This window comes from Corapipo altera, unplaced genomic scaffold (assembly GCF_003945725.1).
Source record: "Corapipo altera isolate COAL_440 unplaced genomic scaffold, ASM394572v1 48b, whole genome shotgun sequence".
Classification (NCBI taxonomy): Eukaryota; Metazoa; Chordata; class Aves; order Passeriformes; family Pipridae; genus Corapipo; species Corapipo altera.
Window position 1 is genome coordinate 3,677,901 of NW_020884884.1, and position 226,938 is coordinate 3,904,838.

General features: G+C 38.1%; 2 protein-coding genes and 1 long non-coding RNA gene across 10 annotated transcripts in view; 1 reads left to right on the forward strand and 2 right to left on the reverse strand.

The window, feature by feature from the left end:
• KCTD3 (potassium channel tetramerization domain containing 3) overlaps positions 1-12,603 on the reverse strand; it is a 25,935-nt gene extending 13,332 nt beyond the window's left edge. The window contains exons 1-9 of one of the 3 annotated variants that reach the window (XM_027641258.1): positions 12,461-12,603; positions 7,326-7,379; positions 5,842-5,887; positions 4,902-4,975; positions 4,382-4,440; positions 4,115-4,195; positions 3,331-3,465; positions 2,017-2,107; positions 1,564-1,754 (exon numbers count right to left, since the gene is read on the reverse strand). In XM_027641258.1, the coding sequence (XP_027497059.1) occupies positions 1,564-1,754; positions 2,017-2,107; positions 3,331-3,465; positions 4,115-4,195; positions 4,382-4,440; positions 4,902-4,975; positions 5,842-5,887; positions 7,326-7,379; positions 12,461-12,588 (859 nt within the window). In that variant the 5' untranslated portion in view covers positions 12,589-12,603. Of the gene's footprint in view, positions 1-1,563; positions 1,755-2,016; positions 2,108-3,330; positions 3,466-4,114; positions 4,196-4,381; positions 4,441-4,901; positions 4,976-5,841; positions 5,888-7,325; positions 7,380-11,579; positions 11,747-12,279; positions 12,299-12,460 lie in introns of those variants that run through there. The other 2 variants (XM_027641260.1, XM_027641259.1) reach the window with 2 other exon arrangements.
• Positions 12,604-90,035: 77,432 nt separating this feature from the next.
• Positions 90,036-114,063, forward strand: LOC113946442. The gene is made up of 4 exons (XR_003527432.1): positions 90,036-90,048; positions 102,064-102,069; positions 102,688-102,695; positions 113,928-114,063. It is a non-coding gene; the product is annotated as an uncharacterized LOC113946442 (long non-coding RNA).
• KCNK2 (potassium two pore domain channel subfamily K member 2) lies at positions 100,153-209,581 on the reverse strand. 6 transcript variants are annotated; one of them, XM_027641672.1, is made up of 9 exons: positions 209,488-209,581; positions 207,311-207,385; positions 206,430-206,622; positions 176,198-176,508; positions 162,742-162,859; positions 130,057-130,217; positions 126,767-126,953; positions 118,457-118,596; positions 100,153-102,338 (listed from the first exon to the last, which is right to left on the reverse strand). In XM_027641672.1, the coding sequence occupies exons 3-9, from the start codon at positions 206,461-206,463 to the stop codon at positions 102,021-102,023; spliced, it is 1,269 nt and encodes a 422-aa protein (XP_027497473.1). In that variant the 5' UTR covers positions 206,464-206,622; positions 207,311-207,385; positions 209,488-209,581; the 3' UTR covers positions 100,153-102,020. The 6 variants fall into 6 exon arrangements, with proteins under 6 accessions (XP_027497473.1, XP_027497477.1, XP_027497476.1 ...); XM_027641676.1 differs by lacking the exons at positions 206,430-206,622; positions 207,311-207,385; positions 209,488-209,581 and adding exons at positions 186,719-186,813; positions 187,236-187,279; XM_027641675.1 differs by lacking the exons at positions 206,430-206,622; positions 207,311-207,385; positions 209,488-209,581 and adding exons at positions 186,719-186,813; positions 187,166-187,279.
• Positions 209,582-226,938: the final 17,357 nt, after the last annotated feature.

Genomic DNA, 226,938 nt, shown 5'->3' on the forward strand with positions numbered 1-226,938 from the left:
ACACAAGCATATTTTAGGTTTTTTAAATCAATCAGCATGACCTATTGTCCAAAAGAAGAACAATACATTTTGGTCAGTGTTAGTCTGACAGAAGATTCCATCCTGTAGGCACTTTCTCTCTGCTTCCCTCCTCTTCCTGCCCCAAGTGGCAATTCCTTTGTTTCACAGTTGTCACTTCAATGCAGTACAGCCTGTTTAGCTAAAGTGCTTCCTTCAGTTTTGTTGCCATGTTCAATCACAGTCTGAGCTATCAGAACCTTATGATACTGGCATATTTTAGAGTTTTTATTTGAAATAAAAGTCCACTTATGGGTTTTGTGCTCCTTTGCACTTGATTTCCAAAAATCCAAGGAGGTGCTTCCCATATCTTATTGCAAATCTCAAGGTAACGCAAGCCGCTAACTGAAATCAGAAAGTGCAGGAGAAATGCAATAGCACAGTGATAAAGAAATGCCTATTAGAGGAGTACAGCTGTCATGCCAGTTCTTCCCTGCCTTTAAGATTTGGTCAAGGGGAATATATGAGAAGGCTTCTCAAGTACAATAATTACTCCCTGTGTTTAATTAAAATATTTCATATTCAACTGTTAGACACATCTTTTATATATTTTTTAAATACAATGGAACCTCCTTTTCCATTTTGCTGACCATGATTATATAGAAGACCTCTAAGAGTCACAAGCAAAAGAGCAGTACACAGCTGAATTATCTCATGCCAGACCTTTACGTTTCCCCATCTTCAAATCTACTTAGTGTTTCCACTCATTCAAGCATGAAAAAAAGAAAAAAGCAACAGCCATCAACATAGCTAGAAATTGCTTGAGAAACTTTCAAGTAAGCTCTTCCCTTAAAGGCACACGGATCAAAACCGTTGCCTTCACTGCCTCCCAAATTTGCCCTGTATTTGAACAAGTGACTCAGACAAGCTATTAGATCAGTAGCAAGGAGTATTTACTTCTGAAAACATCTTGTTGCTGTTTCTACAGCCTCCCAAATGGTGTGTGCTGTGCCAAAGCGTACAAGCAGTAATTCCTGTATGCTTATCAAAACTGTGCTTTTTTCCTGCCCAGACACCTGAGTTTTAAAACCAAGAAATTTTCATCTTCCAAACTCCACTTATGAAAGACATTTGACAGTGAACCAAAATCTTTTTATGTAAAAATATTGCTTTAATAACAAAAAGGAAAGAAGAGAGCAGAATCTCTTTGTATCTGTAGTTTTCCAACTCAGAAACTTAGTTCCTTTATCCTATGTTCTAGATTCAAATGCAAGTCCAGGGAAAAGTTTAACTCTTAATTTGAATCTTGACATATAATCCTCAAACTGAACAGTAAGTATTAGTATCTGCTAGTAAACAGACTGTTCTTTTATTCTCTCTCCTTTTTATTTTGAGAAAGTATTGCTGGTGCAGAACAGAAGGTTAATACATTCTAACAGGTTCCTATACTATAGCTTGTTTTGTCAATTTGTGAAAGTGAACACTGAACACCACAGATCAAAATAGGGTCTCCTCTCTGGTTAAACATGCACACGTAAGAAAAAAAATTCAGGTAATGATAGTTACCAATTTCACTCCCACTTCCACCATCTTGAATGCTCCACAAGATTATGCTACTCTCCGAGGCAACTGCAACCATCTTGTCCTTGTCTCCATGAGGTCCTCCAACCACCTTCGCATTGAGAGCCACTCGCTCAATTGTCCAGTCCAGATAAGGACTCGTGAACACCTGCTGCCACCCAGATGACTCTTTGATTCTGGAAGGGGCAAAGAAGAGAACAGGGAGCAGATGTCAGAGATCCAGGAAAACCCAGTCTTCAGAGATCGAGAAACAGACAACCCAATCTAACCCTGAACCAGTGTGCACAAAAAAAGAGCAGCAACTCATATATTTATAGGATCAGACTGAATCCATTTATCTACTGCCATTTCAGAGTAATGCAAACTTTTTGCTTTGCTCATAGCAAATGATCATATTTTTTTAGATTCCTGTAACCTGACAAGCAACTCTATTCATACCTGTAGCAAACAGCAAAATGGGCATAGGCAGCTACTATCCAATTGTGATGGCCAGCTACTATTAGGACCTTCCGTGGGTCCACAGGAAATCCTAAAAACAATAAAGCTGCAGTTAGGCAAGTGATGAATATTAGACGAGCAGAGACATCTATAATAGTATAGAACTCGCTGCTATGAGAACAAAAACTATGATAGTTAAGTTTCTCAAGAAACATTTTCAGCTAGATTCTAGTTACCAGTATTACTCCTCACAATCCTTACAGCTATTACAGTTCTTACATAGAAGGAAGACATTTCATCATCACTACAAGGCAAAGTGTCACGGTAAAATGTTCATAAAGAGAAAGAGGGTAGTATATGCCTCAGTTTTAAAGCCTGTCTAATTGGTAAAAAAATGAGGAATTTAATCAATTAAGAAACAATGCTTTCTCTTTTGTCAAAGTTCTTTCCAAACAGTTAGTGCAAACCTGTTTTATTGTTCCAGACTGCTAAACTGAAATTTCCCGTATCTGAGAACACCTACAGCTCCTCCATTTATTGTCTAGTGGGAACATGCTTGTTTCTGATCTAGAACTAAATTAGGTTTGGTAGAAGTGTTGGATGGCACTGGAAATTAGTGGTGATTGTACTTCCCCAAGTTAGCTCTCAGCCTTGATATGCTAAAGAACTAATGCCCAAAGACTGCATCTTCTGTTTCATTTTCCCCAAGACTGCCTTCTTCCAAAATTGCAGCAGGTTTGAGAAGAATCAGCAATTCATAACCTTATTTTTATATTACCTGGAAATAGATTCACCTATTACATACTCTAGATTTTCCTAACACTGCTACAATTTACAGGATTATAGCAGAAATATGATACTTCTAATGGCATAATTTTGCTTGCAAAGTCAAAAGCTGGAAAACGACAAGTCTCACAATTTTTTTTGTGAAGACTACATTTCCTCTAAAAACTTGACTCTTGCACAGCAAGAGAGGCACCAAGAGCAAGCAAGAAAGAGGTGGAAGAGCAGGAAGCAGGCCCTGAACAAAGACCAAAGAGACAGCGGTCTCTCTATTTTTTATCATGGTTTTAGTACAGTGTGAGGCATTTGTCTAAGAGGCCATGCTAAGACTGCATGAAGAACTTTGATTTGCCTTTCCTTCAAGCCTCACATCTTAATTGTGCAGCAGTGAGCCTTAAAAGCTGTACAGGGAGTAGTGTTTAACTAAGTATTCAGCAATTTTAATCAGGCAAACATAGAAGAACAGATTTAAACCAGATACAGTCACTATGTTTTTTGCAATTTGTTTTGGTTTTAAAACACATTCCTCACCTAGCCTTACTGTACCTTCCCCAGTACCAGCAAGTGTAGGTTGGACACCACCTCCAAGCATCTCACTCTCATTCTGACCAGTTCTAACATCAGCCGGTGGCCCAGCAGTATTATTTATTTTACGGCTGGGAATGCCTATAAAAGAAAAGAAAAGAGATGTTTTGTCCCACTCCTTAAGCTTTATAACAGAAAGAACAGTTCACTTTCAAAATACAGGATTGATACTTGTGCATTTTGATGTAAAGTTTAATTCATTTGCTATAAGAAAATCAGGCAATATTGTAACACTGAAATAGAAAATGTTGACATTCACAATTTAGGGAATTACCTTCAGAAAACTTGTCAATAATTGGCTAGATACCCCTTAGACTTCAGGTTAACACTGAGTTGTATTCATCTCTACAGAGAAGTAAAAAAGTCTAACAGCTACTCTTATTAGTAAGGAAAGCTCATTTATGGTGATTTTTCACCTAGACATAGGATACCCAAGGTAACTGCACCTTCAGAAAGAAGAAAGAACCACATGCTCCTAACATTATAATGAAATGCACTTGAAGAACTTCTGCTTTAGTCTACTACCAAACACAGCCTGCTTAGTACTACATGACATTTCATACAGATGAAAGCTTGGGTTTTAATGTTTGGTTCAACCATTCATCTTTAGCTTTCCATAGGAAGGCCTTCTCTGAACAGCTTGTCACGCAGAGTCACTACCTGAACCAATCACCCCTAAAAACTAAAGGAATAAGTGACTGCAAACATCAGACAATGAATACAAAAATACCTGGAGGAGGTAGGTAGCCATGAAAAAGGACACTGCCACAAGATGAGCGTTCCAGTTCTTCACATAGTAGCAATCTTCTCACTAAGAAGCAAAACCAAATATGACCACAGCTTTTGCTTCCTTGGAAACATTACATTATCTCAAATATCCTTGTTTTTGATAAACTTTACTTTGAAAATATTCAGTGTCACAACTGCCCAGATTTGTCAGTGGGCCATTATTACAGTAATAAATATGACCTCACATTAAGATAAAAAAACCAGTTACCTAAAGGAGTGATTCCATAGAATTCAGCTTCGTGCCTGAGAACATTAATACTCACTCCTCTAGAGAAATAAATAAAACCCAAAACAAAAAACGTCAAGAACAAAGTAAGTCAAGACCTTGAACATAAATACTTGCATATAACTGGACATTACACAATATAAATATCAAGCTACCTAACAGTTTACAGAATTACCACAAAATGCATTCAACATGTTGACGTTTGAGATTTCAGAGTGATTAATTTTACTTGGCTTTCATTAAAACAAAGATACAGAAACAAAGAAATACACTGCAAGAAGTGGTTTAAATTAAAAGAATCTACTAAAAAAATGGAATGCCACCATTTCTGCCTCCACCATGCCATACATATACGCTAGACCTGGCCCCACAGTTACCAGGGAGCTGAGTCATGTACCAGGTACCCAGCCAGATGACTAAAACTTAACAATCCTCATCTGAAAAGGTTTTCTAATGCTTTTGATTGAAATAATTTTCACTTGAAACAATTAAAACTTCTTACCGTAAGTCTAACTCCTTTGTGCGAAGAAAATTTAAAATAGGTGCAAATGCTGCTGGATCTCGATCAATAAATATCTGCAAAGAAAAATTTCTGTACTTGAGCCCTATTATGGAGCAACCATCAACTAAAATGCCTTTTTATGCTGAGTGTGAGAAAGAGGAGCTGAAGATGAGGCACTCAGCAGACAAACAAAACCCACAGTTTTTGGGCCTCTTCTTTGTTCTCGTTTTTCTTCTGCTATCCACTAATTCAACATTCCTAAAGGACATATATACAAACACTGCTGCAAATAGATGGCACTTAATAGAAGTGTTCTTGAGGTTCTAGAGTCTCCACAAAAGCCAGTGGATACTCTCACTTTCTATCCTGTGTTCAGAATGAAGTAAATGTAATAAGATCTTAAGATAAGTTTAGACTTTTTTAAATTGAGTCAATTACCATTAAAACTACCTCCGCATTTTTAGCAAATTACTTCTGTTTCTTACTATCACTCAGCAACATTACTGTAACTATAGTTTCCTATTTAAGAGTATCACATACACGGACTGAAATGGCCATTTTGCTACATGTATTTGCCAAAAACCCAACATTTCCATGTTGGATTACTCAACTACATGTGCAATGCCTATCTAGTGAAAATTACACCTCCTTGCAATACAGCAATTAGCAGTTTTTCTGTGTAAGGAAAGTACAGTTGCTGATTCTGCATTACCTGTACAACACAGAATGAGCATAGAAATGTGCACATTGTTCCAGTTTCATTTACCTTGAAACAAATTTGAGAACCAAGAAAGCCAGAGATGTCACTAATTGTCATGAAAGTTTAGCCTGACTCAAGCAGTGTAACTCCCATTAGCACCCGCGGTGAATACGCTTTAGGAAAGAACCTAACCAAAAGCATAACATTAAATTAATGGGTTACAGTAGGTTTATTACTCACAGCACCAGTTTCATCCTTTAGTGTTGAAATTCTTCCACTCAGCAAACTGAAACAGAGGAAATCTTCATTAGATGTCCCTCAGAAATGTACTAACACAAACACAGGATAACAACATTCTCAGTCAGTTTGGTCTCTTTGTGTACTTTTGGTTACATTTTGATGAAACAGTGTAGCTGAGCAAAGAAAACTGCCTGGGTGAGGCAGAAAGCCGGAGGGGGTGAAATATTGTTGCTGAATAAAGGAGCAGTGCATGCACACCTAAGGAAAGGTTGAGAGTTGCATCTTAAGGACCTTCATATTCCCAAAGAAAACAGACATGAAGCCTAGTCTGGAAAGGATGGGAAAGTTTTCCCAAGCATTCAGAGGGCTACATAGTTGGTTAAAAATCTAGTTAAATTGGTAAAAGCTGCTGAAGCAAAAAGGAAAAGTAAACAACCCAACCCAAAAGGACTTACTGGACAAGAATGGGATGGATTATTTTTAACACAATTTTACTTCAAAGCTTTTTTCTATCAGATCAAAGTATTTCTGCTCTAGACTCATATAAAACACAGTGCCAAAATCTCGTCTTAGATAAGATGGAAACTAACTAACATCAATAGCTTTATTTCAAGATTTCACCTGAGTCTGGATGACAATTATCTCTAAGATTTTCCAGTGTTGCATGACTTTTAGGACAAGATCCTTAGATAGCATATTTAGTGTTGAGAGATGGAGAATAGCATGAGACTCCCTCCTTGTGTGCCTCAAAGAAGGCATTTCATTTATCTGAACATTTCAGTAAAATAGGACCAGGTAATGCTGCCTACGTCAGCTGCCAGACTTTTATTAGAAAAGAAGTCTAGAGTACAAAAATTAAATGTAAGGAAGCAAAATTGCTAGCATTTATGTTTTCCTTTACGTGTTTAGGATTATTTGGGGTGATAGAGGTACAGCAACTACAGCACAAAATGCAAACAATAAGCAGCACAACTTGTAGAAGTACTAATGGCAGTGATACAAAAGGAGGATGTTCAATAATTCAACAGCTCCTGTATCACAAGTAAGAGCCCCCAAAACTTGGAGTTAACTCAGACTACAGCAACAACTAAAAAAAAAACCCCAAAACCCAAACAATCCAAACACTCCCACACATCAAAGGCAGTGCTACTGCATATGGCCAGTAAGATCACAAGTGTATATAGTAAGAATCAGTGGTATCTTCCTTTCCTGCAGATTTGGAGTGTTATTTCCACAACATTCCATCTAAAAAGTGACAACTCTTCAGCACATATAAGCTGCCACAGCTACATTCAAGAAAGAAGATGACTTTTAGATAACAGCCTATTTCAAATGAATCTGTCTCATTTCTTGACATAGTGTCCTTAATGCTTTTTCCCCCAATAAAGACTATTTACAACATAAATTAAGAACTGAGAACATTAATAATTTCTTTAATGATTGTTAATTTGTCTTTGTTCAAGGTGATAATATATCACAAATACCTGGAAAAAAAAGAGTCTGGAATCCACATCAGTGTTTGTCTTGAAGTGCTGAACCTAGGAAAACAAAGTTACGAGCTCAAAATCAGCTGTAAAATTGGAAGTAAGTCTGCTTTATCTAAAATTCCTTCATTTGTCCTAAAGAGCTAATATCAGACAGGTTTGGGAAGTCCAAGATCATTTAAATGTCTGCACAAACTCAAAGAGGTTGCAGATTCTTTGCACAGACTTAAGCATTAAGCAGGACTGTCTGGAGACTCCAAAAGTGTCATGCTTTATATGTTTCTAACACATTGTCCCAAACATCCTGTATTTTCATACTTTGTCAACATTAACACTTAAAAAAAAAGACCCACAGAAAACAAACGCTCCTCCACACACAGGAAACCCAAACAGTTAAATATTTATCAGCAGTGTGCTATATTTGTCATTAACTGCATGATACTCTTACTTAGGACTCTAAGCATGCTACATTGTGCACTGCAAAAGACTACAATAAGCTTCAAGTTAATATTTCACAGTAACTTTAATTATTTGCCATTTTGCTATTTAGGTCCCTTTTGGGGCAGGGAGGCAATAAAAATAACAGTTAAAAGAAAAAAAGGTGTTTCATGTTATAAGATAATACAAATTATAATATTATTTATGATGCCAGACAGTAATTTACATAATAAATAACTATGGATTATTTTCTACTTCTTCTGGGTTTGATTTAACAGGAAGGAAGACAACTGGAGTGGCAGCTTGGACAACAAGCTCAAGCTCTGCATCAGCCCTCTGGCTGTACATACCCTCTTACTAGTGCCATGACTAAGAAACCTTTGGTGACCTCTTCATTAATTAAAAAAAAAAAAAAAAGGATATGCAAAATAAAATTCCATTACAACTTTCCATGTAGCACAGGACTACAAAATACTTCTGGAATAAAAGCACTTAATCATAATTTATCTAGTTTTCACTGCTAGTATTTTCCAGTTTTAGAGAAAAAAAAAGGTCAACAGAAAGCATTACTTTATACCCCCTTTATATTCCCTAAGAGGCAGAAACACAAAGACTGTATGGAACTACCACCCTGCATAAAACATGTATTGTGTATCTGCTCACTGCAAATATAACAATGGCAAATCTGTTCTTAACAAGAAAACCTGCAGTATCAGCGTTCTAAGCACAAACATGCACAAAGTCCTTTCTTAAAAAAAAAAAAGGGCGCTTCTAAAGTACTTCTAAGTACATCTGCAGTTTTGCACAGCAATACAGGTCACTACCCTTCTTTGCTTTAAGAGTAAGGGATGATTCATCTAACTATATTACAGCATGTGTATAAGAAAAAATAATTAATTACATGAATTTTATCCAAAAATTAATCCAGACACTGCTCATAACTCGGGGGAAAGATGCAGCATCACCAGTCAGCCCTTTTAAAAGTCTCCATAATATAAAGGCTTTTATTGCCTAATAGTTTAAACACTTTACAACTTTCATTTATTTTGAGGTTTTAGAAAAAAAAAAAAAAAAAAAGGAAAATGAGAAAACCAGAGGACTTATGGTCCCAGAAAGGCATATGTAGGCAGAAAGATATCAGAGAACTACTAGAATCAGAACTAACTGGCATTTTCTACAACACTGAATGATAAATGCTAAATTAATTCTGAAACAACAGTCTGATGAGACCGTGAAGACATTCAGGATCATTGAAAAGATGTTTGAGTACTTGGCAGTACGATCTTCTCAACACACTACAGCACAATTTCTGGTCTGGATACATGTCTCCATATAAGCACGAGTGACAGTCAGTTCTTCAGAGTGCCACCACTGAAGTTTTGCCGTTTTGAAGTTTTGACCAGCTGGGTTCCACTCTAGCACTTTGTAAGTCAGATAAAGAGCCTGGTAGCAAAATTTGAGACAGACATTCCAGAAGAACAAGTCACACAACAAGGAGGACAGGAAAAAGAGCCATCAACCAACTCCACATTTGTCTTCTTTCAACTTTAGCAGTGGATTTAGACAGCACAAGGATTTTCTGTCTGTAATTTAGCACTATGGTACCAGCTTAGTAAGCAATACCTCATACTAACACATACTTTAGAACTTTTAATACATATACATTAATCTACATAAACAACAAGACAGAGTGCTCCTTTCCAGGATGCCTAAAGAAGTTTAGCTAGCAACATTTATAAGTGTATCTGCAGCTCCATGCAGCAGTCAGACAGACATTGTATTAGGAAAGTTAGTCAAACCCAGTGCAATATCCTCAAATACTCTTAAGCAAGTGGCAGCCTACAGTTATTTTAAAGAAAATATATGCATCTGGAAACAGACATGCTAAGTGACAGCTTTAAACCATAGTCTCTTCTGCTTGTAGAGTTATTTCATAACCAGAGGGAGATACATAGTCGAGAGAATTCTCCTGATTTGTTACAGTAATTTCTGTGAATTTTAATTTGCAAGTGGCTTGTGCTCGCAGTAAAGGATTTCACAAAAGCTGAGACCAGGAACTGTTGGAGCAACTGCACGCAACAGAGAAGCCCTGACAGTCCTAGGGAGCAGCAGGAACCTTGTTTCTGAACATGGAAAGCTAGGGTCTCTGTAGTAGATGCTCCACAGAATAACTGGTGTCAGAGACAGAAGACAGTGCTAATTTCCTCTTCTCATAAAACTCTACAAACAAAACTAAGAGTTTCAGGTTTCTAGTAAGAGTAATAGAAACTAATGAAGAGGAACCGTGTATAGTACTCCACGCTTGCCCATTTGCTGTCCAGTTCATTCACTCCATTTGCCAGCTTTGAGTCACCCGCATTTGCAAGCTGAAAAACATTTTCAAATGTATCTGAGGGAAGCTGACCTTGCAAAAGACCAAAACTTCTTACACAGAGGCACACTGTCTCTCTACTGAAAGGGAAATATCCACGCACACATTTCCTACTCCTTACATCCGAATGATATCCATTGACTAGAATCTAGATCTTTAGCTAGAAATTAAATGCACACAATTGTTAGTTTGCCTTATTCTTCATACTTCTCTGTGTAGGTAAACCCGCTGAGATTATCTATTTCTTCCCTGATTCATCCTCTATACCTAATTCTCTGTTCTCTACAGAGGCATTTAATAAGGAAGATCTATTTAAAATTACAAAATTGAAGCATCTTTGCGATTCCATATGTAATAAAAACCTAAAAGACAAACTGGCCTATAATTTCAGAGACAGAGTTCATTGAAGAACCTTTTTCAGCATAACATGAAATCTGGTCCAAGGCAACAACAAAGTTATCCTGAAAGCATCATTACAGGTGAGTTTTGCCTATGCAAATTACAAGCAGTTTCACTGTGATGAACCAGGTTCCTAACGTCTTATCATAACAAGGGAATTCTGCATCGATTTCTATTCCACTATACTTTGAGAAAGGCTGCAACACCCAATTTAATTATCAGACCAAGTTCATATTCAGGGTAATGGAAGAAAAATCTTAAAATAGTAGTAGTAGTTCCTACTACTCATAGCTGGCTTCATGTCATGCGCAGACTCAGGAAGGCACATTATTTCAGTTTCCACCAGCTACGATAATACAAATGATTTCATGCCTGAGCACTTTGACAAGAATATCTGCACTATTTATCACACATTCTGACCACAGCTGTCCCACAATTCCGTGCCTCAGCCTGCCAAAATGTCTACATTTGCCAGCTTCCACGCTAGATTCGAAAACAATGCAGTTCTTTATTCTGGTTGACACCAGCAGTATCGTTTCAACCTTTTTAACACCTTAGTCTCTGAGGCTGCCAGGCCGACTGTTCACCAGGAGCCTGTGGATGTGATGGCAAAGCAAAGCTCTCTATCCTCCATCCCTGAAGAAGCAGCATTCCCAGAGATGTATGCAGAGCGTACGCATCTAGACAGCCCGGGCACAGCGGGCAGACACCACGCGGAGCTGCCAACACTTCCCATGTCCACCTCCAGGTACCCCTGGTCGGCTCCCCCGCACTGTGCTGGGGGAAGGCTCATCGAGGCCCTCCCAGCGGCAGCACCAGAGACCAGGGAGCCTCGGCGGGCAGTCCCAGGCGAGTCGGCACCGCCGCCCTCCCAGGACGGGATGGGTGCCGGCCCCGCCTGAACCCCGCCATGGCCGGGGGCGCGTCCCTCCCGGCGGGCCCCCGGCAGGACCCCCGCGGCGCTGCCCCTCGCCCCGATGCCGCTGGAACGCGCCGGACACCGCCCGGGGGCAGCGCGGGGGGCCCGGCCCGCTCCGCCCGCTCACCTGGTGCCGCCCACGTTGAGCTGGATGATCTCCCCGCTCCCAGCGCCGGCGAAGCCGCCGCCGTTCCCCGCCATCTTCCCCGCCGCCTGCTCCGGCCGGCGCCCGCCGCCGCCTCCCGCCGGAACCTCGCGGTCGAGGGCAGCAGCGGCGGAGCCAGGCGAAGGCGGCGGGGAAGGAGGCGGCGGGGGATCGGCCAGCGGCGGCCGGGGCACGGTCAGCGCCCGGCCGGGCTGCGGCCCCGCGGACTCCCCGGCGCTCAGGCCCGGCCGGGGCCGGAACACGCCATGGCAACGCGGCAGCACCGAGAGCGGCAGCTGGGCCGGCGCGGCCCAAAACGCCTCGGAGAGCGGGCGGAGCGGAGCCGAGCGGGGGAGGCGGGGACGCCCCGACGGGGCGGGGGGAACAGGGAACGCCCCGCGGGGGCAGCGACGCGCCCGGAAGGGGCTGGCGGAGCCCGCCCGCCCCGGGAGGAGGGGAGTCACAACACCGGAATTCTGGTTTTGGGTGGTCTCTAAGGAAGGGGGAACAGCCTGTACCGCTGTCAGGCGCCAGCGACCCTCGCCTAAAATAAAGAGAAAAGGACAACGAAGGTGGTGAAGAGTCTGGAGCACAGCACTCCTATGGGGAATGGCTGAAGGAGCTGGGGTTGTTCAGCCTGGAGAAAAGTAATCTCAGGGGTGATCTCGCTCTCTACAACTACCTAAAGAGGAGCCAGTAGCCTGGTGGGAGTCAGTCTCCCAGGTAACCAGCGACAGGACGAGAGGACCTAGCCTTAAGCTGCACCGGGGGAGGTTTGGGTTGGACGTTAGGATCAATTTCATCACAGACAGGGTGATAGACATTGGAATGGACTGCCCAGGGAGGTGGTGGAGTCACCGTACCTGGAGGTGTTAAGGAAAGTCTGGATGTGGCACTTAGTGCCATGGTCTAACTGACGTGGTATTTGGTCATAGGTTGGACTTGATGATCCTTGAGATATTTTCCAGCCTAACTGATCTGTGAAAGCCATGGCTAATGAAGATCCCCTGGGCCTTGCATCTCCCACTACCCGCAGGGATCCCAGGCTGGGGAGTTCAGGCCCCCAGTAAATGCCAGTTCCATGTGAGAGAGCATAGAAACAGAGAATTCCTTGAAAACTCAATTAGAAGGCAGTGACGGCACAGTGAAATTTAAAGCCTGAGTTGCAGCCCACAGTAATCAATCAAATTCCACACCAGTTAAAGGACAAAAATACTAGACATGACAAATCTGAGCCCACAATGCAGTTTGAGGGGAAAAAAGCTATCACAGCATGTGAAGAAAAACTGAGGTGGAAATAAATGACAGTGTGGTTAGCAAAGGAATTCATAAAATCATGGTTTATACTTGTGAGGGTAGGCTTTATGATCGTTTCCTACACTCAAACAAGGAGAAGAATAAGCAAATATGAGCCTGATATTTTAACTTAAATTTTAAGTGAAATTTATCTAGAGATATAAAACCCACTGGGAGGTTCCACACCCTATTTAAACCTAATGTTTTTTTGCAAGAACACATGGATAAAAGTTAAAACATGCTCAAAAATTATATTTTGAAAACACAGTCAGTTAAGGGACTAGCCTAGGAATAAACTGCTTGAAGTTACATGACCACTTCTTCACTTGCATGCCTTGAAAATTAAACCTTTATTCCTCTAGCCATATCCTAGAGCTGAATTGAACAAAGCTATGAAGATGCCTTGGCCAGACAATGAAGTGTTTTGGAGGAATGACTTCTCTATCACAAGGCCCTATTGCTTTCACAGAGAAACTCAGCTGTGCTAGGCTTCTGGGGCTAAGTGGCTAACCAGCACGGCATGTTAAATTTGGGTGGGGAATTACAAATACTTCTTTAATGTATTCTGAATATCTTAGTACAGACGCTTCTACGGTGTGTTTTACCCTACAGCCAAAGGGAAAGGGAAGATTAAAAAGCAGCTGAATGTCACCAAACCCTAGACCCTCATTCTTTCTTTATGCTTTGTAATCTGGCTGTAGTTCAGGTTTCTTCTTGGGCTCAAGAAGAGATACACTTTCGAATTTCTGCTGAGTTGTCTTCTCCTTTCATGGAGTATATAACAGGAAATAAAAAATGTTCGGGTGTGCTGTCAGGCAGAGAAGGGAATTGAACTACTTCTCTATGTGGAGAAGTAGTGGACTAAACTCTGGTGGAGTCCTCTTGCTATTAAAATATTGGATAAGAGAGAGGGACAGGATATTTCTTTTCTTATATTTGAAAGGAATACTGACACTCCCTACTTAACCCCTCAGCTTTTGAAATAAAAAATTAAGTCAGAGAGGGTTTGAGGCTGTGGATTCCACTTAGAAACCATACCCTTCAACCTACCCCTGTGGAAAGACAGTGTACAAGTCTCCGCCTGTCTTCAGTGTTTCCTACAGGCCATATTGAGTTGCTGCTCGTTCAGACAGCTGACTGAAAGATCACTGTTCTGTATGCCTGATGCAATCACATTTTATAAAGAATCTAACTGCTTAGGTAGTCAAGGACTATAAACTGCACAGCAACGGGCCGCGTGTCTTAAAGAAATGGCACTGTAAGCATTGTGCATATAAATGCAAGTTGTGGCCCAACTTGGTTAGATCACTTTTGAAAAACACCTCTGAGGCTCAAAATCACGTTTGCCTCTCAGTGTCTAAACACCACTAAATTTAAGTTTTTCCTCTTCTTAAATAAAATATAACCATCATTGGCATTTGTCGTTCAATTAATGAAATTCCATCCAGGAAGAAGTAATGCAAGAAATTCAGCTGTGCATTGATGCATTCTCTGACAGCTGCAATTCTCAAACACTTCCACTAGATGCCTCTATTGTTTTTAAGGTAAACATCCAAAATGTAATTCCTGTTTAGCCTAACCATTTAAGGCATATTGAGACCTTTTCTCTTGATGTTGCAACTGAATTACACGATTTTCAGTCACTCAAAAAAAATCCCAAGCTCATTTCAAAGGACACATCACATCAGCTTTATACAATATGAATGTACAAAGCAACTTCATGTTGCTAGTTTCTATGATCTTTTTATTAATTCATAAAAAACCCCAACAACCTCTCAAAAGAGGGTCACACATGGCACTGTGCAAAAAGTAGACATCAGAATTAAATATACATCCTTCCAAGTGATGATTGTACAGTTTAGGAAATAAGGAGGCCTGTGCAGTGGGTTATTGGCTATCTGGTGGTGCACATTGTAATTCAATCTCTTTAATTGCAACAATTCAAGCTAAGAGTACAAGGAAGGGTTTCTTACCCACTTTTTTCCACTTGAATATTAGTATAGTTTTCTTATGGAACATCCTGTTTTCTGGCTAGGCAGCTAATTACTCCAGGCAAAAGAAGGCAAATTCTGCTATGTAAATTGTATTCAGAGTCACCTCCCAATGTTACATTTACCCTTAAGCTACTTAAAATACAAGTCTAGGGAGGAATTGCTACCCTTTAGCACGTTTGCCAGGTACCTGTTTTCCTAAGTTATTAACTGAGAAGGGATTTGGCTCCCCAAGAAGCCAAAGAAAGTTCAGTAATAAATTCCTTCTCTGCTTCCTCAGTAGATCCACAGAGTGGGATATTTTGTACCAGCCTGGACAGGCTCCTTTCCGATTACTTACACCAACACTAAATGCAGCACAGCTGTCTGTGCAACAGCACAAAATGGCTGGACACCCATTCCTGAGATATATATTTAGCTTTTTATATGAAGTCTAAGTTAGAATTTTTTCTTCCTTTTTTCTTTTTTTCATAGGATCTGATTTGGAACACCAATTAAATGTTCTGGAGTTGAATAAGCATTTAACTTTGATGATGATACAATATGACACATTATTATTGTCTAGTACTCTATTTTGAAATAAAAGTCATTTTGTGTATTTGAGGGGAGAGAAAGCCCCTCAGTGATTTGAAGTCCCTATTATTTTTTTAAACTATTTTCTGACAAAACATGAGAACTTTGTGACAGGGATCTTGTCACTACATCTTCCTGTAAACTGCCAGCCTTGACTGCGGGTGTTACACAATAATAATTGCAAATAAAAAATTGTCTACCATCTAGCATAGAGGGAGGAGCCTTGGAACCTCACCAATATAGTCACTCTGGGAAATGATGCTGTGAGTCACTAGAAACAATGGTTTGTGAATGCTCAGTTTTTCCTCAGCTTTACTTACAATTACTTTGCTTGAAGGGCCTGAAGTTTTAAGGTAATTCATGTAGTAGCTGGAGTCCAATAAAGAGTGCAAGAATAACTTTAAATAGGCCACAGGGAGAGAGGAAGCTCTTGGGATTAGGTGGAGTATGCTTTTTTTCATTCCTGGTTGTTGCTTGCAAATTAGGAAACAACCTTTATTTTCAGCAGATGCAGTGCTGCACAGTGGGTGGCTACCAAGGATGTCCCCTTTGCCCAGGGCAGCTCGACCTCACAGCTGACTAAAAGGAATGTTAGCAGAAATGTCTATAAAGGCCTCTTTTTTCCGTCTTAAAATAGAATGAAAGGAAGGAGGTGATAGGTACAGAATCAGGTCAGAAGAAGTTTCCTAGAAGGGGAAGAAATATTAAGCAATGTCCTGTAAAGAACTGTATACCCAAGTCTGCTGAATCCCTGGAAAATTAGTAAAACCTACATTTTTAGACATTAGGACTTAAAATATTTGTGTTCAACAAGTCTGGGAGAGATGACAATTATGGTCCAGGATAATAACATCTCAAGTGTGGGAAGTCCACTAATCCTGCTACAAAGCACTGCTGAGTTCTTTTCCCCGAATGACTACCAGGAGCTCATGCCACTCAACAGCTTTTCTCTCAGAATTTCTGCAGTTGATTTTTTTCCTGCTTAAAAAAAAAATAAAAAAATCTACCATCTTGTGAAAAGTTCCTCATCTTTCCAGTAGTCTAGACAACTTTAATATGAAAATAAGTGTTAAATTAATCACAACCTAATAATTTGCAGTATATCCTGGTGGAGCTGGGTGAGAGGAGACAGCTCAAGTACAGTAAATTTGCAAGTGATTTTGCTAGTACATGTGGTGTCCACAGCGTGGGGCTGTTTGCTAGTACATGTCTGTTTTGAAGGCCCAGGATTTTTTGCATTTAGAGCAGTAAAAGAATGCCACTGCTGCAGTCTCCAGTTTGTTTTGAAAATCCCTGGATATTGTGTGCTATGCATTTGTGTTCATCACTTAAGACATTAATATAAAGTTGTCTACATTTCCATATTGAGTCAGATTCTGTTTACGAACTGGATGTAGCTAGTAACCAAATATCTTCCCTAAAACTGCAATCCTACATAAACAGGGTTAAGTAGTAGTACGTTAGCACAGCTTCATTTATGTTGGACTGCTCTCTAAGCAAGCATACCTGTTCTTCAGTCTGTGCTTTTAAGAGTCATAGAGAGGATTAAAGAACATGTGCATGCTCTTAAGAGCAAAACACAAATTTTGAGTATAATCTGTGAGAAAATTTTATATACTTAGTTATGTTGTTCTCTTCATGGTCTTTCTGCCATTTTTGAGCCCCTCAATGTTGATTATGCTCAAGTATTTTAACACTTGTTTTGTGGTTCCTTGTTTCAATTGCAACAATTGAAGATTTAGAGATAGAAACTTTATATTCTGTATATGGAGTTGATACTGGGACACCAAAAAAGCTTTTTGACTTCTGTGAGCTGAAAGAACAACTGTTATTTGGCCTGACCTCCCGTATAATACCAAGGAAATAGCCCTACATAACACCTTCTCCCCCCGTTTGACTCTTACCCTATGTTTGGAATACCAGATCTGGATGTCTTTCTGAAAGGCTGACAGACAGCATAAGCTGGTGACCTGGCTAGCATTTAGTTACCTATTCATGCATAAAAATTTGTACCATCTCTGCCATACATTCTTGTCTACATTCATTTTACAGCCATCGGTTTGCCTTCTAATGAAGAATGTTGACATGCCTTCTTTAGATAGGAATTTGTGGACTGATCTACTCAACTGCTCTTTAAAAACTTAAGTCTCATACTGCACAACAGCACAAGGTGGCATGATTTTTCAAAATATATTCTTATTGATTGGTTTTCATTGCTGGCTTTGGCTGCAGGAAGAAATACCTGCTAATCCACATAACCATATGACTCCAAGATACATTTCTCAAATGAGCCCTCAAAAACATAATAAGGGTGAAAGAGCTCAAAGCTCCTTTCAGCTAATTTGTTAAGTAAATGTTCTTTATATACACATAAAATGGTAGTTGTGTAAACTGGACAGTTAGTTAAACTGTGGCAATGAGAGGAAACACAACAAAGATGTCATCTTTGAGATTACTTTTTGATGTTACTTTTATCTCAAGAGAACATGGAGTACTTGTCTGTATGATAGGAGCAACCCACATTCCTAGGAGTCCTTCCAGCTTTATCCACTGGATACTCATCAAGTTGATGAGTGCTTAAACCCAGATATGTGGAACATTCAACTGTGAGCAAGGTGCTGTGAACTTACCTTGTTTCATTTGATGCAAAGAGTTCAAAACTATACTGTATCCATTTTTTATTCACTGATTGAAATTACACATATCTATGTGAACACCTTGATGAAGCTTTTGGATATTCAAAATATGCATGTAAACACCAATACCAACCTATTCTTCTTCACTGTTAATTATTTTGAACAGTAACACCTATTACATCAGCTCCTTACCCGAGTGACTGACTGTCAACCAACACTTAGCAAAACATATGCATGTGTATGTATATATACTTATTGCTTAGTTCTAAATGTGTAGGGAAAGGTCATTTTAGCAAACGTTGTGTTTAAAATACTTTGTAATAACTAAGTTCCTGAAATTTTTGTCACTGGAGTGGAAGACTACTCTGGTCTGTTGTGTCCAAAAGTTGTTGGAGGAGGATCATTTGTACTCCCTGTACACTGTTTCATGAGAGCTTTTGAATTATATTGGCTGCCACCTGCATATTCTGCTTTTCCTTGAGTGAGTGAACATATTTAACTGCATTTTATTTTTTGAAGGCATGTCGAAGTGCTGAGCTCTTTGATTTACATTGCTCTGATAGAATAAACCTCTTCAAAAAGGCAAATTAAACCACATTTACAGCTGTTTTACTATAAACAGCTGGAGTAGTTACTCGAGCAGTACCATGCAGTGCATACTAGCGAGCTCACACACCACTACCACTCCAGCTGTTGATGTATGGGCCACATGAGCAGACAGTGAGGTGGCTTGACAAGTGGCTGAACAGCCAAGCACAGAGGGTGGTGATCAGTAGCATGAAGTCTAACTGGAAACCACTAAATTCAAAAGACATCTGGACATGGCCCTGGGCAACCAGTAACGGGTCACTCTGCTAGAACAGGAGGGCTGGACCAGATGACCTCCAGAGGTCCCTTCTCACCTCAGCCACTCTGTGATTCTGTGAACATGGCTGGTATTTTAAGAATGGCTTTTCCTTTTCAAACCACATAGAAACAGCTTCCTTTGGTGGCTGGTGCATTTCCTTATCATTCTCTGCAACAAAGCATCTTCCTAACCCACATTTTAGAATCTTTGATCTTCAGTAGTGAAGTTGTGGTCATGTTGAAACTAACAAAATCTTCCATACAACTAACTAGGCAATTTGGCTTTTTCTGTAGCAGCCAGTGCAAGTACAGTATCTGTAGTCTTACGTTACCAGATTCTGTTCCTTGCAGGATGGTGTTCTCCAGTTTCTTATCGTAATACCAGTCTTCAGGCATTTAGGCTGAAATTTCCCAGGTTGTGTTTCTTCCATGGGCTCTGTTTGAAAACTGAAAATACTAAAAACTGTTCTGGATATCTAAAATAGAAAAGCAAGATTCCATTTTAGAGAGGTTAACAATTTTTGAGTTTACTTAAAATGTTTAAGCATGACTTCAAATTTGGAAAAATCATCTCCTTTTAATGTGGGGGAATATGGGTTTGGCCAGCAATCCAATGAATAGTCACTGAAATTTGACCAAGATGTTAGCATCTGAAAACCTCAATCCCAGCTACTCAAAAGCAATCTAAACTTTTAAAGCATAATCTGGGAAAAATGACTTGGAAAGATTTTCAAATTTATAAATCCTTAGCATGCTATCATTGGACCAATAGATATTTCATTGTATTTTAAATAAGCAGCTATCCCTTTCTTCCTCCTGAAATATAGTATAATTAAGAGTCTTCCAGGGAGGCAACTGGGAAGCAATGATTAGGCCAGTACATACAGGGAGAGAGAGCCCTAATCCCCAGCTGTTGTACAACACAGCTGCTTCTTCTAAACTGGCCTAGGTGGTCCATAAGAAGCAGAAAGACCCAGAATCAAAGAAGGGGAAAACCAGACTTTTGCAGGTCACCCAGAAGGCCCTTGACAATTTTACCTTTCCCTTATTTGTTCTCTCTATTCTCATCTTCAATGAGGATTTCAGGTAGTGGGGGGTTGTTTGTTGAATGATATGATTTTCTTTGCTCTCATATCTCTGAGTTGCATATCAGAAACCTCTGTTTATAATAACCTCTGTTATTTTGGCATATTTCACTAGCAGTATGTCAACAACAAGAACATTTTAAAATGCTAGATCCAGTTCTAACAGTACATAAAGAAAAAAGGCAAAACTGCATTATTTTCACACTTTGTCAGAACCATTTCTTCTTACCACAGAAGCAATTAATGTTACATCATCTTTCTTTTCATATTACAGTCACAGTGCTTGACTCAGGAAAGGAAAGGTAATTTTCAGTTTTCTGTGTTACCATTACATAGACACATGAAATCTTATTAATGAAAAAAATATTCTAATTCTGAATAAAACTGAAGTCTCTTGAGAGGCTAAAAATGAATAATAATGAAACCATTTATCACTTATTGAAATGGACTAATTACAATGGCGATTGCCAATATGTTTTTCCTTTCATATTTCTGGAAGAAAGAAATTGGTAGAAATGTTGCAAAGATGAAAAAAAAAATCTTCCACATTTTGCTGTGTTTCAACTTTGCACAGCAGAACTAAGACTTCTGTTCAAAAATCTATTAAAACATTGTCTTAGCTAATATTACTAGAGGGACAAAAAATATTAACTGTGGAAGATTTTTCATTACACGGAAGTCTCCAGACATGGCCCAGACAGAGACCATTAATGTCATTAATGCCATTAATGTCACGTTTATATCAATTAGTGTTCTATCCTTACCTTGCATACTGCTTTTCATCTTGTCATCAGATATTGAAATAGAAATGTGAAAGATTTCCTTGGGGGTATGGTTTAGGGAGGGACAGGAAGGAATTTAGAGAAAATGTTTGAGGGAATGAAATGTAAGAGAAGAGTGGAAGCAACAGCTTGGAGAAAGTAACACTTAATATTGAAAGGTCCTTGGTTTAAGTCAGCATTTAAAAAATTGAGTGAGAGGATCTTTCAAACTTTGGTAATAGTAATAAGAATACAAAACCATAAACTAGCAAATAGAAGAAAAGATAAGTGTTCTCATTTGCAGTCTGTGAACTAACTAAACAGAAGAAAATGCATCTGAAATATAATGATTAAAGACATAAAAAAGAATTTTAATTTTTTACTTAATATGTCATGCTTTTAAACAGGATTAGCCATGCATGTGCATAATGAAAATACCCATAGTTACACTATATGTTTACTGCAAGCAAAATGTCACCTCATAGCTCTAAGAAACACATAATGTTGTTGTTCAAAAAGTTTCTGCTACAGGATTTTTGAATTTATCTATGATAGTTTTACTTTTGGACGTTGGACAAGGAAGTCATTGAACTGGCTTAAAACTGACTTTCAACACGTAGGAACCTCGCTGTTTCTGAAGTTTTCTTCAAAATATATCCATGTGAAAATCCAAATATTAAGACATGCAAATTAAGAAGTAATTTTAAAAAATCAAGACTGAAAAGTCCAATAACCTTTAGCAGTCCCTTGAGTCAGAGTTAATAAAATCCTAGCTATGGATTTTTTGCACCCATGTTGGCAGAGAAATGCTGTATAATTACAGTATACAAGCTAGTTGATGGTGACTTCATGAGTACCACAAAAGGGTAATGAGCCATTTCTTTAATAAAATGTATTTAATGAGTGATGTTTCTACTTATTCCTTTCTCATTTTAAATGGATAGTTTAGCTCTGATTTTCTACATTTCCAGAAAAATGCTTCACATAGTAGACCATACATACCAGTTTATGAATCATTGACTGTCCTCATTTTCATTGAATTTTCAGTTTAATAACACAAGATGTGAAAAGACAGCCAACAACATGTCAGATAAAATGCCAGTAGCATCTTACTGGGAGTGAAATAGCAGCAGTGTGGTTTCGCTCCAGGCTTCCTCCTAGAACTGTGTTACTTAATGCAATTCAGTAGCCTATTCCCATTTAAATGAAATTTCCACCTGACATAGAAAAGACTTAATTTTAAAATGCTGTAATGTAAGAATATATAAATAAATAATATATAAACTATAGCTTTGTCTACTATTATCTGCATTTGTGTTTCTTTACTACTTTCATTCATAATTCATAGAATTATCAGATAGACTTGTATTTTCAAACAACTGGGGATGACGTTGCTGGTCTGTAAATCTTCAAATTGATTAATAAAGCATTTAATATATTACCATATTTCTAATCTCAGAAACATTATACTTAAAACAACAACAACAAAAAAGTTTGTTACATTTCTCTAGACTGACACCTCTGTGTTTCTCCATTTACCCTTTTATACCCTATTCATCAGACCACCTATTTTTCTCCACCTTCTACCCAATCAATACTGGTCCCCTTTTCAGAAGGGCATCAGCAACTACCTCCAAACTATTTATTTGCATATGCCACATAAAAACATTCAAGTTAATGTTTTCTGTGGCCACCAAGTTGTGTTCCAGAGAAAGAATCCGGTTTCCAACTAATGAAATAAAACTTTCTTTTGTATTCAGAATCACAAAGTTGACTTGAGAACCTAAAATGGAGTAAAGAGATACTGTTTAATCTTATCTGGACTTAATACCGTGTTTATACTAGGTTTATGTACAGCACAACACTGATGCTTTAGTAATTTTCAGACCTTCTTAAAGATCACAATATCTCCTAGTAGTACCTCCTGCTGATGGCAATGCTCATTGTCAGGGGCTTCTTTATATCCAGGCTGTAGTGACCATGATTATACAACTAAAAAGTGTCTTCCTAAACCTTGTCACTGAATGGATGTCTTAAGTCTGGAAGCACAACTATACTTTATCCTATCTAAAGTAAATGTGCCTGATTTTCTTTCTTCATGTCCAATTCCTGTGGATCTTCCTTTTCTTTGATTTGCATAACTTAGTGGCTTCAGAAGATTTTTTTTCCCTTTTTCAGTCAAGCCCAAGGAAATGCATACCAATGAGGTTACAGTTATTATTAAGAAAAGACATAAAATTCTTCATCCTCTATGTTGCAAGAGCATGAAGATTATCACTAATGCATTCAGGAAAATGGCTTCATGACAGAAGCAATTTGAAGTCTAAGGTATCTTTTGTTTCATAGTAAAAATCTGAACTTGATGCCCACTTAAAATACATTGTTTTAATTTTATCAACCACGTTTTGTGATGATGTATCAACTTACAGAAAACTCACAGCTATTTCTTATTATGCTCAAGTCTCCTAGGATTCTTAGAGTTGGGAATTGTTTAAACTCCAGTAGATCATAGAATCATAGAATCAACCGGGTTGGAAAAGACCTCTGAGATCATCAAATCCAACCCTTGACCCAACACTGCCGTGGTTACCGGACCATGGCATTAAGTGCCACATCCAGTCTCATCTTAAAAACCTCCAGGGATGTTGAATGCACCACCTCCCTGGACAGCCCACTGCAACATCTGATTACTCTCTATGTAAAAATTTTTTTCCTAATGTTCAACCTAAACCTCCCCTGGCACAGCTTAAGACTATGCCCTCTTGTCCTACTGCTGGTTGCCTGGAAGAAGAGACCGAGGCTACAACCTCCTTTCAGGGAGTTGAAGAGAGTGATTTGTTCTCCCCTGAGCCTCCTCTTTCCCAGGCTGAACAACTCCAGCTCCCTCAGCCTCTCCTCATAGGACTTGTGTTCGAGTCCCTTCACCAGCCTTGTTGCTCTTCTCTGGACCTGCTCCAGGACCTCAATATCCTTCCTGAACTGAGGGGCCCAGAACCGGACACAGTACTCAAGGTGTGGCCTCACCAGTGCTGAGAACAGGGGAAGAATCACTTCCCTGGTCCTGCTGACCTTTAAAGAATTAGTAATGTAAGAAAAAAAAGAAATACTAATATTTTTCCTTATTGAATATTCTGCTAAAAGATGTCCAGCAATACTGAAATGCTGAGTTACCTGCACCAAATCTTGTGAATTTATAGCTGTAGTTTTTTATGCCATGACCAAAATACTTGCTGTTTAAGAGCATGCTCTGTTTGAAATAAAGAGGATATATACATAAAAGCAAAAATGATGATCAAATTATGCCAGTCAAAAGATAAACCCATTTTAATGGACTGGCTGTAACATGAAAGTAGGCAGCATTTTTGATCCATATAAATGGATATGGGGAGAGTCATTCAGTATTCAGCTGTATCCCACTGAGATGGGGTGGTGGGTTTTTAAGTCTCTAGAAAAAAAATCTAATCTAATGGAAAGGAAAAGATCTACAAACTTTGAATGCACTTTTTGGAAGTCTGGAAAATGAAAGTTTTTAAGTCAAGAAGATGATAAAAGAGGATATGGGGAGTTGAGTGCACTTTTCTTTAATCTCATTAGTTATATTGAGAATAGCCAAAGGCTGAATGACAGCTTTACTTAAATTCTGTGATTTTCATGGGCTTTGGGTATTTGGTTATAGCATTAACTGCATCAGTTTTAATGTACTTCACTCTAAATAATAAATTATTAATACTAATTTTTCCTTCTTTTACAAAGGAGATAATGTCCTCATTAAGGCATTGTATAAGGCTGTAAACAAAATTATTGCCTATTGTGTTTCCAAAAGAACTGCATACATTCTAGCTAAATTGGGTTTTAAATCTACTTTTCAGGCATTTATCTTGTTTATTATTGTCTTATAAAATAAACCTAACAAATCATAAAGCTATTTTCAAAGTTTAAAAAGGGCTATTTTGCTATTTTTCTTATTTGGCCTGTCATATCACTTTTTCTTAAAAAATTAATTAAAACTGCTTGAGAATTGGTACTTTCGTATCCTGAGAAGATGGAAATGCATTCTCTATAGTGGTATCTGAAGAAAAAGATAGTTTCTCTTTCTTTCCAGTGTATGTATAGATGAATATTCCCAAATTTCTAACATTGCTCCTTATCTAAGTATTCATCAGATGCCTGTAGTGATTTACAGAGTCACAGAGTATTCTGTAGAATGGATCCACAAGGATCATCAAGTCCAGCTCTTAAGTTCATGGCCTGTACAGGGATCATAACTTGCGACATGACCTTGGTGTTATTAGCACCCTGCTCTAACCAACCTATTACAGATAGCAAGTGATGTTGTGGAGTTATGTATGAAAATAGGAAAAAAAAAAAACCACAACTAAACTCCAAACACTGACAAAAATACAGTAAGCGTAAAATTCAAGGAATTTCCTTGTTGTTATGTAAAACTTGGCACATAATTCAATTGTTTCCTTGAAGTATGTATAATCCTAAATAGACAATCATCCTTGCTTCTCCCTTTGATGCCCTTCAAATGCAAATCCACGGAGATACCAATTTGTAGCTAACCAAAAGTACCTTTGATTTACAAACATTTCTTCAAAGTCCAACAGAAAGTGAGATCCTTTCCTGATCATAATCTATAGTAAATGAAAAAGCGTTTTAAAATAAATGATACTGAACTGTGCTTGTTATGGAGATTAAGGCAAACCCTAAAACCAGATAACTCTAAGTCACTCAGTTTATAATTCCCCTCCTCTTCCTTTTTATGGTGAAAATTAGCTGTGGTTCTGTATAAAATATTAGCAAAATCTCAAAGAAGCCTCCCTTTTGTAGTTCTTCTGGCAACAAACATGGAGTGAAATTCTTCTCCCTGAGGAGGTGTAGAGACACAAGTCTCTTATTTCTGTTTCTTTAACCACTGAAGAAAAATTATTTACTTTGGCTTCAAAATACTGACAAAGATTATATTCTTGTATTAGCAGCAATCAGCATTTTGGGCCATCCGTGTCAAATTGAAGGAGGAGTAAGCATTTTTAGCTATTACCCCCCAAAAAACAGGAAAGGAACTCTGCATTCTGTTCTACTAAGTGTCTTAGAATATCAGTAAATTTGGAATATTCAAAGATATGTTTCCCCAGAAAGTGTTCTTTAAAACAGAAGTATAAAACCTGACATTTCTTTTAAAAAAATAATTTAAAAAGTTAACTTGTAGGATTGTGCTCTCCAGGACCTGATTAAGCTATGTATTCACAGGGAAAGTTTTCCTTGGTATGATCTGTCCAGTATGGACTATAGTTTACCTATCAAAGGTCCAGAGAACACCACTATAAACCAGACAAGGGGTTGGTCACAGTATTTGATTTCTGATTGCTAGAACAGCTCTGCAAACTCCATGCAAATAGAAAGCACAAAAATGTATTAGTATTTCAACATAGAATCATAGATAATCATATTTAAAGTATTTTATAAATATAACCTCTTCTTTTAGAAGTGTTGGTCCCCATCTCCTACATTTGCTTCAAGTAAACTCAAACTTTAAACTTTGAATTTCGTGCAACTTAAGATAAAATATCTGGATCATTTACCTCTGAGTCACTTGAATATTACCATTATTGAACATGATGTTGAACACATACTCCCGAGAGAGCCCTGCTGGGTTTTAAAATATTGGAGTAACAGACTCTTTTACTTGTCGAACAATTGATTTAGTTTTCAGATATCTTCTGATGTTTTTAAGTGATTTAAAAACAAGGCTCTTTCCTTCTGTTCTTTGGTTTAAAAGTATTACTCTGTGCTCCATAATGTTGATCCTAAGCAGGATGAAGAACAATAAGACAGAAAACATTAGTAAAACCATAATCAAGCTTTATGACAACATATATTTAACAATGGGGTAACCTCAAGAGAAAGACGGAGACACATTCTAAAACACTGTTAAGGAAATTGTATCCTATAATGATTTTACATATTAAAGTCCTATTTGAATTAATAAACAAACATCTAGAGGCAAAATTTCCTTCATTCTGGATGGTCATAACTCCATCAGCATTTATATCTAAAGCCTCAAAAAATGCATTGAAACAAAAGTATTTTTGAGTAAGACTGACTCTGTAGGGAAGCACAATTATTTTTGATCCTCCACATAGACACCTACTCTGAGTTCTTATGAACAAAATGATCAGTTTAAAACCTCTTTTATGTAACAGAAAATTCAATAGAAAACTTCTACTAAATTTTAGGGGGCTTCATGAAAATCTACCTGAAAAAAAATCCTTTTTTTTTTTTTGGAAATAGAGGAAAAAAAAGTTGCTAATTTTAAACACAGTAATAGTTTGGGGGTTTTATTCTTTTCAGAGAAGTACCCAAACTATTTTATGCAGAAATAAATTCTTTTAAGTCATATCCACTGGCTGTGGGCATTATAAAAGATACTAAGAAATATAAATTACACATATACCTCGTGAAACAAAATGGTCTACAATATGTGTGCCACAACGCTCCATCAGGAGATTTAACTGGCACGGAAGGGAGGGGTACCAGCTACTAAAACCACTTCTGTAATGTTGTGTGTTTCTTGGCAGCAGTTTCTTCTAGCCTCATGATGAAGTTTAATATTGCTTAGTTTATAAAAACGGATTTGATTGTAGACTAGCAAAAGTAGAGTCCCTGCTGGAGCACACCTTGCTTTTAATTCTGGACTGTCAAAACCAGGCTATATGCATAAAGGGTAAACATCAGGAGCAAACCTGTGTAGGAAAAGAGGGCGTTAGAGAACAGAATTGCTGTAGAAAGTGGAAGTGTTGTACAAGATCTTTTTGCCTATAAGAAGCTGGAGCATGCACAGAGAAGGGCAACAAAGCTGGTGAGGGTCTTGAGTACAGGTCTTCTGAGGAGCAGGTGAGGGAGCTGGGTTGTTTAGCCTGGAGAAAAGGAGACTAAGGGGAGACCTTATTGGTCTCTACAACTACCTGAAAGGAGATTGTGGCCACGTGGGGGTTGGTCTCTTCTTCAAAGTAACAACATTTAGGATAAGGAGAAATGGCCTCCAATTGCACCAAGGGAGGTTTGGGTTGGATAAAGGGTGGTCAGGCATTGGAACAGGCTGCCCAGTGAAGAGGTGGAGTCACATCCTTGGAGGTATTTAAAAGGTGTGTAGATGTGGCACTTAGGCACACGGTTTAGTGGTAGACTTGATAGTGTTAGATTAACAGTTGGACTTGATGATCTTAAATGTCTTTTCCAACCTAAATTATTGTATGAAAAATCTACCAGGATTTTTGCCTGTTCCTGGAGTTTGACAAGTTCTGTTCTACAGTTTTCCCTGTACCTAATCACTGTTCCCTTGTTTGTTAGGGTGAGGTGCTGCTAAAAAACCAAAATAAATTTAGCTTCTGTGCTATTCTCAACTTAACATTATGCAGGTATTTGTACCAAGTTAGGTGATTATGATTTAGCTGCAGAAACTTGCAACTTGTAGAAACTCAGATTGTCTGTTCACCTCTACAGTATTTTAATAAAATTTGCCTATGGCAAAGAAATAAATCAGGGTAATGATACCTCATAATTCACTCCAAGTACTGTGACAGTTATATACTGGCTTTGGGTGAATAACTTCAAAAGTGATCTTGTGGTCCCAGACAACCGGAGCCTAAGGTCTCTTAAACATTTGTATCCTTGGCTAATGGAAATAAGTGCAGCAAACTGTTGCTTACTATTCTCCTTGGAAATAAGGAATAGGAAACACCAAGTGTTTTAATCAAATACAGGTGATTCATATACTAACTTCCCACGTTTTAATAACTCTTTAAATAAAACACAGCTCTTTTGAGAGCATTAATCACACATCTACGTACATGTAACTACAGTGTACATAATTTACAACAAACTAGAAAATGCAGAATCAAATGTCATATCCACCATAGCTGAAATTAGTGATACATCTGTTAAGACAAATCCTGTTACTGCAGAGCTACCTGTACTCAAAGTGTTCTAAGTGAATCCTGATATCTAAAAATGCAAAGAGTCAAGTAAGACCAGAAGAAAAAAACCATGCACCATGAAGCTTAATTTTTTGGGCTTTTTGGTCAAAAAATATATTTATTTCTAATGTAGACTTAGAATATTTTCTTCACTTTTGAATATCCCTTACTTTCCTAAGGACTTTAGTGTAGTATTATAATATACTCATATTCTAAATTAAAATAGGAGAACAAAACAGCCCACACAGAGCAACCCCCAAAATATAATACAGCTTCCTAGCTCTTGGTGTTGAAACAGTACAGAACTACAGTAATCAAGATGATACTTGTCAGTCCTGCAGCTTGAACTAAGCTGAAAGTTAAGGACAAAATATTAACAGAAAGAATAAAGTACCCCAGCATGGTATAGAAGATGATTAGAAAATAATCATTCTCTTACCACAAGGGATTAATGACTTTGATGATTACAATATTGATATTTTATCAATTTTTCATAGTTATAAAATTTCTGAGTCATGGTATATGTTTAAGAGTATTTAAAAGAAAAATCTGTGAGATTATTTTATGAGCAAGCAGTATGGTTTCCTCAATCTCTTTTACAACTCAGGCTTGAAAGCAGTAAGATGACAGTGACATTTGCACTGTAAATTGTGTTTTACTGAGTTGGATTTATTAAAATGTGGAGTATGTAAAAGACTGGAAAACCCCAATAATTAATAGAAAGACCGATTCCTATGAGAAGAGTCCTTTGTGATCTACATCAATCTACATCCATTCTGACTTCAGAACTGTTGTGAGAAAAGAACTGAATGGAAATTCTGCAATGCAGCATGACATTGGTATCTATAAATCCACGCCGCAGGGTATCAGATCAATTTTTTCTCAATTGGCAAAGATCCTTCACCAGAAATGCCAACTGCCCATATCCCAGTTCAGAATATTCTAAGAAATATCCACAATCTAAGGAAGCCTTGTGTTAAACACTGATCAACCAGAATTTGTATTGGTTTCGGTTTCTAAGTTTGAAATGAAAATTGAGGTAGAATTCTCTGTAATAAAACACATTGATCACCAAGACAAACACAATAAGAAAAAGGAAAGTGTCTTTTTTAAATTTTTATTAAACTATGAAAACATACTTCCATCCACTGTAGCTTTGTCTAAAGCTCAGACTTTTTCCATATGTAATGCAGTTCTCCCTCATACTTAACGTTCACTATTAATGGTGTCTGTCACATAAAACATTAGTTTTATAGATCAGAATAAATAGATATTAATGATTCATCTGTTGAAAAAGCAAGAGTGTAACAGAGTGGTTTTATTGAGTGCATCATACTGTATCACAAATCATAAGACTAAAATACATTTCAAGGGTGTCATCCAGGCTAGACCCTGTTCCTAGGCAGGATCAGTATCGTTGTTAGTACAGATACCACCCTGCCGGCATACTTTGTGTTGAAAGATTGCTTTGATGTAAATATATTGTTTTCAATAGTTGATATATCAATAGCTAGAAAACATGCCATGACAAGTGTGATGGAAACTGTGAGGCAAACAGTGGTGAGTGCAGGGGGACATCTAATGCCATGAGCTACCCACGATGCCTTTTGATGACAAACAGTTGTCTCTTCAATGCAAAAAGGTGTAATTTCCCTACAGCCATGTTGTTCAGCAGGTCAGGTGTATCTGCTTTCACATTCAACCTTGTCTAGACATTCTGGATGCTTTAATCGGTGGTGGAAGTTTGTGAAAAATATTTTTATATGTGTATAAATAGGGAAGGTCTTGAAAATCCTTACTGGAGTGAATAGCTCTTATTTACAGGGGAGACCACTGAAATTCATTCCTCTGTTAATTGTGTAGATTGAGTTAGTATGTGGCATATAGAGAAGCCAGTTCCTAGTTTTACAATCCCGGCACAGAACTGCGAAATCAGAAAACAATGAAAAAACCTACCATTTGTAAAGTCCTGACTATAGCTCCTGGAGAAAGTCAAGGAACATTGTGACAAAACACAAAACTTAACCGAGGAAAATAAAGCAAAACAGTGAAGCACAAAAGGGTATTAAGACTAAATTAATATAAATACCTCACCCAGAGGTCTTATTTTGTCAGCAAACTATGGATCACATTAGTGTGCACTAAAACATGCCAGCTATGTTTTATTATTTTGTTTTCCATCCCTCCATGTTATTTAAAAGATGTATCATGATGGCATTCTAATGCAGCCATATATCATAGGAATAGCTCTTTAAAACAGTCTAGCTTCTACCGTGTCTTTCTGAAGAAAGAGAAAAGAAATTTATAAGTAGAAAGATTGAAATATATTTCTTCTTCCAAGGAGCAACAGAAGCAGGGCTTAAATGGAGGTCCTGGAGCCATGGGCAGAGCGTGTGAATACAGAGTCCCTACTGGTTAATGCCCTCATACATCAGAATGAGCATCAACCAAGGAGGCAATCATGAATGGCACGGTGGAAAGGGCCTGCAGCTTTTGCCCCTTGCTGAGCAAAATGGCTTTTATTAAAATATTGCTCTGGATTAAATGTGTCTCTGTTCCCAACTCTGTGGCAAATTCATGTGGGAGATCCTAGGCTGACCAACCTGTTGTGTGTAGCAGGAGGGGTTTCTGAAAAGAACCTCTGTGCTGAACAGCAGAAGTGAGAGTACCAGTCCTGTGGTGAAGGTCTTGGAGATGACTTGTTCTAGGAATGGAAAGAGCCTGAGTCCAAGTACTGGAGAAGAAAGTACAACAACAATATTGCTTGAAAAGCAGTTGTAGAGAAGCCTGATGCCTCTTTTGTTCAAAATCTGTACCTTCAGTGACATGGATTATGTAGCACAGACATTTGCCCAGTGTAAAATCAACTTTCAGTTAGCTCTTGTGCAGGCATCTTAAAGGTACATTCTTTCCTTGGTTATATTGACTTTGAAGGTATTAATCTCAATTTACATGAATATAAAGACAGATAAGACTTGAGTTCTTAAATTTAATTTTCAGCTGTCCTGAGATTACTTATAATGAATTCCTGTTGCAACCTAAGTAAGCCCAATATTGTACAAACACATGTAATTAAATATGCAGAGGACACTGAAAGCTTCTTTGGCATTGTAATAACTAATGCAGAGCAGCATTTAAGCTCTTTATCAGATCCAGTGACAGTCCAGCTCTCATTAATATGGTGATCAGAAAATTAACAGAGAACCAATCACTAATGCTTATGTTCTGTTCTGCAAAGCTGACAAATAGAACAAATTTACCTTTTTCCAAATGCTGTCATTTTGCTACTAAACCTGATTACAAAAGAAATTTCTCATGAACATGAAGCTGTTTTGGATTTGCCCACTACTTATCTGTGGGCAAATGCCATGGTTATTTGACTAACCCATATATGTGTGTGACAGTCTAAATGCATACTTTCTGCATTATAAAAGCACAGAGATGCTGTTTTTCTTACAGAAAGATTTCTGGCTTGTTTATGACCTGGAAATGCCTTGGCCTTATCCTTTTTATAAGGTGAAGTATAAATTGTACCTCTTGTGCTGTCATTTCACTTCTCAGGCTTTTCCCTTCCATTATCACTTTTGTTGCAGCTCTTCACCTGCATTTTTTGAAGGTATTATGAGCAGTACAGTGGGAGGAATGTTATATAAATGATTCAGGTGACACTTTGTGCTAACTAGATGTCACGTTTTTTCGAAGTTATCTTTTGGGTAGAAGATTCTCAGAGAAATGCTGATCCGTTAAACTATTGGGTTTATCCTACTGTGAAAAAGAAGAGAAGTTTTCACAAATTAAGAAAAGCTTCAGCTTTACCCTGAAAGATGTATCAGTCTTGATGACTGGTGCATAGGATTTAATGAATCTGGTTGCATCTGATTTCTAATGAATGGTCTTCTGACTCATCAAAGACATCTTGGTTCTTACTTGTGGCATCAATGCAAAATAATAATTAAAAGCCAAATAGAGAATTAGCATTTAGCTGAAACTACCTTTTTTTTTAAGACATGGTCTATTCAAAACAGACTTCCTGCCACAGCACAGCTATGACAAGAAGTTGTGAATTTCTCTTGTCAATGCTTTTCTGAGTCTTCTGTAAACATGTAAAGGACTTCAGGCCAAATCCTCCAACGTTCCTGCCTACTTTACTCCTTTCAAATCAATGAGCATGAGGTGCTTAAATACCTTTTATTTAAAGTACTATCTTTTGGAAAAAGATTGTGAAAGCAATTAAAAATTAAAGCAAATTACAGCAAAAGAGAATGACATTTGAAATAAGAATATTTAAATAAAAGTCTAGGTACTACCTAGATACAACATCATATATAGCTAAATATATTTTTAAACACTAATGTCAGTGAATTCTGGTAGGAAATAATGTGATTACAAAATTAAGCAATAATACTACAATAATAAACATCTTACCCTTGTTATTGAATACCAAGCCAAGACTTGATTATACAACACAGATTGTTGGGATGCTCTGTGGTTCATTCTGGCTTGAATTTATGGGCAAGATTTTGGCCATCCAATTTGCTGAGACCTGTGGGTACCTTTTGGTCATTGAATCACGTGTTGCGGTCTGCTGTAGCTTTGTGATTACAATGTAAATGAGTTATTTGTGGATGATCAGCTCCTTCCTTTTTGATGGTAATGAAGAAACACCTATCAATTCAAACATAAACAGGAAATTAAGAGCTAAAGTAATGACTCTTTTACTAGCAAACATTTTTCTTTCCAATTACACAGGTAAATGAAGGATTACCTCTTAAAGGGATACTCATAGCATAAAAACATAAGCAATATTTCCATAAAAATATATAAATAAAAGCTCTAATACAAAATAATAGATACAGTTTAAAACACCAGTGATTTTATTTTTACATTCAAAAAAACTAACACCTAAATAAGTTTACTGGTTCAAGTCTCCTTAGCAAATATGCATGTATTCACTCATATTTTGGAGTCAAATTCTGCAACAAGGTACATTATAAAAACTTTAATTCAAAAAGGACTGCAGAGTAAAGCTCAAATATTTGTTCACTCTGAGCAAAGTAAGAAGAACCCTATAAATATAATGAAGAGAATACATTAATATTTGATCTAACTTTAGATACATTTAGTAATTAGTTTCCAGCAAGATGAAGCCAACTGTTGCAATAAGGCAACTGCAGAATGCAAAAGGAGGAGAAAGAACCAGCAGAAATGTCTGTTTGCAGTAGAAGAATGAAATTCTGTGTCTGCTCTGACGAAGTGCCTCAACCATGGGCTGCTTCAGCAGATGCTGAAGGCATGGGACTGCTTTTGGTGACTTTAGCACATTCAGAAAGAGTTCTTATTTTCATGTATTCCTCTGTCCACCCAACAAGGCAGTATTTTTACAAGAAGATATTCAGAAACATCTGCTTGACCCTACGGGACTAGCAATGGTTGTCAATTATTCACTGTTTCTGACAATTTCCCTCCCATTTCTGGCTCCTGAATTTCTATCTCAGCTTTTTACTTTTGAAGTAGCCATCCCACCAAAAGATCTCAAGGTATGTAGTGTAAATGATGAATTCATAGCCCAAAACATGAGATCATTCTCTCCAAAAATCACAATTAATAAAATGAAAGTAACATGTTAATTTTTTTATTGTGCCTCTCATTATATTTATATGTAACTAAATTCAGACTTTACCGAAATAGGAAAGAGAAACAGTTCTTTCTGAATTTACCAGGAGTTTTTCAGTGTAAGTGAAGACTCATAACAAAGAACAGCATTATGCGAGATATTTGGGAGATCTGAAGGGAGTTTTTCATTATATATGAGGTGTTTTTCAGTATCAAAACAAATATGCACCACAGACTCTTGAAATGAAATGACCTGAGCTCCAGCAGAATAAATAAAACTTGTTTAGAAAAAAATGTGGAACCAAATAGCAGAAATTTCTCCTTCCTTGACACCTTTCCCCATTTTAGCACTCCAGTCTAGAATATCATTTTTAGAGGCAATGAAATTAAACTTGACAGAAGTTTAGATTGGGAAATGTTATAAATAATTTGAACCAAGCTAGGAGCTTGCATGCTCATAATTTTTATCACACTTTCATCCTCAAAAATAACATTAGACTAGCTGCTCTGTATTAAAGCAGTTCATCAGTCGAGGAAGTTGCTTTTAAGTAATATGGATGATATTCATGAGAAGCCATCTGGCTTCTGTATCATCCAGGCAGGGTGCCTTTTTGCTGCCTGGTCTTCTAAGTGACAGCCCACATCCTTCTTGCTTCTCAGAATATCTGCTTGATGGTATTTTAGACCCTGATTGTTCCATCCTCCCTTTCTCAGCTCCAAGTGATTCTTGGGGCTCTTGAGTACAGTGACACAGAAATTATCTTTCAAAGGTGTCTATTTCCTTCTTCTCTGCCACAGCTCTAGTGAAGGTACTACAGACATTTCTTCCACTGCCACTTTGTAATGAGAAAGTCTGAGGAGGGGAAACCCCAAAACTGGCACCACGGCAAGGGCTTACATCCAGCCAGGTAAGAAATTGCCATAGGCAGCACACCTAAGAGCCACCATGCACACAAAACCAGCATCTGTTCTGTCCAGTGAGGAACAGGGATCAGTGCGCAGCTGTACACCTCTTCCCCAGCACTCATCCTGCCCCAGGGAGATGTGCTAGATTGAGAGGATGGAAGAAGGCAGGAAGGATTAGATTTCTTATGTGGCTTTGGCATCCTCTACTTACCAAAGATGATCTCAACGCTTCATGTATTTGTCCTCTTAACACCTCACTGTAGCAAGTAGAAAAATCTACACTTCTGATTCAAAGCTCACGTTACTCTCTAGGCTGCTAATCACTGCACACATGACCAAGGGCCAGACATCATGTAACAAGACTTTATGCCTGGGTAGATGGATGCTAACATTGCTTTTGGGATAGCAAGAAAGAGCATACCTACTCACTGGGAAGGTTAGTAACTCTTGCTTTCAGCCTGCTACCTTATTGTAGCTGATTCCACCAGATAGCAGTACAAGCCTGGCAATCCCCTGATCTTTGCTTTAACCTATATTCCTTTTAAACCCACCTACTATGTCAAGCATGCCTTTTAATAATTGAAGACAAAGTCGACTTGGGAATAAAGCAATTCAAATCTGCATCCAAGCATTACAGCTGATCACTGTTAAACTGCCCAAATGTCAGCTTATAGCATACACTGTCAGTTTGCAAAAAGTGCTCCCACTTTTCTCTCTACAGTGTGTGCTATCTCTTCAGCTGGCCTGTAAAAATGATAGAGTTTAAGCATATACCACCTGTTTTGATAAGATGCATCCTTAGAAAAGAGCGAAGGATTGCTGATATTACTGCAGAGGATGGATTCACCATGTGTGGATTTGTTATTTACATGTATTTTTTTACTTATACTTGCTTCAGGGCTCCAGGAAGGAGTTAGAAGTGGAACTGAGAGGGAATGTAGCCAAGAGGACATGCTGTTTCCAAGCCTTTATTGTCTCTAAAAAATGGATTAAATACTTTGCTAAGTTTTCCCAAGCAACAAATTAGGACAAATGAAAAATGTAATTAATCCTGCCTGTGCCTCCTTTTTCTTGCATCTTCTTTTCTGGACACTCAGAAAAGGCATGTGAACTGCAGCTAATTTCAGTCCTCAGATCCGGCCCAGTAGTTTCAGAATGTTAAAGCAAGATTTTATGTTTGGACAAAATTTGTAAGCATATCAGAGACTTTTGTGTGAGAACGGAGGTTAAGGACTTGTCCCTGAGCTGTTCACTGAGGGTAGACTGAAATACTTGTCTATTTATCTTGTTGGGTGCGGGTTATACTAGGGAAATTATATAGACTCCTAAAATTACTTCTCTGGCCATGCTGTCTCTTGTCCCATGGATCAAAATGGCTGTGCCAGCTGCTTCCCACCCTTTTCGTGCCTCTGTTGGCCAAGCTCATACTCTGTATATGGTAAAGCAGAAGATCTGAAGATTTCAACAGCAGAACTTGCCCACTCACTCTGTGTCTCCAGTGGAGAAGGGAGATAAATGGTTTCAGCTAGCACTTGTGTTGTAGTGCCTGCTACACTACTGCTGCCTCTGTAAGGGGAAGAGAAGAATAGTTGAGAGCTAAACTCTTATTTTTTGTGTTAGACATCATGCCACAAGAAAAGCAGACAGGTGAACTGATGGTTGTGATCATCTTACAGGAAAGAAATCCACTTTCAGACCTACAAAATGTGTCATCAAAGGTTCTTTTCTACAGTTTTCAGCGATTGACTTGGCTTTAGACAGGATGGAAAAGGATGGCATTAAGGAATGTTACTGCGGCGTGTGTTTCTCCATGCACCAGTTTATACAAATTGAGAAGTGACAGGACCTTCAATAACTTTTTCAGTTTTTATTTACCATCACTTTTCTTGTCCCTGGCCCTCAGATAGAAATAGATTGGTGCTACTTAAGACTTTCTATTTTATTGAAAATATTTTTTAGAAGTTCTTAAAAGATTTAGATGCTGAATACCATGGAATATTGTGCACCTAAGTAATGAAAATCAAAGGGCCTTTGGTAATATTTTACTATGTTTCATTATTTAATATTCCATTTCCAGAAAGAAAGATACTGTTTTGCAATATTCATCAATTTTTTTCCTCCTCTAGAGTCCTCTACCTCAATAGAAACAAGAATTGTAAAAGGTTTTCAATTTTTAGAGTATTTCTTATGTCATTAAAAAAAACAAACCAACAAAAAAAAAAAACCGAAAAACCAAACCAACCTAACAAAAAAATCCCACACAACAAAAAATCTCCAACCCTAAGAAATCAAACCTAATCAAACCCAAACCAAAACAAAAAGTGCCAAACAAAATGCCAACGAACCCTAAGTAATACCAAATTTGTACACTTCCCCTCTAATTTAAATAATTAGTATTTTAAAAACTCTACTGATAGGAATATAATACAAATATAGCTATACTGTAGCCCAGCAATGGTGCATAGGAACAAGGTTTATGGGGAGAACTTTTGCAGCCAATACCACCTTTAGGCAGCCCCATATTACCTGAAACTCTCAGCTTTGTCCTTGTTTTAACTCTGAACCCTAACAAACCCCCTTGGCCTTGGCTAAACCTTGTCTCAAAACACCCAGCCATGAACAGCTCTTGGGAGAGAAATCCTGTCACCTAAACATCCTTTGGCAGCCCCTTTGCAGCCTAGCTCCAACAACAGGTCTAGGCTGTTCCTCCATCCGAGCCACAACACTAATCCAAGCTCTAGGGTGTGTTAGAGGCTTATGCTAAGTCCATAGTTAGGGTACAAAGTCCTCAGTGAAGAAATCTTGCAGCTTTCTCTCTCTTTTAGTAGCCCCTGGCAACCGTGTGCCACCTGGAGGCTTAGGCTTAGTCTGTCTCCCAGATAACCTTATCCCAGGACCCATAGCAGTGACAAACATGAACAAGTCTCAGAGGAAACTTGTCACAACAGCCTGTTCTCTCCTTCAACAACCTCCTTGCAGTTCTACACCACCTGAAGCTCTTGACTTTGTAGCTATCCAGTCATTTACTCAAAAACAAACTCTAGGCTTTGACCAAGCCTTAGCCAAAGACCAGATCATGGTCTACCTCAACAAGCTCTCTGAGTGCTGTTTTTGCAGTCTAAGCCACCCTTTGGCACTCCTTTGTATTCCAGCACCACTTGGAGCTGTACGCTTGCTCTCTCTCCCAGCCTTAATCCTGACCTTGGACTTTCATCTTGGGCCTGAGGCACTCATCCATGGACCACAGGAACAAGCTCTAACAGGAGAAGAAGTGGTGTTTGTAGAAGAAACAGTGTTTGCTTCCATGAACAATATATTTAATTTAATGTTACAGTGCATAGATAAGTTATAACTGTATCTTTTTAATCTAGAAAATTACCATGGAAGACTATTTTAGAAGGGGTTTTTTTGGAGTGACTTAAATTACAGGAGCTGCTTTGCCTTGGGGATGCTAATATTTCATACTCATATTAAAATATGGATAAGGTGAAATAGTATTTCATTGTTAAAACTGTATTTAATTTAGATTAAATTTCATACTTGGTGGAAAATGTTAATTATTCTCTTTTTATGTGCTGTTACTTTACAGCATATTAATATACCAGAAGTACATCCCAAGCCTCCTACTGAAATTGAAATTTGTACAAATACAGAACAACATTAAAGAATTCACACCATAAAATAGATATGGAAAGGAATCCATGCTATCCTTATTTTACTGATGTGGAAAGTAAGCAAAAATATTAAAATGAGAGATTTAAAAAAAAAAACCTGAAGCAGAATTTAGATAAAGTTGCAGTTGCTGCCCTGCAGTCCCCACTCCACCTGGATATCTAACCCACAAGCATTCTGATTCTGTTCTTGAAGATACATGGCCTTAAAATATCCTTAACACCTATAAATTCTACTTTCAGACACACAAAGAAAAGTAATACTTTTAAGAGTCCTATGGTACTGGGTGATCACTGCATGTCTAAATCAAGGCACAAAAAGTAGAAACCCCTCTTGAAGAAAACAACCTTCAAGCTCTCATCAGTTTATTCATGAGACACTACTCAAAGGACTGTTTATTTACTTTATCCGATGGATAATAGTACAGAAATGAATTGTTGGCATCTTCCACACATTGCAGTGCTATTCTTTTTTCAAATCTGTTCAAAGGGTTAATGTTAGTAATGAAATTACTCTTTCAAAGCTGATTTAAACACACAAATCTGAGGCTGAGAAATAAAGGGTCTTCTGCAGAGGCTCTTGCGTGTTTCCTTGTAAATACTGTCAGCAGAAAACGCCAGAGATGTCTCAGTGTTATAAGTTTGAAAATGTACTGTTGAAGAAGGAAAGTTAGAGACTTGAGACTATAAAAATATATTCTTGAGAAGGGTTCCTTCTTTCCAAATATGTGTAGGAGACAGTAGGCAAGTTCTTTGTAGCAGGGATCACGGAAAACAAGGAGATGACAGTCTTCTACTGTTCTCTTTCCCACCACAAGGATACCTTTGCTAAAGAAAGAATTACTCCCTCGGTTCTGATTCTTCTTTCTTCTTTTTTTAAGGCAAAGACTGACATGTCTAATACAAAGGATATATTTCTCCAGATTAAATTATCAGTGCTTTGCCACTATCCTCTTCTTTGCTGATGCTTCTTTTGATGCCCTTGTGCTCAGGGTCAGAGCCATCTGGACACTCCAGCTCTCTGCTCAGATCTCAGTTCTGCTTGTGAGTTCTTCACAAGGCTTGGTTGTTCTTTCATGAAGTAGAAGAAATGCAGGACAGGGCCTGAGAGTTCTAGATGTTTGGGTTTTTAAATGATACCTGTAGCTTGAAAAAAGTATTTGCTTGTTTGAAAGAAAAATTTTGTTACAGAAATTGCTAAAATGCATATTTCTGAATAAAACTAGACTCTCACCATTGTGAGTTGTTTAGTTACAATCAAAATTTTCCCATTAAGTGGGGAACATGTTTCACTTAACAGCTGTAAAATTTCCTGAAACCATGGTCCTCACAAAGTGTGTGTTCCATTTGCCGACATCAGGGAACTGTCTTTAGGACTAAAACATTCCTGCTGATGAGCACATATGCAGCCTTTTCAGTCAGGGAGAAAACCAACAGTTACTCAACTTTGTAAGGATCACTACACTTAGCCATGTCACTGATAAAATATCAAACCATGACACAGGTCACACCTGTAATTGGGTGTTCTGCCTTAATTTTATATTTTTCTACAGGAGGGAGGTTGTGGTGACAAAATGAGCGAATGGGGTAGAGGAGTCAATAATGTATCTGCATATATGAAAGGGAAGGGGAGGCAGTGTTAGGAAAAGAAATTGGGATGAAGAGGGACTGGTCATTTCCCAATAGACGTGGTATTGTAAGTGATGGAAGATATACTTTGCTCAAGTGATTTCTTTTGGTTAGTTGTGGTTGCTGAACATACTGACTGTTTAAAAATAGCATATTTTTTTGCTATTTTTTATAATGTACCATGCTCACTACTCAAATACTGAGTTCAAAGATGCTGGTTCAGTCTGAGGGTGATGGAGTCACATGTTGAAATTTAAAGTATTACAATTCCCCCAACATTTTCATAGGTTTAGTTCATAGCTTTGGTCAAGGGCATGTTCAAAGCCTCGGGGGGGGTTGGCAATGGAGGCCAGGTGATGGTGAGCTGCTGCTCCACACAAAACTCTAGCAGAAGGCATCCATTATCGCTACAGTTTCCAACAGCATGCTTGCCTAATACTCCTTTCCAGGTTTCAAAGTTCTTTCCTACTCTGGCATTGAAATCACCAAGAATTATGATCCTATCATCTGCAGGAACCTTTTGGGTAAGGCAGCGCAAGTTGGTGTAGAATTTATCTTTTTTGGCAGGGTCAGCTTGGAGAGTTGGGGCATATATACTAAAGAGGACAACATGTTGCTGGTTGTGTAGTGGAAGGCGTAAGGAGATAATACGATCGGAATGACCTGTCAGTAAATTTTCAAGTTTAGAGACGGCAGAGTTTTTAATCATGAAGCCAGCTCCTGAAAGATGACTTTCAGTTCTGGGTTTACCTGACCAATAGCGTGTATAACTGGCATCGTGTTCTCTAAGGCTGCCTTCCTCATGGAGGCGAACTTCACTGACAGCAGCAATGTCGATGTTAAGTCATGACAGTTCGTGGGCAATTAGAGCAGAACAATGCTCAGGACGTCCGCTATCCGCAGTATCAAGCATGTTCCAGCATGTGAGAGTCAATTTCAACACATCTTTAAAGGCAGGGGTATACCTTTGTCTCTTTATCTTTATTTGACCTCATCAGAAGATGCCTGTTGGCTGCGGTTAACCAACCGGGTGAAAGGGGAGATGAGCTTTGGTTAGGCCGCCTTTTCTAGGCCCCTCTCTGTGTGGAGCAAGCAGTGCTTTCCTTGAAAAAGGCTGCTTGGTCATCCAGGATGTTGCCGAACAAGGCTGTCATCTCTAGGGTCAGTCTTAAGCGACCAATGTCCTGAACCACCTGCATGGAGGTTGAGTCTGCGGCTTCCAGTGCACCTTTCACCTGCTGTTTTGTCCCTCGTCTGTCGCTACAGGGCTTTACAAATGTGGATATATCCTTCAAGCCCGCCCAGTGGATTTTTTAGGTGAGGCACAGTATGCGCAGAACTGGTCCCACCCTTTACTCGTAAGGTTCATCTGCCAGGGCCTAGCGAGCTTGGACGGTGACAGCAAAGTCCTCAGGACATAGGTTTAATTAGAGTCTCCTTCTCTTGGGTGGATGGCCTTACAGGGCTAAGCGAGCTCCATCTGTCTGGGTTTGAAATTAGAGTTGTTCTTTTCCTAAGGATGACTGCTGACAGGCTAGTGAGCCCGTCCTGCCCATGGACACATTTTATCTGACCCTTCAGTTTTGACCTGTCTGGCATGGGAGACCCTACCGGAGGCATAGACCACTGCCAGCACACCTCATAAGGGCACACAAGCTACTCCCCCACTAAAATGATTTGGACGAGCCTTTCTCTCCCTGCTTTTAACCCCCAGCCTCCTACACTCAAACCCAAGGACATTCCCTTGTCCTAAACACCCTTCCAAGAAGCTATAATTCCAAAACGAACCATACCTGGGCAGAAGCCACAAGCAAGCTAAGCCCAGCACAACTCACCCTCACTGCAACAATGCTGGAATAGGGAGCGATCTCAACACACACCCAGGCAGGACGGGCACACAGATAAGGGGTCTCCACACCACCAGGGCTCGGGTACCTCCCACAGCTCCAGCCCAGCCTAAACCCCTCAACCCCAGAAAAACTCACTACCCACCCTAACCCCCCCTCCCCCCACCCCCCCTGTGTCACTACAGGCCCCCCCTCACACTGCACACCCACAGCCTTCCAAACGCGACTTCCCCGCCCACCCTCCCACTGGTCTGGGGATCCCTCATGCCCACCGGGCCCCCTCTCGGTCCCCACCCAGCCCAGCCCCGTGACCTGGTAAACGTCCTCTACGGCAGGTGGCCATTTCCCCACCACCACCAAATCACCCACCAGAACAATTCTATTGAAAATTGTCAACAACAAATTATTTGTTCAACAACAGTTTTTATCAGAAAATGTAGGCTCTATGAAATAGTTTTTTCTTCCTTGCTTCAATAGATTCTCAAAGAAAATGTTGAATGCCTACTTTTTTATTAGACAAAAAGTGTCAATTTCCATTTGGACAATTTTCTCATGCAAATTAAAATGATAGAGGAGAAAGGAAACTGTCTTGTATGTGGATGACAAAGGAGAAGAGAGAACAAGTATAGACGGAAAAATTTACAGTCATGTAAATCATCAGGAATTTGGATTCTTATATAAACTGTTAATATATGCTTTCTCTTGGCGTAGATAATCATTAATTGTTATTATTCATGCAAGCTGAAAAGTCTGCAGTAGAGTTGGTATACAATGCCAGCTGTGGGGTTTTTTTCCACACTTGTCTCTGTTAGATAATACATCACAGCTGTTAAGCCAATGTTGATCAAGTTATTATCAAAAATATATGAAAATGCTTTGAAATATATTAGTTTAGAACTAAAATGGCACAGGAAATTGAAGGTTGCTTATGTGAAACAAGCAAATTGCATCAGGGCTTCTTCAAAAAATATATATTTAAGACATTATTCATAGCTTCTGAGAAAGAAGATTGAGCAAGCCAGGCAAGCTATTTGGCCTCTGATACAATTGGATATACCATATATTTCAGACAGAGATAATAACTCTGATATGCTAATACTGATAAAACCAATTTCTATTACCATTTTCTCCACCACCACTCAAAAAAACCCAAAAACCATCTGAGCTGTTATCTGCCTGTTTATCCTCGCTGCCCAGACTCCAGTAATGAAACTAACCCTCATGTCAGCATCGGGGCGAGGATTTTACGTCAACAGTTCTTATTCCATCTCTTCAAATCAATTTAATGTTGATTTCCTGTTATTCTATATATTATCTAAGAGATATATAATGATACAACTGTTATTTTTCTGACTTCCTTCATTGTACTGGTGCTATGGTATCTGCGTTTTTGCCCAAACATCATGAAAAATCAGGAATAAATTGCATATTACCAAAGAAGAAAATTGTAAATAAACTTTAAAGCATGCAGAAAAATGATACTGCTTAATATCATCCATGAGAAGACCAGTTTCTCTGACAGAAAGGATACCTAATTGTCAACCCATTCTCAGAACTTATATTTACCTAAAGGGCTGCTATCACACCCTTGTATAGTAAACACAACATTCCTATGAGATTGAAAAGCATGATATTGATTCCTATAAACATAAACAGGCAATTTACAAAAATATTAATTTAAGATTTGCAAAATTTCCAGATCGGAAGAGTTTTAGAGTTTCTGGATAAGCCTCAGAAACACACGTTTGTGTTTCTACATTGTTACACTTCTTTATTCAGTATTCTTTATTTAGCTGAGCCATTTGTGAAGCAATAGCCTGCTTTACAGCAAGCTGGTCCAGAGAATGGTGCCACCTTGCATCTAAATCCCCTAGATCACAGTCTCACTCTAAAGGACAATCCTACACCCATCCTACAGGGTCGAATTCATATTTATAGATAAGTAACAAGACATTTAGAGCATCTGGATACAGTGAACAGGACTTAATCAATTACAATTTAAATCTAAGCAGTTATGCAGTTACTGAGACTCTAAAACTGACAAACATTTACAAATTAGTTTTTTCAAATAAACTTAAAAAAATCAATCATCATGTAGTGGACCTGACAGAAGCTATTTATGTTAGCTTTTTTCTGCTTTGCAACAGATGTATAAACCATTCTGTTCATTACAAAGAAGTTCATTACAAAGAAGTGTTAAGTGGCTTGTTAAAATTTATGTCAAAATATGCAATACTGTTCTATCTTTGAAACACTAGCCAAATTTACTCTGATTTAAGCTAATGCACATGCCTGAAAATCCATTGACTGCAAATAAGTGTAGATCTTGGTTTAGCACGTTCCCTCAGCATTGATTACAGTTTTCATTGGCTTATTTTTTTCCATTTATTTTAATTGTTAGTATTTGTTTATTATTGCTGCAGATGTTGACTTCACAGTCCTAGAAAGTAAAATTATTAGTTTACTACAGACTTCCTTCGGCCTATTATCCTAACAACGTCTGTTAACTTCTACTGATTAGTGAGGCACTAATAACCTGGCCTGCTAAAATAGCACAGGGAGCTTGGATTCTCCTATTCTCGTTTCTGAAGTGTTGTGGACCTCCTGTCATTTTTACTCATCTTGTGATCTATCATTAAATCTTACCAGGGGGTCATGTATCACCCCCACTCATATTAGTAACCTACCAACAATTAGAAAAACCACTCATTAAAAAAAACAACAACAAAAAACAAACACACAAACAAACAAAAAACCAAAACACAAACCCCACAAACCTCATAGAACACCAAGGACTAAATCTGCAATGAAACCTAGCCCACCAGTTGATCTTGATTATTATGACCACCCTCACCTTGATCTTCCTCCCACTCAAATTCTCATGGCTTATTGAAGCTCAGGTCCCTGAACTATGTTGTAAGTGCACCTACAGCAGGCCTTGTCCTGTGCTGTCCTGACTTGCTGACTGGTTTTCCTGGATGAGCCTCAAACCTTATGTTGTGTCTCCAGCTCCATCTCCTATTGCTCCTAACTGGCACCCCTAGTTGGACACTGGATTTATTTATTTGCCTCACCATGTCTGGTACTGTAAATAGACTCAATGAGTAACCCAGCTGTGTCCTCTGATATTTTGGGACTGCCCCTACCTGTGTCACACTTGGCTCCCAGCTCATCCTCTTTCTCAGAGCAACCCTCTGATATTGGGTATCTTTCAACCTAGCAAAACCTTGAGCTTCAATCTAGAAACTGAACACTGAAGGAGAGCATTTACAGAAGACAGCATGCTCAGTTAGAACCTATCTCATGCAGACCACAGGGAATCATTAGGAAAAGAGATACATAAACCAGGTAGGTCTTCCTGTAGTTCAGGATTAGCTCACTTAGAGCTTATGCCATAAGAGGCATACTGGAACAGATCCAAACCTATTATTTAATCTCTTTCAATGTCAAATAATAGATGTTCAGAAAAGCGTACAAAAAACCAGCATATATCAAAAGTTTATTACTTGCATACACTTCTGGACATATATAGATATAGGAACATCTGAGACAAGGTGCCATCAAATTTCTGCTTTTAATAGCCCCAAGTGGACATACCCTCTGTGACCTTTTGAATCCATTTAGATGTTAGACCTCTACAATACCCCACAGTAATAAGTGCCACTATAAAACTGTTCATTGTGTGGAAAAATGCATCCTTTAACCACGAGCCTGCTGCACAGATGCTTTGTGCTTCTCACACTAACAGATCAGAAACCAAATCTCAAGTGAAACCAAAAGAAAACTGAAGACAAAGCAAATCAAGAGGAAAAAGATGGAACAAGAACAGGTGACCATTCCCAGGCTGTAAAGTATTACATGTGTCCTCCTGCACTTTTTAGGATTGAGATAACCAGGCTATGTGTTCCAGAAAACACACTGCATGCAGCTCCAGAGCCTAAATAAGCCAAAGTTCTGAGGAAGAACAGGCCAAAGTGATTTGTTTTTTTCTTTTCAGCAGGATCCAAGTGACAGAGTTCAAATCTGGATGTGCTTTATTTGGGCGCGAGGTAAACACTCGGGCCAGTGAGGGTTCCTGGGTGAAGTCAGCATAAATGCAAGGCATGCCTTCCCACGGAGCAGGCTTTTTTGTCAGAGCAGTAAAACAACAAACAGAACCACAAGAAATAACAAGAAATAAAATACTTGGTGTTCTAATCTATCGCAAATGTTTGTCTAGTAAATACATAGTTCAAGTGCCTGAACTATCCAGATTGATTTAATTTTTAAAAAAATCTTGTGCGCAGACCATGTTCCAGGGGGAGCAGGTCTTATTATAATACATGGCACGTTGCTTCCCTGGCTGCACAGCAGAGCTTTAAAGACCTTGTTTTACTGGGAGGAACAGCCCACTTGCATTGCCCGAGCAGCAGAGCTCTCATCACAGAACAAACAGGAGCTCCTGTCCTGCATGCAGGGCTTTAGTATTTATTTTTTTAGATGTCTAATCACTAAGGTTACTGGAAAATGTTCACCCTGATGAAAAAATTTTCCCTGTTCAGCCATTTTCACTTCAGTTCACAGCCAAGATGTGACAGGCTTGGATAGCTTTAAACAGTAGCAGGTGGCATTTCAGCAATTGCTGGCTGTCAGTCTATGCTCACCTATTGACACTTCCTTGCAATTTTACTTTGAAGTGAGATAGACAGGTTAAAATGACTATCAAACAGAAATCAAACATTCTGCACTATTCTAATAATCAGGTTGTTCAGTGAAGTCCTCCCAAGGGCAAAAACAATATTCTTTTTTTCATCTAAAACATACAATTTCCTCCTCTAATCTGAAGAACAGTCTCTCCAATACCAAATGTCATTTGGCACATGAGTAATGGGTGTTACTAGTACATATCCCAGGTTTAACTATTTTCCTTTTAATCTGACAGTGTACCTTTAAGTATTACCTAGTTAACCAGAAGACTTGAAAAGAACAGATTGTCATCAAGAAATGCTTTACTAAAATCAATTTAGTATAAATGATTATACAATAATTTGAAGATATACCTCTTCCCACTCACACTAAAATATTTTAGTTAGATATTTAAATCAAAAATACATTTACCTCTATTTTCAGTAGTCTTAAAAATTTAGCTATTTTTCCTTGCAAAAGGGAAAATACAACCTTCATAATAACCCTGTAAAGTGCTTACTTAGAATGCTGATGTTTTGTATGTTCTACATTTTTATAGGTCAGATTCCTGCTTTAGTTCTGTGTTACAGTGGTGTTCAGTACAGTCAGATCTGACATGGATCTGTTAAATTATTTCAAGTCTGCAAGGAATAATGTCTTAGATTAGTGTTCAGCTGATATTTAACCTTAAAGGCTATGTTTATCAGACAACACTGGTATCATCCCCTCCAATATATGCTGCTGCTTTTAACAGAATAACAAAGCAATAGAAGATAAAACAACAGAAAAAATCTGCAGTTTTTAAATCTGACTTCTCTTCCTCAGCTCTGATTTCACCCATCAGCACTATTTTGTCCTTTAATAAGGCCAAACGGTACTCAATTTTTTCCTACTGACTTGCAAAAAACTCCCCAACATATTGTTAATATACTGGATATTATTACTTAACTGTTTGTGTCACTAAAAAAAAAATCCATAAACAATTGTGGCTTCTGGTTATACCAGTTTTCAAAAGTTCTACTTTTCATTTTCTTCAGAAGCCAGCAACATTTTCTGATAAGAAAAGTAAAACATCTTAATGTATTTTATCACTGTAATCTCCAGGTCAAAAGATAGGTCAGACTGATTTTATTTATTATTCTATTAGATTCAAAGACAACATGTTGCCTTGAAATGCTAAAAGTTATGCAACAAATCAAAGACCAAAATCATAATAATCATAACTCAGATCACCTGAAGATGAGAGTCATGAGCCATCTGAACTTCCTGACTAAAACTATGGGATTCTTCCATAACCTTGTGTCATGGTTTAAGCACAGGTGTCAACTAAGAACCACGTAGCTGCTTGTTCACTTTCTCCATCCCCAGGTAGGATGTGGAGGAGAATTGGGAAAAAAAAGATAAAACTTCTGGGTTGAGATAAGAACAACCTAATAATTAAAATAAAGTAAAATATACTACTCATAATAATGATAATAATGACAACAGTAAAAATAATTGCAATGGGAAGGCAACAGAGAGAGAGAGAGAGAGAGAGGATTAAAGCCCAAGAGAAACAATTGATGCAAAACACGGTTGCTCATTGCCTGCTGGCAGATTCCTGAGCACCAGCAGCCACCCTCCAGCCAACTCCCCCAGTTTAGATACTGGATATGATGTTCTGTTGTATGGAATATCCCTTTGGATAGTTCAAATCAGCTGTCCTGTCTGTGCTCCCTCCTGGCTTCTTGGACACCTGCTTGCATGCAGAGCATGGAAACCTGAAAAGTCCTTGACTTAGAGCAAGCACTACTTAGCCACAACCAAAACAATGGTGTTTTACCAACATTATTCTCATACTAAATCCAAAACACAGCTCTGTACCAGCTACTAAGAAGAAAATTATCCCAACTGAAGTCAGGACACCTAGTTCAGTGCAATCCTAAATCTAGCCTTTCTCTGGTTCTCTCCTACCTTAATGCTTTTATTTGTGTTGAGAATCCACTTACATGCAAAATTAAGCAACCCTCTTACAAATAATTCTTCATTTAGCTTTATAATCCTTCTGAATACAGGTTTTCAATTTCAGCAGCCTCTGGAAAACACAATTCTATATTATAGCCATAACCCTGGTATGTCTGCAGTGCCACCAGGAAATATTCATCTGCATTCAGTTCAGGCACATACCTCCATGCAGGCCTTTACTTGCAGCCCTGTAGACCCCCATGCTAATTCATTCTTGATCATTCCTAAAACATTTCCCAGAAGGTCTGAGATATCAGAGGAACTTGCTAACCCTGGCAGAAGTCTGCACGCAGAGAGCACTACAGAGTCCTGAATTTTAGTGCTGATGTCTAACTGCAGTACCAGCAGGCACTCCAGAAAGCCTATGGAAGATACAGGCTACTGATTTCTTTGGCCAACTCTGTCAGATTTACATATTAATGTAGTAATTAGTGAGACAAAATGTTTACACATGCCACTCACCTGGTAGCAATAGAGCTGCAGGGGCTATTTGCTACAGGCCCTGGCTAGATTTCTACATGCAGGACTAGCACTCTGACCTGGAGCATTTTTCTAGTACTCACAAATGACCTAACTGGATTCACACTTCAAGAGAACAAAGGATTTTTTTCATGTTACCATATGAAAATTTGAGGAACTTTCTAGAGTTGAAGAGCAGGTAGAGCTGCCATGGAGATACAGGCTTAGTCTCACTCAAGACAAGCACAGAAGCAACACTATTAATTCCTTATGTTTAGTCATTATTTAGGCAAGTTGATGAATGTTAACTGTAAGCAGGTGCTGTAAAATCTACAAATCCGTCTAGGATGGAAATTATGGACAAATGTTCCATAGCTGTATAGCACTGCATTTACTACAGCCACACTAGATAATGTGGTTATACCTTCATTTCTATTCCAAGTTCGGAAATCTGTGACTGATTTCCAAAGGAAGCCAGTCTTGTTTTATGACAAAGGAAAGATTATGGTCACTGTGCAAGTCTTAACTACTACGGATACTAAAAACAACCAGAGAAGGTAACATTCTACTTAGACAATGGCTGTGCAGACTAAAATCACAGAGAGAGAAGAACTTCAGTGGAAACCTAGTGAGGGTCCCTTTTTATCATTTAAATAATCCACAGAACAGTGCTGATCAGAGAGGAGGTATACAGCTTTCATATGTGGTTTGCCAATTTTGTTTCTATATTAGTTCATTATACTATTTTGAAGCCTGAGAATACAGTTTCACAAATGACAAAGTCAAAGAGTAGATATTTTCAAGAATAATCTACGTTTAACAAATTATTTTCAGTGATGGTCATATCTTCATATTTCATCAGTTGAGATCAACTAAGATAGGCAAAGTAATACAGTCTCTGTTTCTATTATCCTGAGAGTATCAATAATGTTTAAACTGCAGCCGCTTAAATGATAGAATCATAGAATGGTTTGGGTTAGAAGGGACCTTAGAGGTCATCTAGTTCCAACTTCACTGCCCTGGGAAGGGACACCCTTCACTAGACCAGGTTGCTCAAAGCCCCATCCAACCCAGCCTTGAACACTTGCAGGGACAGAACACCCACCACTTCACTGGGCAACCCATTCCAGTGACTCACTACGTTCACAGTAAAAAAATCTCTTCTTAATGTCTAATCTAAACCTACTCTCTTTCACTGTAAAACCATTCTCCCTTGTCCTGTCACTACACGCCCTTGTAAAAAGTCCCCCTCCAGCTTCTGTAGCCCCCTTTAGGTACTGGAAGGTGCTGTAAGGTCTCCCTAGAGCCTTCTCTTCTGCAGCCTGAACAACCCCAACTCTCTCAGACTGTCTTCAGAAGAGAGGTGCTCCATTCCTCCGATCATCAGGATCAGGTAATTTTGCAGAGATATTTCTCTGAAACTAGAAGTATCAAGCCCTTTATTTCTACAAGGGCTTGTAGAATTAAAGAGAAGTGTTGAATTTCGACAGACTTCAGTAAGCACTTCAGAAGCAGAGCCTCCCCAGAAGCACAGCTGCTCTCCAGCCCTATAGGCTGAGCTACCCAGCTTTGGGGAGCCCCAGGCTCACAGTGTTGACTGCCATGTCAATCTCCCATTGCTGATTTGTTTTTTTAATCCATCAGCCCAACCAAACATCACTAAAATCAGATCTCAGAAACTAACTGGAGTTCCACTAATTCTTCCTTTTCATATTTGTACTTTTTCCATAAGAACATATGGAAAGTAACATTAAAAGTCTGGAGCTTTTCTTTTATATTTTAGAAGAGATCAGAGTCCATCAAAAAAGAAGTACATTTCCTCATGCTTTATTATACTACTCTAAGAGACAACCAATAAATTTTAATTAGTTCAATATCACTTTGCAAGTATCTCTGAATTGCCAAAAAAAATAAGATATTTGCAAAGTGTCTGAATAATGGAAGCTATTATTAAAGACTATGGGGCTTTGATGTAAATGCTCTTTTATCACCTCAAAAAGATGACATACATGTCTTCTGAATCTCCTAAATTTATAAAATAAGGTGATTAGAGCTGCTTGGATTCCAGATATAGGGAAAGGCTGGAAACTGAAACACAGAGAAATAACCCACATTTTGCACTGACAGCTATTCATGATTATTGTTATTTTCAGCTGGCAATAACTCTTGAAGAGTCAGTGAATGTTTCCCTTACAGGAATTGTTTTTGTTCAAATCATATGTCATCACACAGGCCAAAGAAGAATAGATTTTCATGTCTTTTCTCAGGCATTGAACCCAAATAAGGGTTGACAAATAGTTTTGCTTGTGTTGTTAATAAATCCATAATTGTGAGAGAAAAAAAATACTCGAAACCTCACTATAAGGACACAGGTGAAATAGAAATGCAGAAGGAAAATAGAAATAAATTCAGTGCTGAAAGAATTTAAATATTCATTGGAAAGAGAAAGTAAGAGATTTACTCTTGAGTGCTTGTCTAGCTCTGTGTTCCCCAGCTCTGTGTTCCTGCTCCAGGAAAGGCTGCAGGTACCAGGCTTTATTTATAAAAAATGGAGTAGCTCCAACAAGAAGAGAGACAGTGTATGTTTGGACTGGCAAGTTTTCTTGGGGCTGAGGTTCATGCTGTGCCACAGCTTCTGCTTAAACTCCTGTTTCTGTCCACTAGAACCACCTGCGCTTTTTCCAACCAGGTCCAGGTCTCTAAGGCAGCTACCTGGTTCCAGATAGGAAAATCCGGGCGTAAACCTCTGTTGCACTTTCACCTGAAAATAATTAAAAACTCAAGGGTATTTTAATAAGAATGTGCATTTTTTAGGTCCTCAGAGACAACCTTAATTAGTCTGATCTTTTGCAGGCACTTAGTTAAAGCAAATTGAGCAGTAGCATCATCTTAGCTTGCAATTCAGACTAAGATTTTTCTATAGTTTCAGCAGATACAAAACTCAGCCCACAAACTTATCCTCACAGTCAGCACAATCTGTTTCCAAGAGTCTGGGTTTGCTAAACTCTTTCCACTTCAGTTAAAAAAGAAATCAATTAAAATAAAAGACAACAAACAAAAAAACCCCAACTAAAACAGTGCTAAACTTTGGGTCCGTTCACAGAATGGAACAAAATGCTGTTTTTAAATATACTGAATCTAGCTCTTAACAATCTTATACATTTATACATATGCCCACACTATTGCAGGGAGCTGTTAGGAATCACCTCACAAGTAATAGAGCTGAAAGTAGCACAGTTTGTGCCTTGGAGCATTTCACCATACGTAGCACCTTCCCAGCATGTTGTACCAGATGTTTTAACTACAGCAAGTCATCATATGCTACAACCATAGCACGCCATGAAGTGTCAAGGGTATTGCCGTATTTCAAACTCACTCAGACTTCCTTAGTACAACTCCCAGAGGGCCTTGGAAGTGGGTGGCACCATGTCATCCAAAGAAGTGTTAAAAGCAAACAAAAACCTTTTCACAGTCTTTAATCAGCTGTTTGGGGTGTCTGGGGAGCAAATTTGATCTTGGCCCTAAATCAGTTTAACCATGAACATATAAGAAATATCTAATATGTGGTGCCACAAGAGTGTGAGAACACCTTTTCTTGTTTATCCGTGGTAAGTCTGCAGTAGTTCACAAAAAATGACCTGAATACTGGATCAAGTGGAGAATGTTCTTCATGCTCAACCATTCTCACCTTAACTCCAAACAGGACCAGCTCTAAACAGAGGATTAGTACAATAAAAATACAGTGAAAACAAAGTAATCTAGTGTCCTTCCAATGAGGAAAGCCAATTCTTTGGGACACTGTACTACACGGGCACTGTTATGTTGTTGCTACTTCTAAAAAAAATTCAGCCAACCCCAGCTTTGGGATTATCTGTAAGTAACCCACAAAGCAGGTGTTAGCATGAACTTTTTAAACCCTCTTAAGTCTTCTACATGATAAATGCTCATGCAGGAAGTAGTATTAGGGTGATTCACATGTGAAAAACCTTTCCAGGTCAAATATGAGATAAAAGAGCTCACCTTTTTTTTTAATATAGTTACTGCATTAACAAGTATCCAGGGACTTATTTCTTGCCTGATACAAGATATATTTTGCATGCTGCAGAATTTAGCACACGTTAAACTGTAAATTCTCATTTCTAAAGAAATAGCAACAATGAAAAGCAGTGCTTAACTCCCAGAACCACTGGGGAGCTTTTGTGGTTTTGCAAGCTAATGTCTTTCTGCATCCAGACTTGTGTGTGTGTGTATACAGCTCCCAAGATATAATTTGTTTCATGAAGAAAAAAAAAATAAGAAAAAACCCCAAACTTTCTGCTTTCTGCTGTCTTTATTAGCCTTATTTTGCACCTGTGCATTGTAAAAGCCACAGCACGGATCAGCGCCACCCTGTACTGAGCACTGCACAAATGGAATGAAAAATATCACCTCCAGCTTAAACAATTTATAATTCAAGCCCATAGGGCAAATTATAGTGAATGCTAAAGTATCTTGCTAGCCAAAACCATAAACAACTGCAAATGCATTCAGTTCTGAATCTTCTTAAGTTTTCAGTCATTTCTCATTTGAGGAGAAAAACACTCCTGTTGTCATCACTAAGAACCCTTAACTAAATGAAGAGAGAGTTAATTTACCTTCCCTCAGATTCCACACAGCTTGTGAACAAAATTGGGGCCATTTGTCTTTCTTGTCTCTGATGTCTGCCTGCTTTTCAAGGCTCTTTGTCTACTTTCCTCAGCATGTCTGAAGGAACTTTTCTTTAAGTACTAGAAAATGGTTTAACTAATTCACACAGAAAATAAGTCGTTCATGTGCACCAAATTGTAATCAGAATTGGTTATATAATGAAGAGGAATTTAGAAAACACTCCAATAGACTAGAAATAACTTGGAGTTGGAGCAAATGATGGAGGAGGAAAGATCTTTTATGGAATATATAAAAAAAAGGGAGACAAAATGTAGTTAACAAAAAGTCAAGACTTGCTAGAAAACAGTGGTGTAAATATACCTATGTGCAACATGTGAAAAAGAAGCAAAGAGCTGTAGAGCAAGGATGCTAATGAAGACAGGTTTCCTATTGATTTCTGTCTGCTTGCTGTGTTAGGTACAAGTTCTGACTGAAGCTTTTGCTGCTGGGTGGGGATTTTGTGAGGTCGCTCCTGTCTGGACTCCCTAATGAAGCATGAGCTCCAACTGCCTAGGCAGTAAGAGAATCACAGTTGTTCTGCACCTTTATCTACCTAACTGTTTTCATGGACCTTAAAGAAACTTCATTATTAAATTGTATTGAAAGTAACTAATGGATACAAAAAGCATTTAGGAAAGGAATGAATGCACAGACAAATGTATCAGTCCTGCACAGCATGGTTAAGCTATGGATAAGCCTTCTATCTCTTCAGAGGGGGCAAGATGGAAAAAAAAAAAAAAAAGAAGAAAGAAAAAAGAAAAAACCATGAACGGTAGAATAAAAATAACATAACATCAAATGAATTAGGTCATGCACATCACACCAAGCAAAAAGCAATCCAGCAATTTTTAAAATACACAGATGTCCTCTGCTGTCCTATGTCCCGTCTTCACACTCATTTGCCTCTGCTCCTGGTTACACCAGGGTGGACTTCAATGCATGATTCCCATAGACCATACGACAATTTGCATTTGGTGGTAATATGGGCTATCAAGCAAAAGCATTCGCTATGTAGATTATTTGAACTAAGCATTTTAACACAGGTAAGAATTTTGTCTTCTTTAAAAGATGGCATAGTAAATCAGTAAGTGCAAAATTACATTAAAACTGCAGAAGATATATTTAGAGCACTGGCTGGTCTCTGTTAGAAAGTTTAAATTGTCGTATATCATACATTATTAAAAGGATGTATGTGCAAAGAAGGGTCCTGCTGCTAATATGCTGAATTAAACAGCTTTATGAACTGGTATTAGTCCTGTAGCACCATCCAGCACTGTTTCACAAGCAGAAGTCACCCCTCAGTCCCGTTTTGCTGTCTCTGCCTACTGCCACGCTGCTTGCTCCAGCCATGGTAGAAATCACAGTGACAAGAAACCTCCACACACCCCTATGTTTTATTTTAAAGGTACTGCTTTCTTTGTAATTTCTCCTTTGCAATCATATAAATCTTACTCCTTGCACTGCTACTAATATCTGCTTCTGCTTAGCCTGGGAAAGACATTCTGGATTTCCTGGGCTCCAAGGGAAGGCAGGAGTAAGTCAGCTGCCAAACTCCTGCAGGGTTAGAAATGTTTATTTCAATATCATGCTGGTGCTGCAGATACTGGGATGAACTAACTTGTACTTTTTCTGTCCTGTCCCGCCTAAAATAACAAAGGACAGGCAACAGCTGAGAGCTGCCCTGATAAGGCTGCAAGCACTGCAATGCAAGGTGGGTGAGCAGCAGCTCACCCAGCATTGGAGAGATGGGCACAGATGCTACCAGCATGCAGGAATCCACCACCTCTTCAGATATTAACTGAAATCAGAAACATCCACACACAGAAAATCCTGAGTCAAGACAATGGAGTTCAAATAACTCAACAGGTTTGTTTTGGTTTGGGGTTTATTTTGGGGTTTTTGTTTCTTTTTTTTTCCTTTTCTTTTTTAAAGGACTTTGATCTTAACACTTCAACTTCTTTCTACTCTGTACCACCTTGAAGTGCCATCATCTCCTCTTTCCAAAATGACATCTGAACAGATGCACAGAAGGAACTATCTTCTGATGAACCAGTTTCTTCTCTGGTTGTTTGCAGATTGTTATTGAGACTTTCTCAAATACATGTAACCAGCAGAACATGTAGGCAGGCATTCTAGAAACACATCTGATGCATTTGAAGCACAAAAAGAATTATGCAGAAAATGTAAAATCATCCTTACGAGCAGGTCCACACATACAGAAGATTGGTTTTTTTCAAATTAAATTAATTGTACAGTAATACTGTAATATAAATATCTGAAACATAGTGCCTTACAACTCCATATTTTGTAGCAAATTATCTGTCTGTTGCACTTGGGTTTAAGGATAAGGATTTAGATAATTCGTTGCTGGGACAGGAGGACTAGCTTTGAACTGATTCCCAGCACTAAGCAACAGCACTGTGTCTGCTTGCAGGGTTCTGGGTCTCTCCTCTGGCACAGACTTAAAAGCATTTTCAAGAAGATATTCCAGCTTCAAACTTTGTAAACTCATTCCTGTGAAGAGCTGCCTTGTCACCTCATTTACTCTCAGCTGTAAGCATTTGGCAGCATAAAGCACATAGATGATTTTGAGCAATTATGTTCTCTGATCTCTGGCTCCTTTCCCAAGTCATGCATCAGTCACAATATTGTATATAGGCTTACACTGATTTTTTTTTTCAAAATCTGTTCAATTCAGTCTATACAAGATCAAAATCAGGAGAAGGAAGACATCTAGCTTTTTTTGTTTTCAATTTAAGAAAGTGCTACCTGACAGACAGCTCATTTACACTGCTGCCCATTGGCAAATTGTTATTACACTATTTAGAATAAACTGGTTTTTTGGCAGCTGTTCATTAGTGGTAACTGCATTACAAATATAATAATATGGTTTAGAACTCATTTTATTTTTGTAGGAATTAAGGAACAGAATAGGTTCAAAATTAATCAGAGTATGGATACCCAATTAGCAGTAATTATCCAGTACTTCCAGTACAACCAGTACGTGTCAGATAAGCTACGGTAACCAACAGTGTGGGCCCTCCTGGTAGCATACATCCTCACAGCTCACATCTACCGAGATGCCATGCAAGGAAGCTTCATCATCTGTCTTCTTTAAGGTCCTTTTCTCATCCCTGCACCCAGAAAGCAGGACCTAACAGGGCCACAGAGCTACCAGCTGTCTGGATTGAGGAGAAAAGAAGGGGGTGAGAGCCCTCTGACTCTCCCCTCTGCTCTGTCAGCCACGGATCATCAGTGGAAACTGCCTTCCGCAGACTGGGGCTGCTGTGCCACTGGCGGATTCAGGAGCAGGTCCCACCTCCTGCCCTTACCTTCTTCTACCTCTGGCTGTGCCATTCCCAGCCCCTCAGGAGGTCCTGGTCTACAGCTGTGGTCACTAAAAGGTGCTGCCAGGCATTAAACATGCTCTAATTGCTGTTCTTCCACCCTTCTTCTCAAATATAAAATAGGATGGATTAATTCAGCTTTTACCTTTGAGAAATGGAAATGTAGCAACCAAAGAAGACCTCACCTTACCCAAAAGAGTGGCCAGCGAAACAAAACCTTACTTCTCCATTTACATAGAGGCCTCATGTTACTGTCATTGTTTCAGGAACTTACAGTACTAAGGGCTTGATTTTGTCCTGGTCATTTCCCATATGTCTCTTGGGACCTCTTTTTGCCACACTTTTCATCAGCAATTCTCAGTAATCAGTTGAGAGAAACTTCTTTGGTGGGTTTCTTATCAAATTATTTTTTCTTGTATTTTTATTTCTTTGGAGTTGCTCACCTTGGTGACTAAGTGCTAGTTTTGGTTACACCTCATCTAAATCTCCACCAGCTTCTTTGGCACTAGTTTGAAGAAACGAAAATGTACTCACTAGCATTTTCAGTTTTCTAGATTAGCACAAGCTGTATCTAACCACTTTGAACTTCTGCCTACTAACTCCAGGGCTCAAATTGGTGTTAAATAAGAGTAAATTTTAGCATGGAGAAGGTAGAAGCTGACAGAGGTGGTACCTTTATGTTAGACTTTATGTTAGACGGAGTTGCAGATCCAAAAGGGACTATTTGTAAAAGTATAAATTCTTGTTTAGAGGATGATTGATAGCTAAAAATATTGTTTTATCATACAGTTTCTAAATCTAAGACATCTCAAAGGGGGAATTATTAATTACATCTTTTGTTGTTCATTATTTCTGTGAGGAACAAAATTACTTTGTAATTTAAACATGAGAAATTTAAACATTCTGCACATATAGGCAATAGAGTAAGCATGTTTAAAATTATAAGTCTTACACACCTCCTTGCATAGGGGCACAGTTTCAGTGGATAAAGGGCCTTCTCAGCTCTGTCCCTATCATGAGGTTGGACATTACTTAACAAAAAAACCCCAGTATATCGTGTATATATAACATATGCTTCTTGCATAGATGCTGTATATAGAAATATGGGATAATATAGGGGCCTCTGTAAATTATGTGGTCTAATCCCTGCTCACCAGGGCTAAACTCAGGGTTTGATTAGGTTGCTTAGATCCTTGACCAGTCATGTTTTAAACATCTCCAGATTCTGAGAGTCTCCCTGCCCTGCTCCCCAGCGTGGTGTCATTGGTGAGCTAATAAAAGCCTCTGTCTCATCATCCAGAAAAAAAGACAATAGACAATACACATTACTGCCACCTCTGTTGAACCTAAAAAGTGTTGCTAGTATCCAGGCAACAGCTGCCTTTTAACTTTTGAAGGCCATTACTTTTGAAGCCCAGTAGTCCTGACAGTTTTAAAATCACCTTGTAGTTCACCCATCTACTCTGCATGTCTCCAATCTAACTACACAGTACTATGGGAGACCATGTTAAAGGGAAAGTATGTCCACTGCTCCCCCTCATCCACTGAAACAGAAACTTCATCCTAGAAGACAATGAGGTTTTACAAGCAACATTTGTTCTTAGCAAATCCACACAGGCTGTTCCCAGTCTCTTTCCCTTCAAAGAAATAATTTCTGGGAGATTTGCTCTGTGATCTTCCCGGTGACCGACCAGCTGGTAGTTCCCTTGCTTCTCCTTCTTCCTCTTTTCTGATTGTGGTTGTCTTTTTTCAGTGGTGGGGAAATTTCCCTGACTGCTACAACCTTTCGAGGCTAATGGTAGTGGCCTCACAATGACATTGGCCATTTCTCATGGCACTCCACTTATGCATCCTGTCTGGCCCCATGGCACTGAGCATGGCCTCTGCCTCAGCGCTCCCTGACTGCCCTTCCCCTCCTACATTACTCACCCAACACTGCTCCTGGGCAAAGGAACCAGAAAGGAGAGGGTAAAGATAAAAGCAGGGGAGGCAGCCTTTTTGTCACCAGGGCTCCCATGTAATTCAGCAGCAGGGCTGCCCACTCAGAGCAGTTGCGTATGCACAAAATGACCTCACATATAAGCTCAATATAACCGCATATTCTTGTGGTGTTGGGCATCCTCCAGCTGACTTCTGCCAACTGGCTGTAGCAGACTACTCACTAAATCACAGGACCCCATAAAACACAGGTAACACAAACCCTCTGACTCTGTTTTCCAGTGCTGCCCAAGAAGCCCAAACAACTATAATGAAATATGGGCTTGAACAGTAGTTTTACATAATACTTGCAGTGGAAGGAAAGAAGAGCTTTTTTCATTTTAATGTAATTTCTTCATAATTTGGGACTCATATTTTTAATGGAAGTCTTAAGGTCTATGGGACTAAAGAAAACTGAAATTGCAGATTACATAGAGGTCATAATCTATCCAAATTTGAAGTCACAGAGCATGGAGAGATTGTTTTGCTTATTTTTATTACTTATTTTTATTACTTATTCATGCCTATTCCAGACTTTCATCTCAATGGAGTACAAACACGACATTTTCAAAAGATATTAGTACTTTGTACGTTAAAATATCTTTTTCTTGGAGACATTTATGAATTTAAACTCCAAAGATGAAAATTATAAAAATCACTCTGAACAGCTAATCTGACACAGAACTGTACTCCTTTATACCTAGTTTATACTAGCATGCTTAATAATATGCACAAATTATGCATAACTATTTTATAAGGTCATTAAAAAATAAATAGATAAAATAAGTATATAACTAAAAATTTAAATAATTTGCCTTAGAGAGATCTAGAGAGGTTTAGGAGCAGTCTGCTGCTAAACAGGGCCTATCAAGAAGACAGGACTCCTCTTGGTGGCACAAAGAGAAAGAATAAGAGGCAATTTTTGAACACTGCAGCAAGGGAAATTCCAGATGGACATAAGAAAAAAGTTTTGGTTAAGCCCAGAAACAAGATGCCCATAGAGGTGAGTATGCCCATCCCTGCAGATATTCAAAACTCAGCTGGACAAAGTATGTATACATATATAGTACATTAACTATGAGTTTAAAATTTATTGTAGATTTTTGAGGAGCATTTTATGGACACTATTGTTGGCTGTTTTATCTTGCTCTTAGCTCTGAGGCACTGCATTTCTTGAACCTGGACTTGCATAAGCCTTCAAGGGATACCATGAGTGATTGTGTGCATCATTACATACAGGCAGAATTTCACTCTGAATTATCCTCTGCTACTAGAGGAGAGAGAAGCATCCATTTGGAAACCAAAAAATAAAATGCTGGGATTTTCGAGGAAATTGTTTATAACAAGAAAGACTCAGGAAGAACCTGTATTTCTGACTCCCTTTCAGGGTGGCATTATCTTTCTGCTCTGATGGAAAACATTCTTCTTAGTATCTCAACAGTCCACAAGAATGAGAGAGAATGAACACATTTAAATCACTGTTATGCTTAGAAGTCTGAATTGTAAACTTTGACAGGATTGATCCTCATTTACACTTGAATCCCATTTTTACTACACTTACAATGGAAAGACAATCAAGCATTAGGAGTTGGAATTGATACATTTTTAATACACATTGGCACAGAAGGCCAGAAAAGGCCAACTCAGGTGTTGAGAACATCCCTTCCCCCTGATATAAATCACAGTACCTCTGCCAGGATTAATCAGGCTTTGGCTCTCTAAACATGAAGTAGCAGGTAGCTTAAGGCTCAGAAAAGGGACTAATTCTTCCTTTTATTGAGATTGCTGCTTGATTGGTAGTTGGAATTGTATTGCTCTTCTTTTGTTTTCAATTTGGAATAGCTAAACTGAAGAGACACCACTCATTCATACTCTGCACTTGAAGGTTCTCCCAGCAATCAGGAGGATTGAAATGTGAAAGCAGCACGTTTAAGGATACAGTAAAGGTCCTGGATTTATCGCATTAGAACTCTTGCATACTACATGTCCTGCTACCTCTTGTGCTGTTATTACCGCTATTTTCAGGTTGTAAAGGGGGGTTTTGCTGTATTTTAATTATGGTTATTCTCCTTCCTTCAAATAAATTATCATTATGCCTCAAAGTTCCTTCTAGCACTTGGTCAGCTTCTCATGTACCATTTTCTGTGTTATACATCAACAATGCAAATTGCTGCTGACAACTTATGGACACACTTGCCTCTAAAGATTTTACTCCTTTTTGTTTTAAGCCCATGAGAAAGAGGTCTAATTAATCACTCTAGATAGAGAAGTCCTTTTCTTTCCCAGGAAAGAATTAAAGAGCAAGTGAAATACACTTTTCACCTTGTGCCTCAGCCATGTCTAGTACAGACTTCTCTGAGTTGAATTTCATTCAGCCTCCCTGATAAGAGAACTGTTAAAACATTTAATTTATTTGTGATAGGTACATTCACTCACTAAAAACTGATGTACATGTAGTAGGGAGTCCCAAAACTAATCTCAATTACATGTCTGTAAATACAGAGCAAATGTTTAAATAGATAAGAATACTTCCTGCATATCATCTGTAACAAAGCTGATATTGGATACACTGATTTTAATCAACATATGTAATTTAAGAGCAATAATCTACAAATTCCACAAAATATCAAAGTGGTAAATCCTACTTCTGGTGAAGGTGAACTCCAATTCAGAAATACTATGTTATTAGTAGTAACATCATATTTTTTCCCACATTGCTTCTGCTCTGATCTTTTTCCTTAGTTTTGTCTCAGAGTGCTTTAGATTTTATTTTAAGGATCACAAAAATAACATCATTTTGTTTTCATCTCATCCAAATTTCAAAAATTTTGCTATGATGACGTTTTCATTTTCCCACATTTTTAATGGAAGAGGATTTTTGCCAAAGACAGACATTTTAATCTGCCCACATTTGCCACCAGATTCACCAGGGTTCCTCTCTGGTGGACATGTAAATACAGAACTGGTTTAAAATCACACTCCAGATACAACCTCTGCTTTGTATTTACTTTGCCTTGAACTGTTTGCAATGCTGAATTGCTTAATGTGCTGGAGAAGAGCAGGAGGGAGCCTTTTACCTATAGCCAGTGAACTGAGCTTCTTACTCTTTTGTCTGCTGGAGGTCTCTTTCTAGTTCTCAACAGACATTTACTCACACAACAGCATCACTAAGTTTACATTCTTTGCACTCTTTTTCCAAGCAGGCCTTTGTCCTGAATTCATCAGGTGTTACTGAGAGCTGTAATGATGCCCTGAAGCTAGATAATATTTGTTAGATTTTTGGTACCAACTTCAATGTCTGAATACTGATGTGTTTTCTGAGTTGAACTCCCCAGCTTTCTCAACACAGATTGTGTGTAGCTGAGATGAAGGTAGAGCAACACATCTCGCCACACAGGGCAGCAGAATAGAGCTGTGTCCTTCCATGAGACCCTGAAGGCTGACATCAAGGCACAGAAATATCCTTGAAAAACCATATGATGAATCAAAAGATGAACATTTGCCACAAAAATACAGAGGAAGATGGTGAGAGATATTTGTAATATTACAGCCTTAACTTCATGCCCTAATGTTTAGTTTTAAGCCATTCACACCAAAATGTGAGCAATACAAAACCTTACTTCCAAGATATGGAGGTTTACTGCCTCCTACTACTGTCTGAGTAATCAGCTTTTCTCTTGCATAATACTGGGAACACTAGTATTTCACCCGGGTTTTCAGTTTCCGTTACAAAAACTGCAAATGAACTCAGCTGCAGTGCCTACCCCACGAGCCCCCTTTTATTTTCGCCATACAATACCTGGGAATATACACAAATGCAGTCCTGCTGCCAGGAACCTTCTTTTACTTAAGAAAAAGGCATATTCTACATTTTCCTGAAACAAGCATCCTCTGTGAATTTTGTCTACAGATTATTGATCCTCCAGATATCCTTCACGGGCTCCAAATTTTCCAGCTTTAAAGCTCTAGGGAAGTAAGCCAGATGAGATCTTCAGACTACCTTGCAATACCATTTTAAAATAACTTAATGGTTTCTAAATTATGATTCGAAAGTCAGGCTGTTTTCTGCAAATTAGCACAAGGTTTTGACTCATAAAATGCATATAAAATGCAAAGAAGCCACTTTGATATCTGTAGGGAGAGATGCAATTGTGCAAGAATTTGTAATGAAAAGCTAGAACTTGTTTCACTTAGAAAACTGCAAAACACCTTTTCAAACAAGTTAGATTTTTTTTTTCCCTCCTTCTGCATTTCAGAGAAAGTTACAGGAAGAAGTTATGAGCGGATATCTCTCTCTGTGATATGCAGAAAGATAACCTTTTTGCAGATATGTACAAGGCCTTTTTGGGCCAGAGAGAGTTGGGGAGGAGAGAGAGAAGATACAAGAAACCTTGGAGAAGGTGGGGCACTACCTTTTGCCCCTGAAAGGTCTGATATGCTGCATCATAAAAAGCTGTCCTTGGATCTGAAATAAACCTTTTTTTAAATCCTTCCACTGCCTTGGCATTCTTGAGAAGAATACCTGAGTATGTTTACCTTAAAATATCCTTCCAACAGAAATACATTTGTTCCTGTTGTTGAGTAACTTGATTTTGAAAACTACAGGGTATAGGATTTTAATAGAGTTCTCTATCCAGAAGTTATTAATGAAACATACTTCATTATAGGGGTTCATGCAATCTGGTGGATTATTCACTGTGATTGACTGCAGAAACTGTAATAGAGCTTCACAAAGATGAGGATTTTGCTTGATATCCTGTAGATGAATGGAATATTTTTGATTATACTGTGGTACACTTAGGAACTCTTTTATGGCCTGTCTACCACTTCTAGTTACCACTAGGAAATACTGATTTCTGTTCTAGTAATTCCTTCCTTAAACTCAGAGAAACTGGTCCAAAACATTAGTTGGGGGGGGTAAGAATTCATATATATATTTAAACTCCACGTGATTTCACTGTTTTAATGCCTGTGAAAATAGAAATTCTGTTGCCAACATAGAGAAAAGAGTTCTTAATTTCAAATATCTCTATGGAAAAGGTCTCATATGGAGATGGAGCCCTTATCTGTGTTGACAGCCTCCTTTACATATGAAGTTTAGCACCTATTCTGTTCTTGGGAGACCCTTAACACAATATTCTAAATATGAAAACACTTAACAGTTAAACAGCTAAACTCAAGTAGTTCTCAGGATTTTCTAAAGCAGAAAGTAGAATTGTGATGTTATTCATGATAACAATACATACTTGGTATCTCTAGAACACATGGGATTGCAAGGTGTCATCTAGGGACACTGTTCTTATTCTGGGACATTTATTGGAAAAGTTACAAATGGCCACCTTGTCTCAGAAGGATAGATGCTATTAATCTATCAGTGGATGATAAAGATGCATGAGCATAGGTCATATTTTTTGTTATTTAATAAGTGTATTGCATGCTAACCTGGGCCACAGGACTCATCCAACAATTGTTATGATTTACATTTCATGAATTGTGAATAATTAACAACACGATTGTGGCCAAGAATTAAGTGATGTATATTTTGGTGCAATGAGAGTACTTAAGAAGATGAGAATTGTGCTAGAACCAACATGAAAAATTAGAGGTTGAAAAGTAATTGAGGTTACTATTTTAGCACTGATATACTTATACCATAATTTTTATCAGCTGAAATGCTGTCAGCTGGGTACTCCTAGAGAGGTATTGAACAGCCTTTAATTATAAGATTCAATATTTATTTCCACAAAGACTAAATAAAACATGTTTTATCATAGTTGTGTTTGCTATATCTTAACAGAGTTAAACCCAAGGTTTCTTAAGTGTTTTGAAAAGGTGTCTGCAACATCATGACTACAAAGAACTGTGATCATACAAATATAAAAACACAGTAATTCCAAAAAAAGAATACCCAGGGAATGGGTGGATTTTGACTCCAGCAAAACTTGAGTAAGTTCTCTCTCATAAGAACTGATGAGATCGAGTTAGAAAAAAGGTGACAAAAAGGTTCTGAACTCCTATGAATATACTTTCACTGCTCTTATATCCTGTGAGAGTTTAATTCTGCTCTGTAGATGTCCAATTATGCTAATATTGGGTGTACTGCTTTTCCAGAAATGCAAAATTACTTGAACACCTATGAGTTTTTCTCACTGCTTTTTAAAGAAAGTAGTGAGACATTAATAAACACCGGATAGTCAAAACCAAAAAGACCGATTTGCCAACTGGGAATGTAATTGTCCTGATGTTTCTAAGTCAAACCCACCTGGCACTTCTGCTGTTTCCATACCAGGTGTTCCGGATGTCTAAGCTGGATTCATAAGGACTGCCAGTTACAAAATGGGAAAAAACCCATCTGTTTATGAGCTCTCAATGTCCAGGTGCAAGGCTTAAAGTGAAATACTCCCACATTCTTCTGCTTTGACACTGAGGAGGTTGATTATGGTCGACAGGTCCCTTCCTGTTTGGAAAATTTCTGATAAAGCATTCATATCCTGGACCCGTCAAGCTAAAGACCAGAATGTCACAGATTGAATTTCCTCCTAGTAGAGTAAGTGTTGATAAAACACTTTTCCCACTGAGTACTCTCACAAGCAGTAATAGTGCGTTTAGACCATGAAGGTATTGAGGCAAGCAGGCAGTTCAATGAACCTGATGGGGTGCAGTAAAAAAGTCTCCCTGGAGTCTTCTTGGAGATTTTCACATGCAGACGTGGAAGACTGAGCCCTACGGGCTTTCACAGCCTGTACATCTACACTGATACATCTACATTTTGAACCTGTAATATGTTGTCATAATCCAGCATACTTGAGGAAAATAACCAAAGAAATAGCTAGTCAATAGCTCTCAAAAAATAGTGCGTAGGGAAAGTATTTCAAAGAAGCAGGATCTCACAAGGACAGGCTACATCAGGAGATTACAAAATCAGTATTTCCGTAATCAGACTTTCCCTATATTCTAAATTTTAGAATTTTAAAAATTTTTAGAATTTTAGAAAATTTTAGGCTGGAAATGAACAAAACATTTGAAAGCAGTTAATTTAAGCAAAGAAATAAACCTCAATTAACATTTAGTATTAAGCAATTATATTCTTTGCTATGTCAGTATGTTTTGAGAAATCAATATATTCATACTTTTGCATACAGGACTAAATAATGTGGTTTTCAGTAAGATAACACTTCCTTCCTATTCATACACAGAAATACTTTCAAAGGCTTTTGTTAAAGCCTTCAATATGCTCAAGGTTTGGCACAGAGCCATGTGTCAAAAATATGTCCCCACCTTATACCTAATCAAAATTTCAGCCTATTTAGCTAGGTCTCTAGTTAGCAATCCACTTTCCTTTTTTCTGTGACCTCAGAGAGAGCTGCTGGCAAGTAGGAAGACAAAAAGGTCAAGAGCTGTATAAAGAGATTTTCTTCTTGGAAAAATTCTTAGCTCAGGAGTTAGCAGGGCTCGTTGAGAGAGCTTTGAACTAGATTTGAAGGGGGTCAGGGACATAACCAGACTTGAGAGAGAGAAGGTGTGCGAAGGGGAGAACTACAGTAACCACCCAAGTGGCAAAAGGAAGCTTAAGATGGGACACCTCCAGCGAGTACAGGCACCCAAAGATGTAACTACGAGAGATGACTGTGGGGAATCTGTTTGCACACCCACTGGGATATTGACACAAACAAATACTTCTATAAAGTTCCAGTACACCAGTGGGTGCAGCATGTAGAACAAACAGCAGGAACTAGAGATCTGTGGCAGTCACAGGGCTTCTATCTCGTTGAGATTATGGAGGCACGGCGGGATAGCTCATATGGCTGGCAGGTTGTCATAACAGACTTCATGCTATTGAGGAGAGACAGACCACAGTAGTGGAGTTGCCCTCAGTGTGAGGCAACCCTTGGATTGTATCAGGCTCTGTCTTGGGGTGGATAACAAGCTTATTGGTTAGGATAAAAGGGCTGACATTGTCATGGGTGTGTGCCACAGGCCACCTGATCAGGGGGAGGAAGTGAATGAGGCTCTCTACAGTCAGCTTGAAGTAGCCTCAAAAGTCACAGACGCTAGTTCTTGTGGGGGACTTCAGCTACCCTGACATCTGCTGGAGAAACTACACAATGAAGCACAAATAGTCCAGAAGGTTCATGGAAAGCATTGGTGGTGATTTGCTGTCACAGGTAGTGGAGGATCACACAAGAAATGGAGTGCTTCCTGACCTTATGTTAACAAACAGGGAAGGCCTTATTGGAGATGTAAAGGTTGGGGGCAGCTTTGGCTGTAGTGACCACGAGAATGTAGAGTTCAGTATGGGATGAGGAGGAAGTAAGGCAGCAAGTAAGATCATAACCATGGGCTTCAGGAGACCTAACTTCATCCTCCTTTGGGATCTTCTTGGAAGAACTCAATAGGAAGACGTCCTTCAGGGAAGAGGGGTCCAAGAGAGTTGGTTGATATTCAAGGATGACTTGCTCCAGGCTTAAGAACAATGCATCCTGAGAGCAAGAAATTGGTCAAAGCAGGTAAGAGACATGCATGGATGAATAGAGAACTCCTGTCATTATTCAAGTGTAAGCAGGTAATACACAAGAGATAGAAGCAGGGTCAGGCCACTTGGAAAAAATATCAAGATGTTATCAGAGTGAGTAAAGGTGAGACAAGGAAGGCCAAGGTCCATTTGGAATTAAATCTGGCCAAGGATGTCAAGGAAAACAAGAAGGAAATCTTCAAATACACTGATAACAAAAGGAAATGAAAGTATAATGTGGGCCCATTGCTAAATGGAGGGAGGACCCTGGTAACAGAGGATACAGAGAAGGCAGAGTTACTGAACACCTTCTTTGCATCTGTCTTCACTGACAAGACCAGGCCACAGGAATCTCTAAGCAAGGAGACCAGGGTAAAGAAAGGTTTTCTCTTGATCAAGGAGAATAAGGTCAAAGAACATCATGGTAAAGCTGATATCCACAAGTCCATGGGCCTTGACAAGATGCATCCATGAATGCTGAAAGAGCTTGTGGACACTATAGCTAGGCTGCTTGCAATCATCTTTGAAAGGTTATGGTGATCAGGAGAGGTACCTGGAAAAAAGCAAATGTCACCTTGGTTTTCAAAACGGTCAAGAAAGAGGACCCAGGGAACTACTAGCCAGTCAGCCTCACCTCAATCCCCAGAAGGGTGATGGAGTGCCTCACTCTGGAAGCCATTTCTATCCACATGGATGACAGGAAGGTGACCAGGAGTAGTCAGTATGGATTCACTAAAGGTAAGTCATCTTAACCAACATGATTGCCTTCTACAATGAAACAACTACCTGGATGGATGAGAGAACAGTTGATATTGTCTACTTTCACTTCAGCAAGGCTTTAGACATCATTATAGGCAAACTCAGGAAGTATTGACTAGATGAACAGTGAGGTGGATTGAGAACTGGCTGAATAGCAGATTCCAGAGTGTTGTAATCAATGACATAGGGTCTAGTTGGAGGCCTGTCACTAGTGGTGTCCCCCAGCATTCAATACTGGGCCCAGGATTGTATGAAGGGGCAGATGCCTCCTCAGCAAGTTCACTGACAATATGAAGCTGGGAGGAGTGGCTGAAACTAATTCTAACCTGAAGCAAGACTGACACTTTTATGTGTAGATACAGTACATTTTAAAGTTACTTTCAAATTTTAAATTACTGAAGCAGCCCATCTAAAGATAACCTGGGAAAACCAGGCATTAGGACTTCTCAGGTCTGATCCTTGGTCTCTGAAGCTCAGATCTCAGGCCCCTGGTGCCTAAAACCCATCTGTTCAGATACCTTCCCGAGTTCAATAGGGAGAGCCTGCTCAGGGCAACACATCCCACCCAGCATCTCTCTGTCAGCCATAGCCCAAAGAACCTGGGCTCCTAAATTGGGCCTACAGGTCTGTAGAATGATTTTTCAAACACATACACAAGCCTGGGTATGATTCCTGACTTCTGCAGCCTTCTAACTGACAAATAATATTTCGATATATTTTCATTAAGATTTATTTCACACACACATAACAAAAATTAACATGCTTGCCCACTCACTGCCTCAATTTTCACAACACTAAGTGCTGTTTTATGGCAGCAATTTTATTTGTACAAGGAAATAACATTTAAAATAAGAAAAAAACCCACCAATAACAAAAAACCCCAAACCCTTCAACAAAAAACCGTCCTTGAACTTGAATTTTTCTCCCATATAAGTAGTCCATTATTGAAAAAAGCCTTCTAATGAATGGACTTTCAATTCAATTTTGAAAAATACATCAGAAAACTGAAAACAAACAATAATCCTCATTTTGTTACAGAAATTGCTTACTTTGAAATGGCATTATTTTCTCCTGCTTCATTTTATATTTTTTTTCTCTCTGCTTTTACCAGTGGAAAAGATAAATTCTTCACCTTTATAAAAGAATAGCAAATCATTTCTCTTACACTTTCTAGTTATCCTGTTCTATTTTCTCGTGGCATATTTTCCAAGCCTCTTCAAACCTGACCAAACATGTTTTGTACTGTATTTTCAAGCCTCAGTTACCACTGTATAACAACTTAAAAAATTCCTGCAATTAGACCTGTCACATTAATTGCTTAATTAATTATTTTTTATAGCACAAGAGCCAATTGAAGTATTCTAATAATGAACAGTAAATCTCGAGTATCTTTTTTTTATAAAAACAATTCATTGATTTATGTGTCCTGTTTTTGAGAACAACTTGAAAGCTGAATGGCTATAAAGACATCCTCAGTGATTTTATTATATTTTTCTCTGTAGTAAATGGTATTTTTAATCCTAGCCCCACAAGTTTTTTCCTGAGTGCTGACTTTTTGTTGGGAATAATCTACTGAGGATAGTGTTGCTCCTTATGGAAAGGACCAAGTGTAATCTACTTTGGATAAGCATCTGAGAATCTGGTCTGAATTCAATTATTTCTAGACCTCAGACTGGCTTGGTGTCTCATGTAAAGAGCCTTTAGGAAATAAACTCAGTGGATACATCCCATCCTAATGGAAGCTGATAATGTGCAGGAGTGAGAAAACACCTCGAATTGTTCATGGGTGAAGACCATGGGAGACCCTTAGAAAGGAGGGGACACAGGCAGAGGGAGCCTGTGGCAGTCACAAACTGGGGTGGATTTATGGGTACCAGGAGGATCTCTAGATGTTCTTGAGCACTGCTCTGCACATGCTGAAAGGAGATTATTTTTATAGTTAATTCTCTGAACTTAAAATAATTACTTTTATGCTCCACTCTAATTCCTGCCACATGCAGTATTCAGACCGTTTTTTTCTACTGGTATTCACTTTAATTTCTTCTATAAATTGAATTTCATAGCTTGCCAGTCTCATAGTTTAGATTATATATCCTCCCTGTATTTCAAGATGGTCTTTCACAGCATGCTCCTGTGTTTTCAGCCTGTTTGTTCAGAGTCATCAAGGCACAAAATGTTGTCAAGTGTTAGCATTATTTCACTCTCATCCCTGTGATCTTTCGTACTTGCTGCTTTGTAGAGAGGTTGCAGCAGAACCTCAATCCTCTCTCAGAGACTCTTCTAGTTTACATGGCTACAGAGGAACAGAGTAAGGATCAGAAAGCTAAAAATAATGATTTAATATTGATTTTTTTAATTTAATAATTTATAAGTCAATCCATAAATGTTTAGCAGTTAGACATTACCATAACCACCATCATCATCTTCTTGACCACCATAGGCTGCCAGCCAACCAGCACATAAACAGAGAGGCTCAGGACTATGAATTGTACAGCCAGGGTGGGGACCTTTCACACATCCCAGGTGCAGTAACGAAGTGGAAGTGTGATGGAAGACCTTCACGGCTCTCTCTGCCCCTTTTTGTGCATTGCCCCTGCAGCCTTACGGTGACACTGATCTGCTCATAAACCACCCAAAATCATCCTCAGGCAATTTGTTCTGTTGGAAATAATTGAGATAAGAATAACAGGAAATTGGTAGATATTGACAATTAAGACAGTTATTGTAATTGATTGTATAGTATGCCTCAAATTATTATAAGGTTTAATAATCAGAAGCCCATAACTAAGTCATCTCTGCCTGTGGAGAACCATGAACAATATGTGCCATAAAAATAGGAGCATCTGTAGTCATTGATGTTCTCTGATCTTCTAAATGCACACTGGAAATTGTATTATCCAAGATAACAGAAAGGGAAATGTCTTGTTTCAGAAATAGTAAGAACATAATCAGATTTGTGAAGCCAAATAATTTTAGTAATATGGAGCACTGTGATCTGAGAGCAGAGAAATGGGTTTATGAATTGTAGTTCACTACTCAGTACATGGCAGAAAATAAGCCACAGGGACTCAATCCTTCACTGTTAGCATGATTGCTATTTTTGACAATTCAATATAAATTAAGTTTTCTCAGGTGCCACACAGAGGAAACATAAAATGGAGAGAATGCTCAACAGAGTATCTTCAGAGTAGCCAGTTGTACTTTAAAGTTGCATTGAAGGGAAGAACTGCATGGAAATGAAAAGTCAGTGAAAGTCTGCTCTAGGAGTCATGCCTTCCTTTATCAAGTCATTCTATTCCTACACTGTTCATATGTGAATCTTTCATGAATTTTAAGTGCTCTTTTCCCAACCAAGCTTTTGCACTTCATGCGTGTCCCCCCTCTCCAATAGATGAAAACAGTTTAGATATTTTTCCTATTTTTTTAGATATTTTTCTTACTTGAGAAAAAAAACCCCTACATTTTAAGTTGAAAAGTTACTGCTTTAAGTCAAAATATGTCTCATACAGCTGGGCTGCTCAGAGTCATACTATTCAAAACTAATTATCTATATAGACCAACTATATATTCATTTTAGAGGACCATAATAAATATGTCTGAAATTATGGCTTTAAGGCATGCCTGACATGCATTTCATGGGCTGATCTGCCGAAATGGGACACTGAATTTGCCAAAGCAGTGGGTTGTAAATTAGCTATCTACAGGTGTGACAACATACTTTGAGGTATAAAAGCAAACACAGAAGGTAACCTCATTTTGCCAACACAATTTCCATCTGGAGTGTTTGTCTGCATTTTTGCTTCTAAATATTATTAAACTGTAAGTGGAAATCATATTGAAGTGCGCTGTCTCACCAAGCACCACTTAATGCTGTTCCACATCACTAGCTCTCTCACATCATACTCTCTCACATCTTTTTCCTGTAGCTTCTGGTCTGTCAGTACAGATGAGTTATCAACCCTATTCACTCCTCTTTCTGTTGCAATATGGGTTCTTGCTTTCTCCCATGCTACCCCTTATACCAGAAAGTTCTTCCTCATCAATACCCTCAAAGTCACTTCAGTTTTTTCCTTCAGTTCCCTTCCTGCTCCCTGGAACTCAAACAACAAACTGTGATACATTTAGGAGAGATTAAAACTCAGATATGTTGATATGACTTCATATTGTGGAAACCAAACCTATCCCACTGCTGTCTCAATTCAGTGACTTCCATCTGTCAGTCAGCATATGCTGCCCTAAGACTTTTATATGGATATTAAACTTTCTGAGACACAGAAAGCCTCAGTTTTTTAAACTCAACGTTTACAAAACTCCTAACACAGGAAAGAACTGGTCTATAAATGATTATATAGGCAATGTGTCAATTCAGATAATTAGTAATAAAAAATGCTTACACAAACACTACATCTATAATTCAGTTGTAGCAGAAAGAATCAACCATTTCTACCTAAAGGTATATCAATCATAGCTTGGAACTCCAAGATTCACGATAGCTACAGAATATAATGATGTTATAGATTAAAGACTAAAAAAGAAGGAAAACCTATATTGGAATACTCTGAGGTAAGAAGAGATGTTCCATCATATGGGTAGGATGCAGGACAAAATGGACCAGGAGTCTGCTCCCTATATAACTACATAATATGCAAAAAATTGCAACATGGACACAATTATAAGAGATGGCTAGGACATGATCGGCAATGTAAAAAATACATTGCTTATGTTTTCATGTCAATCTAGTTTTATCAAATGTAGTTCTTATTAATTCCTTGTCCTTTTTGTTTAATAAAGCAATGCTTTAATGTTCATACCATTAAACACCATATTTTCCTTCCCCAAGGAAACTGTTAATTTACAAACGATGATTTGAATCCGTACTTGCTTAAAAGATTAACAAGAATAAAGTAGCAAAGCAACTACTCTCCTGTATATTATTCATAAATATGTTAAAATAATTGCCATATTAGAGATTTGAATTAATCTGGCAATTTATATTGCAGTAATTTTAGAGTAAGCTGTTAAAAGATACTTTAAGGACCTTTTAGATACAAAGATGCTAAAATTATATTTAAGATACATTTGTATTATTTAATAGTAGAGACATTTAGCCTATAAGTTATAACTTTGACATTATTAAATCAGACTTCCTCTGAGCTAGCTGAGGTAAGTAGAGATATAAAATCAGATTCTGGACTTGGAGCCAGGAATTGTAGCATCATGACACAGGAAAAAAAAGGGGGGAAAAAAAGGAACCATTTCTGCTGTGACTGACTGCTCCAGTCAAAATACAAGGCTATTTAGCAAAAAACCTCTTGACTAAGGTGGAATCTAATTTAATATATTTTACATTTCCCTACCACACTTCACAGATTTTTCTCAATTCAGTAAGACTTTCTACTGAAGGATTTAAGACAATAAATCCAGGGATTTGTATTTCACTCTAGGTAAATATTTTTAGCTACTTCTTACAAAGTACCTTTTTCTTTTGTGTTTAGAACTTAACCACTATGAAAAATGGCCTTTCAGAATATTATCTGGTTGAGAGACACTTAACATCCCCCATGTGCTGGTGCTTCAATGAGTAGGCTTTCAAAACAGGTTTTAAATTACATATTTTTCAACAAGCTGATTTATATGAAGGAACAGCTGGTGATTAAAGAGAAGAAGTCTAACAGGAACAATGTGAAAATGTGGAAAAACTGGAAGCGTAAAAATCTGAAAACACTTTGGTGAATGCCAACACACCTCCAGGGGCCCTCCTGTTGGTAAACAAATGGGTAGTTCCTCTGTTTGTTATTTATACATTAATATATAGCTTCTCTAAACCCTGCTCAAAAGTCAGTGCAGCTCACAGTTTCAGCGGAAAAAGAATCAGGCAAAAGCAAAACAGTCTTCTGCTGAATTTGTCAGATGGTTCAACTAGCTCAAGTCCACATAAATGCATCTGCATGATGCATAGGGAGAAGAGTTCTGTGGTCAGTTTGTGAAATCTCAGTCTGATTCAAAGCCTGCTAAAGCCCATGGAAGTCTACAGATAACTTCATTCTAATTTTGTATCAAAGACACTAGAGCATCATATTCATAGCACATCAACAGATAACTTGCAAAGTAATTGCTGTACATTTCTCTAGGTGTACACGACCAAAGTTCCCTCTGCAGTCACAGGAAGGGGGTACAATAAATAATGTGAATGGGTTTCAGCTCCGCTATATTGATATGTTTTAATTCCAGCAATTCTAGTCCAAAATGGGTGGGGGGCAGGTGTTGTGATTTTTTTTGGGGGGGGATGATTTTTGGTTTTTTGGGGTGTTTTTCTTGTTTGTGTAGTCTTCTCGTTTGTGGGGTTTTTTGTGGATGCTTTGTGGTTTGGTTTTTTGATTTTCTTTTTTTCATAATCCAGCTTGGCTAGAGATTTTTATCACTAGGTGAAATGACAGTGTGGTGAAATTTGTTGGAGAAGAGTAGCTGCCCATCACCATTTCACCATTCTGCATTTGTCTTGTGAGCAACCTGTCTTTTCCCACTGTGGTTAACTGAGAAAGTGCAAACTCTAATTTAAGGAACAGAAGCCATTTATACACACAGGTCAAAACACACCTCAAAATTCCTTTCCCAAAGCCACTTTGCTTCTTAGATCAAGTAAGACTGAGTCCCAGAAGCCCCTGTGGGGTCTGGATTGCTTCATCCTTGCATCAAGGGAAAAGTTCCATCTCCTCCCTCACCGTGCTCTGGCACAGCCACCATGCCAGGCAAGGGGCAGATCACTATTTGGGAAGGGAGATAAAAAGCCAGTCAACGTTCCTAGTTCATTACTAACTTCATGGCAAGAGATGAGGGAAGGTGGAGGTTGTCAACCTTAATTAATGCCTGTTTTAAGAGCACTTTGCTTTCCTTGCCTGACATGTGCTTCACAAAAGCCAAGAGCTGTTGTTGTTATTAACAACTTGCAGTATAAACACACTTGGCCTGATTTTCCTCTCTCACACAAAAGGCTTCACGCTTGTTTAGGTCCTGACTGGGATGGAACAAGCAGGCTTTCTGCCGTCAGTGCAAGGGGAGGCCCCGAGAGGTGCCATACAAGAACCTCCAGAAGAAAAGCCAGCAGGAAAAAAAAAAATTATCCTGGTTAAGTGCTCCATTTCTTGAAGGCTGAGCATAGAATCAAAACAACATTGATTGTATAAGCTTTTGCCTCTGTGTGCTTCTTATTTGGTTGAGTGAAAAATTGTCTTGTTTGGAAAACTAGTTTTTTCCACAAATGGTTTTTTCCTTTTCACTGTGTCAAACTACTTATGACACTGCTAAAGCTAGGGAGACATCAAAGAAATTCTGCTGAGGTGCTTTGATCAGGGAAAAAAAGAGCCACCAAACAAACAAACAAACAAACAAAAAAAGGCAAAGAAAGGAGGCAGGGCTCATCAGCTTGGATTGTGAAACACTTTTCTCTAAAATATTAAGATATTTGGAGAGGGAGAAAAAAAACCACCAAAACCCTGTCCAGTTCTCAGATCAGTCCCAGAAGTTATAAGCTTTAATGTTCTCCAGGTCACAGGAGGCCCATCAGTTTGTCCTTGATCCTTTCAAGTAGCTGGAAATGAAAACACTGCAGAAGCTGTGGCTTCAATTAGACATAATATCAAAAAAAGGTTGATAGCTCTTCCTTGCTAATAAGGAAAAAAACAAGTGCTCTGGAAGAACGCCACCCGCCCTGCCAGCTGACGTCAATAGAGCAATCACACCCATCTAAATATTATAAAAGTCAGGCTAACTCACAAACACATTTTGTACCTTTTTTCTTTAGTGACTGGCTCCTTTAGAGGTAAAGCTAACTCTCCTCCTTTTCTTAGATAAAGAAGTTTTTGATGTTTTCCTCTCATCTTTTTAGCATGTCAGAAAAAGTATCAGTTAGGAAAGAAAGTGCTGGATTTTTTTCTCTTTTCTCTTCTAATTTACAAATCACAGCAAGGAAGCAAAACAGCTACTTCTACAGTCACTTATCCTTACTGGTAACTTTGCCCCAGTATCAGAGATGAGATCTCTAAGAAAGATAATATTAATTTAGGAGAGGAGACACGTCAGGTAGCTTAAATATCGGTTTCAGTCCTTATTCTGCTTAACATGGTTTGTTGCGTGTGGGTGTTTAGGCCTACATGAAGCACCTGTTCCTTTACTTTTATGCTTTTCCACTTAAGTCAATGGAACTTGGAAAAGTATCAAGAATGTGAATGTACTTGTGGGGTTTTTTTAATGGTTATTACAGTAGCCATCAAATCTTCTTTAGTTAAAAGATATTATCTTTCTTACATTTAACCAGTGTTAGATTCAGTTACATGTGTAAGAAGTAGTCTTTTCCCAGCAGCAAGCATTAACAGCTGGGATCAAATAGTGTATTCGCTTGGAAGTAACTTAAGTTACTTGTAATTTAAATAACATATCAGTTACTTTAACACACTGCTATTATTTTAAATATATTGTAAAATACACAGGAAACAGTGATGCCTTTAAACAGTAGCTCACATAGCCGACATTTCACACACTGTTGTAGGATGAAGTGTGATTTGACACAAGATAGGAAACCGAGCTCAATTCTCCATTGATGCCTTACCTGTTGCTCGAATATGAGATATGTCTTGAATGAGTCAGGTCTCTTTTTTGGAAGGCATTAGCTCCAGCCCAGCCCAGTAGCAAGGCCTTGCTCCCCTCTGGCACCAAACACTGCTGCTGTCTTTTCTGGTGAGCAGGGAAAGAAGTGAGGGATCACATAATGATTTACCAGTGAGATAAAATACTGACCATTTCCTCAAGTGAGACCTAACTAAAATAAAACAAACTAACAATTTCTCAGAGAATTACATATTTTAACTTCTTCAAGCAATTTGTTTTCAGAGTCTTTAGCATCATACACATTTATTCCAAGACACTTAACCCAAACTGCTTATGGAATTGCATAGCTCTAGTTGTTATAGTGGAAAGTGTTGGGAAACTTTCCTTACTTTTCATTAGTTATGACTTTGCAAAACCCTAATCTCTCTATAGATTTTGTGTCAAGGATGCAGGTCCTCTAGATCCTATTAGAAGTACCCTTGAAGATCATTTTTTTGCTGGTAATTGGTAGAGACTCGCTGGACCTTGACAGCTACAATGTTTAAAAACCTACTGGAGAGGTTGCACATTCATTAGGCTTAAACCAAAGCTGAACGTACCCTAACCTTTTACAACTCCTTCATGTGTTCTTCCCAGAGCAGTGAAATGTTTGTGCAATTTTTAGACTTCTAAAATTAACTTTTACCATGCTTTGTCATGCAGATGTGCAATGAAAAATAAAGATAGGAAAACTGCTTCTATGGAAAGCTCTAAGTTCATAGCTTTCCAAGTACATTTATTCATCTCCATATCCTCCCCCACATCACCCCAGAAGGTAGTATACACATAGCAGTTCAGATTCAGAAATGGTGCATTTAACAGCATTTTTATTTGCTAAAACTTTGAAGAAAAAGTCTTTTGACCCCAAAACTCAGATCCTTATTTTGTACTATTTAAACCAATTAAAAAGTTACTATTGGCATTTTCACCAACCACCATGAAATTCTAGCATTACAGGCAAGCAGATCCTCTGAGCATTGTGGCAATGAAGCTGTACAGATAAAACAGGGAATACTTTTGAGCCACAGTTCTTACTGCTATTAATTTCAGAAGTGTTAATCATCATCATCATCATCTTGCTCAATACATATCCCTTGCTTATTATTGTTGTGCGTGAGAACACAGAGTGTTTCCAATCAGACATTTCAGAGTTTATGGTCACCACTGCTCTGACGCTGCTCTCTGGATTGGACAATAACTACACAGGTGCAGTGACTACTGACACTGTTTTTTAGCTTATTCAAAGAAATGGAAACTGAATAGCAAGAAATCTTCTCTTACATATAGCTGTTCTTTGAGGAGGGAACGTTTAAATTCAGATTTAATTTCAGATAGAATAACCGGAGCACTTCTACTACTTCCTTTTCACCACAGCATATGGCCAAAAAAAAGGAGGACAATTATTAGGGATTCTATTCTAGGAAAAATATTCAAGAGGGTTGCTTGAAATTGCACCTTAACATTTTACCCCTAGGGATAACATCACTACCATCTCTAAAATATCTACATCCATGCAGGTGGAAAATTCTGTAAATGAGTTTTAAAAATAAATCTGCTTCTGAAAACAATTAGGCCTCCTCCATGAGTCTTTCTTTTCTGGGTTAGAAGAGAAAAATAATAAAATGTTTTAGTTACCCTGAAGCAAAGGTGTGAGGTTATGCTGGTAGTATTCTTCTGTTTTGATCTTGACTCAATATCAGCAAACCTAAAAAAAAAAAAAGTTACAAAGACTGAAAATTATTGAAGACAGCAGGCCCATGAATCCCTGGAGAGCTGCACATTCTCAGTTCATATGCTATAAAAGGCAAGCTCAGAATTCCTTTGATTAAGTTTGTCCTTAATTACTGAAGAGCAAGGTAGTATAAATAAGGGAGAGAGAAAATGTGCTCAGATCTCTAGCATTATTTATACCTTTTCTGTCTAAACAGGTCATTTTAAGTCTAGTTTTCCAGATGACAATCAGACAACAGAAGTTATGGTTGACTCTGCAAAAGACTTCCTAGCAAAAGCGCTGGGCATCCTGGTTTGCAAATGACTTGTTAGTAGCTAAGTTAGCAAATTTTTTGAAATTTTTTTGGCAATTCAACAAGGGAAAGAACTAACTTGATGAAATGGTCATCGCTGACAGATCTCAAGAATTTAGCAAAAAAATGACAGAAACAACCCAGACCCCATCACCAGAAGTGCTTTAATTAGAAGCAGTCATGCAACCTTTGAAAATTGTTCTGGATTTCAATGAAAGCTCTGGAGCTAGATCTGAAACAACATTTCTTATTTGTATAGCTTCAAAGTTTGGGAGAATTCGAATTTGAAGCCAGACACAGCCAGGTAAGTTATCTATTGAAACCAAGCATGACCTTTTCTCTTCCCACAGTGCAGCTGTGAAGGTTAGGAATTTTAAGAGAGTGAGGGGTAAAGATCTCTCCTCCTCCTGAGCAAAGGAGAACGAATTGTGCTTTATTTATACGTACATTATGTTAGTATTCTATGCTTTATTTTAACTGTACAATGCCTTGCATGTTGTGTATATATTGCACTGTAGAAAAACAAAACAAAATAAAACAAAACCTCACTATTATAACATGGAAGGGTTTAGCTAAAGTTTGCACACAAGTCAATTTGATAGGCAGTCAAAAATAAACCTCTCCATCAGATAAAAAGAAAATCTAAGGAACTTTCAGATAAGTGCAGCTAAGAGGTATAATGAATATAAAGAATACAGGTCCAATAACCTGTACTGTCTTCCTGAGATTTTTTTTCCTCTGCTTTCTTTCAGACTTTCTTCCCTCTATGAAGAGGAGCACAATTTTTTTTTTCCAATCTTTGTTCCAAAATACACAATAAATCTTTTAAAACTTTGCTCTTTTTGTAGTACTTCCATTAAAGATTAATATTGCAGCCTTGTTTATGGTTAGGTTTGATTTAATTTTAGTGAATTGCTGGAAAACTTCTACCTTCATACATGGACCTGGAAGGAAAACCCCACGTTCCATCACAAATCCTTCAGTGAGGTCCACAGCACACAAATGGCCTTAGCCAGTTTAACACACAGCTTGTTCTGCATTTAGAGTGCATCCTGCAGAAAGTCCTTAGGGAAACCCATGAAAGGTCAGCTGATTTACATGAAATCATTACAAACACAGAACTGGTGGGCACATATGCAGAAACACACGTCATGGCTTATGCTTTTTAATTTACTCTGAATTTTAGAACGGGGTAAGAGAAATATTGCAACTGTGACACTAAGTTGTCAAATACTCTCTAATTTCTAACATAGTGGGACATGTGCCTTTTCTTCTGAAATCTCACATAGGCAGATTGTTTGGCCTTATGTATCTGTTCTCTAATTTTGTAACACAGTGATCCAGAATACAACTTCCAAGAAATTAAACTTTCACTAAGTAAACTTCAATTTTCAGAAACAAGAAGCTAGAAGTATACTTGCTTAAAATAATTTCTAACAATAACTAAATCCTATACCTAGGCTTCATAGCACTTAGAAGGTTTTGATCATCTACCACTCCAAAAATGGCTGCAATAACTTGATTTGTTTGCAAGGCAAATAGAGTATTTCCTTACTTGAAGAAAAAGGAGAAGACACCTATTTTAGTTGAAATGTATCTCCAGAGCACACTTCTAGAACTCAAAATAATTTTTTAACAAACAAATACAAGTTATTCTATTGGCTAATTATAAAAGCCATCAGAAAAAATAAGTTCTCTTACAAAATTGTTGATATCCACTCAAGAGTTATGTGCATAGTAATCAAATATAAACTTCAAATCTTGAAGAAAAACCTTGCATATCCTTGGAGAATCCAGCTCAATATTACCAATATAAAAATAAAAATTAAACTCCAAATTTAAAGTGTGCTGCTTGTCCCTACAACTAAATTAAAAGCAAAATCAGACACTGAAATGGTAATCAACCAAGTCCCTGCATTTAGTTAGAGGTGATCATTAGGAGACAACAAAGTATTTTCCATCTCAATAGAAACAGAAACACATTCTGCAATTTATTTTTTTTTTTAAATTGGCAAGGAAAATGTCCCAGACAAATATAAAAATAAATAAATAAAAAAATCCAAGCATGAAAACTCTCTTAACCTTTCTAAAGGACCATGCATGTTCTGGGCTTTACCCTTGATTAAAACAGACATGCCAGACAAATTCTACAGAAAAGTACATACTCTCAGCTGAACTTTAACTCTTTGGTTCAAAGGATAATACCTTGACATTAATAATTGTAACACAAAGGCAAAACCAGACAGCAACAGCAAAAACCCATTGTCACTTGAGCATGATTTTCAGCTAAGACAAGTTTGGCTGACTGAGACCAAACTACAGAAAGTCACCTCTTTTTGCCATGCAAGGTGAGTGCTGATTGAGAATCTTTTCTACTACAACAGTAACCCAAATCCTGCTATGAATGACTGGGATGCTGCCAGTTTGAAGACAGAACTGTGAAAGCATGTTAAGGATTAGTGATCATTAGAACAGAAACAAAAAAGTCCTACTTTTGTGTTGTTTGACAGCAGAATTTTTCTCTATTGAAAGATTTTTTGTGTTGTTTCCTACAAACTCAGGTTTTGCAAAGAGAGGGGATTTTAAGCATACTCTTATCCTGGCTACATACAGAAGCACTGGAAACATGATTCAAATATTACCAAACATCCAAACTACCTTCCAGATCAAACAGGTACTTACACATTTACATTACTATCCCCTAGTGGAATGACTTGAAGATTGAAAAAGTAAAAAGCAAGTTTGAAGAATACCCGTAGCTTCTAGCAGAACACAATATTGATATTCAGAGAGATGAAAAGTCTTATTTTGTCTAGAGGGCAAGAACAGCACAGACAGGTGCTGGAAGCTTTCCATGTTGCCCTATGCCTCAGAAAATACAGGAACAACAAAAAATTTTGAACAAATCCATTTTCTTTATTAATTCCAATGGATTTCAACTCCATCTTTTCCCCACTCCAATGAATCTTGGGCACCTCATACAACATCCCTAATAAAAATAACAATGATAATAAAAATGCATCTTCCACTTAAAAAGCACTATAGATAGTAAATCATGGAACAGTATTGTGGTTTCCAAATGCCAGTGTCTTTGTCTTATCTGTCTTGAAGATATCTTCATGGTTAAGGGACTAAGGAGGGCAGACACAGGATTCACCATCAATCACATCATTAAAAGAAATTTTGATGACTATTTCAGAGGTATGAAATCTTTGCCTGAAATGTCTGTCATCCGTAGATCAGCTGTAAGGCCAAAGACTTTCCTGCATAACCCTTCATTTTTAAAAACTTAAATTTCTGTGATCAGTGTGCTGTATTTCAGTATTTCTGTATTCAGAAATATTTCATTATTTCTAGAAAATATCTCCAATAACACTAAAGCACACAATAAAGTTTGACTGTCTCTCTAGTGAACTTGTTTCAGCTATTCTGTTTCGCAGCTACAAGTTTCTCTGACTAGGTAAAGAAGACTATAAATGATATCCAGAGGCCAACAAAATTTAGTGGAGTCACAAGTTTTCCCCATGAACAAATGACCAGGATACCTAGACATTTTCACAGCATTCAGAAACAACAGAATTAAGATTAGGTGAAGGAAAAAGTGGCTGTTTTTATCCTTAGTTTAGGTTTCATTTTATCTAATCTATAGTGGTAGGATGAAACAGTGATAGGTATTCCACTGAAGTGTTTGTCATTTCAGTTTGATGAAAGTGGGTGAATAAAGGTATGACTTGCATACAAATGGACTGCTAATTTTCAAAAGTCTCATTCTGATACTGCTTAACCTATAGGTAACTCCAAATGAAGGTAGAGATATCTCAAAGGCATTTCCAAAAGCCCAGTATAAAGGTCACAGATCTGAAGATGTCTGGCACCCAATAACATTTGATCCACACAATCTATAATGGATTTTTATCAGCACTTTTGAATATCCAGAAATGCAGTATGTAACTGATCTCACATTTAACTCCTACTAACTTGTTTGCCTAAGCTAATAAAATCAAAAATTGGAAACCAGACTCAGTATGCCAGGACAGCAGCAAGCTGAGTAGGTTTGCAATTTTCATTTTCACTTGTAGTGAGTTCAACAGGATAATTATTACAGAGATTAACATCACTGAAGTTTGGATGAAACTCTGCTAAGCTTCAGGTTATACAAAAAAAGAATAATTTGGGTATAGTTTAGCAAATGAACAGACCAAAGAGAATGATGTTTTCTAAAAGCTTCAATAATTTCAATCTTTAATACCCTCTTCGCTACTGGTAGAAATAGAACTACATCAAGCTGCATTTAAGGACACTGGCTGTTTGCTGAAAATCTAGTGGTTCCTTCAAATCCTGCCGTGTCATTATATTGTTGCATTTTTCATATTAAACTACAATTACCCGCTTTCAGTGGTTCAGTTGCACTGATTTCTGGTTAGAGTCAACATAAAGCAGATATACTTAAAACAGCTTCAGCTCCTTTTGGAACTGTGCTATTATTGAGAGATATGACCATTTTGCTGGTGTGCTAACACCCTTCAGACCTGGCCTGAACATTGGCAGCTTTTTATCCCCTCAGATGCTAACAACATCATAAATAATTAAAAGTCAAGGGGAAAGAGCACAGATGTTCCAAAGAGAAAACCTTAACAAAGTTCTCCATCCACTCCTCTTTTTCTTTCATTAATATCGAGATTACAGTACAGTTGGAAAATAAACAGTAGAGATTGTTATATGCCATACATGCTTGCTGTCACACTTTCAACTTTTAGTGCTAGAGCATTGCCTGCTGCTTGGAATCACAGAGAAGGTCATTATCTGTCAGAGTCAACAAATTCAAAAATTCAGGTTTTATTGTTTAACCCTGTTGAAGGATTTGCCAATAAGGCTATGCAAGTAATACACAGAAATTAAATTCACTTAACTCCACAACTAAACTCTCTATGACCACACAGTCTAAAAATATTTTACTAACTGATATGGGGTTGGGTGGGAAAACAGCTTTGTGGATATCACGGAGCTGAAGGTGTGGGTTTCCTCAGGTCATCACTACAGAAGGACAGAGTTAACATGGCAGTTTAATTTTTTTACAGAGTGCACTCTGCATGTCCTTTTCTAAATAGTCTTGATTTAATTTTGAAGTCCTGTTTACCAGTAGTTTGACTACACATTAAGCCTAATATATGAGTCCTGGTTTTGGCTGGGATGGAGTTAATTTTCTTCTTGGTAGCAGGTACAGTGCTGTGTTTTGAATTTAGTATGAGAATAATGTTGATGACACACTGATCTTTTAGATGTTGCTGACCAATGCTAAAAAATAGTGCTTAAAATACTTGTACAAATACTCTAAATCAAGGACTTTTCAGTTTCCCATGTTTTGCCAGCAAGGAGATGCACGAGAAACTGGGAAAAAGCACAGCCAGGAAAGCTGATCAGATCTGGCCAAAGGGATATTCCACACCATGGAACGCCATACTGTGGTGGTGCATCCTTCACCCCTCTCCTCATGCCTGCTTTACAATCTCAGGAGCCCCAGAGAAGCTTTGACTAAATCAGCTGAGCAGTGAAGCATCGCTGTACCAGACTAGTTGGGCAGTGAAGCATCCTTGACTGTATCAGGCACTCCTGTACAATACAGGTGGAAACAGCATGGACCATAACAGGAACATCAGCTGGCCCACTGGGGTGGGGAACAAGGGATAATCTGTCATCCCTGACAGCCTCGGGGCATTCCCTATCTGAATCTTAGCCCAAGTGGAACAGTAACATTGTTTCCAGTAGTTCCCACCTGGGGATACTGTCAGGATAGAAACTTACTGGTGACTGAAGCTAGTCATCTTGCGACCTTGTTAACAGCAGTCCCAAATAAGACCCCTTGAGCTCTCCTGGACTGCAGCCCGCAGGACCAGCACCTCCCCCTGAGTGGGATGCCTCCCAGAACATGTGAACCCTCAGGTCTGTGACACTCAAAAGACCACCTCTGACAGTGAGGTGCAGGCTGACACCCCTGCCACACACACATAACTCCTCAAAGTGCATCCCACGTCCGTTGAGAAACACTAAAGGGTTTGACATGAGCGCTCACTGAACTCAAGGGGAATTTTTGGCAGGTGCCTTTGCACACATCTTTGTATATATCTCTTTGTCTATGAATTGCTTGTGGTAAGAACGCTGTTATGGTGAATCTATAATTAATTCATTGTAATAATTGTAGCAAATCCTATTAATTCACTTTTTTAATGTTAAATTAGTCAATGATTTGCACCCTTATATCTTTGTATCCATATTCTTTGCACCCTTATCCTCTTGCATCCCTGGTCCTCATGTAAAGCATTCAAAACTGATTCTAATTTAATTTTCTTAGGTATGCTTCCTCTATGTAGTATGTAATAGAGTGAACCTCGCCACTGAACTCTGTAAAAGTCGCATTCATAAATTCATATTAAAGCTTGCTTTTTGCCAATACCTTAGATGGTTATTCTTTAGCAGTCTAACTATTCATTTGTGACACATGCCCAGTATATAAACTGGGGGAAATTGGCCAGGAGCCATCAATCTCTGTATGGGGATGGGCTGGGCATCAGCCAGGGTGTGGTCAACAACTGTATCATGCATCACTTGTTTCTCCTAAGTTTTATTCCTCGATTTATCTCTTTTTTTTGGTTGTTGTTTTTATATTTATTATATTTTACTTTATTTCAATTATTAAGGTGTTTTAATCTCAAAAAAAGATTTTACCTTTTTTCCCCTGATTCTCCTCCCCATCCCACTGGGGCAAAGGAGTGAGTAAGTGGCTACATGGTACTTAGTTGCTGACTGGGATTAAACCACAAGAAATATACATATATACATATATGTAAATATATAGTATAAAACGAAGAAATTTGCCTGAAGGAGGACTGTAGAGGAAGACCAGCTATTCAAAAATAAACCAAAAAAACCTCCTGTATCTTTTGAAATTAACAGGAGAAACATATACACAACTCTTAAGTTTCTAAATATTTCAAAAATACTTGCTTATTTCTGCTAAAAGGTCTCATTTAAGAAGCTTTTGATGACATGCAGAAGAGATTTTGGCATATGACAGTGGCTCAGTGGTGCAGTCAAGCATTTTATATCTGCCCTGGAATGATCCTCTCTGGAATGAGTGTACAGCACCATGGCACAAAACCCTGCAAAAATTGCTGTTCAAGGGTTTTCCTGGTAAGGGGAGGAGGGGGTGGTTAGAAAGAAATAAAAATGAAAATAAATAAATAAATAAATAAATAAATAAATAAAAGGAGTCAGAGAAAGAAAAGAAAGACATGGAGAAAAAAAGAAAAAGGCAGAAGAGCAGGGAACTGCTTGTTTTATTGTTCATCTGTCATGAAAAAAAATGCCATATGCGTCCTGTTGTTAGGATGCAGGGTCTCTCACCAAGGAGTCATCTATGCTATGGTCTTGCCAGCATAGCCACAACATAAAAAATACATTTTTCAATTTTGCTTCTGGGAAAAGTGACCTGGCAGCAGCATCCTTCATCCTTCATTTTATGCACAGGCCATTCTTTTAACCCTTTGTCTGATGCCTCTTCCAGTGCTTTCATAGTCATGTTTCAATTCATATTTCATTCATGCCAAATGTAATATTTCTTACAAACCTTTATTGACAGAGATAAGAACGTGGTCAGACAATCAGCAAAGAGTGACTCCAGAAATATTTTGCAGGTTGACATAAATGCAAAGTGGCCAGTGGGTAACGTGTACACACACACTCACACACACACACACTCACACACAAATGTAATTCACAGCCTCTCCAAGTGTAGCCCACAACTCATGGCTACCTCAGCTCATGCCAGAAATGAAGGTGGATAATCTTAATAATACATACACCCAAGCAAAATACTTTGCACAGAATAAAACTCTCACACAGAGATCTGCCTTGGGCTAGAAAGGAGTATTTGCAGCTCCGAAAGCAACAACAAACTACCGTAGTCAGTACAAAGAGAGCACCAGAGTGGAAGCAGACTGAGGCAGGCTAGAACAAAGGGAAAAGGAAGTATCTATTCCTCTTGAATGCAGAAAGGAAGATATTATAATCAAGCACACAAGCATCTGGCAGATGCAAAACAAAACCTAGCAAACAGCCTCTCCCAGAGGAATACGAGACAGAAACAGGTAACTAAATCAACATAGAAGGACAAAGCAATAAACAACAGTCATTTGGGGGGAGGTTTTAAACACTAAACCTACACATCTGTTAATTAGAACCATGTATTGGGTTTGCATGGCAAGGTTTTGGTAGCAGGAAGGCTACAGGGGTGGCTTCTGTGAGAAGTTTCTAAAAGCTACCCCTGCATCACAAAAGAGTCAATGCCAGCCAGCTCCAAGATGGACCCAGCTGACTAAGGCTGAGTCCAAGAGCAATGGTGGTAACACCTTGTGGATCATATATTTAGGAAGGGAAGGAAAAAAACCCTGTGCAACATCAACTGCAGCTGGAGAGAGGAGTGAGAATTTATGAGAGGAACAGACCTGCAGACACCAAGATCAGTAAAGGAGAGGGCAGAGGTGCCCCAAGCATCAGAGCAGAGATTCCTTTGATGAAGATCATGGTGAGAAGGCTATCCCCCTGCAGCCCATGGAGGTCCATGGGGGAGAAGAGATCCACCTGCATCCCATGACGAAGCCCCATACCAGGGCAAGTGAATGCCCAAAAGAAGGCTGTGACCCCACAGGGAGCCCACGCTGGAGCAGGTTTGCTGGCAGGTCTTGTGAGCCTGCAGGGGACCCATGCTGGAGCAGCCTGTTCCTGAGGGACTGCACCCTGTGGAAGGGACCCAAGCTGGAGCAGTTCATGAAGAACTGTAGCCTGTGGGAAGGACTCATATTGATGAAGTTTGTGGATGACCTCCTCCTGTGGAGTAGGGGAAGAGTGTGAGGAGTACTCCCCCTGAGGAGGAATGTACAACAGAGACAACTAGTGAGGAACTGATAACAACCCCCACTCCCCCTCCCCCTGGACTGCTGGTGGGGAGAAGGTAGAGAAAATCAGGAGTAAAGTTAAGGCCAGTAAGAAGGGAGAGGTGGAGCAAAGGTGTTATAAGATTTAGTTTCTATTTCTTACTATCCTCCTCTGATTTGATTGGTAACAAATTAATTTTCCCCAAGTTGAGTCTGTTTTGTCTGACGGTAACTGCAGAGTGATCTTCCCTGTCCTTCCTTATCTTGACCCAGAAGCCTTCCAACATATTTTCTCTCCCTTGTCCGGTTTAGGAGGAGAGTGATAGAGTGAATTTGGTAGGAGCCTGGCATTCAGCCAGAGTCAACCCACCACAGTCTGAAAAGGCAGGCTCGCAGGGGTTTTTTAGTTTTTTTCAAGAGCCAGAACAACAGAGTCACCTAATATTTTTATTGTTTCGGTGATTTTCCCTGGATTATCTCAGTATTGTTTCTGTATACACAAACCTAGTGACACTTTTTTCAAAACCATATTTAGCATTTCCTAATTTGACAATTTCACCCAAAAGCCCTAAGTTTTTTATTTATTTAAAAAAAAACCAAAACAACCAATAAACCAAACACACACACAAAACCATCAAAAAAATCTCCCAAGAAAATCCATAAAACAAAACATGAAAACACAATCACAAAAATAAGACTGGGAATAATTATGCATTTTTAGGCAACACTTTTCATGCTGCATCAGTACAGATGAATTTGGATCAAAGAAAAGATAGAATAGAAAACAAAGGGCTAAAGAGGAACTTAAAGAAAAGTTAACTGGCATGCGACTTCTTCCTTTTATGCTTAAACACGGACTTGCTTGGCTCCTCTTCTGAAAAGCAGTAGCACACACTGATAATTACTTTGTCATTTTAATTATCTCTGGCAAAACCCCACATTCATTAGGTAACCTTCAGCAATAAACTTGATAAAGCATTTTTTCAGCAAGCTATCAACATAAAAGCCATGAAGAATTGTAACAGGCAACTCATCTGATTTTGCATAGTGCATTTTCTTTCCTCCTATGCATTTGATTAATGTGCTGCTTCTGCTTGATTTCTCTCTCTGCAGAACAGTTGCTCCTGGATTCCCTAGCATCTAGTTTACTTAATATCATTGGAATATTTCCTACAGCTCTCCAGGAATGCCATAACTGTAGGAAGAATATTAACTTGTCACCACTAGTCATAATATTTTCTGCAGGAGGCATCACTATCTTGGCTCAAGTACAAGAGAACCTCAGATTTAACAAAATTCTCACTTCTAGGTTGAGAGAAAAGCAGGACCATAGTGTGTTAGAAAATACTTATTTCTTTAACTGTGGAACAGTGTAACTCCCCATCGCCTACCCCTTGATTCCCCACCTGGATACAGTCCACCTCTGGAGAAGCCTCTCTACTTGCAGGATTTCCATCTCCTCAGTTCCATGATTTACCATCCTCCATTTTCAATCAGAAGTGAAAGTCCTACCTTAACAGCCTGACCTATTGCCCCATGGTTCAGCTTCTCTTCAGGGATGTTAACTCATTTGCTCCAGCTAATGAAATTCAATCTCCCAGACAGCTGTGGGGTAAGAGCTATTGTGTAAAAAGAGGCAATAGCAAAACCCACTTCAGCCTTCTCTGACTGCATAAAGTACAAGGTCCTGCTAAGTGCTTTGAGGGGGAAAAACCTTAGTTAACAAATTAGGTCAAGGACTGTGAAAAAGCATGTCCAAGCCTCCTCAGATACATCTTGAACACAATGCTTTCCTCTATTTTTACTGTTTCTGTTGTTTAAACCAGGTCTAGAATGAGGATTCAATGGGGAGCTGAAGGAAACCACAACTTAGAAAACCCTGATGCTTCCTATCAGATGGCAGAAGAGAGCTGAGTTGCTGTTCAGCCACCCAACACCACCACATCCCCTGCATCATTAACAGAGCCACATCCAGCCTGGCTAATTGTGGGCAGGCTAGGGCACCTGCCTTAATCCCTCTTGGATGATCTGAGAAATTTTCTTGGCTGCTTTGTTGCTCTAAGGCCTCAATAATATGCACAGGGTTCTGGGTCCCTATCTGGGGACCAAATACTGGAAAATTAGGTTCCGTATTTACTATTTTTAGGTACATAAATTCTTTATTGGACCTAAATCTCAGAGCTATACTGAATGAAGGCATCAATTATTAAGGCTCACTTCAGTAATTAGTCTTTCATGTTAGCTGAAAAGCTTAGCACTCCCTCATTTGATCAGAGGTCTCTCTCTCTGTCATTTCAGATATATTTATGTCAAGCTTGATCTTTTAAACTTGAGGACTTGTGAATTAGAAGAAAAATATTCTGTAATATAAAAAAAGTAAAAGCGAGAGTTTATTCTAATGCATGCTAATTAACTGCATTTTATTCCACAAAAAACCCCCCACAAAACCAGGAGGTGATAGGCGTTTTTACATACTGTGAGATTTCAGATGCACAGAGGTCACTCAAAAATGGAGCAAGACTTAACAAATCAGCCCCACCACAGGATATTCCAGCCTCATCTCTTATGCACTTGTCATCTCCATATGATTTGCAAAGCAAAATTTAGACATACTGTTCCTTTTCCTTCATGAATTTTAGATACATGAAGATTGCCTTAGAAACTGTTCTTTCAGGGTGGGTGTTTTATTTTTTTTCTTTTAAACAAGTGATACTATGACCTTTTTTCCCCTCTACTTGCTTGAAAGCTTTGACAAGATCTTCAGACAATCTTAGGAATGCCATTGCCCAAGAATGAAGATGAAGCTGAGTTCCTCCTCTTCATCCACCTCTTTTTCCTAGCTTGATTCATCAAAAAAAAAAGAAAAAATCCAATTGAAACCTCACCTGTCAGCCTATCTATCCTCCTACATATGGAATAAACCAAGAGTGACAAAGATGGGACAGGCACTCCTTTAGGTAGAGGGTTTGGCTGCTCTGCAAAATGAAGAACCTCAAAAGGACTATTGAGGCACCTCTTGCCTCATCTCCGTGCTACTCAGGGCACACCTTGTCACTTGTTCAGAAATTTCCCTATTGAACTGGCAAGTTACTGAACACCACAACAATCTCCCAAAATCTCAGGTGATTTGAAGTGCCACAGTGATGTGACTATTCTGCTTTCAGTTTGAATCCATGTATGCCACTCCAGTACATTGGTGTGCATCTTTCCAGTGAAGAGGCAGCAGAAGAGATTTGAGGGGAACAGAAATTGCCACAGCTTAGGGCAGCTGTAACAGCTCTAGTTCCATGCACCTCAACACCATAGGGATCAGCTCTAGGATATCCACAGCAGGTTTTTACCCTTCTGCCACTCAGCTACATGGACAGTGAGCTGAGGTGGCTGCAGACCCTTACAGACCCGAAAGTGATTTGATTTTGTACATTTGAGTGCCAAGCTATATGAACATTCAGGCATATTAGGAATGTCATTACACCTAATTGCACTTATATTAAGCTCCCACTCACTGCATAAATTGTGGTTTTGCAAATACGAAGACCTGGGGTTGATTTAGAGAAAACCTTTCCCTGCAATGTCCCTGCTCTCCCACTTTATTTCTAAAGACAATGGTACTGTGTGGGTTATTGGAGCAGAAGCAGTTGTGATATTTATAATGCAAGGTTCAATCGCACATGCAAATGAGAAGAAATTGCAAGGAAGGATTTTGGTTTTGTTTCCCCTATTCAGAAACTACACAATAGTATATTTTCATGAACAGGATCAAAAAAAAATGGAAAAACACTTCAACAATACATTTCATCCAAATTTTAGAACCCTAGAGAGGCACACAGCATTTAAATTATCTTCACAAACATTGTATTGCTATTTTCTTGCCCAATCCTTCAGTTCCTTTGGGTAGAAACTACCCTGTTTTATCTTGCTCCAGGAGGAGACTGGGGGACAGAGTTAGTCAAAGAGGCAGAGATGAGAACATGGCCTCATATTCTGCCCAGACGGAAGGACATCCTTTTAAATAACTCTGCTTCCTATGAGGAGGCTATTATGTTGCCTCTAGTGACAGTTTATTTGAAATAAACAGGACTCTGCCTCCTGGGTTTTTGCTTGTTGGAAGCAGCACTCAAAGCAAGGCTCTCCTTTTATATTTTCTCTTGTATACTTTTTCTTTCATGTACCTGCCAATGGACTCAGATTTTTCACTTCTGAAGCACTCCACCAATCTGGCTACCTCATTTATCAAAGCAGCTTCATGTCTAGGGTTTTACTGAAATTTGGCAGTATAATTTTAATAATTCTGTCACCTCCCATGAAAGGGAATTCAGAAGTAACCATTTTTACAGACTATCCCTCTTCATACACTTTCCAGGAGTCTTACTCTAGTGTTGCCTGTTTTGAAGAAAAATTAGGGTATTTAATGACTACTCCTTTACAGCCTAACACTATGAAGTTGCAGTGAGCCAGCACTTCTGTTCTGGGGAGAAGTCCAGACCCCAAGTACTGTTTTTAATTTTAATGCCTTCATTATGATGACTTGACAGATGTTTAGAGTGCTCTCAAATAAACCTTACAAACAAAATTAACATGTTATCTGTGGTTCCCCTGCTTTTCACTATGGTTATCCTATTCATTTATTACATAGCCACAAATCATTCCCAGTCAACTGCACTGGTTAAGAATTAGTGTCATTCTAATTCTACAGACATACAGGTATTTTTAACATCCTCATTCAAAAAGATTTCGTCTTTATGCAACAATTTTCCTTTCTTTGGAGTCACCCTGTACTTCACCAGATATCTGAGGCAATAAACAAACCAAGGGATCAAGGGAGTATGAGAAGTTCCTGGAAGTCTACACTATGGGGGTATTCAAGATGACTCATTTTCCTTGCCACAGGAAAGAAATCAAACATTTTGGTATCCAACCCAGTGAAAAGATATAGCTGTATGATCACACCATGAATCTACATTTCCAAAGTACCAACCAGTTAGGAACAAAGAACCTCACCATGCATGCCAGAGAGTAAAGCAGAGAGCAAAATGATGGTCGTGGTCCCCAAAGGTTACAATCCCAGAACAAGAGAAAGCACGAGGATACAGACAGACATGGAGATCTCAGCAAACCAGAAACAAAATAAGTGACCACATCAAATTTGCTCTGAGCATGACAGCAGCCAAACATCACTCTTTTTATCACAGTAAAAGAGAATTTGTTAGACATTGAAGAGAAGTAGACAAAATACCTGCAGAGAGCTTCTCTCAAGCACAAAGGGAAGCACGTGCTGGAACTAATCTGCAGCAAGAAAAAGAAAATAAAATGCAAATCTAGAATGCTTTCCACATCAGGTTTTTTGTTTGGTTTTGTTTTTAGAGAGACATCCCAATGCATTTATTACCTATGCTAAACCCTTGCTGCTCCCTGAATCAGCCACAAACTGGAATAGAGTACACAAACTTAACTCTCAAACTCCTCTATAACTGCTAGACAACACAACAAATGTAAAATAAAATTGGAAACAGACAGGGAAAGATGGAAAAAGTCACATTATAGTGGTGGGATATTGCTGGAAAATACTGAGGAAAGAAGGAATTCTGATGAACTGCTGGACTGCCTTTCTTTTGGTTTTGGGGGTTTTTTTTGGTAAGGAATTTTCAGGGCAATGATTTTTAATTCTGGTTTTTATCATTTTCTGTCAGATGCTAGAAGAATAAAAAGTTGCTTACACATAGGCTCAAACACAGACTGACCATCAAAAGCTTCCGAGATAATAACTGTCCCCCCAAAACTGCCATTACTTCTTTGAATTCACTTTCATTTTCTTTATTTCAGGGTAAGATTTAGTGGAGGTTTGTAGACAGTTTCAACACAAGCTTGCAGTGATGAGATAACACTTCAATTGTCAAGGTATGTCTCTCACACAGCTCTCAAATAGCACAGCTGGAGAAAAGGACAGTTGAGAACTTGATGTACTCCACAGCTGTCCCTATTGTTCAGGTTAACATTCCCTGTCTTTCTCTTCTTCCAACTTGCTTCAAAGATATTTTTTGTTGCAAGGTACCAAACTGACAGGCAGACATGCTGGAAGAGACAGGAAAACAGCTTCATTCTGGTTGCATGCAATTCCAACAGCTGTCTTAGGCACTGCAAGACATGGTAACCCATGGTGATCTGCACATGGTCATGTTGTCCTCTTCATGAATCATGTCGTGCCACAACTTCCACAGCAACATATTTTTTTTCAAAATTTCTGGCATAGCAATTGGGAAAACACTAATCAGATGCTTTTTCCATCTTAACCATTTCTCATGTATATTTTTCACCAATAATCCTTTTTCACCTACACTGGAGATTTTTTTTAAACTCCTAGTAGGACCAGAATGTGCAAACCAGAGGTGTACAGCACAAAAATTTGCTTCAATGAGTTACATTTATTATGCAAGATGCCACATTAAAATGTGTTATGTCTTTTAACTCTAACCTACAGACATAAAGAGAAACAATAACAAAATGAATGAAAGGAAGACTAGCTGTATATTTCTGCATTCTGTTTTTTTCTGTACAGAGTAACCGGTTTAGGATCTGTAATAAAAATGAAGGTGTGCTTTGTAGTTAAGGACTTTACATGTTCTCCTTGGTAGTCTTTTACTCTTGGAGCAGTAGGCTCTGTTAAAGGACAGTAAGTACAGAGCAATGCACAAATGTTCCTGTACTGACAATAAAAGTTGGTGTCTATTCTAAACCTGACTTCCATGATCACCAGCCAGCAGCCTGAATTTAGAGGAATTTTTCCTTTACTAATTCTCCAGGAACTGTTTGGTTGTATCTTCTGTTTATGCAAGTAGAAACCATCTTCAGTACTAATTCTGTGCTAGTCTTGCTCATTTAAAGACAAGCCAAAATCAAAAGAAGCATGCAGCTGCAGTGATAAAATAAAACTACAGACTCTACTCTGATCTTGGTAGAGCAAATAGAAATCCATTTTTTCCAAAACACTTCCTCTTTGTAAAACAGCTTTAAGGGCTACATATTAGACAAAATTAGGTTCAGCTGTGTCTTGCCTCTTCCCAAAGAGGGAAGACATATTGTTCCTACAACATCTCTTCTTACTCCACCTGTGCCATATGAGCAAGAGAAAGTTTATCCCTGTCAAGCCATCCCATCATTGTTAGCCAACTGACACCCAGGAAAGTACAGTACCTTTACAGCTGGGGCACATTCAGAGCTTGCAAAAGAGCAAGAGCACATTGCTAAAATGCAGGCTACACTGACTCTTCTGACAGTCTCTGAGGACACTGAGAAATGAAAAGGTCTTTGTGCCTGTACCACCTCTGCTTTATAAAGTGCATAATAGTACATGACATGTTACTCCCACTTTCACTTCTCACAGTGGAGCCTAATTTTTACACTCCTTTTTGCTACAAACCTCCATGGTATTGTCTATTAATAAAGCATTCAGATATTGTGGCTTGTCACTGTAGTTCAGAAGGGCCCAGGCTCCAACTCTTGGGCTATTACTCTGCCCAAATGTGCAACATGTCACCTTTAAATCTGTAAAATTCTCTCTTTTGCTACAGAACAAGCAAGGTGACAAATTGTTCTAATATCAATACATTACAGAGAAGGGTATGCTAAGTATAGCTGGACTAGTTAAAGTAGGACCTTCTTTATCGCATTTACCATCAGATCTAATAGACTTACCATGCTTGAGTACATGAATAGTGAATACTACAGTCTTTGGAGAAAATGCAAAATCCACACAAAGCAGGAGCAGGCTTGTTACTGGTATAAAAGTCAGAATCAGCAGCTTAGAGATATATTCTCTCATGTTCCCATGAGAAAATTTTCAACAAGTTCATATTTATAGTCACACAGCAAAGTTAGTCTCTGTATCCCCTGAGTCAAACAAGACTAAAATACATCTTTCACAGTAAGTGTATCTCTTCAGCAAAACTTCTTAGAACTCCATTTAATATGAAGGATCAAATTAATAGTGAAAGGGAAAAAAATGGAAATATCACTAAACTGCTGTTTAAGAAGTCATTTCAGGCTGTTGATTATCTTCAGAAGAATGTTGTTATTTATTACTAATAACAAATAGTACATTCCCATGAGGATCTCTATTATACGCATGTTATATGTCTTTCTCTGGAGGACAAAGATCTGGCTGCATATAATTAGTCTTGAGAATTAGCTATTATTAACAATTGAATTAATACAGTAAATCCTTCTAAAGGAGTTTCTCACTAAGGACATTTGTTTGCCAAAGTCAGACTAGAGATGTCTATATAAACACTCTTGTGGCATTCCCAGAAAAATCAGTGCACCCAGAGCATTTATTGAATACTACTACTAATAATTTGTAACAGTGGAGACAGAACACAATGTATTACCCCAGTTTCAGCAGCTAAGAATTCTAATACTAGCAACCCTGTCATAGTGTATTGATTAAAAACCATAGAGAGATGAGTGGCTTTCTTCACAATAATCTGTCTACAGCAACTAGACTAGGAAAACAGATAAACATTCATAAATAACTAAAACAGGCAATCAATAAGATATTATTTATTATATCAGCAGTGGAGATTGTTATAATTCATAAAACTTCTGAAGACTATTGATTTTCTAAGATACTGACTTAAAAATGAGCTATATTTTTAAATCACTAAGTTTACATGAAACAATAGTCATTACACCAAGGTGGCTATTCAGGCAGTTTAAGATGATACAACAATGTTGATACATTGAAGGCACAATTATATCTCGGTGCAGAATATAAAGCTGCATATGCTACTGTATCAGCTGTTATATATAAAGGGTACTTATTTTTCTGCAATAAGTAATATACTTGTTTACAAGCTTATTCAAAATATTTCTCTGAAAGTTGTAGAAGCATGAAAAGCAATGACCTAAAATTGAAATGCTGAAGTTTTCTAAGTATAATAAACCTATTCCTATTGATTCTCACACAGGCTCTTTACAACTGTAAGAATAATTTGGTAAAGCACAGACTGATTTCTCAAATGAAAAAGCTAACATTTTTAATCTCCATGTAGCTCAACAGCTTGTTATTTCCAGTAACAGTAAATGAGAATCTTATCTACTTTAACACCTTATTCACCTTATTCACCATAAGGTTACGAAAGAACACCTTATTCACCATAAGGTTACGTTGTTCATTTAAATCCACAGAGCAACACAAACAAAATAATTTGAATAATTTTTTAATGACAAAATAATTAACTCTGAAAGTCATGCAAAACGCGTATTTCTCTAAATATAGAAAATCCATTCCTTTCAAACAGTACTGCAGGGTAGGAAATAAAAGGAAACTACCATATAACTGTATGACAGCAATTTATTAGAAGTATTACTGCTGTATTTTGACACTGTATGTAGTTTCCCTGGCAGGAATATTTTCTTCCCAGGAAATAGTTACCAATGTATATAGACTTTTGACGTCCATGTAAAATTGACTAAGGAGAGCAACCTTCCGTTTCTTCTTCCGTGGGGTGTGTTGTGTTCCTATTTAGAGGGCATTGGTGTGGAAATAATGCTGAAGGAGCAAGAACTCCAAACAAACATGCAGACTAGATTTTTTCCCATCTGCGATCCTGGTCTTACAGTTTGACCTAAGTGACCTAGGGAAGGTCCGTTCCAGGTCAAGGGGTGGTACCTTTAGAAGTTTAGCTCTTTTGTGGGCTCCTGTGTCACCCTCCAGCTTTCCTCCTGTTGAATAAGGAAAAAGTGAAGAGAGGAGACATGGCTAGGATGTTCATGGGATTCAGCAAACTTCTGGGCCTTCCATGCTTTTTGCAGCTCTGACAGTAACACTTCAAGGCTGCCTGAATATTAGAAAAAGGAGGGCAGGCAGCTTGGAGCTGCAATGCATGGAGGATATGCCAAAGTAAGCTCTTGCCCTGGTACTCAAGCAAGAATGGGACATGGTACAAATTCTCTGCAACTCAATCTCCCTACCTCTCATACAGGGCTATCCAAAAATTGAGGCTTTGATGAACTTTACCATATATAGTCACCAAATAAAAAAAGAGACGAGATTATCACAGCCAACAGTAAACAACATAGATCACCTCTAGCTATTGCTATAAGAGATTTCAGATTGTTTTTATTAACACAGCGTTTAATACTGAGAAATAAATTATTCTATTAAGTGGCATATGTGCCTTTACAGTCTTATGTGCTACAACTTGTCTCTCTAACAGAACATTGTGCCAATGTCTTTTGATTTTTAAAGGTATTTGATTGGCAGTATAAAAGAAAAAACCCCTTACCATTTTCATGAACTTGCTTAAGTACCAAGCGTATTAACAGCATGAAATATTACCATGTATGGGTGACAGAAAAGAGGGTACAAATGTTTCCTAATTCATACTTTTGTAGCTTCATATTTGGAAGGCAAAATGAGTTATTCATGATTTCCAGTGCCAAGAAAGACAGGTTTTTTAATATAAAAATCTAGTCTTATAATGAATAGAAAAACCTTTAAAGAGTTCATCTAGTATTATAAATTAACTTAGCCATCCTTAGCATTTGTGGTCTACCGCTGTCTGTGGAGAGGGAGAAAAAAATTTTCCAATAACTTCAGTGGTACTAGAGACATTTGGATATCATGGTAACTCTACCTACTTTCACCATCTGGACTGTGGTATCTTTTCTTCTTCAATTATTAAACTTCAAAGAAAAAGATTTTATTTGTTATTGCTTTGTTCCCAACAGGCAAATCTAGTTTGTTAGGGGATGATAATTTAGATCTGTTACAAAAGAGAAAAAACAAAACAATATCTTATCTATATAAACTAACTGGGGTTCTCTTCCCAGAGATCATATACAAAAATCAAAGCAAATAAAAACTAACTATGGAAAACTAAAAAAAACTATGGACAAATATCCATACTAGTATTGCAAATGTTGTCAAAGGATCTCAAAACAATGCACTCTTTTCAGCAAGTCCTGAGACACCCAAAAGTTTCTTTAAAATGAAAGAAATCACTAGCCCACACACTTCTATAGATTGGTAACTGGAAATAATTTGGTCAGAGTGATACAAGGCTTTAACATAAGATATCGCATCTCAGAGTGTCAAAGACAATAATTATTGACCATTACCTGTCCCTTTCTGACAAAATCATCTCTAAAAGGCACTAAAATGCATCCACACAAATCAGATTGAAACAATATAAAATACCAGTCCTCCTCACTTACCCCCACACTGGTGTGGGCTTTCATTCCATTAGCCAAGACCTAATTAGAGATGTCATTGTAAAATATTCACTGTAGAAACAATGGCTCCGGTGTGAAAGGCTGCTGTCCTCAGAGCTGCTTGTTCACATGCTTCTGCAGAAAGCTACCAGCAACCACATGAGAATCATCAGGACAGGGCCCAGCTCAGTGCACTTCCCTTGGTGCAAAGACGGAGCAATCGCCATCAGCTCTGTTACACATGACAGGAGAAACTACACCCTAATAAGTTTTTGAAACAAAATAGCAAGAAACTCAAGGTACACCAACCAAAGAACATTATTTTTAATAATATACAAAAAATAGTAATTTTTGTGCTGGGTGAGTCAAGCCTTTATTGCTAAAGCAGCTTAAACTAAAGCAGGTGGCAAACTGCTGTAATCTGTAACCAATGAAAACACAAAAATCAGTTTCACAAATTATTTCTTAGCATTCCAGTTGTAGCAAGCAGGAGATTCAGAAAAGCTTATTTTAATTAAAAACTTTATTTTTCATTACAATTCACAGTTTATACATGGCAAGAAGAACTTTTGCCATGTGGACATTCAGAACACTGTGCTGGGGAAACAAGGGTCTTTGTTATAAGAGCATTGCTCGGTGCTGTGTCATGGAACTTCCTTAGTTTTAAAAGCGTACTCTCTGTAAAGTTTAATTGACTGATATTTACACTGAATTTACATATTAACTTATATTTATTAGAAAACAAGCTAAGCATCCAAAAAATGTTAACATTCATGTCTTGCATGTTATCTAATGGTCAGAGATGCTGTAAGATTTGCCACATGAATCATGCCCAATCAGCAAAGTCCCGTTCTTTTTTAATTTACACAGAGCCTAAATTATTCTTTAAGGCCTGTTCTATTCATTTTATGTACAGCCAGGTTACAATAGACTAACATAAGAAAAAAAATGCAAAATTATCCATTCCATCCTGCATTTCTTCTGAATCTCATGTACACCTCTAAGCAAAACAGATGATAAAAAATTAATGTTTTCTTAAAACAAATAAAGAAAACCCATAGTCTGTTTTAGATCCACTTCTCATCAGCCTATCCTGTCAGAACAATCATCAGTATTCAGATTGTGCTCTTTATCAGCTCTTCTTCATGCCTGCACTTATATTCAGAGCCATCTCAATTTGTAATGTAGAAAGTCACAGTGATACCAGTTTCAGTTGCATTCCCATGTTAGTCTCAACTCCGGCACAGGCAGCCCCTGTGACATTCAGGAAAGCACTCCAGTAGGATTCCTGGGTAAAATGTCGTGTGGCTTCTGGTGTGACTTGACTTAAAAAGGAGGTTAAGAATCCTTTTCATACCAAGCATCTGGCAGAAGGTTTATGCTTATTAAAAATATCTGTATTCTTCTGCATTGTTTTCTGGATGTGATTATTAGAATACAGCAATTAAAAGCCTCCCCTTGCCTCTCATCAAAACCATAATTTTTATTTGCTCTTGTCATCTACCAAATAATTTAGTGATAGATAAGCTGCAGATTTTTTGGTACATCTGATGCAGAGAAAAATAACTACTGAACACTGCTTGGAAAAATAAGACCAGAAAAGTGTCTGCAAATGCTGCAAATTCTACCAATCAGTGTGAACAAGGATCAGCTGGACCTGAGTAAAACAAAATGATTTTGGGGGACATGTTTGCAACTTTTGAAACTGCAGTGCCTTTACATTTGGAGCTAAGAACATCAATTGATGATTGTTGAGTTTTGGCATTCATTCATGCTGGTTGGTGTCCTCATGACAGACACCTTTGAAACACCATCATTTCAAGAAGAATGAAAGCTTAAATGAAATACACTTCTCATGCAAAAAAAAAAAAAAGTAAACAATCAAACAAAAGTTATACAGGAACTGTAGAGGTTCTGGTTCTTCAAAAGATAAGGCACTGACAAAAATTTCTTAGGTAAAAGGCTGCATAAGAATTTCTTGCCATTTACAAAGGTGTTGTAGTCCAGAAACGGTCCATTCCTAGGCTCAGTAAGGTAGACCCTGAAATTTTAAGGACTGATCCCTCAAAGCTACATTGTTACCATAAACAAGTGTGATTCATTCGTGAGGCCATATGGCACATTAGAAGTGAAAAACAGTCTGGGCAGATAAAGGCAGAAGACATTGCTTGTTCGAGCATCTTTCGGAAACAGAAGTGCCGTTCATCTTGGTGTCTCTGAAGAGATGCGATGGTAACTCTGGACTGTAGTTTCTGTGGAACTCATGCACACATACAAAATGCTGTTAGCACTGATCATTGACAGGGTGGAGAAAAAATGTATATGGCTAGTCTAAGCCGAGAGCTTCCCAAGGGCTGGGATCCAAAGTCACAGCTACTTAATGTTTTCAATAACGGCTATCTCTTCTGCTGCACAGTGGGGTGTCAAGCCATTCATGTAAATGCTGTCTGTCTTTGACAGAGCTGGTAAGATGTCCTTCTCACTGGTGAGATGGTTGACTGACAGTGTTCTCTTGCAGGGAGTCAGGTCTTGATTGTGGTTGACGGCGAGTTCTGCAGAGAGCTTCCTTTTGATAGAGGTAGCCCTCTGGAATTTGTCATAGATCTCCACGCTCAGGCGCCTTCGAGTTTCTTTGAACTCAGCGGTGACATTGGCTGTCCACTCTGCAGCATGGGCTCTGAACTCCCCTACCTGTGGCAAAAATGAGAAAAAAAAAGAAGCATTACAGGGCCAAGGACTTTAGACATTGCTTAGGCTCAAGACCTTTGGTCTGCCAACATGCTGCTGCCGCCGGCATGTATTTCTCATGCTACAGACTCACACTTTTGCTGATAGGAACTAAACAGGAAGAAATATTGCACTAGTAAGAGTTAAAAACAATTCCTAAAACACAGTAAAAATCTTTTATTCTTCTTTTTTTTTTCATTATAGGCAGTCAGCAATACAGGGAAGCTGTAGACTCTGACAGCTGCACAATACCCAGCTGGTCAGGAGATGCTGAAATTCCAGCAATTCAGGCTGTGTTATGTATTGTTACTAGGGTGTGGGGTTATTTATGAGCACTTTCACCATCTCTGGAAAGATCCCTGGGAGACTTGGCAGAGGATTTTCTAAATTTAGACAAAAAAGGTTTTTTAAAGAAACCTTCAGCCTGCTTGTGTTCTCTCTTTTCTGTGCTTGCTCAAACGTAGCACCAATACAGCAACAGTTTCAGTCACCTCAGCGACATGTCTGCTTACCACCCTGACTCCACTGAAATGACACTCTACAAAGCAGCCTGATTTCACTTGCAGCCTGGGAGTTGGAGAGCTGTTATCGATCACACACAAAGGGATTGCATCCTGCCTGTTGCCGCTGCTCTGCAATTCCTTTACAGCTGGAGGGGGGTATTTCCCCTGCTATGCACAGATCGCCAGTCAGATTGGCTGCAAGCTGCCAGTTGGTAGCATTGCTGCCATTTCACAAATGTACATAGATGTCTGCTGCTTGCTCAGTTCCTGTGCTCCAACTCTACAGGTCTGACAGCCTTTATGGCAAAGGCTAAAGCAATTTCAGTGGAAACGACCATAATTTTTAAATTCTTAAGGTTTCCTTCCACTATTTCGATGCTTCAGTATTAAGAAAACTGAGCCCAAGCTTTGGGAGTGGGGCTGAGGAGGGGGAGGGAGGCATCTGCTGGCACAGAATCCCAAATTATCCTTATTTTTCCTCAGATACAGAATGAGGTAGACAGAGAAGCTCCTCTAGATAATAGTCTGAGATTAACTATGGACTGTAATTTATATACTACTTATATTTTTGTTCTTGTATTTCAGCCAAACCACTGTTACAATATTAAATAAGTTATATAGGTAACTAACAGAGGCACCTTTCAAAGACAATATCTCATTATAAGTGCAAAGGAAATAGATTGTTTCTCTTTAAATCTCTGCTCTGAATGCAGCTTAATACTTGGAAGGTATAGCACAGAGAAAATTCACTACTGATAAATACAACTCCAAAGAAAAGCGTTTCAGGAGAATTTAACCCACATAAATAAATTAGTCTAATTGGTCCTGCTGAGACCAGAATTTCAATCATTGGCAAGCAAGCTTGGACTTGAAATGAAAAAAGAATTAATGCAGAGAAAAATTGGGGGCTAAACCGTCAAAGAAAGGTGGCCACAGGCTTATTCACGGTTTGCACTGCAGTGGAAAACAGGAGTATAATGAAGGCAAAAATTAATCAGCTCATCCAGGAGTGACAGGAATTTTCCCTTTCCAAAACTGAAACAAAAAGGTCTCTTTACTCAGGGGTCATTTTATTACATTTGTCTCCACTTCAGTGAATTACACAGATGATGAACGTGGACCCATTTTGTACATTTTCTAAAACAAGGATTATTATCAGTAATACACAGAGGACTCGCCTAGCTGAATGATTATTAGTATTTAAATTGTGCAATTAGGATCAGACACACTGCACTTCAGATCTGAAAATAATGAAATATGTAATGCTGAAACATTTCAGCTGCCACAGTATTTTTATTTGTAGTAAACAAGTAATAAAAATGTGATAAATAGTACCAGTGCACACCCTGGGGCAGTTTTGCCCTTTTCCTAAGCCTTACTGAAGGCAGACTGCTCAGGCTCTGGAGCATACTTCTGTCTAGGGGAGCAAAGAGCCAGTATATGGGTTTCTATTTTACTCTCTACCTATGTATATGTGCATATATATATATATATATGTACCCCTCACCAGCTGTGTAAGCATTTACCACACCAGTTATTTTGCTTAGGCACACATCTCTGGCATTATGTATGGTAACATTCAAGAGATGCTATTAGGCTTTAAAATTGTATCTTGGCAACTTACTGGAAGCTATGACCACCATGAACTGGGTCCCCATATTCTTTCAAATCTCCTTTTTTTCCGATTCCCACTTCTCTCCACTTTGTCCAGCAAAAAAAATTCAACTGGCCTTGCTTTTGAAGAAAGCAGCTCTGTGTAACCTCTAGGTTGGACTCAGAATGTATGCTGGTGATGGGCCTCTTACATAGGGCAAGCTGCCCTTGCTACAGTAGGTAGCTAGCTCTTGTGCATGCAAGTTATTCAGGAGCATCTTGAAATTGCAGTTGTTGGGATATCTGATGACTAAATTCTAATTAGATTTCTTCTGGGAAGCAAATTTTTCAGCCAGCTGAAGAACATAATAAATATGCCTTTGGAAATAGGCTTATTCCAATTAAGGTGATGCAGAACGTTAACATGGTGGACTCAATTCTGTATGCCCATAAACCAAAGCTATGATGCTAGTTGATATTAAAATCATAGAAAAAAACCTCAAATTTAAAAATGTGCAGAATTGAAATGCATTAGTAGTAAAACAGAGGGAATTGGCATGCGTAGGAAACTAGAAGTTCAGTGCCATTTAACTATGCATGCCCCAAATCACTGCTTTCATCCCCCTAGTTTTTGTGTAAACTGAAATGTACTCAAAAATGTTACTTCTTCAGAATAAAACCCTTAATTCCATAGCAATTAAGGACTGAAGCACAAAAGGTTATTAGAAAAGTGCAGATTCTAACTACCAGTGTACATAAGCAACTTGCTTATATAATTTGATCCCTCCTTGATCCATAGGGACATTTTTGTATATGTTCAGGTTCTTTCTGTCCTTAGGGTATTTTATTACACTGCATTACAGCTCCTCTTCTTTGGGATGCTGACGGCCACAAAATGTCTTAGGCAAAGCGATTGGAATGCCAGTTACCTGTGCTGCTCAAAACAGTTAAATTTTTAACATACCTACCTACTGTAACAGTTATTTACTTTTCTGCAATTTTCTTGCCTCATTACAGCACACAGCTCTGTAGACTCTGCAGCTGTCATAGTTGGGTGCAGTGTAACATGAAGACAAGGCCTTCTAGCCACAGAATTTATTGACAACTAAGTACCTAACATAAGGCTGAATGTCAAAATATATTTCAAAAGCAATATGAAAAACATGTCACAGTGATAACACCTGACTCAGCCATACACTAAGCAGCACTAATCTTGTGGTGCTTCTCACTCCTAGCCTTCAGGATTAGAAATGCTGCAATGCCACTAATAATAGGACATAGTCCATAGCCCAGCTCCAAAACTGACTTACTCCACATCAAAATCCAAATTAGACTGCAAGGTGTTAGACAGATTTCACAAGGAGTATCAATTCAAACCTATTTACATTGAATATCAACAGCTAGTAACTTCATTATGTAGTTGCAAAGCAGCACCCTGCTGCCTTATGATTCCAGTGAAGAGAGGTCTCAATTACAAGATCTCAAGAATTATGGTTTATAGTAACTAAATATTACACACAGCACACGTCACAACAACAGCAAAAACTAAACAAACAAAGAAGAAACAAAACAAACCCACAAAGATATTTTTCTAACAAATAAACAGCATTGACTCAATTCCTTGCCCAGCACAGGATGCTTGGCCTCCAGCTACCACTGCCTGGATATCCCATATGATCTGCATCACATCCGACAGCCCTATGGGGGTGTCTCAAATACCACAGGTCATCTCCAGTAGCATCTCCAAATGTCTATGCCAAGGTGTCTCTGTCTACCTGTGGTGGAAATGTCACATTTACTCTCTCAGGTTATAATGAGAAATTGCCTCTAAACAATTTTGAACTGTGTCTACTCATTGCTGTTAAAGTCACTTGGGGTTTTTGGGAGGAGTTTGTGTAGTGAAAAACAAACAGACATCAAAAAAATACTGCATGAACTTCCTGAATGACCCAATGGTTCCCACATATGCTATCACCACTATAACTCCAAGACAGACAAACTGAATTTGACAGAACTTGGAAAAAACCATGGACATTAAGTGACCGTTCCTTCACTTACTCTTGCCAAAATCCATCTAAATGAATAATGCCCCAAAACTGGCTCTCACTCAACATCTCTAGTAGGACCAAAACTTCCTATTCATTTTCATTGCCAGTGTTTTAGCTTTTTCACTGTCTACCTGAGCTCCACACTTGGATAAAGGCCCACAGCATAAGCCAAAATGCATGTCCAAGGGGATGCTACTGTTATAACTAAAAAAACATTGGAACATACTGAAGAACCTGCTTCATTCTTCAGTACATTTACTCTAATCCCTTATACTTGTCCAGAGTTTGGGAATTTTTTTGGGCACTCCACTTACAAAAAACATCTAAATAATTTTACAAGCAAAACTGCCCACCACGCAGGAAGACCACTCATCCTATTAAGTGTGGTCTGGAAACCACAAGCCATGTAGCCATAACCTCTACACAAGTAATTTGGACTTTGAATTAAGCCACATCTGTGTCTAACAGGAAAAAAACCCAAAAACCAAATGCAAGTGGAATTAAGGACCTCCTTAAATAGGCCAAAATGAATGTTCATGTGCCTAACTTAACTTTGTCTTAGTTTTGCTTTTCTTTCTCAGGGAGGTTCTTGAAAAATCCCATCACATAAACATTACAGTATAACCAGTTTATCTACTTCTATTTACAGAGTGGGAAAAAATATATCCTGCTTGGATGGAACTCAGATATATGACATGAAAGTTATGATATACTCAGGAGGAACTAAACCACTGAGTACCAAATAAGAAAAAAAAATAGCATTATATATATGTCATACAAGAAAATGAAAACATATATTTCTAAATAATATGTGCAGCTTTTTCTTTCGTAGCTGTATTTTATGTTTTCCTTTGGCGTACAGGGCTCATACATTTTATGATGAGCATATTAGTGCAAGCCAAAAAATTGAATTTAAAACGCAAGTAGGTGAGCTGGAGGTCTCCATTTGACTACATTTTAGGGGGGAAAAAGTGACCTTCCTTGCAAATATTCTTAACGGTCTAGGTGTTCCTCAGTATGTAATTTCTAACATTTATCCCTAATGCATTCTCCGAATTTTCATAGGTTCATTTTTCCTCTCCAGTGTACTTTATCCTGTTACTTAAAAATAACACATCCAATTAACCTCTCAATGATATGCTACTCAGAGACAAAACTAGAAAGAGCATTACATGTCACATTATGCAGGCAGCAGAGTACAGTACACAACATTTTGTCTTAGCTTTCAGGAAACTCATCCAGTGTTCACAGAAATTGTTCCTTTTAAAAAAATGGAAGTACAGAGAGGGTTGATGGGTTTAACATCTCAGCTGCTGGATGAGTTCATCCCTGCATACACAGAAGGATTTTTCTACCTGCCATCTCACTTTCTTGCAGTTCTGGGTAAGCATACACCACCTTTTCTCACCTGAGCTGCTGTTGGCCACAGCAGTTGTCTATTGGTTAAAGAAGACCAGAGTGCAGAAGAGAAAAAGACAAGCTTCACAGATAATTTTAGTGAATCCTGTGCATTTCCCATACATTAAAGGAATTTCATGTGTAGTCTAACTAAATAAATTCCCAGGCCAATTATCTGGCTGTTAGTATTTCTGTAATTATAGCATTATTAGTATATACCCAAATCCCATTGTACTGTATTTTGTGGATAGGTATTTGGAGAAGAGTGTCCTCTACTTGTCTTTAAGGGTGAAGGAAAATGGTCAAAACAGGTACTAACGAGATACCGATGCTGAACTTTCCTAGGTGTTTAACCACCAACTTGTATTCCTTCATCCTGTCAGGACCTCAGTTCTGTAGCAGAGAACTCTTCCACACCAGCTAGTGGACATTCATTTTGAAGTGAATGTCACACATTAAACAATAAGTGAAGTCTTTTTTTTTGTTCCCTCACCTGGTATACATGTCCCTCTGTTTTTCAGGCAAATATTAGAGTGGAAAAGGTTCTATTGTTGGATCCCAAAATACAAAATCTGCAGAAAGGAGCTTAATGGGTCAATGCAGGAAACCTTGGGCAACAGAAGCTGAGAGAAATCCTGTGACCTGAAGGACTGGACCTTCCTCATAAGACATTTTAAAATTCAAACATATGGATTAACCTGGTTCCTGCAGGAAATTAAGAAAGGATTTTGAGATGATTGTATCAGACCATGTCCAAACCCTTTAATCCTCTTCCCCCCATGTAATCTTGGTTGAGGGAAATATTAACCCTTTGGGTAACTTTAGTAAAAACTTGCATAATTCCCTAGATAACATAGCTCGTCCTCCTCTTTAACATGTCCAACCTCCAAGGCCCTTAAATTGTGTTTGTGCGTTCAATAAAGTATTCCAGTTTCTACCCCATATCTGAAATGGCTGAGTTTTTGACTCTCCACTTTCTACTTTGTGAAATTTCTACTTTCTGGAGTAATGTTTCTGTTACATAGAGAATTGTATTTTTGTAGCCATGGTGGTCAGAAATGTTTTGGGAACAATGCTATCCTGATGGAAACTGGATTATTCAGTCCTGTAATAAGCATTGTTTGTGAGTTCATTCTGGTGAGCAATTATTGTTTGGTTTCACCCACATAATTTCCATGAGCACATCTGATGCCTTGGATGAAACAAACCACATTCTCCAATGGGAATGCAGAAAGCTCATGAAGTTTGATTATTTGCAGAGGAACATCTATGGTGGCAGCTGTGGGAATATGTTTTGTGGAGATGTGACAGATGGTAGATGCAGAAATGGCCCTCTTGGTCTAATTCAACAAAATAAAAACAGCCTAAAAATTATATTAAAAAAAATCATGTCTACAAAACCAGAACCAGATATACTTACAGTCAACACATTTATTTTGGTTTATCTTTTTTTTTCCCATAAATATGAAGACTCCTACATTAGGTATCTCCTCAGACCTATTATTGAATATTGTTCATCAGATAGCTCTTTGTGTAGAGCTGCACATGTGTTTGCCTCAATACTGTAGACAACTTATTGGCCTGATTATCTCAGTCCCTAATGTTCTTCTTTATTATTAAATTCCAAAGATTAAAAAAAAAAGACACTGACATTTTTCTTTGAAAATCAGCTGTTCTATTTAGTGGTTCCATCTACCTCAGAGAGCCATCCAACCCTTCTTTCAACCCGATGAGAGTGAATGAGACCCACCTGCATTAACCACAAGAAACTACTTAGGTTTACATAAAGCTCTACCAGTTGAGCTCAAGGTGATTCAGGAGAACAGTGTGTATTCTCTGCCTGCACTATACAGCCAATGACTTTGCTGCAGCCAGAAATAGCAATCATTAAGAACTATACTAGAAGCGTAATGAAACCCAAGCCACAGGCAGTTGAAAGACTGCCTCAACTTTCTCCCACAGGTAAGAGACAACGACTGTTTCATAAACTCATTGGACTTTTTTAGCTTATAAAAAAGTACTAAAGAAAATATGGAAAAGGACTTTTAATTTTGACTTGGTACTAACTAAAGAATGATTATAGTAACTACATAGTATTGTCAAAAACTCTTTCTTTCTGAACTTTCTAATGTCAGTAACTGGAGTGATATTTTTGTGAAATACTGAAGTTCTGCTTTGGCTGTTCAACACTAGTATTACAACTGCATCCATCCCTTATAAAGGAAGGTATTCCACAGCTTCTTCAGTCCTTTTTATCCACAACTGCAAAGCATTTTCCTCAACATCAACACAACTTCTTGCAAAAGCATTCTGCTTGAATTGGCTTTGTCTGGGGACTCGTCCTCAAGACAGCTATCAAATTCATACACTCGCTATTAATAACATGCTTTGGTATATTTTCCTAACAGTAGCCAAGCATTGAGATTATCTTAGAAAAAAGGTAAAGTTTTCAGGAATGTTAATCACAAAGACGTAGGCTGAACAGACTCTGGATTAAATGCTACCAATGAAGCTAAATCACAGATATAGTTGTCACTGTAGCCTAAAGGATCGATTACATCTTGTCTCCAAAAATTAAGATTTCTTAACGTAAAGCATCATAACATACATTCCGGGAATCTCTATGGGTAATTAACTCCAAGAAATGCCACTGCTATAACTGATCTCTCTTTAATAAATTTCTCTTATTATGAAGTATAAGTCACTTGCTCTAGTTTTATTTTCGCGAATTCAACAGCGCTTGCCATTACTCCCTTGCTGCATGCAGCCCCCACTGGAGGCGTTTTTCTCTTCCCTCAACAGTCCATTCGGTACGGTGAGGCAAGGGAGAGCACTGTGGGAAAGCAGGGCCAGGCACAGGGGCCCTTGGGAGAGACACTGACAGTGTCCCCATGCCCACAGCAAGCACCACAGGCTGTGCTGTTCCTCATGGGAGCGTATTTAGGCAGCATATCTCTTGTAATCAACACCCCACCAGCATCACATTGGGACCTGGTACTTAATATGCAATAACAAAACACCAGTCCCTAAATGACTTTGGTATGCCCAGCTAAGAGGGATGATATAAACAATATAAATGCAATCACAGCAAGACAAGAGTGTAGATGTTATCTTTATGTGTGTGTGTATGTGTTGAATCTGAAGTTAGGCAGTCATCACATGTCCAAACTACACAAAACTACAAGGTTTGACACCTCCAAAAAAGTGTCAAAACCATCAGCAGATTAGTTTCCCTGGGACTCTCAGAACAAGATGTTCTTTCTTATTCATTATTGCACATAATACTACAACAGACTTGTAAAAGAGTGATCGATAGAGAAACTCAGCATAGCAGACTGTTGCTATGGTAGGTTTAAGAACAACGCCCAGAAGACTTAAACTCATAGAAGGGAAGAGATCAAATTGCATTCAAAAGCAGGTCAAGCATTTCTACCTTCTCCTTACACGAATACAACTGTTTATGCATCTCTGAGACTCAGGGATTTTATAGATGGACTGTACTCCCACCTTTTATTTTGAGGTTTGTTTGGGATTTTTCTGTCCTGTTGCTAGTCAAATTTGACTGAAGACATATAATTGTATTTACAAGGTTTTATACTTTTCCAAATTTCACAGAAAATATTAGAAACAATCATCTTTTTGATTGTGGCTATTCCTTCTCAAATAAACTTTTCTGCACATCTGGGATGTACTGGAAAAAACCATCCTAATGCTAGATGGACTTCTCTTTGGATATTTCTCTTGCCATTTTTGTAGCTCTTTACATTCTTTCTGAAGTTTAGACCTCAAATTTAGGGACTGTTTTTCAGTAATACACCGTTTAGTAACATCTGCAGCAGTAGCACCACTTTCCTACAGAAACTCAATGATCCCCTGCTTGCACATCTTAAAATTGTCACCCCTATTAATCACTGCCTTGTAAAATGACTTTGCATGCAATTGCTTTCACAGTATGTTTGTCGCCCACAAATATTTGTAATTCAGTGCTTTCTAGGAACAAACTTTCATCACATCAGTCTGACCAACCCGTTGAACTCATGGATGTAAAATTCTAAAATAAAACTACTGCAACTGGCTTTTGGAGGCTATGGGGGTTGGGGATGGAAGAGGTGTTTGTATAGAGTTTGTTTTTGGCGAAGGAGGCATAAGAAAAGGAAAAGCCCAAATAGTTGTTTTCTTCAACAGAAGCTGATCCATCTCATTTAAAATAATGCAGAATGTGTCAGCAATTGACTTACACCTTAAAAGCCTCTTATCACCAGGCTGAAGAGTTATTCTTATGACCTTCATTCCTAAGTGAACAGATTTTGTTTCTTGAAACAGTGAGAGCCAGGTAAAGAGTTCATCACGACTGAACAACTTCTTCCTCTTCCTTGGTCACACACCCTCACTAAACAGCCTCTGAGGCCTATCTGTTTGCCTGGTAGACTGGCTCAACATATTAAAACCTTGCAAAACTGTTTCTTGCTTGAGTCCACTCCCTTTTTCATCTTTTCATGTATACGGCCTACACTTAGAGTTCCTCCCCAGGGAATTTGAGAAACAGCCTCAAGCTCTCTTTAAACTGGCACCCTTATGCTGGGTGAGCACCTTTAATCTGAAGCTAGTAAAATGAAAAGACAACAAATAATATAGGGAGTGCAATAATCTCCATGGCATCATCATGTCAAACCTAATTCTGTTTTGACAGGCATGAGTGACAGCTCTGTCACTGGTGCCAAGAAGATTAAACTGAATAATGATTCATATGAGTCAAATTTTTTTACATTGTTTATAAATATCAAAGATAACAACTGCCTCTTGAATTTCCACAAGAAGTGTCTGTGCTATTTCTTATGAAATTTTAAGCTTAGTCTTTAAAGCTGGAACCATATTGTTCAATTCAAGAGACAGACAGCCAGCATGAAAAACCACTTGTTCAAACTGAGCTGATGTCTAACATAAGTCAGTCACCTGCACTCCTGATATACAGTGAAGAGAACAGGCTCATCTAAGATGCAATTTGTCTCATATGGCAGACACCTTAAAAAATTCAGATGAGTCATCTTAGAAACACTCATTTTCTTCCGCTTACTATAAAGGAAATATAGATGCCTAGGTCAGATATTGATATCTACACCAGAGATGAATACTATCTTCACTGACTTGAGTGGAGTCTGGACTAGAACTTAACAAAGAGAATATCATGAGGTCAAGGGATTTAGGCACTTAAATTGAAAAACAGGAATCTGAAATTTATAGTCCAAAATTCTGAAATTCAGAAACTGCTGCATACTGAAGTAAAAGAAAAAAATATGATAAGGAAAAAAATCCTGCTGAAAATTTACTTTTCAGAAGACTTTAGAAGTGCTCTGAGTAATCAGAGTATAGAGAATAATGAATAGGAGGGAGTTTAAGGCAAGCTAGTACCACTGAAGCTGAACTTCAGAGACAGATCACCTACTTAAGATTACAGCACACAGCATGTTCCAGTGGCTTTCTGATATTTCATCTATCTTACTGTATGAACTGCTTCCAGCAGCAGATCTATCCTTCTAAAACTCCCACTTCTGTCTCTACTTGTCTTTCACTTACCTCCCCATTTGATGCATACAAAACTCTCAAGAGTATTTCAGGAGACAAAAGTCACCTGAGCAACTGACTGGCATACTGTTTGTATGGATTTTATTATCAAAATACAGCATTCTTGTGCATTAGTGCATATCTGATCATATTTGTCTCAGATCCACTTGCATATGGCAATCTTTCCTGCTAGTATCCTGAAAAAAGATAATGTTCTACTTTGTTGAGACAGTGAAATGCATTATTACTGCAAAATCTTACGTATGCTTTTAAGAACAATGCAACTGCATTAAAAAATATGAATAGAACTATAGATATTAATTGATATCCATTACCAGCATGCTCTCTCCCTGGAATAAAGGGAATTTCCTTTCATACCCTAAATATGCTATGATATTTATTTATTTATCAGTACTTTTTACCCTAGACTACAGGAAAGGGCAAAAAAGAGGTAATTATCATAGAATCATAGAATATGCTGAGTTAGAAGGGACCCATCAGCATCCTTGAGACCAACTCTTGGCCCTGTGCAGGACGCCCCAAGAATTAGACCATATGTCTGAGAGCATTGTCCAAATGCTTCTTGAACTTGGGCTTGGTGTTATGACCACTTCCTTGGGGACACTGTTCAAGTGCCCAGCCACCCTCTGGTGAAATATCTTTTCCTGATATCTAACCTAAACCTCTCCTGACTCAGCTTCATGTCATTTCCTTGAGTTCTGTCACTAGTCACGAGTGAAGAGATCAGTGCTTGCCCCTCCCCTTCCCCTTATGAGGATGCTGAAGACCACAATGAGGTCTCCCATCAGTCTCCTCTTCTCCAGGCTGAACAGACCAAATGATCTCAGCCACCCCACAAATGGCCTCCCCTCCAGACCCTTCACCATCCTTGTGACCCATCTCTGGATGCTCTCTAATAGCTTAATATGTTTTTTATATTAGGGTGTCCAAAACTGCACACAATATTCAAGGTGAGGTCACCCCAGTGCAGAGCAGAGCGGGACAATCCCCTCCCTCAACCGTCTGGTGATGCTTTCCCTGATGCCCCCCAGGACACTGTTGGCCCTCCTGGCTGTCAGGGTACTGCTGACTCATATTCAACTTGCCAACAACCAGGACCCTCAGGTCCCTTTCTGTGGCACTGCTTTCCAGTGTCTCATTCCACAGTCTGTGTGTAGATCCAGGGTTACCCCATCCGAGGTGCAAATCTGGCACTTTCCCTTGTTGAACTTCATACAGTTGGTGATTGCTCACCTCTCTGATTTGTTGAGATCTCTCTGCAGGGTCTTTCTGCCCTCAAGGGAGTCAACAGTTCCTCACAATTTAGTGTCATCAGCAAACTTAGTATTCCTTCGAGCCCTGCACCCATGTCTTTAATGAAAATGTTGAAGAGAACTGGGCCTAAGACAGAGGAGCCCTGCAGAACCCCGCTAGTGACCTGACTTCAACCTGATGTTTCCCAGTCATGGCTGCCTATCAAAGGAGATATAACCTCTGCTTATATATAGTTTTCTTGTTGAGGGGAAGTAAAGAGGGTCTTTTCAACACTTATAACCTCTCCGTCTTCATCCTGGACTCTAATAACATTCACTGAACTTTACTGCTTGACCTTAGACTGCTGAAACCAATATAATTGATCACTACTGTATTATCTGCTCCCACCTGTATCTAAAACATGTTACACTACTATTTTTTTCATGGAAAGTGTGATACAAGTCCTACACAAACTCCTGTATACTTGTAGGTGTTGATATCCACAGTGAGTAAATTCCATGAAGGAAGATTTTCAGCGTCCTATTCCCTAGAAAATATGTTAAACTGTTTCAGTTTTCAAAGTGCATTAGTAATGGTCCTGTAGATTTTATCATAGCCTCTGTCCCTCAACAGGTTTCAGTGTATACATTGTTTCTAACTTCAAAGGCTACATTTAGATATAATTAGCTATTTCCCCAAGGACTGACATTATGTTTCCCTAAGAGAGTTTAAAAAAACAAACATAGAACTAGGGTTTTTCATTGCACTCATTTCTATTGGATTTTCAGATAGGTTCCCCTGCTATAATCTGCACCCACAGAAACTGGAACAGTCAACTGCAAATTTAGGTTTAATTGAAAAAACCGACAGTACAAGAAATTCAAAGTCTCTTCTGGCTTCTGATGGTATACAGGAGAATTGATGACTGCATTTCAGTTAAGCTCCCTCAGCTTCTTCACTGAAATTTTCCTAGGCAGATACCAAGGATGAGCTAAGAGCAGCAGTATTTAATCATAAAATGAAACATATAAAGTAAATATTTGTATAATACTTCTGTTCAAACTAATCTTATAACAAAATTTAATATATTTATATCACTTTCTCCCTAAAAAGTATCATTAGAACACAGAAATTATCTTTTATATTCTAACTAGCACACAATTTATGCCAAAATTCAGTTCTCAAATTGGTCTCTGCCATTTTAAAAACTGTAGATTTTAAAGTGCTAAACCATTTTATTTCTGTTACAAATTCTCAGACATGCCTGAGAAATGGGTGAATAAGTATGGGGGGGTGTTTCTGAATGTTAGAGATATGATTAATTGAACAAATGGTACCAATTATGTTATATCTATCTTTGATCTAACCTAACATGCATGAGACTTGTATACAGCAAAATCCCAAATACCTGTATCAGCCAAGAGAATTTGGATATATCTGAAGAATGAGGTTTTCCTTTTTGTAGGCAAAATGAATGTGCTTGTTTAGGCTATAAAGGTGAGAAAGAATGGAAAGATGAAACAGGGTATACATTCCCAGTGCCTGAGAAAAGAAAGCTCGGCGTTGCACTGTGCTGCATATTCTGGCAAAGAATTTTGCTTGATAGAAATAGGAATGCATTTGATGTGTTGGAGGAATACGTGAGTTTGTTCAATTCATGTTTCTCTAAATCTTTTCCACAGTTAGTTGATATTGAAATAGCTTCACAAGATATTCCAAAATTCAAACATTCTTAGTATATTATCATAATTATAAGATTAAAACCTCAGTGTGCTATGTACAGCTATTTAGTCAAGATACTAAGATCTCTGGATAATATGCTGTTTGGATAACAGAAAAGAATATGAGAAAACTGAGATTAAAGCCTACATTAATTCTAGGAAATAGTGAGAAGAACTAAAATGTATCAACGGTGTCTGAGATAATACAGCAAAAACAATCCTGAACAAGATATTTCTGCATAGTCCCTAGTCACAGTGCCTCAGTCATATTGTATTTTTTTAAAAATATCCCAAAAAAAAGTAACCCAGAGAAACTAAAGACAATTTAGGAAATGCTCCAAGCTGAGAACAGTTAGACACTAGGAGAGTGCACAGGGAAAGCACCACATGTGCTTACCCCACTCTTCTTCCTGGTGCAGAGGGAAAAATGAGCTAGACCAACCTAATTCTGAAGTTCAAAATAACAAAACAAAACCATTTAGGTTACTGGCATTGGAAGTGATCTGTTGGTTTCCCTGCAGCCAGTGTGAGTCATGTAGGTTGGCTGTTAAAGACACCCCCAGAGCTTTTCCAGAAAACAAAATGGTGATCCTGCAAGCTGTTGAACTTGCAAATGGGAACACTTGTGTGCTGATCTCTACCTGTGAAGTACACTAGTAAAGCTCATTGTGTAAGGAAAGTCATAAATATCCTTTTAAATTTACAGCATGTGGCAAAAGATGATACTCTTGAAATGAAACCGATCAAATAAATATTGTCCTCTGCTTCAGCGCTAAGTGCTTATGAATTGCCTGGTGTGTAAGCACACTTACAACAGATCTGCCACTATGCTGCCTCTAACTACAAAGAGCCAAGAGCACAACGAGGGCAATGAAAAAGGGCTGCCCACCACACAAAGTGGCCTTAATCCTTCCCAAGTGTGCAGATCACATCCTCCTGCTTGCTGCCAGCATTGCCACTGCCCCCTGCTCAGAAGATGGCAGGCACCCTGAGGGTCTGTAATGAGCAAAGGTATATAGGGGTAAGCTACCCTTTACAGCAAGGTCTTTGGGAACTCAAGGATTGTCAGGAACACATATAGACATTGATGTCATGCCCTACAGCTAGGAAAACAATTTAATACAATGTAAGTAGTAGGCCACCGCACAGTAGCCAACATATTCATTCCATCAAAAACAAATTAGAGTTTTTATATTTGAGTAGCATAAATGAACTGATGCATGCAAAGAAACTCAAGTTAAATTAGAGGGAAATAATGCATTGCTGAAAACAAAATTTATTTCTCTAACTTCTAGTAAAATCTGAACTGTGTGCTCTACAATGAAAGGAATTTTATTTACCCTCTAACATTTTCAAAATCAGGACACTTTCTTAAATGACGAAATTTAAAGTAAAATATTGCAGCATCAGTGGAATAATAAATACACATTTACAAGTAAAAATATGTTTGAATTAAAAACAATATACCTGACTACAAATAATTAAGGGTACTGCTGAAGATACCATGATAAAATATATCCAGGCATATTTAAATAATTCATTTCAATACCTTGCATGAGATGAAACATTTATTTTCTTATTGCTATAAAATGATCAAAGGTATCTCAAATATAACTATTTAGGGATTTATTACTTTTCTTTACATACCTCCATCCCCTATAGAAACAAAACAGAACAATTTTTCTCTCAAAAATTAAGGTCTACCTTCTACTGCCTAGTTAGGAGTTTTTGAGATTTTTTTCCCATAAGTCGAGTGCAACTGTGCATATATGCTTAATTTATTAGTACATTTAACCTAATTTTATATGCAGCCATTTGAAAATAAATCACAGTATGTTTGAAGTCTGCTACAAAGTTTGATGCAGTTTGAGATGCAGCATATATTTTATACATAAACAGCTTTGACCTATGCACTCTAAGAGCAAAAGCAGCTATAAGAGCATGTGACTTCTAATAGAAGTTTTTTCAAAGGAGTATTTTTGCCCCTTTCAAAATGTTCTTACCTCTTCTTTTGTCTTTTTTGATATGACTCTTAGCCAGTCTCCAATCATGCTGAGGACAGCTGCAAAGTAAGCAAGTCCAACAAGGATCCAGAACCACACCACTGGCTTATAAAAATCTAGATATTCAATATCTGATCCCCCTGAAAAACAACACAGTTAAAATTAAATCAAACATAATAGTTATAGGTGCAAAGATGGTTTAAAATTAATTTTCCTAGAAAGGTTGCATTTCTTAAAACTTCTGTTTTCTTACCCAGGCAAAAATTCCTAGCAAAATGTTTTGTTGCATTTGAATAACTATAATAAAAATTCATCTTGAAAGTAGAATTTGAAGTATGCAAATTTTAGACAATGATTGCTAATCATTCATAATATTCATAATATTAATAAATAAACTCAAATTGATTCCATTTCTGATATAAACCCTTAAGGTAGAGATCATTGAGGACAGCTTGAGAGAAAGGACTTCCCACCTGCTCCAAATAACCATGCTGTAACAGATTTTAAGTATTACTCTGGCTGTAATGTGTTCATACCCTGAGAAAGCTGTTTTGCAAGGACTTTAAAACATCTCGAACTTTTAGCCTGAGTAAAGAAAGACTAACACTTGCATTAGCAAGTGTCCCTGTTGGGTAGGTAAACATTATCATCTCCATTTTGCAGAGGGAAACCAGGGCAATGGGACTTGAGCTGAACTGATCATACTCAAAAAAATATGGATAAAATAGATGTCAGCTGACAGCAGCTTTTTTGAATCCCACTGCCATAATTACCAGTCACTTCTGTTCAGTGTTAAAGAAAAAAAAGGATAAACTTCTTGTCTGTAATGGGGCTTTCAGGTATCATACAGCTATAGAGAACAGATCTCATCTCCACACAAAAAAGTTATGTTCTTCCAGAGCTCTTGACAATATGAAATAACTCACATTTCACATCTTGCAGTATAATAAAACAGAAGCGTTAAATTTTCAATGCATCTCTGTTACAACAAATAAAATCTGACTTCTGGTTTGTGTTGCTGCAAATAATGGTTTAAGTGCATATCTGCCCACAATTGAAGAGACTCTACAGTAAAACCTTTTCTGACACATAGAAGTAGCCTGTATGGGCACACAACACGTTACTTTATGTATCTGCATCCTATTCTGAAACAGTCAAAGGAAAATATCATGCACCTTGTTACATTAACAAGATTAACTCTCATGGAGAGTAATGCTTTTACCTAGTTTTATTATCACTGAGATTACCTGCAAATAACAAAGAATTTTACAGTTATCTTTGTATGGAAGCCCTCACAGACAGAAATTTTGTTATTTTCATGTCAATTAGACCTTTTCATCAAAATACATCGAGCTGCAATGGTTTACTCAACTATACAAGAGATGAATCCACATTGTGAAAATGGATATGCTTTGACACCCTTGTAATCCCAGGCAAAGGTAGAAGACAGCCAAACACCAGTGGGATGAGTTTGTCACAGCACAGTACAAACAAAACATCAGAAATGAAGTAATTTGTTAACAACATCCATCTCATGTCAATCTAGTAAGAGGATTTTAGGGACGATTCGCCAAAAATTTGTTGTATTTCAGAAAATCATTGATCACCACCATGTCTTTGCTCTGTCAGGGGCTAGTGTTCGGTGGTTCATCTTCTTCAGCTGTTCACACAATGCACAAGAAAGTATCGTAGAAAGCATCCACTTGGTATTTAATTTTTGCCATGTTGTGTTTATAAACTGAAACTGGAACCTAACTCTGCCAGTCTGCGGGAAGAGTTTCCTTCACAGTTTATACTTAATTTATTTGGAGCAAAGTTAATTACTGGGGTAGGAGTTAGGACATACTCATATTCGATCAAGTTTTCTGTACTGTCTGGCCAGGAGATGGCTCCATCTAGCTGTGCCCAAAGGAGTTCAGCTTTCCTAAATTTAAAGGGACAAAAAGTATCCAAAGAAACAATCTAGGATAAGGCTTAGCAGCTAAACCCTTTTAAATGTTGAACTTCTGAATTTCAAGGACTCCTCAGGCGAATTCACAATTTAATCAAATCTCAGGGAGACAGAGAGGGACATACCTAATGTAGTGGAACCATCACACCTAAGGATGTTTGTCCTGAGATAAATACTGTTCCTGTGATGTTCAAACTGCCCTAATGCAGCTACCTGGGAATGTCATTAAATAGGATTTTACTGGTAGGAAAACATGACCAAAGGTCAACTGTACTGAATTCCAAGTAAATGAATTCATTACCTACTGAATTACAATTCATTTAAATTGGTATGAATGTATTTAGGTATGAGTGGGTATAGCTAAATGTACTTATGCTGAAGTACAGCAATAATCCAGTGAGTTTACATGTAACATTATAAAAAGCATACCAATATGATTCGCTATCATCTCTTTTGCAAAGCAAATTGGTTTATGTAGCCCTTTAGGAAGCAGAATGCTGAGAAGGCAGAAGTTGAATTCTGTTGTTTGTTTGGCAAAACAAATTTTGTGGGCTGCGGGACAAAATTTTTTTCCCAGCTTTGTTTAACCTCTACCCAAAATAGGTTACCACCACAATAAAGAAGAAATATCACAACTGGAGCATGCTTACTCTTTAACTAGCAATTTCACTGCCATAATCTGTTACCAAGAGCAGCCACACTTCATTGCCAAGATGTTTTGTGGTAAAGATTTGATCCAAAGTAGCTTGAAATCTATGAGAAATCAAAGAGTTTTCCCATCCATCTTCATCACAGGCTACTATATTGCTGCTACCACCATCCTTATGTTTGCAAAACAACTTCTGAATTATTTGGGATTTTCAACACTTTGGAAAGCATAGGTTGTTCTATGGCCCAGACACATACTCCTTACTGAGGTGAAGAACTCCATTTTACTGAAGAATAGCATTAGAGAATATTTCAGTGGCGCTTTAGGACAGATCCTGCTTCTCAGGTGTACCAATATATATATTTTTACTTATTTATATACATAAAATAAATATCTTTTAAGTAAATAGTTTTATTTACTGTTGCCACTCTTTTCCCCATTCTTTCTACAGCTGACTCAAAATAGAAATATGTAATTATTTTTGTAAAATTGTCTGGCTTTGTTTGCATTTTTGCTTCAAAACTAGGAAAGAATAGAAAGTGCTGTTGATGTTGAGTATCTTAATTCCATACCAGCACAAATTTCTGAGTTATTCAGAAGTTGGCCCTTCAAATCAGGAAATGTCTATGATTTTTCACAAGCAGTAAAAATTAGTCTGGGTGTAAAAATATGATTTAATTCAGTTTTAATTGCAGAATAATGAGTAGCTGTCCATCATGTCTGTTTTGAAATATCTGGCAAACACATTTAATCTACAAATGTCACCTGTCCCACTCCAAAGAAATATGGAGGTTCAGCCCTGCAGCTTGAAAGGAGTTACCTCTGAGGATTGCAGAAAGAGAGACAGAGAAAGGCTAGCTTCTGAGGAGATGCGGAAATGCAGAAGGCTTGGGACAAGATAATATTGCACTGTCTGTGAGGGAGAATGTAAGTAGTCCATAGAAGTCACTTGATGCTACCGAATGGAAAACGGAGAGTTACTTCAGAACACAAAGCATAGGTATAAAACACTCCTTACACACTGTCCTGCACAGACATCAAGCAAGACAGCACTCCAATTTAAGCTTAAAACAGGCTGCATAGTTCACACCAGACAGCCCCTATTATGGACATGAGGTCCTGAGGGAGCAAAGAGCACTTCCAAATGCCTAAAAAAGACACAAAGTCTGTGGGAGAGTGCACAGATCTCTTAGGGGATGCTCCACACACCTCTTGCTCAGCGTGACAGGAATTGATTTCTGTAGAGGCCTTTCTGCCAGTCTGTAGTACCACATGGTGAGAATAGATCAACTGGGCTACTATTGACCACCAGGTGAAGTGTTCCAGTTTGGTCACATTAAATGAGACTAAAATATCTTAGCACTCTACGAACCAGGTCTCAGTCCAACCAATACAGTGCAGACCCAGGTGTCTGTATTACAATGGCCATACATCAGATTCAATCACAGACTGAAACAGTAAAAAAGTAGAAAGTTAAAAATCAGAACTCAAACTAGGAAAACAAAACAAACAACCCCCCCAAAAAAAAAAAAATAACAAAAGAGTTGGAATACATTTTTAAAGTAAGACCTGTACAATTCTGTGATCTGTTTAACTGGATCAATTGAGAAATAATCTTATGTCGTCATTATACACCACTGTGAAACAGACTATTGATGTGCTGTTTATATTTCTGCCCTCTACTTAATTCAGTCAAGTTTTGGACATGTCACCTAATTTAGATTAGAAATATTTGACTAAACTTTCCAAACTGCTCTGCAAGTTAAAGGATTTATCTGTACATTTGAACAACGTCATCATTTGTGCATATATTCATGTGCCTCAGTGTTAACTTTAGTACCCAATAATATCTTTCATTGTAATAAAAAATGACACATTGACATGGAAAGATTTTTTTTTCTCTTTCACAAGATATTCATAGTTTTGGCTGGATTTTCCTTTGTCATGTTCAAGTCAATGGCTTCTCTTGAAAACAAGAAAAGGGATGTTTGACTATGTCCTGATTTTCATACAACAGTGCAGGTTATAATACAGTTTTTCTTTTTTTCATGAAAAGCTACACTAAGCTTTCTTTAATTAAAAAAAATTTCTCCATAATAAAAAGTTCAGCCACTCCCAAAATTAGAAAAATCAATTTCATAAGAGAGAGGAACATTTAGTTTATTTTTGGGGGGGAATACAGTTCATATATTTTCTTGAAATGCACTACAAGGCCTCTTTTCTCTCCCTGCATGAACTATGAGTGATCAGTCTTTTATGTTTGCCTTAAGGCATCTTGCTGATGGAAACCACAGCTGATGGAAACCACAGCTGAAATTTCCACAGGCTCCAAATAACAACTTAGACTCTGACTACCAAAGGGGATGTTTTGGCATTCTAGTTTCTGGGAACACAGTACATGATCTCATGTACAAATGAGAAGAAACTTTTCAAAAAATTTTGGAGAACTACAAGAATTTCTAATATGACAATCTACACTACAGCCTTTAACACCATTATGTTCCTGAATCCCAAGTTCTTCTGTTGGCTCTCTTTTGGTACAGCTTTTCAGAAACACACTCTCCTTTGCCTCCTAAAAGTTCTTCAGGGTTTCTCTTCATCTCTTACCTGTAGTAGTGCCAGAAAGCAGCAAATTCCATGATCGTGAAAAATGACAGATATGGCAAGAAATATTTCTTTAAACCCCAATACCTATGTCAACGCAACCGTGAGATTTATATGTAGGGCTTGCAAACTTATGTTTTTTCTCTCTGAGATGACAGTTCCCAGAAAAAAGGAGATTATTTGAAAGTTTTAAACTATATAGGAATTTTTGATTTTTGAGGGAACTTCATGAGCCAAAACTGACAATTATTTATGAATTATCATGTGGACCTTCGGTGTGCTAAAAGAATTGCCATTTTGATTTTTATTGCTAAGGGTACACTCCACTATAATTGCAAATTAGAATATCACTACCCACCACCACACTTCAGATTTAACTGGAATTCTGTGGAATCCAATGTGAGGATTTTTTCCAAATGCATTGCACCTAGGCACTAAGTGGACTGAAGCACAATTCTGTCTGCTACATGATGAACTGAGACCGCCATGCTCAAGAAGCACAATTTCAGATACAGTACCCACATTCTATCACGACAACCTCTCCCACATCCTTATAGAGCATTCCATGCCTTAACTCTACGTGTTTCTCCCCTGTTTATAGACTCAGCTTTCCACAGCTTCAAGGAGAATGCTCTAGACAAAGCCTACCACCAGATATCAGTGGCCCTTTGTGTCCACACAGTAGTTTTGACTTACCTAAAGGAAAAACAAGCAACCCAAAAATCATAAAGAAAACTTAGTAATTTGTTAGAGTACAAAAGATTCTGCATATTTCCTCAAAATTAATAAGGAAGCCTAGCCCTTAGGACAAATTCTCTCAGCTGTATTGAGAACTTGCAATGTCAGTTCTTTTCAAATAGCTTAGTGCTTATACACACAGTGACTGTAAGCTTCCACCACGCAAAGCACATTCAATTAATATCTTACCTATTTTTCAGAATTTTTATTTAACCAGCCATGTTAAATAATGAGAAAAGAAGTGGACCTTTCTGAAAAATCCTTCAAACCACTGGCCATAAACTATATTAGTCCGCCCAAAGATGATAATATTGTCAACTTCACCTCTGACAAAATATAGTCCAGTGGCAACATTAATCTCCCAGTTAGGATGGAGTCAGCATCTAACCCTGTTTTCTTGAGCATTATTTCTGTGAGTACAAGTTCCATTCCCATATACTGAAACATTGCAGTTCAAATGCCAGTCTTACGCATGTTACTCAAAGAAAATAGAAAACATTCATGATACTTTGAAATAATGGATTTTAAAATAAATAAAAAAATGTAGCAAGTGAACCATAAAAGGCCATCAGCTATAGAACAATATAATTCATGGACATTCTGTAGAAAGTGTTTCCTGGTAAAATTAAAAAGTGGACGTGATGTAGGAACAAATTATGATAACAAGTGGCCTACAAATAGAAAAGTTATGGAAATACATACTGGGAGTAATGATGAATGTACGCAGTGTTCTCATTAGAGCCAAGTGGGCATTTCACATAATGCTTTACAGTAAATATAACTAGGTCTTCATAGGTCTATCATTTTTATTCCCTGACATACATGTACCCTTCAGGAATGAAAGTCTAAAACACCCAGACTCTTGACTTGGAAATACCATAAATTTTTTATTTGATGCTAGTTAGTATCTGATCAGAATCACAAAATCCTGAAGACAGAATTAAAATAAGAAAAAGAATATGCAAAATAAAAGGGAAAGGGAGAAATCAGTGACACACAACAAAAAAAATGAACATCAGAAATAACTATTTAAAATTCAAATAAATTTGATTTGCTATTTTACAGCTCAATTCTATAATTTACAAGAATCTTTGGCAACTTCTCATGCAACCTTCATTTTTAGAATGCTTTCATAGCTTAGTATCTTCAACAATAACTGAATTTCCTCCCATTTTACCCAGATCATTTATGACTCTTGGGGGTGGCCCTGTGCTGGATTTGATGATCCCTGTGGGTCCCTTACAACTCAATGCATTCTGTGATTCTGTGAATATGTCAAACAGCTCAGATACTTCAGAGGTCCTTGTTGGGCTTCAACAACCTTCTGCCAGCAACAAGACCAGTCACATAACTGCCATAAGGCAAAACTTCATGCAAGTTTATAAGAGGAGTTACCCAGTTTGAGACCCTCAGCTTGGTACACTTTGACTCATGCAACAGCTGTGAGTACAGATGAGGCACAGGATGAGCCCGCAGCACGTAGATGTCAATCATAAATGCTACATTCCAGGAGAGTAGCTGTGGACAGCAGCCCAGCACTTCTGTCCTTCTCAGCCACCTCTGCCTTGCACAGAGTTCAGAGGTGGGAGAGGTGTTTCACGCAAGAGAGTTGATGGTGCCACACAAGCAGAAGCATCAAATCAGGCTGAAGAAAGCAAGTCTCAGACTCAAAGCACAAAGCTCTGACTTTCTGATCCTCACCTCTACACATCACTGACTTTGATCTACATGCTATCTCAACAGAGACAGCATACACAGTTATTTGCAACCAATCCAGGTTAATAGAACCATAAAAGTTGGACACGTTATCTGTGAATTGTGCTAAACCTTCTTCTCACATTACAAAACACACATGGGACAAACACATACTGACAAAAAAAAATCCCCAAAGCAGGATCCAGACACTTCAATGACAGAAACAGATTTCTGGAACATTTTGAAAGAAAGGGAGGCACACAAAAACTATATCATATAACTTTACAGGGTGAGACATTTTTAGTAACTCCAGCTGAAAAGATATTCATCTTAAAATACTGTATTTATTCTTGGACTTCATTATCTGTAAGAACAAAATTTAAAAAAAAACTATCTAAAAATTAAGCTTCTAACAGTATAGGAGGAGAATAAACACAGTATGCAAAAACAGGCACCATGACTTTCATTGTCCCACCTCCCATCCCTAGACTGCCACATCAACCAAAATGAGGGTAGGTCCTGTTACATGCACTGACACAAGAATGATAAAGGATAAAACTGGGAGACAGGCACCAGAAGAGAGGCATGTCTGTCCCAAAAATAAGACCAAAAATGCAGAATATATATCACTGTGCAAAATATTATAAGATAAAAAGTTACGAGAAAATCTTACCTGCAACATAGTCACCAAATCCGATGGTAGTTAAAGTGATAACCACAAAGTAAATTGCATCTAGTGTGTTCCAGCCTTCTATGTGCTTGAATATAACTGCGGGAAGAGCAACAAACAGCACGCAGCCAAACAGTATGAATATTATTGTGGAAATTATGCGAATCTTTGTCTGACTCACATTCCATTTCTGGAAATAGAAGGGGAAAGAGAAGAAATCCATGGTTAATAAAACTGCACATAAGTCCACATAAATACCCATCCATCACCCCTGGTGTTAACTGCATTGCTCTAGAAGACAGTGCATTATAACTCTCAAACAGGAAAATCCAAACAAGATTTTGTTTTTGAAGAGATTTCAAAGCAAACATGACTATCCTAGGATAGTCATACTGTGGCCACATTTGTGTTCTGGGTGAGTGGCATGTATGGCATTAATTAATATTAACAGCTGATCATGCTAAAGTTTTGAGGGGGGTCTAGATATTCAAGTGACCTTCAAGCAGTGCAGGCACCTGTAATATCTCTACTTCTGTGCATCCACAAATAAGCAAACAAATAAGGTGACTTTTAACCATACAGTTCTCTCTAGTCAAGTAATTGGCTAAACACAACCATAGAAAACAGAACTGGAAGTGATGTAAGAGATCACCTTTTCCAAACCTGGTCCAAGACAAAAACAACCCCACTTAAGCCACTGCAAACACATTACTGGCCAGACATGTGATTGTGTTTAATTGCTCTTGTCATTTGAGAGTTTCCAACGTATAACTTTCATCTCAGCTCCTTCAGTTTAAGTATATTATTTATGATCTTATCCAAGGCAAATCAAAAGATCGCTAGTTTTGTCTTTCCAGCAAACTTTCACAGGTGTTTTCTTTCAGTCATATGTTCTTTAGTCCTAGTAAATTAATTTCTTTGTTTTTCTTCCCCTTTCAATTTTTGTTGTTATTATTTGGCATGAGCAAACTATCCCATGTCTCACTAAGTGTTGTACTAAAAACTAGATATGAAAAAAATAGCACAAAATAGAGTGGAAGGATCGTTTCTTATGTTTTGCCTATTATTATATTTACTTTCCTATTTATACTTTCAACTGTGATGTAGATTTTTCCACAGCAATAAGACATTAACCCATATGAGCCCCTAGAGTCTGCAGAAAGTTTCCATAAAATTGCACCTATACATCTGTAATTTACATATAATTGAATATTTTATTATTCTTTCCAATAGTACTTTGAATTTGTCCTTGAATTTCAACCTATCTATTCAGACTTCTTTTCAAAATTTTTAAGATAATTTTGAATGCTAATTCTGTCTTCCACCTTCTAGTTCTCTCCTCATCTTGAGATAATCTGTAGATTTAACGAACCAAGTTGTTAAGGTACTGTGTTGGCTACTAATATTTTCTTCTAAACTGGACCAAATCTAGAACAGACTACTGCATAGTCCCATTTGACATGGCCAACCAATTTAACATTTTACAAAAAAAGTTTTCCATCCATCCAATGCATACTGGTTCAGCTTAAAAGAAGGGAATATATAAACACAGAAACTTCCACAAAAATAGGTCAAAAATGAAATCAGATTGTTCACGGTGAAGATTTTCTTGGTTTTAAGTTTTAATGGAAATTGTATTTTACAGTCAACATGACCAAGGTCAAGCTGCTGTAACCCAAATCACGGTAGCAGTTTGGGTTATGGCAACGTAAAATTCCCTGCTCTGACACATCAGCACCTTCCAGTTTCTTAGGAGAATTAATAAATAGGATAAAGGACTGCAACTTAAAGACTAGTGTTTTCTTTCAGATGTTGTCAAAAGGGGGCAAGATACTGCTTTTTATGTTGGGGCATTCTTATTGCAGGGATACATCCATGAGGAAAAAGAAAAAAAAGGAAAATCATTATCCCTCTGAGCAAAAGAGACAGAAAAATTGATTTCAGATCTTCTACACTTTTAAGAAAAGAAAATCGGTTATAAAACCCCAGAAATTAAAAAATGTTCTTATCGAATGTTCTTGCCTTTTTTAGACAAGCCTCAGTGGATTTCTATGTTATTCACTAGTACCTTGTCTGGACCTGAACTTACAGTTCAAAGCCAAAAAAAACCATGCCTTTTCTAAAAAACACCTTTCAGACTTGTATTTAAGTATTGCATAAGGCTACTCAGCATAGGCCCAGTTTGCTTTGCTTCAAAAATAAAGCCATGTCAGACCCTTTCTATACAGAAAAGGTGTCCCCCATGAAAGATTAGGGCTTGTTGCAGAAAAACAGGCCTTCTAACACAAGCAGTGCTGATGCAAACAGAGCTACAAAGTCAAGTTGGTTACTAAGTATTCACAGCTTCAAAAATCTGTTAGTAAAATGCAACATTAATGTAATTTTGTGTGTGTGGAACACATTCTGGATTCAAGGCATTTGGTTGTTAAGAACCAGAACTTTTATCAATATCTGCACAAGCTTCTAGTCTGTTTGATGGCTCTCTTCCTCTATTGAGGCTGTGCTACTTCACATGAATGATTAAAGACTTGTAGCCAAATAAAATAAAGGGCATGATCCTGTAGTCTGTGCTAAATGGTTTAGTAGAAGAGGCTGAAAACGCCTTAAACTGTGAATACAGCCTAGTGAGACCACAAAGTGTAGTCCAATGTCAGGGGAGCACCAATAAGCTTCCTATCTTTTATCCTATCTTGCCACTGTGAATGACCAAAGCTTTAGTCACCTACAGACCCATAAACTTGGAAATCTAAGCATTCCTTGAGTATGATGGAATCTAAGCAGAGATTTTAAGAATTGTGATTTTAAGACTCAGACACAAAACATTGCTGTGAATCAATTCACAGCAATAGTAACAATTTCCATGTTACCCCTAGAGGTCCCCTCTTATATCTCTTTGAGTCACTGATTTGTTATCACAATCTGTATAAAATCCTTTAAGGTCAAGGATCACAGTAAGCTGAGGAGTACAAGGGCAAAGCAAAATTAAAATACTTTGGATCTTGTTCCTCTTCCTAGCCACTATCATTGTAGGAAATGCTGGGCTTCATAAAATAGTTTGGATCTTGTTCCTCTTCTCGGCCATAATCATTGCAGGAAATGTTTGGCTTCATCCAATCCACTCAATTAGAAGTGTACAATAACAAGTTCAGACTACGACAAGTCCTTCCCTACCTTTTGCTATACATCTGGTTGCACTGATGAGCTATACCCTGTTTTTCAGACTTTTAATTTCAATGGTTAAATTTAGAATAACAAGCAGCATGAAAAACAAACGAGGCAGCCCGCATACTCACAACGAAGGTATCTTCTACTTTGGCAATTCCTTTTCCAAAGATTGTCCCTAGTTGGTCTCCAACACCAGCCAACAGAAAACCAAACAGAGGAATTCCCAATAAGGCATAGATGATACAGAATATCTTTCCACCTTGTGTGCGTGGTGAGATGTTTCCAAAGCCTAAGTTACAAACAACTTGAGATGTTTAAAAGGTAACAGATTTTACATTACACATTTTAAAAGGACTACAGGAACAGAAGAGTTAAAAACAAGTCCTACCAGGTTAACCATATGACACAGCAAACATTGTGAAAAATTAAATGAAAATGTAGGTCATACAATCCACTCTGAGCTAAAATTAAACTGCTGAACAATTCACCAACTTATCTTCTGTGTGTTCTGTGGAGAAGAAAAACTCTGAGAAATGTTTTCTTTAATTAAATGACGGCTCTTCTTATCTACTACATGTAGTTCGTAGCAATTGGTTGTTATGCCTTAGCCTCTGCTACCTGCAAGTGTCTGCTACTGGGCTTGTAATTGGCTGCAGTACCTGTAAGCAACATACAATTTTCCTTCAGATAGGCTGAGATTCAAAGTGAAGCAGTCTAAAAAAAAAACACTTGGTTGAGCAAAACAGGGATTTCTAGCATAAATAGGACTGCTTAGATTCTTCATTATTAAAGGCTTTGGTTCTTTCATTGTTGCAAACAAATCTTAGAGAAACAGTTCACAGCTCTGTCCATTTGAAAGTGGAAATCATTTTGTCTTCACTGGCTTATGTGTAAAATAGCACCTCAAAATCCCTGAGTTGGTTCATTTGCTGCTAGTCCACTTAGAGCAGAGAAACTGAAATACAAAGAGCACAGGCCCCAGCACCCACAGAATGCCCTCAAAAATAGCTCATAAATAAGTAGCAAAATATTTTAGCATGTAATTGAGAAATTTGTTAGTGTCTTATATTTTGCATGAGATGCTCCATATACACACAAATCCTTCAATGAAAATCCATTTTTCCTGTGAATGAGATAGTAGACAAATTTTACTTTTAAAATAGCTTAGTGCTTTTTCACAATGTATTTAAATATTCTGAGCATGTTGGTTTAACATATAGGTTTTCTTTATGAAACCTATTATCCTAATTATTGGTTCTGCTCTCATGTAGGTAAGCTACACCAGAGCTTTGTTGCCAAAACTACTTTTTCCTTGCAGTACACGCAACACAAAGCTGTCCCTCGCTTAACTTGGAACAGTTTGCTCAGAGAACTGGTGCATGCCCTGTCCCTGAAAGTTTTTAAGGCCAGCGTGGATGGGTGTCTGAGGAACCTGGTCTAGTAAACGGTATCCCTGCCCATGGCAGAGATGGTTTGATCTAGATGATCTTGATCCTGCTCCTTTCCAACCCAGGCCATTCTGTGATCCTATGATTCATTAAAATAAAAATAAATCATATTGGGAATGTGTTATACCCCTAGATAATTTGCCCTAATATTGATGTTAAAATAGTCATTATATAAACAACAAATGCAATGTTGATAGAGTTCAGTTAGATAAAAGAAAGTTATCTAAAAATTTTCCCCAAATGTTGACTAATAAACCTTGTCAAACTAAACAAAAAGAGCAAAATTATAGGAAATACCAAATACAGGCTGTGGGGTCCCACAGTTTTTAAAATTTTCCCTGCACTAATATAATGAAATAAAGTCTGAATCAGGCAAATGGAAAAAAGTCACAGGAACTTTAGACTAACATAGTATGCTTCCCTAAATGAGAGTCAGGACTAAAATTACTGCTAATTATAATTCAGGAAATTTCAACTCCACTGAGTTTGCTCTGTCCCTTCATGCACCAAGGAGTAAGGACTCTTGAGTTTTAAAATAAAATTAGCTCATCACCAACCAAAAAGGGACAAACAGATCCAAGCTGTTATCATAAACATGCCTGTTTATGCATCAACAGATGCTTGAATAGTTCCAGGGTGTAATTCCTGGGAGGTCTCAATGGAATTCAGAATCAGGAATCTGGATACATCAGATTTAGAAAACTCATATTATGGGATTTGGAAATTGGTCTCTCCCTCTTTTTTTTTTTTTTTGTATGCGCTTGCTCCACAAAAGAGACGTCTTGTAATAGTGACAAAACACCAGTGCAGTGAAGCACATGCCAAGCAGGCAGTTTTTCTTGGCTTGCTTCATAAAATAAACAGGCATTCTCTGAGCATCTCACAGCTATTACAGAGACAGTTGCTCTGGAGCATGCTTCTCATCTGCTGCTAATTGGTAAGCGGACACTAAGTTCATATTCAGCTCTGTATATTCTCCTCTCTAAATTGGTTATGTCTTCCTTGAGGGAAGGGTGCTGACTCACTTCTACACTCAAATTCTTGCTTTTCATCCTAGAAACTGTCAGCTACTTTTCTTCAATAAACAACAGAAAAGGTACTGTATTATCAGTAATACTTTTTCAAAACTCTCACACATTACTGGATAAACCAACAGGGAGGAGTTTATTTGTGTCCAGATGCTCACTGAACATAATACAAACCATGGTGCTCTCAGCATAGTCGATGTACTTTAGCGACCTGATTCACCAAGGGGTTTCCATAACACAGTAATCACATTTCCTACTGTGTCATGTTTTATAACAGGCTGCTGCTGTACACCACAGCCTACTTTGTGAGTTACACAAATTGTCCTTCCATCCTACTTTCAGCTTCTCCAGTGAAAAGCTAATCCATTATTTATACAACAGGAGAGGAAACGTATTTATATTTCATATAGTTGATGTAATTCCCAAGGGACTTGTGTCAGAAAAATATTATTACTTTCTTTAAATAATAATAATTAAGACAAAGAAAATTTTGTTGCTAAGTAAAAAACAAGGAAAACTTAATTTGAGGCACAGTGTTCAGAGAGGAGCGCATGGCCACAGGAATGCCACCGTATAACTCTGCATACCACACCGCTCTTCTCCATGTGCAGGGCAGGAATGCATGGCCTCGCTGCAGTAGCTGCCTGACATGGTGTTGTCACTTCAGAGTTCTCCCTTCTGCCCCAGAGGCCAGCTTAATGTATGTCTGTGACTGTCTTGCTCACTGAGAAACCTCAGGGAATAAGCCACATCACACCATGCTCTTCTGCCTTTTCCCTGCCTTAGAGTTGCTTTGCCTAGATGGGATGTGAACAGGACACACACACTGCAGTCATAAAGGCAGCCTCAGCACCTTGGTTACTCTTCACACCTTCAGTCCTGTGCAGTTTATCACTTCCTCTGTTTCTACTAAGTGGTTCCTACTACTGGTTCCTAGAACAAGTTTCTTCCTCATATCAACTGAAAGGCTTGGTTTTGAAGTGGAAGTGAACAAAGGGCTTAATTTAAACTTGCTAAGTTTATTGGAAAGTTTCCCTCAAGGTTTTTAACCAATGCTATCTAGAGTGAACAGTACAGAGCACAAAATTTAACTTGCCAAATGAGATCAGTTTCATCCAAAATAGTGTCCTTTTCAGACAGTCCCTCCCCGATGCACCCTCCCCACTTCACTTTCATAACCAGGAGCACGATTTGCCTCCTAATTTCACCACATCTCTTTCATGTCCTGCTAAGTGCTTAGCATGCTTTTAGTGTCCAAAGGTCTCATCTCTGACAAGCAGCTGTGGACAAGAAGTGCATTTTAGAAGGAGTTTCCACCAACCCCTGACAGAATTAAGAATAAAAAGCCATTGTAAGTAGATTGTAACTAATTGCTCCACTCAACAAAATAACATATTCCACGGTTTCAACTCCAAACCCCTTAGAGCCTCTGATATTCAAATCAGATTCAAAGGGAATCTGGGTCCTCTTGGTCAGCAATAGAGGTGGAAGCAGAGCTATGCTAAATGAAAGGGAAAAAGAAAGATTTTATAGGATTCTTTTTTATTTTCATATTCTCTTTTTTGACATCTTTCTTTGAGGATAAAAGTGTCTGTAACTTTATCATCTGAAGCAGATTTGCTATTAAGCAGAAATTAATAACTTTCTTTTGCTCAAAAACAATAACAGATTTATAATTATCAATGTTTGAAGTTTCAATTTCTGGTTGAGTCTTTTTCTCCCTCATGACAAATAGCAAGTTATATTGTGAATACAGAAAAGTCTGAAATGCTATGAATTCTCATACAACTGACAAGACACTTTTGTTCAGATGATGAGTCCTTGCACTCAAACATTCATAAAAAGGAAGACTGACAATTAACTTAAAGAAATATCTTTTTTCTGTTTTAACTAGAGAAAGAGATCCCTTTGCTTTCCAGTTAACCACTAACTCAGTTCTTCAGATAGCTCTTTTAGACCCACATATTCAGAGTGGATTTAGAAAAACTCCAAATGAGCATGTTTTTCACGAAAAACTATTACTGAAACTAGTTGGCTGTAATTAAGTATTTCTCCTGTGAGAGATTATAGATGCTTTTGAGAGTTCCAGGACTAGATTTTACTTGCAAAATTGACTGGATGAGAGTGTCACTACTTATGATTAATTTATAGCAAATATCTCGAGTGAGATTGAAAGGTCTGGGGAAGTTTTGAAACATTTTCTTTCCAAACAAGAAAACATAAATTCAAGCACTAGTAAATGTTTTCTCACTGTTTTTGACATACCTCAGACTACACAAGGCATCATTCTTCAGGTATCAAATAAAACGAAAATTATGCCAAATTAATGTTACATATTTTGAGATATGAGAATCTACTCTCAGGGTAGCTTTGGATATGCAGCCCACTGATGGAACAGCTCAATACTGGAGGATAAATGATTTGCTGAGCAGGTACACTCTTAATTACACAAAAATGAATTACAGAAAGTTGTTACTGAGAAGATTTCATACACTCAGAGAAAAGGCTGAGCTCCTGGCCTGCTGAATCCCACGAGGGTGGAGCCAGGGGAAGCAGCTACCACGCCCTTGGCCTCAGCCACCGGACACTGTGTGCAACTGATGGCAGTATCACCACGGATTCGCATCCACCCTGACCCCCCAGCTCAATTACAGCGATTACCCTTTTGATACTGACTGTCAAATTGATTTTAAGAGTTCAAAAGATGCTTTTTCTAGGCCCTGAGGAGCTATCTGATGAAATCCTTATGAAAGGTACCTCACTGAATTTCTAGAAGCTAAAATGCTTTTTCCCTTTGGATGACTACTTGGGTTCAGGAGATTAGCATTTAAATACATCCCTGCCCATCAGTGCCAAAGCAAAGATGTGCACTTTATCACAGACAAATATGTCTTTTAACATAAATAGTGGTTTAGACATAATCATTAAACAAAAAGACAGTGTATGTACCCTTACTGACTATGGGGAAATCTCTGCATACACTGCAGAAACGCTATAACTTGCATGTCTGTGTTCATCGTGTGGAAAAATGCACATTTTTGCTCTGATCTCTTTTCCTTTCCTCTTCTTAACTCAGTCCTACACTTTCAAGTTTGACATATTTGTGTATACCTGTGTCATATATTTATATATTTACAAATATTTGATGGGGTTTTATGATTTTAGTTAGTACTAGTATAAGAACACTTGCAGTTTTCCATGTGACTTCCCTCTCAACACTGTGAAGTAACTAGGAAATTCCTATTCCCTTTTTGACAAGCAGGTAACTGAAGCACAGAGGGAAGGAAATTCCAAAATTCTCTATATCATTTAGGTCCATAACTCACACCAAATCCATGGGTGAGGACTATGCATTACATTGACCCCTAACGAGTAAAAGTTTGGCATCCAAAGTCTTCAAAGAACCTCAGCCAAGACCACATAGATATATGTTGTCAATATTTACAAAATCTTTGGACTGCCCTCCTGTCAGGGCCAACACAGATGCACATGTCCATTGCACATACATTCCTGAACACAGTCCAAGAGAATCTGAAGGCTGAATAAGGACAAGGATTATTCTAAAATCTAAGCACTTGGATGCATTGAACACGAATACTCTTGCTTTGAAAGTACAATATTCCCATGTTACATATATTCAAGAACTCTTTCACATGTGCACATTCTATGTGTTGCAGCCATCGCTTACAAGCTGTTGCCTGTGGATCCCATTATGAGGATGCAGAAAATGCTCCTCCATCAAGTTAATTCAATTGCATGCGCAGAAAATAATTTAATTTTTAAATTTAAGAAATTCCTGCATGAGACTTGCTGAAGAAGGAGTCCTGTGCAATAACACAGAGGTAAAGGTATCTCTGTTTTAAACAATATTCTGCTATGAAACTGAAAATCTCTACTTTACAGAAGTTGTGCATAGTTTCTTCATAGATTCATAGAATCTTTCAGGTTGTGAGAGGTCTTTAAAGACTGAGTCCATTAACCTAACACTGCCAAGCCCACCACTAAACTATGTCTCTAAGTGCCACAACTACACATCTTTTATATACCTCCAAGGGTTGGTGACTCAATCATTTCACTCACCCGCTCAAGCTCCTAGAAGACAATTCTCTAGCTTTAGTTATTGATTTGGGAACCATGTTGTCAATGAAGTACTGCTGTTTATTTGGTATTTGTTATTCTCTGGAATCCAACCTACAAAATTCTTGTTTTTAGTACTAATACAAAATTCCATGTTGCAAACCTGTAAATATATTATTTTGAAGACTATGATGTTGCAGCTTAAGGCTGGAAAAAAGACATTTTATTAAAAAAACCTCTCTCAATTACCAAACCCCCTCTTTAAACTAGGAATAATAACGGGAAAACCTATACTGACATTAATAAAATGTCAAGAACTGACAAGACAGCGACTGATCTCCTTTCAGTGGTTTCTTTTCATCTGTGTTCTGTGGGAGCAGTAATCAAATCAATAAAACTTCTTTTAAAAGAACAGGCTATAAATATTCATAAAAAATAAGTTTCCTTCAAGTCAAGTCAAAGTGTTGTGCTAGAGAGGTGAAGGAGCATTGAAAGGAAAGTCTCTGTATGGATACAGAAGCTGTTGCAGTATTGAATAACCCACATTCAGTTGCTAAGGCAATTTCTGAAGGAACTGGGTAATAACTGCTAAAATACTTTTAAAAGCTTAACCATTAATTCAGATAACTCTGCCTCCCAGTACAGCTGTCACTTTGCCCACTAAAGAGTATGTACATCTCATCAGTAGTAGGACTTCTCTCCCTTTTTCAATTATTTCCTTTTGTTGTTGCTTTTGTTGTTATTGCTTGCAATATTTTTACCTCTAATTCTTATACTAGAAATATTGAATCAGATCCAAAACTCAAAAACTCCCACTTGCTTTTTTCCTCTAAGCAAGATTGCTCCATGGGAGCAAGATGCCTGGCTAACACGGCTGGCAAAAACATGATCTACTTTAAATGAAAAAATTAATACTTAACAATATCATGAAACTTTTACTACCCCCATATTCTTATCAAGTGTAAATCTATATCAAATGTGACAAAGTGACACTCATTCTGCACAAAAAGTCAACAGAAATATCAATGTGTAGATAAAATAAATTAAGCCAGGTGGTCCACAGAAAAACAAAAACTGTGAATTTTAGATGTACTGACAGAAACAGTACATGTACAATTTTTCTGATGCTGCAATTTTTATGGAAATCTGAAACAACTTTTTTTTTCTAGAGTTTGGGGGCTTTCTTTCAATATCTTTCCTTTTTGTTCCCTATAAGTAATTGAAGAAACAGGCTTGCATTTTTGTTTACAAATAAATCAGTTCTTGCTGCTGGGTAAAGCAAGTTTTGCTGGCCTCTCCATCCCAGGGGCAAAGCAATCCGCTTTCTTTCCAGCAGAGTGAAAAACTACCCTGCCTCTACATGTTTCTGTCTTTCCTACATATAATAAAATGTAGCAGAAGTGTTAGCAAATTAAAGCTGTGGTAGACTTACAGAAACAAATGAGATGGGAACAGCTAAAGCATGTCAAGTCTCCAGCACTTGGCTTTTCTCTCCAGGAGCACTGCTATTCCCAGAGATGAGGGCATCCAGTTTCCCATAAAATACGTTCTGTGCTAGCACAGGTGCTCTGTGAACACACCTGGGTTAAGTGAAGCCACACATTTAAAACAAGAACTAAAAACCCCATGATCAGCAGACTTGTTAAGCTCAGATCATGTTAAGCTGATACAAATGGGCAAAGTGAATGCAGGTACCCTGACCTATCAGGTAAGCTATAATTTTCTTTCCTGTTTTAAACTTTTCTTCATGCACCCTATTTCACTTCAGGAGACCTTTCCCCAGGTCTGTGTTCAAAAATACAATAATTTTTCCTCAGCAATTTTTTCTTTCTGTATCTATTCTTGCTTATATGCTGCACATACACAGCCCATGTATCCAGACCATTTACCCTGAATCAGAGATAGGCAGAGAAATTCTGGCAAAGAGAGAGCTGTACAGGGGACAGTGCAAGGAGACTGCCAGGAAAGAGAAACTCCTTATTTACACATAAGTACGCAGTTGTTTAATCTTAGTGAGACAGGTAGGAAGAAGGGCTCTTCAAGAGAAAATACGTATAAACACGTTATTTTGCACATGTCAAATAGCCACGTACTTCATTACTAATAAAAATGCTTCTTGATGCCGTCCTGACACATACTAGCATATTATAAAACAATTCCCTCAAAAATTTAAGGTTAAAAAAGAAGGGACACTGCCACATTTCTAGAAGAAAAAGGTCTGAAGATCTTTATTCATGGTATTATTTTCTTATTAAAAAATATATTTTTTTGTCAGTGAGGCTCACCATCAAGTACATAAAAGTGTGAAGATAGTATTCTATTTTTCTTTTTCTTTTCTTTTTTTTTTTCTTGAGAAATCTTTCCAATTAGGACTAATGTGAAATCTTAAAAGAAGACAAAATGAACAACCATGCATAAATAACTTCTACTGACTTCACACTTTAAACTTCTAGCTACTTATGTGTTATATTTCTGATTCAGCAAAGCAAGTAACATGTTTAACTTTCAATGTTACCTGAACAGAGATAAATTTAAACATTTTTAAATAACTGCAAGTTTACTCATTCTGTCAGCATATACACCTGCAAAGATGAACAAGCATATGTACTTTTTCAAATTAAATTCTTTAAAGATTTTCAATTGACTTTTCAACACTCTCATGATGTGGCAGAAATCAATCCTGCAAATCACACTGTCACCAGGTCTTTAATTTCCCAGAATGTCACACTATGCAACAAAAGATTTTTGATAAAATGTCATTATCCAAGCATTTCAAGAAAGTGCAATTACAAGACTGCAGAAATATTTTAAATCCTTCAAAGGAACAAGAATTAATTTCTGCTTCCACAGTTTTTAGTGACTTAAAACTCTGCAGGTGTGTGGGTTTTTCCTTTGCAGAGAGAGTTCAGCAGAAGACAGTGGAAGATGAGCACTCTGTACCTCATCAGCATCCTATCAACCCTCAGTACAACTCCATGCCCTCATCCAAGCCACTTGGTGAACCATCACTTTAGAGATTCTCATGTGATTCTTCGACAAAGAGAGCAGTCTAAATATACGGATTTACAGAAAAGATAAATTTCTCATAAAAGTTTGTGATTCTAAGCAAAAGTTCCTAATGGATCAGTAATTGAACATAAATTTACCTCTGTATTATTCTGTGCAGTGCAAAATAAATCCCAAATTTCATGCTTTTAGTTCACTGAAATATTTTGTTTACATTCCCAGCTTGCTTTTTCAAGAAGCCATTGTGATTTACAGTAGAAAGGAATTTCAGCATGTAGAAAAATCACGAGCAATTATTTTCTTCACACTGTCCTATTAAGTATACAGGATATGATTTTTCTTTCACAAAGTAAGTGGAGTCTTTTAGAAATCTCTAATCATCTCACCTGTGCATAAGAAAGTAATTCAAACTGAGACAGAATACTTCATGAGACAGAGATTAAGGCTTTCAGCTAAAGAACTCCCACTTATATAATCTTGTATTTCAGTTCACGGGGGAAAAGAAACACTAAAAAAAATATATATAAAAATTAACCACATGTAAAGATACTTCTCAAGCGTTATTTCACTTCTTTTCCTACTCTCCAAAGGCCTAAGATGGAATACAAACAGCTGAGTTAGTGTAGGCTAAGCCATCTGCCTCTGCAAACACAGCTCTGAGGCTTTCTTGGACTACGGGATATGTATATAGCCTCCTGAACTCAGGTATGAAATATGGTCTCAGTTAGACCAATCCCACAAATATAGAGTAAGAAAATATACATTTATTAAACAAAGGGAAAATCTAAAGGGAAATAACTTAAGATTTTGACATCTTAAAAAGCACAGATCATCAGCTCACACATTTAGTGCTTCTCTCCCTCATGGCTGTGAGGCACAAGACACAACCCATCTCTTCCCTGGTTTTCCCAAAAGACTTCCAGGTATTCCCCACAACCTCATGGAGATCCTTGTTGAGACTATCAGCCTTCTGTCCTATTTAAATCTAGAGTACCTGAGGGCATTTCACACCCTGCAGGATCTGACAGCCCACATGAAAGCAAGTGATGACCCAGGGAAGACACCCAGAAGCAAACCAAGTCCTGGACTACATTACCACTGCCAAACCGAAAATGGAGTCAGAAAAGGAAAGATGGCCTTTGGGGAGTGCATATTGATGTCTTTCAACATAAAAGTTTTAGGTTTAATGGATGAAGGTTTTATCTAGTTCCTACTTTGAACAAGCATTTTAGCCAGTTTTAAAACACAAAAGCACGTGTTTACTTTTTTCTCTGTGTTTCCTTAAGTGTTAGCATGCCTTCTGAAAGCACCAGCTCCCTTTTCATCAAAAGCACAATATCTCTTTGAACTGAAAGACAAGTAAAACTTTTTCCTGAATAAAATAATATTACTTCTTTTCTCCTAAAACATGAAAGCATATAGAGATACAGACAGCATAGCAGTTATGCAAGCTAAGGACAGTAAATCTTAATGGCTTTTAAATAGAACTGTTGCTTGACTGAGAAGAGGACAGTTACATTAAAGCATACTTTATGCCCTTATTCAACCTTAAAAAATTAAAAGTAAGATGAATATAAAAAGAGTAAGATTCTTAATAGGATTTTTAGCAGATGGTATATATTGATATTCATTTTTCTGTTGTTATTATTGCATTCCGAAATGCATTGCAGAAACACATGTGCTAGTTAGCCCCACTGAAAGTCACTACTATTCCATTACTTTCAGAATAAGCAAACAGTTGCTCAGATTCATCCTTATAGGGTTTTTATCAATCTTTTAGCTGCTGTGAATTCTGTATTAGTTACTTCAGTTTGAAACAGCAAATGCATGGAATTTCAGAAAAAAATCCTATATAAAGAAAAAAATCTGCACTCATTATCTTCAAATGCATTTTGTCCTTTCACACAGAAAATAATTGCTAGAAAAAAAATTTATATTCTATCTACTTTCTCCAAAAGTTTCCATTTTTATTCAGGAATATATGATCCTGAAAAATCACACCAACATAACCAAGACTGTCTATCTTGAAGGGTTTATAGAAGAAACCAAATGCTGCAAATTAGTTTCTTTATATTTTTTGGCAAATAATAACAGTTGATTTTGCAGAAGCCTGCATAACAACCACAGAGAATACAAAGCAATATATACTTTCACTAATATTATTTGCTTTATATTCAGCTTGAACAAGGAAATTAGAGTAGCTAGTTTGTGTCCAAATATGAAAACAAAATTAACTCCCATTTTATTTAAATGGAATTATCATGGAAAGGTACTACTCTAAATATTTTGTAACTCCATCTGCTTTTGCTTACAGGATCTCATTTTCCTCAAACAGCCAGAATGGAACCTAACTGGGATGAGAACTGGGAAAACAGTGAATGTTTAAAAAAATCCCACCCAAAGCCTACATTAATTTGTTTTCACTACGTTGTCGAATTCTACTGGATACTATTCATCAAGAAAAATCAGATGATGACAGTTAATTTTGCAGCAAGTAACTAAACTATTACGAACTGAAGCCTGTCAATTTTTAGCTTACTTTAACCAGGATTTCTTTTCTGAGACTAGAAATATTTGTAAGAGTCTTCTCTATCAGCTTGGTATATTTCGCAGCTTCATCTGTCAACACAAAAATGGGGCAAAAAAGTGTTTGTTGTCATTTTGTTTTTTCAGTATGGCTCTGTTACTCTTGGTAGAAAAAGAACCATTGAATGAATTATTTATGTTTACACATAAACAGATGGAAGCAAAATGACCTGGCAATATGCACAGGCAGCCCAGAAAGCCAAACTGTATCCTGGGCTGCATCAAAACAAGCATGACCAGCAGCAGGTCAAGGGAGTTGATTCTCCCCCTCTACCCATGAGACCCCTCCTGAAGTACTGCATCCATCTCTGGGGACCCCAACAGGGGGATGTGCAAGTGCAAATCTAGAGGAGGCCATGTAGACAATCAGTGAGCTGAAGCACCTCTTTTATGTAAAGAGGTTGAGAGAGCTGGAGTTGTTTAGCCTGGAGAAAAGAAGGCTCCAAGGAGACTTTATAGTACCTTCCAATACCTAAAGTGGGTCTACAAGAAAGCTGGAGAGGGACTTTTTGCAAGGGCAGGTAGTGATAGGACAAGGGGGTGTGGTTTTAAACTGAAAGAGGGTAGGTTTAGATTAGATATTAGGAAGAACTTTTCTGTGAAAATGGTGAGGCACTGGAACACAATGCTAAGAGAAGTTGTGGATGCCTTATCCCTGGCTGTGTTCAAGGCCAGCTTGGATGAGGCTCTGAGCAACCTGGTCTAGTGGAAGGTGTCTCTGCCCATGGCAGGGGCAAGTTGGAACTAACTAATTTTAAGGTCCCTTCCAACTCAAACCATTCTATGATTCTACAAATTTTATGTCTATTCATATTGCTAAAGTAGGATTCAACAGTGCGAGTCTTCTGATTCCTTTCTTTACAATATTTATCATCTGGCATTTTAAATTTTTCCACTCCAAAAAAAATACCTTTAGGCTCTCATCTGGCTACTTAAGACATTAATGAAAACCCTACTACACCCCAGGTGTTTATGTTGAAGTTAAAGGAATGTATATTTTCCTCACAAAATAAGACCACAACATTAACTGCATTCTGTGGTCCAATGTACATTAGCTCCAACCAAAAGGATTAAACTCTGGGACCTACAGGTTTCCCATACTGTAGTTTCTGAAATCCACCTAAAGTAGTACAGTCTCATACTGCAAGAATTATAAGTGCATGGATGGTCATAACAATTCTTCCAGATGGGACTGTTGGCAATTTGGGTTACTTGATAGTTGGAGACTAGAGCACTAGATACATAAAAATCACAAACAATCAGACTAGAAATATTTTTTCTTAACAATTCTATGTAATTTAATTTATGCTAAGTTCTACAACTTAGAGGGATCAAAATAGGTAAAAAGTTTTGAACCTAAATAAATCCTTAATGAAATGCCTACAGATGAAACCTGTTCTCCAAAGAAATACTGTTCCCAAATGCATTCTTCAGTGGAATAAAATGGTTATATATGCATTCTAGAGTAGAGCTGAATGATCCAAAGCTGCCTTTAGTTGAAATAGCCATTATAAATAGACACAGGACCACATACAATACAACCACACTCAGGAAACACAGAGAACATAAAAAGATTCTACATAATAGTATCGTATTCTTTTCATGTCTTCAATTATACTAATGTAGCATACACACAAAAATTAATTAGGTGCAACAGATGTACCTTTCCTTCTTGTTACTTGCTCCAAGAAAATTCCTTCAGAAATTACCTAATGTTAAATCAAAGTGTTCCAGAAATACAGTAACAGTAACTTTTATGAATCCATATTGGTCCTGAAAGTGAAATTTCAGGTTACTTGGGATGATGAGATGCCTAAGTACTTAAACACCACAAGATGTTGATCATGAAACACAAACCACCTTCCTTATCTTGAGAAGATTTTTTCCAATTAAAATGTAAATCAACTACCAGAATATTATAACAATTTTTCACAGATAACACTGGAAAAATAATCTACTTTTGAAGTTAAGTATATTTTCAGATGTATATTGACAAAAAAAGAAAGTTAGAACAATTTTAAATATACATTTAACCATCTCAAAATAGGTAACACTCCTCCCAGTTCTTCTTCAAGCAAAGAATATACTGTGACCTGAAAATAAATGTATCCAATACTACAGAGAGAGTAGCTGGCTCTATATATCACAGTTCTTTTCCTGCACATTTTTTAAAAAGTTACTGCATATGACTAAGCCACTTGATGCTACCACTTCTATCCTAAACAATAGCCTCCAGATGCTCATTTTCGTATATCAGTAGAACTGGAGGAATAAAATATAAATCATAAATGTGATAGCTCCAGTGGAGAAATACAGTGTGTGTTAACAGAAGCTGGCATAGATCTTTCCAGTGCAGCCCTCTTCAGCTGAAAACTACATTGTGTGCCTCAGCTGTGTTGTTCAGCCCTGTATTCATAAACCCTTGGTAAACACTACAGAGTCCTAATAAACATCCAGTGCACAGCCAGACTTTCCTACTGTTTCCCATTGTTGCCATAATTTTGATGAACTGAAAATCTAGAAACTACTACACAAACTGAACAACTGAACAATTCAGAATAGGAAATACAGGTTTCCACAGAAAAATATCCCCAAACCCAAAGTTTTCTCCAGATAGCGTATAATCTTTCCACATGGCAGCATTTAGCCACGAAAAACTTAATTTCTTACTTGGCACCAATATTCTTGGATGCAGGCTTGCCTGTAACAATGGTGGAAGACCAGGAGAAACTAGGCAAGATTGTTCTCAAATCAGCTCGACAGTGAAGAAAATTCAAACAAAATTTTTAGGATTTTACTTAGATCTACACATTTCTCGGAGTGGTTAATGTTTCCCTTTTACTATGACTCATTTTAACTCTATCATTCTCAAGCTGATTTGAGAAGGAATACCTCCCCACAAAGTTATTGTCATGCATATGAAAAACACAGACCTCAAAAGTGAATATATAGCCTGGCCTTTTGACGGCTATGTAATAAAATTAAGAATATAAATTGTAATGCAATCTCTTCCTGTAAGAGCTCCCTGATGAACAAAATCAGCTATTTAAAATTTCTCCACATTGTTCATGCACAAAAAGTAAGCCAGACACACTGCTAACTCTGTTCCTCTTTTTCAGGGAAGCCACATGACTGTGTCCGTTTTATCCCCCACATTTCTAATCAGGTACAAAGGTTACATCTGCTCACTCACCATCCTCAATTTTACTATCCACATAACTGTTTCTGGCCTCAGCTATAAGCTACTCCTGTGCTCCTTATCTTCAATAACGTGAAGGAGGAAACTGCATCTTTTAGCAAAGTGACATGAAACGTCCCAGCTGAGGAGCCTTGAAACTTCAGAATATGAACAGCAGAAGGAAAAAAGAAAAGGGTTTTTTTTCACCCACAGTCAGTGAGCTAACTTTCTTTTACTTTCTCTCACATTCCTTTCATACACCCCCTTCAAAGAAGATTGACAAACTCTTGAGCACCACAATAAAACCTCTCTGACCAGAAACATGAGCCCCACCAGGGCTCAGCTGGAGGCTCTGACTGCAGTATGACTCCTCTGCAAAGTTGATAAGACATTATTTTATAGAAGATGAATATATTTAGTATTTCTACCAGAGATTAGACCTCCATAAGCTAGAACCCTGCTCAGGCCTCCCAAAACTCTTGAGAAATCCCTGAGAGACATTGCATAACACTACATTATTCTCAAATGGAGTGATTATATGCATCCAAGATCACTGCTGCTATCACTCAAACCCAAAAAACCTGAAAGTCAGGCTTACTTGTCACTCAAGAGCTTCGGAAAGAACCAAACTGCAGAACGTGAAGTACCCCACACCCCTCCCACCAGGCAGGGAAGTATCAGAGCAATGAGGAGAGGACCAAAGGTGTCACCTCATCACCACCACAAGCTACTGGCTCACACAGCCTTGGTGCAGCCATTTGGCTGTGAAATCACCCATTACCCCAGTTCAGAATGGAACTTTAGACACCAGAGGTTTTAAATCAGTGTCCACTTCTATATACCAGCTGAAGGGATCGTTTTTGTCCTCATATCCCAGAGACAAATACATTCAATGGACATTATACCTCAATCACCAAGGTATATCAGCTGCATGTGAAGTAATGTTCAAAACACCACCCAGAAGGTGATCTTAGGCAAAAAATGAATAAAAGAGAGCTCTGATTTCTCACAGCTAGTCAGTCTTTCTCCTTTTTGCATCAAGTTGAAGAGAAATTTCTGCAAGAACAGAAGTTGTTAACACACACTTATTTATCTGGAGGTGGGAACAATAAATGACTACTAGAAGTTAAAGCCATATATTTTTTGTAGAAATGCCAGTATATATATATTTAAAAGACTTTGATGCAAATACACGTGTAAACATACGCTCATACCTTTAAATATGCATTATTTGTGCAGTTAGAGAATAAAAAATTTTATCATACACAGATTGTGTTATACTGTTCTTTCTACTGCATGGCTGAGCCAAATATTAGGAAGTCTTCATATTCTTATATACAACAAGGCATATTTTTCTGGAGGCCTTTCGCTGTTCCAGTTAAGTTATTTTAACTCCCATGAGCTCTGAGCAAACTGAGGTAAGTTATGAGAACCCCTCTGGCTGCCCTACAACACAGTTACCATGAACTCAATTGTTCCACTGTTAGAACAGGTAAGAGAATCTCCAAAACCTGTCAGTGTAAGAGTACCTTACTAAGTGGACTTGAAACCTTTCTATACAAAAGGACAAAGATTAGCAGGCAATACTTTAACAGCATCAAACCAAACTCATCAAAATCTAAAGTATAAATGAGAGAAAACTAGAATGGCATAGATTCGAAGAAACAAAGAATACACACAGCCAAGAAACCCAGATGTAGTTTCAGTAAAACTACCTTTACGCTGGACCCTGGTGGTATTGCTCAGATTGAAGGAAAAAAATTTAATATTATTTTTTCCAGCATATTTTAATTAATTTGTATTACTATTACCAGAGTGCCTCACAGGAAGGACAAAATGTCATGATTACAGAAAGACTTGAGAAGCATATGTCTCTACCATCAATCGAAACCAGAAGAGTGGAAAATTCTGGGGTTAGACATTAGTGAATTCACAAATATTGTATACAGGAGTACCACCTGGATGGTAAACATGTTGTCTTCTAGCCTCAAAATCATCCCTTTTCCACAGGAATCCTCCTGTGGAAACATAGAGAGCTTCCTGTGACACATAGAGAGCTTCCTCATGCCTCTCAAATCAGGCATACACACAGACATTTGTAGGCTCAGGACCTAACATTTTAACACACCACATGTCACACAGGCATTATTTTTAAATTTTCATGGTTGGATATGATTCCATCCTGTTTAGATTTACTGGTTGTATGTATCAATACTGTCAAATATTGTTAAATCTGGTTTTCTCTCTGGAATCTTTGCATTATTCTGTGTCCAATGGTTCCTCATCAATAAAGCATTCCCCATCCCAGCTGCTTTCTCAGCTTCTCCTGCTATGAATTTTTGGTGTTAGTTAATAAGCAGATCTCTGTGGGAGCATTTTCACAGAGGACTGCAGTTGAAATTTCCATCCTTTCTCTGCGTGACTATTTAGCAACATGCTGTTCTACCAGACATCTGGCAATTTTTTGTATCTTCTAACAGCTTTCAATACTTCCTGCCTCTATTCCATCATTAGATAGGTGCTTTAAGTAGACCAAAAAAAATTTTCCTTTGAAAAATCTTGAACTTTCTGGATAAGGATGAGAATGAAGTAGTTCAGTCTTTACATCCAGCACATGGACCATCTTGCAACGGTAGGAGTGCATGGCCAGATAGTGGCAAGATGCCATGACAGATTTATTACCCATCTCAAACACATCACAGCACGTATCCTCAGCAAAGATACATTGCTCACTGTTGCATGCATCCTGGTTGGCAGGGGACACACACATGCCCAGGACTGACAGGCAACTTCCATAATAGGTGACATTATACATTCGTATACATACACATGCACTCAGACATCTGCCAACAGCAGGGTTTACAAAGCACCACAGTGTAAAACCTCCCACTCAAACATGATGGGTTTGTTTCTGTCAGGTCAAGTACGACACTTCTCGATGTTAATGAGAGCTGAATATGGGTCCCATCATATCATCAATATTATTGCTAGTACTAAGGGAAAGTCCCTGTGTTTCTTCCTTTGATTCCCACCTCTATTGTCCTGTGCAGAGCACAGGAAAGGACTTGTTCAGCCAGGCAGAGCCTGGAGAAGGGATGCCACTAACATTAAAGCCAACATATTACAAATTATTTTCTTGATTGACAAATAATTTTGAGTGCATTGTTACATGTTGTATATCTAAATTCATTTATTCTGAGATTTATCTCTTATTTTAGGCATATTACAGAAAGGATTATTATTTTTAATTGATCTCTATGAGTTACCACTCACAGAGAAATATTAGAAAACCAGTAAGTTTGGAGTGTTCTAAATATCAAACATAAAACATGGTGTGAGAAAAAAAAAAGAGTAGCACAGATGGGTCTTTACACTTGCACTGTCAGTTCCATGCTTGATATTTGTATGATGATCCAGTAGCATATCAATATGGAAATCTTATTTCCAAGATTAAGTGAAAACTATGCAAATTTTAAAAAGTGTTTTGTTATCTGAGTGAAGATGTCCCCCAGTATTTGCAAGATTGTTCAAATATTTCATAGAGAGGCCTTTTATAAGTAGGATGATAAAAGAACATAAGTGAGGTAAAATGATAGAAAAGCAAAATGTCTTTGAGTACAGCATTGGATACAATTAGAAAAACAACAGTATTTTGGGTAAATGAGGCCTTTCTCAGCTATGCTCCAAAAGCTTATCAGTTCTTCCAGCTGTTCTGAGTGGCTTTGGTAGAAGAAAGTGCTTTTTCCTACAGATTATGCCTCTTCTGACAAAGAAGTAATCACCTGTTATTGAATTCTAGTGATGTTACAGTAATTTTTCTCAATCATAATTTTCTGTGCTTTTTATTAATACATAGTAAAAAATCCCCACAAAATGCATTCTTCCAAACTCCTAATAGATCAAAGTAATAGTGATCATATCCTACTAGAATCTACTCTTGCATACAACTATACCCATGTTTATGAACTGCCTCCACTAGGCTCATCTGAGAAGTCTTTTAATTTTAAAGATAATTTAAAATTTAATTTTAAAAGAATTTTTAAAATTCCCAATTTTTTTCCTGTCTATCTCTCCTTTCCTATTGTTTTCACTGATCTCCAAAGGTGTTTTTAAACTCTGTAACTCTCTGTATTGTACAGGATTGAATATTTTCCATACTACATTATCATACAGGTTCATCAAGCTCTCTACCACTGAGGCAACTTTGAAGGATGGTAGAACATGGCATAACATAGTACACCTCTCCTACTGTGCTTGAAGGAACTGTACTCTTGCCTTCTCTAACTCATAATTAGTTCAATGAAACAAAAAAGTTGAACTTAAGATACCAAATGATAATTTCTGTTGTAAGCTATAAAAAATCAAGCTCCAAGACCAGGTATCTGCCACCTACACTTTCTGCAACTCCACCCTTTAAAATGCAGAACAGTCCTTGGTCTCTGCAACACATTGATGTTTCTTCGTACAAAAATCCTGCAAAAACTCTAAAAACACCTGCACAAGGTCCCAGAGAATCTGACAATGTACACTTGGACATGAAAGCAGTTCAGGTTTCTTACCCCACTAGTGAAGTACTCCATGCAAACATTTGTCTCTCCTACAAATAAGTAAAAGAAAATGAAACAAAAGAAGGAAAGGTTGGTATCTTACCTCTATATTAACCCAAAATCAACTGGGATATTAACATTTTTTCCTATTTAAGCCAGACCTACCAAAACCCCTCTGTAGCTTCAGAGGTACCTGTGAATCTATATATTTTACAAGACACCTTGCAATGATATCTCTAATTCTTGAATTTCAGTATCTTCACTCTCATCTGACACTATTTTGAGATTAATATTCTACCAGCAGCAATTGCTCAGTTATAATGTGTGTGCATTTCTGACAGCACTGACTCATTTCTTCTCTAATTATTGCTGCAGATTCACACTGGCTACTGTTCCTTTTACCCAATCACTAGAAAAGCTTAGCCTGAAAATTTCAAGATAAAAACACAGAGCTAAAAGTACAGAATAACGACTTCTCCAAGCCTTCACTGACCTGTAGTGGACAAAAGGGTCTGTTGGTTTAGTTGAACAATCAAATCTACGTTTCATATTTGTCTGCAGACGTGAAAATTCTGAACAATTTAACAGCAATGACTAATTAGCCATCAGAAGTTCAGACGAGAACATGCCATTCTTCAAGTACAGATTTAAAAGCTATTTACTAGGACAAAAAATATACTAATAGGAATCCGTCATAAGTCATTACAAATTTATAGATGTCTCTTCATACAGATGATCCACAAACCATCTCACAGCAAAATAAGCTATCTTAGGCAAATGCAAACCTAAATTACATTTTTATGTAGCCTAAGAAAACACTGCTTCAGGGCTCAACTGAAGCTAAATAAATCACATAATGAGACACAAAAATTAAAAATTTCTCAGTCTGGATGATCTGTAATGGATCAGTGAATCAGATAATGGATTCTTGTTCTGGTAAGCACATTTTCTCTGGCCAGTTCTTAACCAGACAGTAGACATATGGTCAGAAAAGTTCTTTCTCAGGCTGTCAAATTACACTTTCCAATTACCCTGTCCAAAGCACGGAGCAAAATTTACAGGCCCTAATATATGTCCTTTCATATCCACCATTCTTTCTTCTGTTGGGGAAAAATTAGACCAAGCCAGAGAGCAAAAGTTTCTTTGTCTGCACAAGGGGCACTGCCATGACTGTCAGTGCCCTAACGCTTGCCAAATTCTAGCAAATGTATCTTCATGCACCCATTTCTCCAAGTAGTAATCACAGTTGTTCAACAAGCTCAAATGCTGGGGCTTTTTTTGTTTGTTTGTTTGTTTGTTGCAAATAATCTGCATTTCTCTACGAGAGTGAAGTGGTGCAATGAAAGTACGAATTGGTATCTCCAGGTCAGTTTGAAAAGGAGAAACATTTTAACCCAGCAACAATGCTGGCAGATTTCTGAAAGCATTTGGTGACATCAAATGGGTTTCAGCATATACTGGTCAAGAATGGGAACAGACTGCCCAGGGAAGTAATGGAATCACTGTCCTGGAAGTGTTCAAAAAACACTTGTGGCACTTGGAAACATGGTTTAGTGACCAACATGTCAGTACTAGGTTAATGCTTAGACTAGATAGATCTTGGAGGTCTCTTCCAACCTTAATGATTCTATAATTCTATGATTCTATATTTATGTCTAAATCTAAGACTACATTAAGACTGCCAACGTAAGTTTAGAGTGAGTGCCAACGATATATAATCAAAGACCTTTTTAGGCCATTAGAATTCATGGTGTTACCCCCTACAGAGATTGTTACTTACTTAAAAGTTGAAATGAGATACTCTAATAGCCTATGACATTACTTGATCTTATTTAGCTAAAAAATTATAGAATAAGATTAAAAGATCCACCACTACAGCAAAAAAATTTCCAGTCTTTTTAAGTTAGTCTGTTGTGGGGTTTTTAAAATAATACTCAAATACCACATAAAATTAGATTATGCAAATTGGAACCAGTACAGATCCTTAATCCGAGAGAACTTTGATGCTGAAATATTTTTTGATTGCAGAGATAGGAAATAAAAATTAGAAGTTTTAACTGCATAATGCAAGATGTCTCTCTAACATGTCATCAGTTAAACTGAGAAATACTGACACTTGGGATGCTTGATCACGTTGTTACCATTAGGACCCAAAATACTTGCTTCAAAGAGCTTGTTATCTAAATAAACAAGACAGACAAAACAACACAACAGCACAGAGACCAGCACAGGATGGCAAGCACCATGCTGGTTCCACAATTATTTGTTTGCTGTGATGCATCATGCAGCAAAAAAGCCTCAAAGACCTGTGAGCTGAAGTCATCCTTCCATCTAACCATGTTTTCCCTAATAACTGTTTCATGCCACACCATCCAAAGAATGAAGGCAAACTGAGCAAGTCATTACTAATACAGAATGCAATGATATAATTTCATAATCAAAGTCAGCAAAAATTACAAGTGAATGAATAATCCTCACTACAGCTAATTCTAGTGGCAGAAAAGCTAAAAAAGACAACTAAAATATTGTGAATTTGGAAAAGAAGAAACGGCAGCTGAAGAAAAGAGGAGGGAATTTCCTTCCTATGCAGTCTCTTCAGACAGCAGAAGTCTTCACAGGATAACAAGATGTTAACGTATACTAAAAGGAACCTGATCTTTCAAGTATCAAAGACACTATCAAGTATAGAAAAGAAAAAACTTTTTTCAACTAAGTTGCAGAACTAACCTCAGTAACAGAAAAGAGTTTATTTGTTAGGCCCACAAGCAGCACGTGTCGCCAATCCATTCTTGAGAGGTATTTAATTAAGATTCAACACCTGGAAGGAAGTGAGATGAAAAATCTATACAGCAAAATGTGATGACAACAAGGAAGCAATTATTCCAAAGTTACAGCTGGACACTGGCTGTCAGAAACAAGAAATGGCCTAAGAGCAGCCTACTTAATTCTTCCATTTGGTTACAACTTCAGGCAACTTCGTGACATTCTGGTAGATAAGAAAAACCATCAATGTTTTAAAATCATGTCATATTTAACCAGATTTAGTTTTAAAACTGGATTCTAGAACTTAAAACATACATTTTATAGAGAATAACAAATTGTGGGAAATGAAAAATGAAGTTATATTCAAAGCATTAAAAGCTACCTTAGCATAGATGGATTCTATAAAGTATTTAAATTCTCAAGGTTGGAATTCTTTTTCTACTTACACTGACTGATACTTTCCACTTATTCATCTAAATATTAAAATAAGGGTCCCATACCCACAGTATCTGAGCATATTAAAATACTGATTTCAGATTGACAACTGGTTTTGAGTAAGGATCCCTGCAGGTAAGGGAGACTAACTGGGACCATGATTACTACCAAATTTTTGTCCAGTGAGTGAGACTTGAATTTACAAAGTCTGTGTTGTTGCTGAGAAGCAACTACAGCAAAGATGTCCAAATGAAGTAATGTCTTGTCTTTAATTATACTTGGCTTTCTCTATGCTCTGATTACTGGTCCAGCAAAACAAATCAGAATCCCACACAAGTGCAGAAAAGAGAGGAAAGCACATCTCCAGTGAAGTTACAACAGGAAAACAATCTGCAGATTTGTCCCCACAGAACCAAAAATCCAAACACGTAGATGCTAATTTCTTACAAACATCCAAGAGTATTTCTAACTACTTCACTTAGACAAACCCAACCAAATAGAGACATAAAAAAATCAATCAGAGCCTTCCTGAGCTAGAATAGGATGATTTTTACAAAGCAAATTAGCTAGAAGGAAGATGTTATTCTTCTCAATCCTGCTGTGCAAGCCCAGACTAAAATTTTAACCATTAGTAGTCAATATGAGAACACCCTGAGAAAGAGAGTAAGTCATATGTTTTACAGGCTAATAGCTGCATTACCACACAATTTATTTGCTTTCAGCTAGTATGCAGCAGACAATTATGCTTCCTTTAGCTTACATCATATTTTTTTCACACTGGAAAAGCATCTATTCATTGGTGAAACTCAGCATGACCAGAAGAAGGTAGATAATGCACATATAGGGCTTTTCCAGACTATTACTTAAATTATGCACAAGTCTTTTTTACTACCTATCTTACTATTAACTTGCAATTAACGTGTGTCTTCTGTAACTGCCTGCTTCAGCCAAATGAAAAACTGAAGTCCTCAGACTTTTCATCTTAAGCACATGCAGATCACATGCACATTACTGTAGAAATAAACTTGTACTGCTGAAAAATATGGATATCTAACACACACTGAGATGTGAACTAGAACTTTGCTCGCAGCCATACCAACTCATACAGCTCTTGCAAGAGGATGACACCAGAGGGTGAGATTTTCCAAAGCACAAGAGGATTCAAAACCAAAAAAAACCTCACTGAAAAAAGTTAATGGATTTTGTTAATTTCCTCTTTGCCTGTACTTCTACCCAGCTTCCCTTTTGATTTTTGAGGGGTTTTTAGTGGAATCAAGCTGCTGGCAATGATGAGAAATCTATAAAATATAGAGTGCTCTCATTGTATAAAAAAGAAACACTTTCATAAAATGCTAATGGATATTCCCATGTTCTGTAGTGATACTCGAATGATATTTTACTTCATAATACTGGTGGCAAAATATACCAGGTTTTATACTAGTGGCAGTTCACTTCAAGAAATCTTTAAGCCCTTCTAGGCTATCAGTATAACATCCTTTCTATAGGCTTTTATGCTTCTTATAGTCTTCTTTTCTAGAAAGAAAAATGTTTCTTTCTGATATCATTGAAATAGAACTAGCTGTTAGTTCCAGCTGTTAGGAATGGTACGGTCAAGTTTTCAAAAAAAACATTTGGTTGAAAAGGGGGTAAAGAGTCTATCTTGGCCAACTGACCCTTTTCTTAAGCAGTTCTTAGATCACTAATTCCGTAGGCCACTGGAATACTGAGGTCCAGCTGCTCTCCATGAGCCCTAGTCCTTGCCCTGCTCCAACCAGTCAGAGCACCAAGAGGCATTCCTGGGACTCAGGAACAGATGTACAGATGATATGCACATCAAGCAAAACCATGACACAACACAAGCACACTTCTTCAGATCTTAGTTTCCAAGAAGGAAAACCACCTGGTTTATGCTTTCAGATTAACATGACAGGCAAACAGTGTGATTTATATCAGGTAGGTTCTTACCTGGTATAAAAAAGTATGCTGTTCAGCCAGATCTGCAAAAACTACTCAACTAAAGATCTTCAGATCTTCAAACCCCAGAACTTGTGCTAAGGGTACCTAAAAGTGCCTTATTTTCTACAGTGATGAGGAGGTAGGAATTCCAGCTGAGATAGTCAGCTTCACTTTCAAAAGAGGTTGCAACAACACACGGTAATCTTATAATGTTAGTCCCTCTGACAAAAAAAACCCAAACAAATGAAAAAAGAAAAAAACAAAACCAAACCACAAAAAACCAATAGGATATACACACTACAAATAGGTGCTTTTACTTTAGCCTCTAAACCCTACATACTCAGTGACTCTGATGTAGAAGCTAAGTATCAAACATCCACTTTTTTCTGTGTTTTCCAAAATCCTGTCCCTCTGTTTGCTTATAGAATTTGAGATTCTCACGGTTGGTTGCACCAGTCCTGATGCAATTACAAAAATAAGCAAAAAGAGAAGCAGGAAATGATTTCATCCATCCTAGTATTCTGCAAACAGTGTCATCGTATTTGACAATTCTTTCTTGCAGCCTTTCCTTTATTGATAGCAACAAGTTTTGTAACCTGGAAATTCAAATGGACATCAGGAGGCTCAGGAACCCTGTACTGATCAGTCAGTGATGAGAAATCTTAATAAAGAAAACAAAATTCAGTTTCATTATCACACTAAAATTAACAGAGTAAGCTGTGAAAACTTCACTGCTCATTTGCAGTGTAAATTGGGGACTGTGTCACAACTGATGAATTGACATTTTTCACTCCACAGCAAGACCTGCAGTTTCAAGGAGAACTGCGTTAAGCATAGTCTGTTGTTTAAGAAATTACCAAAGATAATGAAGTGATGGAAAGCTGCATACCTGGCAATTTGTTTTAACACAACTTTTTTCAGGCCTTGAGAAAAAAGGAAGATAAAAGCTCAGAAAGTGCAAGTACATCAAACTGCAAAAATTGTACATCTTCCTCCCTGCTTTCAAGATCCAGCAATAAATAGATACTACACGAAAATAAAACAGACAGTGCTGCCTAACAGGAAGCTTATCAACAACATTAAAAGGTTTTTTTGACAAAACCAGCTTTTAATGAAGTCACAGTAATGTTATAAAACACTCTAGGTGGCCAGGAAAAATATTTCAGAATATAAAATAATCAGAAATTCAGTGTTACAGGAAAAGTAAGTAGTTGACAGTGTCCTGAATTAGGACTAAAAGAATAAAAACAAGTTAAAAAAAAAGATATGAAAAGTGATACGAAATGTCACTGATGCTACCACCTTCCCTAAAGACACAATGTCATTTTATACCATCCACAGCCAAGTTTCCTGTCCAGAATTCAGAACTCACCAGGTAAACAAGAACTGCCTTGTAGATTTACACAACTAAGAGGTTACATCACTCTAAGCTTTTCTAATATAGCTGATAACTTAAAGTAACAGTATCACCAGAAATATCAAAGCCTGAATGTGGCCCACAAAAAATGCAAGTGCTTCCAATTGATCATATACCTGCACATCAGACACCTGTGTATCAAAACAGGGTTGGCAGAAAAAAGTGTCACTTCTCTATGTAATGAAACCTGTGTATCATCCCATAAACTTGTGCTTCAATTTCAGAGCTACCCTTAGCATTGCTGAGTATTTTCTTAGTCTCAGTCATTCTGGTCAGTGAAGTTCAATTTCTTTTCTCTGATTTGCTCATTCAATTTAATTCAATTTTTCTGATATACAAGCCCTCAATGTCTTTAACTGAGCTCTTCATCTAATATAATTTCCTTTCAGCTCTTCACCTTTCTCTACCATTGTCCCAGGTTCCCTAGCTCCCAGAAGTCCTATCCTAATTATTGCTTCTGTATCTTGTACAGTCCAAGTATTATTTCTTCAGCATTCGAGTCAGATAAGCCCTCTTTCTCACTGCCAGAGCAAATGCAGGACAAAATTGAGGGCATAGTGGTAATATACTTTCAACTCACTGTTCCTTGGAGAAATAATTACAGAGGAAATCTTGTTTAGCCGCTGCTGTCCTGGGAGAGAATATGCTCTGTTCAGATGAAATATTTGGAGAATTTCATTGCCAAATCCTAGCAGGTCTCTCCAGAGCACAATTGAACCACTATTTGTCAGCGGCCAATAACTGGGTCAAATTCAGACACTCTTTCAAAGGCACAACAAAAGAAGCAAAGAAAATAAATTAGAATGGAAAAAATAGAGACTAAAAAACTAATTTATTTCCAACATCTTCTATTAAGAAGAGCAGCACAGGGATGAAAAGGTAAGCACAACACTAACCCAGAGGAAAGACTGAATTCTGAAGAGATCTCCAGGGGATTTTTTTTTAAACAGAAGAGTACTTTCTGTTGACATCTTAGCAGATGAGATATACATGTTTAACACACTTTGAGAGTCAATATGACTCTCAGCTGGACAACAGGAGTTTTCAGTGGAGTCCTCTGCAGAGTAAGAGATGGAAGGAGCATTTCCACCTCATTCCCCAGTGACCTCTTTAGCATGTCTCTCACTACCACATTTTCACAGACCATAAATCTTAAACACTTTTTATGCATTGCCCTGCAGCTGGTCCTATCAGCTGGTTTTACTCAGCTTTGCCACACACATAGTCCTGTTAGAAGCCAAATGATATCTGGGCACATGCACCAGGCTATTAGTGGAGCATAAGATCCATGATCTTGCCTTATGAAGAAGGCTTGAAAGAAATAGGTCCTCAGAAGCCACGTACTCCAATGTCCACCAAGCAGTCAAGTTCATTTAAGTCATAGACCCAAATGCAGATTTGATTACCAATATGATGGAGAAAATTCATGTATCGGAATATTTTTCTGGCAAATGTATTTTATGGGGTTTAATTTTAGGATTTTTTTCTCCAATCTCCTCTTTCGTCACCTCAGCATTTGCACTTCACTCTCTCTTACTTGCTTCTTCTCTCTTCCCTTACAAATACACAAACAGAAATCCAAGTATTTATATTCTGATAAGCTGCAATATTTTAAAATGCTCATCCTCAATAGTTGTTTCTTCCTTGTTGTTATCAACACATTACTCTGTTACCTTGTATTTAAAAAATGCAGTGAAATGGTGCCAGAAGGGACGGTTTCAGCAGTAGGATTTTATTATTGTTTCAAATCAAGAATTAATGTAATAAGACTTCTTAAAATACCCTGCCTTCACAAGCAAACCTTGTATCCAGGCAGTGGGAAAATGACAGAAGGAAGGATTCCTTACAGTGAAATTGCATTTGAAGCTACATAACTAATTGCAGCTTTAAAATTGAAAATCAAATTCGAATTTCTAGTCAAAATTATCAATTTTTTTCAGCATCTTTGCTGCTTGCTCTTCACAGCTGCTCCCTAAAATATAAATATTTACAATTTGTTTCTTTTTCTTTTTTAAAAAATATTTACATTCTTCTGTACTCTTTAATAATGATTGCTAGGCTTACAGACCCCAAAAAATATAACCATATTACCATAGCCGGGTGCATGAACCTAACTTAAAGACTTTAGTCATGAGTGAACTTCTCAAGATGTTCAGTTTCCAGTGCCCATGAGAAGTTTGGATTTGAAAATCAAGGGCTGGTAAAAAAAAAGCAGAAAAGGACAAAAAGGAACTATGTGTTCTTCCTTTTTTGATTTGTAGACACAGTCATTAGCAAATACTGGATTTGGACATCGATATGGCTGCATCTGTATTGTATCCTCGAGTGCTAAGGTATTAAAGGAGTCCCTGAGCTCATTCGCCTGCAGACATGGCTCTCCTTGAAAGGATGCACTCTGGCAAACCACAGCTACCAGTGGGGTTGCTGGCATTCCTAGCAAGGTCACAGCTACTATCCAAGATATTCCATCTTCCAGGAGGCTGAACAAATACTCTTTCCACTACATGTCTACTTGCAGTTCTTCAAAAAGTCATTATAGACTGGCTAGAATAACAAGGGAAATAATGCAGCTATTTTAGAGTAAGATCCATAGCAGTCTAGTAGAGGTTCTTGTGATGGAGTTTCTGATATTACAGCAGGCACTACACTAGGTGCTGAGACACCAGCCATTTGGTAAAACAACTGCTGAACTCAAGGTCTTGGCATGCCTACCTTTTTTTTTTTTTTTTCCTCATTTTTCTAGTTACGAGTCTCAAGCTTGCAAGATGACGGGTCTCTCTTTCTAAGCAGCTCCCAATATAAAACTTTTTAGGCCCCTAAAATATAAGTTGTTTGGCAGGAAGTGGGGTATGTATGGGTTCTGTCTGTATGCTCATTTCTGAGTTAAGCTACCTATTGAATGAAATGATCTATAGGATAAAAATCATACACATTGCCAACAATGAGCTCTTAGAATAAAAAGATACGAGATAAAGATTATTTTTCCCTCCTCCTCAGCACTAACTCCAGCTTTAGGATTTAGTTACCATTTTTTCTTGGTTTTCTTCTCTACCCTCTTTTTTCTTTTCTTTGGACATGTGGTCTTAGAACACAACTGACAGGATAATGACGTTTTCAGTTAGAAAAAAGAAGTTTTTTAGTTCTTTGCAGCATGCACAGTATCCCAGGGAACAAAGCAACAATATTTTTCATAGATAATTTTATAATCCTATTTCCCTCTTAAGGACTGTCTGAAACCATTCCATATGCACAGGCTAATAATCACATATTTCACTTTTCAAAATTCATGTTCTTTCACATTTCTTTGTTGAGATGAGGTGTATTTGTTCTAGGAACGTATCCACAAGCAAGAACACCTAGCTAAGCCAGTCAAACCTATAACCAGTGATAGCCCTTCCTGAAACAAGTTCTATGCACTAGCACAGCAGTAAATGCAAAGTTAAAATGGAGGATCTATTCTAAAAAAAGCCTTGTGAAATTGTTTGATCCTGACTCTTAACTAAATCCATTTCTTAGGAAGGATCTAGTAACAGTATGACAGATTTGGTTCTATTAAGCCTGAATTTATTATTTTCATATTATGTACTAGAACATTTACTGGATAGCATGAAGGATTATAAGAGAATTTTAAAAATGTTAAATAAATATCAAGATGTTTTCTGTGCTGTTATCTCTGCTTTTTTGAGCTGGCTTTGAAACTCAATAGATACACATGTCACCATCAGAGTGCCTTTCAGCAGCCTACAGGAGATCCAGAAGATGGTTCTGGTCTACTGCCAACAGCCACCAAAATAGAGAGTCAATATTTTTCATTTCAATGTTCACCACTACTGGGATACAATAATAACAGTAACTGCAAAACAATAACTTACTGCTTAGGCAAATGCTAAAGGCTTTATTTATTATCCTCTCTCCCCAGAAACCAAATATTTGTGGGATGCAAGTGCTACTGTCAATAAAGAAAGGCTTTGCTTTCATTAAAAAAGGTTTGGGAAACTCTATTCATAAATAGACTATTGGTTCCATTTGAATGTCTCAGATTCTGAGATATCACCAGCAAGAGTGTGGGCTAAATGATAAGGTAAAATTATAGTAATAAGAGGTTTAGAAAGCTACAGTATCTGCTGCAACACTAGAAAGCAATAATTTTCTTTATATGATAGTAATCCCTTTTCTTCTGTTCAAGTACTTAAGTTATACAGACTAAAGGACATAATATTTATAATTTTTATTCATATTTATCAAATCTCATTTACAAATTATTTCTGTAAAGTTGTTTCTTTACTGTATAGTGCCCTGTCTTTGTTCATAGAGAATATCTGTAGTGTTTGGCTGAAATGTGTGGCAACTCTATGGAGATGCTCATAAACCATATTTTTACTCTGTTGAGAAATTAAAATATCAAGTTATATTATTAACATATGCCCCCTAACTGGAAGGAATGCCTTCATTTTCAAAAGTTTACTCATATACAAAAAGATACTATACTGAACACAAAATCACTTGATGGCACATAATAATACAAAGAACCCAACTGTTATGCTCGTCATCATTTTCCCAGGAAAGTCGCATTTCCAAGCACTTTTCACCACAGCTGTACCTGCTGTCACACCACAAGCCCTGTGAACCATTGGGAAGATGGTTCACAGCAGTAACACAATGCCAACCATGCTACAGCTTTCACATGCTGTGTGAAGCATGCTGTCCTTGGACCCCAAGAAATAATGCTCAAAACTGCAACTGACTGGGAACTTTCCATCAGAAAGGGTCTTTGATGAAAAAACAAACAAACAAACAAACAAAAAAAAAACAACCAAAGAAACAGTTATTCCAAAGCCAAAATATTTTATGGAAGATTTTTTTTCTTTTCCTACTTTTTCTCGTATTTCTACCACAAAACCTGAAAGAAGTATTTACTGTTGCCTAGCTTGACCTGCTTCTGACAACTCTGGTTTGCAGAAATGACCTGAAATAAAAATTTTCAAATGTATTTCCCATTTGGTTATCTTGCCTCCTGGGGACAGTGGACCAGAGGCCTGGATGCATTTGCAGATCCCCTACTCTCTTCTAAGCAGGACTCAGACATGTTTTGGTAGAATCAGACCAATAAATTAAGTCAGCAAACATTTAGATTTAGAAAAGCCTTAGTTTTACTTGAAAAAAAAAAAAAAACAGGCGATGAAACAAAGTGTTCCACTGTTTTAAATAATTTTTGAACTTTTAATTCCTTGAACACTTTTCATATGTTAGTTTTTATCCTTATTGGGAAGCCCAACAGCTATTATGCACTTTATACAGGACCATGGATGCTTAAAACATAAAGCTTAGTGCTGTCAGAAGAGGATAACATACAACTGATCATAAAACTTTCCTTTCAAGGTTCTTGCTTTTTTTGGTTATAGCCTTGCTTTTTTTGATTATAACCTGTACTTTTCAATACTTGATTTTTTATCACCTTGTGGACCTGCTGCTATAAAATCAATAAGTTTCTTACTAGTCAAGGAGGTAAGAGTTTCACTGTTTGTTCTCACTAAACCTGTGTTTCAGTTACTCTAGATGTGGAAAAATAGTACACATAGGCACAATATTTATACATATAGACATGTATATACTCAATCATACAAAAAATATGGTACTTATACACTTCTGCATAAAGAGAGAAGAAAGGTACATACAACATTTGAAAGAACATCCTTTTCTATCACAATATGCATATGAATATTACGTAGGAGTAATTATTCTAACAATTCCTTATATATTACCCTAATAATGTAGGTCTTAATTATTTTTCTGGTGATTTCTGCTGCAAATTTCCATCCATCTTTGTGAATTCCGCTTTGTGAGCTGTGAGTTACATTACATTTTTTAACTGTATATGATGTGCACTATATTGTAGTCAAAGGGTAGAAACTGAAATACCAAATGCTGCTCCTATTTACACCTGTTCAGAGGTCTAGTGGCTCTTTCAGAATTTAGATAAAATAACAATATCTAATGAGATTGTACAGACTTGAAATTCCATACACATCAGACAAGGTCTAACACACATGTGTTTTAAATCATGCCCTATTTAACACTTGTGACTATACAGGTGACAAAATTGTCCCCTAAAAATGTTTCCACAACCTCTTCTAGTCACCTGACAGAAATATACAGTAACATTTTTTTTCTACAGAAAAATAACTCAGCTAGGGCTCCTTACAGGCAGCTATAATTTCTGCCCTAAAAAGTAGCAGCTAAAAAGCTAACTCTCTACTAAAAAGTAACTCTCTACTTCAAAACAGAAGATTTACCATTAACAAATATAGGCACACACTGGAAATCAAGAGTTTCATCTCATTTACTATAAAAAGATAATAAGCTGTGTCCTACCTATGGTGGTAATAACAGTGCCAGCAAAGAAGAAGGAACTTCCCAAGTCCCAGTGACTGATCTGAGCAGATGTGTTTCTTAAAGGTATGATTCCTGCATTTATTGCTGCCACTACTTGCTGCAAGTTTAAAAAGATTTTTGTCAATATTCATGAACAAATTATATTCATATACATTACACAGTAAATTGATTCAATCACTTATTTGATCTAAGCAATAAACTAGAAAAGGATCTGTGTTGCTTTGCTCAAGCTCTATCATTCAGTCAGGCCACAATTTAATCTTCAGCAGACACCCCAGGCACTTCAGCACACAGCAGAGCTGTAAATTTCAGACCATTAGGGAGAATGCAAAATCCACATTATCAGTAACATTATCACCTTAGATAGATGGTAAACACAATTATTTTTACTGCTGCAACTATTTAGTGAAGACAAACATGCATTAGACAGAATTTATAATGAGAGTTTCCCCAAACATTCCTCTATTGAGTTAGGCAAGCAAATGGACTTCTTAAAAACAGTCATTTTAAAACATCAAGAAAAAATACCCATACATTGTTCTGGATCAAATTAACTCCAACTAATAAAAACAATATTGCATAACAGATAATTCAAAAATTAAAGAAATTACACTTACAGTTATAAAACTTTCACTGTAGCAACAAAAAAATCAGAGTCAAGTATCCAACAGGTTTATACAACTATATATTTCATAAATTTCGTTCTTGAAAACTTCAGTTCCAGCAGCTAAAATAAACAAACTTGCCACTAGTGACATTTTCATAATCTCAAGAAATAGGAAACATTTCCTTTTTCAGCAGTGTCACCTACTGTAAATTCTTACCGCAAAACATATTCCTGTTTAGTTATATCACTATTGCAGATATAATTAAGTAATTAAGTTAATTGGTACACATCAAGAAAAAGTATTTTTAAGCTTGCAATAAATATTTCAAAGAATATAAGTCATCATTGCTTTCTGGAACTTTAAAACAGGACTTATTTCATAATCATGATCCTTAGAGTAATAATTGGTGTCTAACAAAAGAACAACAAAGGAAGCAACACTGCAGAGCAAAACTGAGCATTTTAACTAACTAATAGTTTGTTCTTGGTGAGTTGTCCAACAATCACTATTTACGTAAATATATTCAGCAATAGGGTAGACTAGAACCGTCTTCCTTGTGAGCAGTCTGTTGCAGAGGAAGAGTATTCTACAGTAGTAATACTTTTTTCAGCCCCAAAAGACGTTGATAGCTTGCAAATTAAAACATTTTTGTTACTAATCAGTGCCCATAGAAGTCACTTGCTATGGACAGAAATTACAAAATATCAATGCTGGATTAACCAGGTATTGGCTTTTCATGATGGGATCTCAATTTAAATCCACCATTTCTAGTTTGCCATTCTCAAACCTCAGATGCACAAAGTAACCATTTTAAAGTCCACAGCTGCATCTCCATAGCCACCTAAGCCATTTCCACCATCCAGGGTTGTCAACAGAAAGCCAGCTGGAGTATTTTTACATAGACTTTAAACTGCTTTAATTTTAACTTCTTTTTTTCCTTTTTTTTTTTTTAATACCAGAAAGGCAGTCATCAAAGATGTGTAATTTTCAATCCTACTGAGCAAGATGAAAGGATGGGGAAAGGGAGAGGGAAGAGAGTTTAATTTTCCTTTGGGTTGGAAGAATAAAGCTTCTACATTGGTACATCATGTCCAACTCAGCAAGAGCAAATACAGCAGCACTGACACTGACAGGTGTTTCCATCAGTATAGGAAGGAACACATCAGACTAAGAAGCATGTAAGAACCATCCCTTGTATTGATTTCATAATTTACACAACACAGAAATTCCTTTGACTTACAAACCCCAGTGTGCTGCATTATACAGTGACTACTGAATACATTTTGAGTACTGTTACATTTCAGTGGACTACGAACTTCCATTGCAGGTCCTTGTACCTGATAATGGGAACATAGTCTCCAGTGAGGCATCATATGATACAGCATTGGATCAATATAATTTTTGGGGAGCATTCATGTTTTATTATAGTTTCTTGTACTGGATGAACACGCTACCCAGAGCAACACACCTGTTTAGACAGTCTAGAAAGACCAAGTTTTATACAGATCCTGATGAAAAATGTTTTCAGGGCTTTATATCATCACTGCACATTTTGAAGCCATAGTATCCCAACGTCTTTTATACGAAAGGTGTGCCAGTCTAGACTGCTCAAACATCCATTACAGCCATGCATTTCCCAACTACAAATACCACATCTACAGAATTACAGGAAAAACAATACAACTCAACCCAAAACTCCCCAAACCAAAGCAGATGCCCACAAAAGACAATTAACCACTATTATTATGTCTCTGATTTTATCTAACTACTCGTTAGGAAAAGAATCAGGGCTGCTTTCAGTGATACAGCCTTCTAAGTTCTGACTATGCGTACTTTTAGGGACTTTCTGAGTAGGAGGCTGCATCTGCATCATAGTGTTCAGATTGGTTTGGGTGGATTGTTTTACCATTAATTTATCTAACTACTTTTGGAGCTCACTTGACTGCCAAGTCATTCTGTGGCAGTAGGTTCTGCAAATTGCTTGTGGATCACTTAAAAAGCATTTCCCTTTTGAGAGTTCATATGTGCTTCAAAGTAATTTTCTAAGTTCTTCTGTTATGAGAAACACTTGAACAGCAATCTCTAATTTGTCTCCTTCAAGAAATTAATGATCTTACAGACCCATCAGCTTCCTCTATTTTTCCAAATTAGACTCTTTCTTATTAAATAATATATTCACCTATTTAAAAAAATCTGCTGAATATTGCATATAAGTAATTTTTTATTGCCAGTATTTCTCATTGACTTTCTTTGTACATTTACTGATTTACCTTACTGATTGTTTTAAACATATCTTTAGTCATAAAGGGCCACACGATGCCTTCATCATCACTGGGTTATTGTTCCCAAAAACACACTACTGTGCTTTCTCCTGCACAGTAAACATGTTTGTAAGAAGCCAGACTTAAATCTTAACAAAGCTGCTGCATTATTTTCCCTCAGAGTCTTCTATATAACAGAGTCTTCTCCCTTAATAACAAGGGTGACAGGTGGGTAAGGTTTCTGTTTCATTTAAATCAGGTTACTGTTTCACTGAGATCAATACTACTGTCATAAAGTCTTTGAATATTGCTCATAGATTTTTTGGGAAGAGTAACTGCACTTTCAGTTCTTTGGATCAGAGAACAACTTTTATTCTTAGTTTGGTCAGCAACCATAAGAAGATTCCCATCTAAGACTATTCCTAAGAATAACTTTAAATGAAAACAATGTATCTCGTAACTCCTAACATATGTACATTTCCGGGCACTAATTTCAGGGTAGCACCTTCTTCCTGACTATGTCCACTGCACAAACTTACCTGGAATATTAGATATTAACACTTCCCTAGCCTGCAATAAAAACCCAGGCTCATGCAGCTAGTTTCCACTAAATTCACTAAGGGCCTAGGTCTCAGCCTTAGCCTTCAAGTAGCATGCTATTATTCACTGTCAGTGCTGTCAGATTCAATTCTCTACCACTTTTATTCTTGGTCTTCAGCCTTTTTTCTTGACTGATGCCTTACTACTAGAGCAAACACAGCCACTTCATTTGTCATAAGTCTGGCATGCTACTCTTTCCTCTCTTCCTAACTTCTTTCTGTCACTTCAGACCTTTGGTTTATCCTAACTGACACAATAGTGACAGTAACTCTCTGCATTCCAAATCTTGAAGTAGAAGCATGAAAACTCTATATAATCTATGCAGTCATCATATATTGCAGCCTTTAAATACTTCGTGTGATCTTAACACAAGAACTTCTGGAATTATAAACATTGTTTTATAGTATTAAAGTTAACTGACCTCCCCAGGAGCACTTCTTCTAGTTTTTCTCTTTTTTATTCTACATACAAACTAAATTCTGACTTAAAAATCAGTTTTGCTTCAGCACTACAGAACCGGTCAGCATTAGAATAGGGATGTAGACAGTTTAAATTCTTAAATTATGTAATTATTTCACTTGCCTTACCTTCTTCCAGAGCCTTTCTCTAGTACTGGTTTCATGTGAGATGACTGATGACTGAGTAGAGGAGTGGTCACCAGCACTGGTACCCAATCAAGGCCTCTATGTGCAATGATTTTAAGAATACTATTATATGGTTACACTAAGAGTAATATGTTTTTCTTCTTTAATTGTCTTCATTATGGTGGAAAACAAGGCCTTTTTTTTTTCATAGTGAAGAGAATTGAGATAAAATTTTGAAATATTTAAAAACTTAGAAACTTCATTCCCATTTTTTAGGTTATGTGAACTCTTAGGCTAGCTCTGTACTATACCCTCACTTGCACTACACTCACACATCCAAACTACCTGGCTTTGCAGCCATATCTGGGAACAAGCTTTAGTGGAGCAGAAAAAGAGGTAGAGATGCTTCAGCCCAGAGTGGATAAGCCAGGCATGACCTACCTTTCTTTCAAAAACAGGACCTGAGCTCCAAAAACACATAAGTACTGCTTTCACACTGTAATTTGTTGCTTGAAATCAGAACACTGGGGAGAGTGACAATACAAATCACACTTTAATTGGGTGTCAGCTTTTCATTTCCTACATAATTTAGAGACACTTTCTGGTAAATACATTGCAGAATTTTGTATTATTATGTCCCTGTGTTCATGCAGGCATCTGTCTGTAGAGGCCATACTGAACTACCCTTTGAAGATTAAGACATAGAATATTGTGACTTCTGTCAAAACAAGAGATAAAAACATTCTTTCAAACAGCACAGTCATTTGTGAGAACAGAAGACAATTCTATGTCAGGGATTTCATCCTCTGGTCCTCTGACCCTGCAAGGAGTCAATGGAGATGACTGACAAAAGCCAGTCTTTTGGTCATAGAGCTACATTCACTAAACAGGGGTCTACAGAGACACAGCAGAAGTAAGAAGAGGTTATAAAGTGTGAAGGCTAGCCTCTGGTAGTCAACTGTTGTCTCACATGGAAATCAGGCGGAACTAAGTATGTGTCAAACCAGTCACTCTAATGCTCATCTCCTTGTTCCTCACCAGGCTCTGTGTACATGTTTGTGTACCATCTTCCAGTCACTTCACTTTTATGAAATGATGTAACACAACACTTCATTACTCTCAGTTCTACTATCAAAAGATTAAAATAGAAGCACCTTAGATTATGCTTCTGATAAAATCCAGAGTGTGCTTTCTTTTGTTACGCAGTTTGGCAGGATTTAGCTTGTGCTTCCTGGCAATCACTTACCAAGTGATGTCAAAAAGTCAGATATGTCTCAAAGTTTCTGAAAACATTTCTCAGCCTGGATTTCTTCCTTCACTGCTCTGTTGCCATTTGACAAGGGCACTCTCACCCTACAGTATAAAGATATTTCACACATGGCCCAGCTACTGCAGAAGTCATATGGTTTTATTTCAGCTTTTGTTCACAAGGAATGGAAATCCTAGTTCTTAGTTCAGAGGCACACCAAGATGCTTTTAACACTTAGCAAACAACTCTCCAGCCTCCAAAAGCACACACTTTTGGGCCTTGATGCTGAAAGAGATTGCAATGGTGTATTATAATTCTGTGACTCCTTGTTTTTCTTTTAGGATTGTATAACATACGACTGTACTCTACACTGGAGAGTGGTACCTCACATGTGTAAGAATTAAAGAACAGTTTTCACACTCTTTCATGATCTACTTGAACTAAAAACATGTATAAACATCAAAAAACATTACTTCTGAATAAGCATTAAAAACCTCATGGGCTTACATGTATATAAATTCTCTGTGTGTGCATACATATGTATGTATATATACATACACGTTCAGGGAAGAAGGCTTTGCTTCTTGAAATTACGGACTGGCAGAATTATTCAAACAGTTGTTCGACAGGACTGATTTACTAATGAGTCATATCTGCCACCCTTTCTAAGCCAAAAGCTGTCACTCACATGCAATCAGGTTAGGTAAGTTCCAGGTCCCTATAAAACTGTTCATCTGAAGTAAATGTAATCTTTAAGGGCCTCAACACCAGAAGCAGCAAAAAAAGTTTGAAAACAATCTGCTTGAACAAAGTGACAAGGGCAGTTAGAATTTATTTATTATTCTCCCCCAAAAAAATATATTTTTCTTAAGCTTGTGAAGGATAAAAAACACTTTAAAAAAATTCTTTGTGTTTAACCACCATGTAGGAAATAACTACAGAAAAGGGAGCTGTCCTGTCCCTGGAGGGAATGCTCCCAGGCAACAGAAAATTTGACAAAAATTCCCTCCCTCCAGGAGCTGAGTACAGAGCCAGAAAAGGGGATCTGGCTCTAAGACAGGACAGCAGGAACCTAAGCAAGGAGTACACAGAACTGATGGGGTTCTGCATCCCATCCAGACTCCACCACAGCAGGTGGAGGGTATCTGTGTGGAGGATAGGTCTGGGGAAGCTTGTGATCAAAGGTCTTTCACAGAGATCTTTCATTTAGTAAATATTTCTCTGGTCTGGAGATAAAGGTAGAATTGGGGGTGCTTTATTGGGGAAGGAGACAGAAACATTAGAACATTTGTTTCCGGCAAGAGTGAAGCAAAAAGGAAACACAGGCACAGCGAGAGGAAAAGAGAAACAGGATCTTACTGTACCAGTTAGGACGACCAGGATATTTAGAGTTAAGAGCATGTAAGCTTGAGTGCTCTGATGGGAAGGCACCTTACTAAGGACAGACACATGCACAGGCTAACAACTCAAACTACAGTTCCTGCACTGCATGGCTTAACTACTTTAAAAGTCCTTAATTTCATTTTTCATTGCTTTGAAAACACCATCAACAGGCAGCTCTGCTACTGATGTTTGCAATTTGTCATAAGCTTCATGTCTGAAATGCAGATGGTACATTAAAAACATGATGCAATGATATTTTGCATCCCCAGACAAATAAATAAAATATTCTGCAGCATCAATTTCTTTTGTACTGGTCTATCAATCTTTTTGAGGTTCTAAGATTTAAAAAGCATAAACGATTGCTGTTTCCATGTTAGGATCCAGACATGGGATGGCTCCTGCTTCCTTTTGGAGAGGTTGGAAGAAATTGCAAAAGGAAGAGACTAAGAATATTTAGGGTTTAAACCAGCACATTCAAACTCCTGCTTAGAAAAGTTCCTGCCTAGAGGACCCACAAGCTACAGCTCATGGGACTGAAAATATCTATAAATGTTGTGATTCAAAGAACTAACAACATTCGATTTGACCTTAATAGATTTAGCTTTTAAATTTTAATTTTGTCTAAATAAATTTTGGATTTGTCTGAAAAAAAGATCTTTGAATCTACAAAAATTGTACAGCAAGTCAAACACCTTCTAGTCTCTGGGAGAGAAAGGATGTACACTTCTTTATTTTAACAGTTTTCTACATAAGCAGGGAAACGCTCCTCAAGGAGCTTATCTGGTTGAAACTAAACAACATATTCCTGAAAATTTATTTTCTTCCAAAATAGCTTTCTTGGGGCTACAATGTAAGTTGTAAAGAAACCTATGAAAGAGACACAAAATCAGCTACTGGTGGAGGTGCAACTTTCTATAGCTACCTATCTTCAACTATAAAAATGAAGCCACAGCAAACACACATTTTAAAGTAAAATATCTTTGTAAGAAATTAGTCACATAAGAAGCCATGATAACTGGTGATGCCAGTCTGATGAAAAAAACACTGCTTCCATGTCATTCATAACTATGTCAGGCTTCCTTGAGAAGAAAAAACTGCATTTTTCCCCGAGGGAAATTAAAAAAAAAAAAAACCCACCACATTTTGGTCTCATTCACAATCTAAGAGATGAATGGAAACAAAAGGGAGAATGCAGCTGATGTAAATGTAAGATGAAAACAGGCATGGCACACGACTGTGGACCCTTGCACAGAGAGCTCTTCTCCCCATGTTGACCACAAGCCCACAGAGGACCCAAGGAGATCAACTTGTGGGATCAAGGTCAATTCAGCTAATCCTGCTGGTTCATTAATTCTTTTTTGTTTGTTTGTTTTAAATGCAAGCACATTGTTGTGGGCATTCAGTTTTCAGAAGAAGCCACATACCCTGACAGGGGCTGGACTTAAAACTCTACAAAAATATTACTGCTGAGGTAGCTTGGTGCAGCATTCTGAAATTGTTCAGATTTCAAAACAAGGGTTTTATAAGACAAGAATTACCACATACAGCACTTGGAACACATTAAAAGATTGTGCAGTTTAGTGTAATTGTGTTTTTCCACTTGTTAGGATTTTCAAAACAAATATATTTGAAGGATTTTTCTGCTAAAGGAACCAGAAGTTAAATATGTTCCATTATTAACTTATGTTTCTTTGTACCTTTACTTGAAAACTTTTCATTAATTTTCAGAATTTCCTCCCTAAGATAACGATAATAATTCACACCAGCTTACTAGGACATTCTAGGTATTTAAAATAATATAAGTGAAATTTTTCATATTTCCTATTTTTGTATGCAAAAATCATACACTAAACAACTCGATGACTGGATATTAAAAGGAAATTTTTTTCCATTTTGGTTTAAAAAGTTCAACATAAACAAATAACTGCTGAGCAAAACATAATTATGTGATATTCACATAGAAAGCTCTTCTCTTTTTTTTTTTTTAATCAGCTTTTTCTTTGGTGGGGGGACAAACAGTTGCCTGTCATTGCCAAGACATCCCACGGTGTAAAATACTGGTCACATCCCTATGTCCCAGGAGCAACAGGAATTCTGAGTGAGGGGAGAGAAAATTCATTGTTATTTCATGCACCTCATTTCCTCTATAGGATCTTTGGGAACCTATGGAGGGCACAAGCTGTATGAAACAATAATGACAATTTTATGAAGTCGTTGGATATCATATTCAGCAGGCTCGCCTGTTCCCAGAGACAACCCCAGGAGACCACCTGAAGGTAGACACAAGTACTTTGTGGCTTTGCAGGAGTACACAACTGCAACCCAAACATCAGCAATGTAACCTAATGTTTCTTTACATTTGCTACTATGGGCAGGTGCATAAATGCAGCAGGAAATTTTGCTGGGAACTTGGCAATACACTTTGTGCATCTGAGTTTAGAAACTGTCTCTACCATTTCAAATACTTAGTGGCAAGCTTGCTATAGGGAACAGTCAACAAACAAAAAGAAACTTAGAAATAGATTGAAATAATTAGATACAAGTGCTTCATTTAGAGAATTATTTCATTCTTTAATGCTTATTGTTTCTTGTGTGTGTGTAGTTGGATTACTCCCAGGTTTCTATCAGCTTCTGCCAACAAAAAGCTCAGTGGAGGGGGAAAAATTTAGACACGAGATGTAAAAAAATGCCTAGTGTATATGAAGATCATGTTCATATATTTGGTCACATATACATTAAATCCACACAGTCTGAACTACATTTGCTCTTTTATTCTGTCACCTGACAGTTACTTCACATTGCATGGCAGGGCCAAGTTGAGAACAGGCATAGACAGAGAAACCAAAATACCATTCGTGATAAAATGTAGAGTGGATGAATTGTAGAGTGTTCTTCTTCCAAAAGAAGAAATAGCAGCAAAAAGTATCTGACCACATCTCTTTCTACAGCTTTATAGTGTATTGGATATCACAGATAACCTTCGCCAAACCAATGTTTTCTTATCTGTTAATAACTGAGATCCTTTTGAGACCTTCCAACTGAAACTTTTTTTAAAGGGTTTTTTTGTTTTTAAGTTTTGCACCAGAACATGCACAGCTTGCTGCTCTGTTGTATTCTCATTAGACTCACCAAGGCAGTGTTGGTACTTCCACAGGCTTCCCTCCTGGGATGTTTCTCTAGTTGTATATTTAGATATACCAGCAGTGAGTGTCGTGCACTGCCCACCTCAGCACCATTTGGTACAGCATGCAGTGATCCACTTAATACTGTTGTTAATACTGGCTTCTGGCTACAGCAAAAGGGGTTCAAACTACCTGGAAAAAAATGGCCTCTTGGGTGTACAGGTATACTCTGCATGATTTTTGCACATTTTTAATATGGTACTAAATAGAAGTGCTCACAAAGTATCAAAATAATTATGTACCCGGATTTACCTCTCAGGATCATATATTGCTGTTGTTCCTTGTATTTTGTTACAGTGAGGCAAAAAGTAACTGAAGTGGTTTAGACTGAGGGAAATTTGCTACACTGGACCATGGAAGTCACAGATAGAGAAGGTCACGAAGACCACTTCCTTGTCAACCAGGGACGATGCTGCTTGACTGGGCTGAAAGTTTATGAGGAACACCCAGGTAATTGTTCTGAGGGAGCTGAAGTTATTTGGTTGCCATCAGAAGAGCACTCTATTTCATTAACTTCGCACATTTTCTGTGCTGCATAATAGCTCTCCAATGCCCCACATTTTACACCTATATAAAATATATTAAATCTATAAAAGCATAATTCTCACCTACTACACCTAGAGGAGCCATAGAATCAATGTGACAATACACAGTTTCAGGAATTCTAAACCCAGGGAATAAAACTTTGTGTGCTGAAAAGTTCCCAGTAGTGTATATTGTTATACCAGGAGAGAGTTTGGTGATTGGTGAGATAAAATAAGGATAGAAAAGATAAGAAGGGAAAATTCACTATCCTGTGTGTATTCATAGAAACACACAACTCTTTTGTGAACAGGTTTGCCACAAGAGGAAGATTTTGGCTCCTGAGTGCTAAAGAAACTGGACTGTCATTCCACTTGTACAGTTATTTTTACTGGAATTGGTGCTCTCCAACTAATCTCTCCAATATGCTCACCTGACTAAACTACCACATATCATACTGGCATTGGACAGTCTTGAGATAGTCAAGTCTGCTTCTGAGTCAGGACTAAATGGCAGAGCAGAAGTTGTAAAGATACAAAAGCCTGGCATGAAAAGCACCTTGAGCAATGACTAACATGGAACAGGGCCAAACCAGCTGCTGGATTCCCAGGACACTAAGTTCAAAAGGAAAAGTTTATAATGACTTTCATTATAGTTTGACTCAAGGTAAATACTTGATTAAAGAAGACATTACGTACTGTAAGCTCTGTAATTTTCTTCACACCCACTAATCATTCCAGCTTCCTTCTACCCTAGTACATATTAATTTTCAGTTTTATAGCTTTTAGTGAATCCTTAAATATCATTTACTTTTTCCTTGCACGCACTATTTATTTTTATTCATATGGACATCCAACAAAAACTGAAGACATACTGCATTATATTGTAATAGCTGTCAGAGGTAATCCCAGAGTGACAAAATGTATTCCAGTAATTCAGCTTCTATGACAAAGTGGTAACTAGGGAAGAAACATGACCCTGTGTTTAAGACAGCAACCTAAACTTGGAAAAATTAATTTGAGGTTCTCTTTTACCATTGCTTTCCCATTTTACTTTGGACAAGTAGAATTTCCAAGCCCTGAAACAACTTGATGTAATTCATTAACAGTTATTCTGCCTAAAGAAAGGCACCCAAAGGGGCACCCTATGCCTCAACCTTCCTCTATGAAAGAAGTGTTACAGCACATTCCTACCTCCACATCGTGGTGTCCTTCTTTACAGAGAAGCAGAAGGGAACAAGGAGAAATGAAGTTTTTCATTTAGCCCTACAACAAGCAAAGCAAACTCTTCCCACAACTATCTGTCACCCATGTGCAGTTGAAGGCTGTGTCCCCTCCTCATGCTTCACGTCTGTGTTTTTCTGGTCATGCCAAGATCACTAGTGAAGATGGGAGCTAATGCTGATATGGTTATCTGTGTTCTGATGATTGTACTGAAACTCATTATTTTACACAGAACATCAAATGGGCATTGAATGCTGATGGAGTGGTTTTTTATTATCAATCTGTGCTTCTGGGCAAAGAATCATAAATGCTAAAATATCTAAGTACTCCGCAGCAAACTTCAATAGTTTTTGCCTTAAGGTCCATTTCACAGATGATGTAAGATAATATTGCTTCAAAATTTCTTTTTTTATCTTCGTAAGTACAGGATCTGACCTAAAAATTTCATATGGGGCTATTTATAGTAGCTACAAGAGATATTTTTCATCAGAATGTACTTGTATATTTCTCTGAAAGATTATTTCACATCTGCTGGTAAACCCACTGAAACATAGTTACTACACAGCATCCAAATTACTATCTGCAGCATGTCCTCAGGCATGCCTAGTCAAGATTCATGGAGATAGGAACTATCTGACAGCCATTTAAAGGGTAGCAATTTTGGAACACATTTTAGCAACAGGGCAGGTGAGAAATCATAAACAAGACTTTTTCCCAGCTTACCTTTAAAATTCATAAGTAGTGTACCATAAAAATAACTCAGTACATCAGAACTCTGCATTTAAAACTGAAAAAAACCACACATCTATGCCGATGCTCGAGGTAGATCAGTCTAGAGAGGTAAAATCAACTTCTAAACTCCCAGCTATATCTGCTGTCAAAAAACACCTCCAGAAAGCTTTGCTGCCCATGCAACTGGCATGCTCCAGAGCTCCTGCTCACCAAGGTCTGGATGCTGGCCACCCTCTCCTGCTCTCCCCTGTCTCATCTCAGGCCCTGTAGACTCAGACAGCCCCATGGCTACTGTTAAGGAAGGAGTTAATCCTTACTAACTCTTGGTAACTCTGGTCTCATATTTCATTGTCTTATCCCCAAAACTAATGTTATTTAGCAGCCCCCTACTATTCCCTCCAGTGCCACTGGATATTCCTAAGAACACGGGATTTAGGTTAGAGTGGGACTCCAGATCTGGTTCTGTGCTACTGCAAATAAATATTTCCTATGGTTCTTAGGAGAGTGACCTGCAAGGGTAAAGTCATGTTAGGAACACACCAATGCACATCATTTGTGGATGCACCTTTAAGAAGCGGAGGAGTTTGAGATTTAAGATCAAAATAGGAAGTCCATGGTACTTTCCTGTCTTAAAACAAAATCAATACAAAGAAATATACAGCTGGAAGGAAAGCTAGCCTGATGAAATCACAGTAAATTAGAAGTCCTTCAAGGCAATGGATGGTGTAGTTTCTTCCTCAGAATTAGGCACTTCAAATATTGACAGAATTAGTAAGGCACAATCAATACACCAATTCCTTTGTGAACTATTAATTATATATATTGCTGATGAATAATCATTTAATTAGCATAATGGGAGGCTTCAGTGAAAAGGCTGTCTACAAAGCATACTGGACCTAAAAATAGCAATAGCTTTTCAACCATGAGGCTTTGCATGAAAATACCATTGCTCAACTTCTGGTCTTAACACTTGTTATATCACTTAGCCAATACAGAGTTTCCTTACAAAGGTTTTGCCCCTTATCACTGTAGTACTGCCATGTATAATTTGTTCCTCTAAGGCATGGTGACAAGGGTTTGGTATGGATTACCTGAATCAGTTCATCAAGCTCTGTTGCATTCACACAAGAATGCTGAGATACAAACGTCTGCTTCTGAATCACAATGGTGGTTCTCTGGGAGGTCTCATGAGGCTGCTCCAGGGCTTTAAATACTGTTGCTCCAATTATTAAATACACGACTACCACCAGAAAAATTGTTGAGACTGTCTTCCATTTCATAACATTAATAGCCGAATCGTTTTCCTCCCGTGAAGCAAGCACGGTAGGCTTGGTGGAAAATGATAATCTTGGTTTGGAGTTTTGAGTAGCCGATTTGGGATCCAGCAAGTCAGGTGCCGCCACTGGCAAAAACAGAAAAAAAAAAGTTAATGTTTACAGTGCCGCTCAGATTTTGTTAACTGAACTTCTGGTCAAGCAATTACATAAATTCTGTTGCTTCTAATTGGAATTCTTAACTGTTGAATCTCTGTCTTACCCCCATGACATCTTACAGCAAATCAACCTGTTGCTCTGAGTAGTAGTATCCATTTTACAGGCATACACACATTTGCAACATTTTCTATGTGTGTCCCTTTGTCATATGCAATCATTTCCAAAAGCAGATATCAGCTACACTCTTGCATTTCTTTAAATTACTACAAGGTAGTATTTTGCTGTCGACATTCTTTTCGTCCGCTGCTCTCTTAAGCACTGCTATGCAGCTTTCCAGCTGTGTTTTACCTCAGTGTTACAGAAGTAGCAGGAAAATACAAAACCTTCTGTCCTTCACCTATTTTGTACTGTCCTCTGACAAATTCTCTCTGAGAACAGTTGCGAGATCACTTCCAAACTCCCCAGACAAAACCGTAAAAAACAAGACGTTGCTCAACCTACTGGTCTTAAAGTGCTAATTGCATATCGATTACACCTCTCAGAAAACACGAGTAAAACACATGTGTACTTACTGGAAGAGTCATATATTTGTTAGAGTGGGTATTTTTATTTACAGCTACAAAAACCCACCGGGTTAGGAAAAGAGCATCTGAGTGTGTTATCAAGTATCTGGATAACTCATGTGACTACCAGCAACTACATGGGCGTCAAAAAAAAAATCCCCCACATCAAGTGCAGGTAAAGATCTCCTGTGGGAAGATGGCCACAGCAGTGACCACACAATCTATATTTAAATTGTTTTGAATTACAAGTATGTTTTGAATGGCCAAGACAACGCTTCCAGCTGCTAGTGGGAAAAGCCCAGATCTAAATCTAGAGGAAAGTCTCCCTCAGGACGGTGGAGGTGGGGGGACACGTCCCTTCAGGGGAGGCGATGGCCCTTGGCAGTCACCGAGTGGGCACTCGCCGGGCTCTGACACACACCTCGGCGCCGGGAGAAGGGGTCGGCAGGGAGGGTGGCAGCCCAGAGCCGGGCCGGGCGGGGACCGGGGACCGGGGACCGGGGACACCCCTCGCAGCCCGCAGGCTGGGCGCCGGGCACTCCACGCGGTCCCTCCTCCCACCGCCCCGGCTCCCGCCCCACGGGCACCCGGGGGTCGGGGACAGCCCCCCCGCCCCCTGCTCCACACCTTGGCGGGGGAAGCCCCTTCCTCACTGCCGCCTTGTCTCCTGTCGCAGCCCCCGAGACCCTCCGAGCCCCCAGGGACGGTGCCGCGGACCGCTCCCCGCCCGCCCGGAGCAGCGCCGACCCGGCGCGGCCGCCGGCGGCGAACAAAGGAGCGGGCACCGGGCACCGCCGCTCCGCCGCCGGCCCCGCCACCCCCTCCCTGCGGCCGGTGCAATGCGCCGGGGTTCGTCCACTGCCCCCGAGGGGCGCAGCCCCGGTAGCCCCCGGGCAGCTGCCGCGGGCTGGGATGCTCCGCTGCGGGGAGCGGCGCGGGGGCGAGGCGGCCGGCGGCGGGGCCGGGGCGCGGCGCGAGAGGGGCTGGGAAGGGAAGGGAAAGGAGCCAGGCAAGGTACAAAGGGGCCCCGAGCCGCCGCGGCGGCGTGGGGAGCATCCCGGGGTCCGGCGCGGGGGAAGCAGGGGCGCATGCAGCATCCGCAGGGCTGGGAGCGGGGAGGCACGCCATTGTGCTCGTACTCACTTCTTATTTACCGACCCGGTGCCCTCTCCTCGCTCCACGGGCAGGCATTTTTTCAGGGCTTGGGTAGATACAGTTAGAGCAAATAAAAAAAATTAAAAATTAAAAAAAAAAAAAAAAAAGAAGAAGAAGAAAGAAAAGAAAAAGGAAAATAAAAGAAAGGCTGGAGCAGACCGAGAGGAAGAGGCTGATGGATGGGTCTGTAGGAGAGGGAGCGGCAGGGGCGGGCGGGCTGGCAACGAGGATCCCGCAGGCTCCCCCCGGCCCCGGGGCGTGCGAGGTGCCTCACGTCGCGCATCGCGCATCGCACATCGCGGCGCGCCCGTGTGTGCGAGAGTGTGCGAGTGTGCGTGAGTGTGTGTGAGCTTGTCCGTGCCCACCCGTGTGCGTGTATGTGTGTGTCCGTGTGTGCTCCGCTGCGCGGGGCGTGCGGAGCAGCCCGAGCCCGGCGGTGCCTTTTGTGGGGCGGCGGGGCAGCCGCACCGCTGGCTGTGTGTGTCCCCCCCGCCCCTCCGCGCCCCCTTCCGCAACCCTCGGCGGCGGGGGGGGGCAGCCCCTCTCCGCTCCTCGCTGCTCCCGGCCCGCCAGGGATGCGCGCCCCTCCGCGCTGGCACCCGGCTGGGCGGCGAGCAGATGCTGCAGGGACGTGGGGAAAAGATGGAGGGGGGAGGCGGCGGGGGAGACAGAGCGGTACCTGCGGAGACCAAGGTCTCGCCTGGAAACGAGCGAGGAGAGAGGAGGGAAGGAGGGAGGAGAGGAGGAGAAGGCACCGGCCACCCCCTCTGGCAAGGCAGGACCTGCCGGCGGTCCCCGCTCCAGCCCCACACCCGGCTGCCTTGCCAGAGCCTCCCTGTGAACTTTTGAACTGTCCGAAATGTCACCACATTAGTAGGAGGGGGGGGACAAGCGGGGAGACCTCGGCCCTCGCCGCAGAGCTGCGCGGGGCTGAGGGGCCGGGTGGCTCCGTCCTTCTCGGCTCGGCCTGATTTTAACCCGGTGCTTGGCTGCCTGGTGTGTTGCTGCAAGGAGTTAACTAGGTGGGATCTAGGAGTCAGGGATGGTAGCTGCTCTCCTATCGCACGCACCGCCTGCGCACCGCCTTCTTCCATTTCAGTCTTGATAGATACATCAGAAATGCTGCTTCAACTGTGGTTTCTGCCACTAAAAAGCTTGAAATTATTCTTGCTATCTTTGCCGCGGACTAACTCCCCTATTTCCCAGTCGTCTATCAACAGTGACACTATCCATGGGTCAGTTGTTCACTCTGGGGTGCTGAACATGTAGACTTGTCTAAAAGACAGAAGATGATTTACCAAGAGAAACCAAAAACTGCTCCCACAACCATTCTCTTAAAAGTCTCTGCAACCACTTAAAAAAATTACTCACCATAACAAATGGGTATAAGTCACAAGCATTTAAAGCCAGAGGCTGTATCTGTAAAATGGCCAAAGACAGTCATACATCGGGTGTTTAATGGGCTATAATCCTGCTTAAATCAGCAGCACCATCAGCAAACACTTTAGAAGTCACTTGTTTTAACGCTTCTCCATATCAGTGTGACATAATACAAATGAGTGTAATATTGAGTTCCTTAGGACTCCAATTTCAGCAACATCAATCACACCAATCTCCCCCAGTGTGTCCACACGTCTCCACAAGATGCAGCACAGGGCAGGAAGCTGCCTCTGCTATTTCAGTGCAAGCTGTAGCTCATTGCTCCCCATTGCTGTAAACCAGCAGCGCAGTTATCGAGTAACAAGAGCCTCTGGGCCCAGTCCAAGAAACCCTTGCAAGTAGACCTTCAGTCATATGGTCAACTTCATCGACATGGTCCCAATCCTCAAACAACAGAAGTGAAACGTCTGCTTCGGACTACTGATACTCTCTCGCTCAAGGAATTCTTGAAGATCTTTTTTATATTCCCTTTTCTCCCCAAAAGATTTCTTAATCATTAGTCCACGTAAACACTGCCTCTTCCTATCTCATGGAAAAGAATCATTTCACAGGATTTCTTTCAACGTCCTATGGGAGAACAGGCATGAAAATATACCTACAAGTGGAACCTGTGTCTATAAAAAATACTGTGGAAAATAGTACTACATGCCTTTCTTTAGCAATCTAAATATTTGGAATGAGATTCTGTTTTTCCTTGAGTGAAGGACTTATTATTAAAAGCTGAAAAAGGCTCATACTCATTGCCTACAAACTGAAATCAATGGGAAGCCTTCCAATAGCTTCAGGAGGGTTTGGAGCAGGCCTTAAATTTAGGCATTCCACCCAACAGGCAGAAATCATTTGAGATCCACTCCAGGAGGTGACTGCGTTGGTGCCCTAACTTTTATAGTTGAAGAGCTGTCTCTGTGAAAGTAGTTATTTCCATTAATTACCCAGTAAATATCTCCAACATCTACTTTCAGTTGGCTGATATTTTCCACCTATTGTGATCCCAGACGCAGTCCTCAGCTGGAGCTTACCCCTTACTTAGAGAGGACTTGAGTTATACATTCTCATTTCTACCAGGGATATGAACACTCCACATACAGCAGTGACAGATATCTTCAAATCTAGCAAGAAAACCAGTTATTCTTTTTGTGGTCTACAACAAAAATTATTGTGTATAGCAACTCATACTTTCTGGAGGCCTTATACAGCACCAGCATTTCCTCTATGGAGTCATACCCTCCAATATTTTTTCGTAATGTACCCCACACATTGTTTGAATATTGTGTATGACCACTTTGCCCCCAAATTTGGAACTGACATTTGACTAGTTTGACACATCAGGCCTGAGCTTTATTAAACAAACACACTTAAATGCTGCATATCACTGACAAATCTTCCCACCAACCAACATGAACAAGATTAAGTAGTAAAAGGGCTACAACACAGAGCTCCAGCCTTGCACACAAATGGGCTTGCTGCTGAGCCAAAGAGATTTATCTGAACAAACTGGGAAAAAAGTGTTTCTAAGATTAAGTATAAGCAGGTTTGTGTATTTCATACTAACAGGAGAAAAATTCACAAAATACAGGACTGTCAAATGCTGTCTAAAAATGTATTGACATGAGTTTAAGATGACCACAATACTCACAGACGGTGGTTGTTGGAAACTGCTCAACTCTTTGAAATGCTACAAGTAGGCTCAGCCAAGAGGGACAGGCATGCAGCACGCAGAGGAAGTCAAAGTTACATGATAAACGTAGTAATCACATATTCATAGAAATAACAGCTGTAGAGGATCTAAATGTAGCTTTGACAGGACAGGAGGTCACTTGCAAGAAAATAATTATTCCAGAAAAATATTGCCCTTGAAAGACCAATTTAAAAATCGTATGTAAAAAGTATTCTTACCTTTCTCTAACACTTTCATTTTCTAGTTGTAGGAGCCATCCCCTCCCTGGAAGGCCACAAACAACACTTGCCTTACACCCAGAGCAAGAGGCTTCTGCTAAGCCTTCACCTTTCTGAGCAGTAAATGCTCTTCTCCTTTAACCAGATTTATAATGGGAGGCACCACATATTCCAGCCTTCTTCATCCTTACTTACTTACCAAGGATTTCTGCATTCCCAAAGGACTGTTATGGTAAGGGTTCCAGTGAGGGCATTTGCCTTGCTGACTTCAACAGCAACTTCTTTGTATGGGCTCCCATTTAATTTGCCACATGGGACCTGAACCTTTGATCAAACAATGTATTGCTATAGGCTTTGGGCCTTGCTGTGAACACAGCATCCTCCCCTCTTCCTCATGATATGAAAGAATGAAATCTCTGCCTCTCTTCAGAATTTGGCCAAACTATACACCCAGTTAGAATCAAGGATAAACCTTTGCTACTGCTAAGTTTTATTACAAGAAAGCTTAGCAGAAATACTACTGGACTTGTATAGTAAGTTAATTTTAAGGGTCATTTTACTTATTCAGTAGAACTTAACAAATTACTTGTCTCTTGACTTCTTTGGAGACATTAAAAGATCTCTGTCAGTTCTTTATGGATAATTATGACATTAAGGTCATGCTGCATCACTGTATTCTGCCATTAAACCATTAGTAATATCCTGCTATGGGAATTTAAACTAAATGAGAAACTAATGGCATACAACCTGCTTCTCTTTTGAGCAAATAAGAAGATAGACCATGTTCTTTGCAGACAGTAAGGGCACTGGTCTGTTCACAGTGACCGTGCTGATAGTGCACCCTCCCACTACGAGGGCAAAGACAAGGCAACAGGCAGGAGACACTTGCAGGTAAGTGATACTCAGCTCTCATCTGCCTCTGAAGCTGGGAAAGCCTTAAAATAGTCCTCCTATTTAAAAACATGTGATCACTTTTAATTCATATCGTGAAATGAGTTAAGCATATGCAGTGCAACTAGAGTATGTATCACAGAATCATAAAATTATAGAATGTTAAGGGTTGGAAGGGGCAAGGCCTTATCCAACCTGGCTTTGAACACTACCACGGCTGAGGCATCCACAACCTCCCTGGCCAACCTGTTTGAGTGTCTAACCACCTTCACAGTAAAGAATTTCCTCCTAATATCTAACCTAAATTCTCCTCTTTCAGTTTGTACCCATTACTCCTTGTCCTACCGCTACGGTTCCTGATGAAGAGTCCCTCTCTGGCTTCCCTGTAGGCCCCTTTCAGATACTGGAAGGTTGCTGTGAGATCTCTGTGCAATCTTCTCCAGCCTCGACTTTCTCAGCCTGGGAAAGGTGCTCCAGTTCCCTAATCAACTTCGTGGCCTTATCTGGACTTGCTCCAACAGTTCCATGTCCTTCTTATGCTGGGGACACCAGAACTGTATGCAGTACTCCAGACGGGGTCTCACAAGAGCAGAGTAGAGGTAGAGAACCACCCCCTTCGACCTGCTAGCTACAATCCTTTTGCTGCAGCCCAGAATTCTGTTGGCTTTCTGGGCTGTAAGCGCACACTGCCGGTTCATGTTGAGTTTTTCACCAACCATCATCCCTGAGTCCTTCTCTGCAGGGGTGTTCTAAATCAATTCTCCGCCCAACCTGTGCCTGGGATTGCTGTGACCCAGGTGTAGACTTTGCACTTTGCTTTGTTGAACTCCCTGAGGTTCACATCAGTTCAGCTCTCAAGCGTGTCAAGGTCCCTCCGGATGGCATTGCTTCCCTCCTGCTTGCCAACCGCACTACACAGTACTAATGAGTTTTACCTCACTAGCAAGATATTATGTCTACCATGAGTGTGACAAATTATTTATTCAGCAGAAAAGCCATTGTTTCTCTCCTCATCAATTACTAGAAAAAATGTTTACATGTGCCCATCTATTTTCTTACAGCTCAGTTGTCAGTTTTAATTAGGTTCTAATTCTTTCCCTCACTAGTAATTTTTATCTATTTTTCCACTTGCAGCAAGTGGGGAGTTATTTTAGAACCCATACAGTATTCACTGTTGTAATTAATATTGTGAATGTGTATTTTTCTTTACTGACTTGCAAATCTCCCAGTGGATTTCCTCCCTGCCTGTGTTGTGTTACTGGACCTAATGGGATTTATTTATCACATGTTCTGCCACTGTTTTTTCATATTTGTTTTCACAATTCTATTATGCTTGGACAGCTTCGAAGCAACAATTATAACTAACTGTCAATGCCATTCTCATCAATGATAAATGTGAATTGCCATATGTCAACTTTATTATGGATTATTTATGCACAGGAAAAACTTATTCTTACTTTGAATTACTGATCTCCTTGAGGGACAGCTAGTAGTGCTTTGGGATGATTACAAAATGCTTCTCTGTAATCATCAAAATGTTCTACAAAATTGCTGGTTTGTAGTTTGTTTTTAATTTTTTTTGTAGTTGGGGTCTCTTCAAAACAGGAGGCTGACAATGGGAGTATCTGTCTGTCCACACCCACTAGTACCAATCATGCAACTGATCTTCATGAGATAGAAACCTAATCTCTGTATTGTCTTTGTAGACTGGAAAAAGGCAAGGAAGGACTATTTTGAAAGAAAAAAACATACATAGAAGACTGTACACCTCAGGCCTGACAAGAATGGCTGTCTCTAAAGGCAGTCTTCCTTGAGTCACTAAGCAGGTGCTTACTTTTAAACTATATCTTGAGAAGCTAAAGACTTGATTTTTGTATTTGTAAAGTACTATATCCACATTTTAGGTAACTCTGGAATTAGTGACACAGATGTATGACACGACAATCTGTAAATAAAATCAAATACAGACAGAGGACACTGGAAACCACCTAAAATAACATTAGTACTTTTCTTTTAGAGTAATCCACAAATAAGATTTGGAAGAAACAAAACAAACCAGACAAAGACAAGAGAAGAGAAAATAGCCCAGGAAATACTAAAGAAGTATCGTGCAGGGATAATGAAAGAACTTGCTAGCAGAAATAAAGAATATGAATCAGGAGATGAAAAAGGAGAACATTAAGTATCATCTGTGTTTTAAAACCACCAGACTTACTCTACCTGGCTTCAGCCGTAAGAGGAAGTGTAATGAAATCTATGAATTATTTTCAAATATACACCAGAGATTGTTTTATGGCAATCTCTACATGTTCAGCTACATAGGGATATGTCTGGAAAGGATGCTACAAATTTTTTAGAGAAAGATAGCATTTGTTAGTCTTTTTTTTTTTTTTCCCAACAGTTTGTTCTAAGGCTTGTTCTTTCTGCGGGGATAAAGATGCCACTAACATCATGCAGGCAGGAAGCTGGGTGAACAGAGCCCAGTTTTCATAAGGTACTTGGACAGCAAGAAGAAGCATATATTGCTTCCATTCAGATGCATCTTGCATTGGCATTGCTCAGCACTTCCACTCTTGAAGACACTGTCTTCTGTTTTCTTTAAAGTGTAGATCTTGAAATTCAGGGCTCGGTGGTTTAATCTTTGACTGGCAGCTATGGACTGTGTTGGCAGGAGGACAGGCAACAGGTTCATACTCAGCTTTTCAGCTTTAAAGTGTCTGTTAATCTTTATATTTTTCCTTATATTGGTAGAAGGAATGTTAAAAGCTGGTCTCTAGCTCCAAGGAAATTATAGGTACAAAATACAGGGCAAGAGTGGCCCATATTTTTCTCTTTGCACAGCAAATATAAACACACCCCGGACGTAGTACCCCAAGCACCAAGTAGAACCAAATGCACTTAGGGCTGTGACTGGTGAGAAAGTTATTTTGTATGACCCCTTCACATAAAAGAGCTAAAATTATTATTATAAAATTTCCATGACATTTTAGCAGCCTGGACAAGAAGGCTGCTCTGTTTCTAAAATTCTCAGTAGCTTAATATTTTTATAATAATCTGCCCAAAAAGATTAATTGCCCTATCACATAACTGTGCAAAGTAAAGTTATAAAAAAATCATTACTTTGGTGTAAAAGGTACTCTTTAATAAATATAATTATTTTTCTAAATTATTTATATTGGCAACAGATATAGCATAAGCAGCCCCCTATAACAATTTATGTAAACTTTCTGTGATTTTTTTTTTTTGTTAAAAATGGGAGTATATCAAATTAATGAGCATGATCGCCAGGAAAAAATTAATAGAAAAGCCATAAAGAAACCAGTTCCTGAAGTTATTGCTTTCTTAGCTTTTCATGTTCTCTCTAATAATGACTTTGGATATTGAAGGGATTACTACTCAAAAAATTTACCTAAGGCTTTATACAGCAAGAGTATCTCAATGAAAGAAATAAAACAAAAGCAGTGAGTAAGGAAGCCTCAGGCGGAGCATTTGCACTAGATTCTTTGGGACTCATTGGTAGTTTCTTTATTTTAGGGGGAAGATCTGATGATTTTTCTTACTCATAAAAATTGCCTAGAATATTTAGGAAAGTCAACTTTGATCACAATGCTGTAACTAGTAAAGTAGATTTGTGGGGAAAATTTCCCTTATTCGTAACTTACAGGCTCACAGGGAGTAGGTCCTGCATCCTGATAGCAAATCTAGATGTAATCCAGATGTGAAGGATTTTTGATATACCTGTACATCACAGCAGAACCCCACACAAGGAGTCGTGTGGGAATTCAGAGCAAGATGCTGCATGTAAGATTGTGCAGTCTAACACAAAAATATTGCCAAATTCTGAAGGTAGGGCAGGTATGATCTTCACAGCAGCACACTCCAGTTGATAACTCTGACCTCTCAGCACGGCAAACTGGCTCAGATATGATACTTCTATGGCATATATGTGTTGCCTCCAGTTCTGGAGTTACTTCTTTGTCAGCTACTTTGAGTTTTTATATATCGTTGTGCAGGGGACAGATATGGTATTTGACCTGGACAGAGGTGTCTATATACCAAATATTGACCCCAAAAAGGCTATTTATTTTCATTTCTATGTGGCTTAGTTTTCACCACTAGTGTTCTTTAACAAGCTCTCTGCTTCTGGACAGAAACATTCTTCCCATCACGCTGCTCAACATTAATGGTATTCTTAATTAATGCCCAATTAATCCAGAAAATAAGACTTCCTTACTTTTCTCCTGAGTGGAGTTTATTTGGCTTTTCTGGAAGGCTAGCAGAACAAACTTTATGCAAAAGGTAGAGATGGTTACCACTTTCTTTTAAAACCTAAATAGAAGAAAAGCCTCCACCAGACTTTCCATAATGGTGCAATGATTGGAAGACTCTCTCAGGATAAGGGAAAAAGGACTCTAATTATTTATTTTGCATAAAGGCACTTAAACCCACATCTTTAACCTTCCTGGGGAGAGCCTTTCACTGGGACCTGCCCAGTTCAAGCAAGCCACACTTTGAGATCATTGATCCTAACACATTGCTGGACTAACATTACAGGACTGCACTGTCCTGTAATTTTATCGGATCACTAGGAAATATTTCTGAGCTGTATTCCTTTTTCTCACATACATATTTGTGCAAAATAGATTTTACACTTGAGTGTTATAAATAGTAATATACTCACATGGGTGCTTAGCAAGTTTAACCTCCCTTGCCATCAGCAGAAAGAATTTTACTGAAAACAGGTTAATTACCTGTTTACCCCCAGAGCAAGTACTGAGCTTGTCATTATGTTTTGACTTTCTATTGCATAAAGGGTTTCTTCAGTCAGTTAGCTGCTGACTTCCAGCTCAGCTACAGTGTCACAGAAGGGCATTCCAAAGGAATCTTTATAGAACAGAGACTAACCTCTGTCAGACAGAGAACTGGATCCCAGCACCAGAGGGTTGTGGCAATTATTTTGGAAATTATTTTGGCTTAAGTGCCTACTAGCTACATCAGAAAGTCAAATCATCTTGAAGACTAACTACAATAAGATGTGGCTGTAACATGTCTTATTATTTCATTTCTCATACCTCTCTCCAGAAATAGTCACTGCTTTTTTTAATATTAAAATTTTAGCATAATAAATTAATTTTGGTTTTGATTGAAAGCTAAACAGAGCAAAGACAGATTTCAGGATGCCTGACAAACCTTAAGCAGCCATGTCCTCAATATGCAGCAAATCCTTCAGTGTATGTCAGTCTATTTTTACAGTCCCAAGGACCCTAAGTATCTCCTCTAGCTTGTAGGATTCAGTCTGCTAACTGGAAAAAGAAGACTTCAGGTAGGAGATTAATCCCACACTATTAATTGGAACCTTCCCAGTAGGCATCAAGAAATAAGGAGATGGCTTAAAACCTGAGGGACCTCCCTACATTTATGACAATCCCATTTATGACCCAGTAGGCATTAAAGAACTCTAATGTAATTCCAGTTCTTCCCATAGAATTCACAATTCGTGAGGTGGGGAAAGGACAGAGGGAGAAGGAGAGACCTATTTTAGTGATTATGTATATTCTTGGCAGAGGAAGACATGAGTTTGTGCTCCAAGGACTGTTTATGTATTTTAACCAATGACAGTTTCAATGAAAAATCCCAAGTACAGAAACAAATTACTTCTGATCATTTCAACAGATATTTATCACTGATACTCATCATCAGTCTTAGCAAATATTACATTGGCATCATCTCCCTTCAAATTCTTTACCAAGTTTACTTGTTTGGCAAGCAAGTAGACAAACCATCAAGGATGCTGCAACACGCAGAAAATTCCTGCTAACTCAGTTCAAACAGAGTAATTAACAGAATTAATCAATTTCAACTGAATGAGATCAAAGAAATCTCCTATCAGTTGACTGTTTAGAATAACTCTAGGAAGATTAATTTCTATCCCAGTGTTCTCTTGATCCCAATAGGTTGTTGATGACAGGAGAGTAGAAAGCAAGCTTTTTATCATCAATCACTTTCATTAATACTTGACTACCTGCTGTGTACAAGGATCCACACATTCCCCTATTTTTAGACAAGAAAGCAACCTGTCAGTAACTGCTGAATTGCTAGCCATTCAAAATGCCCACTAAGGGAAGAACTTAAGCATAGTAGCTGCTGTGTAGAATATTTAACAGCAAGCTATATATGGGAAAACACAATTTATATTTGAAGTGTCACACCCAACCATGTTTCTCTTAAAGTAAATAATATTAAAGCTGTATGTAACAACTACTGATGAACTAAGAGAAATGTATTCTTCAATATACGACTTGCACATACAAGGCATCTGTATTTTCTACATATACTGCATTTACAGTCTAGCTATAGGCTATAATTATTACTTTAATATAAAAAAATATATACCAGTATTAAAAAATATTAGTATATCATAAGGAGCTTATAATAATGAATAAATATCAATAGTTTAATGAACTTAATAGTTTATACAGTCCTGTAATGAAAAAAAAAAAAGATAGAGCTATCACCTAGCTGAACAGACTACTGACACGGAAATGTGTGACTTCCTGACCCGCAGTATGGGACTCCCTGTGTCACCATAAGTGTTCCTCAGGCTGCTTACTACAGACATACTGACATACCAGATGCTGCAGTAGCAAAGTCTGTAACTTTATGTTCCTTAGACCCATATTTACTTGATGCTACAGAATGTATAATGTCAAGTTGGAGACTGGAGGGTCACCAGTTTGTGAAAGGAATTACATGGTCCAGCTGCTTCCAATAAGGGAGGACAAGGGTGTCCTTCTTCCAGTCCAGATTCACATCTCATCAGTTACTGTGTACTGATCCAATGCATTTTATTTACATTTCTAAATAAAGTCAACCAAGCTTTGGTCATTATCCCTTGTGAGATGAACAAGACCAAGCACAGCAGATGCAGATCAAAGTTAGAGTCTGAGTTCCTTGTATGGGGCAAGTCATGAGAGGAACAAGAGGAACTCATAGCGGTCTCCTGGAACTGCTATCAGCTAGGCACTGAGCAACACTAAGAAAAGGAAGTGTACTAAACCCTGACAATTTGTAGGATTTAAATCCCTCAAGGGAGGAACTGTCTGCACTTCAGATTCCAGGTGTTGTTTTGGTGGGCTTTTTAAAGTACTTGACAAGGACAGAGTAAAATTGGGAAGAAAAGGAGGAAAGGGAGAGAACAAAAGCACCACTTGGTGCAAGTCAGCAGCTGAGAGATCCACTCAGTAAACAGCAGAGGATATCTAGGCTACATCTTTTACGTCCTTGTGAGTGCTTTAACCAACAAGCCATTGGGTGGAGCATTCTTAAGCCCCAAATATTTAGCTAGTTGCTTATGATTTCAGCAATAGAGCATTTTCTATTGGCACCCGTGTCCTAACAGGCCAAAATGGAACACATTTATGTATACTTTATTCAGGCAAATTCTCATCGACTTCAAAGGAAGCCTAAAAAGTTACAGCATTCAGTTCTCACATTATCTATGGCTGTGTCTATATTCATGTTCCCATGCATGCCTTGGCACGCCCCAGGGTCCTGCTCCACAGAGCGTTCAGACCAACGCCCAGCTACAACAAGCCATGGCTCATGCTCAGGCTCTGGGCTTAAGTTTTCCTTGGCATGGGACCTGAGACTGAGAGGTGCAAGGACAAGGGATTGATGCACACTTGGGTCCAGCCGCAGTACAGCAGTGACAGCCTGCATCTGCTTCTGAGCCCAGGGAAATGGGAAAGACTCCCACATAACATGACACAGAAGTAGCCTACCCACTTAAGAAGTTTCCATGGGTGTTCAGCAGAGCACAGCTCTCAGAAAATATTAACTGCAGGAAAGCACGAAAGGCAAACACTAGAAAAAATGTACTTGGAAAAAAGTGTACACAACTTGGGTTTGGATAAAGTAGAACTATGATGGAAACCACTTACCCATTATGTTCAAAATCAGTGTATGAAACAAGACAAAACACAGTCACATGTTAATTTAGAATGTAGGACATGCCAGTTATTCAAACTGACTTATTCCATTAGTCCTTACAATAATTTTCTCTCTAGTACAGACTACCAAGTTTAGCTAGGTGAGATGTGTGTACTGGCCTCATTCGCTATTTCATTAATTCTTTGAGGTGAAAAAGTGCTATTATGTCCATTTTTATCAAAGGGATCTAGAAAAACAGTGACTTGAGAACGTTATATAAGGAGTTCCCTGTGGACAATAAATTTTTAACGGGCTGTGGTTTAGCTCTTTGTGTTGTAAATGTGTGCTGAGAGAACTGGGCCATTTCTTCCCTTTGTAATGGACATTTGTTTCTAAAATCCCCCAAACATATAATGGATGTCATGATCATGGACAGAAAGTTTCTTTCATCATGCACATGTTTAAATACTTGTGATTTTTGTTCTATGTTTTCCTCAGTGTTCTCTTACAATTGTAATGATTATTTTAATTTTCTTTCTTTTTTTTTTTTTTGGTGAAATTTCCCTCCTAATTTTTCCTTTCCTGTCTGTATCTTAATTTAGCTTGAAGTCTTTTAATCTGTTTTTCTTTCTATCTCCAAGTGCTTCTGGTCTTCTAGCTTATACAGTCTCTCTGCAAGAAGTACCACATGCATTTCCTGCTTCTCTCTCCCTCAATAATAAGTAAAACTCTATTTTTTTAAGAGACTGTTTTGCAATTACATTTCATTTGTATACAGCTATTATGGAACTGACTCTGTCACTGCACAACCTGGGTTTCTTTGTGTTCAAATTGACTTAAGGTTTCATATTGACCTGGATATCAATATTCAATTTATAAGCAACAATACCACTCATGTTCAAGGATGTATTTCAGTCACCTGAAATTGCTCTATCTGAGCAATTTCCACAGAAAAACCACTGTGCAGAATACTTATACTTAATTTCCTTTTAGCTCCAGCTTTCCACAGGTAACTTTGTTTCTTGATAAAATAGTAGAACTCTATTGAAGGCCAGACATTTCCCTTTCACGTTACTTCTTGTAAATTCACTCCATGTGAGAATTGAATTTTTGAAGGGTTTTTTGTCTTTTTTTTTCTGAGACTTGTTTGTCAGTCCAGTCTACTGTACTATCACATTTTTTCTTTCTAAAACTTGCATTCTCATCCAAAGGTGTTCTCCCACCTGGCCCACTAACACAGCTGCTTCTAAATGTAAGTCAGAATCTCCTATGATGTTTCTCTCTCAATTTTGGTCTCTCTACTGCAGTCTGATGTCAAAATTAGGATTCCATAAACAACAAAAATCATGGTCTTTTTTTACAATGTTAAATAGATTCCTCTTTTGAGTATTTCACTTGCAATTAATCCTCTTATAATTTCATTCTTACAAGGAGTGTGACTCTTTTTTTTTAGTATGAACTGGTAATTAGACTGCTTGTCTTTAATTGTGGGTTATTAAATAACATCCACTGCTTCTGGCCTGAGGTTAATGAAAAAAAAAGAGTAGCTGGCTTTTGCCCTCCTTGCTCTTTAGAACCTTTTCTTTTTGAAGGGACAAAATACTCCTTCAATTCCTCCGCCTGATGCATTTTGTGAGAATCCCAGACACAATAGCTGTAGTCCTTAGCTGTTTGCTATTCCAGGTCCTTCATCCTTCACATTTCCTTTTACATGAATTCTGAAACTGAATGCATGTTTCTTTTCCTGTTTCTTTTTCAGATACCATAGAGTGCTCTTAGTGTTAATTAATGCAAGAGCCTGAGTTGGATCTTGTAACCATGATGAATCTTTCTAATGGTTAACAGATAAACTAACAAATATATATTGGGGGTATGTAACTGCAAAGTTTGTGAGAGAGGGAAGCTGATGTTTCTCCTCTTCCTCTTATTGTTGATCTGTTGTGGTTTAAAGAAATATATCGCATGGGAAATGTTACACTTCTGCCTAAGACTATTCAGGATCCACTTATGCTTAAACCCTTGCTTCAACACGAGTCTAAGATAAGCTTTGTGGCTTTGTGGTCACAGGTAACAAGAAAGAAATTCTTATGAGCAGTAAGTCTCCAATAAGTGAATGGGGAAAGTCAGCATGTTATGAACGGAACCCAAAGTGGCCAGAGCAGAAAGCAGAACCTAAAGTGGCCAGAGCAAAAAGCCACCAAACATCACACATTTGCAGTACTGTTCCTTTCAGATGCATCAACAAATAGCATTACCCATGTGGACCACTGCATGTTGGTTCTCGATCCTGTGTTACCACTGTGTAAATACAATAAGCTCCACCTCTCTACTGTGTTTAAACCAAATTTATTAGAAGTCCTTTTAAATCCATCATTTTGTTTATACTGATTATTTTTCTAGTATCAACAATACATAGGAGGTGGGGTTTGGCCAGCAAGTGATACCAGAGTGATGCATGCCAGCTCATGAGCCCTGGTAAACTGTCAGTGGGAAAAGTACACTCAGTTCTAGTCACCGGCGATCCATAAAAATTAATCCAGGAACAGTAAAGACTTCTAGATTAATTATGTCTGAGGAAATTGGAAGAGCTCAGCTCACTTAGTCTGGCAAAATGAAGGCTGAGAAGACATCTGATATCTGCATGTAGATCAATCAAAGACTTTTTTGAGCTAAGGAACCATGTTGGCAAAAAAACCAGAACTGTTCTGTGAATAAATTTTGGCTGGAAGTCACAAAAAACACAAGAGCCAACTTCTGCAGCAATCTCCCAATAAGGAGGATGAGAACAAAAACTTAATATTGTAAAATAGAGGGTGGCCAGTTTATAAAAAAGATTTATCTGACATGGTGCCTGCAAAAACAGGAGTTTGGTCTCAGAGTCTCAGCGGAAAGATGGTCAGCTTCCCTGAACCCATAAACCACATTCTCTAGTCTTTACATAGTGCCACATAGGCTTCAGAGAGTAGGAGAGTAGATAGCTCAGCAAGTCCCAGATCTTTTACTGTTCCCTTGTGGATTTGGGCTGGATGGCCTCTGCATCCCAGACAAATTCATGCCCATTGGCTCACAGTCCCCAGTAGCCTCCAAAGCAATGCAGCCCACTGTCACATGAGCACTATAACCCCACCAAGGGAGCTCATTTGGTGTGCAGCTAAAAAAACCCAAATACCTAAGGCCTTCATCCCAAACCCTGTCAGCCACATATGGAGATGTAACATTCCTCCAACCCACAGTTCTCAGGTACTAGACTGTCTCTTCTCCAGACTTAGGAGAAGAAAAACTATGTGGAAAAATGTCTTTTGTAATAAGATTTTTGTTTAAGTACTTGTTCTCTTATCTCCTGTAATTTTAGCAACAGTAACATTAAGAACCACAGTGAAGATCAAACATTTTTATGCTAAATTATCATCAGCAGGGTGAAACAGAGGATTTGAGACTTAAGATGCAATAATGGTGTCCTGGACTGCATGTTCTACCAAAGCCAAAACACTCACAGCAAGTGTCAAAGCCAAGGGTATGTACCATTTATTACTAGAAGATGAAGCTATTGCTGAGTTAAGAATTAGCCTCAAGTTACTAGTATAATTAAAAACTGTGATTAAATATTAAAATGAATGAAAAAATTTAAATTGTGAGCTGTCGAAGCACCGGGTAAATAATTTAAAGACAGATTTAAAAAGAAGTGTGAACACCCTTTTTCTGATTTTTCTACTTCTTCATATTATTAACCCTTTTTTACCCTTTCTAATCTAATCTTCTCATTCTTCTCTGATATTTGCATATGTTAGCAAGGTTACTTTCCCCTATAATATAGTACTGTTTATAGAATGTGTTTGGAAATTGCAGAAGAGGCTGTGCTTGTTCCCATGTGAAATAGAAAAAAATGTCATAGTGAATAGGAGGACAACCCTTTCTGGGTTGTTGGGAACAAAATGAATGTTTGTGGATGGAGCCAGGAAAATACAACAGAAGAGCAGGCATGGGCTGACTGGGAGCTGTTGGGTTATCTAAATGTTTTCTTTCCAGAATTTTTCTGTCTCCATTTTCTCTGCTGTTATGAGTTTTTCTTCTTACTTTGGATAAATAATACCCTTTCCTAGTTTCATCAAAGGGCATCAGGGGCTGATATGACCTGTATGCTGAGGAGGAGAAAATGAAAAAGAAGGCAACTACTGAAGTTAAACTAGGAGGGAAGGGTGTGCACTGACTGCACAGGTAGTCAGGTAGTCAGAAGATGGATTTCCCACACATGTGAATGCCCTCTTCCACATGTTGTGAGAATAAAATTTTTTAAACAGTATTTTGTTGTTGTTGTTAAGAATTAAAAGATCCTCACATGTCCCACAAAAGCAATTACACTGCAGGTCAGGACCCTCACCTGGAATATTGAGTAGTCAAGAGACACTATTAATCTGCTTGATCCAGCACCTTAACTAGCCTGGTAGTATCAAATTGTTGCACTGTTATGTTCACGTGGAGCTGAAATGCATGTTCCCACGGGAAGTTTCAGTTGGACTGGTGCTTTCCTGTGAGCAATTTTTTTTTCTTGAAGAACTGGCTTCTGTCATCAAAGACATTTTAATACACCTCAAAAAAATTTCTCACCATCTCCAACTCATGGTAGAAAAGAAGAGAAATATAGCCTTGTCCCCTCTATGGTAGATGTACATTCCTGCTGTCTTGTTCTGTCTGCCATCAACCAGGATGAGAGCATCAGTCTTTCATGAGTGTCGTACATCCCTACATGCTATCTCTGCAGTGATGCATATAGACACCCATAACTAAAGTACAGGGTATGAGTTACATCCATGCAGAAAAACTGTGCATGGGTAAGGCACTCTGCAATGTTAGATAAACTCAGTAAAAGCAAAGTTCCCACCACATCGTTTTTTCCCACAGATTATGGGAAACAGAGCTGTGATGCACATTTTAATGTTAGCTTAAAATTAAAAGTGCACAGTGCCCAATGAAGCAGTGAATATATTTTTGAGAAGCCAAAAGAGATGTTGCCAGACAAATACCTACCTAGGTGGAGTATTTTGAAAGAACATCTGGGAGTTAAGTATAGGAGACAGTAGACTTTCCTCCATTTTTAACTCTGAGGACTGCCAACCTGTGCAAGGAACGACCCTCTGCTTAAGAGGTAATTATTTTTCACCTAGAGATCTGTCACAAAGACTGCTTTACAGCACACTCTCAAGTCAGACAGCTGGAGGCATCCACAGTTCTGCTACAACTGTCCCTTTACAGTCCTATCTCTCTAGTCCTTTAAATATACTTGAGGGTTTTTTGAAGAAGCTGTTCTCAACTCACAGCTAAAACCAGGATTTCTGGTAGGGTTTTTATGGTTTACTAGGAATTCCAAATACTTTAGCAAAGCCTGTTGATAAGCGTGTTTCCTGGATATAGAAGCATTTTTCTCTCCTGTCATTATATCTCTGCTGAAAGATATTTTATATCCACCATTTTTAAATTTGATCTTTTAAGCCACCCTACTCCATGGCTTTGCACTTGTGAAGATGTTGCATAGGTGCAGTCTTCTATGGAAACAACAGCACCTGTAACTTACAGAAAACTTCTGTACAAAACTTCATTCCTCATCTACATGCCTTCTTTTTTCCACACAATAGCAGTCCAGGTGAGCTTTTCATGGTGATGTCCCCTTCTGCTGGATACTTATCTCAGATGACCAGAAACCTGAAATAGGTTCTTGAATATAAGTATCCCAGCCTCCTTACAGGCTGTATGAAGACAAGATTAATGGAGTGAAGCATAAAAATGATAAGAAATGTGCATTTTGCAAGATCAGTAACATATGGTTTCTTGTCTGCAAGGATTTTACTTCTTATCTACATGAAGGATAGGCTTTTGAGATGCAGTTTTTATACATATTGTGTATTTTTTTAAGAACACCAGAATTATACCATTGCTACCAATTCCTTGTTCATTAAATTATTCTTCTATTACTCTTGGTAAAAAGGCACAGGCTATAGATCAGCTTCTTTTGGATTTTTTAATATTAGGTTGTATTTGTATAGCAAGAAAACCAAGCAGCAGCTCTAGTAGCTAAATAAGAGATTCCCAGACCAATTGCAGTACAGGCAAATGGCAACACAGTTCATTTGCAGTGCCCAGGCAACAACAAAGATAAACTGTCTGATTAAATATCTACAGTGAAACACTGGTTTTGCTGAGTTTCAGTATTGATTTCAATTGAAGTTTGCATTTAACTTTACTTTTGTATCACACACTTTAGTTTAGCGTTTATTGCAGTGACTAAGAGCTGGCCATTTCTCAGTAACTCACAGAACCATTGTAAAGTCATAGCTGTCTGGTTAAGTAGCAATTGTCACAGTCTCAAAAACGACTCAACTCCAAGCAGTACATACAAAGAACAAGGGAAAAAATAGCACGCAGCATCTTCTGAATGTCTTGTCTTTCTGTTTGCCAACAGCCCTTAATCTGAAATACAGACTAAAATGGGGCTGAGCTACATCAGCAGAGCTCTTCAGCAAGGCCCTTCTCTGTCATTTTCTTGCAACAGTTCTGTTTATAGGAAATTACATTCCAGAGGTCATCAAACCCAAGCAACAATGACTCATACATTAATAGGACTTTACTTTCACTCTCCTACAGTTTATTCTTTTCAAGGGTTTTCCAAATAAAAGCAAAAATATGATGATACCTATCATTTTTCATCATGTTATTGCTGTATATGCATCTTTCCATTTCAATCCCAGACCAGATTATTTACGCAACTGTGTTTTTTATACTCTTCTTGACCAATGGTCTTCAAAATTCCTTACAATATTTACAATAACATCTGAAAGTAGTCATTTAGTCATTGTCTTTTCTGAAGCACCACATCATCCTACAAAAGGTCTCAAGAAAAGTTTAGAAACCCTTTCCTAGATGAGTTAGGAGTAGATATCATTTAAGTATTTCATAGAATCATAGAATGGCCTGGGTTGGAAGGGATCTTAAAGATCCAGCTGTCCTGCCATGGACAGGGACACTTCCACTAGACCAGGCTGCTCAGAGCTCTATTCAGCCTGGCCTCAAACACTTCTAGGAATACGGCATCTACCAGTTCTCTGGGCAACCTGTTTCAGTGTCTCACCATCCTCACAGTAAAGAATTTCTTCCTAATATCTAATCTGAACCTGCTCTTTCAGTTTGAAGCCATTCCCCCTTGTCCTGTCACTACATGCCCTTGTAAAAAGCCTCTCTCCATCTTCCTTGTAGTTTCCCTTCAGGTACTGAAAGGCCACAATTAGGTGATTCCAAAACCTTCTCTTTTCCAGACTGAAAAATCTCGACTCTTTTAACCTTTCCTCATAGGAAAGGTGCTCCATCCCCCTAATCAACTTGGTGGCCTCCTCTGGACTCACTCCAATAGGTCAATGTCTTTCTTGTGTTGAGGGCCCCAGAGCTGGAAGGACTGGACTAGAGGGGTAGAATCACCTCCCTCAATTTGCAAATTTGACTTGGCTCAGCCAGCAACACGCACACTACAGATGGACTCTGCTGATCTTCTTGCCTTTCTACTGGACAGTTGGCCAGAAGCAGTTTGGGCAGCACTGGTATTGTAATAGCCAGATACAATCTCATTCAAATGTGTAATCATGTGTTCAAGGTTCTGTCTTGTCCAGGTGACAGGAACACTGGGGCTGAAGGCAGATCTCTTCCAGCTGCCATGGCCTCATTGACTTACACAATGAAAGCACTCCAAAAAGGGGGTGAAGATTCAACTTTCAGAGCTATTGAGGCTGCACAGCCTCAAGTCATGTGTTTATAGTTGGGGATATGATCTGAGCTCCCGTCTTCCGTGTGACAGAGATCTCAATTCTGTTACAGTCCCCGCGCCCCTCCTGCCACTTCCAGTCTGGTGGTAACATCTCTGAAGCTATCCTTGTCAACCAAGGCACGGGGGCAGAACAAGACTTTGAAAGGATCCTGCAGCAGACTCTAAAGAGTCCTTTTAGAGTTAAAGTTACAAGTCTGAGAAAACAGAGCATGGTGCCAGCACCTGCTTTACCATCTAAGCACTTTCCTGTACGTTAAGTGCTCACAATACACCAAGCTGTTTTGTGAGCAAACACAAAGCAAATGGTAGATGGGAAAATTGAAAGATCTATTTGGGGGATTATTAGCAAGATAAAATCAGTATGTAGGTGTGTCTCCCAGTGCGGAGTTTTTGTTTTGTACGTGTTTTTTTGTCAAGAGTGGGAAAAAGCGAAAGAGGTATTACATACAGCAGAGAAATCCCAAACAAATGCCCTTATCTCAACCAAACCCAGCACACATCTAAAGGCAAGTCAATGCAAATTTTGTCTTATTCATGACTGCTACAGTCCCAGGCAACCTTAATGACAACATTCTTTATTTTATAAATTACGCTACAACCCACACATTGTTTATCTCTGGTCACATAATGTGGTTTCTATGTAAATTTAAATTATGTGTTTCACCAGTTTGCAAGAGATTTGACCTTTCACCTGCCTTTCTCTATTACCTACCGACATATTTTTTAGACAGTGATACATTTCTGCTTTGGAACATGATGGAAATGAAAACAGAACAACAAAACAGTAAGAATTTCTCAGTGACAAAAAAGATAATAAAACTGGAGATTCTGTGATTACTGTGCAATTCAATGAGTTTTCAAATGAACAGTTCAGCAAGCAACACTCCATTACTCAAAAGACTGCTAAGAAACTTTTTTTTCTGGTATTAATAGACACTTATGATACAGCATATATTACTCCAAATCTGCAAGGGAGAGAATAAGCCAAAGTAATTTTTCTCTTAAATAATCTACGTATAATGTTTTTATTACAAATGTACGAAATGAAAATATTTTTTTCAGCTTTGGTGCAAAGCTTGCTCCATGTTAAATATAGAAATAAGCAACCTATTTTGGCTTCGAACATAGGATTGGCAGAGTATCTTCTATTTGTCAATCAATTCTGAACTATCTGCTATGTTGTTGTAGAATCCCACTGATTTTATATATGGAGACTTATACACTTCTCAGGTAACAGGAAAGAGTGAGATTTTGAGCTCCCTTATTTGCTTTCCATCTGATCTGTCTGTGTCTAATACATTGTTCCAGTACAACAACCACCAAAACTACTAATTCATCTTGCAGAAAAATGTCTGGGTTTCTTTTCTCACCATATATCATCATTAGAAACATCATATTATAATCTAAATTCTGATCCCATAGTAAATAAAATAGTTTCCTATTTTTGACATCAAGCTCTTAAATAATTGACTGTTTTAACTTGTGAAGAGTCCAAGACTAAGACAAAAACTTAATCAAGATGCAAAGAGATGTTAAAATTGTTTTTACATGCAGATTGAAAATTAAAAAGAAGTAGTGGGGGGTTTTGTTACATGGAACCAGCAACAGGCATTCTTCATCTAACAGAGGTCAGGTTAATGTTTAAACAAGTGATATGGGATCTACTGATCTCACAGAAAATCCCCTGAATAAGGACACTCCAGATGACACTAATAGCCTTTAATTTGACCCAAAAATCAAACCTGTAGTTTTTGATGACTACCATTTTACTAACATATATTTAATTCCCAGGGACGACAATTCTTTTGTCTATTGATTCAATGACAAATATCCTGTAGCAAGGAAAATAACCTTTGATTCTTCATGATACTCAATTTTTAACATAATTCCAAGAAGTTTTCTCATTCAGATGAAAAGTGATGTTTACGGATCTGTAAATGTATTAAATCATTTATTTGACATCAAAACAGTGTCTTTAAAATATTCTCATTTTTACCTAAAATAGGTAGAGCATATGAACCAGTTTTACAGGGGCGCATCCTTGCTGTTCATTCTTTCTGGCACTATAATGTCACCAGCCCTGTGACCTAACACTTGAACAAAACTCTACATAGAAAACGAGTTTCTAGAACGCAATTTCTTGCCTGCTGGAAGCAAACTTCAAGGTAGACTTTTGTTATTGTTACTTGTTTGCAAATCCATCTCATAAGCCAGAATCAAAGATGTGACTCCACACTTAAAACTAGAAAGCTGTCTAAAAGTGCTACTTTGCAGCCCCTGGCCACATGCCAAGTTGTCTGGTACAAAAGGACTATTCTTCCAGGAAAATAATGAAGCTCTGCAGTTTTAGCTTCAATTTAAGGAAAAAAGAGGCACTCCATTGAGCTTGGTATTTATTATGCATGCTAGATAGGGGTAAAAATGTCTTCCTTTTAACTTAGACATTAGGTAAAGCATTCTAGATGTTATGGAGCAAAGAAGTTACGTTCTTTTTCTTTTTAAAAACATACTGACTCTTTTTCAATTTATTTTTGTTTTAACTAGAAGTGTGCAAAATTTGATGCTTCAAGCTCATTAGTTGGTTATTTAATGTTTTTGCTGTTTCATGTAGGTTCATGCATCCTGAGTCTTGTTTATAATTTTTCATTTTTTCTGAAGTAAATATAGTCAATAAAATGGATTTCTGATTAAAACATTATGGACTGGCAAAGGAATTTTGCTTTTATGCCTAAGAACAGCCTGTCCTTATAGTTCTGAGAGTTCAGATTCTGGCAGAATATGTGTTAAAGAATACTTTAGACAGCAATTATTAAAACCTTTTCACTGTTTCATAACACAGAACATGAGTCTTTTTTAAAAAATAAAATAAAAAACATTAGATTGCAGTGTCCCTGCAATACAATTGATTTATTTGATTTCACTAAAGTTTAATAAAGGAAAAAAACCCTCCTGTTAATTTTGCTCTGTAAATTATTGGCATTTCAGCAAAAAAGGATTAAAGTAAAAACCCAGAGCTCATTCTGCCACAATTTTCTTTTATTTTGCTGAGGTGGGATTGCTTTACTCCAAGCACAGAAAGTACTTTAATTCTTTGAAAGTATACAGGGATGGAAAGCTACAGAGTTGTACAGAGGTCAGTTTGGTGTAGTTTGATAGAGACAAGAGCTAAAAAGCTCTCTGCAGAAAGCTCTATCACCAGGCACCCTCTTTCTGACAACATGGATTAGTTTGCCTGCATTAATACTCAGTTATTCTCTCTTCTTCCCCAGACCATACATACTGAGTACTGTCACAGCCTTGTCACTGCTGGCTCTTGGCCACTCACCTTGTGCAAAGAACCAGAAATAAGCACGTTTTGGCTCAAACATTCTGACTGTTACGACAGGAAAAGTGTGATCAGAGGAGATGGTCCCTCAGAGGTGGTGCAGCACTGTTTGAGTCTGTTTATCAGTCTCATGCTCAGTCTCCCTTCCTTTGACTCACTACCTGGAGGAGGGCTCAAAGGGCTGGTTGTGCGTACATGAAAAAAAATGTGAAAAATCTGCTTTACACAAGAGGGGTGCACCAGGTTAACTCTAAAAGGAAGTGGATTGGGCCCCCTTGCTCTCTTTTTCCTCTCTTTCACTTTCGCTTTCTCTGTCTTGCAACCCCAGCTCTGGACCATCCATGCGCCAGGACCAACACAGGATCTAAGGACTGGTGATACTCTTTGTTCTCTCTCTCCCTTTTCTGTCTTTATTTCTCTCCTCCCTGTATTCCCAGGGTAGAATATAGCTATTGTATTCTACCCTGTACTCTGTACTGAAGTTTGATGTGGAAGTGGGGAGCTTGTGGAATTGTGTTGTGCCTTGTGAGCCAGAATCCTTGAGAAGTTTGCTGTGGGACTTGAGGACTTATTGAAGTGTACTGTACAAAATCTAAGGACTTGTTAGCCACCTCTGCTTGTCAAAGTCTATTGCAGAATTTAAGGTCCTGTCAGCCAACACATTTTTAATCTAAACAGTGGGTTTAGATTCAACTGGTTGCTGGAGTTGTGGTGACTGTACAATAAAGCACAAGAGTTCCCTGACATGTGGTCCAGTGTCTTTGTTCAGCCTGATGAGAATTTACGATGAACATCACTCCCCTACCGATGGGTTGTAACACCTTGGTCCCACCACTAGAACCCTTACTTTGACACTCTATCCTTATACATCTGCAGGCTAGCATTTCATCTATCACAATTACAGTCATTTAGAGACAAAAGAGCATCTACTTCCTCCACTAAGTGCTAGTAAAGAATAAATGGTGACCAAAAGAGCTGAACTCCATCCCCTTCCAAAGCACTAGACCTGAAGCTGAACACTGAAGGTAAGCAGATGTTCTGCATCTGTTACTAGTGATTTTGATTTAGGAGAGTGTTATTGCAACAATGCTTCAGGAGACCAAAACTCAAAAGTCATGTGCAATTTTTACTCAGTGCTTATTCCGAAAAACCACACTGGACAATTTTGCTCAAATGTTTTGGATTGTTTCCATTGACAGGAACCAGATTCTGCCCAAACTTTGTGGGTTGTATTAGTCAAAGTGTGCAGGCAGAACAGTTAGGAAAGGAAAGGAATTCTTAAATCCTGGCCTATACTCCTGGGGATGTGAAAGAGGAGGTAGAAAAAAAACCTAGCAAAGTTATGCTGTGGAATCCTGGACTATGGTATATTGCATCTCATTGTGAACCTGTATTTTATCTTTACAGGAAACACTGCATGAATAAAAATATCTTTCTCCCAGCCCACTCTCACCTCCCTTTAGAAAGATGAGCTCTCTTTGAGTAAATCAAAAATCATAGATGGACAAAGTTATACATTTACCATAATGTTTCGGGTAGCAAGTATTGTCTCAAAACATGAAACTGCTACGAAGTGGTCATGACTACTTTAAATCATGTATTTTTTTCCTCTCCAACAGTCAAAAATAAAGAAGGGTGTAATAAATAAAACAGTGGAAGGAAGCCGAAAAGGTATCTATCTGCATGTTATTTTGTGGCTTACCACATCATACTGAAGATTTCAGCATTATACCATGATGAATGTTATATGAATTTGCCTGCCAGCATAGAGTGGTTCCCTTCTCTTCCAAAAGTTGCTGTAGGAACTAAATCCTCTCTTTTAATTATAGATTAATTTAGATGGGAAGTGTTTATACATACAAGAAAATTAAGCCACCATCTATTTTATCTATGTCAATCACATTAAAACAGAAGTATGAAAAGTCTATATAATCTCATCATGATGCCTCTCAAGTTCTCAAATGCTTTGTCAGTATTTTTTACTTCATACTTGACATGGATTCAGAATTAATTTCTATCTGTTTTTTTGCTCTATCATTTTCAAACCTTGATGCATTATTTTTTCCCAGCCAGTTTTCATCTTTCCCTTTTTCCTGCACTTGGTATATGCTCAAATTCAAGACCTTGAACACAGTAGAATTCTCACCAAGGATGTTCCAAAAATATTTGGAAGGTGAACAGTTAGTCAAACAATGACTCCAGGTTCTGGGACAATCATCTGCTCTTTCTTCTCCACTTTCAAACATCATACCTATTTCTAAGACATTCAGAAATACTAGAAATATTTTCTCTTTCCATTCTCTTAAAAGACTTTCACCTCAGCTTCTCCAGCATCCTTGGAGAAAGCGGATTTGTACTATTGTTTGTGCTATTAGGCTGTTTACGATTATTCTTTATTTCTATTCTTAGTTCATCTTTCTCATTATAGATTTTGGCTTTTCTGGCAACACCTGTCATGCAAATACTGAAATAGCATCAATAACCCTGAAGATGTACATATTAAATGTTCATTACACACACTCTTCAAAGCAGATCCCATTATATCTTGTTGGATTGCTAGCATTATGTTTTGGTTTTCATATGAGAAGGGTTTTGTGGCAATTAAATATTAGCTTGTGGCTAATATTTACCCCCACATTCCTCCAATATATGGTGCAGAAACTCTATTTTGAGATGTACCCTAATTTAGCCTTCAGATTTAGTGCCACAGGTAGGCTTATGTTCTACTAATCCAAGGTCCTATATGACGATTCCATTTCATGGAGTAGTAGAGTTACTACTTCCTTCCTTTTACTTTCAAAAAATACTGCTCATTTTTAAATGTTAGGTTGGTGCAATTTCCCCTGATAGACACCAAATAACTGAATTTATATTCACACATTTTATAAAATGCAGGTTGCATAATATAGCATGATGGCTATATTCCATTACGCTTCATTACTAGGTTGAAAATTACTGACACAGGTGGAGTTTTCCTCTTTAGTATTCTGTCATTCTAAATTATGATTGCACTGTAGGTTACTCGATGTAGTAAATAAACTAAATACAATTCCTGCCTGCACCCTACTAAAAGTGAGCAACACCTTCCTTCCCAGGTGGCCCTGGGGCGTTACTTAAATTCTAACTAGGTAATTACATGCTACCTGCCTGAGGTCTCCTTCAAACTTTGCAAATGTATTCTCCATTTGTCGTGATTTTGTAGTGGTGCCGCAGGCTATGGAACAGCTGCAGTTGAGTACTACAGCAATCTTGGTACCTCAGTATAACTTACCTCAGTTGTTTTCCATACTCTTTAGAATCATGGGATTAAAACTGATAGAAAGTAACTTGGTGGTAGTGATGGTGGTATTTGTTTTTAGTATTTAAAAATAGATAATTGAGTCTATCAGCTTCCTCAAGATAGAAAACTACTCATTCTTCAGCTGTAATGCTAATGGTTGGCAAGTTATCTAAAGTGTCCAACATTGCTCCAGAAAGCAATGTTAAATTAATTCTAGAGAAAAGCATGCAATCACTGATAAGTCTTAGGGAGCAGAGCAGGAATGAAAGTAAAACAAGGAGAAATCACCAGTAGGCTGAGGCTTTCTAATCAGTAATTCCAGACTGAACATCCACATTCATGGTACACACCTTAAAGCAGTAAAAATAGTATAAGGCAAAGGATTCAATTAATTCAAGGAAAAGTGATCCTTCAATAAACAGCATATTTTGGAATATTTTCATCATGATAAAGTACCTAACACAAAGACAAATTATAGTTCACTTTCAGAAATGTTGAACAGTAGACAGTGATTCAAAGGAGAAACAAAACTCTGCAAACAACAGAACTGCATCAGAGAATAAAGTTCTGTTGCATGGTACTAAAGGTTCCATTATGAAGGTAGTAAATTGTTTATGGTCAATTCAACACTATTACTCATGATTATGTTTACCCTTATGGTCTGTGAGGACTACAGACAGCCAAGCAGGAGGAGAAAATTCCTCCTTACAAACAAAAAGCTCATCACATTGGAACGAAGCAGATATTTTCCAAATTATTTCTGGGTGGAAAAAAAAAATGAAAAAAAAAATACCAACACAAAAGTGAGGGAAATATTCTGAACCCAGCTCCTTTTCCTAGCAGCTTAAAAGACTCATCTCTAATTCAGAAACCTACAGGGCAAATCCTGCCCCTTGTCTGATAGCGTTCTGCAAAGAGATTTTCCTCTTTAATGTGAGCTAAGCACTGAAGCATCAATTTTTTCTTTCTAAGATTTTGACTGAGATTTCATCAGGGCCTGAGAGAACTTTCCGGTCAAAACTTACATGCCTGCTGATAATTTCCAAATAAAAGCACAAAGACTTCCAATATCTGACTGCAGTAGGGACTATTTACACTAATGTGTTTAAGCAAAAGCATTGTTTTAGGTGGCAGCTTTTGGAAAAAATCATTCTGTTTAATAGTTTCTTAATTTCCGAGCTCCAAATGAATCATCACATTGTTACATGTAAATAAATATTCACAGTATAGAAGTGATATTTGTGCTTGGAGAAAAGTTAAGGATATCTCTGGCTTTCCAAATAAGCATTCTCAGTAATAACATATTGGATAACTGACCTAATTTTTGTAAATTATATCATTTAGATATTGCAAATCTTCAATAAATACGCAAGTGTTGTGTCTAAAAAGACCTTACTACAAAACAAATATTTCAAAAAAAGGCCATTAACTAAAATAAGACACCCTTATTTAGAAGGGATATGTATGTCATTGAGGCATTTTCTCTAATTTAATTCTTCATCAATTAATTCTCCATTCTAGTCCACCATTGCAAGTAATGGAAACTGATTAAAACCTGTAAAGCTTAACTAAATAAAATAATTGTCTTTAGTAGTGGTACTTACAGTAAAAATTATGTCTTGCTTGTGGGTTCCTCATTTGGTGATGTAATATTCAGAAGTCACCATGCTTTTGTCTAAGATAAAGCATTTCCTTTATTGTTGTCTTTACGGAGTCTTCTGAACAAGTCATTTCGTCATAACATATTCTCTTCTGAAGTACACATATGTTCTGTCTCCGTATTTCCTGTCCAAAATACTAAATGCACAAATAAAAGTAAACTAGTAAGATGCTAATTATGATACACGGTATTTTTATCATGTTGTAAATTTTCATATTACTTTACAAAGGGCAGGTGATTGAATGCGTAAGGAGGTGCTTAGAAACCTGAACCAAAATTACCTGATTCTCTTAAAAGATTGAATAATTGTATCTGAAATGTTCCAGAAGGTTTAAAGAGAACATAGCTTCTTTACTCTGAATTAATACATGAAAATTAGTGTTACCATTAATCCTTCCTTTCTTAAGCATCATTCCCATGAAACATGCATATGCAGCGCGGAGTCTAATTGACACTGAAAGACCCCCCACGATGTTTTAGGGTCAGGTGTGCCTCAAAGTATAAAATTTGTTCCATTGTTTAAAGAAGGAAGATTTACATTGTTCAAATTTCTTTTCTTATTTGTGAGTTTCCTAAGGAGCAGTCACAAAAGAGGCTATTAAGCATCTTTTCTTAACTGTATCAATAGTTATTGATTAGGAAATTGGTGAGGGGTTATTGATCTTAAGAAGGGAATAAAATAATCTTTAGAGTTTGATTTTATTTTCTGTAACATTTTTTAGAAATTTTTCTTCCCCATCCCTCCTTCTTCCCCATGGGCTGCAGGATTATGAATATGTCAGATACACATTTTGAAAAAGGATCCTAATTTATTTAGTTCCCCACCTTCAGCTGCACACAGATTTGCTAAGTTCAGATGTCATTATTTTGAAGCATGCTGTTTATATTTTCATTGAATTCCTTAAAAGAAAATCATATGTTGTAGTTATTCCATATTCTAGAAAATTATATCACATAGGAATCTTACAAAGAAAATCTGGTCTGTTAGTCATAATATTTGTAAAACACAATTGTCACAGCAGTCACCTAACCAAGTAGACAAAGAATACTATTTTAAGTAATGTGGTGATATGGCAGTCATATAACCTTATACTTAAATTTCTGACATATCATTATAAATATTTGAAGATATAGTGAGGGATTAAGAGAATGAATGCAACCGTCTCTCTCTTAAATTCTATGATCCATTTTTAAATATATGCATCCACAAACAAAGGAATATCTTCATCAGCAAAAGAAAGTCTAGCTTGACCTCTGGGACTTAAATTTGTAGCCAAACAATTGTGCATGCTTCATTTCCAATACACTATTTATTCTCTGAATTCTTTTATGGCCAACAGATGAACTCCTCTAGCCAACAAAACAAAACAAAACAAAACAAAACCCAAACAAAAACAACAAAAAACCCCCACAAAAACAAAAACAACAAAACAAAACAAAAAATCTGAAAACCTCCCTGTTTCTGAAGGCTGTGTTACATAGAACTCATTCCCACTCTTATTCAATCAAAAAGGAAGTTTCCTCATGAATTTCATAGGTTGATAATCCAGGCTCAGACTCTGGAAACAGAAGCACATGCAATAGCACTAAACCATAGTGCTCATGGCCAGTCATATGACATCATTTCTTAAGATTTTCACAGAACCTCTTAATAGAGAGGAGTGCCATATGTGAGTCCCTGTGATAACACTTCAATAGTTTCACATATCTAACTCTCACAACTTTTCACCAGAAGCTCTAAAAATATTTAATATTTTCCTTAAAGCCCTAAAGTCAGGCAAATATTTTAGAACACCAGGAGGGGGTTTCTTTGATTGTTAGTCTCTTTCTTGTAGTTAAAATTTGGAAATATGAATTGCAGTTGACAAAGACCAAACAAAATAAGAACACGTAGTATTTTTTGTTAACTTTAAAACTTACCAAGAGCCTGACAGCTATGATGGAGATGCACATGCAAATTAAAGGAAAATCTGCTTAGCAGATTTTTAGCTATGTATAATTTGTTACTAATCACTAGTGCAAGGAGTTTTTTAAATCAGAGAATTTTTCTGGTTTTGTGCATTTTAGGCACAGGATCCCAGCTACTCTGTAAGCAACTGCTTGCAGTTCTGATAGGCAACGCTCTTCTGCTCCAAGTGATACAGAATCTTGTTCCAGCCTTCTATCTCTCTGAGAAAACAACCATGTACATTCTACCACCTAAAAACCAAACAAATTAACCCCACAGAAAACCAAGATGCAGGAATTTTAGGTAAAAAATAAGTAAGAAGTTCTTGCAACTAAAAGTCATCAAAGATGGTCAAAGCAAGCCTGGCACTGTGAGCTGAAAGCCTAAATTATCATGAGAGATTTTCCACATAGCATGTGTTTCTGCTCTAATTCTGTTTTGATTGGTTGGCTTTTTTTTCTACAGGCAAAACTATTTGTCTGGTGCATATGTTTATGAAAATGTTTTCAAATTATCAATTCTCTTTACTTAAGCCATTTTTGATCATTTGGTTATTACACAAGCACACTAATTGCCTGTTCTCATTTCTCATTTCTATTAAGTTGTGCAACTCGTTTTCCACGAGCAACTGCCACAAATCCCTGTAAATCTAGTGTGCCTGCACTTGGGTACCGACAATAATTAGGAATGTATGAAATCAGTTCACTTAATATGAGTCATTTAATGAAAATCTTTGAGTGTAAATCCAGAGTACAAGAAGAGTTTGACTCTATGCACCAGAAATTAATTGACAGGTTTTCTTGGAATTCCTAAGGAATCTCTACTGGGTTGTCCACTGAGAATTAGGGCACATCAAATTATCTTTTCTTTGATAAAATAATGCAAATCTCATTTGTAGTCTAAGATTATGCAGCCATAACTCTGATATCATCTCTTTACAATCTTCAATTGTAATAATTTGAATTTTCTAGAAACTTGAAAAACTATTACAGCTAGTAGATCTTATATTAGTTTCCATTTTGTACTTATTATTTCCTTCCTTTCTTTTTCCTACCCTTTTCTCTCCAACCTTGTCCCCAGAAATGTTTTTTTCAGGATCTCTTTATTCTCTGCTCTCTCTTCTACCATCTCTGGTGGCCCAGAAGATCTTGGAATCATAGAATCATAGAATCAGCTGGGTTGGAAGAGACCTCCAAGATCATCAAGTCCAACCCTTGATCCAACACTGCCGTGGTTACCAGACCATGGCACTAAGTGCCACATCCAGTCTCATCTTAAAAACCTCCAGGGACAGAGAATCCACCACTTCCCTGGGCAGCCCATTCCAATGCCTGATTACCCTCTCTGTAAAGAATTTCTTCCTAATATCCAACCTAAACCTCTCCTGGCACAGCTTAAGACCATGCCCTCTTGTCTTCTTGATAGCTGCCTGGGAGAAGAGACCAATCTCCACCTGGCTACAATTTCCTTTCAGGGAGTTGTAGAGAGTGATGAGGTCTCCCCTGAGCCTCCTCTTCTCCAGGCTGAACAACCCCAGCTCCCTCAACCTCTCCTCATAGGACCTGTGCTCCAGTCCCTTCACCAGCCTTGTTGCTCTTCTCTGGACCTGCTCCAGCACCTCAATATCCTTCCTGAACTGAGGGGCCCAGAACTGGACACAGTACTCCAGGTGTGGCCTCACCAGAGCTAAGTACAGAGGAAGAATCACTTCCCTGATCCTGTTGGCCACACTGTTCCTGATACAGGCCAGGATCCATTGGCCTTCTTGGCCACCTGGGTACACTGCTGGCTCATGTTCAGCTTCCTGTCAATCAGCACTCCCAGATCCCTTTCTGCCTGGCTGCTCTCCAGCCACTCTGTGCCCAGCCTGTAGCACTGCATGGGGTTGTTGTGGCCAAAGTGGAGGACCTGGCACTTGGCCTTGAACCTCATCCCATTGGAATCACCCCAACTCTCCAGCCTGTCCAGGTCCCTCTATAGAGCCCTCCTGCCTTCCAGGTGATCGACACTCCCCCCCAACTCAGTGTCATCTGCAAATTCGCTGATGGTGGACTCAATCCCCTCATCTAAATCATCAGTAAAGATATTAAACAGAACTGGGCCTAACACTGACCCCTGGGGGACACCACTAGTGACTGGCCACCAGCTGGATGCAGCACCATTCACTACCACTCTCCGGGCCCAGCCCTCCAGCCAGTTCCTAATCCAGCACAGAGTGCCCCTGTCCAAGCCATGAGCTGCCAGCTTTTTCAGGAGTTGTGCTGTGGGAGACAGTGTCAAAGGTTTTGCTGAAGTCCAGGTAGACACATCCACAGCCTTCCCCTCATCCACCAGGTGGGTCACCTGATCATAAAAGGAGATCAGGTTGGTCAGGTAGGACCTGCCCCTCCTAAACCCGTGCTAGCTGGGTCTGATCCCTTGTCCGTCCTGTAGGTGCTGTGTGATTGCACTTGGGATGATCTGCTCCATAACCTTGCCAGGCACTGAGGTCAGGCTGATGGGCCTGTAGTTTCTCAGGTCCTCCTTGCAGCCCTTTTTGTGGATTGCCATGACATTTGCCAACTTCCAATCATCTAGGACCTCCCCAGTGAGCCAGGACTGTTGGTAGATGATGGAGAGCGGCTTGGCGAGCTCTTCCTCCAGCTCCCTCATCACCCTTGGGTGGATCTCATCTGGTCCCATAGACCTGTGGGGATCCAAGTGGCTCAGCAGGTCACTAACTGTTTCCTCCTGGATTACAGGGGGGCTGTTCAGATTCTTATCTCTTTCTACAAGCTCCAGAAGCCAGCTGTCCTCAGGACAACCTGTCTTACTGTTGAAAACTGGGGTAAAGAAGATGTTAAATACCTCAACCTTTTCCTCATCTTTGATAACTATATTCTCACCCATGTCCAATAAAGAATGGAGGTTTTCCTTGCCCTTCCTTTTGCTATTGATGTATTTGTTGATGTGTTTGTAGAAGGACTTTTTGTTATCCTTCATGGAAGTGGTGAGATTTAGTTCAAGTTGTACCTTCCTCTCTCTAATTTTCTTTCTACATGACCTAACTATATTCCTAATGATACTCTTCCTGAGTAGCCAGCCCTTTTTTCCATAATTGGTAGACTCTCTTCTTTACCCTAATTTCCTTCAAAATCTCCCTGTTCAGTCAGACCGGTCGTCTTCTTCACTGGCTTGCCTTTCAGCACACTGGGACAGCCTGCTCCTGTGCATTCAAGACTTCCTTCTTGAAGAATGTCCATCCCTCCTGGACCCCTTTGTTTTCAAGGGTTGTTTCCCAGGGTACACTCTGAATTAGTCTTCTGAAGAGGCTGAAATCTGCCCTCTGGAAGTCCAGCATAGAGGTTTTATTGATGGCCCTCCTTGCATCCCTGAGTATTGAAAACTCTATTTCATGGTCACAGTGCCCCAGATGGCCTCCGACCACCACAGCTCCCACCAGCCCTCTCTGTGAACAGAAGGTCTAGCAGGGCCCCATCCCTGGTAGGCTCATTTACCAGCTGGAGCAGGAAATTATCCTCTATACTCTCTAGGAATCTCCTAGACTGCCTCTATATAGATGAATTTTAGGTTTAAAAAAAAAAAAAACAAAAACAAAAACAACAAACCCAATAATTAGTTCCATAAGTTTATCTGTTTTATGAAATGGTTTGGGCATATTTTTTTGCTTTATTCTGTATTTTTGTCCATTTATCTGTAGTTTTTTTCCTGTGCTGATTGCAATTTGCAGTTGTGAATATACTGCATCAAAAGTCCAAATTTTTAGTTTCAGTAGAGTTCAATAATACTCTTAACCCTTCAAAATTGCTTTACCTCTCTCTCACTTTTCATGAGAAACTCCATGAATTGATTCCAAGTTTGTCTTGATGAAATATCCTAATACGAAAATACAGCCAGTTTTGACTGGTGTCCCACAAACACTCAATGCATGTGCACAGCAATCTAGCTTTTGAGCAAAATACATCTACTGTTGGAAAAGACCCCAGAACCATTTTCTCTTATGTATCAGAGAAAATTTTACTGTGTCATACTGGCTGATACAAGACAGAAAACATTTGAAGTTTCAAATGCCTTTTTGGATTTCTACCATAAGACATAAACCTGTTGACGTACTGTAACAAATACAACAAATTACTCAAATTGCCCTTCTCTGAAGAAGGTAATAAAAGCTCTTCCTGCTGACAAAGTTCAACAAAGTTCAGATGCTTGCCTCACACCTAAGGCATGGAAAGTTACCAAAAAAGGTTGAAGGGGAAATACTTGCTGGTCCCTTCTCACATTACAAGACAATTAACACCAGCTAGTTACTAAAAATACTAAGCTAAAGACATCCAGTTACTTCCTCAGCTAGAGTAACTGGCCTCAATTCCCAGTATCTGAGAAAATGGGCCAGCTCCAAACATAGTCCAGGTTCAAAGCCAGTGCACAGAGACACCCAAGCACACAGCAAAGTTGCTCGCTTGGTTTCATCCCATGAGCGCTCTCAGTCTGTTTCAGAGGAGATAAAAAAACAGTCAGTCCTCCACATCTTCCTAAAGCCTCTCTCTCTTGTACCTGAAGGTATTTATGTCCTTTTCCTGCTTCAACACAAACAGATGAGTTTCAGGAATTGCTGGTGTTGATTTTAACCAAACTGTCTGACTTCGTGCTGAAATAAAGTGAAGACTGCTCATATACTGCCTTACGGTGAATCAGCTTTCAGTAAGTTGTCGTTTACCACCTCTTAGCTTCTAGCTATCAGTTCTCACGTCAGCCACAATGCCTGAAAATTGTCCAATAGTTATGCTGTAAACCTGCTAACCCTTGAAATGGGCAAGTTTAGCATTTCATAACGCAAGCTCTAAATGAGCTTGAGTAAATAAACCAATTTGACTGAATCTGTGACTGTCGTGGTTTAAATGTGGACTGTTTTCCTTATTTAAATAAAGACATCAACTATCTTGTCTTATAAAGATACAACTTTCCTAAAGGTGTAATTTTTATATATTTATACCAGATATACCATCTGTAGGGATAAAGTCCACAACTGAGTGATATCATTATGTTATCAATAAAATATTTAAAGTAAATATTTATCTTGTAAAATCTTATCAGATTAATTTAATTCCTTTTGAAATCAATGACAGAGCACAAATTCCCACATACAACTCTTAGGAGTTAGAAACATTAACTATTTTTCTAATTAAAAATTCACCTCCTTTCAAAGACATATGGACCCCGTCTAATCAATCCTCTGTATACAGGTTCCATAACGTTTCTCTATTCAATATCATATCATTTTATTGAGGCAATATTGACTCTATTCTATTGTACAGATACAAATACTTGGGCAAAATAAAGCATCTTAACTGTGCCTGAACTGGAAGTATTAGGGATAAAACTGCTCCTGCATTATACTTCAGCCCATGAATTACACATCAGTTACAGAAAAGTCATGCAATGCCTAAAAAATGGTGATCTAGGTAAAAGTGTGAACCCCTGTACCTTCAACAGCATCACGGGCAGAACTGTACTAGTGGCACCACTGATATCAGGTATAACTAAACTATTTGAAATGATGACTGTTTTCATCTAAGAAATGAGAAACAGACCCACAGGAACTGAATTGCAAATTTGAGATGTAAAATCATATTTTTAAAGATATATACATCTATGTACACGTGTTGGTACAAAAAGTATTATTACACAATAGGAATATCATACTACACTGACACACAACCACAGCTGTAGTGAAAGCAAAAGATGATGAACCCAAAACTGAAGAGAAAATTCTTTTCACTCAGTGTGACAAGAATTTAAAAGATCCAAACGAGTATAGGCATTTATGTGACTATTTTTATGTAGAAGGATATTCAGAACTATGTACTTGATATGAAAGTTGAGAAGAAGTTAATATTTTGTAGTAATTCTTAATAAAATTTCTCTTTACTAATATTTAAGATGAGAAATCATTTAAGAAGTGTGAAAAAGCCACAAGACTAAGGCTGATATGGAAAAATAGCACAAGAATAATTATGGAGAAACAGCACAAGAGTGAAATAACAGAATCAGAGGGACTAAGAAACAAAACGAGTTCTAAAAGCCATGATGGATTAAAAAAAAAAAGCAACCAAAAAGAGAGTTTTATTAATACTTCAAAATTTAGTGAAAACCAAAGGAAAGTACAGATTCATTACTTCACAAGGCAAAAAGCAAACAACAGATGAGTCAGAGAAGGTTGAAGCCTAATGAAACAAGGAAGACTATGCAATTAATGTTGTCTTACCTTCCTAAGCTGGAGTTCCCCTCAAGAATAAGATGCCCCATATCTCCACGGAAAATCTGTGTAACAGTGAGGTAAGTATATGGCAGTCACCAGGTTGCTGTTAAAATAACATCTATGCTGTAGTCATAAAAGGATCTGGGAAGGAAAAATGAACCATTGTGGCCATTTTACAGGGAACAGTGTGGCATAAGAATGTATTTGGCTTTTAGGGGAAAGGATAGGATTATGACAACTTGTGTTTCTAAGAAAAGCGCTCTCATCTTGAATGATACTGCATCAGCCTCAGAAATGGCCTCCTAGCCAACAGTTGGGGGAAGGAATGAGTGTTCATGAAAATGCTGCCAATTTGGAGGAGAATGGAGTATGAAAAGGGAGAAATTTGGGAAACCAACAATCCCATTCTGTCCTGTTTTAATCTGGCACAGCAGCTTTCAGCTATGTACTGCATTCATTTTTTCTTATAAGATCATCCTCCTCCAAAGAAGAGAGAAACAGCCTTTCCTTAAGCAGATGATCTCTTCATACATGCACACAGACTGCCAATTTCAGCCTCACCAAGGGCGGATTTTAAGAGCTGGATTCTGCTTCTCCTGGATGAACAGAGTCAGATGGATGCTGTCTGCAGTTAGATCTGCAGTAACTTGCTATGCCCAACAGGTCTGTAGAGACAGGATTTGAAGACTGAGAGACTGTATCACTGGGAAGAGACAGCATAACTCAATATCCCTAGCATGAAAATGGAGTTATTTACTGTCACTTTTCAGAAACTGACTAGAATTTGTTTCAATTATGCCAGACTACACTTCAGTTTCAGAAAATATGGGTGTTTTTGTATAGCTGAGGCAGATGGATGGCTGTTCTGTCTTAGAAAAACAGAAAAACAATACTACATAAAATAACATTTAAATATTTAGATGTAAAATAGGTGATACCAGACACTCAAACATCTTGCACATGTCATTTGCATTCAATTAAGCTGTTTTGTTTAATGATGGAAATGTGACATTAGGAAATTATAATGAGCCTTTCTGATGAGTCTGACTGCCATCTGAGTAGCATCTATGGAGCAAGACTGGCTTCATAACTTGCTTCATTCCCATCACCCACTCAGCACTTCTGCCATAAGTATCAATTCTACATTGCTACAGTAGAGAGGTGAAAAATCTTACCCAAGAAACATCAACACATAAATGGGTTGAGCCAAGAGGTAATCTGATAGCTACATTTCTCTTTCAGTGCTGCTGGGCAGTGTATTCCAGATGATGTGGGTGCTGTGAACACCTCCAATTGCCTTCATTTGAAGGAAGGCAAAAGTGCCACAGTCCTTTGAAAAGGTCAACACTAGCAGCTCTCTCAGTAATAGCATAAAGAAAATCCAAGATGTAAGTTGCCTATTGTTAAATACAATAATTATATTAATGGACAACCACTACAGATGTACCTCAGCCTTTCTAATGATTTCATAACCATGAGGAACAAAATGATTTCTACTTCCCATGGAGTACATATGTCAGATTTAACAGTTTGAAAGATAAATAAGAACTGAGCTGCTAAATCCTTACTAGCATTCAACATCCATGAAAATCAAAATGTTCTCCATTGCACTTAAACAGAGGGCATTAGATATTTTCAGGTCATGATCTGAAACATAATATAATCTTGGCCCAGAAGGCAAAAGGATTAAACAGAAATATTTCCAGTCATTTCTGTACAAAGTATAGAGAATCACTGCTAAAAAGTGAATGTGCTTAAATCTGTATTCAAAATACCCAAAAGGACAAGGTTCTTCAAAGTTGCTGTGAGTTGTATTGCTCTTCCATGGACTTATAGACAACTGGGCCTTATGGATATTTGAGTTCTATAAATAGGTTGTTGGAAGCGTGTGTTTCCTCCTACAACCATATAGCGAGATGGTGCTAACTGGTATACTTGAGGAAGCGAATTTATTCTTCACCAATTCACCAGGTGAGGGAAGAGTGGTGCTAAAAATGCATTCTGTTTCTGCTTCCTCCTGTCATGTTAGTTCCACAGTCAAGAAAAACTCTTATAAGGATACAGAAGTGTGTCCTACTCCTGCTCCTGTGACACATAAACTTACATTTCAAGGTCAGCAACAATCAGACTGGATGGGAAGAAAGAAATAGAGGCAAGGATGAATATAGGACTGGAATGCATATCTATTACATGGACTGCAGCAATTTGGAAAAGCAAGCTGAAGACAGGGACAGGAAAATCATAGAAACTTTCATGCTTTTTTCTGTCCCAAAGCCTTTGAAAGCTAAGATTGTTTCAATTGTCCCAGGGAAGGTTGAGGAATAAGCTGACAGGGCAAAGAAGGTAACCAAACTCAACTCAATTTTCTTGCCACCCCTTGTTATCAGGACAGGAGCAGCCTAAATCCAGCCTTAGCCCCAACCATTAACTTTTGCCACACAAATAAATGTTCCCACATTGATGGAAAGCTTTGCAGTAGCAAGAGAAAAACTTGTTTGCCGACTTTTTTTAGCCTATACCTTCCCCTTGAAATGGAAATTACATATCTCTGACCTTTCTTCTCACCAACCTGTCATTTTACATGTTGTTTCTGCATTTCTTACAAATTTTGCCATTTACCAGAAGAAAAAAACCCAAATCATCACACATATTCCTTAATCCACTTGAAGGCACTAAATGTAACAATATGATAAAATGGTACCAATTGCATTACATTAAAAATCCAAGCACCTAAAAGCATGAAAATGAATAATTAAGAACATCAACCTGCTGTCCATGATATCCCCACATTATGCCTATTTCAATATAATGCCATTTACTGTCACACCTTTATTGTTTTAAAATATATAATTTTGTTTTCTTGATGTCAGTAGCTAAATGTGTTCATTGAAAAGAGTGGGTTCTGGGAGAAAGGTACATAGAAACAGAAAACAAAAACAAAAACAAAAAACAAACATTACTTAGCTATTAGAAATCAGTTGTATTGAATACTGCACCTTGGCTTTTACGGGGAATGAAAGACATGAGGTACCGCAGCTTGAACCCATGATGCAATGGAGGTCTAGCAGAACAAGAAAAATAAGACCAAAATACAAAAACCATCAAATGCAGGATGATCATCTAGGCAAAGGATAGGACTGCTATAGAACAGCTTCTCCAGCAAAGACATTCTAAATTTGTGAATGACCATCCCCACCCCTAAATAACAGCATTTTCCACCAAATTTAAATTGCATCTAAGCAGGCCATGCTTTTAGAAGGGGGAATGAATCATCTGTTATTATTTTACACCAGGTCATTCAAAATAGAAAGCTTAATCTGACCTCTTTAAAGTAAGAATGTTATATTTTGATCAGGCCAACCTGAAGGTCTTGCATAAAACGGATATAAAAGAGTTGAATAAGCATTCTTACAAATATTTCCAATTTAACAATTTCAGTTATCCATGCATTCTTTTTCTTTAAACTGACAAGAGACATTTCATAGCACTGAACACAGAAAACACATTTCAAAACCCCATTCTCAGCTCTGAATTTCACATTCTCACATGTAGGAACTGGGACCTAATCTGAAACCACTCTCTTTTACAAGTCCATGGGAACTGTGCCATTCACTTCACCCTTGTTAGAATATCACCTATGTACCCATCTAACTTGGGGACTAAAACATCAGGGCTGATTTTGCAGGTTTGCCATTGCACAACATCTTTTATTTGTTGCTATTTAAGCAGAAGTCCTTGAAGAACCGAGAGATTGATCATGTTATTGGAGACATTATACTGAAAGGATACAAGAACAGCTTTGAAAGAATTCAGGTAGTATCTGGATAAACATATGAGGGAGATGAAACCTGAAGATGGATTTCACAAGCTCAAAAAGAACAGATCATACTGAATTATTCATCCAGCTCCAAACTTTGATTAAATCCATAGCTCGTGGCTGAGAGCTCAAGCCAACACAGATTTACAACTGAACAAAATTTAATACCAGAAACAGTTCCATCAGTAGTGTTGCAGAGCAAGCTACAGTTTCTCCTTCTCTCATTTTCAAGATACACTCAGTTAAGGTCTTATTGTCTTGCTTATGAAAGAAGGGGGGAGAAGAAGACTTACATATTTCTAACCTGCAGTTCAAAAAATATAGACGCCTTTTTACTTTATAAAAAGACACTTTTCTATAGTATTATATTTTTTAATAATAAAACTATGTAAAATCGGGTAGTACTTGAAGCCAGTTTTAAGACAATATTAACTAACAGTCAATTAATATGGATAGTTTGTTTAAATCCTTGAAGCTGCAACAGGAGCAGACAAAAGTTACTTTCTGTCTTTAAGTTGGCCACATCTGAGTAGTTGCTACTTGCAACTGTGAAGTATTAGAACATAGCCATTGTAGGAAGCAGGATATCTGACTTGATCAGTCAATAATCTAATGTGATTCAGAAAGTCCCTTGCCTCTGCTAAATCTCACAGAAATATAAATGTTACACAAGTAGGCTTGATAAAATCAGACTACTCTCATGGTCTCTTTCTAATGCACAAGGCAGACTACTACTGATGTACAAAGCACAAACTCAATCATGTCAAATGGTTCTTAAGAGATACAGCTTGTTATTTGTGTTCTGCCTATTCAGAGTTTTGTTCAGAGAAGCAATGTACTGATGAAATGTCATGGCTTTGCAGTCTCCCTTTTTCCTGATGACTATTCCATCTGAAGTTTAGTCTGTCAAACTGGAGGAGTAAGAGGCTGCAGAGTGTCCTACAAAGTGCCATGAATTCTGTACCAGCAGAATGTATACATATGTGTAATTTATACTGAAATGACATTTGTCATCCACATGCCTTCCTGTGTTGTTTGGGGCACAAAAATAAACAAACAGGAAGCATATTTGTTTTGCTTTTTTCAATGCAGAAATTAGAAAATGTCAGACTTGACTTGGGCATAATGCTTTCAAAGGATAAGATTCGCTAAGACAATTCTCCTCCTATTTCATTTGTTTTTCTACTGGTGGAACTATATTTGCTTGAATGGAATTGCTCTTGATCTACTCAAGTGTGAGAACAAAATAATCTAATTCCTTTGTCTTTTTCAAATCAACACTGTTGTGATACTCCCAATTCTTTCAACACTTCTATGATTTTCAGAAAATATCCTGGTACTACAGAAACTGATCTTCTTTAATCTGTTTTATCTTGGTCAAATTCCAAGCTTCATGTAATTTTTGCAGCTAATATTACCTCATTTCACAATAAGGCTTTGTACATTTTTTTCAGATCATAACCTTCCTTAATATAATTGCTATAATTGTACTTCAGCAAGAGCACTTGAATGGTTGAGAAAAATATCTTATTAAATCTATGATAAAGTAGGGGCTGAGCAATCATATGCTGGAAGGGGAAAAAATCACCAGCAACAGCACATTACAGAGGTTGCAAAGTGCCTTGATGATCTGACTGTGGCTCTCTGATTGATGAACAGCAATAGATATGCATAAAAGGGTGTGAGTGCCTCGAGAGTGCCTCTGCCTTCAGAGAAGTCAGAGAAAAGGAAAAACAAAATACTTTGCAGAAACCCACTCTCTTGCCTGGACTGACAAGCATGAAAAAAAAAAGCATATACATTAAACGTAAGTGTAATGAAGAAAGTATCTGTCCTCATATATGCTATGTTTCAGCATATTCATCCAAATTAACCTACTGTGCTGCTTGTATGTAGCCATTTAACATAGGACAAATTTGACTCACTATTGACTTCTATTCTAACATAAACCAAACCAACAACAATAACTCTGTGGAAAACTAGGACTGCGATCCAGTCCCTTAATCACTCGGGTAGAAGTGGCAGTTTCAGGTGAAAGGATATCCAGCTACCCTGCCAGAAGTGAGCATGGAGATTACTACAGGTAGCAAAAAACACGTACTGCCAATGGCAGAAGACACCAACAATGACATATCTACAACTCTAAGACCTTTGCAGAGGCAAGTACTCCACCTATTTCCTAGACTCCATGGGACAGACAGATATCAAGCTCACACAAATTCATCTGCCACCAATGTGGAAAAAACTTAATCATAAGAATTTAGCAGGAAATGAGTTCTTTGAGAGCCTTCAGAATGCAAGAATCACAGTAAAACACTTCTCTCTCTTTGTAATATCTCTCTACACCAGTGCCTATACCGGAAAACATTACCAAAGAGCAGTCTCTAGGAACAGTTTTAGTATCTGCAGTTTCTAGTAGAGGACCCCGGTCTTTGGAACTGCTAGGTTTTTTAAGGGTTACATGGCAAATATTAACAAAATTTTGCCCAGTATAAGTAGAAGATGGGGAAAACAACAGCATACAAATTTCTAAGGTTTAGGGAAATAAAATGTTATAGACTTTTGGAGCAGGGTGGGCTTTTGTTTATTTTTTTGTCTTGGGAATGAGTAAAATCAGATGATAATTGATACTTGATAATTGATATTTGAACACTTTTGTGTTAAACTTTTAAAGAGAGTACTCCCTAATTTCTAACCTACATTCTACTGTGTTTCATAGAAATCCCATGTCAGTGGGATTCATCTGTAGAGGGCTACATTTTGCCCACTGCTATAGCAATAAGTCTCCCAGTTTTTCCTACTCCAAAAATTACTAGAAAGAATCATAATCTTCAGCAACATATAGTTATTTTCTATAGTTACAACTATGAGTTATAGTAATTATGTGCTGCACTGATGGCAAAACTCCACTGACTGGAGAACAAGGTACCGATACTGAATTCACTGAACAAAAATTCACATTTGTGTTGGTAAAGCAATAAATATGTTCAGTGTCTGCTGCCAATTCAATACTGCTTCTTGCTATTATATCACACAGAAATCTCTACAAATAATTCCTGCATCTTTAAATGCAAAATTTATGGTGACTCAAGGAAATGGAGGATAAATTTTTACACCTGTTATATGTCAGCAATGGAAGACCTATTCCTGCCCCTTTTTTGATCAATATCTTTCCACTACTGTGTCCTTCTGAAATTATGAATAAATCCCTGTGAAATAAACCACATTGAACATTGGTTCTTTTAGATTTTCCTATCTGCAAAGCTGTTTAGCAGATTCATTTCTTTTTAGCCCAAGTTGTTACAGTGTTTAATTGTTATCTGACCCAAATATCCCAAAACCTAGAAGTAGCTGCTTTTATCAACACACGGTCATTAACAAGCTTCACACCAAAGTAAACATTTGGCATGCTTATAATTGCATCCTGCCTTAAAACTCGAGAGCCAAAGCCACCTGTTCTCTTGCATTCTCTACTCCTTGCTTCCTTCTCTATGACCTGGAAAATGTTCCCACAGGAAGTTATCCTAAAGCAAGTCAACTGTCATCTAGGACCTTATATCTGGAACACGGCCCTTCTGTGCATAGATACAGTTTAAGGAGAAGATCAGCACGCTGTAGTGTAGGCCTGTAATCCAAGAAGCTCCTTCATTTTCAATGACATCAAAGGTATCTTAACTTTGGCATTTAGAAATCTAGAGAATGATTAAAATTCTGGAATACTCTGACAACAGCTGCTTTAAGCAGAAGTTACCAGATGGTAATATTTGTGTGGGTACCATGTCATCTGGCAAGGAACAAGCTAATGATGCACAAAATGCTTTGATGCACAGCCTTCAAGCAGTAAACTTAAAGTGATATGAGGCCATACAAGGGCTCATCTACACTGCTCTGCAATTATGTTTGATACATATAATTTTTACCAATACAAGCATACAGGTAGAGGTGACACAAAGTTATTTGGCGCATAATGGTTGTTGGTATAAAGTAAGTGTCATTCCTCAAAATGACTAATATTTGTGAACTTCTGCATAAATTTTCTACAGATCATATTTTTTATATATTGCAGTTAGGATGGTGAATGTTTGGAATATAACAATCCTGCAGTCATATGGAGATTAGAACACAGGCCTCTTTCAGTCATATTTTGGAAATGGACCATGATGACAACCTAAAATCCCAAAACCAACCAAGCCTGTTGAGTTAAAGGAAAACCACTGGAAAATTCAGGAAATACTATTTATATGGGTATATCATCAACACAGACAAGATTAGAGTTGTTCCCTGCAAAGAACAACTTTGTATTTCAAGGCAGCTAGTTTCAGAGCTATCTGCTCTATGTATATGCATAAAAGGCTCTGATTCAACTCCTTTGATATGAGTATGACTGATAACAGAAAAATGACAGGAAGAGTAAGTGGATTTTTTGCACTGGTCTTGCAAGGATGTGTGAAGACTCTGAAGACTCAAAGCATCAATATCCTGCTCTTTTATTTACTGAAGAAATCCACAGAGCATTTTTCATGCAGAAGCAAAAGTATCTATGAAACCATGTGCTATTTCAAGAAATATATGGTTGTGGTCTGCATTTCAGTTCTTACTCCAGAGTTCACACACCCTATTGGTAATCAACCTGGCTATGCAAAATGCAAAACTAAAAATAGACCTTCACATGCACCTTGATTTCACTCTTTCATTTGATCCTTGAGCACTTGCACTACAAAAATGAGCATCTATTTAAAGTATACACTTTTACAGATCAAGGCTCAGTTGGAATCTCCCTGAAAATCATGTTGAACATGTAGCCTGCTGATTTAAATTGCAGTGTTGAAATCTTTATAAAAGAACACAAAATAATTCTGAGTGATTAGTTCAACATTTTTGTGTGCTTGAAAGCTCTCTGAATTTGGAGGTTTTGTTTGTTTCACTGAAAAAGTAGCAGGTTTGCTTTGAATTAAATAATCCATTTCTCATAAAATAAATTTATCATAAAATAAGTCAGTTGATAGATAACCAAACTTGACCAAGGTCAGATAAATTATGTTCATGAATATATTCCTCTATAAAGCACAAATATATTACTCATTTCTATTATTACTTCTCTTAGGAAAGAGTCCCTTAGGCATACATATGCCATATAATCAGCTGTTTAAAATAAACTAGAGCAAAACTCACTATAACTGGTCTAAATCAGCTACTAGTCTGTGACTCTGGTGGTCATCCTTTGTTCTTCTACCTTGCTATTTAGGACTTCAGAGAAAGTAATTAGAGTAATAATTGTTGTCCTTAGAAATTTAAGACAGAATAATCTCATCAAATCATATCAACTTATTTATGTATTTTTTTATTTGTTCTGTTGGACAATTTCTCCAGGACAACTATTATATTCAATATCCTCAGTGTATTAGCATCCTGTAGTAATGTATTTAAGTTGGGCATGTTTATTATATTTATTAACCAGAGGACAAAAATAACAGAATGAGATGTAGTAGAGCACATACATCTTCTGTGTAGTTAGCAAGAAATGTATTTAATTGTTTCTTCTTCATGTTTGTTGATTTAAGTGAAAGTCAACAACAGATTCTAAGTTCAATACAATTTACTTATTACAGACCAAATTCTGTTTCAGAGGTTTGAGCAACCCCGGACTTTAGGTACTATTTCCATATCCACCCAGTCTAAAGATACAATCAGTTTAGTACCTGAGTACCTGTCTTTGAGAATTGACACAAGTATGCACATGGAACAGAGTACAAGAAACAGCATAAACAAAAATCATCTCTCTTGGCAGACCCTCACATGTCTATCACAATAACATTACGTCTGTCATCATTTTACCTTGACTTACTTCATCAATATTTCTGCTTTCTCCAGGGCTGGGTTTAAGCCACAAATTTCACATGCAACTCTAAATTCCCCTGAATTTTCAGATTAAGAGATATGTCGGAAATTTTAACTTTATTTTCCTGTAGCAGGGAAATTATTCTTACAAAACAAGTTCTCCCCTGTCCAAGTACAGTAAGTGAGCACACACTTGATTCTCCTGTGTGCAATTGTACAATTAAGCTTTTCCTATGCTGTTTGTTTGTCATGGTTTCACTTTGATCACATCTATGTATTGGAGTATTCAGCTGACAGAACGACTGGTTTTCTTTTTAAATAGTGGGTGAAGAATGATGAAAATAGAGAAAATGTTCATCTAACTTAACACTGGAATTTAGATACATGATAAAATATCTAAAATGCTAAGGATGTTATGGCCTAGGGAGCTTTTTTGTTTCATGAATCATCATAGGACTTTTAGTGTTACATGGAGACAACACAAAAAGTCATTTAGACCAGGCACTGCAGTCTTCAAATAAAATGTAGATGAAAACTGTAGAAACTCTGGAGGTAATCCTACTGTCATTAAAATAAATTGCAAAATTGTTGCAAGACAGAGTGAGCAGGAGTCAGCTATCTGATAGGTTATTAAATGCTGAGCCCTGTTTAAAAGTATGTAATTTCTTCAACACTCAGTCTTCAAAGCAATTTGTCATACACTATCTAGTTAACTTTCATAATACAAGCATTGTTTCTAAATTTTGAAAATAAGGTAACTAGGGGTAAATTAGTGATCCTCTAGCAAAAGTGGGGTAACTGTGCCTCAGGAGTTGCCGCATCCTCTCTGGCTCTGAGTAAATGTCAATATCAGGATTTAAAAACAAAATTTCTTGGCTCTCCTTCTCAGGACAATATCCAAAACACTGTCTCATTTTCTATGATACATAAAAACAGACCTAAAATAACACCAGTACCTTCCACCTTGTACTGTGTAGATCTCTTCATTTTAAAAATATTTCATGTAACTCTATCCAAGCTCAATAAAAAACACCTATGATCTGAATCAGAAAGTACCAAGTATATTCCCACCAAGGTCACACTCTCACTAGCTTTTTTACACCTGCGTTACAATGCCTGCAAAAATAGTTACCCTATAGTCTAACTTCTGGAGAAATTCCTGCTTTTGCAGATCTATTGTTGTTAGGATGTAACAATATCAAAGTTGTGTAAGGCTTGTCAACCATTTGATCATTTCTTTACACCCTGTGGGCAGACAGCAAGTACAATTAATGCAACTCAATCCCTTAAGTCAAAACTACAGAGATCCAAGAATTTAGTATTTTTCTAGTAGTGAATCTGTCTTTAACCCACAGCATTGCAACATGAATTGAATATAGAGCAGACATAATAGCTTAGCAAATAGATTAACATTTCAATTACTTTCACCTCCTTAATAAAAAAAAGAAAAAATTAATAAAATAAATACAGGATTAAGTAGTTACTGTCTAATATTGCCAGTCTTATTATGATTTGTTCAAACCCATTACAGGTACTTACATATCCCCATTCTCAGATAAGGAAAATACAACCTATTTTTGTTCAAAGATAACATATTGTAGCAGGAAGCATTCCTAGTGATGCACAGGTCCTAACAAAACTAGCAGTTGGGCAGAACAGAGACATTGTGCTCCTTAAAGATATTTGGCAAATGGAATTTTCATGTCAATCTGGACCTGCCATTTTTAAATGACACCATCTGACCCTCTGCAAGAATGGGTAAATGGTGTTGGATGTTTCCTAGGTTTTTTAATACAAATGTCTTCAGGTAGCATAACCCTGCTAATCATATTTAACATATCAATATAAAAACCTGATCCTCATTTATTTTGTAAAGATGCTCACAGGGGTTTTCATTTTGCTTATCTCTATTATCAAATACAAACTTAACTTCAGCATGAATCTGCTATGACCATTTCAGATAATGATAAATCTCCTTTAAATTACTTGTTTTATGCTCTGTTTATATCAGTAAATTGCATTAAAACATGTCTTTCAAGTTGGGATATTCCATGTCTTGTTCAAAGCCTTGATTCTGATAATTTCATCCACTTCAAGATCCCTTTATAGCTTCCTGTGTAGGTAAGCAGTATTTAGTACAAAGGAGAGTCCAATTCCAAATACAGACAGTTGTGTTTAGCACTGTGTTTGTTACCACATTCATTTCCTGCATTCCTGTTCCAACATGAATATAATTTCCCAATGCAGAGAAGCCTCAGTTGTAGACAACTTACAGAGATCAGCCTCAGGCCATTAGTACTCTGGAACAGAAATGCTAATCTTTCCTTGGAGATTCATGCCATTTCTGGAATGAAGGCTGATTTGTCAGCCTACAAACGAGGATGCTAAGTTTACTTCTTGGAGCAAGCATACCTGAAATTTTCCCAGGGATGAGAAAGACTATTCTTTCTGTGTTGTCACTACTGGAATTATATATTTTCAGAAGTCATTCAGAAGGGAATGACTTTGAGGAGTGATCAATTCTCCTTTACTTCCCACTATCACCAAACAGCTCCAGACCCTTTCCCTTGCTCTTGTCAGGTTGATCACTC

Coding starts and splice junctions, on each gene's coding strand:
- KCNK2 (XM_027641672.1), bottom strand. CDS start 206,463: ATGAGGAACCCACAAGCAAGACATAATTTTTACT. Junction 118,597..126,766: donor ATTTGGTGACTATGTTGCAG/GTAAGATTTTCT, acceptor GTTGTTTTTCAG/GGGGATCAGATATTGAATAT. Junction 102,339..118,456: donor CAAAAAAGACAAAAGAAGAG/GTAAGAACATTT, acceptor TTTTTGCCACAG/GTAGGGGAGTTCAGAGCCCA.